This window comes from Monodon monoceros, unplaced genomic scaffold (assembly GCF_005190385.1).
Source record: "Monodon monoceros isolate NGI ecotype Baffin Bay Population unplaced genomic scaffold, NGI_Narwhal_1 Super_Scaffold_9, whole genome shotgun sequence".
Classification (NCBI taxonomy): domain Eukaryota; kingdom Metazoa; phylum Chordata; class Mammalia; order Artiodactyla; family Monodontidae; genus Monodon; species Monodon monoceros.
In genome coordinates this window covers 49,296,996-49,580,181 of record NW_021703786.1, presented here as the reverse complement: position 1 = coordinate 49,580,181, position 283,186 = coordinate 49,296,996, and the positions used below count along the sequence as shown (strand labels likewise).

The 283,186-nt window shown below is 47.5% G+C and overlaps 11 protein-coding genes across 27 annotated transcripts in view; 4 read left to right on the top strand and 7 right to left on the bottom strand.

The window, feature by feature from the left end:
* Window positions 1-55,416, top strand: part of RAP1GAP2 (RAP1 GTPase activating protein 2) — a 187,203-nt gene extending 131,787 nt beyond the window's left edge. For 4 of the 6 annotated variants that reach the window (XM_029210689.1, XM_029210686.1, XM_029210688.1 and 1 more), the window contains 16 exons: window positions 636-739; window positions 10,008-10,086; window positions 10,872-10,925; window positions 13,616-13,699; window positions 19,033-19,133; window positions 21,226-21,355; window positions 23,807-23,962; window positions 29,175-29,246; window positions 29,763-29,849; window positions 31,206-31,340; window positions 40,531-40,668; window positions 42,429-42,547; window positions 45,068-45,181; window positions 45,438-45,549; window positions 45,815-45,941; window positions 49,662-50,122. In XM_029210689.1, coding sequence (XP_029066522.1) covers window positions 636-739; window positions 10,008-10,086; window positions 10,872-10,925; window positions 13,616-13,699; window positions 19,033-19,133; window positions 21,226-21,355; window positions 23,807-23,962; window positions 29,175-29,246; window positions 29,763-29,849; window positions 31,206-31,340; window positions 40,531-40,668; window positions 42,429-42,547; window positions 45,068-45,181; window positions 45,438-45,549; window positions 45,815-45,941; window positions 49,662-49,750 — 1,701 coding nt within the window. In that variant the 3' untranslated portion in view covers window positions 49,751-50,122. The other 2 variants (XM_029210687.1, XM_029210685.1) reach the window with 1 other exon arrangement.
* Window positions 55,417-74,752: 19,336 nt separating this feature from the next.
* SPATA22 (spermatogenesis associated 22) lies at window positions 74,753-92,651 on the bottom strand. Of its 5 annotated transcripts, XM_029212105.1 has the most exons (9): window positions 92,619-92,651; window positions 91,138-91,253; window positions 89,292-89,420; window positions 87,400-87,460; window positions 87,165-87,260; window positions 82,749-83,091; window positions 79,916-80,045; window positions 77,908-78,005; window positions 74,753-75,079 (listed from the first exon to the last, which is right to left on the bottom strand). In XM_029212105.1, exons 2-9 carry the CDS (start codon window positions 91,178-91,180, stop codon window positions 74,888-74,890), a joined length of 1,092 nt encoding a protein of 363 aa, XP_029067938.1. In that variant the 5' UTR covers window positions 91,181-91,253; window positions 92,619-92,651; the 3' UTR covers window positions 74,753-74,887. The 5 variants fall into 5 exon arrangements, with proteins under 5 accessions (XP_029067938.1, XP_029067939.1, XP_029067941.1 ...); XM_029212106.1 differs by lacking the exon at window positions 92,619-92,651 and having other exon boundaries at window positions 89,340-89,420; window positions 91,138-91,257; XM_029212104.1 differs by lacking the exon at window positions 92,619-92,651 and having other exon boundaries at window positions 74,761-75,079; window positions 79,916-80,048.
* A 4,264-nt stretch (window positions 92,652-96,915) lies between these two features.
* Window positions 96,916-115,833, top strand: ASPA (aspartoacylase). The gene is made up of 6 exons (XM_029212770.1): window positions 96,916-97,320; window positions 100,441-100,636; window positions 102,100-102,193; window positions 104,716-104,823; window positions 111,448-111,557; window positions 115,311-115,833. The coding sequence occupies exons 1-6, from the start codon at window positions 97,085-97,087 to the stop codon at window positions 115,506-115,508; spliced, it is 942 nt and encodes a 313-aa protein (XP_029068603.1). The 5' UTR covers window positions 96,916-97,084; the 3' UTR covers window positions 115,509-115,833.
* Window positions 115,834-123,248: 7,415 nt separating this feature from the next.
* On the bottom strand, window positions 123,249-149,172 carry TRPV3 (transient receptor potential cation channel subfamily V member 3). 2 transcript variants are annotated; one of them, XM_029212768.1, is made up of 17 exons: window positions 149,057-149,172; window positions 144,357-144,461; window positions 144,062-144,148; window positions 142,983-143,137; window positions 142,037-142,213; window positions 139,669-139,809; window positions 137,274-137,554; window positions 135,003-135,179; window positions 133,905-134,063; window positions 133,094-133,189; window positions 131,985-132,058; window positions 129,652-129,817; window positions 128,189-128,255; window positions 126,197-126,471; window positions 125,048-125,160; window positions 123,774-123,853; window positions 123,249-123,529 (listed from the first exon to the last, which is right to left on the bottom strand). In XM_029212768.1, the coding sequence occupies exons 1-17, from the start codon at window positions 149,170-149,172 to the stop codon at window positions 123,432-123,434; spliced, it is 2,367 nt and encodes a 788-aa protein (XP_029068601.1). In that variant the 3' UTR covers window positions 123,249-123,431. The 2 variants fall into 2 exon arrangements, with proteins under 2 accessions (XP_029068601.1, XP_029068602.1); XM_029212769.1 differs by having other exon boundaries at window positions 123,249-123,526.
* A 5,516-nt stretch (window positions 149,173-154,688) lies between these two features.
* On the bottom strand, window positions 154,689-179,178 carry TRPV1 (transient receptor potential cation channel subfamily V member 1). Its single transcript, XM_029211930.1, has 15 exons — window positions 178,724-179,178; window positions 177,812-177,966; window positions 177,585-177,737; window positions 177,063-177,203; window positions 176,619-176,917; window positions 175,587-175,766; window positions 172,891-173,049; window positions 171,524-171,619; window positions 170,047-170,117; window positions 166,820-166,985; window positions 166,356-166,422; window positions 163,219-163,541; window positions 162,186-162,313; window positions 161,386-161,501; window positions 154,689-155,597 (listed from the first exon to the last, which is right to left on the bottom strand). Exons 1-15 carry the CDS (start codon window positions 179,089-179,091, stop codon window positions 155,425-155,427), a joined length of 2,595 nt encoding a protein of 864 aa, XP_029067763.1. The 5' UTR covers window positions 179,092-179,178; the 3' UTR covers window positions 154,689-155,424.
* A 10,363-nt stretch (window positions 179,179-189,541) lies between these two features.
* On the bottom strand, window positions 189,542-210,087 carry SHPK (sedoheptulokinase). Its single transcript, XM_029211943.1, has 7 exons — window positions 209,852-210,087; window positions 206,304-206,445; window positions 200,240-200,423; window positions 199,547-199,699; window positions 198,110-198,285; window positions 194,220-194,420; window positions 189,542-191,996 (listed from the first exon to the last, which is right to left on the bottom strand). The coding sequence occupies exons 1-7, from the start codon at window positions 210,017-210,019 to the stop codon at window positions 191,584-191,586; spliced, it is 1,437 nt and encodes a 478-aa protein (XP_029067776.1). The 5' UTR covers window positions 210,020-210,087; the 3' UTR covers window positions 189,542-191,583.
* A 402-nt stretch (window positions 210,088-210,489) lies between these two features.
* On the top strand, window positions 210,490-229,534 carry CTNS (cystinosin, lysosomal cystine transporter). Its single transcript, XM_029212166.1, has 12 exons — window positions 210,490-210,615; window positions 213,375-213,454; window positions 217,423-217,501; window positions 218,685-218,769; window positions 223,145-223,248; window positions 223,366-223,497; window positions 224,415-224,514; window positions 224,605-224,724; window positions 225,788-225,958; window positions 227,734-227,851; window positions 228,117-228,231; window positions 228,598-229,534. Exons 1-12 carry the CDS (start codon window positions 210,584-210,586, stop codon window positions 228,632-228,634), a joined length of 1,173 nt encoding a protein of 390 aa, XP_029067999.1. The 5' UTR covers window positions 210,490-210,583; the 3' UTR covers window positions 228,635-229,534.
* Window positions 229,535-230,487: 953 nt separating this feature from the next.
* Window positions 230,488-235,466, bottom strand: TAX1BP3 (Tax1 binding protein 3). Its single transcript, XM_029212167.1, has 4 exons — window positions 235,362-235,466; window positions 232,243-232,362; window positions 231,764-231,841; window positions 230,488-231,457 (listed from the first exon to the last, which is right to left on the bottom strand). Exons 1-4 carry the CDS (start codon window positions 235,398-235,400, stop codon window positions 231,320-231,322), a joined length of 375 nt encoding a protein of 124 aa, XP_029068000.1. The 5' UTR covers window positions 235,401-235,466; the 3' UTR covers window positions 230,488-231,319.
* Window positions 235,467-235,683: 217 nt separating this feature from the next.
* EMC6 (ER membrane protein complex subunit 6) lies at window positions 235,684-236,542 on the top strand. The gene is made up of 2 exons (XM_029212173.1): window positions 235,684-235,779; window positions 235,967-236,542. The coding sequence occupies exon 2, from the start codon at window positions 236,015-236,017 to the stop codon at window positions 236,345-236,347; it is 333 nt and encodes a 110-aa protein (XP_029068006.1). The 5' UTR covers window positions 235,684-235,779; window positions 235,967-236,014; the 3' UTR covers window positions 236,348-236,542.
* A 10,685-nt stretch (window positions 236,543-247,227) lies between these two features.
* On the bottom strand, window positions 247,228-258,196 carry P2RX5 (purinergic receptor P2X 5). Its single transcript, XM_029212914.1, has 9 exons — window positions 258,190-258,196; window positions 257,615-257,720; window positions 257,233-257,371; window positions 256,634-256,770; window positions 256,084-256,177; window positions 255,868-255,933; window positions 253,797-253,879; window positions 252,868-253,017; window positions 247,228-251,423 (listed from the first exon to the last, which is right to left on the bottom strand). The coding sequence occupies exons 1-9, from the start codon at window positions 258,194-258,196 to the stop codon at window positions 251,354-251,356; spliced, it is 852 nt and encodes a 283-aa protein (XP_029068747.1). The 3' UTR covers window positions 247,228-251,353.
* Window positions 257,614-283,186, bottom strand: part of ITGAE (integrin subunit alpha E) — an 82,485-nt gene continuing 56,912 nt past the window's right edge. The window contains exons 30-35 of one of the 7 annotated variants that reach the window (XR_003792096.1): window positions 282,190-282,300; window positions 259,205-259,355; window positions 258,498-258,569; window positions 258,137-258,212; window positions 257,954-258,050; window positions 257,614-257,695 (exon numbers count right to left, since the gene is read on the bottom strand). Coding sequence is in view for 2 of the 7 variants with exons in the window: in XM_029213341.1 (XP_029069174.1) it covers window positions 258,268-258,569; window positions 259,205-259,355; window positions 282,190-282,300 (564 nt within the window). In the remaining 5 variants the exon portion in view is untranslated. Of the gene's footprint in view, window positions 257,696-257,953; window positions 258,570-258,718; window positions 258,807-259,204; window positions 259,356-280,104; window positions 281,244-282,189; window positions 282,301-283,186 lie in introns of those variants that run through there. The other 6 variants (XR_003792098.1, XR_003792097.1, XR_003792099.1 and 3 more) reach the window with 6 other exon arrangements.

The window sequence follows — 283,186 nt, the reverse complement described above, 5'->3', positions numbered from 1 at the left end:
CCCCCTGGGGAATGTGTTAAAGTGCAGATTCGAGGGCCGCATCCTGATATGGCCTGTCTGGTATGGGCTCCCTGGGCCAGGAGGAGACCCACTGTCCAGAGGACCTCCTGGCTCCCCTTGGGTGGAGGTGCCAGTGAACCTCCTGGCTTTATTCCCACAAGTAGTCTGAATTGGCAAGCGTTGCCCCTGGAAGCAAGGAAGTGGACTCGATATCTTGTGGTGAAGAACTTGGGCTTTGGTCAAGACAGGTGTGGGTTTGAACCCTGGATCTTTCACTATTAGTTGTGTGACCCTGGACAGTTAACAACTCTGAACTTGGTTTACCCATCTGTGAAATGGGGATGATGATGTTTCCTCCTGCATAAAGTTGTAGTCAGGGTTAAAGGAGATGAGGGCTCTTAGGCCCTCAGCCCAGTGCCTGGCACATCCTGGGACTCAGTTGGGCCTCTTACTGTGACCCTTCTCCTTCTTCCCCTCCTCCGCCCCCCCCCATCATCACCAGTAGTAGCCACAGCAGTAGCATCCTTCTCTTCCTCATTGCTATGGGGCTTCTGACTCCTGGTGAAGGAGGTGACTTGAGGGAACATGTCAGGAAGGTCCCCTCCTCCCCGCTAACACCTGATTTCTGTCTCTAGGATCATCTAAACTTCTACTGTACCGGCAGCAGTCTGGGGAACTTGCTCTTGTCCATCAAGTGTGAGGAGACGGATGGTATTGAGTACCTTCGGATCATTCTCAGGTGGGGCTTCTGCACTGTTAGAGGCCACGCCTCTAGTGGCCAGGACCCAGAAATACCAGTCTGACCAGTCTGCTCTGGGTGTGCTGGGGAAACAGACCTGGCTGGAACCTTGGGGCTATGTCTGAGTTGCCAGGCAGGGAGACCAGGTGTTTATGCCTGGGGCTGATCGTGGGAGTCAGAGTGGTGTCTGGTTCAAGGTCACCCCAACCTGCCTCTCTTGTGGGGACTGGGACTCTGAGGAAGATGGCTTGTCCTGCTGAGATGCAACTCCAACCTGTCCCGGGAGACGGTTTGCCAGAATACTACCTACGGTGTGCAGCCAGGGAAAATAGATCCCAAAGCATCTGTGTGCACCCGAGACGTGGTCACAACGGGAGCACTGATTCACAGCTAAGCTGGGGACCTCTCTCTGGAATATGACCTCCTCAAGGGCAGGAACTGGAACTGGTTTCTGTTTGGTGTGACTAACGTGTTTTGTAGAACCTCCTTTGCAATAATGACAGAGGGATGGTCTGTGTTCTCTGTAGGCTTATGGTCTAATGGAGAGGAACACGGAGGAGTTTAATATGTGGCGCAGGTATTATTTTAATGATTTACACTGGACGCTGTGGGAGCACAGAGTCTGTCTTATTTATCTCTGTCCCTGGTGGGCTGGTGGAGAAGCCAGGAAGACCAGTGCTGGTGTTTAGCCATGAGCCTGTCACGCTCCCAGTCCATATTTGTGAATCTAATTGGAAGTCCTTGAAGGTATTTGGAAAAGAGCAATAACATTTTTTTTTTCTGCCCAGATTTTGAGATAAATTTGGGATGGACAGGGACACATAGCCTTGCTATAGGAGAGGTGAGGCGGGGGGGCTGGTACAAGGAAGTTGTCAGCACTCATCCAATTTTGGTTTGCTCTTTATTAAGAAAGGAAGCAATTTTCTTTGCTGAGGTTCACCTGGCTAGAAATGATGTTTGCAAGGCAAGGAAGAGTCCATTAAATCGCTAGAGCCAGTTTTCTGAGGGAGTAATACCTGGATCCCCATCTCCTGATAGGATTTCGAGCTAGGTGAACCTCTGTAAAGAAAATTACTTCCTTTCTTAATAAAAATCAGACCCAGGTTGGGTAGAATTTCTGAGTAAGAAGATAACTGAACACAAGGATCTAACCCTCTTTTTCTAGTATATAGCCTATCTGAAATGCTGCACCTGAGCTAAAAATAAGAGAAAGATGCCCAGCACGCAATGTACTTTGATGATTTTTTTTTTTTTGTCATCTGTGGGGTAGTTAGGACTGTAATGTAGGTGATATTGAGAGTTGAACCCCATTGCTTCTTCCTTAGAAAGCAATGTAGTGTGGGAATATATGAAATTGGAGATTTGGGGACAATTCTGTGCTGTTTAGAACTAAGGGTGAGCCCTGGAACAGTCAGGGGTCTTTCTACGTGGAACCACTTTTGTTGTTTGGGGTCAATAGCATTTGAAATCAGTGCCCTGGGGAGCCCAAGCTCAAATGTGGCTCTCCCAAACAGAAATCCAGCGAGTGGGGTGGCAGAGAGAAGCCATTCACCAGCTAGGAAGTTGGATAATCACATCGTGTACCCAGAGTAATGGCCAAATTGAAAACCAGACATAAAAAAATTGGTCCCACAGCCTAGTAACTTTACCAGGCACAAAGAAGAAATTATGCAGAGATGAAATTCCTCTGCTGGCAGTGACTCCTGTCCCAGCTTCTTCCTCATTCCCTGTAGGCTTCTGGATTATTTAATTGATGTCTTATAACAACCAGCTCTCTAGCCTAAAATCTGAGGAGAGTATTCTAACAGCATCTGTGTGTGCCATGAGAGTTGCCAAGGAGAATCTACTAACAGTTTGGAGATAAATAACAAGCCTGAGTAGATGTCTCCATTTTCAAGTTTGGATATAAAAAGAAGAAGGAGAGGGGAAAAAAAAAAACCCTCATGGTTTGGTGAAAGAAAAGATTCTGCATCTAAAAAAGTATAACCTAGCATTTAGAAGGTAGGGAAATAACCAAGCTTTGAAAAGGATTTGTTATAAAAAGCCAAGTAAAATTTAGATACGTTAACTTTGTGTTTTCGGCAGACTTCTAGAAAAAAATTAACTGTTTTAAAGACAAAAGATTAAATAAGGCAATAGAATGATATGAAGAACGTGCTGGTTAAATTAAGGAAATAATATAAAAAAACTAAAAATGGCCAAGAAGAATTCTAAATGATATTACAAACAGTAAAGAGCAGAATCTACTTTGTGGAAACCCAGTTAGTAATATTTAGAATAAGCTTAAGAAGCTCTCACATAATTCAAAGGTAAACACAACAACTATAAAATGATAAGCAAAATTATAATGAATGTGGAGGATAGTGAACAGGAATTAAACATGTGGATAATGGATGTTCTTAAGCTGATTGAAGACTTAAATCTGAAGATCAAAATGACTCACCAGGGCTCCCCTGGTGGCACAGTGGTTGAGAGTCCGCCTGCCGATGCAGGGGACACGGGTTCGTGCCCCAGTCTGGGAAGATCCCACATGCCGCGGAGCGGCTGGGCCCGTGAGCCATGGGCGCTGAGCCTGCGCGTCCGGAGCCTGTGCTCCGCAACGGGAGAGACCACAACAGTGAGAGGCCCACGTACCGCAAAAAAAAAAAAAAAAAAAAAAAAGGCTCACCAAATATCAGATAAAATCAATGACAAAGAAAACGTACCCATTATAGAAAAAGAGAGAAAATAGAGGAATCATAAATAAATAAATATGATAATGGAAATAAGTCTGAGTACATAGATGATGTATAATAAATGTAAATTAGTTAAATTCCACTATTACACAGAAAAGATTCTCAGTTTGGGTCATCTCTCCAAAGGGAAAAGAAAATCAATCAATTAATTTTATTAAAGAAAGTAACTGTATATTTAAAAAGAAAAGTGTTGAGAAAAAGTTATAACAATCAAATCTGAAAAGAAAGCAGAGTGGGCAATATTAATATGGAAAAACAGAATTTAAGGCAAAGCAATCAGTGTGACAAAGAGGGCCATTGTCTATTTGTGAAAGATAAAATCCACAGCAAAGATATCTTATGAACATTTTTGTTGTTAATAGTATATATTTTAACATAATATATGTGTGTATATATATATATATATATATACACACACACATATATATATAGTGATTAAAATATGGAGAAATTGGCAGAATACAATTGTAGTGGTAGATTTTAACATACTTCTTACCACTTGACATCAACTAGGGTAGGGAATGAGAGGGTATGGATAATCTCATTAATATTATTTATGTCAATTGTATATATGTATCTTTATATGTATCTGTACCTATACTTGGCTATCAAACTTTGATCCTCTCATGGAGATCTCTGCTTCTTTTCAAGTGTCTATGGAATATTTACACAAATTGATCATAAGGTAGATAGGGCTTTAAAACAAAACCTAGACTTCTAGGCTCCAACCATTTAAAAAAATAACAAATTGTTATACATATATAACAATTATATATATAATTGTTATATATGTATAACATATACACATATATATAACAATTATATATAACATATGTATAATATATATACACATATATATGTGTTATATACACATATATAACACATACATACATATATATATTTGAATATAAATATGTAATATATATAAAGACATGAATAACTGTATATCTTCCCATTTCCTCATTTCCCTAGCATTCTGTAGAACCTAGTGTTCTGTAACTTGCACCTGTTAACAATATATCTAGAGTTCTTTCCATATTAGTACATAAAGAGTTTCTTAATTCCTTTTACTGCTGCATAGTATTCTATCACCTGAATGTGAAATAATTTATTTAATAGATCCCCTATTAATGGCCATTGTCAGTCTTTCAGTATCACAAATAATGCTGCAACCTTGTACAAATGTTAATTTGTATGGACTAAAATAATTTCTCAGAAGTAAAATAGCTGGGTCAAAACATAAATGCGGGCTTCCCTGGTGGCGCAGTGGTTGAGAGTCCGCCTGCCGATGCAGGGGACATGGGTGCGTGCCCCGGTCCGGGAAGATCCCACATGCCGCGGAGCAGCTGGGCCCGTGAGCCATGGTCGCTGGGCCTGTGCCTCCGGAGCCTGTGCTCTGCAACGGGAGAGGCCACAACAGTGAGAAGCCCGCGTACCGCAAAAAAACAAAACAAAACAAAAAACATAAATGCACGTGTATTTTAATAGATTTGCCAAATTGCCTTCGGTAGGAGCTGTATAAATTTGAACTTGGATTTTTGCCAATCTGATAGTTGAAAATGGTATTTTAGTATAGTTTAAATTCATAATAATTTAATTGAATTATGTTGGGCATCCTTCATATATTTAAGGATCACATGTATTTATTTTCTGTGAACTGTCTGTTCATAAGCTTTGCTCCTCTTTTTATAAAAAAGGATTGTTAGCCCAAATTTCTATTTTTAAAAATCTTACAGATCATTCTTGACAGCAGTAGATTTAGGAACCAGAGTTTTGAGCCACAGAGTAAATCTAAATAAATTTTAAAAATCAGACACTTCGCTGGATATATTTGCTTACAATTTGACAGTAAAACTACAAATTAATAACAGTAATGTTTAAAAAACTCAGTTAACCACTTAGAAGTAGGTTATCTCAACACTTTCCTAAATAACTGTTGGGCCAAAGAGGAAATCAAAGCTGAAGTTATAGAATATTTATAAAATAATGACATTTAAAATATTACATCTAAAAGCTTATGGGTTGTGTCCAAAGCTATACTTAGAAGAAAATTAATTGCCTTAAAAAGTTCCTTATTCAAAAAGAAAGAATCATATTTGTAAGTTGTTGTTAGTAACCTGTCTGTGCCTCAGTTTGTTTATCCGTGAAACGGTGATGGTAGTATCCACCTTAAAATTATTGAATGCATATTTTGTGTCAGAACCTGATACATTGTAGCTACTCAAGAATGGTAGCTGCTATTATTATCAATATTATTACTTAAAGTAAGAGGAAGGAATTAACAAAGATTAAAGTTGAAACAAATAAATTAGAAATAAAAAACCTCATGAGATTTGATAAGTAAATCTAAACTACAGATTTATTTATAGCCTAGAAAAAGATAAACTTCTGTTGAGGGAACAAAATAGGTAACTATTCAGCTAGTCAAATACAGATAAAAAGAGAAAATAAAAATACACAAAATTAGGCATTAAGAAGGCATATAACCACAGATGTAAAGAAGATCAAACAATTTAACAATAGATGTTAATAGATATTGTGTTCAACCAATGCTATTATATTGAAAATTTTATTTGAAGCAGATGCCTTTCTGGGAAAGTATGCATTACTAAATTTAACACGAGGTGAAAAACCTGACCGGCTCAATAATAATAATGGAATAAATTGAAAAAGTTCTCAAAGAATGATCTCTCCAAAAGTTTCTAGATCTAAAAAAAAAAAAAGTTTCTAGATCTAGATGGTTTGTAGGTAGTTATTTGAAACTTGTAAGGAACAGATTTCCTTAGAACTTCAAAGATAAATAGGAAATTTTAAAGATACTTAAGGATAAAGACAGATTATTTGTGAATGACAGCTAGGCTGAGAGCAGACTTCTTATCAGCCATGGGACAATGGGACAATATCCTTAAAGTGGTGGTAGACAGCTGTTTCAGATATTTTTAAAAAATGAAGGGAATATATCAGTTACAGACTCTTCCTGAAAGAATTACTAAAGGATGTACTTCAGCTAGAAGAAAAGAGAAACCAAAAGGAAAGATGCAACTAAAAAGTGAGAAGAAATAGGTAAACTATGTTGATGAGTTTAATTACTGACTGGAGAAAGGAAGTATTTTTTTTTAAAAAAAGGATTCTTGAATTACATTTATAAACAAATGTAGGAAGGACAGTGGGAGGGAAGAGTTCAGTAGCTATTGTGTCCCCTCCTTCCTCAGGAGAGAGATAGCAAGTAAGTTTAGAGTTCATTGGAAAAATATAAATATGTGTATTAAAAGTTACAGAAACTTATGTAAAAAGAAAACACAGGGTTATTAAAAACACACAATGATAAAAAGTAATTCTAAGTACATTAGAAATCACAAGTATAAATTAGCCTATGAAAATATCAGGCTATCAGATTGAACTAAAAATGCAGCTATACTCTACTTGATAAGAGACATGTCTAAAGAAAAACGACATGGAAAGATTTAAAATAAAGAAATAAGAAGAGATATGCTGGAGAAATACTAACGAAGAAAGCTGGTGAGCAACAGACAAAATAGAGTTTTAGGGGAAAAGTGTTAATAGGGATAAAAGGAACACTCCTTTGTAACTTGGGAATCCTTCCCTACTCCTGATTTTCTTGCTCTGTGAAGGGAACACTTCTGTGTGGCACCCCTGGCTCTCTTCACCCCCTTGATACAAGGCTAAATTTGGGAGTAAGAACTTGATGTGTATAGCTGTGTTCTTTTCCCTTTCCCTCTTGGAGCTAGCTGCCCTCAGGGCATTCCCCCTGCTCCCTGTACTGTAAGTCCCACCTGAGCAGACCCCACGAGAGGAGGCTTGCCCCTGCCCAGCACTGCCTGTGGGTGTGGGTAACTCTGGGGTGTAGTCAGAAGACCCACTGCACCTTCACAGTAAGCTCATGTGCTTCCTCTTCACCTTTATCAGTGCCAAAGGAGTTATTTTAATTCCCAAATTACTTTTAATTTCTCTTTTCTGTATTTGTTCATAACTTGGGCAGAGAAGGATGCCCTTTACTGGACCCCTCAGAGGCCTCAGCCTACATGATGATCAAAAGAACAGTCCACCTGGAAGATCTAACAGTCATGAACTTGCATTTAGTAACATAGTCTTGAATTTAAAAAGGCAAAAACTGATAGGAATATAAGAAGCAGACAAATCCTCATAGTGGGAGATTTCAGTAACATCTCTCAGATGCCAATGGACCAAGCAGACAAAGACTTGTGAGGATATAGAAGATTTGAACAACACAGTTAACAAATTTGATCTTGTAACATACATTCCTGAACTCAACAAAAGAGAAAAAGATACATTCTTTTTCAAGCTCAGATGGAACATGAAAAAAAAGTCCACGTATCAAGTCAGCAAATTTCAAATAATTAATATATAGGGTATGTTCCCTGAATAAACAAAAATTAAACTAGAAATCAACAATGAAAATACTGAAAGATAAAACTCATATATTTGGAAAGTTAAAAAAATAAAGAAAACCCTTTAAAATAACTGAGGTGCTGAAGGGGAAATCGCAGAAAACTGACAAAATATTTAGAACTAAGTGACAATGAAAATACTACCTATCAATGTGTGGGATGCAATTAAAGTGGTACTTAGGGAGAGATGTATAGTTTTATATGCATTTGTAAAAAAGAAGAAAGATTCAGTGTGTAAGCATGCAGGTCAGGATGTTAGGAAAAGAATAGTAGAAAAAAAAACCCAAAGAAAATAGAAGGAAAGAAATAAAAAAGGCAAGAATAAGCTAGTGAAGTAGAAAGCAAAAATAAAAAAAGAATAGAGGTCATAGACAAAACCAAAAGCTATCTCTTTGAAGAGATTAATAAACTAAACCCCCAGCAAGGGCTGACTAAGGAAAACAGAGAAAAGATACAAACAGATACTATTTCCACAATGAAGGAAGGGACACGACTGCAAATAGAAATGAAGCCTTAAGAGAATACCAAAAACAACTTTATATCAATGCATTTGATGGATAATTTTATAGAAAAAAACCATAAATTCCGAAAAGTGACTCAATAAGGAGTAGAAAACCTCAATGTTCACCATTAAAGAACCGAATTGGGGGACTTCCCTGGTGGTGCAATGGTTAAGAATCCACCTGCCAATGCAGGGTACACGGGTTCGAGCCCTGGTCCAGGAAGATCCCACATGCCGCAGAGCAACTAAGCCTGTGTGCCACAACTACTGAGCCCACGTGCCTAGAGCCTGTGCTCTGCAACAAGTGAAGCCACCGCAGTGAGAAGCCCGCGCACTGCAACAAGGGTGCCTCCCTGCCCCCCGCTCGCCACAGCTAAAGAAACACTGCGCAGCAACGAAGACCGAAAGCAGCCAAAAAAAAAAAAAAAAGAACCGAATTGATAGCCACAGGTATCCTCCCAACGAAGAACAGCAGGCCCAGAGATTTGTCTGTGAAATCTCAGACAAATTTTAGCAAACCTTTAAGGGACAGAAAATTCCTATGGTATACAAACTATTTCAAAGGATGAGATGCTCACCAGCCGTTTTACGAGGCTGGAGTAACACCTGGATATCAAAACCTGAAAAGGGAAGTACAAGAAAATAAAATAGGCCAGTGTTGCTATTGAACATAGATATGAAACTCTAAATAAAATATCAATAAATTGGGCTTCCCTGGTGGCACAGTGGTTGAGAGTCCGCCTGCCGATGCAGAGGACACGGGTTCGTGCCCCGGTCCGGGAAGATCCCACATGCCGCAGAGCGGCCGGGCCGTGAGCCATGGCTGCTGAGCCTGCACGTCCGGAGCCTGTGCTCCGCAATGGGAGAGGCCACAACAGTGAGAGGCCCGTGTACCGCCAAAAAACAAACAAAAAAAATCAATAAATTAAATTCAGCAGGATATGAAAAAAATAATACATCGTAAGCAAGAGGAGTTTTACCCGTGGATTGAAAATATAGCTCAACAGAAATGTAATCCACCAGGTTAACAGATTAAAAACCATATGATTATCTCAGCAGATGCAGAAAAGCATTCAGTAGAATTCAACACTTCCATAATGTGCTGAATGAATCAGGGGAACAGGCTAAACTTAGCCTTATGGTGAATCCCTTTATAAAGCAACTTTCATCTCATCTATATTTTACGTGAATACAGATTTTCAAATATTAGTTTTTCTTTTCATAAAGGTTTAATTGCATGTCAGACCCAAATATGTCCAGAAGCTCTGCCCAGTTCTTCTGGAGAACACAAAAAACCCACAAAGAAACAAAAAAGTAATGTCGAGCTTGAAGGTAGCTATTTGCATTTTCTGTATTTCAGTTGCAGTCAGCTGTACCAGGCAGGTTCTTTGAGTATCCATTTCCCATGGGGTCCCTAAGTAGCATTCCATTTTCCAGTTTGAGTGCAGCGCCCAATGCCTGGGTTGGGCGGAATGAGGCAGGTCTGACCCAGGGTGATGTGAAGCAAGTACCTGCCTTGTGGCCTGGCGTGACCTCAGCCACCTTCCTCATTGACTCCATTTCTGTGGACACCCCTTTCTCATCCTCATCCATGTGTGCAGGTCCAAAGTGAAGACAGTACATGAGCGGATCCCCTTGGCCGGACTGAGCAAGTTGCCCAGTGTCCCTCAGATTGCAAAGGTAAAAGGTGACACTGAGAGGAGATGGCTTCCTCTTTTAGGCCAGGTCTGGCCTCTGGGGTGGGGGCGGAGGCTCGTCCTGGGTGGGCTCTGCCCTTGGGGAGGGGAAGGCCATTGTCCTCTTGGGCCCTTGACTGCATGGATGCGGTTGGGGGGAGCGGTTGGCGGATGCCCCCCTTTCCTCTACACCTTGCCCATCTCATCCTCACTGCTGAGGCTGATCAGGGAACAGGATAATCCATGGTCTCTGCCCCCAAGTTCACAGCTAGTTCAGGAGACAAGAGAAATGGAGAGACAGGGTTGGAGAATAGAGGAGGAGGGAGGGGAGGGGGCAGCTGGGGAGACTTCACAGCCGAGGACGGTTGGGTTGAGGGATGACCGGGCTGTTGATTGAGATGGAGGGGCCCCCCCAGGTAAGGAGCCATCAGCTGGTGGAGGGGCCCATGTCACTTCTCTGGGGTCCTGGGAACTTGGAAAGTGAGTGATCAAAGTGGGGTGAGAAGGATGGTCAGCTGGGTGGGGTTGGACCCACACTCTGGGAGTGGGAATGCCAGGCAGAACTGTGTCGGATACCTTCGGTGGCCTCACTTCAGCAGGAAACCCCAGGAAGGTCCCTTGACTTTCCCGACCACATGCGAGTGAGCAGTAGTAGCACCAGGATCTGACCCCAGGCCGCCTGAGCCCCGCAGGTCTTGGCCTCACGCTCTTTTTCTTGGTGGGCAGAGGAGCGCAGGTGCCCTCCGTGGACATGGCCCCTGAGCTGTGTGTTTCTCTCTCCGTGCTTAGGCTTTCTGTGACGACGCAGTGGGGCTGAAATTCAACCCTGTCCTGTACCCCAAGGTGAGGACCTCCCCCCCCACCCTTGCTCAGGGCTCTGCCATTTGGCACGGATTTGCACGCCTGGGGCTCTGTGGGAAGTTCTCTGCATCTTGGGGGGTTTTGCGGGGTCTCCGTGATACACCTCCATGTCTCCCCCTCTCCCTGCCCACCCCTTCACAAACTGATCTGCTGGGAACGCGTCCTCAGCCATGCCTGGGTCCCCAGCCCACTAGAATTGGTCCCCAGCTGTGTGGAGGTGGCAGACGGGTAGCAGTGGTGCAGCTTCTCAGTCTGGTTGTACCTGCCTGAGGCCAGTGCTGGGCTGGGGAGTGATTCTGCCTCTAGCTGGGGGGCTGCTGCAGACCTGGTCAGCCATCAGGAAGGGGGCGAGGCGGGCAGAAGACAGAACCCCACTAAGAAATAAAAGGCCAGACCTCGGCTCCCTGTTGCCAACATTACTACAGGTCTGAGGCCTTACAAGCCTCCGCCGGCCCCCTAGTTAATAAACTTGGCTGATTCTCTGTTAACAGTTTCCTTAGGCTTGGCCTGAACTTGACCCCAGTTCTGATGTCGGGGTGTGGGTGGGGAGAAGAGCGATAATAACAAAACAAACTCCCAAGCCCGCTCAAGAGCAATTATGCCATGAGAGGACTTAATCACCCATGGACAGTGAATCGCTTTAAATAGGCCATAGGAAGAGACCCAGGGCACTGGCTGCTGCTTCACGAGCCTGCAGGGCCTGGGGAGAGGTCGTGGAAGCAGGGCAGTGCTTCCGAGCATCCACCGTGGGCCGGCTGGGGCTCGCTGGGGTGGGCTGGCTGGCGCTGATTGAGTCCATTCCGAGTCCCGGTTCTGACAGCCAGGAACCAGGAGGTGAGACATTTGATGAGGGGAGAGGGGTCCTGTCCTGGCTGGGATACCCAGAACCCCCTGGAATGAAGCCTCATATCTTCACAATTGGGCTTGACACACTATTTGGCCCCATGCGGGGGCTGAGCTAATGGCAGGGTCCTCTCCTGCACAGAGAATGTGCCAGAGCCCTTCTCTCAGACGCCTCTTCCCCCCCCCCCCCCACACCGAGCATCTGTAGGCGCTTCCCAGTAAGATGCTGTGCTCCATGGAATATTTTCTATCATTCAGACTGCCCTCCCTTTTATAATTAAAGCTGAATTTGTGAGGTTTAACCAAACATCAAAACCCCATCATAAAGCCCTAACTTAACTACAAGTTTGGCAATTTTTGTTGTCAAATCACAGCCACTGAGAGAACCCGATGACTCTCATTTTTGCAGTTTTCTCTATAGCTTGGAAAGCCTCCGGCTCTGGTAATAATGGGAGAGCAGCTGTATTTTCATGTTTTCTAGATTGGAAGGACTGCTTCGTCCGGCTGGGATGTTAATCTGGCTGAGATGTGTGTGTGTTTTTACAATTCACAGAGTTTAGAATGTTCCTTGGAAGGTGTCCATGACCAGGTGCCTCTTCCTGGGCAGGGCAACTGCTCCAAGCCTTTGACTCATCCCAGGCGGGAGTGGGGGGCGCCCTTTGGGGTCGGGCAGCGCTGTTCTTCCAGGGGGAGCTGAGAAGTGTCCATTCCCTCAGGCAGCTGAGAGCCACACAGAGATATGTCAGGGGTGACAACCTGACATGGGCCACATACTCTGGCCAAAAAGTCATGCCTGGTTTGTTCTTCCTGTAGCAAAACATGTGGTCGAATCCCTCCTTTTTATTGCAGAGACCATCCCAATAGTCCCCAACTCTTGTGTTTCCTAACAAGCTGGTCCAACTCTGATCTTTCTGGAGGGTTTACATAGATGATGATGATAATAGCTGCTGTGTGCTCAGCACTTCATGTGCTTGATCTCACTGAATCTTCACAGCCACACGTCTTCATTGAACAGGTGAGGTGGGACTTCCCTGGTGGTCCAGTGGTTAAGACTCCGCGCTTCCAATGCAGGGGGCACAGGTTCAATCCCTGGTCGGGGAACTAAGATCCCGCATGCTGCGCAGCATGGCAAAATAATAATAATAATAAAGAAACAGATGAGGAAACTGAGGCCCAGGGAAGTTAAGTGGCTCACTCAAAGCTGCACAGGTGAAAGCGGTGGATTCAAAATGAGAGCTTAGTGTTTCTGACCAACTCTTTGAAGCACAATAGAAAATTCAATGGAACCAGTGGTCAGGGTTTTTTTGTTTGTTTTTTCTTTGCATATTGAATTAGCGTATGTTCCGCCTTAGAGACCTCTTATTTTATGGATAAAGGGGATTGACGTCTGGGCAGGAGCAGTGCCTTGCTCAAAATCACACTGCTGCTTAGAGGTGGAATTGGAGCCAGCATCATCCTCGCTGACCGGTTTTGGGGTCCCAGCTGCACTTTTTACTCCCCAGATAGAACACTGGGGTAAAGTCAGTTCCCCGCGTCCTGCTGGACTGCCTGTGTGTCCAGGCCTTGGCTGGCATATCTGGAGGGAAATGGAATGGGTGATCCAGAGGTTTGGTCACCACTGGCGGAAGCCCAGGGGCTGGGAACAGCTGAGACCTTTGGAGTTGCATCTCGACCGTGTACTTTGGACTTCACCCTTTCTCTTCCTCCCTGTGTGGATGTTTCATATCAGGGGGGCATGTTCTCCACCAAAATGGGTGCTTCCCCTTCCACTTGCCTCCTCATTTTGCCTCCAAGTTAATAATCTGATTTCTTCTTCCCACATTTTCCAGGCCTCCCAAATGATCGTGTCCTACGATGAGCATGACGTCAACAACACCTTCAAATTTGGGGTCATTTATCAAAAAGCCAGGCAGGTAAGCATCACGAATCCATACTGGTCACTAGATCCTGTGGTTTCTCCCTGGGGACTTTTGTTTTCCCATCCCCCAAGCACAGGAGCCCTGCATTACGTTCTTAAATACTCTGAACACAGTGACCACATTTCATATATGAATTAGACTGGAGGTGGTAGAATCTTCAAGGTGGGCTGCTGCTCTCAAAAAGGCCTGCAGATCCCTTAAATGGTAATGTAGCTTTTCATGCAGTGAATCCTAATTCTTCGTGGCTCCCTCCGCTTATATTTAACAATGAGCTGTTCGTCACAAGAAAAGTCGGACTGGGTGGAGGGAATGCATGAGCACAGGCTGCTTTCTCCTTGCCCACCACTCTCCTGGCTGGGAATTAGCTTTTGCTCCCCAGACTTGAGTAGTGTCCTGGCATCAGCTGTATGCTCTCTGCCCAGCTCTGTGTTCATTGATGTCACCCTGGTAGCTTGAAATCAGCCACGATGGAAGTATTCACACCATGGAAATGGGCAAACACCAGGGCTTCTGTTTTCTGTCTTTGGAGAGGAGGTTGTTAAAAATTTTGCCAGTACATAGTACTCCTCTATCTCTTGTAGCACTCACGCGCTGCTTTGGTGTCAGTTGACCAGAATGGTGTTTCTCAAAGTGCGTTCCATGAGACACTAGTCCAGTGAGGTACTCTGTGAACAGATGAGTTCCAGGGAGGTGGGTGTGGTCAGTTGTGTGGGAACATTTTAAAGGTTCTAAGAACCGCCAGAGTAGAGAACTCTTTATAACTTTGTTGAACTCCGTGTTTCCCATACATATTTGACCACAAACTTCCTATCCTCCTGCAATGAACTTTTATTAGCATCCTGAGAAGTGGTCTGCTGGACACACCGGTATTTCCTCATCTGGGTTGTATGGAAGAAGGTTCCACACCTATTTCATCTTTGTATCATCCAAGAACCTAGCATGGGGTGTTTATATAAATACACTCAATTTTTTGTTATGTGAATGAATAAAAGTTTTGACCCTGTGAGTGGTAGATCGATAATATCTTTCAATATTATCTGTGTCATCTTTTTTGTGTGACAGTGTGTTTCTCAGCTGGATGATAGCGGACTTCCTTGTCTGAAGATATGAGACCACAAGAGGCATGTGTTCACTTAAAAACACTCTAATTAATGAAGGCTTGTGGAGCTGAAAGACCAGCACAGATAAATCTTATCATTTAAGGGAATTATTCAAGTAGCCACTCTAATTATTTTCACATACTGCATTTTTATTTTGTACAGCTCTGATAATACAGTCCCATTAATTAAAGTTCTTTGCTTGTGAAATTTACCAAAGCAGATCTCATAAGGTGATTACAGTCCAATATTCCAGCAGAGTTATAATTACTGAACATTAACCATCCACCTCTGAGAAGGAGTCTGAAGGAGTCTGTATGTTCTTTATGTACCTGACACCGCTGAGGCAAGGTGGGGTCGCCCCGGCAGATAAAAGTCTTTTCTTAAAATATTTGGATTGTTGTTTTGCAAACCTACATTGGGGGGATTATATATGAACATTTGTTGCGTGAAAGCCCTATGCTGGTTTTAGGATATAAATAAGCCCCATCTAACTCTCTGTTTGTCAGGCACTTTGCTAAGCCTGTGGAGGATACAGTAACGACTAAGAACATTTCCCCTGAGTCCATGGTCACGTTCAAGGCCAGTATAAAAATAAAGACAGTAATACCAATCTGGGTGTAATTCCTAGAGAGAGGTGCACACCCCAGAGCATAAGCTGGATTGTTTTCTCAGGAGAAGATGTATGTTGCTTAGAAGCAGCTATTCTCCCGAACCCTAGCTTCATGACCTGGGGCATACAGCATGCTGGACTAGAGTTGGGATGCCTTCGTGGCATGTGACAGATCAGGCATCAGGAAACCTTTTCTGTAAAGGGCCAGATAGTAAATATTTTAGACTTCACGGGCCATACTGTTTGTGTTGCAACTATTCAACCCTGCCTTTGCAGTTCAAAAGCAGCCGTAGACAATACTAAATGAATTGGTCTGGCCATGTTCCAATAAAACTTTATTTATAAAAATAGGCAGTGGGCCCAATTTGGCCCCCAGGCCATAGTTTGCTGACCCCTGCTAGAAAGCAGTGTTTCCCAAATTTTAGACGTTCACAAACCACATCCAAGATCATGTCATTCTACCCTTACATTTTTTTATTGCACCTATACCACTAACTACTTACTTTTCTTTAAAGTTTTCTTTCACCTTAAATTCAATTTTTAAAGGATATTTTATGTCACTACTCTTACTGGGAAATTAGTATCACTTGCATGAAATGAAGGTAATTCTAAAAAGAAATACTGTAAAAAAACAAAATTAAGTTATTGAAATCTAGCTAGACTCTGTTTCCTATTGAAGGCTTAGAACCTGAGGTCTGTTCTTTCTTCTTATAAAGCAGGCATTAAGGAGATGTTAAAGAATCACCTATTAGAGACTTCCTCCTTAAAGGGATTGCACAGACTGGAGTGTCTTTGTGTCATCTTCAGCTGTTCATTGCCATCTATGGGTGTTTGCAGAGCCTTCAGCTGTTTGCAGAGCCTGCCACTGTGGGTAGAACCTTTTGATCAGGCAGGGCCACTCAGTGTTTTAAGCCTGTCACGATTGCAGAGCTTGCTACTGTTTTCAGCTTTGCTTTCTATTTTTAAAAAAATGATTAAACTTTTAATTTTTTGATATTTGTAAATTTCCATGCTGTTGTATTAATAAGAAATAATACAGAGAGATCTTGTGTACCCTTCATGCAGTTTCCCCCAAAGGTAATGTCTTATAAAATGATAGTACAGTATCACAGCTGGGATACTGATGGTGATACAATCCACAGATCTTATTCAGATTTCCCCAATTTTACACATACTCATTTGTGGCATGTCTGTGAATTATATTCCATTGTATGGATATATCACATTTTGTTTATCCATTTGTTAGTCATCGTATATAATTTTATCACACATGTAGGTTCCACAGTCAAGATACGGAAGAGTTCCACCAACACTAGGATCCTGGTGTGGCTCATGCTTTTATAACCATGCTAACCTCCCTCCTGCCTCCACGCTCCCTTCCCCGGCTCCAGTCCCTAACCCCTGGCAACCGCTGATCTGTTCTCCAATTTCTAGAACTTTGTCATTTCAAAAATGTTGTATAAAAGGAATCATACAATATATAACCTTTGGGGATTGGCTTTTCTCCACTCAGCGAGATTCATCCACGTTTCTGAGTGTATCAATGGTTTGTTCCTTTTCATTGCTGAGTAGTGTTTCATGGTATACCTAGACGTACCACAGTCTGTGTAACCATTCACCTATTGAGGGATAGACATCTGGATTGTCTCCAGTTTGGGGCTATTATGGATAAAGCCACTGTGAACATTTATATACAGGTTTTTATGTGAGCAGAAGTTTTCATTTCTCTGGGATAAATACTTAGGAGTGCCGTTGCCTGGTTGTGTGGTGATTATATGTTTAGTTTTGTAAGAAACTGCCACGCTGTTTTCTGGCGTGGTTGCTCCATTTTACATTCCCACCAGCAATGTGTGAGTGATCCATTTCCTCTACAGCCTTGCCACCATTTGGTATGGTTACTATTTTTCATTTTAGCTATTCTGATAGATGTGTAGTGAGATCTCATTATGGTTTTAATTTGCATTTCTCTAACAGCTAATGCCATTGAACATCTTTTCTAATTGAACATCCTACTTGCCATTTGCATATCCTCTTGAGTGAAATGACTGTTCATGTCTTTTGACCATTTTCTAATTGGGTTTTTTTTTACTGTTGAGTTTAAAATTTTTAAATAACAGCTTTATTGAGGTATAACTGACATACCATACAATTCACAACTGCATGTGATTTATATCTCAATAAAGTGTACAATTTAGTGGTTTGTAGTATGTTCACAGAAGTGTGCAACTATCACCGCTAACTTCAGAAAATTTTCACCACCCCTAAAAGAAACTCCATTCCCATTAGCAGTCACTCCCATCACCCTCATACTCTGTAGCTCCTGTCAGCCACAAATCTATTTCTGTCTCTGTGGATTTGCCTGTTCTGGACATTTCATATAAATGGAATCATAATATGTGGCCTTCAATGTCTAGTTCTTTTACTTAGCATAATGTTTTCAAGGTTCATTCATGTTGTGCAATGAATCAGAACTTTATTCTTTTTTATGGATGAATTATATTCCATTGTATGGATATATCGCATTTTGTTTATCCATTTGTTAGTTAATGGACATTTTGATTGTTTCTACTTTGGGGCTATTATGAATAATGCTGATACTAATATTCGTGTACAAGTTTTTTTTGTATGGACTTTTGTTTTCATTTCTCTTGAGTATATTCTTTGGAGTGGAATTGCTGGATCATATGGTAACTCTATGCTTAGTTTTTTTTTTTTGCGGTACACGGGCCTCTCACTGTTGCGGCCTCTCCCGTTGCGGAGCACAGGCTCCGGACGCGCAGGCTTAGCGGCCATGGCTCACGGGCCCAGCCGCTCTGTGGCATGTGGGATCTTCCCGGACCGGGGCACGAACCCGTGTCCCCTGCATCGGCAGGCGGACTCTCAACCACTGCGCCACCAGGGAAGCCCTATGCTTAGTTTTTGGAGGAACCGCCAGGTTATTTTCCAAAGAGATGGCACCATTTTACATTCCCACCAGCAACGTAAGCGGGTTTTGATTTTTCCACATCCTCACTGACACGTCTTATTGTCTTTCGTTTTGATTATGGTGTGAGTGGTATCTCATTGTGGTTTTTTTTTTTTTTGTCTGTTTGTTTGTTTTTGGCTGCACCTCGTGGCACACAGTATCTTAGTTCCCCAACCAGGGATCAAACCCGTGCCCCCTGCATTGGAAGTGTGGAGTCCTAACCACTGGACCGCCAGGGAAGTCCCTCTTTGTGGTTTTGATTACTATTGCGTTTTCAGAGTTCTTTATGTATTTTAGATACTAGTCCTTTGTCAGAAGTCCAACCATTAATTTTTCATTTTTGGATTGGTTTTTGGTATCAAGTCTAAGAATTCTTTGCTTCAGCTTTGCCTTTTTTTTTGTTTTTTAAACTGAGCAGCAGCTTTGGTTCAAATAGAAAGTCCTCATTAACCGGCCCCCCAAATCCAGCTCTGTTGAGTGAGCCTCTATTAGTCCTTCCTCCCGTGGATGACAGAGCCACTGGATGGCAAATGAGGGGGATGGGGAAAGGAAGAAAGGGACCAGGTATCTGGACAATCACATTCCTTCTCTTGGCGGCAACGAGAAGGCTTATTTTTCTGAACTTCTGCCCCTTCTTCTGTTTCTCTTTCAGACCCTGGAGGAGGAGCTTTTTGGGAACAGTGAGGAGAGCGCAGCTTTCAAGGAGTTCTTAGATCTGCTGGGAGACACCATCACGCTGCAGGACTTCAAAGGGTGGGTTTTAGCCAAGTGATGGCTCTGCCCCTATTGATGAGGCCCTAGAGGAAGGGGGAGGACTGACTGCAGAGTTTCAGGGGGTTGCATGTGAGAGTTAACAACACGCACAAGGAACATGGGATTATTTTTCAGCAAATGATCAACACTCATTGATTGCATCTCGAGATTGCATCTCGTGGTACAGGGGATAATCCTGAATGGCAGATGGTCTGAAAGGCATTGACTTTGGCCCTTAGGATGCATGATGAAATCGTTCCACCTGAGATTTGCCTTCCTAATTACGGTTGGCTCAGACCGAGAGTGAAATGAATCCACCTTCCCTTCCAGGTGAGCAGGTCACTCACCTGCTAGGCATTCCGGAAAGAGGACCCTATGTAGTTTTGGGGGAAATGACCCATTTTAGATAAAACACAAAAAGAATGGTTAATTAAGAGTTTTGGTGCAAATACCGTAATCCCTCTGGCAGGAACCTATGCAACAGTGTGTGGTTCTCTAAGCGGACAGAAAGAATATTGGAGCTATTTCTTGGAAAGCTCTGGCCTTTGATGTTCCTTGACAAAGGCAACACTTGGGGAGGGCCTTCGGACCTGGCCAGCCTGTTCTCTGCCTTGTGGCTGGCACACGGCTGAGCCCTCAGAGTTTCCCACCTCAGCAGCCGCAGGATGTCCTAACATGTGTGAACGCACTAGCTCTGTGTCTGGCATGCAGTAGGTGCTTGATAATCACTTATTTCCTCTGCTCCCTTCTCTCCTCCTCTTCCTCCCCCTTCAAGGTCATCACTGCTGTCTGGAGCCAGTCACACATGGGTCAAAATCCCATCTCTGCCACTAATTAGCTCTATGACTTTGAACAAGTGACTTAGCCTCTGCAAGCCTCAGTTTCCTTGTCTGTAAAAAGGGAGATAAAGATAGTACTGACCCCACAAGCCTGCTGGAGAATTGAAATAGATAATGCACGTGACGCACTTAGGCCAGTGCCACGCAGAGTAAGCACTGGTCGTCATTGTTATTGTTCTTATTATACCACCTTCCATTGGCTCTGAGATGCCATCCTTATAAGATATATCCTGATTTCAGAGAGGTTAAAATGGGAAAAAATGTTCCATCTTGCAACTGATGAAATAAAGTATATTAAAACCAGGAAGGACCCCAGAGGTCATGTAATCCTATCCCTTTATTTTCAAGAGAAAGGAAACTGAGGCCTGGAAGAGATTAAGTGATATGCCCGAGGTCATGTGCTGACTTAGCGGTAGAAGCTGGTCTAGAACCTGAATGGACCTAACTCCTGGCCACATGTGTTTTCCGCCATGTGGGGCTGAGCACATTTCTGGCTTGTATTATAGTGCTTGAGGTTGGGGGGACCTGATGTTCAGGATCTGTTTTATTTCATTTTCTTAAAGGAACATGTATCCCACTCTCCTTGCTGAAGAAGATGAGCCATGGCTAGCAGCCATGTTTCTATAAGGGAAGGAGGAGCAGCTCTGAGAAGCCCACCCATTCCTTAGTATTTTTTTTTTTCCTGCCTGCAAGGAGGTAGCCAGAGAAGGGACCTCCTTGGATACCTCCCAGCTGCTGTGGTGGGGTCTCCATATCCGGGACTGGCTGGGTAGAAGTCAAGCATCTGTCCCTTCTTCTCGCTGACTCCGGATACTCCTGTGGGGCTCACCACCATCCAAAAGGATGGACGGCTGCCCTGGCTCTGGGCTGAGGACCTGGACACAGCCTTGCAGAGATCAAAGGCTTATGCCCAGCCTTGGGGGCCACTAGCAGCTGGGACGGCATTCGTCTGGGGTTGTGGATGGATGGACGACCTCTCTTCCCATGGAGTGGAGGGGACACAGCCAAGGCTTGGAATGGAGGTCCTGCCTTTGTCTTTGAAATAGTAATTTACGGTTAGAAGTCAGGGCTCATCTGCTCAGAAGAGGAGCCTTATCTGCTTTCCCAGAATCATAGTCTCTCTGCCCTCAACTCTTCCACATCTTCTCTCATTCTCCTGCCCCCGTGTCCTTAGGGAAGGTTGTACCAAGTTGCCCACTTCCCTTCTCTCTCTTTCTCTCTCTTCCCCTGGCACTTTCCCGTTCCCCTGACAGTTTCCGAGGAGGCCTGGATGTGACCCATGGACAGACGGGGGTGGAATCAGTGTACACGATATTCCGGGACAGGGAGATCATGTTTCACGTCTCCACAAAGCTGCCGTTTACCGAGGGAGACACCCAGCAGGTAACCGGGTTCAGGATGGCTTCAGGAGCCTGGGGCGTGTGAGGTGAAAGCCTGCGTCTGGTCTCCCTGGAGAACCGAGGCCGCCTTCCCCATTTTCATAATCAAGAAGCCAGTCTGTTCAACTTTGTTCCTTTTATCAAAACCTGAACTACTGTGTTATTCCACCAAGGCCGCGGGTCAGCAGCCTGTGTGGGAGGCGGGACGGGGCTCCTGGTTACCCCACTGTGACTGATGCAGAAACAGTGGCTAAAAGACTGTTTCCCAGGTGATCAGGGGCAGAGCTGTGAGCAGAGCCCAGCTGCCCTGATCGTGTAGGCTGGTGATAAAGAGTACATGACGTGGTCTGCAGGTGGTGGCTTGAAGCCAGCTCTGCCACTGAGGGGTATGTGACTCTGGGCAAGCTGGTAATCTTGTGTCCTCATTTGCCTCACCTGTAAAATGGGGATAACACCACGTACATTAGAGGGTTGTGGTGGGGATCACATAAGGTTCTGATTGTAGGGCTCAGTACGATGCCCGGCTTGTGGCAGGCTTCCTACCTCATGTCTGTTCACTGTCCAGGCCACTCTTCCTCGCCCAGAGACGTCAAGCTGGTTATTGCATGTGACACCCCCACACCCCTCTCCAGCTTGTCTAGTCATACAGCCTTACCTCTTAGGACACCTGCCGTGGGCAGGAATCCAGCCTTTTCCTTGACTGGAGAACCCTGAATGAGACCTCTGCTTCCAGTGTATTCCTCCTTTCCCTCTCATTTGCTGCTTCTGACAGCTGCACGTCCCCGGGGAGGACCTGGCTTCTTTTTCTCATCGAGCCCTGAAACCAGCAGCTGGTCCCTGGCTGTGGTCCCATTTGCCCTGTCCCACTCTTTGTACCATTTCAGTCTCCAGGAAGATAAGGAAGGAAGCTAGGCCTTTCACCAAACTCGGACCCATTTGTTTCTGAGCAGGGAGCCCAGGAGGGAGCACAGATGTAATATTGTAAACATAGTGCCTAGCTTCTTAGGAAAAAAGGAAATTGGCAAAGGAGACTGCATTTTGGCTCTAAAATAACTACTGAATGTTCCAGAAACAAATAGGAGCAGGATTCCTTTTGTGCCCAAAGTAGGTTTTCTCGCAGTGTTTTACCTTCAGCTCTTTTCCCTCACGGCCTCCCTCACCCGCTGCCCCAGCCTAAGACTGAGGACCGCTCTCTGCCTGGCTTGTTCTCAGTGTCACCTGTTAAGTGGGATGTGCACAGAGCTTGGCTCTCAGCAAGGACTGAATACATGTTAATTTCTCTTCCTAAGAAATGGGATGATGTGTGTGCCACAAGTGAGACAATTTGTAAAAGTGCCCAGCACAGGGCTTAGTATACAGCAGGTGCTCAGTAAGTGAGAAACTCAGTGGGAAACAGAGCTTACGTGCAGTAGGTGTTTAATAAAGGAACAAAGTGTAGGTAAGCACCTAGCCTGGATTTGGTATACAAGAGGGCCTTAACATTTGAAATCTTGCATGGGAACAGCCCAGTATGATTCCTGGCACACAGTAGGTGCTTGGGGACTGAGATCACCTGTGACAGCACCTGGCCGAGCTTGGGATGCTGAATCGGGGTTGTATTTCTCTCTCCCCCATGACCTCCACCAAGCCAGGTTGCCCGTATTTCTCTGAGCATGGTTCTTCTCCCTTCTGGTATAGGATGATCTGCCCCCTCCTTCCTGATCATCCACATTTCCATCAAGTGCTCCCTTCTCTCCCAGTCTCCTCTTCCAGGAAGCCCTCTCAGATTGCTACCAGGCCTTTGATTTTGCCCTCTTCTCCGCCCCCATAGTGTCAGGCACTTTGTGGGTGGTGGCTGATTTAGCATTTGCTGGCTGGTGGCTTTGTTAGTGTTCTCAGGTGGCTCCACCTGTGTTTGTGTCTCTCCCAGATCAATTACAAGCTCTCCCAGGGCAAAACCTGGCCTCACTTTTTTTTTTTTTTTTTTTTTTGCGGTACGCGGGCCTCTCACTGTTGTGGCCTCTCCCGTTGCAGAGCACAGGCTCCGGACGCGCAGGCTCAGCGGCCATGGCTCACGGGCCCAGCCGCTCCGCGGCATGTGGGATCTTCCCGGACCAGGACACGAACCTGCGTCCCCTGCATTGGCAGGCGGACTCTCAACCACTGCGCCACCAGGGAAGCCCCCGGCCTCACTTTTTAACTAGTCTCCGCGAGTCCTGAGTCAGGGCTACCTCTACGTACTATAGAGCTCAGTAAGAAGCTTGCCAGCCTCTTCCTGACAACGTAGACATTTTCCTCATTTTTTTCCTTTTTAGTGGCTTCTAGAGATTGAAAGAAAAAGCTCCTTGGAGAGAGAGGTCTCAGCGTTCTGGGGTTTTTGTATAACGATAGAATAATGAGGAATTTCCTATATAGACCTATTCTGTTTTCAGGATGTTCCTAACTGGCTTATAACAATGGAACACTTTCTGATTAGCTCCAGAGAAAGAGACACATTGGGAATGACATTGTGGCCATCATCTTCCAAGAAGAAAACACACCGTTTGTCCCAGATATGATTGCCTCCAACTTCTTACATGCCTACATTGTTGTGCAGGCTGAGAACGAGGGCACAGAGACCCCATCCTACAAGGTAAGGAGAAAGTCCCATCGGAGGAGGTGGTGGGCCCAGGCACCTCACCACACTTCATGGAATCAGCGACATCGAGCAACACCACGTCTCAGTGGCTCCTCAGACCATCCTCCGAAACGTGATAGATTTCCCACGAGTTCTCGGGTTTCTGGGGTTTGCGAGCTAGATCCTTGGAGAGCGCCTTCTGAGGTCACCTCATCCATCTTGCTGCCTTCAGGTTCCCAGCCTCTAACTCAAGGGTTGAGAAGCACCCCGTGTCCCTACGTGGAATCTGGTAATGCCATTTGCTAGAGCGAGGCAGAGCCAGAGGAGAGCAGAAAAGAGAAAGTGGAGAGGACTGTCAGGAAAGAGGAGAGGAAGAAAGCGGTGACAAACGAAGGAAGGAAAGGGAGAGATGTTCATGGTGAGAAGGGTGGAGAGCAGGGTAGACCCTGGCCGCTGGGTGGGCCCCTCTGGTTTAGCCATTCTGGGCAAATGATCTTAATTTGAAGACTCCCAGGGAGGTGGGGTTGTGAGCATCTGGGTCTAAACCTCCTGACCCATTTAGTGGGCTTTCACACTGGCTCAGAATCTTCACGGATGTAGATGAGCGTCAGCTGCCCTCACCCTGTCCCCTCCTGATGGCTGTGTCGCTAACCCTCTCCTTTGCTTCTCCATGAGGAACAATTCCAACCTCTTGGGTAACAGTTTCTCTGTATCACAGTGGTGTTGGGGGGCGTGGGATCCAAGGGAGATAGACTGAGGCAGGGTTTTTAAAGTGGATGTTAGATAGGTTTTGTTATGTATTCCTTGTAGATAAGTGCAAAATGTGAAGTTCCCATGCTTCTTTGTGTTTTCTGGGGAGAGAAGCCATAGCTCACATTCTCAGAGAACTCCCTGTTCCCCACAGTGTTAGGAACCACTTTTGTAAGGGAGAGGGAAAAGGAGCCTGGAAGAGGAAACCATAGGCCTGAAATGTTTCCTATATAATAACTTAGGCCAATGCTGGTCCCTGGGGTTCATGAGGCCATACCACTTCATAGCCATCTTTCCAGCATATCAATTTTGCTTGAATATTTTCGGAAAGAAAAATGATGTTATATAATTGTTATATCAGCACAAACCCAGGTGTATGAAGTGCAAAATTCACATCAGCTTTAAAGCCAAATGGGAGGCTTCCAAAACAGAACAAAAAAACCCCACTCTCTCTTGTTGAGGACAGCTGATTCCTTTATATGCCCACGTTCATCCTCCTCTGTCACTGAGCAGTCTTAGCTGAAAAGTTGGAGAAGCCATGGTTTGGGTGTTTCCTTCAAGGCTTTCAGCAACGGGGACATTCATTTCAAACAACGGGTTGATTAATTTGTTGGTGGAAGCAAGTGTCCTCATTCAGTGCCTACTGTGTGGGCACTTGGAAGTGACATAAAGAACCAGCTTCAGGGAAGGGACAGAAGAGGCTGTGAGGCAGTTCAGCCAGTGGGTCACTCAGACAGCCACCTGGTTCTTTTAACAGCCAGCGGTGGCAGAGACGGATCCTCAGAGTAAAGCTGTGTGATAGGAGGGCACCCAAGGCCTTCCAGGCAGTCATGTATGTACGTGTGGCTCATCTGCTGGGCCTCTGCCGGCAGAATGAGGCCTCTTGTGGACGTCTAGTATTTGCTTTTAGTTCCTGATAGGAAATGGAGTTCAGCTAACTGCCTCTCCACTTTCCAAGAGCTTTTGTAGAGTAGGAAAATACGAAAGAGAAAAATCAGAGATCCAAGAAAGCACCACCCCACCTCCAGCGTTGATGCCAGAAGTCTTTACCAAGTCTCCCTAGCCACCGTTTCTGGTCCAGGGGAAAGCACTGTCCTCAGAGAGGTGGTGAGAAGCAGAGCTCACAGGGAGAGCGGGGCTGTCCCTGTGATGTGGGACCTTGGGCTCCACCTGCCAGGCAAACATCGAAGCTGGAGGGCAAGACTGTGAGTGGGGCTGGGTCGGGGGGCAGAGGGCAGGGAGGGAGATCAGCCTTTCAAGGTGCTCCCCAGAGCTCTGTCCATCCACGGCCCCAGCAGCACCCCAGTGATGGGCAGGCTGAGGAGGACGTGGTTAGATCCCTCGGGGGGCTCCAGGTGACACGGGACCTTAGCTGACCCCTGCGCGCTTAGGGGCTATGGCAAAGGAGGGCGAGATTTCCTTGGGGGCTGGGCAGTGCCCCGGGGGGCCCCCAGTGGGGAGGACAAACAACAGGGAAGAAGAGGAAGGGTGTGAAGAACAGGGGTGGGAATGTGCAGGAAAGTGTCCCAGACCGAGAGGCTCCGGAATCTGGGGTTCTGGTCCTGACCCTGCCTCTGACTGCTGTGTGACCTTGGGCCAGTTCCTTCCCTCTCCGGGCTTCTGTTGCCTTCTGTGTGAAATGAGGAAATTGGAGTAGGCAATCTCTGAGCTCTTTCCAGTTCTGACATGCTGAGGAGGGGAAGGAAGGGGAGTTGAGAAAGAGGGGTGTGTGTGTGTGTGTGTGTGGATTAGAAAGTGGTTTGGGGGAACTCTAGTATTTCAGGTGTACTTTATTAGGTGCCCGTCAGCAGGGAAAATAAAAAAAAAAACATTGAGTGACAGTGGTTACCTCTTATTTGATCTGCGTTGGACACTGTGCTAGGCCCTTATGAGCAGTCTTCTTGAATTCTCCCAAGCCTCTGGCCAGGCAGGCCTCCATTGGCCCTGTTTACAGGGGAGCAAATTGAGGCTGAGAGCTTAAGTTTCTTTTTTTTTTCTTTTCTTTTTTTTTTTGTGGTACGCGGGCCTCACTGTTGTGGCCTCTCCCATTGCGGAGCACAGGCTCCGGACGCGCAGGCTCAGCGGCCATGGCTCAGGGGCCCTGCCGCTCCACGGCATGTGGGATCCTCCCGGACCGGGACACGAACCCGCGTCCCCTGCATCGGCAGGCGGACTCCCAACCACTGTGCCACCAGGGAAGCCCAGAGCTTAAGTTTCTTAAGGCCTGAGGCCACGGAGCCCAGAAACAGTGGAACCAGGGTCCTGTCCAGGTCTGACTGTGGCCTTCATCACAGAGCTGTCAGAGCAGGTGGGAACTTGGACCCACGATCTGGGGTGTGCATGAAACATCGCATCGAACTATGTTTCAGATGTGAATTTCATCCCCATCCTGCTAGCTTGGAAGGAAATTACAGCAGAGTCATCGCTAGGACCCTCTCCCCACCCTGTCTGAGCTCATCCTACCCCGACTCCTCAAGTTCTGCAAAGGTGTCAGGAATCTTACGCGAAGCAGACCCCGGAGGCGGGTTCCTGTCCAGGTGCCCTCTTTCCCTCACTACTGGTCTGCTGCTTGAGCAACCTTGTGGTTCTCTAAGGCTTCCAGGCCATGCTTGGACAGACGTGGGGATCTTATGAAGTCTGGAGTCCTCAGAGGCTCCCCGCCTCCCTGGTGTATTCTTATTACTTACACACCCCTGTCTCCTTCCGCTTTCCAGTTCTTGAAGAGTCTCTTCCCCAGAGTCACCTGCTGCCTCTGTCTTTCTAAGCCCTGCCCCCACCCCTGCTGGGAGGCCTTGGCTGGATTTAGAAAACAGGAAGGTGAGGTTGTGTTCAAGCAGCTTCTGCTTTCAGCTCGGCAGCCCAACCGTCCCCAAGAGGAGGGAACAACAAAGGCCCAGGTGTTTCGCTGGAAAGGGGTCAGGAGAGGGAGCGCGTGGGGATAGAGAGTCGCCATCAGAGGAAGGATCCTGTCTCCCGCCTGTCTGACCCGGCTGCTGCAGTGGGCGCGTGGGCGCGTCTGGCTGGGAGACTCGGGTGGATTTAAGAGCTTATCTGCAGCTCCTTACCCGGTCGGCACAGACTACTCCAATGCGAGCCTGAGAAGGAAGGGGCATCGGGGTGGGAAGAGGGGAGAGCTGGGCCTGGCCTCTGGCCTCATCCTCGCCAGCAGCCCGTCAGTGGCCTTCCCCCTCCCTCTCCCCCAATTTTGGCTCCTTGGGTGGAATTCTTGACTTGTGCCACGGGTGCACGGTGGGTGGTGGAGGGGGAACTGTTTGGCAGCTGGAACCAGCCAGAAATCACGTCAGCCAAGCACGTACCATTTCCTGACTCCGGGCACTGCCGTGTGGGCCATGGGGACAGTCTTGCACTTGGGGAGAGAAAGTCATGTAGACCAGCCCTCTCCCGCTCCCTTTCCCTGCAGACCCTGGCTGGCCTTTCCTTGGCCTGGCTCCGAGCTGCCTGCTCACCCGGTCTGGCAGACTCTGCATCTGCCCTACTTCACAGGCTGGGGAGGCTGGCGGCATGCCAGGGCTGGGCTCGCGTCAGCAGCCACCGGGGAAGGGAGAGGGCAGAGTCTCCAGAGAGGCCTGCAGCCTCGGGGGCTGAGAACAGGTGACACCAGGGCACCTCCGTGCAGAGAGGAAAAAGGGAGGTGTGGGACCTGTCCTGAGCCTGGGAGACCCTCACACAGAGCGCCTTGGTGTCCTTCCACCCCCAATTCCCAGGCCGGGCCCTGGCGCTCTGTTAGTTCCAGCCTTGCCCGGCCTGACCGACCCTTTGTGTCTGAGACCAGGGCTCCCAAACACCAGTCCACTGACCGCACAGAAGCTCTCAGGTGCGTTTAATGGTTGCAGATTCCTGGCTCCACCCCAAAGCTGCTGATTCAGTAGGTTTGGGGTGGAGCCCACGCAATCGATATTTATTTTTAAACACTTGAAGTGATTCTGACGTCTGGCCAGGTTTGGGAGTCAGTGTTGTTGGAAAGAATCCCAGAGCGGGGTCGGGGTGCTCTGGACTCTCAGTTCATCTCCGGGGCTGATCTCCTGTGTGCCTTTGAGGCTCCACGGCTCTGGGCATCTGTTTCCTCATCAGGAATCCAGGGCTAATGATTCTGCTGGTGCCTTCTCTGTAGGATTAGCATCCCAGTCGAATGAGGTAATGCGATAGCATCTCCTGGGCTCTTGTACTACATTAGAATTAGGGTTTCCAGGCTGCTCTTCAGCCCTGTCCGGTCGTCTTGCCAAACTTGCTTCCGGCCTCCAGGAATGCAGATGAGGGTATGGGGATGGCTCCATGCCATCCAGCCCCACTTCTAGGAACAGTGACTCGGGTGTGCCAATGATGGTCCTTTATTTGTATTCCGGGAAGGGGAGGAGGGAGAAGGGGAGTAGGTCCCCTAGGACCAGGGCTCGGAACTCTTGTCATCCTCAGCTTGGGTCTCCTCCCTCCTGGCCCACACCGAGCTTCTGCGTTTCAGGTCGCAGTCACCGCACGGGAAGACGTGCCGGCCTTCGGCCCACCTCTGCCCAGCCCCCCTGTTTTCCAGAAGGTAAGAAATTCTCCTTTCTGCTCCTCTCATGTCCGAGACGCCAGGTTTTCACACCTGAGTGTCAGCGGTTGCAGGGGCGCTGAATTGGACTAGAGCTTTAGGAGAACCTTCAGCAGGGTTGGGGAATCTCCTCACTTGGGGTCTCTCCCCACCTCTCCTGGTGCCGCCAGCCTGGCCCAGCACAGGGCCTTTTGTCAGGGTGTTTGATACTGGGGTTGCCTTTCTGCTAAAAGAAGGGTTTTTATGCCATGCTCCAGTCCTAGGAGGCTTGGGCACAGATGGGCTTCCAGTCATGGAAATGCCACTGTGGGTGTGGAGGGTTGGTTTTCCCAGCACCAGGGAAGCTGGTGTCCATGTTAGCGTCTTAGCAGGTGGGCTTAGGCTGGGCTAGAACTGATGAAATGTCGGAAGGGGACCTTTCAGGGGCTCTCCCAAGACCCCCTCTTCTGCCTACCTCTTCCTGTGGCTGAAGCCCTTTGGGCAACAGCTAAGGGTGGGGTGTCTTGTCTGTTCCAGGGCCCGGAGTTCAGGGAGTTTCTCCTCACCAAGCTCACCAATGCAGAGAATGCTTGCTGCAAGTCAGACAAGTTTGCAAAGCTGGAGGTGAGAGCGCGGTTTCTGATCTTCCTCCTGCCCTCCTGGACAGCCTTTCCTGGAGGCCTATTCTTGGGGGCTGTTTAAGGTGGGGAAGCACCATCTTTGCCCTTCTGAGCCTTCAACCTTGTGTTGATATGGAGCTCTTTCTTCTTGCGGGAATTCCTTCCAAACTTCAGGTCTAGTCAACCATTCACCAATCATTTAATTGAGACTAGGTGTACTAGGCTCTGTTCTGTTCCCTGGGATACTGGGATATGTGAGGCACAGTATCTGCCCTTATAGAGCTCATAGGCTGATGGGAGACAGGTATGATGCCGTGAGCTGGACTGTGATGGAGACCAGCACAGAGGCTGCTTCTGCTGACGGGGAATGGAGGGTGTGTTCAGGGAAGGCTTCTTGGAAGAGGTGGCCCTTGAGCTGCTGAGTCTGGATATCTGATGAACCTTTTGCCAGGAGGAAAGAGTGGGGAGGGTTATTCCAGGCATGAGAAACAGCATGAGCAAAGGCCAGGCAGATTCAGAGTGTGACTTTGTGAGGGAGCTGCAGAGGGTTGGATGTGGCCTAAGAAGGATTCATGTGAGGCCTGGAATGGTGGGAGGCCCACCTAGAGATGCTAGTTGGGTCAGATCAACTAGAGCTAGAGGTGATGAGTCCCTAATAAAGTTCAGGAGGAGGTGGGAGAGAGGGTAGATTGAAGGCGAGAAGGGCAGGAAGCGTGACCAGTTAGAAGCTATTACAGGAGTCCAAAAGAGACAGTGACAGTGCGCTTACAACCAGGCACAGGAAATGGTCAGAATCAGGAAGACCTGATGGACTCCAGTATATAAGGGTAGGGGTAAGTGGGATTGGTGGGGTGGCTCTTGGGCCTTTGTCTTGGGCTGTTTGCTGACATGGGGACCGCTGGAGATGAGTTCTGTTTGGACCTGCTGATTGGAGGTGCCTGCAAAGGCTGGGTTGTGGAAAGGGCTGGTCCTGGTCTGTGTGAATGGCGCCCCCTGGAGGCTGTATACATAGCCCTGGACGCACATCTGGATGGAGAAGAGCTGCGGGCAGTTGGGTACGTGGAGGCGGCACCCGGAGCAGAGATCTGGGCTAGGAGTCATCAGGGCAGAGCCATGGGAGGGCAGGATGGCCCAGGGAGAAGAGGCAGAGGGAAGAGCGCAGAGGGCCTGGCCCGGAGCTGTAGTGTTAGCTGCAGCATTTGTGAGAGTGGATCTCAGCCTGGATATCGGTCCATACCATTGCCGGGATGCAGCTGGCCAGAAGAACAGCCCTTGGGCCAGGTGTCGGGAGCCCCCCAGGGAGAGGGCACAGCTCTGTCGTCAGTGCCAGCTTCACAGCCCCCACCCTCTTCCCTTCCAGGACCGGACGAGGGCCGCCCTCCTGGACAACCTTCACGATGAACTCCACGCCCACACTCAGGCCATGCTGGGACTGGGCCCAGAAGAGGACAAGTTTGAGAATGGGGGCCATGGGGGATTCCTGGAGTCTTTTAAGGTACGGGCACAAGAGCGGCCGGGGATTGCTAGGGCAGGGAGGCGGGGGCCAAACAAGGGACGACAGCAGGGCAAAGTCCACGTGACCCTGAGACCAGAGCCCGAGTGCCAGCCAGCGGTGGCAGGACCGGCAGGGGCATCACAGATGTTTGCAGAGGGCAGGGGTCTCAGGAAGTGTGAGCGGTCAGAGCAGCCGACAGTGTCTCTGGCATCTTCCACATCCTGTCTTTGATCTGGATCATCTCCTCATCAGACTCCTGGAGTCTGGTAAGAAGGAACAGGGGAAGAGTTAGTAGCAGGAGAGGAGCCCGTGCAAGCCAAGAACATTCTTGCTTTCATCTGCCTCTTTCTGTGGTTGGGGAGCCCAGGGCAGGATGGCAGGAGCAAGGAAACCAGCCTTAGGAATCTTCAGCAGCCGGTGTGGGAGACTGCAAGGATCGTTCTCAGTTGCCAGGGCAGTGGAGGACCTGGCCAGGGCTGGTGGGATGGAGTTACAGGCAAGTCCTCGGGGACTTTGCCAAGGGAAGAGCTTTCTAACCAGAGTGAGCTACTAAAATAAGTAGTGAGCTTTCTGTCCCTGGAAGTATTCAAGTAGAGCTTGGACAGACACTTAGCTGGCGTGGGGTAAAAAAGGTTCATCATCACATGCTTGCCAAGTGCACGCTGGTCCACCCAGCACTTAACACCCGGCATCCGATTTGAGGCTGGCTGTAATCCTGTGCAGTTGGCAGAACTTGGGTCTTGTTATTTTTCACTCACACACGGGGGGATAGGCTGAGAGAGGCGGATGGGCTGCTCAAAACGTTACACCTGCAGGAGAGGTAGAACCTTGTTTCAAACCCAGGTTTTCTGATCTTTAGGTCAGTGTTCTGCTGGATTGCCCATTGCAAAATGATTTGTAAAGCTACCCTTTTGGTGGCGGTATGTGTGGGGTGAGGGTTAGACCTGCCTATATTAGAATCCCAGCTCTGTGCGATCCTGGGCATGGTCTTTAAAGTCTCTGAGCTACAGATTTCTTTTCTTTCTTTTTTTTTTTTACATCTTTATTGAAGTATAATTGCTTTACAATGGTGTGTTAGTTTCTGCTGTACAACAAAGTGAATCAGCTCTATGTATGCATATATCCCCAAATTCCCTCCCTCTTGAGCCTCCCTCCCACCTTCCCTATCCCACCCCTCTAGGCTGTCATAAAACATCGAGCTGATCTCCCTGTGCTATGCGGCTGCTTCCCGCTAGCCATGCATTTTACATTTGGTAGTGTGTATATGTCAATTGAGCGACAGATTTCTTATCTACAGCACAGGGGTGATCCATAGGACCTCTGTCATGGAATCAGTGGGAAGACTCCTTGAAATAATGCCTGGAAAAGTACATGTGGCCTGGAATACAAGAAATGCTCAGTAGAAGTGTTAGCTGTTATTACTGTTTTCGTGGAAAGTGAAAGCTTAACATACATTATTCCATTGAAAGCCTCATGACTGCCCTCTGTGCCCTGTGAGAAAGGCTATTATTATGGGCATAATAATTTTGGTATGATAATTCATACCCAATTTTAATAATGATGGGTGTGATTTTACATGCGAGGAAACTAAGACTCAAAGAGACAAAGCAATTTGTCCCAAGTCACCCAGCAGACAGGGGAGTTGAATCCAGGTTTGCCAGATTCCAGAGCCTGCGTTCTTAACAGCTACATGACACTGCCTCCTGGTTCCTGACTCCATTAAGATTCCACCCATGCTAGCCCAGCCCGGGCAAGCCTGGGGTCCGTCCCTCGCTGCCAGGCTGGACCACAGAGAGCAGGGCAGAGCTCTGATGGCCTAGTTGGGGTCAGCTGCTGAGATTCCTCATGGGAGTGGGGGTAGGGGCTGAGCTGCTCGCCTAGGCTGGTGGGAGATTCCTGGGGCATCTGTTTCAGTTGTGATGGACCGTGGCAGCCAGGGTGAAATAGAAATTGGGAAATCAAGAAGAAAGGGGGATGAGGGATAAGAGACGAGATGAAAGGGGAGGAAAGAGGGAGCCGGGTTGGCTAGCCCAGCCGAGAGAGGGGTGAACGTGACACCTGGTCATTAGGAAAACCTTTGTAGGCTCTGCCCCCCATCATAGCAAGTGTATCAAACCGTTCCTGCATCCCACAGTCAATGTAATTTATGTAAGACTTGAGCTCCAGTTGACTAGCTAACCTCATGTTATATTTTGCAGACATGTAAGGAAGCAAATTGCTTTCAGTTTTGCAGGTTTCTTTCTGTATTTGGGAGTTAATAATGATTTTTTTCAGATTTCAAATATTTTTATAACCTGGAAAAGCTTGTAGGCTGTGGACAGTGGATAAAATAGCCCAGCAGCTCCAGACAGGTTGTGAGTCTAAGGGCCATTTGTCCAGGCCCTTCCCTCCAGCAGGAGAAGCAGTTGATCTGTCCTTGACTCCACAGGGTCTGACTAAAGGGCTTTCCAAGAGAGATGCTTCAAAACTTTATCATCGCTTGTCTTTGATCCTATAATCCAGGGAACTCATCTTTTCAACCCTAAATCCTTCCATCTGTAGGCTGAAGATAGACCCACTTCTGCATTCTGCTTCCCTGCTTATCTCCGAGGTAGCACTGCGGGGCGAGGGAGGGGATGGTCACAGTCACGTAGTCACGGTCATGGTCAGTCACACAGAGTAAGCCTTCAGAGCTCTGCCGGTTATGATCAGCTTTTCTGCAAACACTGCTGGGCTTACTCTTTTGCCCTGTCCCTTCCGTCATTGCCCTCACGTCTCCCAAGCTGGGGGCAGGCCAGGCTTAGCAGCATGGAACCCAGTGGCTTGAGGGATTCTGATGTTTGGGTCTTGCCTGTGGCCAGGCCTGTGGTCTGACCCAGCTCAGGAAACTGTTTCTAGTTTTGGTATTTCTTCGTAGGCCCCTAGGATGGCGCTGTGTGTCAGAATCATTGGCATTCCCTTGGAGTTCCTCACCCAGACCTCCATGGGATCCCACTTGTAGGAATGGTGCATGAAGTGACTCCAGGAGGAAAAGTTGCACGTTTCATCTCGTTCCTGTCAAATTTTCATCTCACAGGTTCAGGGAAACATAACTAAGAATTCCCAGGACTAAGAGTGATCTCAGCCATCTCTGCCCTTGCCTCTGTGACTGTTCTGCCCCCACTATCCAGGGCAGTGACCCTCTGTCTCTGTCCCAAGGAGCAGACCCATCACTGCCGTGGGCTGTGCTACCTGGCACCTCACACTACTTAGATTAGCTCTTTGCATCTTACTTCAATCCCACTGGCTCTAATTTAAGCTTTTCTCTCATGAGAAACAGAACCATTGGTTTATGGACATCTACACCTGCTTCTCAAACTGAGGTGTTTGGAGATATTCTCAGGAATCTGCCAGTTCTACGAACAGTTTAAAGTTTAGCATTTTTACTTTGGATGATAATCTAAATATATATTTAGATTAAATATATATTTGCCATTAAACTCACAATTAAAAGACATTTCTATGGAATAAGTAGGTTTATTGCAAATGCAGTCCATGGGACCACTGCTGTTGGAGGTCCGTGGACATACTTTTGGAGTCTTGCAAGAAGAGTTTTCTATATAAAGAAGTGTACATTACTCACCTTTGAAAAATACTGATCTCTAGACAGTTGTTCTCAAATGTCATTCTCAGGCACTGCCAGCCGTTCATGGTGTTTTTATTGGTCCGTAATGAAATGAGTGATGCTACTTGATGTATCCACATGCTTTGTACCTAAAACAAATGTGAGCCATGTCTTAAGAAACACTGAGCTAGCCCTGTCCTCTGCTGACCTCATCATGCAGAAAGGGGATGCAGGCCCAGGGAGGGGAAGGTCACCCAGTGTCATTGGAACTGGGACCACAGCAAGCAGGGAGTTGTCAGGTGACTTTCTCTAGCATCTGAGGGACTGTGATAGTTGATGCACTGGTCTGATCTGACCCCTAGTGGCAGGAAAGGAGCACCAGGCTGCAGAAATCCCTGCAGAAGTACCTGCAGGCAGGCCAGCCCTGGAGCTCATGGATTGGAGCTCTGGTCTTTCGGGGTGGAGATGCAGAGGGATAGTTCCTTCTCCCGTTGGGCTGCTAGAGGGACAGAAGACCCTGTTCTGGACCTAGTACTTCCTGATTAGGAGCCATCTCAGCAGGACAGCAATTAGCATCTTTCTCTCCAAGGGCCCCTGCCTCTGTTGCTTGCCTGGTACCGATAGGCATGTCCCCTTCAGTGCTCATCCCTGTGCACTGTGTCCCTTAAGTTGAGTTTGTTAAATTGAAACACTCACGAAACCCATTTAAGCAAGCGAGGTTTGTGGTTGACCCAGAGGATGCGTGCTCCCTCGATGATACCAACGGGTGCTCATTCCCCCTGGGTGAAATGAAGTGACATAGCAGGTACCGAGAAAGTGACTCCCTCTCTCTTTTCTGACTCCCCCAAAGGAGAACTCTTTCGAACGTAAGCCGGGAGGTGAGCTGAGGGCAGGGAAACCCTGGTGACTGGGGTTGGTGATTGGCTGGGAGGAGAGCAGACTGTGAGGACAGGTAGGGACAGCTGTGTGAAATGTGGAATAGACAAGTCTAAGACTCCAGGGGCCAGAAATGGTAAGATTTCAGGTCAGTGCACTGAAGACCTTTCCAAAGGTCAGGCTGTCCGCTGCTGGAACAGGCAGCCTTGAAAGCAGTGAGCAGCCTGCCCCTGGGAAGATGCGAGCAGAGGAGTGGTGCACCATGGCCTGGATGTACAGGGGCTGAGTGGGAGCGGGTCCAGATGGTCCCTGCAGAGCTGATGCCCCTGCGAAGGGTTCACATGCCTTTTCCCTCTTCCCTGCCCTCCGTTCTTGTCTTCACCCTTTACCTGATCTGCCCAGCTTGAAAAGGCTGGTACTTCCAGCTCTATATCACATTGAAACGTGGAATACCTGAGACCTTGTCACTGGGTGATTTTGTCCAAATCAAGCATTACTTGAGGATTTTGAAGTAGCCATAGTCTCTCTCTCCTTTGGTCCCTAAGCGTGGGGGAGGAGGGCTGACCCTGAACAAGCAGGTGACACACCAGGTGTCCTGTCTCATGTCATCCTCGTGTTTACAGACGAGGGGACTGTCTCCAAAAGGTTCACATAGTGTGCTTGGAAGAACCAGCATTCAAACCCCTTCGTGTTTGCTTTGAGCAGCAGATGGCTCCCCTGCACGTCCCTGGAATTCCATGTCAGCCCATTATCTCCTCCAACTTATCTAGTTGACTCAGACAGCAGCACCAAGGGCATTCAAGAAGATCCTTCCCAGACTGCTGGAGACGTCTGGGGGGAGAGGTGCTGAAGCTCCATGGTTTCTGGTCACCCTTAGTGCATCAACCAGTTGAACTCTATGTTCAATATGAACCACTTTTGGGGATCCTGGGACCCTTCTATCTGGGGCCCAGGTTCTGATTTGGGTCCTGGCTCCATCTCTTACCTGAGGTGTGACCTGGGTAATCTTTTACCTTTAGGGACCTTTTCTTTTATTTATTTATTTTTGGCTGCATGTGGTCTCCGTTGCTGCACGCGGGCTTTCTCTACCTGCGGCGAGCGGGGGCTACTCTTCGTTGCGGTGCGCGGGCTTCTCATTGCAGTGGCTTCTCTTGTTGCGGAGCACGGGCTCTAGGCACATGGGCTTCAGTAATTGAGGCACGTGGGCTCAGTAGCTGTGGCTCGCGGGCTCTAGAGCACAGGCTCAGTAGTTGTGGTGCATGGGCTTAGTTGCTCCGTGGCCTGTGGGATCTTCCCAGACCAGGGCTCGAACCCATGTCCCGGGTACTGGCAGGCGGATTCTTAACCACTGCGCCACCAGGGAAGTCCTGGGACCTTTTCTATCAGTGCCATCCTCTCTGCATCTCAGAGTGGCAGGATTTAGTAAGATCATGTATGTGGAGCTCAGTAGACCAGATACCATCACACAGGGCTTATGACCCATGTCAAATCTTCTCTGGAAAGAGACATCGAGGAACAGATTACAATATAAATGATTAATTAACATGTCATTGTTGATGACTATAGTGGGGGCAGCACATGAGGACACCAATGGAATGAAATGATGCTGAGATTTATGGAGCACTTGACTCATTTAAGGAACCTTGATGTTTATCCAGGGACCCCTCAGAGTGGTACCCCACCTCTCCTGCCCTCAGTTCTCCAAAGGGTTTGTGACTTAATGATCTTTGCAGGATGAAATGAATAGAATGTGCTGGCGATTTTAACCATGTTGCAGGAAACTGTTGCTAGGGGACTCTGTTCTGTGGTCTAGAAAGGGAGAGAGAGGGAGAGAGATGAGGTCCCTTAAGGGGTGTCTTTGGCTCAGACGGGAGAGCCTAGGTGACATCAGGAATACAAGGCTGGTAGGCTCCATGCTTATTTGCAAACAGTCCTCCTTTCTGAATCAGCTTCCCTCGTCAGGACAGAAAGGCAGGCGGGTTGTGGTCCTTGGCTGGGTCAGAGATTAGAGAATTCCTGACCTTGGGGAGAGACCCCAGGGGTATCTGCTATTTGGGTTGGGAGCAACATTCGTGCTAATTTCTTGGGGCCACCTTGCCATAGACCAAGCTCTTCTCTCGATACTTCAAGGGAGGGAAGGAGGTTAGTTCTTCCACACGAGACCATCTGGAGGTTGGCACGTGGAGCGTGTAAGCCGACACGTGTGTGCGAGTGCGGGAATGAACCCAGTGAGGATGAGAGCAGCGTCCTTCTACGTCAGTTTTCTGGAGCTGAGGTTCTGCTGGCTCACACAGTAAGGGAAATCCATTAGTTCCCTTAAAGTAGGGCCCAGGGTGGCTCGCGGTCACCCGGCCTCCTTCCCCTTTCCCCTCTGCCGTCCCCTGCTCATCAACTTTACCTCTCAGGCCTGACCCCTCACGGCCCCAAGGTGGCTGCTACGGTTTCAGGAGCAGACAAGTCACATCCCTTTTGGGAACAGCCCCCAGCAGATGTCCCTTCATGTTCCAGTGGCAAGGGGATGGGTGATGTGACTACCTTAGATGGATCATGATTTACTCCTTTGTCTCTTGGAGGAAGAGAGGGACATTGGATCAACAGTGGCTCTGCCAGCAAGGGATGTGGGGGGAGGGGGAGGGCAGCTGTATGTGAGCAACTGGTGATACCCGCATCCTTGTGTCTTTGCACGTGGACCTGAGGCCCTGGGGCCTCGGATGACTAATGAATGCAGAGGGCGCACCCGCGGGCCCTGGGTCTTTAGCATTGCCCTACTTGCAGGAACGTGTCTTGTTCCCCCAGCTGACTTGTATGTTCCTTGGAGGTAGGTGTCTTCCACTCCTTTGACTCCCTTCCCGTTATTCTCCCAGTTCCTGGCACAGTGCCGGGCACACGAGAAGTTCGCAGCAAATGCTTCTGATCAACAATAAGAATAGCCACGTTTATGGGGTACTTGCGATGTGCCGGGCCCTCTGCTAAGAGCTCTACATGGATGCTCACCACAGCCCCACAGGGTAGATTTCCTCCATCCCATCTCACAAGCAAGTCTCAGAAAAGATGAGGAACCTACCAGGGGCACCAGCTAATGGGTGATGGAGCAGAGACCCCAGATATAAATTCTGGCAGTTGGACCCTGGCACTCCATGCTTGTGACTGCTAAGCTGCATTGCCACCTGGCTGCATTATTATTATTATTATTATTTTGCGGTACGCGGGCCTCTCACTGTTGTGGCCTCTCCCGTTGCGGAGCACAGGCTCCGGACGCGCAGGCTTAGCGGCCATGGCTCACGGGCCCAGCCGCTCCGCGGCATGTGGGATCCTCCCGGACCGGGCCACGAACCGGTGTCCCCTGAATCGGCAGGCGGACTCTCAACCACTGCGCCACCAACAGGAAGCCCCCTGGCTGTATTACTGAGTGGCCGAATGAGTGATTAAAGGGAAGTGATGGGAGGGTTTGGGGGTTACTAGAGAGAAACTTCCCTTCCTAGACTCTCAGGTCATCTTTGAAGGCCTCCAGAACCACGGAGCATCATCCACATGGTAGGTAGGATCCTGTGGGACTTCCCTTGTCAGGAAATCCTCCCTTGGGTCGATCTGAGAACTGCCACTGCCCTTGGGTCCAGTTCCAGACCAACGTAGGCCTGCAGGTCCCTCCCTGCTGCTGGCTCAGCAATCTTGATTTTAGCTCTTCTCATTCTTGCATGCTCTGTGACAAGCCCCTGACCTCCTGGACACTTCAGTGTTTGCCCACGTACCCTTTGCTCTTCAGTGGCCCTAAGTGGGCCTAAGCAGTTCTGTGCTCCGAGACCCCACGCCTCCACCCGGTCTGAGTGTGCATCTCCTCCACTAGCAGCTGTGCCAGGTTTCAGGCTTGTCTTCACAACTTCTTAAGCCTCTGCAAGTGTGCGGGAAGGCTTGATGCACAGAATAGTAAGAGCCCCGTATGGTTCAGCAAGGTGAGCGTATTCCACGTTGCACAAAGTGCACTTCGGGATGACGGCAGAAGGGCTATCCAGTGTTTAAACACAGAAGCACACTTAGCTTTCTGCAAAGAAAAGAGTCAAATCGGGGGATCCGGGCTTCCTTGGTGGCGCAGTGGTTGAGAGTCCGCCTGCCGATGCCGCGGACACGGGTTTGTGCCCCGGTCCGGGAAGATCCCACATGCCGCGGAGAGGCTGGGCCAGTGAGCCATGGCCGCTGAGCCTGCGCGTCCGGAGCCTGTGCTCCGTAACGCAACGGGAGAGGCCACAACAGTGAGAGGCCCGCGTACCGCAACCATTTTAGTTGAGGAAGCTGTAGCTTGGAGAGGTGGTAACTAGACCTGGGTCACCTGGGTTTAGTGAGCTGTCCAAACCTCACTCTCCTCACCTGTAAGATGAGGATAACAGCCTTTGCCCACCTTGCTGGGAGCTGGGGCACTGACCCCTCAGACTCCCCCTGGCCGGTGTCCTCCCTCACCTCTGCCTGCAAAGAGCCACCCATTCCCAGAGCATAGGATGGAATATGTGAAAATTCTCTGCAAACTGTAGTGACTGTAGTGTGGGCCACTGAGAGAGAGAGAGAGAGAGAGAGAGAGAGAGAGAGAGAGTGTGTGTGTGTATGTGTGTGTGTGTGTGTGTGTGTGAATATGTGTGCACAGGCTGAAGGCTGTGTCTGCAGACCCTGTCAAGTGGGACAAGGTCATCGAGAGGGACCAGACTCCAACCCTTAGGCCCCTGTCACCTGCTCTCCCCACAGAGGGCCATCCGTGTGCGCAGCCACTCCATGGAGACCATGGTGAGCAGCCAGAAGAAGCAGCATGGCGGGGGCATCCCCGGCAGCCTCAGCGGGGGCATCTCCCATAACAGCATGGAGGTCACCAAGACTACCTTCTCGGTGAGAGCCGCAGGCCCTGGGGCAGCACGTGGGTCCCAGGGAGGGTCCCCCAGGCCTCAGTAGGGGAGGCTTGGGCCAGGTGATGAGACCAGTGATGACAGAGGGAAACTGAGGCTGTTTTGGGGGGTGATCCCAGGCCCTGCCCTCTGAAATGGAGCCTCCATCCCAGGGAGCGCCTGGGGCTGGCCCTGCCTAGAGGCCCTCCCGTTGTCCTGTTCTCTGAGTTTCCTCAACAACTGGGCCTCCTCCTGAAGGCCAACCCTGCAAAATGGACCTGAAGCGAGTTTCTTTGCTTGGGAGCTTGGGACCCGTGACTGTGAGAAGGGTGTCCTTGCTTTGTTATTATTAATGATAACAGTAGCTGCCCTCCACTTGCTGTGCACCAGGCACTGAGCTATGTCACGGACTTTATCTCATCCGATCCTGTGACAGCTGTCTGAGGTAGGTATTGATGTGTTTGTTCTCCATTCCTCCTTGAGGAAAAGGAGGCCCAGAGGTTTTAAGTAACTTGCTACAGGTCACCCAGGTAAGCTGAAGAGCTGAGATTTGAATGCAGGTTTCCCTGATCCAAAGTCGAAGCTCTTAGTCACTGTGTAGACAGTTCCCAAGGAGAGAGCCTGGCAGGTCTGTGGGTTCAAGTGTGGTCTGCTCACACCAGGGGCTGGCCAGGGAAGGAACCAGTCAGTCCTTTTAAAAAGCAAAGTGACTTTGGATTTGTATAGACTAGTCTTTTCTTTCTTTTTTTCTTTTTTCTCTTCTCTTCCTTTCCTTTCCCCTCTTTTCTTTTTTCTTTTCATAGTGGAACACATCCATCATGATACCAACGATTAGTATTTTAAATGGTCTTGCATAATTCATTTAACTTACCAAGTATTTTCATAGCTATTATCTGGTTCCTCCCAGAACGTCTATGAAGTGAGCAGGGCAGAGCAGTTATCTTCATTCTGTGGGTGAAGAGACTGAGGCCCAGAGAGTTTTGTCACTTACCCAAGGTTGCACAGCATGTGGATGGCAGAAGTTGGGGCCTGGGTTAGAAGCCTGGTGGGCTCTAGAGATTGGCTGTAGGCTCTTGTCTCCCCGTCCTCAGTCTCTCACCTCTCCATGGTCCCCCTGTGTGTGGCTGAAGCAGGGCCATGTTCTTGGGCGGCTCCCCCTTTGCCCGGGGCTGCGTGTGGACCTGGTTCTGCGGCTCCTGATCTGTCTTATTATTGTGACACCAGCTTGGACCCATTTCTTTGTGAGCAGCTGATGGAGAGTCAGGAGCCCTGGGCTCTTGTGCTCACCTGCTGGTGATTTGCTATTATGACCTTGGCCGAGTCTCCTCGCCCCTTGCCCCTCGGCTCCACGGCTTTTTCGTTGGTAAAGCGTGAGGCTGGACCTGGTCTCTCCCTGGGCTCTCAGCTTTGTGGTTCTCAGTCTGTGACCCCGAGTCATCCTGTCCTTATAAATATGCAGGGCTCTCCTGAGGGTGGCCCCGACCCCATGTTCCTCCAAGAATTCTGGTCTTTGGTAGATTGTTACCTGGGGCCATGAGGTTTGGCTCAAGAACCCAGGAAAACATGCTGCAGGTGGCTTGAATCTTAGGGTCCCAGATCCCATTACTAGATCCCAACCTTCCTGGCTGGCTCGCTGTTTTCTGGGATCTCCTCCAGGCCAGCTGGGGATTGCAGGACCTATTGTAGACCAGAAAGGGGGCTGAGAGGAAGGAGAGCTGCGTTTGGGGGTGTGGTCAGCACTCATTCTGGCGGTTTCTTTGACAGCCTCCGGTGGCAGTGGCAACAGCGAAGAACCAGTCACGGAGCCCCATCAAGCGGAGGTCGGGGCTCTTCCCCCGTCTGCACACGGGCTCTGAAGGCCAAGGGGACAGCCGGACACGATGGTAACTGTGCCTTGTGGGGGTTGTCAGCTCTCACCACTGCGGCAGCCGTCAGGTGCCATCCTTGGGGAGGGCTTTGCGTAGGTTCAGGAGATGCCTTCCTTTTGACCCTGTTCCCTCCTCCAGGAACCTGCACACCCCCGTCACCCACTCAGCTCCTTATCCACCGAGGCACATTTGCCTGGTCTCTGCATGGGACTTTCCAAAGTTGTCCTTGTTGCCTTTTGACCCAAACTAGAAACATTGCTTGGATTCTTTTTTTTTCTTTGCCTCCTTTTTCAGTGCTTACTCAAATGTCCGCTCTTATGGAAACCTTCCCTGATTCTACCAGGCAGAGTTCATCAAACTTTCCTCTGGGCTTCTAGAATGTTCTCTCTCTCTCTTTTTTAAAGCAACTCTCATATTGCATCATACTTAACCAGTTCCAGCTAATGGACTTTCTGATCCTTTAATCACTGAGCCCTCTTGTCATTTAATTTGGCAAGCAGCATCGCTGAGTGCCTGCCGTGTGCTGGGCTCAGTGCTCTGACAGAGCTACAGAAGATGCAAACCTGCCTTCCAGAAGCTTACAGTCTTGTGAGGGAAAGGGAGGCTTTTAGGCTGATGTCCAGGCCTCCAAGTTGTCTGTCTGCAGCCCTGGATGGCCCCATCCCCTGAGCTTGGGCGTGCAGGACCAGGGGCAGGTTTATGGAGGGGGATGAAAAGCTGTTTGTACACGTGAGTGAGTCTTTGTGGGCCCCCCAGGAGAGAAGGGCAGAATTGGGGGTGGTCAGAACTGCAGGTCTTGAGCTTAGGAGAGAGACCTTGACTGGAGAAGAAGAGATGGGAGTCCCTGGGGGTGGAGGTGGTGTTTAGAGAGGGACCAAGGAATACAACCACACAGGGGGTTGTATAGAATGCCTGGGGAAGACCTGCGTTTAAGGGCAAGTGGAGAGAGAAGAGCCGGTGAAGAAGACTGGGAAGAAGATGAGAGAGGAGAGAGCCTGGAGGTGTAGGGGTGAGGGGGTGGATCTTAGAGGCCAGGAGAGGAGGCGTTCCAGGAGGGAGGGGCAGCTGTGTCAGGCACGCAGAGAAGTCCAGCTCAATGACCCAAACCCCTGCTCGGGTTGACAATTAGGAGGTCAGTAGCAACCTCATTAAAAGTGCATTGAGGCACCTCTTGGCCCTGGGGTGTCTATAAAACAAAAAGATAAATAATAACACGTGCTGGGAAGGATGTGGAGGATTTGGAACCCTCATGCATAGCTGGTGGGAATGTAAAATGGTGCAACTGCTTGGGAAAACAGTCTGGCAGTTCACCAGAGGGTTGAACAGAGAGTTACCGGATGTCCCAGCAATTCCACTCCTAGGTATGTACCCGAGAGAAAGAATACATGTGTCTACATAAAAACTAGCACACAGATGTTCACAGCAGCATTATTCATAATAGCCGAAAGTGGAGACAGTCCAAATGTTCATCACTCATTGAGTGGGTAAATAAAATGTGGTATATCCATAGAATGGAATATTATTTTGCAACAAAAAGGAGTGAAGTACTGATACCTACTACAACATAGATGAACCTTGAAAACACTATGCTAAGTGAAAGAAGTCAGTCACAAAAAGACCACACCACATTGTATGATTCCATTTATATGGAATGTCCCAAATGGGAAAATCCATAGAGACAGAAAGTAGACAAGTGGTTGCCAGGGGCCAGGGGGAGGGGAGAATGGGCAGTGATTGTGAGTGGGTCCAGAGTTTCTTTTAGGGGGGACTAAAATGTTCTAAAATTAGACCATGGTGATGGTTGTACAACTCTGTGGATATACTAAAAACCATTGAATTGCACACTTTAAATGGGTAAATTGTATGTGGATTATATCTCAATAAAGCTGTTATAAAAACAGAAGTGCATCGAGGACAGGCCCATCATGTCCCCAGCAGCGGGCACCGGCTAAACAGTGGGTGTCAGTGCATGGTCTTTGGTAAACTAGAGGAGGAGGAACCCCTGGAGCTCCGGGCCGAGAGTGGCCCACGTCCCAGCACAAGGGCCGGATCCAGAACGTTCATCACCCGGATCCAGAGCGTTCATTTTACAGTCTGTGTGAAGTGTGTCCCCTGGAGTTCAGCAGTGGGTGGCCTGGCCAGCACCCTGAGGAACCCATGTGTACTGGGTTGTTTCCCTGTTGGGTGGATGTCCCAGACCCCTTCCATTCCCTCTGTGGCCTGCCCTTGACCTGGAGCTCTGCTGGGTGGGATGGCCAGCTTGGGTGGGGGGTGGACTTGGGTTCAGGGACATCAAGCCAGGACTCTTGCTTGATAGGTGTTGACTCTCACCGAGGAGCCTGGAGTAGCCCCTGATGGAGCAGAGAATTCTGTTGTCTGTTGCAGTGTCTGAGGGGGGCTCGGGTGGGAATGGAGGTCCGGTGGCCGTGCTCTGACAGGGGCACTATGCCCCACAGGTCCCCATGGTGCTGAGTGCTGGGGGTGCGTGGGGGGCTGGGCCCAGGGCCTCACTCCTCTTCATCCTCACTTCCTCAGCGACAGTGCATCCAGCAACCCGAAGACCCCAGAGGGCGGACACTCTTCTCAGGAGATAAAGTCTGAGACCTCATCCAATCCCAGCTCTCCGGAAATCTGCCCCAGCAAGGAAAAGTAAGAGAGTGGGGGTGGGGAGGGGCTGGCTTTAGCCACCGGGGCCAGGAATATGTGCTTTGCTCCAGGCAAGCTGAGAGTCGGAGTCTCTTGCCTTGGGAACCCTCCGGCACGCAAAAGTCCACCAGCAGGTGCACGCGGGGGGCTGCTGGTGGGCGAGCTCAGGCCTGCTGGGCCTGCCTCGTCCTCAGTCCCGGGAGGGCCGTGGCGGGGGTCTCGGCGTGTGAGCAGAGCCTGCCTTCCTGTTCCCCCGCAGGCCCTTCATAAAGTTGAAGGAGAATGGCCGAGCCAACATCTCCCGCTCCTCCTCCAGCACGAGCAGCAGCACGGCCGGGGAGGGCGAGGTCATGGAGGAGTGTGACAGTGGGGTAGGTGTGGCCGCGTCCAACGCTGGGGAGCGGGGTCTGGGGGGGACACCCTGGGCCCAGCCGGATACCGCTCCGTGCATTAACATAGCTACTGTGGGCAGAGCCCCCTGCAGGCTCTGCAGATAAAAGGGGAAGCGTGGAAACAGGAGAGGGCCCAGTCGGCCATCGCCACCCTCTGGGAGCGCCCGGGGTGGGGCAGTGGACGGCTGCCTGTCTCAGGCTGCCGAGGGTGGAGCTGCGTCACTCGCCCAGCCTCTCTCCCCAGAGCAGCCAGCCGTCCACAACCTCTCCCTTCAAGCAGGAGGTGTTTGTCTACAGCCCGTCCCCAAGCAGCGAGAGCCCCAGCCTGGGGGCAGCCGCCACCCCCATCATCATGAGCCGGAGTCCGACAGGTCAGTGGCATCCTGTGGGCGGTGTGTACCGTGTGCCCAGCGGAGGCGGGGCTGTGGCCTGACCGTTGTTGGTGGGGCACATGCCCCAGGCACGCGGAACTGGCCTGTTTCTATTTCAGCCCCAAAGTATTAGGGCCTCCAGCGCTGCCAGCTCACCGCATCAGTTCATCACGCTTCAGAGGCCTGTGTTCTCATCCCCTCCTTACTCGTGGGGAAACTGAGGCTCAGAGAGTGCAGTGATTTGCCAGAGGAGCTGGGCTTGTGTGATTGGAAAGCTGAGGCTCTTTCCCTGACCTCTCGCCTCACCCCATCACCGACCCAGGGCCCCTTTGTCACAGCGACCATCCTGATAATACAGAGATAAGAGGTAGGAAGAGTGTTGCAGGTGGACAGAGCAACAGTAGAAAGGCCTGGGGGGAATCCAGAGACTGTGTTCTGGACACGCACGTGGTTCAGTGCGGCTGGAGTGCACGGAGGGGACCCGTGAGAGAGGAGACAGTGGTTAGGACCACAGGCTGGGGCTGCCACGGGGACCCTGGTGAGCATTTTGCATTATCCTGCCAGCAGTGGAAGCCGTTGGAGGGCTTTCAGTCTTTGAAGGTCCTTTAGGTATAGAAGCGCCATCTGAAGGAGAGAGACCGTTTTGGTGGCTGCAGCTGGCTGAACAGAAAGGATTGCTGGGGAGTGGGCACAGGGAGGGAGAGCAGTGAGGGGCCACAGTGGCTGGTGAGGGGTGACAGGGCCATGGATCTGGGGGGCTGTCTGGGGCAGTGGGAGAAGGACGTGGATTCAAGGGATGTACAGGCTCACTAGTGGAGGCTCAAGGAAGGCAAGGAGTCCGGGCCTTTCAGAGTTCTGTGATCCCTGCAGTCGGGCAGAGAAGGCGGAGCCAGCTCTGGGGAGAGGGCGAGGGGTTGGAGCCTGAGGGGCGTCCAAGCGGACATGTGCTGTAGGCACCACTGGGTGTTGGGGGTGCCTGGAAATCAGAGCCTTGGTCCTGCCCTCGAGGAGAGCAGCATAGTATGGGACAGGACTCTGGAGCCTGGGTCTAAATCCTGGATCTTCCACTTACTAGTGATGAGCCAATGGGCAGGTTACTGAGTCTTTCTGTGCCTCAGTTTCCCCAAGTGAAAAATGGAGGGAGGGGACTAGTTTCTACCTCGTATGGTTGGTTGTGTGAAGAGTAAAAGAGAGACTTATAAGAGCCTTAGAGCTGTTAACCTAAGTATTTGTTACACAACGAGAATAAAACAGTAGTGCCATCAGTGGTTCTCACCTGGGGCGATGTTGCTCCCCAGGGCACGTTTGGCAGTGTCTGGAGGATTTTTGATTTGCATGATTGGGGGAAGGGAGGGTGCTGCTGGCATCTAGTGGGCAGAGGTCAGGGATGCTGCTAAGCATCCCACAGTGCACAGGGCAGTCCCCACGACCTGGCCCAAAATGTCAGGCTGAGGTTGAGGAGCTCCAGTCGAAATGATAGAAACACGGGGCCAGTGGGCCCACAGGGTGGTTTAAGCCACAGTGCTTCTGGGGTTCTCATGGTGAAGGAATGTTGGCAAAAGGCGACATGTGATATTGGGGATAAGGGGAAGGCCTGGTTCACAAGCAAACAATCGCTTGTGTAGTACGGCAACCCCCGCCGTGGCTGGTCAGCTGTGGAGCTGGGTTCTAATCCTGGTGCACCATTGGCAGCCCCACCTCTCTGAACCTCAGTTTCCTCATCTGTAAAGTGGGGTAGTAATACAAATTCCCTGGTTTTTTTTTTTTAACATGGCTTAATTAAATATTGAAAGAATGAAAGAATCTATAATCAAGCCTGGCTCTGACTTAGTATTAAATAAATATCAAAATAAATAAGGTTTCAAGTAAAAGGAGGTTTAGAGTATGACTTGCTGAAGGTCACCCAGGGCAGAAGGGGACCTACAATGGGTCTGTAACACCTGCCCAGTGCTTATTGCGACCCCACCTCCTATGGAGTATTTAACCCTGAGGAGCTGCCTCTTACCCCCAGCCCCACAGGAGTTATGCTTTGTACCCGCAGGACCAGGGTGGGTTTGCGGAGATCTGGAAACCTGTTTTAGGGGGAGAGACAGGGCCAAGGAGAGGGAGATGGCTGGGAGGGCCTGACATCTGATCCTCCATAATCTCCGATGCCCTGGTCATTGGTCATTTCACACCTGGGCTCCCTGGGGCCCTGAGTGGGGCTGGTGGGTCACACCGAGAGGTAATCCTAGTGCTGAGTGGAACCCTTGAATACGAAGCATCAAGACTAAATCAGCAGCCTCCAGGTGGAGTGTACTGAGCTGTAGATTCTCTCAGCCAGAGGAAAATCAGAAAGCCAAGGGGCCCCCCAGCCAGTGGTATGCTGGTAAATGTTTAACAACCGGCGCTCCCACCATACACATACACACAACACACACGCACGCACACACGCACACGCACACACGCACGCACACACACGCACACACACACGCACGCACACACGTGTTTACTGTAAATTTTACTGATATAAAGGATCTGAAGCACACAATTTATAAATAATGATAAAATATACAACATTCTTTTTTTTACATCTTTATTGGAGTATGATTGCTTTACAATGGTGTGTTAGTTTCTGCTTTATAACAAATGTCCATCGACAGATGAATGGATAAAGAAGATGTGGCACATATATACCATGGAATATTATTACTCGGCCATAAAAAGAAACGAAATTGAGTTATTTGTAGTGAGGTGGATGGACCTAGAGTCTGTCGTACAGAGTGAAGTCAGTCAGAAAGAGAAAAACAAATACCGTATGCTAACACACATATATGGAATCTAAAAAAAAAAAAAAAAAAAAATGGTTCTGAAGAACCTAGGGGCAGGATAGGAATAATGACGCAGATGTAGAGAATGGACTTGAGGACACAGGGAGGGGGGAAGGGTAAGCTGGAACGAAATATACAATATTCTTTACTATAAGTCGACAGAGCCAACTGGTTCTCACAAAGCACCTTTACTAATATTTGCCCAACCTTTGTATCCGTAGACACCGCAAGGTTCCAAGTGACGAACAAGTGTAGTTCCGACATGAATGATGACTGATATTATTTTGTCAGGGATGTGAGCAACTCCTCTGCTGAATCAGATAACAGCTTTCAAATACTGGAAGAGTATTTTCTCAGTTTTTTGTGCCATTCACAATGTAATGGCTATAGACAAACACATTTTCAAGTCTGATCTATATTATTAACGTTTTCTCCATGAGTTTCTTAAGTCTAGACAAGAAAACAATTATTCAAGCTCTGATTTATACCACTTGCTGATTTCTCTGGTGTGAGTACTCCTGGCTGATCTCAAGCGCCCAATGTGACATGGAGTTGGGAAGTACTACCGGACAGATATAATAGACGTAAATAACCTTAGGAGAATAAATAATAGTAAAATGTAGTGAAATAACTAGGAAATGATAACTTCTGAGTATTTATTACCTTTGGGGAATATAATTTGTTTAATTGTAAGCTTATATAATTAAAAAAAAATAACTGTGTGTAACAACCAGCTCACAACATTTCTGAAAATTTGAGAGTTGGCTCTCGCGAATCGGTGCAGGTCAGCTAAAGTGCCTAGTGGAGAGGAGGCCCCCCTTCTCCTGGCCTCCGTATCCAGCGCCCACCCTGGAGCCCCAGTGACCTCTGCAGCCCCACCTCCTCTCAAGGGCTTCCTTCTTTTTCCTAGATGTCAAAAGCAGAAACTCCCCGAGGTCAAACCTGAAATTCCGCTTTGATAAGCTCAGCCATGCCAGCTCCAGTGCGGTGAGGATCTAGGGGTGTGAGGGTAGCAGGGGGAGCCTCCCACCTCCCACGTTCCAGCCTCGGCCATCCTTCCTGGGGGTGGAGGAAGAGGGCGCCTCACACCTCACATGGGGGGAGATGGGGAGAAGCCCTGGTCAGATCTGGGGGTGCCGTTGGTTCCCGCACAGTGCAGGCATCAGCCTGGGGCTCGCCAGCCACCTTGGCCATGCTTCCTGTGTTAGAGCCACACCCTTGGACACAGGCAGGTTCCATTTGGGAACTGTTGCTCCTGGGGTCTCATGTCCCTTCCTGGGCTCTCCAGAGAGCTGAGCACTGAATATACAGAAGCTGTAGTTGGAGATTATGTTGTCTAGTTATTTAAAACTCTCATACGGATTTTTCTTGAAACAGGGTCACTAATGTGAAAGAGGAGTCCTTCGCTTGTCAAAGGTGGGTCAGGTGTTAGTCCTGCTGTCGCCACAAGGGAGGGTGTGTTACTAAGATCGGGGCACTTGTGGCCTGATAATGTGAGAATGGCCAGAGAGATCCTGACCGCCGGGTGGGCTAGTCACCTCTTCCCTGGAGCCTCTATGATGGGGCCCAGCTCTAGATGAGGAAGAGGGCAGATGGTCTCGGGTGCCGATGGGAAGGTTTGCCTGATAGGATTGGGCCAGACTCGCTGAGTGGGTCTCCCTTCCCCACAGGAGCTTGTTCCAGCAGGCAGAGGGCAGCAGCCCAGAGCCCTCCTTCCTCACTTGGCCCCCTTGCCTCCCTGTTACGGCAGCCTTTCCTTCCTTGTGTCTTTGGCCAGGGCTCTGGGGTGAGATGTGTCCTCCTTGTGCGTCCAGAGATGCTCTGGTCCCCTAAATATTGTGCGGGATGAGCCCAGGGAGGACCCTGCTCCCAGCCCCCAGCCAGGGGTGCATGAGGTTTACAGCAGAGCAGGGCATGGGTCCAGCACTCCACCACCAAGGCCTGGCCTCCTGCTAGGGCAGTTACTAGAGACCCTTCTGACTTCCCAGCCCTCTCCCTGCCATGGGGCTCCCAGGGGTGTGAGTCACATTTGGAACCAAGGGGAGGGGCACAGCTGAGCCCATATTATGTAACCCTGATCTATGTAAATGGGAATGTTGACACTCACTCCGACTCCCATCATGTACTTCAGATGTCTGGTTCACCAAAGCAATGTTTCTGCCCAACTTCTCGGGCTGTAGAAAGTCTGCACCCTTGTATTTGGCAGCCTCCCATCCTAAGAATATGTAGCCATGGGCACATATGTCTCCTCTCTTCCTTTACCTACTATTTGGTCATCATCTCCCTTCTCCCTGTTTTTTCCAGGGAAGCCCGATTCTGTCTTGGAGAAGGCTCCTATTCCAGCAGTTTGGGGGTGCCGTCCACTACTCTGAGCGTCACAGGCCTGCTTCTCCACTGGCCACCTGCCCACCAGACCAGCTGTCTGTCCCAGTGTCCTGACCTGGCCACAGCCCTGCCCATCCCTGCCAGCGCCTCCCCCTGTCTGGACAAGGCCTCTTTCCTCCAGGCCCCCCTGCTCCTGACCGCCTGATGTGATGTGTGTCTGGGTCATTTGTCATCTTGTTTTGTCTGCAGGGGAGCGAGTTGGGCAAGGGGGGATCTGGGTACCAGTCAGAGTCCAGAGAAGTAGAGAGAGTGGTGAGGTGGGCAGCAGGTTGCTGCACCCAGGCAGGGGCAGCACCGTGTCCTGGACATGGCAGGAAGGAGGCTGTAGCCACAGCAAATGCATTTAATGGTGGCGGAGGGACCATTTTTCCAGGAACCCAGATTTGTAGCCACCCTCGAAGGTGTCCTGATAGAAGTCGGCTCTGCCGCTCCCACATGTCTGGAGCTCCCAAACATCTATTTCCTTCTGTGCTGGGAGTTTCTTATCCATCTGCTGACATCAGGCCCAGGTTGCCTCTGTCCCTGCTGCCTGTGTATCTTGAGCCACGAGGCCGGTTGAAGCTGAGACCCGGCTGCGGGTAAGCGGGAGCGGGCGCCGGGTTCTTCCTGGACGTCCTCATTTCCCACAGGCTCCTGATGTGGTGGCAGTGGGAGAAGCCATCAGTCTTTCCCCTCTGAGCAGACGCTTTTCCCTTGAAGGGGTGGGCAACGGGAGTGGGAAGGCATTCAGGGAGAGCCAGCAGCAAGTCCTGGGCACTTGGCCGAGGAAAACCTCAGGGCCCAGGGCTAGGCCGGGATCCAGGTCTCTGCTGGTGGTGGAGGTGCGTGGGAGATGTAGAGAGTTACTTCAGCCCACCCACTTAGGCGGGAGCCTGAGAGAGGGGTAGGTGGGCCCCCTAAGAAACAGACCTGAGAAGTGGCCTCTACCCTCTGTTTGCTAATGGGGGTGCTCTGGGCAGGATCTGAAATGTGAGGGACAACTGGTCAGGTTGGTTGGGCCATGTGTGGGTGTAGATCTTAGGTGTGGGAAGGGGTGATGTCCTTCTGCAGTTTATGTGCCTGGCCTCTGCGGGGGGCCCAGTGCTCTGGGGGGCTCTCTCCAGCTACCAAGCCCTTTGGTCCTAGCAGGGCTTGATCCCTCCACCCCCCATCCCTAAGTCCTTCTCTTCCCCTCTCCTGCCACAAGGAGTCCCTAGGCATTTGTCACATCGGTGGGATTCCTGCAACCTGGGTCCCAGCTGGGTGCAGTTCAGGCACTGCCTGTGGCTGGGCTGAGCCAGCTTGCTCTCTAAGAAGGGGCCCCTCCTCCCTTCTCACCCATCTGAGTCTGCAGTGCGGCAGGTCATTTCTGCTGACTGGCCGTGGTGGGGTTTAAGGCGAGGTATCCTCCAAGTTAAACGGAGTCTGAAGAGCAGACCCTTGCGGTGCTACAGCTCCAAGCGTGTATGAGGCCTTAGTGACTCGGGGCTGCCAGGGTGACACAGGCTGGGCACCTGCTTTACTGAGCAGAGGACAAGGATTTCCAACCAAATGCTTTATTTGCATTGGGATCTGGGCCTATTCCCAAGGCAAGACGTAGAAATGTTACGCTTGTTTTTGACTGATGTGACCATTTCCCTGTTGTTTTTGCTTTTAGAGCAAAACCTTGATCCTTCATCCCCGACTCACGTGGACTTTGTGGGATCCTATTTACAGGCTGGGTGGACCTCTTCCCTCATGCTAGAAATGTGTTTGCTTAAAGTACTAGTCCGGTAAGATTTATTCTAGTTAGAAGGTCAACAAATGTCTGTTTAGCTTTTATTAAAAATCCCTGTAGCGGCACCACTGCCAGGCCTGCAGATTCTGGAGGCATTCTGTTGGCTGGGTTTCTGAAGGAACTTGAAAGGTCAAACTGCATTTCTTTAAAAACTGTTCCAGGTTCTGGCTCGCTTCTCTGGGTAGCTGGTATTTACAGCTGCCTGGTGGTTGTGCTGTGCTGTGTTTGTCGTGGTCTGGGGGTCCTCTGGGGATTTTAGGTTGTCTCCATTCTGTCCGACTTGAGAACCTTACAGCCACCTTCCCCCACTGCTCTGGTTGCTCTCCCTGCAGGCCCCACCTCTTGGGAGGGCTTTGCCCCCTGCCTCTGAGCCAGTGGCCAGGATGGCTGGGTGTGTCCAGAGAAACTGAGAGGCGCAGGTTGGGCCCCCTAAGAAACAGACCTGAGAAGTGGCCTCTACCCTCTGTTTGCTAATGGGGATGCTCTGGGCAGGATCTGAAATGTCCCTCCCTCTGGGTCCTGCCTCACCACATCTAGAAAGTTCATTCTGGTCGTTCTGGCTTCCAGACCAGCCCCCGTGAAGTCCCAGGGCTGAGAGGCAGGGGGAGAACAAGGACAGGCCGGTCTCCCTTTGCCCCTCTGGACCATGGGACAGGCAGCTTGCGTTCCTGGAGCCTGCTTTTCCATCCCCCTCTTGCATCTGCTTTGCTCCAAAATGTCTTTCCTTTTATTGCCCCATCCAGTCTTGGGGCTCCAGGGTTGCTCAGGCCTCATCAGACCTTGTGACTAGACTCATCTTGATGGCGCTCTTGCTGGTATTTGAGGTGTTTCCTCATAGGAGAAGTGTTTCCTGGACGTAGCTCTGGCTCTGGGACCTGCCTGACTCACGGAAGAAACTATACTTTTCAGGCTCTGTCGGGCATCCACGTGCCTCTGCTGAGTTGATGCTTAAAAACAGATGCAGAAAGAGCTAGAGAGAGAAGGTCTCAGCTAGAGTTTCTGTCTATGCTAATGAATGGAAATGGTGTTTTGTGAAAAATATTCTGTGGTTCAGCCTTGTCAGCTTCATCTCCATGTCCAAGCCTTCCGGGCCCCTTCTCAGCATCTAATCCAACCGTGTCACCTTCCAGATGGGAAACTTCAGCTCCAGTGAAGGGAAAACAACTTGCTTGAGGTCACATAGCCAGCTGGTGACAAAGCTGGGATGAGAACCCACAAGCAGGGCCCTTTCTTTGGCACCACCTATGGGGTTGGTAGAACAAGTGACTGCATTTACTGCATTTGGAGAAAGCCAGTGAGCGGGTGCCTCGGCACTGGCTGGGAGGTGTCAGCAGCCAACGGTGCTGGTGGGCCTCAGTCTCTGTCCTTTTCATCAGGAGGGATGTTCCCTGGGATTTTTTAGGGAGAGCCGTGCGGTTTTGGCTGCGGCTTGGGCAAAGAAAACAAAGAGGGAAAGAGATTCCCAGGGACTGTTCCTCGGTGACATCAGTTCTTCAACCCTTGTCTGTAATGGGAGTGGAGACCAGGGGAGAGATGCAGTTAACCAAACCTCGCTTTCCCCTTTTTAAGTTAAGGAGAAAAGTGGTAAAAGAAAAAACTCTTTGACTCTCCCTGATCCTTAAACAAAGGTGGTCAGTAAAAACCTAGGCTTAAGGGCCAAGAGCCGGTTTCATGTTCCTACCCTAACTGTTTAAGGTGCCAACTCAAACACTACCTTCATTCAATTCTGAGTCAACAGAGACAGGTCTGTTGCGGGGGAATGATCAGGGTTCAAGTAGATCTTATGGCTACCCGTGGCCAGCAGGGACTCCACAGTTCCTCCCCCAGACACCAGGTACCCCTCTCTCAGAGGCAGGGTGAGTCAGCAGTTCGCCAGGGCTGTCCCTGCAGCCTGGGGGCCCGGCTGGGACATTTTGCCAGCCTCTGATGGCTGTTTTGCCACCAGCTCCTTACCCACTGCCATCCCACAGCTCCCTCCTTCCAGCTTTGGGAGAAAGGAGACAACCCCCACTCAGGCCAAGGACAGAGGAGCCCTGCCTAGTGAGAGACTCTTGGGGGCAGGGGCACTGCCCTGTGCCTTATCAACCCCAGGGGGAGGCTGTTTGGCTGGAAGACTGGAATTTAAATGCCATCGTTTCTGCTTTTGTGACATTTCTGCTTGGAAGTGTCAATCGCCCCTTCCCGCTCCTTAGCATGTGTGCCAGCTCTCCCCTGCCCCGGGCATTGCCTTTCCACACTCCAGCCTGGGTAGTGCTGTTGTTTAAGTGTGAAGAGATTCCTCTGTGTGCTAGAACCTGCAAAGTGTAGCTTGGAAATGATGATCCGTGTGATGATGACTTTTCTGTCTTTCCTCTTCGAGAGGAGGTGATTCATAGACCCCCCCCGACTGCATATGTAATGTAAATAGTGTACATTTAATTTATTGCTATGGTAGCACATTGTATTTGTTAATGTATAAAACAAATTCTAAAAGGTTGACAAATGTATATTTTGTTGCTTAAATGTGTCTTTGCAGAAATTGACAATAAATAGGATATTTTGTGTCCATCAGAGTTCAGACTTCTTTGCTTGGGATCCCAGGCCTGAGCATCGCCTTTCAGGTCACCAGAGGTTGAGTCCATTTTCCCATGGGCTGCATCTGGCCTGTAGATGTGTTTATCAAGAATCCTCCCCACTCTGACCACCCACCCCCCCGCCCCCGCAGTCTTCATCCTCGATATCCAATGAAGTTGCTCTTGCCTCACCCTTGATAGCTAACCAAGTTCCTGTCAATAATTTTCCATCCAATTCCTCACCCTGCCATGGGCTAGAAATCCCCATTTGTCCCTGTTGTATTTGGAGTTGAGTTCAATCTCTCTCCTCTCTCACAGTAACCTCAAATAAAGTCTTCCGTGCCTTTTGAACTCTGGGGCAATTTTTCTTTGACAGGTATCTAACCTGCTCCCCTGCCCCAGCCCCTCTTTCTCGTCTAGAGGTCCACACCAGTGTTGGATGGGGGAAGAGGGAGGCAGAAGACAGGAATAAGACATTTATTAGGCAAAAGGCCTGTGAAAAAAAATGGGGAGGGAGCTGAAGAGCTGTCAGACTGCGATGCAGGTCTGACCCCGAGTGAAGGGGAGATGGGAGGAAGCAAGGTGGGCTGGAGGCATCTTTTGATGTCAGTTCATTTCTAAGAAAATTGTAAGCAAGATGATTGCGGAGTCCCCTAGCCAAAGTCACTCCCCAGAGGAGTCCTGCGTATCACAAGAATGAGTCTAAAATCACTACCCCTGCCACACCCAGGCACTGGGTGGGAGGAAGCCTGTGGGAAGTCTGGCTTTGGTGCCAACCATGGAACACAGCGATGGCTCTCAGAATGCAGCAGCTGGGACCGTTGGTCAATGATGCCCCCTGCAGCTGGAGACTGGAGAGGCACATCCTTGTGGTCACCATATAAACTCGCCCCAGTTTTGGCTGGTTACAATTTCCCCTTATTTGTGGACAGGGCCACCTTAGCACAGGGGGTGGTTATAGCCTCCTTTCTCTTGGTTCTCTCTGCCTCTGTGTCTGATATAAATCCTCCGTTGGTTCCTTGTGCTTGGCAGGCATTCAAATGCTGCTGTTTCGTCATAAAGCCCAGGATGAGAGAAATCTACATGCAGCCTTTGCTTAATGGTGTAAGAATTTCAAGCTCTGCTACCTCCTTGGTGTCCACTCAACTCTCAGCTTGGTCCCTTATCCTCACCACCCACGCAGGTACCAATGTCTGCTGCTCTGTGCCATATCCTAGCACTCTTTCTCTTCATTCAGCATTTACCTTCTCCTTTCTCCAGACCCTAGCAGTGACAGGTGGTCTTGGCAATGTTAAGACAATCACCGTGCTTTGACTCATTGGAGGATATGTTTGTAGGACCCTCAGTCTTGTAGGAATAGAGAGGGACAAGCCAAATGCTCTCCTCTCATGGAGCCAGTCCCCCCGCCCCCGCCTTATATCGCCTGGGGAATGAAGTGGGGTGTTGGTTTTATTGCTGGTTCTAATGAAATGGTACCTCTCTGCAAGCCTGGAGGGGCTCCATGGCTGGCTCCAGCGATCCAATGGTTCTCTGAATTTGCAGTGTGGACTTGGTGGGTCACTGCTATGGCTGATTCAAGCATCTGCCCTCAAACATTTAATGGTACCCCTGTGCTGCCATGGCAGACGCTGTTTATGGGAACCAGAGTGAAGTTCCAGAGAGAAACTCTGAGACGTAGTTATGACACCTAAGGGCAGTGATCCTCCACAGGGTACCCCCAGTCTCCATTTCTTCAGGCAGAGATAATACCTGTTGGGAGGATCAGGGTGTGGAAAAACCTTGTAGAAGCTCATCCCCACTTCAGACCAGCTCCCTCTACTCTCAGAACAGAAAATTGCTCTCATCTGGGGATGGCTTCTTAGGCATTTTTGCTTTAGGGTTCATAAAAGTCATCTGGAGAGACTGTTAAGATGCAGATTTCAGGCAGCATTCCAGAGGTTAGAATTCGATTGGGCTGGGTGGGTCCCAGGAATCTGCATTTTTAATGAGCACATGAAGAATTCTGATGCAGTCTTTCACTTTGGGAACCACGGATCCAGTCTGTAGTCTCTATATATGTCCCTCTCCTATTACAATAGTCTCAGGCCCAGTGAGAAAGGGATAGGGAACAGTGAAGGTGTGAGGGGTTTGAGAGGTGCCAGTCCCCCACCTAAGGGGATTGTCATTATCATTATCACAAATGTGGGAGAAATGTCTGTCCCAGCGAGACACAGACTCTTACAGGAAAATGAAAGGGAATCACTAGAGAGAACAGAATAGAGAAAGATAAATAAAACATGAAACTTGTAAGGAAAAGCTTAACATGAAAATGCATCATGGCTGCATGAATGACCAGGGCACCTTGTAATAAGAAACACTGGGAGAAAAGATGAGGTCACGCATGAAACAGAGAGAAGGAATTTGGTGAAAAGAAAAAAAAAAGTCAGAATTAAAAATTAAAATACAGCTAGAGCCTCTTTCTCCAATCCAATACACATTATCAGATGAGAGATGTGATGTGAGACTTCAGAAACCCACTAGCAATCTAGGAACAAAACAGCTGCTGGAAAGGGCTGCAGACAGCACCCCTGGGTGACGTGTTCCCGGTCACTAAGGCTGTTAGAGGCAAAGTAATCTAGTAACTTCAGTAGGTAAACAAAAGGATGTGGTTGATGAATGGACTCCATCAAGGGGGATAATAACACGAAACAGCCCGTATGAAAGAACGAGCAGAAACAAGCTGCCACATAAATGGCTCCACACGAAGACATACGAATGATTAGACAGACATAAGTGAGACTGTGTTACAGAAAAATGCAGACACTTTATGAGATAGACTGTGGGAAACGTGCTTGAATTATTAGATCGGATGAATTTTACGAATCACCTAAAAGACATTATATTAACATTTTTTTAAAATATAAGAGTAACAGGGAAGTCTTCATAGCCTTGCTCTAAAATATCGGTAGGTTTTACAAGAACTTATCACTAATAAGGAATCTGAGGAAAAATCCAGGGAAAACAGACAACAAAGCCCAGATGAAATCCAGCTATGCCACTTAGTATAAAAGTGAATGTAACGGAAAAGGATTTTAACTTGTTTAATTATAGAATTTTCTTTTTTTTTTTTGGCTGCACCGCGTGGCTTGCGGGATCTTAGTTCCCCGACCAGGGATCTAACCCAGGCCCATGGCAATGACAGCACCAAGTCATAACCACTGGACGGCTAGGGAATTCACTAGAATTTTCTACGAAGGAAGAGAGTTTCCAAAAACTAGAAAGGATAAATTTCCAGCAGATACTAAGAACTGGAATCTAGTACAAGGATTCAGCAATGATAAAATTATGATCTAAGATTTTAATTCAGTGACTAACGAATGCTAGCCCGTGTTGACTAGGATGGCTCTGCGGGGCGTGAAGCCAGTTCAAACTAGTTTAAGCTGAACTTAAACTGGTTCAGCTTAACTAGATGGATGGTAGTTCCGAGCCACCTGCCTTTCTCCTCAGAGAGCTCTGTGTGAGCTGGAGGGCTGGGTATTGGCATGTCCTCATGGAGGGCCGTCTTTCTGTTTGATGAACACACGGATCACAAAGCATTTCTGTCGTGTTAGCGCTATCTGTGGAAGGAGGAGGACTCAGCCTCTGGCATTTCACCTCAGAGAGAGCTGTCTCCCCGCCTGAATAAGAGAGCTGGACATTTGTCTTTTCTTCACAGAGCTCTTTCTTCTGTCCGAAGAACATGGCCGGCCGTTTGGGATTTCTCCTCGTAAACAGGTGTCTCCTTTCTAAGGTGGAGTGCTGGCAATCTGGCATTTCTCCTCAGAGTGTGGCCTCTCTTTCTGAGGTGGAGAACCGGCCATCGGGTACTTTGTGTCACAGGGTTTTGTCCCTCTGTCTGAAAAAGGCAGATGGCCATCAGGAATTTCGCCTCCCAGTGCGCTGTGTTTGTTTGAAGAAGAAGCCTGGCTCTCCAGCACTTCACCTCCTAGAGACCGTCTCTGACTGGATGGTAGGTCAGAGTTTCCTGTTTTTCTCCTCAGAGAGCTCTCTTTCTCTGTATGAGCCGAGCGCTAGCCTTCGGGCATTTCTCCTCAGAGTGTGTTGTTTCTGTCTGAGTTGGAGACCCCGCTGTCAGGCACTTCTCGTCTCAGAGCTCTTTCTCTGTCAGGAAAAGTGAACTGCTTGCCCCGAATGTCTCCTCACAGGGCGCTGTGTCTGACTGAAATGAGGTCAGAGTCCACGCCATTCTTTTTCCAGCGCACTCTTTTTTGGTCTGAGGTAGAGCCCAGGTAGCTTGCATTTCTCTCCCTCCAGTGCGGTCTCTCTGTCGGAGGTGGAGTTCTCACCACTCAGACTGTCTCCTCATAGAGCCCTGTCTCTCTGTTAAAAGAGGAGGGTCGACTTCCCGCGATTTCTTTGCATAGGACACCGTCTCTGTGTCGGAGGAGGAGGCCAGCGCTTTGCCGTTTCTCCTCCTAGCCAGCTGTCTCTCTGGAAAAGAGTGCCTGCTGGCCACCCAGCATTTCTCCTCATAGGGGGTTTTCTCTCTGTCTGAAAGAGGGAGCCGGCCGGCCAGCATTTCTCTTCATAGAGCGCTGCCTCTGTCTTAAAAGGAGGGCCGACACTCAGGCATATCACCTCACAGAGCACTGTTTCTCTTTCTGAAATAGAAGGCTGGCGTTTGTCATTTCTCCTCATCGTGCTCTGTAAAGCAACAATACTCCAATAAAAATTAAAAAATAAAAAAATAAAGTGGGTCAGCCCTTCGGCACTGCTCCTCATGGAGCTCTGTCACTGTGGAGGCCAAGAAGGCCTGGGCATCCGGCATAATCTCCTCAGGAAGCTCTCTCCCTCTCTCTCTTTCAAGGGGAGTGCCGGCCACCTGGCATTTCTCCTCATAGTGCGCTGTGTTTATTTCTAGGTGCTGGGCTGTCCATGGGGGCATTCCTCTTCCTGGAGGGCTGTCTTTCTGGTTCTTCCGCGTGCGCTCGGCAAGCTCTCAGGCCTCACTCGGCAAAGCCTTGGAGCGTAGGCGCATGCGTCGGCTCCAGGTTCGGCTTCCGCGGGACCTGGCGCAGGCGCGGAACATGCAGGGCGGTCAGGCTGTGCTCGTCGCGTCCGAGGAGCAGTCCGAGGTGTTCACGCTGCCGAAGATGAGCGCCAAGACCGAGTTCAAGCTGACGGCCCACGAGGGCTGCTGCGTGTGCAAGGTGGCCCTGGCCACGTTTGCCAGCGTGGCCTGCGACGACTACGCCGCGGCCTGCCTGGCCTGCCTCACCAACCTGGGCGACGTCCTAGTTTTCCCGGCACCGGATGCTTGCAGCGCGCACAGCTTCTCCAGTGCCCGGGGCCTGCGGTGCGCGACGGCCAGCAGCACCCAGTGGCCAGTGGCTTCTCCCAGCGACAGCCTCTTCTTGCACTTGCTGGTTCGTCCCCTCCAGAGTTTGCCGTGAAGTCTGAAACTGGCACCCTCTACGTGGAGGGCAAGGAGAGACCGAAGAAAGAGGCAGACCACTCCAGATTGGTAGGTGCAGGTTTAATAAGCAAGGGAACTTACTCCCGAGGTTTATCTTGGGTGGCCGCGAGAGAAGTAGATCTCTGCACCTGCCTGGCGGAACCTTAAAAGTGTATACAGGGGGCTTCCCTGGTGGCGCAGTGGTTGAGAGTCCGCCTGCCGATGCAGGGGACACGGGTTCGTGCCCCGGTCCGGGAAGATCCCACATGCCGCGGAGCGGCTGGGCCCGTGAGCCATGGCCGCTGAGCCTGCGCGTCCGGAGCCTGTGCTCTGCAACGGGAGAGGCCCGCGTACCGCAAAAAAAAGAAAAAAGTGTATACAGAGGTCCTAACTCGGTTCAGCCATGTACAGCCAGACCTCTCAGCTACACATTACTATCTCAAGGCCGTGTACCTGAGGCAGCTTCTAGCAGGGAAGGCAGCAGGAGCGGAGGGTGAGGAACCTCAGATTTCTTTGGTCCAGCTCTTGGGTCTGCCAGTGGTTAGGTCCCCTCGGTGGCCTCCTCCATCTCCCCTCTCCTGCCTCCCCCAGTGCCAGGTGGTTTATAGCCTTGTGCCTCCAGTGAAACACTTCCCTGAGAACAGAGGGTGGGTTTCCAGCAAGTTCTGCTGGTGTGGGACCACGGTGACTCCTTTTCTTTTTCCATCGAGTGACCCAAGGCCAACAGGCTCTGGGTCTCAGGCCTAGGGGGAGCCCCTTCCTCAGGCACTAGATCTCTGCCCCAGGGGTGGTGGCTGCTCCTTACTTCTGCTATTCCTGTATTCTTCAGTGTTCCCTTCACTTCCCAGCAGTCAATCCCTCATTACTCCAACCCCGTTATAGTTAATAATTCTTTTTCTTAAACTTTCCTTATTCAGGCTACTATGTGGTTTCTCTCTCCTGATTGGACCCAGATGGATAGACCAGGTTTCTTATTTTCTCTGCTAAAAACCTTTCCATAGCACACAAGCCCACATCACTCTCATTAAAGAGTCAGTCCAGGGCCAGTATTTAGTTCTATTCAGAGTCCCATGAGGGAGAATCTGATTGGCCCAAGAAGGTCAGGTGATAACCTCCTAGTCCAATCAACTAAAGCCAGGGGATTGGGGCATGTGGCCACCACAAAGAGCAGTTAAAGGGTCGTTGGGACCTGGGCAGGTTCCCAGCAGGTGTCTACTACAGAACCCTGTTTATTAAAGATAAATGAGTGTATGGAAACCTGGGACATGCTGATAACCTAAAAATACCTGGCCATTTAATGAATGTGGAAAAATTAATAATGATGCTGGAGAAATATTGATACTGTACATGTTCTTACTGACCTTTTTCCTACTGACTTTAAAAAACAGCTTTATTAAGGTATAATTGACAAATAAAAATTGTAGTATGTATTTAAGGTATACAACTCAATGTTTTAATATATGTGTATATTGTGAGATGATCACCACAATCAAGCTAATTAACATTTTTGTGGCCTCACATAGTTACCATTTCCTCCTCCGCCCCCTCCTCTTCCTCCTTCTCCCCCTGCTCTTCCACCACCTCCTCCTTCTCTTCCTTCTTCTTTCTCTCCTTCTTCTTGGTGAGAATACTTAAGATCCACTCTTAGCAAATTTCAAATACACAATACAGCACTGTTAACTATATTACTATACTGTACCTTAGATCTCCAGAAGTTATTCAAGCTTCGTACCATTTGACAAATATCACCTCATTCACTAACCCTCTCCCTACCATCTGGCAACCACCATTATATCCCTGCTTCTATGAGTTTGAATATTTTATTTTATTGAAGTATAGTTGATTTACAATATTTTATTAGTTTCAGGTATACAACATAGTGATTTGATATTTTTGTAGATTATACTCCATATAAAGTTATTATAAAATATTGGCTATATTCCCTGTGCTGTGCAATATATCCTTGTAGCTTATTTATTTTATACATAGTAGTTTATGGCATTTAATCCCCTACCCCTTCCCTCTCCCCACTGGTTTGTTCTCTATATCTGTGAGTCTGCTTCTTTTTGTTTCATTCATTCATTTGTTTTATTTTTTTTAGATTCTACATATAAGTGAAAACATACAGAATTTGACTTTCTTTGACTTATTCTACTAAGTGTAATACCTTGAAGGTCCATCTATGTTGTTGCAAATGACAAAATTTCATTCTTTTTTATGGCTGAGTAATATTCCATCGTATATATGTGAATATATATATGTATATCTCATATCTTCTTTATCTATTGATCTGTTGATAAACACTTAAGTTGCTTCCATATCTTGGCTATTGCACATAATGCTGCTATGAACATTGGGGTACATGTATCTTTTTGAATTAGTGTTTTTGTTTTCCTTGGATATACATCCAGGCATGGAATTGTTGGATCATATGTTAGTTCTATTTTTAGTTTTTTAAGGAAACTCCAGAGTCTTTTCCATAATGGCTGCACCAATTTACATTCCGACCAACAGTGTGCTAGGGTTTGCGTTTCTCCACATCCTCACCAGCATTTGTTATTTGTAATCTTTTTGATGATAGCCATTCTGAGAGGTGTGAGGTGATATCTCATTGTGGTTTTTATTTGCATCTCTCTGATAATTAGTGATGTTGAGCATCTTTTCATGTGCCTGTTGGCTATCTTCTTTGGAAAAATGTCTATTCAGGTCTTCTGCCCATTTTTTAAATGGGCTTTTTTTAAAATTGAGTTGTATGAACTGTGTATATATTTTGGATATTAACCTCTTATCAGTCATATGATTTGCAAATATTTTCTCCCATTCAGTAGGTTGTCTTTTCATTTTGTCACTGGTTTCCTTTGCTGTGCAAAAGCTTTTAAGTTTAATTAGGTCCCATTTGTTTATTTTTGCTTTTGTTTCCTTTGCCTTAGGAGACAGATCCAAAAAAAATATTGCTATGATTTAGGTCAAAGAGTGTTCTGCCTGTGTTTTCTTCTAGGAGTTTTATGGTTTCCGGTCTTTCATTTATGTCTTTAATCCATTTTGAGTTTATTTTTGTATTAGTTGTGAGGAAATGTTTTAATTTCATTCTTTTACATGAATTTGACTATTTTAGATTCCACATGCAAGTGAGATCATGCAGTATTTGTTTTTCTGCGTCTGGCTTATTTCCGTTAGTATAATGTCTTCCAGGTTCATCCATGTTGTTGCAAATGGCAGGATTTCCTTCTTTTTTCAAAAGCCTTAATAATATTGCATTTTATATATATACCACATTCTCTTTATCCATTCATCTATTCATGGCCATTTATTGTGAATAATGCTGTAGTAAACATGGGAGCGCAGATATCTCTTCAATATTCCGATTTCAGTTCCTCTGGTGATATACCCAGAAATGAGATTGCTGGATCATATAGCAGTTCTATTTTTAATTTTTAAGGAAACTTCATACCGTTTTCCATAATGGCTGTATCAGTTTATATTTCCAACAACTGTGGATAAAATTGGACCCTTATTTCACACCACATAAAAAATCAATTCAAGGGCTTCCCTGGTGGCGCAGTGGTTGAGTGTCTGCCTACCGATGCAGGGGACACGGGTTCGTGCCCTGGTCCGGGAAGATCCCACATGCCGCAGAGCGGCTGGGCCCGTGAGCCATGGCCGCTGAGCCTGCGCGTCTGGAGCCTGTGCTCCGCAACGGGAGAGGCCGCAACAGTGAGAGGCCCGCGTACCTCAAAAAAAAAAAAAAAAATCAATTCAAAATGGATTAGACTTAAATGTAACACCTGAAACCTTAAAAACTAATCTAAGAAAACACAGGGAAAAGGCAACAATTATTTTGGATATGACAGTAAAAGCATAGGCAACAGAAGCAAACAAGTGGGATTGCATCAAACTAAAAAGCTGCACAGCAAAGGAAACAATCAACACAGCAAACAGGGAACCTATCGAATGGGTTTTGTGAGCCACGTACCTGATATGATGTAATGTCCAAAATGTATAAGGAATTTATACAACTAAATAGCAGAAACCCAAATCGCCCAATTACAAAATGGGCAAAGGGACCTGAATAAACATTTCTCAGATGAATAGTTACAAATGGCCGATAGGTACAAGAAAAAGTGCTCAACATGACTAATCATCAGGAAAATGCAAATCAAAACCACAGTGACTTGGCACCTCACACCTGTTAGGATGGCTCTTATCATAAAGCAAAAGATTATACAAGTGTTGGCAGGAATGTGGAGAACGGGGAACCCTCCCACTGACTTCTAATAATACTACTCTACCCCATTATTTAAATGGTTGTATAGTATTCCATTTTATGTATGTTTGAATGATTATTTAACCAGTCTTTTGCAACTGCAAGCAGTGCTACAAGGAATATTCTTCTACATAAGTCTTTGTGTTTACAGTCAAGTATATCTACAGGATAAATGCCTGAAGTATTATTGTAACAAGGGGAATGTGCATTTTGCATTTTGATCGGTTCTGCCAAGCTGCCCTTAACACAGCCTACATTAATTTACCACTCTACAAGAATGTATGAAACTACCTTATTTCCTTCACTATCAATAAACTCCTATACTTTTGCCTTTCTGATAGGTGAACTATAATATTACATTATAGTTTTAATTTACATTTTTCAAAACTCATGAGTGTGATTGAGCATCTTCCCTATGTTTAGAAGGTATTTGCATTTCTTTTTCTGTGAATTGTTAATGCCCTTTGTCATTTTCTCTTGGGTTGTTGGTCCTTTTCATTCTGGTTTGATTTTTTAATATTAAGGAAATTAGTCCTTTGGCATTCATGTTGGCAGTGTTCCTTCAGTTTGTTCTCATCTTTTGGCTCCTTTTATGCTGTGCAAAGTTAAAGTTTTTTAAGTTTAGTCAAATTTATCAGTTCTATCAGCTAGGAATATATTCAGCTACAGGAAATAAAAAGCCAACTAACAATGGCTTGAAAAGATGGGAGAATATTTGTTACCTGTGACATGCAGGGAAAAATTAGGGCATCAGTGGAAAACTGCATTGTCTAGAACACAATGGGTTATTCTGATTCTATCGGATTTATTTTACAACTTTGTAAGTTTTAGATAACTGATAGCAAAACAAAATAATTCTAGTCTATAGACATACAAATGAATTATGCCCAGTAGAGGGATAACTCTCCTCTACTGTCCCCCTCAATGGAAAAACCAGTTTGTTTGTACATTTCAATATTCCTCATCTAAATATGTATCTGTTCTTTGGACTGTAACACCTTGGCAGTGTTAAAATCTTTAACACAAGTTCATTTTTATAATATATGAAAGCCATGATTTTACCTTACTTTGAAAATTATCTTTTAACAAATATGAAGTATGAAGGTAGGCAGTTTAGGGGCTCAGTGATGCCATCAGGGAACCAGGGTTTCGCCATTTTTTTCTGCCTCACTATCGTTTTTTTAAAAATTAATTAATTTTATTTTTGGCTGCGTTGGGTCTTCGTTGCTGGGCGTGGGCTTTCTCTAGTTGCAGCGATCAGGGGCTACTCTTTGTTGTGGTGCGTGGGCTTCTCATTGTGGTGGCTTCTCTTGTGGAGCACGGGCTCTAGGCGCATGGGCTTCAATAGCTGTGGCTCACAGGCTCAGTAGTTGTGGTGCACAGGCTTAGTTGCTCCGCGGCATGTGGGATCTTCCCCGACCAGGGATCGAACCCGTGTCCTCTGCATTGGCAGGCGGATTCTTAACCACTGTGCCACCAGGGAAGTCCCGGCAATCACTTTTAACTCCTTAAGCATTTAACCCCCCTGGTTGTTCCTGCCATATTGTTTGATGATATCCTTATATGGATATTTATTGATCAATTTTAGTATATTTAGTGTCTTTCTCTAAGGACAGAATCAAGTAGTTCTCTTAACCCTCCTTCCCTCTTTCATCAGTATTTTCAGTTATGTGAGCAATCAAGGTGTACTAGTCATTATAATGATATAAATTTTGCTCACTATAAAGTAGAATTTCATTTTCTTTCTTATACAGCTTTATGTTTTTCCCCAGAGAGAATAGTTACCTCAGTTGTAACTTACCTACTTTATCATATACAGCCTCATTGCTTTCTTGAAGTCCTATTGAGTTTACTTTTTTCCTGGCAAAAAGCTTTGTCTTTTTGCTCCAATTTGTCCTGGTTGCTTTCTAGGTTTACCTGTACAACCATTATACAGGGATTTCTGTTTTGCTGCTCTCCTGGGTTAAACCTGTGCTTTTCTGGATCCCATGAACTCCTTGTTCTTGATTTAACCCTTGATTTTGCTGGGGCTGGTACCTCCAGGAGCTTCTTAAGAAAGAATGGAGACAACCTTTTTGAGTCCTTTCATATCTGAAAATGTCTCTATTCTGCCTGTACACTAGATTACCATTTTGACTGGAAATTCTGGATTGTAAGTATTTATTTCCACAGAAATTTGAAGGCATTACTCCACTGTCTTCTAGCAATCAGAATAACCATTCTGATTCTTGAGCTTTTACAGTTGATTATATTTCTTTTCTTGAAGAGTTTATGATCTTCATATACAATTGATGTGAAATTTCTTTTTTTTTTTTTTGGCTGCGCCATGTGGCACATGGGAACTTAGTTCCCCGACTAGGGATCGAACCTGTGCCCCCTGCATTGGGATCACAGAGTCTTATCCACTGCGCCAGCAGGGAAGTCCCCTACACTATCCTCTTATTGTTATTAATAGTTTCAATTGACTCTTTTTATGTTTCCAAGTATACATTTATCTCCATATAACAAAAATTTTGTCTCCCCTTTTCTGGTGAATGGGATCTTCTTTTCCTCCACAACATCTTTTAAGTCTTTGATGCTAGAATATAGGAAAGCCATAGCCTTCTTTCATTTCTTTCCCTCTTTCTTTCTGTATACCCGTACGTAACACATTCTGCACACAAATATATCTTTCTTCCAAATACCGTACTGAATTCTTTAGTTTTTAGTGGATTTTTCAGGTTTTTCAGCTATAAATCATTTTACCTGACATACTGATGGTTTCTTTCTTACTTTTTTCTTTCCAGTTAACTGCCCTGCCCCCTCTAAAGTCTTATAGCTTGGTCAGGCTCTCCAAAACTTTAAATGAAATTGATGAGAGTAGGGGTATTAATATCTGTCTCGACTTTAACAGGAATTCTTCTGGTGTATCACAGTCTGAGATTCATTGTGGTCTTCCGAGTCTTTATTAAATTAAGGTTTCTTTGAATACCTAGTTTACTGAGAATTTTTTTAAACTCAGTAATCGATGTTAAATTTATCAGTGCCTTTGTTCGTTTAACGGTCTGACTGTTGTCATTGCGCATTGTTTAAAAAAAATGTAATCCTGGACTTAATCTGCTCGTATTTTATTTAGAAATTTTGAATCAAACGCCTTCACAAAGGAGAGAGCCCGGGCAGTGGGAGCGGGCGCCTGGTGCTCGTGGGAAAGAATTACTTAGTTTTAAGGAAGAATAAGAGGGTCCGGGACTGTTTGCTCTCCAGTGGACCGGGAGGGTCAACAGGGATATCCTTTCTTCTGAGCTTGGGGAACACTACGAAGGTAGGAAGCAGATTTTAAGTTTCTAATAATGACGCTGAGATCTCTGCCAGACCGCCACTGGATGGCGCGCGCAACCAGCGGAACCAGCGGGCGTCGCTCTGCGGCGTTTGGGGAAGGATAATTAGAGCGCTCCTCCGAGCTTTTCATTAGCTAGTTCTGCAGGAGTCCCGCCTTTCCGGTCTCGTCATTGGCTGTCGGCCCAGGAGGGGTGTGCGTCTTTGGTCAGCCCCTCCTGGGGTCTTGAAAGGGGTGAAGGACCGACCGAGAGGTCCGGATTTACAAGGACCTATCAACCAGGGCCTCCCGTTGGTCAATCAAACAGGAGGCCCTCCCCCGCGAGACTTCCCATTGGCTTCTGCGCCGCGCCTGTCGCTTTGGCTTTGGAGTGGCTGAGGTTCGCCTTAGCACTTTAGCCGGGCTTCCTTGGCGGAGCCGATGCACTTCGGATGGATTTTATCCCTCTTTGGTGCTGTTTGCCTTAGACCCGCGGCACACAGGGATGGACGAGCTTCGGGAGACAGCTGGAGCTGGGGCGGAGTTAGGGGGCTGATCAGTGCCTCCCTCAGTAGAAAACGGCTGGAGCGGGGGAAGCGATGTCTTTCCTATGGGCTAGAGATCTGGAGTATGGGGTAGAGTCCTGAATGGGGAAGGAGATCATTGTGGGCAGCTCCTACCCTTTCCTGCCAGAGCTGGGAAGGCGTGTTCCTTCACTTGTGTCTATCCCTAATAAACACATTACACTCCAAACTCCATCTCAGCAGCTGCTTCTGGAGAACGCAACCTGTGACACTGCCCTGATGGCATCATCGCTCACCACTCTAATTATTTCAGACTGCCTAAAACTCTGCATATACCGTGCTGTTTAAAGTTCCTGTGCTTTTATTCATACCATTCCCTTTGCCGGTTTTCCTTCTTACTTTCTTTATCAACATAATTCCTTCTTCCTGTCCTTCCAGACCCAGCTCAGGGGATATCTCCTCCTTGGCTTCTGTCCCTTGGTTTGGTTTGCCTATCTATGCTCTCCCACCTCCCTGTGTTACAGGATACTACTTACCTGGTGGGTGCAGTATGAGGTGTGTCTTGGACTCTAGAGCAAGAAGGGACCCAGGACTGCCTGACAGGGTGATTGTTGTTCTGCAGTGAGAGCAGCAATAGTGTAACTCCTTTGGGTCAGGTAGCAGTGAGGGGGTTATTTGCCTGCAGGTGGGGGGGACAAAGTATGGAAGGTCATGTTGGAGACAGAGAAGTGCCCTGAGTTGCTAGTGAAATCTGGGGAAAACAAGGAACACTCATACCCAGAGGAACCAGCTGCTGCAGTCCCTTATCCTGGTAAAAATTCTTATTTAGACTTAACTCTTACCGAAAACAGTGCAGAATGCAGGCCTCCATTTTAACTTCACCCTCACCCAGGCCAGTGATATACAGAGACAAAGGATAGTTAAATAGGGAATCTCAGCTACAAACAGAAGTGCATACATCAGGAATCACCAGCTATTTCAAAAACATAAAATCATGGATGTATGATGATGAATAGAGAACTAAACAAAAGGAAGAACTTACACCCAAGGAAATAGACCAAACTGAGGAAGAACAAGACCTCCAGATAATTATAAGAGTATCTTCAGAGAAATATCGCAGGGTAGCAATCCATGAAACAAGGACAGTTGTGTAAAAGAACCAGTTGGAGTTCTTGCAAATGAAAAATGTAATTGTTAAAATAAAAAAAATGAATAAATGTTCCAAGTAGCAGAATGTTCAGATCTAACATCTGAAGTGAGGTAAAAGGTCAGCCTGATGATTTTTCCTAAGTCGTGGCACATAGGGATAAGGAGATGTGAAATATGAAAGGCTCGAGGGCAGGGAGTTCACTTCCAGCTATGACTTTGGGTCAGAGGGTGGAAACTTCCCAGGTTCCATTCAGGTCTTTTATTTTTCATGCACAGGAAGTCCAGTTCTACTTCCCACTGAGATGAGTCCTCTGACTTCAACTCCTGGCTTGATGGGAGGTAAAATCCCAAACCCCTAAGCTTCCCAGTAGTCCCGGAGGCCACCAGTTCAACTCCTTACTGCTAAGGGTTCACTTTCCACCTCTGGTATCTGATCATTTTTCCTTCTAGTCTTTCAAAAGACTATTTTTAAATTAAAAATATATCATCCAGATCTTCTTTGTGTTTAGAGAGAAAATACATGTGTTTCCCACATTTTGATCAAACCCAATGGCAAATCATACTTTCAGATCATTTAAAAATTTAAAAAATTAGGAATAATTTCAAGCATACACTATAATATGGTGAACAATTTTAGATGCATATGTACTCTCTACAAAAATTAAATTATATTATTTTGTTACCTTATTGTGTCACTTCTCTCCCAAAAAAAATTTAAAATGTTATAAATACCACTAAAGCACCATCCCAGTTCCTTTCTCAAAGGAACCATTTTCCTGAATTTGATGTGAATCATTTTCATGTATGTTTGTATTTTAGGACAACATATCTCAAACTTTTGGTTTCAGGATACATTTACATTCTTAAAATTTTGAAGACCCCCAAAGAGCTTTGGTTTTTGTGATTTGTAAGCGTATTTATTAATTAAATAAAAAACCAATAATGTGCCTTTTATATGTTATCATAAGAAGGATTTTATTTTTTTTTTAATAGATCTTTATTGGAGTATAATTGCTTCACAATACTGCGTTAGTTTCTGTTGTACAACAAAGTGAACCAGCCATATGCATACATATATCTCCATATCCCCTTCCTCTTGAGCCTCCCTCCCGCCCTCCCTATCCCACCCCTCTAGGTCATTGCAAAGCACTGAGCTGATCTCCCTGTGCTATGCTGCTGCTTCCCACTAGCTATTTTACATTCAGTAGTGTATATATGTCGATGCTATTCTCACTTCGCCACAGCTTCCCCCTCCCCGCTCCACCGTGTCCTCAAGTCCATTCTCTATGTCTACGTCTTTATTCCCACCCTGCCACTAGGTTCATCAGTTCCTTTTTTTTTTTTTTTTAAGATTCCATAGATATGCGTTAGCATATGGTATTTGTTTTTCTCTTTCTGACTTACTTCACTCTGTATGGCAGACTCTAGGTCCATCCACTTCACTACAAATAACTCAATTTTGTTTCTTTTTATGGCTGAGTAATATTCCATTGTATATATGTGCCACATCTTCTTTATCCATTCATCTGTTGATGGACACTTAGGTTGCTTCCATGTCCTGGCTATTGTGAATAGAGCTGCAATGAACATTTTGATACATGACTCTTTTTGAATTCTGGTTTTCTCAGGGTATATGCCCAGTAGTGGGATTGCTGGGTCGTATGGTAGTTCTATTTTTAGTTTTTTAAGGAACCTCCATACTGTTCTCCATAGTGGCTGTATCAATTTACATTCCCACCAACAGTGCAAGAGGGTTCCCTTTTCTCCACACCCTCTCCAGCATTTATTGTTTCTAGATTTTTTGATGATGGCCATTCTGACCGGTGTGAGATGATATCTCATTGTAGTTTTGATTTGCATTTCTCTAATGGTTAATGATGTTGAACATTCTCCCATGTGTTTGTTGGCAGTCTGTATATCTTCTTTGGAGAAATGTCTACTTAGGTCTTCTGCCCATTTTTGGATTGGGTTGTTTTTTTGATATTGAGCTGCATGAGCTGCTTGTAAATTTTGGAGATTAATCCTTTGTCAGTTGCTTCATTTGCAAATATTTTCTGCCATTCTGAGGTTTGTCTTTTCGTCTTGTTTATGGTTTCCTTCAATCATTCTTGAAGTCCAAAAAAGCATTAATCATTTTTAAGACTGCTAAGTTTGCCTGCATTAAAATTTAAAATCTCTACTCATCATAGATGAGTAATTTGTAACTTTTTTAAAGTGAAAAGACAGTTACAAATTAAAAGAGATTGGCATCATACAGAGCTATCCTGGAGTATCCAAAATATATCCCAAACTTCTACAATCAATTAAAAACAAATACAAGGGGGCTTCCCTGGTGGCACAGTGGTTGAGAGTCCGCCTGCCGAGGCAGGGGACACAGATTCGTGCCCCGGTCTGGGAAGATTCCACATGCCGCGGAGCGGCTGGGCCCGTGAGCCATGGCTGCTGAGCCTGCGCGTCTGGAGACAGGTATATAAAAATATAAGTAAAAATATATAAAAATATAAGTAATTTTTAATTTTGTCATGAGGTAACAAGGAATCTAGTCTTGAGAATGTAATAGAATATCAATGTATTAGACAAGATCATTGCACAAATTGGGGCTAGAAACTACTCAGGATATAGGACAAAAATCAGAGATGTAGAGACTTGGTTGCATTATTATTTACAATGGTGATAAATTGGAAACTAAATACCCAGTGGTTAAGTGAATGTTGGCAAATGCAAATGATAGATATTAGAAAGTTATTATAAAATTTTTTTTTTTTTTTTTTGCAGTACGCGGGCCTCTCACTGTTGTGGCCTCTCCCGTTGTGAGGCACAGGCTCCAGACGTGCAGGCTCAGCAGCCTATGGCTCACGGGCCCAGCCGCTCCGCGGCATGTGGGATCTTCCCAGACTGGGGCACGAACCCGTGTCCCCTGCATCGGCAGGCGGACTCTCAACCACTGCGCCACCAGGGAAGCCCTATACTTTTTAAAGTTAATTATTTATTTATTTGGTTGCACCGGGTCTTAGTTGCGGCACGTGAGATCTATTTCCTGGACCAGGCACAGAACCCGGGCCCCCTGCATTGGAAGCATGGAGTCTTAACCACTGGACCACCAGGGAAGTCCCAGTTTTGTACTTTAAATTCTGTTTTATTGTCCTGTCTATTCATGAACCAGTACCATATTTTACATGAATATTTAAATATGCCTTCATAATATGTATTTAGTTTTTTAATGCCTGCCATTACTTTGACACTCTTTCCTTCAAATGGTGGAGCCTAATTTCCCTCCTCCTAAATGTGGTCCATACTTAATGACTCACTTCCAGCAAACAGAATGTAGTGGAGGTGATGCTATGTGACTTCCTAGGCTAGGTCATATAAAGGATAGCTCCACCTAGCTAACTCACTATTGGATTACTTGCTCTAGGGGAAGCTAGCTACCATGTCATGAGGACACTTAGGCAGCCCTTTGGAAAGGCCCACATATAAGACACTGAATCCTCCTTCCAGCAGAAAGCACCCACTTGGCAATCATGTGCATCAGCCTCCCTGGAGGTGAGTCCTCCTAATAGATCCCAAGCCAGAGCTGCCTAGCCAGTCCACTTATGAAATCCTGGCCCACTGAAACTGTGAGAGATAATAAATGCTTGTCATTTAAAGCCACTAATTTGGTGGGTAATTGGTTATGCAACAATAATAATATATGTTTAAGGCTTTATAATATTTGATAAAACTATCCTCTATTGTTCTTTTTCACAGTTTTCCTGACTATTCTCATTTTTTGATATCTATAACCTTTAGTATTCATTTGGTTAATGTGTGTGTGTGTGTGTGGTTTGTATTCATACAGAAAGAGAGAAAGAAATTATGTTATAAATTAATTTTAGAAAAATCAACATCTTTGTCTTCCTATCAAAGAAAATGATTTATTTTTCCATTTGTCCAAGTCTTCTTTTGTGTCCTTCATTAGTATCTATTTTAAAGTTTTGTTCATATACGTTCCACATTTATCACTTAGTATTGGTTAGTCTTAGATATTTTTTTAAATGATATCTTTATCCATTTCACACTCTAATGGTTTGGGTCATATAAATAACACCTACTGATGATTTCTGCATATTAAAATAGTTTTCTATTTTAGTGCCTTTACCAAATTATCTCATTTTACAGTAGTTTCTTGGTTGATTTTCTTAGGTTTCCCATATGTGCAATTATATCATCTACCAATAGCAGTAATTATTATACCCCAAATATTTCTCTTTTGTCTAATATATTCTGTGGGTCCCAGAATATAAATACCATAAATTCAGAGATTTTTGTTACTTTGTAACCTGCTCTGTTAACAAACAAGCACATGAAATAGTGCTTGGCACAGAGCATATGCCCACTATCTGAAGTAATTAAATGAACTGCATGGACTAGGAGCTCCAGTATAGGGCACCCTGACCTTGTTCCTGACTTTAGTGTGAATGTCTCTATATTTCCCCATTAAGCTCGATGTTGGCTTTTAGGCTGACTCAAATGTACTATTATCCCACGTTAAATAAGTATGTGCCTATTCTTATTATATTGAGCATTTTTATCTGAAATGGTTTTTTAGTTTTAGCAAATGCACCATTTTTATAATAACAGTAAAATTATTTTTCAAAAATTCTTTCCACATTAAAAGGATTTAAATATTTTAATTCAACAAGTGAAATACAGAAGAACAGTAGCCATAAAACCATGGAGATGGTAATTTAAACAAGAACAGAAAAATGCTTAGTTTTTACTATTTAAACTTCACTACTTACATTTCACTCATTACATTAGTATAATATCTCATTTCAGCATCTACAATTTTAACAAATGCTTGGAAAGTTTTTTGTTCAGAAACAGATGCTGGTCTGACAGAAACACATTTAAACATATTCTTTTTCTGGTCATAGTTTCCAACACACCTATGAACTCGGCCTCTAATCAGTCTTGGAAGTTCACGATCCTGTTTTTTAAAAAATAAATATCAATAAAGTTATTACTTCATTTGAATTTCAATTTTTTAAACTAATAATATGATCAACTAAATATGAATCACTCCAAAATGCTGTAATTCCCTTACCTCATTTAGGGCCCCACTGCGACAAGACCATAATAGCTAGTCGTAAATGGGTGCCCTGACACAGAAGACCTTCACTTTGGCAGGGCTTCTTACAAGCTAGTGAGCTGCTGCTTCTTAAAAGACTGAATAATTCCCAATATAATGGCACATGAATATTCACTTCTATTAGACTTCCAGAGTTCTACTTTCAGTAGATGACAGACTAGGTAGTTCAGACCGACTTTCCCACTGAAAAGAACTAGAACACCTGGATAGAATATTTATTTAAAAATATCCTCATAGACACCAGAGAGATAAAAGGCAGTGAGGAGTTACAGAGACCCCATCTGGGAGAGGACAGGAGTCCAGAATGGGGCCTGATATTTGGGGATGCTTTACCCCCTGAGGTATCTGCTAATTACAGTCAAGGCAATTTGAGAGTGTAAGAGACTTAGCAGTGCTTCTGACAGCTCACAGGGCTAGAGAAAAAATGGACTCCAGGGTCCCCCAAAGAAAAGAGATTCTGGTAACCACCCCACCCCCACCCCAGGCTTAGGGTTGGGAGACTCAAAAGGGTTGTGCCCTAATGGGACTAGTAAGCCAGAAAAAGACCAGCCAGCTCCAAATCCTCTCAGTCATGAATAAAATTATTCTGAGAGTTCTTTCGCTAAACAGTCATTAAAAAGCACTAACTATAAAGGAAAATGTTGATAATTGCTAAAGGACCATATTAAAGTGAAGATTTTCTTTTCTTCAAAAGCCACTACTAAGACTGAAAAAGCAAACCACAGAGTATGAGAAGATATTTGCAATGTACATAATAGAGAAAGAACTTGTACTCAGAATAGTTTTTTCAAAAACTCCTATAAATCAATAAGGAAAAAAAATAATTCAACAGAAAAAAATTAGAAGAGGCCTGAACAGATTTTTCAAAAGACGATATCTAAATGGCCAGTAAACAACAAAAGTGCTGAACCTCATTAGTCACCAGGGAATTGGAGAGAAATGAGATAGCACTAAACTTACCCACTAGAATGGCTAAAATAAAAAACAATGACTACTAAATGTTGATAAGAATGCAGAGAAACTACAACTCTCCTATGCTGATTGTGAGTACGTAAACTGTTACAACCCTTTGGAAAATCCTTTGGCAATAACTACTGTATTAGAACATACAAATGCACTACAATTCAGGAATTTTACTTCTAGGTATATACCCAACAGAAAGGCATGCATGTGCACAAGAGACATATATAAGAATGTTCACAGAGTATTATTCATAATAAAAAAAAAACCAAGAAACAACCAAGATGCCCACCAACAGTAGAACAGAAAACTAAATTGTGATATATTCATACAAAAGAATATTGTACATAGAAATATAAATAAATGAACTTTAGCTACATGCCACAACACAGATGAATCTTACGTTGTGCTGAATGAAAGAAACCAGACATAAAACAAGACGTACCACATGATACTATTTATATAAAGTTCAAAAACAGGCAGAATTAATTTATGATATTAAAAGTCACAGTAGTGGTTACTTGTAGGCAGAAAACAAGAGGGAGTGAATGGGAAGAGGCACAAGGATGCTAGGGTGATAGCAATGTTCTATTTCTTAACCTTGGTAATGTTCACTTTGTGATACCTTCATAGAATTGTACAGTTATGATTTGTGCATTTTTCTGTATATGTTATATTTTAATAAAAGTTTTTTTAAAACTTATCAGACTAGAGAAAAATAATCTTTCAAGATATTATAAAAATTAATAACATGACAGCTACTATTTCTTGCTTATCTGCTATGTGTCAGATGCTATACATTCATATATTTTATTATCTAATCTCCAAAACAACCTTTCAAAGTAGGAATTAGTCTCCCCAATTTACAGATTAAAAAACTGATGCTCAAGAAGTTTAAGGAGCTCACTCAAGGTCATACAGCTCATAAATGGTGGAGTACAAATTGGAATCCAAGTGTGATTTCAGAATTAAGCCCAATTTCAGAATTAATGCCAAACTATTTTACAAAGTATGTAAGTCTTATAAGGTTTCCAGCCTCCTTTGTTACCAAGCTCTTCCCTACATCCCAGCCCACTCTCTCTCTGCATTCCCCCAAGTTCATAACCACTACCCTTACCCCCATCACTTACTAACTCTACACTCTGGTAATTGTAAACTACTTGCAGTTTCCTGAACAATCCAGGCTCTATCTGAGCTTCATGTCTTTACATGTGCTGCTCCCTCACCTTAGAATGTGTTCCTCCAACCTCTTCCCCCACCTCCCAACACTTTGGCTTAATTCATTAGACCTTAAATATCTAAGACAAGACTACATTCTTCAAAAATCTTCCCCTGATCTGACCCATCCTCCCTATCTACTTCTATAGCACCCTGCACACACCACTTGTCATACCATTTATCAAACCACAGTGTAACATTTATGTTTCCGTCTTTCTACCTGAGATTATAAACTCTTTGAGAGAAAGAGCCATTTACCACTTTTATTCCACTTTGTATCCCCTGCATCTAGCACAGCACCTGGCATATAGTAGCCCTCCATTTTAGTTGAACAAGTAAATAATTTTAAAATCATAATTAAAACCAAACAAAATGTTGAAAGTACCACTAAATCATTAACAGAATTTCTACTACAGTTGAATTATAGCCTGCATTTGTATGTTTTTGTTGGCATAGGCTTTGCAAAGAATACTTAAACAGATACTCACTATTTCATAAAATACACAAGGCAGAGTATTTTTCCCATCTCTCAGAAGAAAAGTCTTTGAACAATATGGGCCAGGTGTAACAGCTGAATCGAGAACAGCTAAGCAACATTGAAATAGAGGGGGAAAAAATCAGTGTTGGTAAAATGCAAATAAAGTTTAACAAAGAGAAGTTGATATTTAAATAGCTATTCCCACACCAACCTCTCATGGTTTTGTTTATACATTGATAAGAAAACATCTTAAGAGGGAAAGATATTTCTGAAACTTTTATTCTAAGGAAAGCAAAATTTCTGGCCCTCTCCAACCTAGGATCAGGTTATATGACAAAGTTTATACAACTGACAATAGCTGGCCATCTGAAGCTTTTTTCTTTGAATGTGTTTGATTGAGTGGTTAAATCCTCAGACCAGTCTACTACATTATAGTGAACAAAATACACAAGTATAACAAATAAACATCATGGCTTAATGAAAAAAAAAGCATTGAATTAGAATCAGAAGTCATGCAATTGAGTCTCAGTTCTTCAACTTACTAAATCGAACAACTGTTTAACCTCTTTCAAATCTGTTTCATCTATAAAATTCAAATGATAATTCATGTTTATCTCAAGAAATTACTATAAAATGAGACCACTATTCATTCCTTTAATAACCATCTATCAGGTACTGATACTGAACATTTGTTACTTTGAGGTCAGCCTCCATTTCCCCTAATAATACCCAGATTTTCCTTTAGGAAATCTCTCCTATGCCATCCTTAGCCATATGATTTGGATGGGATTTGTCCCCACCCCTAGACCCAGGAGTAACCTGAGACTGATATAAGCCAGTCAGTGTACCCCCTTCCTCAGCTACAGAGCTCAGGGTTGCAGTGATGGGCTTGTTGCCCAGTCAAAAACAATGATATGCAAGGGGTCATTTGCTAGTTTCTGGGAAAGAGCAACCAGAAGAAACTATCAAAGAATGTGACTATGGTATAAGGAAGAATGTGTGGTATAGAGAATTTTGATAATCTTCTTAATGTCGTAAGGGAAGAGTCAGAAGCTGCTGGAGAGACCATAATTGGAGCCTCAGGATGAAGTCAACACTAACAGGATAGAAAGATGGCTAAATCTCAAAAACATAATGCTGGATGAAAATGTAAACTCTGTATGTTAAAACACATAAAACAGTAAATAAATATATATAAATTTATGAAATCAGATGTATAGAGTAAAATTATAAAAGCATGGAAAGGAAAGATACCATAGTGATTATCTCTAGAGAAGAAGAAAAATGGATAGCGGTTTTCAAAGATATCTATAACAATAGGTAGGTGGATATTTATTCTCTGTATTTTTCTGTATGTTTAAAATATTTCATAATTTAAATTAAATATTTTATTTAACCTATGGAAATAAATATGTTTTGAATCTCTACTTCTTGTTTATCTCTTCAGTCTAAGTAAAATTAAATTCCAGAAACATTTTACAAAACTCTCCTCCCTTTTAAATATTAATTTAGAAAACAGGCTAATTGTAGGGTGTTTACTCATATCAGTAAAGGATTCTTCACAAATGTTCTTTCAGAATATTTGATTTGTAATTTAACTTATATACAAAATTACTACTGGATTTAGTGTAATATAGTAGAAAGAACACTCTATTGAGAAGAAGACGACTTGGGGTCTAGATCCATTTCTGCTGCTAACTGGCATTATGATTTTTAGTCAAGTCTATTTTAATTATTTGCCCCACTTCCTCACCTACCTCAAGGGTTGGGTTAGATTACTTTTAAGAATCTTTCCATTTTTGACATTATGAATTAGAATTCTTCTACCATGAATAATCAAATACATCTTACGTCACACAAATCTATGACAGATACAGGAACTGAAGAAAATCCTAATAAACCATAATCTCCTTTTATAAAATGTTATTTTTCTTTAAGATCCCCTAGGTATTCCTATTAACATTCAAAATTATTGTCCAAATGGTACTACTGAAGTATTTCTGAAGTAGTATACCTACCTAATATTTCAAAAAGAAGTACAGTTTTCTGTGCATGTGCACACCAGTACTTCATGCTTTCAATAACTGCAGATATAATTCTTAAAGAATTCTCTTTCTCCTTAAGCTTTAACTGATACAATGATGCTTCCTTCTGAAAAAAATGAAAACATAGCATTAGAAAAACCTGTCATTTTTTTCGTCATACTCAGATTCACTTTTCTATGTAAAGATTCTAGGTCCTTATAATAGGCAAATGTGTAAAATATGTTAAAAGACTATGTAAAATATGTAAAAGGAACTATTGACAATTTTAGTACAGTTACTCCCCTAAATTAAAGGCATCATTAGTACTTTATAAAGGAGGAGAAACTATAATGCACTTGGAGAAAATTAATCAAGAAGAGGATTATTTTTTTCCTTTTTATCTCTGTTTTATATGGGCATTTACTCACTCATTCATTTGTCGATTCTTTGAATATTTTTAAAGCATCATGGGCCAATCCTGTGATAAACACAGGTGAGTAAAACACAATTCCTTTCCCTAATGTGCTCACACTCTGAGAGGGAACCCAGACACATTCATTCATTCATTCATTCATTCCAAAAGTATTTATTGGCACCTACTATGTGCCAAACATAGCTAATGAGGAAACAGTACTGAACAAAACAATCTATCTACCTTCAGAGACTGTACAGTCTAATAGGGGATTCAGAAAATAAATATAGAATGTCAGGAATTGCTATATCCTATGCATTAAAAAAAATAAACAGGGTAAAAGGATAAAAAGAGACAGGGATTATTATTTTAAATAGGTTGTTGAGTGAGGACTGAGTGAACAGCAAGTGTAAAGGCCTTGAGATGGGAATGTGTTTGGCATTTTTAAAGATCAACTAAAAGGGTGGAATGGCCAAGATGGCAGAGTAGGAAGACCCTGAGCCCACCTCCTCCCATGGGCACACTGAAATTACAACTATTTACAGAGCAATTATTGATGAGAAAAACCAGAAGACTAGCAGATAAGAAATTCTACAACTGAAGATATAAAGAAAGAACCACAACAAGACTGGTAGGAGGGAAGATACAAGGTATAGTCAAGACCCATACCCCCAGGGTGGGCAACCCACAAATGGGAGGTTAATTGCAATCACAGAGCACCAGGACCTGGCCCCGCCCACCAGCCTGTTGGACCAGTACTGGCATGCCTCAGGCCAAGAAAGTAGGCAGGCCTACAAGAAAGAGGAAGGAAGGCAGGGAGGGAGGGAGGAAAAGAAAGCCTGATGACATAAGGTCATACAAAAATAAAAGTTGAACTAATTAACTAAAATTTTAAAAGATCAACTAAGAATACGGTGTGCTAAGATACTAATTTTTGGGGAGGGGGCACCTTCCTTCATGAGGGCAGTGGCATATCCAAGAACACTTGATGGAACATTTTTTTCCAACTACAATTACCTTCCCTCCTCTTCCCATACCTAATGAAGATATGAATGCTTCCTGTTGAGGATTACTGCCATAATGAGCCACTGTTACTAAGGTGACTATCATATCATTCTTGTGTACAAGGAAACAAGGTTGGGAACCACTGTGGAACATGCAATATTAGTCAGATTTCCAGAAAAAAAAATTTATCCCAGATGGCTTATTGAAAAAACTGCTTACAGGTGTATGGGCAGAATAAACATAGGGTACTTAAGCACTCAAAGACTAACAACAATAAGAAACTTCTACCACTCCTAGGCTGAAAGGACAAGAGGAGGAAATAAAATTACCAAGCCTGTGAAATCTGGACTTACGGAGGGGCTACATCATGCAGGGACACAGCTACCACCTGAGACACAACACTTAAGCAGGGGGGAATGGGAAAACCCAACCTCTCTCTCTACCCTTTGATGTCCTGCCTGGGACTTCCACTCCCACTGGCTGACTCCTAACAGAAGCCAGCTAATGGATCCCAGAATGATGCACTATGTAGGACCATTCAGCCTTCCAGGACACAGACAAGGGCTGAGGATAAAGAATCTATTAGACCAGGTGGCGAGCAAGGGAAGATAGCAAACAGCCAGAACATATATGAAAGACATTTACAAAGAATGACTAGAATGAGAGGTGGAGAGAGGAAATAAGGCTGAGGCACAGGTATGGGGAAGAATATAAACCAAAGCAGAGTCATATTAGAGTGCGTTTAGAGAATTGTGAAGAGTCTGAAATGGCTGGAGCATTGAAGAATTAGTGAAATATGGAATACGAAGCTGTGAAAGTAAATAAGACCAGATTATAGAGCAGAAGTCAGCAAACTACGGCCTGCAGGCCAAATCTAATCTGCTGTGTTTTTTGGGTAAATTTTCATTGGAACTCAGCCACACCAATTAGTTTATGAATTATCTATGGCTGCTTTTAAGGTACAACAGCAGAGTTGAGTGGTATAGTTGAGTACTTGCAAGAGAGACAATATGGCCCATAAAGCCAAAAATATTTACTATCTAACCCTTTACAGAAAAAGTTTGCTGACCCCTATTAAAAAAAAAAAAAAAGAGTGACATATGAAGAACTTGAAGAATTGCTGCAAGCAATGGATAAACTATCATCATCTCAATAATTAGCAAACAGTGAAATTCAGAACCTGGTAGGAAATTCTAAAGCAACTCTGAAAAGCAGCAGCCATTCACAACCTCTAAGAAAATATTTTGGACACTAACATATATCTACTCCAACAGAACTGGGTATTTGTGCTAATCAAGTAATGTATACCAGGGGAGTGATTTCAAATGCTCTTATCTCTGTAATTTTCTAAATACTTATCTCATTTTTTTAATGTAAATACAAAAATGCAAATAATATTTAAAAGTTTACCTTGAGGGTGTTTTCTTCTGGAAAATCATCCAACATTTTTTTCTTAAATTGATTTTGTTGAAAATTGGGCTTAAATGCCTGTAATGAACCGTTTTTGTCTAGACTTCTCATTGTGGAGCCAGATATTTTTGACGAATGTGTTTGTGTGAGTACTTCACTTTCTCTTTGGTGAGATAAGTTAGTAGATTCAGATACTCTTAATTGTTTCCATTGTTGAGCTCCCAAATTCACTGGACATGAATTTATTCCATTATTTGTCATTAGATTTGTTCTTTTGCACTGAGGCTTAAAATCATTTCTATCCCAAGTTTTTAAAGTGGTATTTTTGTTGCCGTCTCTGTAGCTGAAATAGTTTTGTTTTTTAAATTAGTATTAATTTTGTTTCTATATACTTTTTCTTACGTGAAAGAAAATTATTAATGAAAATTTGCATTTACATGGTAATTTGTGGTTTATAAACTACTTTGTAATTAATGACCAGTTAGAAATTCCAAATACATCATCACAACAACTCTACGATATATTATACCTCTCTTGGTGAGGAAACTGAGTCTTGAGGAGGAAGTAACTTGCCCAAAATCATATAGCAAGTTACTGACAATCCAAAACCCAGAGAATCCTAGTCTCCCAACTCAAAGTCCAGTGCCATAGAGTATATTTCTAAATTATACAAGCCTTCATATGACAGTGGTTATGAACCCTCAGGGGCCACGGCAGTGAAAGCCCCGAGTCCTAATCACTGGACCACCAGGGAACTCCCTGCTTCCTTTTTTATACATTTATTTTTAAATTTTCTACAAAGTAAAATTTTCAAAAGTTAAACTATTGCTCGTCAGTGATTTTAAATCACAAGGAAAATAGATATAGACAGGGTAGACAGCTGTTTGATTAGAAATTTTGTACTTTTACTGTGTAGCTTAAAAACTCTACTTATGAATATGTTTCAGCATTTTACTAGCTACATTAACCTAAGTGAGCCGTACCAGTTCATCAGAACATGATGTTAATGAGGCCAAAATCAAAAGTATAATTTCTCAGCAGGCTAGTTAAGAGTTCCACAGGGAAAAACTAGTCTAAGTCACAAATGCTTATTCCGGAATAATTTTCCTAAAAATACCACAAGTACCACAAGAGGGCAAACAATGCAACCCATACCTTGTTAGGGAAAATAATCCAAGAAAACGTCTAGGTTCCCTAGACCAGATTACATGGGACCTGAAGCTTGTATAATTTAGGGAGCTTTCGTAAGTAAATTAGGTACAAAATTCAGTATGAAAATAATGAAAAAAGAAATCACCACAAATAATTTAAAATTATTTTAACTTGATAAATACCACAAACATCACAATATCCAGGAAAAACTTATTAAGTAATTGCCTAATACACCTCTATAAAATTTTTTCCTACATTAATCACCTCTTCATATGGCAACAATTTTATATTCAACAGAGAGAATAGAAACATAATTTTCTCATTCCTCATGGCTGTGGAAATTACTTTTATTTTCATAGTTTAGGAAAGTTTCTTTTAGCTTTACAACTCATTATTGGTAACAATGCATCTGCAACTTTCTCCAATGTTTTCGTTCAGGAGGTGCTCCTAGCCTGGGGAAATGCCTTGATATTTCTGTTTAAAAATTAATTAATTGATTAATGGCTATCTCTGGATCAGTGTGACTATGAATAACTTTCTTCCATTTACTTTTTTTTCTAGAATGATTATATTATTTTTATAATAAGAACAGTAGGCTATTATAGAAAAAAAATACTTTATCTTCCCTTAAAAGCAATTTATTGAGCTTTCCTGGTGGTGCAGTGGTTAAGAATCCACCTGTCAATATAGGGGACACAGATTCAAGCCCTGGTCTGGGAAGATCCCACACACCGTGGAGCAATTAAGCCCATGCGCCACAACTACTGAGCCTGTGCTCTAGAGCCCGTGAGCCACCACTACTGAGTCCACGCATCACAACTACTGAAGTCCTCGTGCCTAGAGCCCGTGCTCCGCAACAAAAGAAGCCACCGCAATGAAAAGCCCACGCACCGCAACCAAGAGTAGCCCCCGCTCCCCGCAACTAGACAAAGCCCACGCACAGCAACAAAGACCCAATGCAGCCAAAAATAAATAAATACATTTATACAAACCAATTTATTGATCTATCTAAACCTATTTGCCAGGTTGTGCCCAATTTCCAGTTTCTAAAGTCTTCACCTCTCCTCAACTGAGATTTCTTAACCATCAAGTGCAATCCCAATTTCTCTAAGACCACTTATTTAATTGCAGGAGCTTTAGTATGAAAGCTTGAAGATGTTAACATCAGTTCACCTTGCTTATTGTCTAGTATACTAATTCTGGTGAATTAAACCTATCTTGACAACCTAATAGTTTAATACCTATAAGAATAGGAGTCTACATTGCTCTTGCAAATTCCATGTTTCAAGAGATTCTAGACAAGGGTTATCAGGTAAAATACAGGATGCCCAGTTAAATTTGAATTTCAAATAAATAACAAATAAAATTTTAGTATAATTATGTCCCAAATATTACATGTGACATATACTAAAAAATTATTTGTCCATTATCTGAAATTCAAATTTTACTGGGCATCCTATATTTTTATTTGCTAAATCTTGCAATGTTAGCCTAGATTCTCAACCTAAGCATAGAACCAGTTAAAAGATCTTCAGCAGATTACTAACTGCCTACTTGGGTTTTCAAATGTCTTCTGCTCCTGGATTTTCTGTTGTTATATTCCAACTGTCTGACAGATCATTTATTATTTCAAATTGGAATATCCAATACTGGCTGCCTATCCATATTACAATCTGTTACCTAATTCTCTAATGTCTATCAGAATGCATTTTCTCCTAGCACTTGCAGCTGGAACTATGCCTCCGAGGACCATCTCAAACCACTGAATAGGCCTAGTTTGAAGCAGTGGTACTGAAGAAAGAACTGACTGGTCCTGAGGAAACCAGCATGAGTAATAAAAACAATACTAAACTTTTAAAAATAAAAATACTGTTTTGTTGTATTAACCACTTTATTAAAAGTTTCCCGCTTTTTAAAAAATATGGTATCTTCATCTACTAAAAGTGAAGGTGATGTTAACTTCACAGGGTTGTTGTAAGGATCATTAAAATAACATAACAAAGCACTAACCAATGACTGATATATGATCTGGGGTTGGGGTTGTTTTCCAATACTTTGTTTCCAAAATTATTTCTCTCAGTAGTTTGCCACTTACCCAAAAATACTAAAGTCCAACCTAAAAAAATAATCCATGTCCTTTATCTATTCATTTTTTTCGTATTATTTAGACATTAAACTTAGATATTTCTGGCAATGACCCAAAAGTACCCTCACCATCTTTTTTTTTTTTTTTTTTAATAAATTTATTTATTTATTTATTTTTGGCTGCGTTGGGTCTTCGTTGCTGTGCGCAGGCTTTCTCTAGTTGTGGTGAGCGGGGGCTATTCTTCGTTGCAGTGTGCGGGCCTCTCATTGTCATGGCTTCTCTTGTTGCGGAGCACAGGCTCTGGGCGTGAGGGCTTCAGTAGTTGTGGCGCACGGGCTTAACTGCTCCGCAGCATGTGGGATCTTCCTGGGCCAGGGCTCGAACCCTCATCTCCTGCATTGACAGGCGGACTCTTAACCACTGCGCCACCAGGGAAGCCCTACCCTCACCATCTTACCATATGCTTATGATTTCATTCTCTGTCTTTCTTATTCCATCCTATTTACCTTGGAGCTGATTATCTTACTGGGGTAAGGCTCAGCATTCTATTTGGTTCTCAATTCCTAAATATATCCGACATTTTTTTTTCATTTATTTTTTTTGACATCTTTATTGGAATATAATTGCTTTACAATGGTGTGTTAGTTTCTGCTTTATAACAAAGTGAATCAGCTATACATATACATATATCCCCATATCTCCTCCCTCTTGTATCTCCCTCCCACCCTCCCTATCCCACCCCTCTAGGTGGTCACAAAGCACCGAGCTGATATCCATGTGCTATGCGCCTGCTTCCTACTAGCTATCTATTTTACAGCTGGTAGTACATTTAGATACAGTTATTCTTGACTCTTTAACTATTGTCAACTAGATCATTAATAATCCACAGCAAAATCATAAATTCATGGTGATAAATATTTACAAAAATTTCATTATAACATGAAGTATTCTTTGGAAATATAATCACTGCCAAATTTACCTATTTTTAAAGTTATATATGGCATGTTCTCTTCTTTTATAAAACACAGCTAATATCACTATAGTTAGTTATTAAGTATATAAATTTCCTAAATATAATTCTGTTTAAGAAAGGAAGAATAGATAGAGGAGAAGGGAAGGGACTAAAGAAGGAGATGGGAAGGAGAAGAATGAATAAGAAAAATCTTAAGTAGACTCACCTCCAACCACTCTTGCTTCTTTCAGCATTTAATTGAATAGATTTAGACACAGAATCTTGACTTCTCAGGGGATGAGAAACTGAATGTGGTATTTGCCTTTCAAGGAAATATGTATTATTAACTATTAATAATTTGTTCCCTGATTGAGAAATATAAAAATATAAAATATATATAGAAGAATAACATCAGTCTGTAACAGACACATACATTCATTGGTATATATTTTTCCACATACCCTGTGTTCACTGTTTTCGTTAAAGGAGGCAGCTCTGGATTCATAGCTTCCCAGGCCCAATCTCAAAAGATACAAGTAATATAGGTAAGAGTAAGATAGGGAGCAATTTTTGAAATAATTCTTTCATATTTATTTAATATGTGGGGGGAGGCAGTTCAAAGTTTGAAGGAGAAAAGGACTTGAATATATGGACATGTTCTTCAATAGTACTTTGTTGTGGAATTTGTCATAGGCTGCCTTATTAATTTTTTAGATGTCTTTCTTTCCCATTGTATTCTAAGCAAGGTAATAGTTTAATCTGTATCTCTTCCACAGTCAATCCTAGTATAGCACCTTGTATTTTGTAACATAAATTCAGTGTAATAAATGTTTCTTAATCCCAACCCACAGCAAGAAATACATCGAAACCCGGAATATATACAGGCATGGTGTGCATGTGTATGCGCGCACGTGTGTGTTTGAGGGAGAATATAACAATTTTACTATCAATTCTTATTCTTACTATATGATATACTGACACTTTCTATTCTATTCTTTTCTATTTTATTCTCTTCTATTTATTTTTTAAAAGGTTGGTTATTTCCTAACCTACTAATGGATCAAGAAAAAAATTTGAAAAACACTGATCTAGTCCTATCTCTTGCCCAATATAAGAATCTTGTTATATCTCTGACAGATAGTAATCCTGGTCAGAGTTTGAAAAGTTCAGTACTTCAGGAGAATGCACACTTCCCTATGGAACAACTCAAATTGTGATTTTTCAAGATCATCTATCATTCATGCTACTTATAAAAATATTTTAAATAGTAGAGAACTTTTTAAATGGCAGAAGATGACCACTTATGCATATCCATGTGAATTTTTAATTTTTTATCCATAAAAATGAGAATAATATGAAATTCATACTTCCAATTCCTCAAATGTGGAAGAAAACAAAATAACTATAGATGTAAAAGTAGATTAAGGTCTATGGTTGCACAAGGATTTTTAAATTCTAGTTGCATAAAATCCTATTAAAGATTTTTAAGTGTGTCCCCCAAAAATGTAAATGTATATAACCAGCATGTACCAAGTATATTTCAGACTGTCTGCCTGTCCATGCCTTCTTCCATAGAGAAGTAAAGAGCAAGCAAACATTAAGACCTTTCAGCACAAACCACCACAGCTAATTGTTTCAGATATGAGAGGCTAACCATAAAGATAAATTAGGATTTCAGTGACCTCACTTAATATGAGCTGAAGCAGAGGCTCTCTGTCTTGATTTTGAATCAAGAGAAACAGAGGGCAGCCAATGGTGGGCCCTGAGAACTAGAACTAAAAGGTTACGTTAACACCAAGCAAGAGCAATTTAGTTCACACGCCAGTCGAAGCTATAAGGAAGCCAATGGGATGAAAGAGTGAAAAGCCAATAAATGAAAAATGGCAAAAATTATGTAAGAAGAGAAAAAAGACTAGGGGCAAGCACTAGAAATTCCTGGGCTTCTACCCTTCCTAAGGTCTACTTTCTTCCATTTTTCCTGTGTTCCCATTCACACTTATCCTTATTCCTGAAGGAACTTGAGTTTCTCCATTCTTTATCACCAAATGTTTAAGTCACAATATCTATACGTGTTTTGAAAAAGAAAAAAAAACCTTTACAATATAGGTTACTACTTCATTAGAACAAAGGCTCCAGATTTAAGATACTCCATTTAAATGCTAAGACACTCTTGTAGACAAGGAAACTCAAACTACTATACTGGAATGTTCAGAAAGAACCAAGTAATCCCTATAATTGGATAGTGGAAAGAAGAAAAAAATAAACTTTCTATTTCCATTATAATAAAATAGAAATGGTTATTTTCTATAATCCTATTTCTTATTTTCTGAAAATTTTCACCTTATTTTCTTACCTGTTGGTAGAGGAGGGAAATCATAACTGTCAGAAGCAGTACTGATACCTGGATCATTTTTAAGTGGATTGGATGTTAATGGCTGTCTATTCCTCTTTTTCTGATTGAACAGTGGTACAGGCAAACAGCCTAAATTGAATGTACCGATAAATAAGTACATAATAGGCAAATAGTCAGATCTAGTTATAGACTAATTACTAGTATATAATAATTCACGATTTGAATTTGTCTGCCTCTATATATTAATTTTATATTTATTACAGATATATTTCTATAGATTTGGAATTTTTTTACACTCTTTTTAAGATCCCGAATAGCCTTGTCTCTCTAAAAACTCCTTTCTTGTTCTATGTTGACACTGCCTTAATTCCTCTTGTTTGGCAGTAATTCCCATCTCCTCCCTCATCCCCCTACCCTTTCCAAATCCACTTTTTGTTTTCCTTACTTCCCTCCTGTTCTTGCTTATCACCATATCAACTGGAGGGGACACTTCAAGTACAATAGAGGTAAGGGAGAACCAAAATTTGACCCATTTTGCTTTCCAAAACCCTAACCACTCTCTGACTACGGTAGCATACCCTTTAAGGCCATGGTTCTCAAACTCTACTTTGACTAAGATTTATCTGTGGTTATGCTTAACATGCCAGTTTTTAGACCCCACCCTCATAGATTTTATTTCAATCGACTTGCTTTGGAAACCAAAACTCTGCAATTTCAACAAGAACTCCAGGTGTCTGTAATGCATATTTTCTGTGGATCATTTTGAGAATGCCTTAGAGTGATAGTAATAAATCCAAATGAGAATAAATACTACTCCAAACCCTCCAGTTGAGGGACCTGGGATCTCAAGTCAGGTCAAAAGTCAGAACACTAAAACTAGAAGGGATCTCAGAGGAAAAAGAAAAAGCTTACACATGGCCACAGTGAAAGAACCTAGATAGGGCCCACACTTCCTAACTCTCAGTTCAGATATCTTGCCACTATACCATACTCTAGTTGGTCCATCAACACTTACACTTACATGAGCATATAGATTCTGGTAACTGTCTGATGAACGGCTGGGACAATGATGTGGGCTCAGACTGTCTGAATTTGAATTACAACTTCAAAGCATGTTTCAATTAAAATTTAAAGTACAAACTACGGCTGTTTCCTTAAACTCACTGTGCCAATATGGCACATAGTGAGAGGCAGAATAATACAGTGATTAAAAGAATGGAGTCTAGGTTCAAATCCTGGCTCTTCCACTTCATAAATTACTTATTTAACCTCCTTGTGCCTTTGTTTCTCATCTAGAAAACAGGGATGACAATAATAACTCTCTCAGAGTAAATAAATTAACATATAATTAAATGCCCAGAATACAGTACACCCCCCATAAATAATAGCTGTTATTATCTTCATTGTGCATTATCATCATTCCTTTGGTTCTCTTCATTCTTGCCCTCTGTCCTTATACTAACAAATTGGGAAAGCAGAAATGGCAGGGGAAGCTATTAGGGAAACAGAAGCACTTCTGAAAATATTTTAAATAGTCACAAATAAAAATTAAAATATTATTAATTTCATTATTTTCAGCTTACAAAGCACAAAACAACTCAAGCACATGGGATTTGTAGAAAGAATACAAGAGTAAATCCAGGAAAGTCTGATTTTACTTCCACATAAGCCACTAAGTGTTTTGTCTTAAGTTATTTTACTTCCTTCGACCTAAAAAGTAAAGAGGCTAGACTATATGTTCATTCTTTTTAAAAGTTCCTTCCAAAATGTTGCATCTATATACTATACAAGGTTTACATAGTATATACAAACTATAGAAATTTTTAAAATAAAAGTCAGTCAATACCTGCTGTATTTCGAGTTGAATTTTCATTTATGTTTCTCTTCATTTCCTTCGATATCAAAGTCTATAATTTTTTCTTTAGCGCTCCAACTTTACAACATGAAGTTGTTCGACTAAACCTTCAAAGAAAGAAATTTATACCTTGTATTGTATCAACAACAAAATCAAGTTCTCAGCCTAGTAATTACTGAAATTTTGGTTTAAACCTATGGTTTCAAACCTGATAATGTAAACTTTCTGCCAGACTCTTTTGCTTTCTGAGTAAGAATTTACAGCATAACCCATTTTTCCAAATCTGTTTGAAGTAAGACTAGTGTGGCTATAATCTTGCTTTCTAAACACGTGTGGATTTTCACAGAGTCTACATAATTTATTTCAGAATCAAGGATCCACAGTGAGAATAATTCTGAACCAGATCTACAAAGAGGGAGAGGGACTACAACATTGGCAAACATACTTACAAGGCCAGGGAGGAAACACACACAATTGAACTAGCCATGTGAGAACGTATTCTGTGTCTCACTTTTAAAACACTGTGCAGACCATCTGCTTTGGCCATTAGTTTGAGATCCCTGGATTACATAATGCCAAAGACTAAGGCCTCACTTAATATCCAGAATAATTGTACTGATAAGTTTCCACTCTGTTTCTATAACTTAAACAAGTGAAATAAGATTTTTTTGTTTTTTCTTTTACCACAGAATTTCTGTTGTAGTTTTTTCCATGTTTAGCCTCTTATATTTTGATCCCAATTTAATTCAATAAATACTTGCCTATTTCATGAAAAGGTAAGATTCAAATCCAAATAAGATCATTTCTGCTCCCAAGTTCTCTGCCCCATGAGACAAATAGACATGCACACCACTGAGTTAACAATGCAAATCATACTGAGGTACGTATTAATTTCCAAATATCGTTTCTAGAAATAAAACGTGGGAAACACGAGGTCAGGGGCTGCCCCTGCTTTGTTTCCACAGATTGGTCTTGAACCTGGATATAGTATGCCCTTTAGAAAATATTCTTGATGCCGTTCTAGGAACCAAACAGGTTATATGACCCTTTCTCAGCCCAGAAATACCAACGCAACACACATCCTGAGCTTAGAGGGGGACGACAAGAGACTCAGGCAAACAAAAGCGCCACATCCTCCCCTGGACCACTGACCCTGGGGGCAAGGGACCCTAAGGTGCCCCCCACTCCGGCTTCCCACTGGACCCTAATTACATTAAGGCGGGTGGTGACATCGATGTGCAGAAAGTTTGCTCAATGCGCACACACGCACACACCCTGCCCCAAAGGCCGTTGCCTCAGAAGGAGGCCGTCGGGCCTACTTGGGCGCCTCTTGGGGAAAAAACATCAAGCTCCAGTCAGGGCTCATGTTCTCTCCCAATGATCTCTCCTGACCCAGGGATCGCGGCAGTTTGGTAACTAGGGCCCACACAGACTCCTTCCCTCCTTGGCCCTCCTGTCATACGACACGCAACTTTAACCTTCAGGTTCCTCGCCTCCGTCAACCGCCACCGCGTCAGCCGCCACCAGCCGCCTTCCCGCCGCCGAAAAGACGCGGAAGTCGTGCTCTGCGCATGCACGGCCCCGCCGCGCGCCACCGTCGGCGCAGGCGCAGAGGCCACCATCTGGGGGCTCGGCGCCGTGTCGTCGTCACTTCTGTGGACAAAGAGGGAAAGACACGCACCCCTTTTCCCTGGCACGGAAACATGAACGCGCCTCCCCTTGCGTTCTCATACTGTTGGGTACACTCCCTTTGGAGTTTTGCCCAGAGAGGGACAAGCCTGCTCAGCCAACCTTCGCCCCAGCTTCATCAGGAAGTTAGGCCAGAGCTGGTCGCCCAACCGCGTTCCCACACTCCGAAGTCATTTCTTAGGTCTAGACGTCAGTTTGCGAGATGCTGGTGGCACCCCAGAGTGTGCCTAGAATAGGATAACTCAAAGGCCACAGGCCTCGGTCTTCCCTGGTGGTGCAGTGGTTGGGAGTCCGCCTGCCGATGCAGGGGACACAGGTTCGTGCCCCGATCCGGGAAGATCCCACATGCCGCGGAGCGGCTGGGCCCGTGAGCCATGGCTGCTGACCCTGCGCGTCTGGAGCCTGTGCTCCGCAACGGGAGAGGCCACAACAGTGAGAGGCCCGCGTACCGCAAAAAAAAAAAAAAGGCCACAGGCTTCAAAGCCAGGCCAGAGGGGTCTTTCTTGGTCTGGCTGAGAGTCCGAGTGAGGTCAAGCAGACGGGGCATTGGAGTCGCCAGGAGGCTGGGAGAGCTAGCTTGGGTTTAGATGACAGTCCCGCAAGGCCAAGCGTGGTCAGGAAGGCAGGGCCAGTGCTGCGCAAGCTCGGGAAGGGAAGGAGTACATACCTTAGAGACCTAGGACCCCGGAGAGGAAAGGGACGGTGCAGTGACCTGGGCTCTGGCCCTCGGCCATTGGACTGCCCCTCTCTGGCCCTTTGATGTCCGGCACGTTACCCCCGCTAAACCTACATTTCCTTCCTCAGTAAAATAGCAATAATAATACTTAATTGTCCTGAAGATTCCTAAAGAGAAAATGAACAATTCTGACACACAGTAAATGCTCAATAAATTTTAACCCTTATTTAATAACAGTAGCTGCCATTTATTGAGTACTTACTGGAGGCCAGGAATAATAATTCTACTTCTGTCTGGGTTCAAAGCCCGTTTTTTGTTGTTACCCTACCTTCTGACCATTTGAAGACTGGGGTAGGTGAAGGGAAGAGTTGCGAAGGGACCCAGAGATAAAGGGAATGTTGTTAGTGAAGTCCTAAGACTATGAGACCATAAGACTTATTAGTAGTTTCTTTGAAGATTAGGCCAAATAAAAGAGAATGTTGGAAGATAGGATTAGAGGTAAATTGAGACCAGATAATAAAAGATCTTGAATGCCAAACTAAGGAATAAGTCTGAAGGAATAAGGTCTTCGTTTAATTTGGAAAAGAGAAGACTTCACACAATAAAATGTCTGAAAAAACTTGTCTTCATGGTTCCAGAGAGGAGGTTTTTAAAAAAATGAGTAAAAACTTCAAGGAAGCAGATTTTGACCTGATATACATATGTACACACACACATATGTAACACCCATCTACCCCCCAAAATAGATTTCTCATTGAAAGAAAAAGACTTTAAACCCACTGTGAGAAACATCCTGAGCTACATCTGTAAGGACTGCAGAAGTGGAATCTTTGCTAGCAGTTTATAAACCTATCTGTTCTATCACTATCTTGTTCTGATTATCATTTATTTATTTCCACCTAGAAAGTTATTCTGGATGGATGACAGCTATAGGACCACAGGGGAAGAAAAAATTAAAATAGTAATAGTAGTTTGATTACATGACTGCTGGACAACCACACTGTGTATGAGACGCTTTATGTGTCGTATTGGAGAGAAAACCCTCTCATCCCCCAATCATACTATTTTGGAAACAACTCTGCCTTGAATTTGTTTCCTACAAATTTTCTGACATTGATCAATTGGACAGCCATGACTATGAAAAATTTATTCTCCCTTTGTTTTAAAGTATATTATTTTACTAATAAATCAGGCACCAACATCCCTACAAAACATTTGTAGTACTGGAAGTCAGGCTTATTTTTTTTAAGTCCTTCAAAACATTAAATATTCAACCTAATTGTGAGATAGTGACAACTAGAAAGGGTCTCACTTTGTATACTATGAGTTCTCTGAATTCTCGGAAAGAACTAGACTAATAAGAATTTGTATTTTTTGTAGGGTGCGCTTTGGGAAACAGGGAGTTAAAAATCTTTCGGAAGTTAACTTGGTATAAGAGTATGAAAAGCCTCTGTTGCTCTAGTTCTAAGGAAATGCTCTCCTTTTTTTCTAATAAAGCTTTCCGCAGAAGACAAACTCTGTACACAATAAACAGGGTAAGTATAGGACAGAATTACTACAATTCATTAACTCTCAAAAAAGTTATTCATTTTGACATGTAAGGGAGACTTTATTTATGAATGTTAGATGTGATTCAGAGTACTGTTCTGTTAAAATTCCATAAAACAAGCCTCGAAATGCAAGTCATTTGTGCCAGCTCCAAGTACATAGCTGAAGCAGCATTTCCAGAGAGACTAGGGCAAAGGACAGAACTAACCACAAATTGGCAGAAAAGAAACAAAACATAATCGAGTGTTAATAATTCACCATAGTTACTGCTCTTAAAACCAAAGTAACTAAACAATACGACTGTCATCTGTTTACATTTATGCTTGTTTTCTGCATCTCTACAATGAAGTGTTCAGTGTACACGGATGTGGGCAGAAAATCAAAGGCTGCAGGGCTTTATCTGAAATTAGAACAGTAATTTTAATGTGTACGTTTTGATTTTATTATTATGCTTTCTCTATCTCTGCATTATAATCTCTTAAAGGAAGAACACAGGTATTGGTTTATTAAATATTTTGAAGCATTCACATTTTATATTTCCATCATGTGTTTGTTTGTAAGCTTGTTTGTTTCCTGAGCACATTGTAGTGACTGTTCATGTGAATTCGGAAAGAGCAAAATTAGAACTTTGGGGAAAGCCAAAAATAACAGGGAACACCCTTTTGTTCTGTGAAAAACACTGGACTTAGATTCAGCAAACCTAGATCTCAGGCCTAGTTTTCTCCTGGAAGCTTGGGAAATTTAACCAAGTTATTTAACCTCTTTTTTCTCTACCTCTGCAATGGGGATGTCAATACCTAACCCATCCTATCTCATAAAGTGGATATGTGAATAAACTGAGATAACGTATGTGGAAAAACATTATAAATTGAACTACTCTGCAGTTGTAATGAATTACTCTTGTCGTACCCCTTTCAACCAATCTCCCATTACTAGCACATAGTGTTTTCAGTACTTGAACATGTTTGACTTTCTGGATGATTGAGCATGAAATCAAATCGGATTTGGCTCAGAGTCATTTCTGCAAAGGGATGTAATCATCTTAGTACAGTATTCTGGATAGTTTCCCCTAATAAGACCCCCTCTTGACTAACACATTCCAGTGGAGAGTCTCTGTTGCCAGTAAATTAGGCTTTGTCCATATAAACTCATATAATCTGGTTTGTATATATAGCATGCCCCAAGACATTTTCAGGCATTACAAAGTCTTGCAAATTACTAACAGTTGTTTTTCCTTTAGTATTTGGGCAAAAAGTGAGGAAGATCCCTAAGCAAGTCGACTTAGAATTACTAATAACTTCATGAGAAAGAAATGAAAGCATGTTTCAAAGTAGCTTTTTAAGACCCAGTGACCATTGATTTGGTTCTTGCATCTCTGACCATGAAAAAGCATTCTGAAAGAAAGGATAGTGGTTCCAGAGGAGGTCTCTGAAGATCTGCCATTGGCTGTTTATAGAGATGAAATTCAAATGCCCTCAGATGATAAAAAAGGGCCTGAACTCGTTTCAGAGAAGAAATGGTTTAAAGTGGAAACATAAATATTGAATAATAACAGGCATACTATAGACCTTTTCTTTATTTTTTATATTTTTGAGGATAAGAAAAGTGTAATCTATTTTTACTACTACAAATAGTCATGAAAGCGCCATTAGATGACATTCTAGCTGAAGAGAAAACAGAAGTTTTGCATTAGTGTGAGATGTTAATTTATTATTGCATTTAGGTCTACCGACCATTTGAGGGAGTTAGCAGTTAAACAGCTGTATCTCTAGTTGATCTCTGCATATTTTAATCCAAATATGGTAAAGGGCAGGGCTAAATAAGGGAGTGTTCTTATAATAAACAGGGCTCAGAACTTGTAACAGAAAATTAAAATACACTCCACTCAAGTTCTCGCGTGGTTAACTTTGCACTTTGGTTAAAGTCTTATTTAGATTTAAATTTCTAAACTTTGCTTACAAAATTAAGTTTTCTTTGATCTCCTCTCTTCTGAATTGCAGAAATCAGATAAAACTACTTGATAAAATGATTTCCTGTCACGCTGCTGAAGATCCTATTAAAAAGGTTGCTATCTTTGGAGGAACTCATGGGAATGAACTAACAGGAGTATTCCTAGTCAAGCACTGGCTGGAGAACGGCACTGAGATTCAGAGAACAGGGCTGGAAGTAAAACCATTTATTACCAACCCAAGAGCAGTGAAGGAGTGCACCAGATATATTGACTGCGACCTGAATCGAGTTTTTGGACCTGAAAATCTTGGGTAAGACTATATGCTGTGTTGTGTGTGTATGCATGCACACGTGTGTGTATGTGGATGTGTCTGAAAAGTAGTGTGTGTGAGAGCGCGTGTATATACGTTTGATATTCATGTTTGTACATATAGTCGCTATTGTGAATAAGATCACTTTCACTTTTGTTATACGCCATTATGAATTACTCAGTTCCCTAAACTGGGCATTCATGGGCTCTTTTATAAACTTTTATAACCATCAGACTGTTCTTAACTGATGTTGTTTTTAAATGTATTCTACACAGACTGAGACAACAAATAACAAAGGTTTTTAAGTCGTATCTTTAAAGAAGCAGATTTAATAGTCTTTTGCATTAAATGAATGTTTGGCCACTATGCTTGGATACATATTTGTTAGCTTCTAGGTGATTTACTACTATGTGTTTTGCAACTATGTTTATGGTAGTGCAGGAAGTTCTAGTTAAGAAAAGTGCAATGTTTCAGTGAATATTTGTTTAATGAAAGAGTGAATAAATGTCTATCATCAGAAAACACTAGACCGCTCTGTGATCTGAGGAGTAGATGTACTACCTTCAGTAATGGATTACTAAGACCTGAATTTTCTGAATTTAAATTACTGCTGATGATACGTTGCATACAGTGTATGCAATCATAAATTTGCCTTTTTTTTTACATCATTATAGCTACCACTGTAGATACATAGGCTTCTAAGCTTTTTACCACTTCTTTCTTTCATTTACATAAAAATATTATTAAATACCTACTCTTCATGGGGCACTGTGCCAGGTACTGTGGGAGTACAAAGCTATGGACAAAGTGGTTTCTACTTTCAATGGGTTGGCAGACTACAAGCTAAGATATAAATCATGCACAGGAACAACTAATGGAGCACCACTTTATGTGCTCATTTTCTATTAAATCCTAATTTGAGTTTAAAGAGTTACTTAATCTCATCACAGATCAAAAGACGGTTACTACATTTATACAAATTTGCCTCACTTTATGGAATAAATTCTTCTGGGGCAATTATACATTAGCCATAGCTTGCGTAACAGGCCATGTTCTCACTAACATAAATTTTAATTTCAAAAATGCTTTATCTTCATGACTGAGGTTATGTCAACACAATTAAGGTTTATCTATTCACCTAAAACATCTATTAACTAACTCATATTACAAGTAAGGATTCCTTGAAGAATAACTTTTAGTCGGCATGTTAACTTCCCAAATAACTCTGAGATGAACTGGAGTGAGTTTTCTTATTATGACCACTCAATAACATGCATTTCAATGAGAGTAGTCTCTTTAATTAAATTCACTTTCTACTTCTTGCATTTAACACTTATCAGAGGCTAGACAGTTCTCTCTCAGGGTAGTTATGGAAACTTATGAAATAGATAAGTTAATTACCTTCTCTCATCTTCCCTCTCCCAAATTTTGCCGCTTTCCCTCTATTCGTCATCTCAGTGATGTCACGACTACCCACCAAATCACCTATGGAAATCATCTTAGAACCTTCCCCATTCTTCATCCCCTGTGTCTAGTGGGTTACGGAGTCTCCCAATTATTCAAATATTGAATAGTTGTAGGTATTTTGCAAATCTAGTCTTCCTCACCATTTTTACTGCCTTAGTTTACTTGTTCTATAGGTAGTTAGAGTAGCGTCCTAAAGAATCTTCCTGCATCCAGCCTTACTCCAATCCTCCCTACCATGTATTGTCTGTATGGCACTAGCCATAGGGATCATTCTAACAGGCAAATCTTGTCATGTCTTTCCCCTGCTAAAAATTCTTCAAAAATCTCCTATCCAGAATAGAGTTAAGTAATTTAGTATATAGATGTCATTCCCTTTAGGATATCGTTCCTACCCTATTCTTTCAGCTTTATCCTTTGGGACTCTTCCTGTGGGACCTGGATTCCAGGCACAAGAGCTCAAAGTGTCTATTATCTTTCAAGACTTCAAGCCTTGACCATGAGCAACTGGGTGGCTGTGGTGTGATTTACTCACATGGGGGAGAATGAGAAGCAAATCAGTTGGGGGAGGGGGAGAATTCATGAAGTTGTTGCATGAATTAACTTTTAAAGTGCATATGTATCCTTTAGGAACTATGTCTGGTTGCATATAATAGAAATCTGAAAACAGTGGCTTAAACAAATAAGGGTTTCTTTTTCACAAGTAATAAGTCCAGAGGTAGGCAGTCCAGGGCTGGTACAGCGGCTCAATGATATCATCAGTGCCACAGACTCCTCCTATCTTCCCACTGCACCGGCCTTGCTGTGCAGCTTTTGTCCCATAGTTGAAAAATGGCTGCTCCACTTTCTTGACTGATTTCCAGGCAAGAATTACCCAGGCGCAAACTGTAGGTCCTTTGAAGATACTAACAAAAACAGTCAGAGAATGGAAATAAATGGAATTAGAGAGAAATGTGGTTGAATGCTTTAATGAGGAAAAATAAATTTAAATTATCATGTACATTAAGAAAAAAATGTATCCTAACCACTGGGGGTGGGGCAGGTAGAGACTCATTTGAGAATTCAATAAAAACTATCAACCGTCATCCCAGAAAATGCATGTATGCATATACCTGCAGATTTTTGTATTTTTGCAGGGTCTACAGACTCTTCTCTGTAAAGCTTGACCCTGAACCTCTAGTGGTTCCTGGACATCACTTAAGAATCCCTAATTAGATGCTGTGAGCACCTAACTTTGACTATTTTTGTGCACTAGAACTAGCTGTAGGGCAAAAAAAAAAAGAAAAATAGGTGTATTTGATGGTCTAGTTCCATTATAGCCTAGTGCACTTAACTACTAAGAGACTGTTGATTAAATTAATGGAAGAATTTTGTTCAGGGTTGAAGTCAAATGATAAACTGAAATGTCCTTCTTGTGACCAGCCACATAAATGAACTATTATTTGCAAGCATGTCAATGCAACATTACATGGAATCAAATAGAAGGGAAAAATGTAAATTTTCGATTATAAAGTTTTCAAATAAATTTCCAATTCCTTTACAGATTTTTCATATTAAAGGTTTGGCAACTGGTTTCTTATATACTGTGTTCTTATTGTATATTTATGTTACCTTAGCCGCAGATGTTGTTAATCTTTTTCTCTCTGCTAATAACAGCAAAAAAATGTCAGAGGATTTGCCGTATGAAGTGAGAAGGGCTCAAGAAATAAATCATTTATTTGGTCCAAAAGATAGTGAAGATTCGTATGACATTATTTTTGACCTTCACAACACTACTTCTAATATGGGGTGCACTCTTATTCTTGAAGATTCCAGGAATGACTTTTTAATTCAGATGTTTCATTATATTAAGGTAATGTCAATGTTATTAATTTACAAGTTAGCATAGGATCCATAATTTTAAGTCACTTATAGATGTGAAACAAGCAGAAAAGGGTCAGGAGGGAGGGTCCAAGGGAAATGGGGGTCTGGGAGGAGCACCAGAATAGAGGTAGTAGTGACAGGCGGGAGAAAAGGAGAAGAAATGAGTAAAACAATAAATGCAATGAATAAAATAATAAAACATATGGACCATTGTGTCTATAAAATTTTAAATCTTTTATCAAGACAGCCACCAAATCATAGGCTATGTGGTAAAATTAATACCAAAATTTTAAATGGTATGGTTGAAGTGGCTCAATTACCATTTTAGGAAGCTCAAAATACAGTCATTTAATGTTGACTAAAGACCAATGGTAAAAAGATTGGCTCTCTTTAGTCCTGTCCTTGTCTGCATTTGATTCAGATACCCTAACATACATCTGATCTTTCAGTACTTCATATAGGTAATCATTTTAAGGCTCAGAAATCTACAAGATGAAAAAATCAGCAATCCATTGCTATACCTAGAGAAAAACTGCTAGAGAATAACAAGCAAACAAAAACACAAATAATAAACTGTATGATTATTTTTATATAAAGGATAGACTTCCTTCCGGAGAGCTGGTATGAGCTAGTATGATTTAATGGAAAGAGTGTGACCCATATAGCCAGTGCCTGGGTTCAAATCCTGGCTTTCTCTCACTAACTTTGAACAAGATATTCAACTCCCCAAACCTTGCTTTCTTCATTTTATAAAATTGACATAATAACAATACTTACCCCATATGGCTGTTATAAGCCTTAAATGAGATAAAATATTTAATGCACTTAGCTGAATGCCTGGCAGATAGTAAAGATTATTAGTTTTGTTTCCTTGAATTTTTTGGCCTTGACTAAATAGTAGTTCTGGTAAGAGATCATAATGCAGCTGTTTTTGCTGCTGATTGAAGGGAGAGCTGAATACTTTGCTTGCCAGGCACAGAAGCAGCATGTTATCAAAACTGAGGGGGCCGTCTTGAATTCTCATTCAGATAAGTGGAGGTAGGGGGAGTTAGCCGACATCTGTAGGGACCTGGCCCATAGGGGTAGAAAAAGAATTCTTTAAGAGACCAATACTAAGCTAAATAGTAAGTGTAACCAGTGGTGAAAACAAAAATAACCAAATCCATTCAGAAAAAGAATTTATTCATATTCTTTGTTTATGGTTCTGGGGAATTGTTTAATGTACATTTTATCCAAAAAGCTATGTATTATCCAATTTTATATGTAATTCATTTATGTGCTTTCAAAGCTTTAATAATACCATCGGATTTTAGAGTGTGTTTCATAAAGCTGTCTTACTAATCATAGTTGATGAAGTGAAACATATTGAAGACATTATTGACTCTGTAATAGCAAAGAGAACAAGGCATATGGTCTTTACATAATAAGAAAAATCTTTTAAATTCTTTTCAGACTTCTTTGGCTCCATTACCCTGCTATGTTTACCTTATTGAGCATCCTTCCCTCAGATATGCAACCACTCGTTCTATAGCCAAGTATCCTGTTGGTAAGTCATATTTCCCACTGTCACAACTAAACAAAATATGTCTGAGATGAAACTCTGAGAAAATTAATTTAAAGACTATTTATAGCTACTTTGCTAATAATTATGGCTTATAATTGTCAAGTAATAAGCAAAATATCACAGGCAGTCTCTAACTATAGCAGATTTCCTCAATTTCATTGAGCAGCTTTCTACATTCCAGGAAAAAACACTGAGCTGAGGGAATTTGAATCTTTTATAATGGACAGTAAGCAGCCTGCCTTTTGCTTAAGAAAGACACCATCCCTATCTTCCAAGACTATTTACTATACAAACATTCTTTAAAAATATAATCTGGAGCCAAGGCAGTCACTATCTTGCTGGCAAGATGTGCAGAAGTACAAAAGACCCATGGAAAATTCTCTCCCAATATCCCTCTTAGCACCTGCTTTGCAGTAGAGTCTCTGGTAATGTGTGTTTGTTATCCGTTCACTTGTTTGCCCTGTCAGTCACTGGGCTGTGAATTCATCTTTACCTTCTGGTAACTTCCAACATGCAGGTTTGCACTCTCATACACCCTCCCAGACAGACAGTCTCTTTTTCTATATCCCATTCTCTTTCCTGAGTGACCTATTAGCGTAATTGTTTGCAGACCACACTATAATCATTAAAATTGCTGTCACAACTTAAAATCTTTTTTGTCAGATCTCAGGTGGTTTAAATAAGAGAAATTTAATTTAAAAACAAGTTGTCAAACAATAGAAGCAAATTTAAGGTTATCTTGGTTATTCAATTATTGATAATTTTGGTGCATAATCAAGGGATCAGTTGAGGCAAGCTAAATAGCCAAGTATAGGTAATTATTTGAAACAAACCAAATGCTTGACAATAATGGATAAAGTTCCTTTGAAGACACCATATAAAGCATAGGATTTCCAAGTCTTGAGAGAGCAATCTTGGTCTATTACATTTATGGGGCAATGCTGCTCTTAGGTAGAACAAATATCTACTGATATGTTTGGCTCGTAAAAAGAGAGCCAACTCTTTCAAAGGTTTCAATATGGGGGAGTATTAAGATCATCATAGGTAATAGAAATATTATATGTTCTCCTTTCAACTTTACTATTTTATTTGGAATATTTTATATCATCCAGTCATTGGGGGGAAAAACACAGAGAGACACACTCTCCAACTCAATGTTTTATAATACTCCTATGATTTTAGGTGCCACAAGATGTTCATTGTAATTTCAAGCATCATATGCCAACACGACAATATCTAGTGGAAGAAAGGAGACTCCCAGGAACTCCCCTGCAGACCTTCCATTATGGCCAGCTGTTCAGAACTGGGTCACATATCCATTCTTAAATTAATTACTAGGATTAATGAGATTACTATGATTGACTAAAACTATTCTACATTTACTCCTGAGTTGGATACCCCAACCAAAATCAGGACTCTGTCAGCAAGGAGTAAGACAGAATGAATTTTGGGTAGGCAGCCAACAATGTCTTCCACAGTATGCATACAAGACATATCCATGAACACATTTTCCCACATTTGTACAAATCATTTATGTACTGATGCATACCTTAACCGCACTTATATCATACACTTAAGTATATCCAGGAAAGCTAAGCACAAAAATGAAAATGAGGATAAAAGAGAATACAGTAAGATTTTGTGAATTGAGAAATAATAGAAGTGGATGAAAATAGAATAGGTGGAAAAGACTGTATATGAATTGGTGGAAGAGAGTGGATGATGCTATACTTGGTAAATGGTTTTATAAATGGTTAAGATGATGATTGGAGTGATAACGGTGTGGGAGACTTGGACAGGAGGGAAGGGACTAGATAAGTGGTTTAGAGAAAGAGTATTTTGTAGGTTTACGGATGGATGCTTGACAGCCACAGGAAACAGACCTGATAGTACAGGCAGAATTTTATTGGGGTGAGAAGAAATGAATACAAATTGTTTCTACAGAAAATTAAAACCATTGCACTATCATGTTGGGATGGGTTGTTATATTAAGGGCAAGAATGTTGCTCTAGGGTCACATAGATTGTCATTTGACTTAAATCCATGGCTCATTTAGTCTAGATTTCTATTGCTAAATAGTATAGATGTGTTTTCTCCTACAAGCTAAATGTTAGGTCTGTGACAGTTTCTCTTTGTGGCCACTTATTATTTTGTCAGTATAAATTTGTCTACTCCATTTACTATATTATTACTTTTTAATATTTTGACAATATTGAAGGAAATTTAAAGAAAAAAGACCTCAAAACCTTGCTACTATAACACAACTCTTTGATTTTTTTCCATGTTCTCTCCCAGTCTTTATTTACTATGCATATAACTTGTACATGTAAATGTTCTGCTTTATTTTTTGCCTAACATTAGGTCTCAAATATTTTCCATGCTGCTTCATGGTCTACCTCTTTAATCATTTTTAATGATGGGATTCTAGATCTTGATATATGAGAATGCTCGATCTTATATTCTAATACTTATATGAGTGTGACTATCTCCCCTTCTGTACTTAGGTATAGAAGTTGGTCCCCAGCCTCAAGGGGTTCTGAGAGCTGATATTCTGGATCAAATGAGAAAAATGATTAAACATGCTCTTGATTTTATACATAATTTCAATGAAGGTAAGTAGTAGGCAGAAATTGTTTCTTTAATTGTTAGCTTGTGTGTGTAAATAAATCAGAAAAGGAAGATGAGATGGAGTACACATAATGACTTAACCACTAAACACTGAAATAGCAATGGAACCTAGGTTAAATTTGCCATGTTTGTGACACTAGTTGCTTTTTAAAAAATTTAATCACTTCAGCCATTCGTCAAAGACCAGTGTAGACACATTCAAGAAAAGCAGCTACCAAATAAAGCTCCCCAAATGAAATCCTCATTTTCCTATTAATCTCCATTTTTAAAAGCAAAGAAATACAAATGTCCAATAAACAGATGAAAAGATGTCCAGTATCACTAGTAATCAAAAAGTGCAAATTAAAATGCAAAACCATTTTCTCCCATTAGATTGGGAAAATATTAAAATCTGATAATATTAAGTGTTGGTAAGGGTGTAGGAAAAGGAGACATTCTCCTTCCCTGCTGGTATAAATTGGTAAAGACACTTAGAGGATAATTTTACAGTAACCACTTTCTAATATGCACAGATCCTATGACCCAGCAGTTCCATATCTCAAAGAAACACAAACACATGCACACCTACATGCCACATGCCACATACAAGGGTGGCCACTGCAGCATTGTATGTAAAGCAAAACAATGGAAATGACCTGAATATCCATCAGTTGGCTAGTTAAATAAAATAGCATGGAAAGATCTTCAAACTACATTGTTAATTGAAAGAAAGCAAGTTGCAGACCAAAACATACAATATACCAATTTGCTTCAAAATAATAATAATAAACACTTGCTGGAATACACATAAATATATATGTTAGTACATAGGAACAGTTCTAGAAGAAAACACATCAAACTGATAACAGCAATTACTGGGGAGAGGAGGGGAAAACCAGGTTAATTTTGTTTTAATTGTGTTCAGGAAGAATGATGTACTCATGTATTATTTGTGCAATTACAAAACAGTTAGATGGGGCTGGTGGTGAGATGGGTACATGGATCTCTATGTACTATCTGCTCATTCATTTGGTAAAAACCTAAAACTGCAGCAGAAAAAATAATGAAATCTATTAATTATTTTAAAAATAACTTAAAATTTTTAAGAATTATAATAAAAGTAAAATCAAAGAGGCATCTTATGTAAATAATTATTCATACAGGCAGAACTGAAATTATTTGTTGAGGAATGGGCCATTACAGTGACAGAGCTGGTGAATAGTTCAGTGCCTGTGGGGAGTATAATCCCTTAACCTGTTTGTGCGTCCTACTGTGATCACAGGAATTTCTTCCGTGCTTGGGAATCCTTTGACTCCAAAGTCACAAAGACTGAAAATCAGCATTCTACCACCTTTGTCTGAGGACAGGTTCTATACGGTCTAGTGGACCTGGTGTTGGGAAGGTCATCACTTATTCACAAGAAACCATTCAAATAGTGAGTGTGAGACTATGATGTTAAGAAACAATGCACCCAGGTAGAAGGCCACAAACCTGACTGAAAAAACACATGGTTTTCAAATCACAATCCATAGATTCCTGCTACCGGGTAGGGATTTAGTAGCTGTCCTAGTAGCTCCGGGACAGCCAGCCCACCTCTGCTTCAATCAGAGCAGTTCTGCTTTATCCTTGTAACATTTCATTTAACCAAAGGATTCTGCAATTCAACATTTTAAAACCATTATTAATTTAGACTCTCCAGTTTGATGGATTTTTAACTAACATGGAAAGAGCACCATTATCCAAACAATGCTGGCAAAAGGATCATAACCGTCTGAAGAAAAGTCTCTAGAAGTGTATAGAAGAGCTCCATTTTTGGCTCTGTGCTACTCAAAATTATTATTAGTACTTGGATAAGGACATAAGTGACATGCTTATATAAGTGGTAAGTGACAGGAAAATATCTGGGTTCAAAAGGTGTATCCAAAAAGTTCTGACAATATTTAACAATAATCTAGACCAAATGTTTAAGGTTAAATACATCAGGAACAAAATTTTACTTTCATGTTAAAAAATCCCAGAATGAAGGAGGTGATAGTCTCTTTTCCGCTTGGCTAAACAACATTTGGAGACCTCTGAATAAATTCCAAGTCCATATTTCAGGAGAAACATCTATAAAGTAAAGGTTAGCCAAGGAGTTAGTTGAGCATGTTGAAGAGTTTGAAAACCATAATAGGAATGATCCCAAAGACGCACATAGAACTTCAGTTTACAAAGTACCTTCACATGTATCCTCGTGTATGTGACAATATGAGTGGAGACTGATAGAATCAAAGATACTTAGACTGGCAAAAAGAAGTCTTAAGGCCAATTTTATTTCAGAGTTTCAGAAGTGTTATATTGGAAAGGAATTAGACATGTTTTCTGTGACTCAGAGGCCAGAATAGAATCAGTGGGATAGTGTTACCTAAAGACAGAAATTTCTGGGACTTACCTGGAGGTCCTGCGGTTAAGACTCGCGCTCCCAATGCAGGGGGCCCAGGTTCGATCCCTGGTCAGGGAACTAGGTCCTGCATGCCTCAACTAAAAAAAAAAAATCCCGCGTGCTGCAGCTAAGACCTGGCGCAGCCAAATAAATAAATATTAAAAAGAAAAAATAAGAAAGAAAGAAAGAAAGAAAGAAAGAAATTTCTAATTAACGAAGCTGACCAACAATGGAACAGACCATACTTTGTGAGGTTGTTTAAAAGCAGGAGCAAATGACCACTTGGTCAGAAAGATACAGAGAATATTCAAGCATCGATGAAACTTAGGCATTTGAGACTCCTTCTAGCTCTGAGATTCTAAGTAGCAAAAACATGCTCCTTTGTGTTCTACCACTTTCTCCTTTCCTCCCAATGGACCTTCTGGTTTAAAGGTATGACATCTGATGTTTCCATCTTCAACTTGGAAGTTGTGGTAAATTCTAAAAATGGCCACAAATTCTTCCTTTCCCTGCTTCCATGTCCTATCAAGAGATGGAGTCTGTTTTCCTACCACCTGAATCTGGCTTGGCCATGTGACGTGTTTTGTGCCACAGAAGAGGTTTGAAAAGAACTTGAACATCAGGGCTTGCTCTCTTGCTGACCTTGGGAACCTTGCACTGTCATTATGTGAATCAGTCCACCCTAGCCGGCTGGATAATGAGAGACTGTGAGGCTGAGAACTGAGACACCCCAGCTAATAGTCCTGCAGCTCCGGCTGACAGCCTGTCAAATGCCAGATATGAGAGTAAAGCTGTCTTAGATCATCCAGCCTCCTGCTGACCTGCCATCTCCCCACAAATGCATGAGCAAGCCAATTAGAAATCAGCCAGTCCAGCCTAGACCAGAGGAACGGGCCAACCAACTCACAGAGTCATGAGCTAAATTAGAAGGTTGCTGTTTTATGCCACTAAGCTCTGGCATAGCGCGTTATGCAGCAAAAGCTAACTGATACAGAAGTAATCACGGGGTATCTGCATTCCAACCCTGGCTGCACTTTCCGCGCCAAGGGGAAAGGAAGATTTTTCTTTGGATTGCAACCATAGCACACTATGGGCTCTACGTTGGATGAAAGTTCATCCTGTTTATTAAGAGTTTGCCTGGTATAAATGTAAACTACTCCTTTTCCAAGTTTCTGGGCATTGGGTTGTTTAATGCTGCGTCTTTGTAAGTTGGACTCCACTATTGGCAGACTGCCTGCATCCCAATATCTCACTGCTCAGGAGCTACCCAAATGTTTAACATATTTAGTTAAGAGAAGGAGCACAGTGGGGAAGTCATCTAACCAGTTGAACGTCCTCCTGAAGTTATGCAATCACAGAGTGTCAGAGCTGGAAGAGTCCTCCAAGGTAAACTAATGTGAAACATTTATTTGAGAGGTAAAGAAAGTGAGCTTCGAGAAGTTCAGTGTCTTGCTCAAGTTTACACAGCTAGGAGACTAGAGCCTAGGTATCATGACTCCCAGTCCTAGCCTCTTTCTCTCCCACACTGGCTTTTTAAGTTCCGTTTTCTACCTCTATCCTACCTCGGTGTACTTGTGGACAGTGTCGGTAGGCATAATTTGAGAACATCTTTTGGTTTAGTGTCGTTTGTGAACATCCTTAACTAAAATTTTATGGAACCATATAAGACCCTGAATAGCCAAAGCAATCTTTAGAAAGAGGAACAAAGCTGGAGGCATCACATTCCCTAACTTCACACCATATTACAAAGCTGTAGTAATTAAACCATATAATATTGGCATAAAAGCAGACACACAGATCAATGAAACAGAATAGAGGGCCCAGAAATAACACCATGTATATATGGTCATTTAATTTACAAGAAAGGAGCAAAGAATATACAATGGGGAAAGGACAGTCTCTTCAATAAATGGTGTTGGGAAAATTGGACAGCCACATGCAAAAGAATGAAACTCAACCACCATCTCAACCACCATACACAAAAATTAACTTAAAATGGATTAAAGACTTGAACATAAGAATTGAAACTATAAAACTTATAGAAGAAAACATAGGCAGTGAGCTCCTTGAAATAGGTCTTGGTGATTTTTTGAATCTGACACCAAAAGCAGAAGCAACAAAGGCAAAAATAAACAAGTGGGACTCTGTCAAATTAAAAAGCTTCTGCACAGCAAAGGAACCCATCAACAAAATGAAAATACAATCTACTGAATGGGAGAAAATATTTGCAAATCATATATCTGATAAGGAAGTACTATCCAAAATATGTGAAGAACTCATACAGCTCACAGCAAAAAAAAAAAAAAAAAAAAAAGTGTGATTTAAAAATGGGCAGAAGATCTGAATAGACATTTTTCCAAAGAAGACATACAGATGGCTGACAGATACATGAAAAAATGCTTTACATCATTAATCTTCAGGGAAATTAAAATCAAAACTATAATGAGGTATCCCCTCACACCTTTTAGAATGGCTGTTATCAAAAAAATAAGAAATAACAAGTTTTGTTGAAGATGTAGAGAAAAGGGAACACTTGTGCACTGTTGGTGGGAGTCTAAGTTGGTGCAGCCACTATGGGAAACAGCATAGAGGTTCTGCAAAAAATTAAAAATAGGACTACCATATGATCTAGCAATTCCACTTCAGGGTATTTATCCAAAGAAAATGAAAACACTAATTCAAAAAGCTATAGGCACCTCTGTGTTCATTGCAGCACCATTTACAATAGCCAAGGTATGGAAACAACCTGTGTCCATCAATGGAAGAATGGATGAAGAAATTGTGGTATCCATATACAATGGAATATTATTTAGCCATAAAAAAGAATGAAGTCTCGCTATTTGTGACAGCATGGATGGACCTCAAGGACATTATGCTGAATGAATAAGTCAAGCAGAGAAAGACAATTACCATATGATCTCTCTTATATGTCAAATCTAAAAATGAATAAATAAAAATTTAAAACCAAGCTCGTAGATACAGAAAACAAATTGGGGGTTGCCTTAAAGCAGAGACAGGTAGGGATGGGAGAAATGGATGAACTGTCTGAGGGGTTTTTAAATTTAAATAAATTGAATCTTTTTAAAGTCACTCTAACCTATTAGACAGCCTGGAAGTTTCATTTTTCAAGAACAGTGTAACCATGAAAAACTCAGTAAGACACAGACAAATCCAATAAATAGAAGAAACAAAGAAATCAAAGAAAATAAGAAACCGAGTGTTGGACTATTTGGTGTATTGGATTGGTTCAGGATTATGAAACCTAAACTTCTTATTGTTGATAGAAAGGGTACAAGTCCTTTATAATATATTGTCCACTTACTCCATAGGCCAAGGAAGTTAAAGGACTCTGGGACCTGAGATCATTAGTCATAGAGCCAACACTCAGCATTTTGGTAATGCTGGCAATGATGAAATAAGATAACACTAGAGCAAGAGCTGTTATGGCCAACGACATGTGCCTCTAAGGATGGCTTTTTCAGCTTTAGGTTAGGACATTCAAGCACCAGAAAGAAGATCCTGTACAGTGTCTCAGTGTTAGTGGTGGCAGAGCAGCTCTCTGCCTGAAGCCGTACAAGCCTGTGGCATTTTTCTTAATAGCCCCAAGTTGGAAACGTGCAAGATGTCTATAAACCATAGAAGGAATAAATAAATTATGGCATTTTCTCACAGTGGAATACTATACTGCAAATAAAATGAACAATAGCTACACACCACAATAGGGATGAATCTTCCCCAAAAGTTGATCTTAAGAAGACAGACACAAGATGCATATATTGATTGATTATATTTGTAAAATATTCAGAAGTAGGCAAACCTGAACTATATTGTGTGGGATTCACGCATGGGTGGTGAAGCTATAAAGTAAAGCAAGTAAGTCATTACCAAAATTAGTGGTTACTGCTCAAATGGGAAGGCGATGGGATTATGATGGGAAAGAGACATGCAGGGGATGCTGGTATGCAGGCAATGTTCTTGTCCTGGGTGGTGGTTCCATGGCTAATCACTTTACAGTTCATTAAACTATATATTTATGTTTCATGTACTTTCTGAGTGTTATACTTCACGATAAAATGGTTCAAAAGCAAGAAAATAGTGTGTTCCCCCTGTAACTGTCTGTCTTCAGTTTTTGTTCTTTAACGTATCAACTTCCCTTTTTTCAGGAGATTTTGTTAGTTGCTATTTATACGTACTGTTTTTGCCATAGGAAAAGAATTTCCTCCCTGTGCTATTGAAGTCTATAAAATAATGGAGAAAGTTGATTATCCCAGGAATGAAAGTGGAGAAATTGCTGCTATTATCCACCCTAAACTGCAGGTAACATTCACTATTTCTTTTAAATGTTGAAAATAATGACGCCCTACCTTTGAGTAGAACTTTACAGCCCATAAGGCACTTTACATGCATTAGCTCATTTGATGTTCTCAAAAGCACTGCAGTCTAAGGTATTCAGACCGTCACTCAGTGAATATTTACTGAGTAAATCCTTTGCTGGCTCTGGGGGTACATCAGTGAACATGGTTTATATTCTTGTGGAATTTATAGTCTAGATATACTAAAGTCTAAACTGTGATCTTGAAATGAAGATAACCAGATGCTATAACAGAATAATGAGGTGGGGATGGGGGTCAGAGAATGTGAAATTCCTGTTCAGGTGCAATGGGTAAGAATTATTATGTCTATTTTAATATAAGAAAACAGAGGCTCAAAAATTAGATCCTTCCCATAGTTATTGATGACAGATCCAGAAGGAATGTTCTTTGCAGTTGACCACATTGCTACCACCTCCCTGTGATCACTACTGTATAAGTTAGAGCAAAACGATCAGAACCTCTTTCTTTGGAATGTTTTCTGCCGCCTTTTCCTGACTCCTCAAAACCTCAGTATCTGTTCCTTGTGTGGTTTGATCAATAATGGCATAGTGAAGGGGAAGAAAAGGCTCTTAGGAATGTATAGGAGGTTTAAAACTGGAAAAGGCAGAGATAAAAGCAGAGAGGAGCAAAGATTCCAAAAAGCTAAAACATCCGTCTCCATGCACAATCTCAGACCTCAGAAATGTGGAAGTGATCCAATGGGTTGTCTAGTCTGGTGCATTCATCCCTGGATGCACATCGCCTAGAGAGCCTTCTAAAAAATAACAATCTCCCACTCTGGGATAATCTGATCTTATTGGCGTGGGTGATTAGGGTGGGAAACCACTGATCCAGTTCGGATTCCTGTTTAATGACCCTAATGATAGTTATTCAGACTTACAACTTAATAAAGTAGCCTGCCCCAAAATACAGGCTCGTGGAGCAAATCCAGCTTTGTGCCTTAGTGGGATCCGGGTGGACACTTGAAGAAGGAGTCTTAGGCAGTGTTTTAAAGGACAGAAAGATAAAGATTGGGGGAGAGAAAAGAGGAAAGCACTACAGGTAACAAAAATTGCACATACAAGAAACAGAGGCCAAAGTGATGATGTCACAACCGGCTACAACACAGGATTTTTAAAAAAATTTTTATTGGAGTATAGTTGCTTTACAATGTTGTGTTAGTTTCTACTGTATAGCAAAGCGAATCAGCTATACGTATACACATATTCCCTCTTTTTTGGATTTCCTTCCCATTTATGTCACCGCAGAGCACTGAGTAGAGTTCCCTGTGCTGTACAGTAGGTTCTCATTAGTTATCTATTTTATACATAGTATCAATGGTTACAAATGTAAGTTTTACATTCCTCAAGGACATCCATGAAAAATACAAAAATCATCCTGGGGAGGCAGAGAGGTAAGATTAATGGGATCACTAATAAACAGGGCTAGTTGTAGGTCTTGAAAGTCAGGAAGGATAATTTTGATTTGGTAGACAATAAGGAATGGCTCAGTATTCTACAGGAGGGATTGACTGATGGATTATTTCAATAAATATATTTGAAGGACTTCTCAGCTTGTTCTGGGCCCTGAGATTCAAGATAGGGTCTCTCATAGAGCTTCCATACTAATAAGGGGAGAACAGACCATGAATAAGTAAACAATACATCAACCACATGATTTCAAATTGTAATAAGTGCTATAAAAGAAATAAACAGAATAATATAGGAGCAGTTAACAAAGGGTTCCTACTAGATGGAGTGGTCAGAAAGAGCCATCTCTGAGATGAGGGCATGGAAGCTGGAACCTGGAAGGTGAGAAGTCAGCCATGTGGAAAACAAGTGCAAAGGCTCTGAGGCTGGAGCAAACTTGGAGTGTTTGAGGAACAGCAAGAAGACCAGTGTCAACAGAGAGTAGGGAGTGAACAGAGACCCTGGAGCCAGAGACTCAGGCAGGCACCTGGTTATGAGTCCAGATTTTATTCTAAAAGTGATGGTTCTTAATCAGGGGTGCTCACTAGAATTCTCCAGGTTCCCTCTTCCCACCCCCAAATGCTTGGAGCCTGTCACAAAAGCACTAATACAGTGCTTCTCAAGCTCCAGCCACATGAGAATCACCTTAGTAACTTTTTAAAATCCTCATTCTCCGGCCCAGGGATTCTGATTTAATTTATCAGGGTGGAGACAAGAAGTCAATGAGGTTCACCAGGTGATTTTCATGTGGCTCAGGTTTGGGTAGCACTGCCCATCGGAATCTCTGCAGGTGGGGCTAGCAGACAGTGCGGAGGTGTTGAAGACACCCTGTCAGTCGTTCTGGGGCCCATCTCTGACTGAAAACCACTGGTCTGGAGCAGTAGTTCTCAGCCACCCTGTCCTGCAGAATCACCTGGGGCTTTAAAAAAAATACAAACAGTGAATTCTAAATGAGTAGCATGAGGGAATTGGAGGAGGTGTGTGATGGAATTATGCTTCTTGATTACATGCTTATATGACTCTGTGCTATACATTTGTCAAAACTCAGAATCATACCCCAAAATGGTTGGATTTTACTGTATGTAAATTTAGAAAATAGTGATGCCTGAGCCCCACTCTTGAGATTCCCATTTGATGTATCTGAGATGGGGCCAGCCTTTATTCATCTATATTTTTCAAACATCCCAGGTAATTGTAACATGCAGCCAGGGTTCAGAAAATCGCTGTGGTGCTACGCTTCTCAAACTTAAATGTTGCACCTGTGAACCTCTGGGGATTTATTAACATGAAGATTTTGACTTAGTAGGTCTGCGGTGGGGAATCAAATTCTGCTTTTCTAACAAACTCTCAGGTGATGCTGTTCTGTTGCTGGGAACAGTTAGAAACACAGAATCTCAGACCCCCACCCCGGACCTATAGAATCAGAATCTGCCCTTCAACAAGATCCCTATGTGATTTGCAAACACAGCAAAGCTTTGAGGAGAACTGCTCTAGGGTTCCTTTGGGGTGCCAGCACTGGTGTTTGAGGGCTCACAGGTCCAAACCCTGGTGGGGACCTCTCAAACAATTCAGTTGTTATCCTAGTGTGGGGACACGTATGGGAAATATCCACGTCGTCTTAGAGTTTTCCCAGCCCACACCCCACCTTCTCCCACCAGTTCCCACCAGTATAGAACCTCCTAGCATGCAGGCACAACGTCACTCATTTTTTATCCCCAACAGTAGAATGTCTTATATACAGAAGGCTCTTAATGGATATTTCCTAAATTTTGCTGAGCAGAATTTAACTTCAGGTAGCAAGAGTTAGGATATGCACCTGAGGAGACACTCATTTAGTTGTGCCTTTTGATATTATAAATCTCTTTGGCAATATTCAAGGCAAACCTGATATTGAAGCCAACTATAATCACATGTGTCAGTTATAAAAATAAAAAGGGGAACTCTTAAAACCGCTGCCCAAATTAACTGCTCAATCTGTTTAGTCAGTTAACTCACATGCCTCTACACTATCTCTTTTAAAATAAGACAATGCTGTCATTTTAGTTGTCTAGAGCCTGACATAAACATTTTTTTAATTTATTTTTTCTTCAAGTATAGTTGACTTACAATGTTGTGTTACTTTCTGGTGTACAGCAAAGTGATTCAGTTATACATATATGTGTTCTTTTTCATATTCTTTTCCATTATACAATGTGTAAAGTAGGTGAAAAATCTAATGTAATTTATGTATTCTAATTGTTTCCTGAGAGGATCAAGACTGGAAACCATTGCACCCTGGGGATCCTGTGTTTTTAACTCTTGATGGAAAGACTATTCCATTGGGCGGAGACCATACCGTGTACCCAGCGTTTGTAAACGAGGCTGCATATTATGAAAAGAAAGAAGCTTTCGCAAAGACAGCTAAACTAACACTCAATGCGAAAAGTATTCGCTCCTCTTTACATTAGAAATCACTTCTAGCTCACTTGTTATAGGGTACGTTGAAAAGTTCTACTAGTTCGTAAGCTCCTGAAGAGCAGAATTGTGCCTTATTCATTTCCACAGCACCTAGCCCAGTGCCTTGCACACAATGGACATTCAGGTAAATTTCTTGAATGGGTGAATACATTAATGAATACCTTCTATAGATATCGTACTTTATGTATGTAACTTATTTAAAGAAGCACATTTCTTATTTCTGTATAGCTTTTTATACCTTATACTTTGATAGTTTAACATTCTTAGTAAACAGCCTTTGAATTTAAATTTTAACATTGAAATAGATACTATATACACAAAAAAATAACTTGAGCATATAATTAAATGTTGTATGTTTTCAAGTAATATAAAAATGCTGCTAGAAACTAATGGTATTTTAAATTTTTTCACATTTGAATTAATGATAAAGTATTAAGGATCCAGTCTATCAACTTTAGCAGTAGTTGTGTTATCTGTAGATTTTTAAATGCTCTTTTGAAGATGAAATGTGAACAAGAAATGAGGGCTGATTGTAAAGGTGACATTATGAATAAATCAAGAAACTCTGAATGGTCCTTTGTCCACTGACAGCCACCCACACAAAGCATCACAAAATATCACTTCTCTGGCATGCCCACTTGTTCTGGGTTGACCTCAGGGAGCGAAGAACCTCCTTCAGACCTCTCACACGCCCCGCTAGAAGCTCACGTTCCTTCCCAACTTGGGAGGCATGTTGCTCCCAGCCCTCCCTTCTTACTTTGAAAGAACACACTTGCCCTTCTTCCTAGCCAACGTGTAAGGAAGTCTTTGGGCTCCAGTAGCATAGGTAGTAAAGGCAGAAAGAGCAGAGGGCAGTGGACACTAGTGGAAATGTGACCCAAAGCCATCTCTGGTTCACAAATGCATTCTTTTAAGACATTCCCCCCTGGCCTAAATGCCCAAGTCCCTCACTCCCAGGATTCTTCTCCTCAGAGGTCCTCGGGCTAAAACTCTGCCTCTCTCCCGCTCCAATCCCTGCAGGAGCCTCCCCTCCCTCCTCATGGCAGCCAAGTAAAGAACACTTTATCCCATGATTTGGACCCCATGGAACCCATGTTTACGGTTTCAAATATATTTACAAAATCACACTAACATTATCTGTAACGTATATATGTCTATATATAGACAGTTCCATTCTTGCAATAAATTCCATTAAGCCAATTTCATTCCATATTCACTGCTCTACAGCACACAATTAAACTGTTTCTAAATTTTCAGCATTTATTTTTGCACTTTACCAAAACTATTTTCATTGGAATAAACTCTCTTCCTTCTGAATTCTTTACTAAAGATTCGATTTATCAATCACCTTTTGTATATAACAAGTTTTACCAAGCTTCCTTCTCCCATAGAACATAAAATGTTCCTTTGTGCTCTATGTCTAAGTTCAATTTTTCTAGATCAGTTTTTTTCCATACGTATATTTTGGCAAAAATACTTTACTCTCCCATCAAATTTTAGTTAGTTACAAAATTTACAATGTGCAACTGAGGCCACTGCGATTTCAGGTTTTGTATTGATTATTTCTATCAAGTCTCATTCTCTCTGACTCAATAGTTATATCTTTAGAGTCAGTTAGGTGTGATTTTTTTTTTTTTTTTTTGCGGTACGCGGGCCTGTCACTGTTGTGGCCTCTCCCGTTGCGGAGCACAGGCTCCGGATGCGCAGGCTCAGCGGCCATGGCTCACGGGCCCAGCCGCTCCGCGGCACGCGGGATCTTCCCGGACCGGGGCACGAACCCGTGTCCCCTGCATCGGCAGGCGGACTCTCAACCACTGCACCACCAGGGAAGCCCAGGTGTGACTTTTTTTAATCTGTAACTATAGCATATTGCTGTGTGGCTTTAGCCACTTTCAGTTTTATTTTGATTATTTCTAACAGTCTGCAGACTCATTTTTCCCATTTATAAAATGGGGATAATCATAATAATAGTGTCCCTCTCATGGGATTATTGTGAGGATTAAGTGGGCTAATGCAGATAAGTACTTAGCAGGGTGCCTAGTGAAATTCCTAACATAAAAGGCCCTTTCTGATCTGCCCTTCCCTCCCCACAACCCCTCTAGACTCATGTGCTTTCAGGTCCTCTCTGTTCCGGTGGGCTTTGTGTTGTTTTATTCCTGCATGTCTTCACACAGACTGGCCTTTCCACCTAGAATTTTCTCCCTTCCCTTCCCTTCCTCCATCCCTGCCCCTCCCCCACAAGACCTCGTGTTAGCAAATTCCTATTTTTTTCTTCCAAATGCAACTCGACTCTCATTTCATCTATAAAGCCTTTCTTGGCTTGCCCCTTTGACCCTCTCTGCTTCCATCCAAACTTGGGGACATTACCAGTGTCTTTTTCAGCACCTGTAACCTACTAAATGCCTGATAAAGTTCAGGTGAGTAAATGAGTGTGTTCAACCGTTCCTTCTCTACTGAAATGTCTTCATATTCCACCAATGTCTCTGCCTCCTCTTTGCCTTCTTGCCTTCTTTCCCAGTCACGTCCTGAGTGTCCCCATCACTCCCAGGTAGAATTTACTCCATGCCACACTCTTCAGACTGTCACTATATGCCAAATGATGGCGGATGCAAAATTACACCCTTTTAAGCCAGCAACCCTATGGGGAAAAAAGGGAAATTCGGGCTTCCCTGGTGGCGCAGTGGTTGAGAGTCCCCCTGCCGATGCAGGGGACACGGGTTCGTGCCCCGGTCCGGGAAGATCCCGCATGCCGCGGAGCGGCTGGGCCTGTGAGCCATGGTCGCTGAGCCTGCGCATCCGGAGCCTGTGCTCCGCAACAGGAGAGGCCACAACAGTGAGAGGCCCGCGTACCGCAAAAAAAAAAAAAAAAAAAAAAAAAAAAGGAAATTCAATAATCCCGTTGTGTGAAAGCTTTGGGTGGTTTCCCCTCACCCTTGATAGGAAATCTCAAAGCCTCCCCACAGGTGGACGAGTCCTATGTGCTCTAGCCTCTGCCTACCTCTGCAGCCCTTTTTCCCAGCAATTTGGCCACAAAGACTTCTCCATCCTCAAATGCACCAAGCTCCCTACTACAACATGGTCTTTGCCCATCTTGTTCCCTCTTATTGAAACCCTATCCCACCATCACACTCCCTTTACCTGGATTCCACTTATTCTTAAATGTGACTCAGGCCAGGCTAAACCACTTTGTTATGTGAGCTCATTGACACTACTGGACTAGTGCATACCAGTACACCTCAGAGAACCTGGATCCTCGGCCCAGGAAAAAGCACTGTGGCCTTTACCTGTCATTCCATCTCTCTCCAAGTCTCAATTTCCCCACCTATTGAATGGAGATAGAATACTCATCAAACCGTCTACAGGGACTTCCCTGGTGGCACAGTGGTTAAGAATCCGCCTGCCACTGCAGGGGACACGGGTTCAAGCCCTGGTCTGGGAAGATCCCACATGCCACAGAGCAACTAAGCCCGTGCACCACAACTACTTAGCCTGCGTGCCACAACTACCGAAACCCGTGTGCCTAGAGCCCATGCTCTGCAACAAGAGAAGCCACCACAGTGAGAAGCCCACACACCACAATGAAGAGTAGCCCCCGCTCGCCGCAACTAGTGAAAGCCTGCGCGCAGCAACGAAGACCCAATGCAGCTAAAAGTAATAAATAAAAAAATAAAAATTAAACAAGCCATCTAAAAAACAGTGGATTAAGATAACCAATATGAATGAAAGCACTTTGTAAATAGGGAATCATACAATCTCAAAGGCTGAAAAAATTGCAAAATATCTTTTGGAAGATAATTTTTCACAGTATCAAAAGTCATTAAACTGTTTATCCTCATTGACCTAGGCATCCCACTCCCAGAATATATACTACAACAGGGGCTTCCACCCTTTTTCTATCAGTCTACCCGGAATGTTTCCGTGGATGGCACATTCCTAGATTATAGACTGAAACCTGTTTGAGCTAGGATGTGGATTGTGTACAATTCCCATTTCCTTGCCACTCGAGAAGACATATCCCAGTGAAGGGTGTTATTCTGGGAATCGTTTGGATTAAGTAATTGACCAAATGCAGCACATCACTTATTAATAAATTGTTTGCAAGTTCTGCAACCCCTTCAAGGCACAGCAGCATCTTGGCATTCAAGTTGAGAACTGCCATTCTTTCAAAATAACTCAAAAGAATGAAAAAATGCACATACGTATATGTTGGGCAATAATGATAGTAATAATATCAGCTCTTTCCTGCCCATTCCCTTATTGCCTCCTTATAAATAAAGGTCCTGTGAGATAGACAGGAGGGATTTCTATGGATGGACCCCCTGCTTGGGGTCATATTACCTGAACCTATAAGGTTTTCAGGCTGTGATTCCTTGGGCATGTCACTTAAAATCTCTAGGTCTCCTTTTACTCAAATTACTTCCAGAGTTAGTGAGTGGTTAAAATGGGGTACTGGACGTGATATACTTTGAGATGTAAACGCTGCACAAAGGTGGCATGTCTTAGTGTGCTGAGCTGGGACCAATAATAATATTTTAGGTCCGAAAAGTGGCCTGCCCTTTATCCACTCATGTTAAGCAACACCCTACGATTTCTAGTCAGTCTTCATAGTGGCACACCTAAGACAAGGATAAAACATGATCATAACAAGGCAAAATAAATATTTATTAGAAATCATAAAAGCATTTCTTCAATGGCACTAAGATGTTCTTACTGCATTTATGACTTCTTTCTTGAACACAGAGTTTCACACACACACAACACTAAAAACAAGATGTAAAAGGAATTTGCAAGGATCAGGCACATTCAATGAGAACAAGGTGACAATTCTGTGTTTGGGACCAAGAGCACAGTAAAAACATATAAATCAATGCAGAGATCAAGTATGACTTACAGGCCCAGATGACGTCCCATCTACTGGGGCCCTACCCAGAGCAAAAGGACTTAGCTCGCCAGGCCTTGTGGAAGGAAAAGAAGGTCAATAACCCTGGGCTCCAGGGTAGGCAGGAGCCCTCTACAAGCATAATGACCTCACAGTACGGCCTTGAACTCCTTCTCCCACCCCGGCAAGGAGGAAAGTAAGCACCATTTTTATTCCAAACAGATATATCACATAATTTCTAAAATAATGGATTCTTCCTGAGGCAGAGTTTAGTTAAAGGAAAATTTCCAGCCAAAACTGTTATCTGAGTGTGGGAGATTCCACCCCTGGAAAATGCCTTCCCCTTAAATTACTGAAATGTGAATCATTTAAGATGTCCTGATACACCTGTGGATTCAGTGTGGCGTGGTGTGTGGTTTTGTACACACCTGTATGCACACACTTCAATTTTAAACCCATCATGGGGATCACGGGACAGTGCAGACTGCCAGCATGAATCCTCTGAGCAAAAAGCTCTCGTCCCCTCACATACGTCAACCACAATGGCAGACTCACATTTACCAAATAACTGTGCTAAAATGGAAATCGTGCAGGGGGATATCTGAGGTCCAGAATCAGAACACTCCAGCTTCGACGGCTCTGATACGACCTCCTGCATGACTTTGAACAAGTCCACTTTCCTTTTGGAGCTTTAGTCTCCAGGTGTAAAATAAGAGAACTGGTCCTTTTAAGCCAATGCTCTTTGACTCATTGCTTTCCTTGGTAAACCTACCTAGGCTGAGACCATCTAGGCTGAAAACCTTTGGGGGATTGCCACTGTCAGGGAGAAGATTCAGTATAGAAAATGGTCCTGCCAGCAAATTCCATCCAGATCCACAGACAGGTCTCCATACATGTAAGAAGGCAAAGATCCAGTTATTGACTTCTGTCTGTCTAACGTCCCAGCTTTCGTTCAAGTGGGAAATGGAGAACCATACGGCTTTATCCATTCATATCCAAATCAAAACATATCTGAATTCCCAGCTGCATGGTGTAGAGCATGGTGCCATCGATCCAAACGGCTGCCCTTCAAACCAGGACATCTGTTCAGGATGAATGCAAGCAGGTAATTCCAGACACAGGATGCTAATCTCCAGGCTAAAAGGACCTTCAAGTTCATTTGATTGTGATCTTTAACAATATCCTTAATAAATGCTCAACCAGCTTCTGCTTAAATATCCCCAATATCTGGAGCAGTTGCTGGACTGAACTGAACTAAAATTTTTTTCCTGAAATTTCCAACTTTTGGCACTAGCTCTGCCCATCTGGAACACATCTGCTCCCCCTGCCTCTGGGACAATCTCCCCACAGCTTCCCTTCTCTGGGGAACATGCCTAGCCCCTTCCTCCCCTGCTCACACTTGAGCTTGGCCTGACCACTACAGCTTAGAGCACTGGTTGGCTCCCTGGGTCATCCGAGAGCACAGGGGCTGCTGCAGATTTTACGGCTCTAAGGCTACATCCTCCACTCATGGCATCTCTCCCTGACCCAGCCCATCAGGGGCACGAGGGCCAAGTTTCTACCCACCCAGGTAAGCTGGTGCACAGAGCAGCCCAGAGCGGAGAAGAAGGCCGAGAGTGGACTGCTTGGCCTGTACTCCTTAGTTTGCCTCAAGTCAGATTAACTAGCCAATAGCCAAGTTATCTAAAAGCCGAATGGTTTTTGTGCCACTTAAAATTAAAATTTATGGTTAATAGCGTTATAATTCCACCTCAAAAATTCCCACATGAATCTATTACCAGATAACTGAGGCAGAGTGGATTTTATGGTTCTTTAGGCTCCAGTAACCTGGACCATTTCTACTATCTCCACTTCACCTCTGCCCCCAAAGTGACTCTGTGTGATTTCAGGGGGGAGAAAAATCAGAGGATGAGAATCTAAAAATAAGCCGCACATCTTGGCAAGCACTCCTTTCTCAAATGCCTTCTCCTCCACTTCAAACTTCACAGTTAACAAAAATATTTAATACCAGAGCATTTCAGGTATTTTGTTAAATTCCTCCAGTGAGAAATACTGACGTATAAGAGTAACCTCTGAGATTCAAGACCATGTAAATAGAGCAGCTGCTATTTCCGTTTCAGTCGAAGCCATGATCCCAACTTAGAGGCATGCACTGTTGCAGGGCTGGGACAAGGAAAACAGCCAAGATCTTTCACCCAGATGGTAGTCCCTGCCTGGTGTGTCTCTTGTGGAATTTTATGTGCATAAAGAAATGCTTTTTGTCCTTGCTCTGGCCACCCCGAGGCCAAGTATATAATACTTGCCTCCAGCCCCAAATCCTAAAATCTATTTCTCAGCTTTAAAATAACATGCTTCATTTGAAGTAATTTTCATTTAAAACTGAAAAAGCCTTTCTCTATGGAAAAGAAAAACCCTGTGTTAATTATGCTACTAGAAACGTCTCAGTTGGAGACAGTTTGAGCCTTGAGTACAAGGGCCACTCATTCCAAGTGTGTTTTCCTTCTCCCTGAAGGCTCCAGAAGCTCATTCTCCTCCAGTCCCAGGATACCCGGCTTAGCTCAGTCCCCTGCACATTCTGGGATGCATCAAGCGTCCCTTAAATTCAGGAGACCCAGTTACAATAAGGGAGATGGTAGAATGCACAGGCTGGGGCTGGGGACCTTGGCAGAAGACTCCTCTCCCTGCTCCTTGGGCCCCCGCCCCTGCCCTGCCACCCTCTCTCCCAGCCAAATCGACCTGCAGTTGGTGAACGCAGAGACTTCACCCAGGATTCAGGGACTCCTGGGACTCCCAGGCTCAGGACTGCTGGCTGTGGGTTTATACAAACTCTTTGCCGAATAACAAAGTCCAGGGTGTTTCCCACTCAAACTGACAACTGCCCCTCGGTTCAGCCACCCGTCCAGCATGAGGGTGCTTTCCTTGTCTCTGCAGGTGGAGCCAGGCTCCATTACTCTGCAAAGCCCGCAGCACCAAGTCCAGAACCCAGCCTCCAGCCTCAGACGGCCCACATGCACACGAGCTCTGGGTTCTTCTTCTACACTGAGGTTTCCGGAACTTCATCTATTTCGTCAAATGCATTAAGGGTAGTTTTGCTGTTGTTCCTGGAAGAATCTTGGATTTTGTTGAAATCTGCTTAAAAAAAAACAAAAAACACTATTTTACAGAAACAGCATTCTGCAAGTTGTACCTCCAGGTCTCAGTCTACCACCTGCCTTAGAAGTTATTCCAACTCAGGTTAGAAAACAGTAGAGCTGGAAGGAATTAATTCAACCCTCCCATTTTACAGATGGGGAAAATCACGGCCCTCCGACTTGGTGTGCCTGGGGTCACGTGGTCAGAAAGGAGTGGGTGTCACGCTTCCTGACAGCAGCGGTACCTGTCCGTCTCCCGGGCCCCGGATCTTCGTTGAGGAAAGAGACGTGAGTTTTCCATTCAGTCCACTTCACCTCGTTGATCCTGCGGGTGTGATAATCATTCTCACTACTCCCCAAGTGCACCTCATTAAATGCAAACAAGTAGCACAACGTTTGGGGAGTCCTCCACAGGGATCAAGGGCATTCCTGCCCCATGTGGTCACATCAGTGTTGTTAAGGCTTGAAACCTGCCCGAATCTCCATTTTCCCAGGCCTCCAGGATCAGTCTCCTCCCAGGGTGTGGGACCCAGAAGCTCAGAGAGGTGTAAAGGGGACATCTTCAGCCAGCAGGGGCTGTGCCTGACTCGGGGAGGCAGCCCATGGAGAAGGAGGGAAGGAAGGAGAGTGGGGCAGGCTCGGGCTGAGAAGATGTGAGGGCATGAAGTCCAGCTAGGGTTAAGGTTGCACTAAGAGAAGATGGTTAGGGGACTTGCCCGGCAGTCCAATGGTTAAGACTCCTCTTCCCAATGCAGGGGTTTGATCCCTGGTTGGAGAACTAAGGTCCCACATGCTGCGGGGTGTGGCCCAAAATTTTTTTATAAAAAGAGAAGAAGGTCAGGGTTCAGAACCCAAAAGAGTAGGCAGTGTCTAAGGTACTGGATTGTAAGTGGAGAAGATAGTTTGGCTGAAGTTCACATTCACAGAACATCTCTAGAGTGAGGGTGTCAAAATTAGACATATCTATTAGGGTAACTATTACAGTTGAAATGATGGTTCCTGGGGCAGAGCGGGGCGGGGAGGGGTTTCAGTCATAGAGGTGGGTCAAGGTACAATTATACTCCAAGAAGGCAGTCTGCAGGGTCAGGCAGTCAGACAGGTGGTCGGAAGAGGTAGACCCATCAGAAAAGAGGGTCAGGGCACGTGCAAGTACTTTTTTAAAAATCAAAAAGCTTGACATCTGTCAAAAGTAGCTGTCTCACTTTCCATTTGCCTGTGACAGAATGTGCCTCTCAGAAGGACAAATAGTGCCAGGCTGGCAAATCTCTTCTAAGGCAGACACTGGGCAGGGGGAGGCCATGGAGGCACCTCCAAAAGGGCAGTCTCCTTCTCCCTTCTGAGGCTTAGAAAGTCTATCCCTGGGCCAGCGACCCCGAGAGAGCAAATTCCATCTTCTGAGGAGGCAGAACAGACCGTGGTCTGGCAAGCAAGTGGCAGCATCATTTCACTAACATTCACCAACTCATCTCTCTTCACCCACCCAGAAAGCATCACCAAAGGGCCCTTCTCCCTTTGTTACCGCAAACACAGTCGGAAATCTTGCTCTGCCACTTTACACAGCTCTCCCATCCGGAATCTGCTCCTCAGCCATTCTGGTAACATTTTCTCGAACTCCAAGATCGTCCTGGCTCTCTGGGGACATAAACGAGCCTAAGTGCATCTCTCAGGAGCCAGCCCAGGAGCACGGCTCCGTGTGAGTGTTGGATGCGCCCACACGCCTGCACACACACACATATACACATGTGCACACGCACCAAACAGCCCACTCCACCTGCATGGAATGCTTAATGCATAGATCCTGAGGATCTGGCTAACCTACAGAATTCAAAAATGAACACCCAGTAAGTTTGGGAAAGGTGTTCAAATTGTTTTAAACATCACATAAACAATGTTTCTGGAAGTCCAGAGCTGCCTAACTGAAAATGTTAGGATCCTGGGATCCCACCAGGAAGGGAGTTTCCAGGAGGACATCATGCGGTCCTAGCCCCATGTCAGGCTTAGAGTCCCCTCAGCAATTTCCCCGGCAATAATTTGTCCAATCTCTCCTGAATACTAACAGCAATCCAATTAAGAAGGCCCTAATCATTAGTAACTTCCTTGTGTCAAATCAAAGCTTTTTTCCCTGTTGTTGCCCCATATACCTCATTTCTGCCTCTTGGACCACAGAAGGAAGCTGCTCCCCCTTTCACAAGTAGCTCTGCAGATATCTGAAGGAACTGTCATGCTCTTCTTACACCATTTATGTAGGAAGTGTAACATGCCTGGTCACTACCTCTGGATCATCCTGTGGGTTAGTATCCTCCGTGTGTAAGGCCCATAGCATGTGAGGAGTACTGGAGGAGAGCAGAACTGTCACCTCCATTGTCTTATACCTAAGGACGTTGTCCTATACCTACTCCTCTTAATGCAACCTAAGGTCACGCTTCAACATCCACATATCACACCATTGACTCTGAGCACAGCACACCCATAAGCCTGAGCTCCTCTCACATGTGCTGTTGTCCAGCCACACTCCCTAGACCTTATACCCCAGAAACCTAGCTTCCTCAAACCTGGCCAAACACAGGGAGCTTATGCAGATTTCCAGGCCCCACCCCAGATCCACTGGGGCCATGTGCTGAACTGAGTCCCCATGAGGGCTCCCATAGAAAGACTCTGCCAAGGTCACCTGTAGGCGCCAGATGCGCTCACTCTCCTTGGAGATGTTCTCCACAGTCTCCCCCATCAGGGCAATGAGCATATTGAGGAGGAGGACGAAGGTGAGGGTGACATAGGTGATGAGCAGGAACAGGGAGAGGATGGGGTACTTGGAGTTCTGCTGGATCTTCAGGTCACCCAGGCCTATGGTGAGCTTGAAGAGTTCCAGCACCGTGTCGCTGAAGCTGCCATAGGAGCTGCAGTCCTCATTGTCTTTGGAACACTTCTCGATCAGCGAGGCCAGGGCTGGGAAGACATAACAGGGCGTTCTCTGCAGCCTCTCTGTCTGGTTAATTACCCAATAAACCCGTGCATGCCTGCATGTACACCGATGCCCACACACACAGACTGCAGGCCTGCTGCCTCCTTCTCTCCAGCTATTTAAATTACATCTCCAGCCTCAGCTCCTCCGGAAGCTTCAGCAGGCTGGTGCTCTGCCTTGACAGAAAGGGCAGAAAGCCCTTTCTGCCTAACAAAGCCCAAACTCTTCTCTCTACCCCACCATTCAGCCCTTGATCTATCACGGGCTTGCACAGTCGATAACTACAATCTATAATCTGTGTGTCTCTGGCTCCTCAACCAGGCTTTGAGCTCCCAACTTCCTGTAGCTTGGGTTGTATCCCCCAAGACTGAGAAGTCCTGAGTCTCTTCCTAATGCTCTGTGGCAAGACCTCTGGTCAAGGCCTGGGACTCTTTCTTTTCTTCTCCCCAACGCACTACAGCAGTGGCTCATTACTGAATGAATGGACGGATGGATGAATGAATGAATGATCAAATTAATCAGGGAGGAAATGGATGGATGAATAAACAAACAAGTGAAGGAGCAAATAAATAAGCAAACTGTGACCCAGAAAAGGTACCAGACAGATGGGAACAGCTGCCTAACTTCAAATGCCAGTGATAACTAGGGGAAGAAAAACTGGCTTGGGAAAATAAAATGATATCTCTTTATGCAGAGGTTAGAAATAAAATCAGGTTATGCTGTTCCCTCTGTTGTAAATGGAGAGGTGTTTGTTTTTTTTTTATCGGAGTACACTTGCTTTACAATATTGTGTTAGTTTATACTGTACAGCAAAGTGAATCAGCTATGTGTATACACACATCCCCTCTTTTCTGGATTTCCTTGTCATTTAAGTCACCACAGAGCACTGAGTAGAGCTCCCTGTGCTATACAGTAGGTTCTCATTAGTTATCTATTTTATACGTAGTATCAATAATGTATATATGTCAATCCCAATCTCCCAATTCATCCCACCCCCCCTTTCCCCCTTGGTATACATACATTTGTTCTCTACATCTGTGTCTCTATTTCTGCTTTGTAAATAAGATCATCTATACCAATTTCTTCAGATTCCACAGATATGCATTAATAAACGATATTTGTTTTTCTCTTTCTGACTTACTCCACTCTGTATGACAGTCTCTAGGTGTAAATGGAGAGGTTTTCAAGAGGGGTTTCCCATCCCTGGTCCCAGCAGACCAGAGGCTCTCACAGATATATCTGCAGCAAACTATGACAGTAATGTGATGTGGAGGGCCAAAGGAGGTTATCTCAATGCATTACTCTACTCCTATTTTTCAAAGACCATCAATCAAATTTCTGCAGACTTTAGCTTCTCCATCTGTAAAATGGGGCCGAAAATCTGCCAAGCCTATCTGAGGCTGTGAGAGCCGCATAGGGTGATGGATGCCTCCCACACAGGGTGGTTGGATAAAAGCCACCATTTCAAACCCTGGAGTCTCTCAGTCTCAGTGGCCTTATGGTCAGGGATGATGATGACTCCCCCTTGGTCAAGATGTCACGAGAAGTAAAGAGATAATGGTTGGGAAATGCTAACCACGGAAAGTGTTCCACCGGTGGCCGAAATAATTGTTGCTGAGGCTCCTGTGTGCTTTGTCATGCTGACATCTGTGTAAAGTGTTTTACAAACGAGGGAGTTACTATTATTTATAAATCAATTACCTACTCCAAATCCAAATAAGAACACGATATATACAAACAAGAACTTCAGAACATCATGTAAAATGACCTACAAAGAAAGAAACACAATTCAAGGGTAAGGTTTGAGCACAGATTCATTATACATTGATTTCCTGACTGCTTCCCACCCTCTCCTGGGTTCGCACTCTAACCATGCCCTCGCTCGGGCCACTCTTCTGCGACCCTCACCAGGTCCTCCTGACGCTGTCTCCACAGCTCAGCGCTGGGCCCACCTCTTCCAGAAAGACTTCTCTTCTGTTCCTGCTCTCCACCCTCCTCCCTCCTAGAACACAGTCTGTTTCTGTCCCTGCTGATTCAGGCTGCACATGAGCACCTTTCCTCATAGAAACTCACATCTGGAATCCTCACACTTCCTGGGGGCCGCAGTGTGCTGGGCCGAGCTCGCACCAGCTCACAAGAGCTGATTGTCTCACTTTCATGAATTTTCTGAGCTCGTTGTTAAACACAGCCATGACTAAGAATTAAATTGTGTAAACTTATAACTAACTAAATTGCATTAGAAACAAAGATAATAAATGTTCAAAACGCATCACTTCCGAGTGACTTTACTACATTTTATAATTATCTAGGCTTTTAAGGCTATTTATTTCTCATAACCATATGGCGGAAACCCTATATAATGGTGCATTACTGTGCATCCCTTCCCAATTCTGTATTCAGTGACATCGCATTGGTAGCTGGAAGTCAGCCATGGTGGGAATATTTACACCATGGAAATTGGTAAAAGCTACAAATCAGAGATTGTTGATCATCTAGATCTAGACTTAAGACAATGATGGACAAAATGTTAAGGCAGATTAAACTTTAAAAATGTGTCCTATCTGTAGCTGTTAATAGTGGGAATAGCACAAAAACGTTGATGAAATATTCTTCTAGTATTTGAAAACTATTATCCAATTCAGCAGATAAACGGCTCAGCATCACTGACAAACAAATGCAGTTTCAACACAAGTCTTCATTGTTTCCCTTTCATCTTACTCCTTAAAACAGAGGAAAATACCAGCATTTATGCTGGCAAAACACTCACTTGTCAATTGCAACCATAGGTTGGCAAACAGATATGAGTTCAACCCAAATCAACAGACTATTCGGTGAGACTCAACTAGCCATGTGGAATTTACAACAAAAGGCACTGTATATTTTATTATTGTTTGTAACTTGTGTGCTGCACATCCTTTATATGGTAAACATATATAATAAACATATCTACGTGTATATATATAACATATTATATATACATATTTTCCCTCCTAGAGAGCCTGACCAAAGGCAAAGGGAGGCCACAGTATTTGGGAGAAAGAGCAGTGGCCTGGCTCTTGGGCAAGTCTCTTTTCCTCTCCAGACCTCAATTTCCCCATCTGAAAAATGGGCCTTCTTGGAAGGCCCTCCCTGCCCATCTCTGACCCTCGGCAGCCCCAACACACCTTCTGGATCATGACGCTGTACATGCCCATGGACTGGAATCCCCGCGTGTAGTAGAGCATGTTCGCCCAGCCCAGGGCCATGGCCAGCACGAGGCAGGCGAGGTACTCTTTGCAGGCAAACAAGTACAAGAGGACAGACAGTATCACAAGCACAGCTTGGACAAAACTGTTCAGGAGACACAGGAGACAAGGGCCTTACTTACTTCTTGGTATCAGGGCAGAGATGTCCAAATCCTCCAACCTCCCTTAAATCCTGAATAGTTACCCTGGTGGCTGGTGCTGAAGAGACAGATAAGGCTTCCCCAGATCTGCTGGACGACGTCTAAAATCCAGCCTTGCAGACTGCATTGCTAGATGCAAGTCAGTGCTGGTTGCAGTTGACAAGGACTTTTTAAAGATACAGATCCCCAGGGCCCAGGAGATTCTGGTTCAGAAGGCCCAGGGTGCTGCCCAGGACGCTGTATGTTTTTTAAATCACCCATGTGATTTCTGACCCCCACATGGGTTGGGGTACACTGGGGTAGACTGAGGATGTGGTGAATGATTGCATTTTTAACCAAAATGACAAAAGCTGACATCTATACTCAAAAGTCAATCATAACAAAAGTCCCCCATAACCTATTTTGAGAAATCCTTTAAAAAACTACAATACATGCTATATAATAGGTTTGCTAAAAGGAGATTGTGCAACAATGCGAATGTACTTAAGAGTACTGAACTGTACACTTAAAATGGTTAAGATGTTTTAACTTTTGTGTTACGTGTATTATACCACAATTTGAAATGTTTAAAGTACAATAAGTACCAAACATACAAGATCAAAATCTACTCCTAAACAGTGTGTAACACCATCAGTTATGCAGACATCTGGATAGAAACCCTCTCTTGCTTATAACATCAGGTAGTCTCCACAATTACAAAATATCTAACTAGTTAAAGTTAGGACACAGGCAACTTTGATTTCCTTGTGCAGTGAAAAGCAAACGTTTGGGTGAGCAGGGCATTTGGGACTGAAGTGAGGAAGCATGTTTACACGTTCCTCTACACTAAGAAAACAACGAAGAAGCGGAAGAACAGGACATGGCACTGGTGCCTTCCGTCTGTGCCAAAGCCAGTGGCTGTACAAATGGATTTTTCTCCGGAATCGTCACAGTTTCTCCAAGGTGACAGACTCATATGTGACTTGCACCCTGGGCAGTGCTGCACCTGGCTTATTCATTCACTGCAGTATCAGGGGGCCCCACCTGCCCAAAGAGATGAAGAACTTAGCTCATGCTTCTGGAAGGCAGGTACATACTTAATAGGTATTTGGAAACATCAGGCCAAGATTCAAGGTCTTACAGACCCAGCCTCCCAAATGCTCAGAATAGGGCCTTTGGTGGGGTCTACAGAGGCATGGAGCCTAACATTCTTCATCTCAAGCTGCAGATCCTTTTCCATTATTTATTTAGAGACAGGAGTTACGTAATCCTCTGCACATGACAGGGGTTACATAAATCTCCTTTCATTTAGAGACAGGGATTACGTAATCCTCGGCACAAGACCTCATTCAGAGAGGCTGCTGAGCTGAGCTTCCTGGCTAGCGCCTACAGTAGTCAGCCCTGCACAAGCTCGGGATGAGGCTGACTGGGAAACTGGGCTGGCTTGAGCTTCACGACTGAAGCTCCGCCTGACTCGACGTGACTCACTTCCCTGCACTGAGCCTCGGTTTTGTTTTGTTTTTTTGCGGTACGCGGTCCTCTCACTGTTGTGGCCTCTCCCGTTGCGGAGCACAGGCTCCGGACGCGCAGGCTCAGCGGCCATGGCTCACGGGCGCAGCCGCTCCGCGGCACGTGGGATCCTCCCAGACCGGGACACGAACCCACGTCCCCCGCATCGGCAGGCGGACTCCCAACCACTGCGCCACCAGGGAAGCCCTGAGCCTCGGTTTTCATGCCTAAAGATGAGACTCAATGATTTCTCAAGTACCTTCCAGTCCTGACCTGCCAGGGTCCAAAACGACAGCCAGGAGGAACTGGCCTGGAGTGTCCCTTCATAAAAAATAAACATGCCTTCTCTGTGCTGGCTGCCGCCCAGGGCTCTGTGGCAGGGTGCAGTCAGCTATCCCTGCAACCAGATGGTGGGCACTGTCCTAGTGTTTTCTGGTCCTCTCCATGGGCATCTATGTGCCTCTCTTACCAGAAAGGAGAGAGGAGGTCCCTGGCCATGTGACTTGGCGAAATGACAGGGACAGGTGACACGGTAGGGTGGCTATTGCAGAGGGACACAGCAGCCATCATACAGGACTTCAGCCTTGCCTGCGAGGTGGTGACCAAGGGGACAGACCTACTTACAAGACAAAGTGAAACCAGGCATCCGAGAGGATGGACTGCATATCTGAGGGTCTCAGCAGGAAGATCGCGATGCCCTGAGGCCAGAAAGGAAAGAAAAGCTGCCCCCTCTTCATGCCCCTCGCTGGAGGATTTGGGGAAGGGGGGCGTTTCCCCAGGACTGAGACTCAGGAACAGGGAAGTATGTGAAGGCCCAGCCAGAGCCCAGGTGAGGGATATGGAAGGGCACTTGTGCCTGGGGGACAGAGGCAACCCCAGGGTAAGAGTGCATGCTCCCCCTGATCTTCTCACATCTCTTACTCTCACCCCCGTAATCACCCCAGAACCCACAAAGCAGCAGAACCATACAGTTACCTTCCATTCCCCAAATATGGCCTAGCTTTCCAGCCTCTGAGCCTTTGTTCATGCTGTTCCCCACACCTGTCCTGTAATCCCTTCTCCCCAGTGTCCTCATGCCAACCCTCCCCTACCAGAGTAAGTGCCATCTCTGCCTTCAAACCTTCCTGCCCGCCCCCCCACTGCCAATAAAAGTCATCTCTTCTGAGCACGGGTCTGAGCCCAACATCAGGTCTTTTCACAGTCTATGTTAAAGTCTAGCTATTTGTGTCCATCTGAAATCCCTACCAGACTATGAACTCAAAGAGGGCAGATTCCCTCCATCCCTATCATCTCCTCCAGAGCCCCACATTGAAGGTGTTCAGAATATACCTGCTGATTCATTGGTTGGATGGATGAATGGGTAGATCGACTGACAAACAGATGGAAAGATGGTTGGATGAAGGATGGAAGGACAGTGGGTAAGGATGAGTGGGTGTTTAAATGGATGAATGAGTGGCTGGGTTGATGAGAGAGGGCAGGTGATTGGATAGGTGGATGGAGGGGCAGGGAAGATGGGACACTGAGTGGCTGGGAGTGTAGATAACTGGCACATAGATGGGCAGATGGATGGAGGAATGGATAGATAAAGTAGGTAGGATAAGCTTGCTTGTTTATGTAAATCTAAAGGTTAAAAAGGAAATGCCTCCCCAAAGTCTCCCAGCAGTAGTAGCAGAGCTTGCTGTCACCCTGCCTGCCTCACAGGGCAGTCCAGGAGGGCTTGGTGACCTACTCACCTCTTTCACAGAAATGCACATGGCCCAGATGAGCACAAACATCCTTCCTAAGAGCTGCAGCCACCACATCTTGTATGCGAAGGGGTGTGACAGGGCCTGGGGAGGAAGGGAAAGGAATGGATGGGTGCAGGATGGGGAGTGAGGAAGGTAGGGGTAGCGCCACCTCCGGGGGAACCACGCACATACACGTGCCCAACCCTCAAGCTGGGCCAGAGGCCAGCACAAAGCCGCATCTCTGTACAGGGCCAAAAAGGAACTGCAGCCCCCAGCCCCTGCCTCCCCCGCCCAGAGTGGAAACCCAGAATTGTGCGGTGAGAAGCACGATCCAATCCACGCTAACAACCCTCTCATACCTCTTGGCATTTATCTGTTCCATCTGTATCCAGACACTCACAGGGCCTCATAACACAGTTAAAGCCAAGACTCCGTGCCTCGTGTAATGGATGGGGAACCGAGACCCAGAGTGCTGGGAATGCTTCTCCAAATGACTTCCACCTCCTCCCATTTTCTCCCATGGCCCTCACAGCAAAAACACCCAACCAGCTCCAGATTTAGACATGGAGCCTGGGCAGGGCCTGGGGCTCCTAATTCTGTAGCAGGGGTCAGCCTGGGGCTGAGCACCTGGGGTTGAGCTCAACCAGGCGCTGGTGACGTATTCGGTGTCCAAGACACTGTTGAAGCATGAAAACCGGGGGACCCCATGCACAACTCTTGACCTCTCTGGGCCTCAGTTTCTCCGTAGGCACATAGGGCGGCTCCAGGGTCCAGCAGTGCTGACCAACCCATCCCCCACTTCAAGGGGCCCACTTACCTCCTCCCCCCGGGCGTGGTAGTAGGAGATGAAGGTCAGGATGATGTTGTAGAAGAAATAGGAGCAGAAGGACAGGAAGAACATGTACTTGGCGAACTTCTTCCACTTCATATGCAGCAGCGTGTGCAGGGGCTCCAGGGTCAGCATCTCATGCCGGTTCTGGGGGTAGAGCGGCTCAAGTCACCACGGAGATGAGACAGAGGAAGGGACCATTTCCGGAGGGCCCTCATTTCAAAGGAAGCTCTGAGTCAGCACTGCCCCTGGCAGAAGGAGGCAATGAACTGGTTTGGCTGGAAATGTTGGGAGAGGTCATTTCTAGCTCCTGAGGTTCCATTCCAGCGCACCCAGACAGCACCTGAAAGGCACAGAGCTTGGTGCTTTTGCCAAGGGGATCTGAGGCACGGTGGGGAGGGAGGGCTAGAAGGGAGGCCAGGGCCACGACTGGTGTCTGGCCCCTCCTGGGCACTCCTTCACTGTGTGACCCTAGGAAAACCCCTGACCCTCTCTGGGCCTCAGCCGCCTCGTCAGTAAGACTGATCTCAATCCCTGCCCTACCAGTCAGGCTGCTGTGAGGGCCAGGGAGATCCCGGGCAAGGCAGGCTCTGGGAAGCACAACTCTTGGTAAAATGTGAAAGATGTGTTTCCTCACTTTCCTCCAAGAGCCAGAAACTTCCCGCTGCTGATCTTCTCTTTCCTCCTTCAGCCTCACTGACTTCCCAGCTATGCCTCCTCCAGAAAGGCCTCCCTGATTGCTCAAACTGTGTACTCCCTGACCCTTATTTGGGGCCAGGTTTGGGGGAAGAGGGGATTCTAAGCCTGACCATATGGAACCAATAGAAGGAGTTGGGGGGAAAAAAGATGGAGAAGGTCTACACCCCTCCCCAACCCTGCCCAGGATTATGGGGCCAGGAGACCCCCACCACAAGGTCAGCTGGGAACAGGTGGCCCCAGCACCCACCCCAGACCCCGCCCACTAAGGCTAAGGAATGGGGGCTGCAGACATGTCTGGCTAGTAGCAAGGGGTCTTCCCAGGGCCTCCCTGGCCTGGGGCCCAGCCTGCTACCCTCTGACCTTCCCCAGCCCACCCGGGAGACCCACATCGATGTTGGTGTTGTAGACGATGATTTTCAGCACCGAGTTGTCGGTCATGGTGTCCACATTGGTGAGGTCGTAGAGCGAGGACGACACAGGCCCGTAGGCCCAGTCGGTGAACTTCCTGGACAGGCTCCGGAGCCGCTTCTCCTTGATCTCACGGCTGAGGATGTACTTCAGGATCTGGGGACAGGAAGAGTCACAACCATCAGCCTGGACAGGGTTTGGGGCGAAGACCGCTGGGCCTGCCCCAGGCAGACAGGGCCTGGGAAGAGGCTCCCACCAGGGATGGACTGAGTCAGGCCGAGTGCCTGTCACTGTGACCCCCGGCCCCCGCTTCATCTGTGGGATGGGCACAAAGCTCGCTGACCTGCCCGTCACACCAGGCATTGTGAATAACAGAGACAAGAGGCGTGAAGGCCTTTTGCACGCTTAAGAGGGCTGCATGATCATCCTTGCACCAGCTGGGGAGTCTGTTCCGGGAAGAATCCAGGAACTGACAATTTTGAGAAATAATTTCTGTTTGGCCTGGACTTGAGAAGCAGCTGGAAGTTTCTCCAGCTTCCCCATCCCACCCTCTGTCAGACCCTGTCAGTTGAGGCTCACTGCTCTGGCCAGTCAGGGGGTGATGCATGACACCAGCCTTTCAGAGAGGCCCGTGGGACCCACTCTCTAGGTCAGCGAGCTTGCTCTCTGCTACATGTTAGGGTCACTGGGGAACATTTAAAATTCCCACACCACTGACTAACTCAATCCAAATCTCTGGAGGTGGGACTCGGGAATCTGCATCTTGTAAAGCTTCCTGGGTGGTTCCAAAGTGCAGGCAAGATGGAGAGCTCACTAGTTCCCGAAAGCGAGCCCTGGGTACAATAAGATGGGGGCAGAACGTCCTGGGGCACCAACCCAAGGCCCAGGAGGAGGGTCCTAATGGGCAGGACAGTGTCAGAGCCCTGATCTCATGTGACCCAGTGGGGTTCCCATCTCATCTCGCACGGAAGCCTAGTCTCTACAGCCCAGGCAGGGAGCTCCTAGGGATAAGGCACGTCTCCCCTTCCTGCGCCCCAGGCTACAAGAGCCCGAGGACATGGTCTGTGTCTCAAGTATGACTGCACCCTCTGCTCCCAGCATAGTGGCCAACTTGGGCAGCATCCGGAAAAGTTTCCAAAGAACACTGAATGAAGGAGAGGAGGGGCCAGGAAGGGTGCAGGCGGCTTCCCAAGACTGGCAAGAAGTGGTGGGTGTGGGTGGAGGGACACATTATCCTCTGGGGAACCAGGGGTCAGGGGGCCATGCTCCATGCAGGAAGCTTCATCCCTGGGCCCTCCCCAGGGACAAACACATGGCACAGCGGTCCTTGGAGAAAGTTCTGACTTGCGACCACAGTCTGACTCTCCTCAAAGCTCCCAGGAAGCTGTGTCCTTGGGGTGGGCAGGAGATGGGCGAGGCAGGCACACAATTCCTCCTCTGTCAAAGCTGTTCTGCACCCCTTCCTCCTCCCACAAGAGAATGAAAAGGTCCCTTGTGGGCACCAGCCCCGAGCACTGGGACGGGACCCAAGGCCCTCGGGGCACCACCTCCCTCCTCAGTTGCCCTGAGGTTGGCACAGCTGTGATGGCTCCACAGTCCCCACCCTACCCAGTGCCTTCCTGCAGCCTCCCAGGAGCCACGGTCCCCTCCCAGGGCTCAAGATGTGGACGCTCAGGGGCAGCTTTGCCATGATGAGTCCTGACCTTGAAACCAGACCAAGCCGTGGCTCCCACTACAGATAGAGATGGGAGCCCACCCCAGCTGAGTCTTCACCAAGCTCCCAGTTAACTTGAGTTCCTCGGCCACATCACAAGGGCACAAAGAGCCACGAGCAGCCACATACTCTGCTGGGGACTTGGCTCAATGTTTCAACCTGACAGACAGGCTGGGGTCTCTCCAGAGTCAGGGACCAGCAGCCAACTGGCTTTGGATCCAGAGCAGACATTCGGGGACTCCCGTCCTCATAAGAGGCTGAAGGCCCCCAGGGTCAGACACTCAGCCTCCGCTTGGGTGCCTCACCGCGCAGGAATCCTCGGCCGCAAAGCCTGAGTCACCGCAGCCTTAAGACTCCTCCACTCTGGCCCCGGCAAGGGGGTCCCAGGGCAGGAGACAGAAACCCAGAATGTTAGGGCCTGAAGTCCAGAGGATGCGCCCACGTGCTGCCTGTCCGTGGTCCGTGCAGTCGGCCACTCAGAAGGGCCCCTGGGGAGCGGGCCTCGCGCCCTCCCGCCGGCCCCGGGCCTCACCCACCTCGGCCTTGCCCATCTTGGCAGCCAGCTGCAGCGGCGTGAGGCCGTCATTGTTGCGCATGGTCTCCAGCTCCCAGTTGCCGCTCCTCAGCAGGATCATGTCGTACATGTGCTTGACGAAGTCATTCTGTGTCTTGAAGTCCTCAGCCACCGTCACCAGAGCATGGAGGATGTTGTTTCCCCGTGAGTCCTGCGAGGTGATGTCCGTCTGCTCGTTGCCCATCAGCAGCTCCACGATCTCGGGTTGGTTGGTGCAGGCTGCCAGGGCCAGGGGTGTCTCGCCTGGGGGAGGGGGAGCACAGGGGCTCGGTTCTCTCCTGGACCAGAGCGGTGATTCCCCAAGTTCTAGGAATGGGGCTTATCCTGCCCATCTCAGCAGGAGTGGGAGACTGAAGCTGGATCATTGCAACAAACTCCTAACTGGTCTCCCTGCTACTACCCTGGCCCTCCAACACTATCCTCAACACAGAAGCCAGACTGATCCTATTAATACATAAGGCTCACCTCACCCAGAACAAAAGCTCAAATTCCAACGACAGCCTACAAGGCCCTACATCTTCTGACGTCACCTCCTCCTCTCCCCCTCACTCACTCCCCTCCAGCCACAATGGCCTTCTTCCTTTTCCTCGAGCACACACAGGCACTTTTCTACCTCAGGGGCTTTGCACAGGCTGTTCCCTCTTCCAGTAGTGCTGTTCCTTAGATACCTGCATCACTCCCTCCCTCACCACCTGTGAGTCTTTGCTCTAATGTCACCTTTTCAATGAATCATTCACCCTAACTGCCCTTTTAAAATGGAAACCCAGCTCCTTCCTGGCCCAGAATTCCTGATCTCCTTCCCCTGCTTTACTACTTTTTTTTTTTTTTTGAGCTGTCGTTTTTTTTTTTAACTTATTTATTTTTTTATTTTATTTATTTTATTTTTGGCTCCTTTGGGTCTTCGTTGCTGCACACGGGCTTTCTCTAGTTGCCGTGAACCAGGGCTACTCTTCATTGTGGTGCTCGAGCTTCTCATTGTGGTGGCTTCTCTTGTTGTGGAGCACGGGCTCTAGGCGCGTGGGCTTCAGTAGTTGTGGCACACAGGCTTAGCTGCTCCACGGCATGTGGGATCTTCCTGGACCAGGGATCGAACCCTTGTCCCTGCATTGGCAGGCGGATTCTTAACCACTGCACCACCAGGGAAGTCCCCCCTGCTTTACTTTTTATTTTTTTCAATAGCACTTGTTATTTTCTAACATATTACATAACATTCTTATTTGTTATATCCATTATTGATGGTCTCTTTCCCATCTAGAATGCAAGTTCCATGAGGGTAGAGATCTTGGTTTTGTTCACAGATATATTTCAAATACCTAGAACAATGCCTGGTACATATAGTAAACAATCAATGTTAGTTGAGAAAAGAGAAGGCAAGTGACTCACACTTGGTCACACAGCAAACCGGGGACAGAACCAGGGATGGACATCAGGTCTCCTGCTGCTTCCCCCCCAATCTCCATCCTGTTACCTCTCTTCATCCCACCCAACAGATGTTTCCCAGCCAGGTCTGACTGGACAAGACCCTGTCCTCAAGGCCATCCAGACCCATTTAGTCCTGCTGACTAAAAAACCATCCAGAAGAGAAAACAGGTCAGTGGCCATCAGTCAGGGGCTGGGCAAGGAGGAGGAGTTAACTACAAAGTTGTACCAGGCAATTTTTTGGTGTGATGGAGCTGTTTGTCCCCTGTCCTGATCACAGTGATGGTTATGCAACTGTACGCATTTGTGGAAATGAACAGAAGTGTACATTAAAATGGGTGAACTTCACTGTATCTAAATAACACATTAAAAAAATTTTTTTCACCTGGGATGGTCTAACACCAGTTGCTTTTGGACCCCCTAAAGTGTCAGTCAGGGAGTTTTTGTCCCCTTACTTCTGACTCCTGTTTGCAGCCCTGAGAGGCACTGTACACAGGGGACAGAGGCCAGAGCTGGCAGGCAGGATGCCTACATCTGTTCCTTACTACACTGGCGCAAGTCATTTCCCTTCTCAGAACCTGTCTGCTCTTTGTAAATTAGGGCTCTCTCCTTGCTCTCCCTCCCAGGTCTATGTTCCCTACCGGGGGCTGCTCAGGTGAATGTCTGTGTGTCCTCTAACACCACCAGGTGACACTCCCCGAATGCAGGCTCCCCATCCTCCCAAGTGCCGGTCTCCAGCCTGGCGGTCCTGTTCAGGTGGATCTGCCCCTGCCGCCACCCTGGTCCCGGCTCTGTCCTCCAGGGCCTCGGACACAACTGAGCCAGCAGAGATTGGCAGTGGGGTCTCCCCTGCCTGCTAGCGCTTCTATGGGCAGAAGCCCCGCCTCGCCCTCCGCCCCTCTCGCACCCAGACCCCAACCCGGGGCGGCGGCACCCACCGAAGTAGAAGCCTTCGTGCTGGTACTTGGGGTTGAAGAAGACGCCCTTGGCATGGGCGTTGACGTCGGCGCCGGCCTCGATGAGCACCGCGGCGATGTCTCCCTGCCGCCGCTCGATGGCGATGTTCAGCGCCGTCTGCCCTGCGGACAGGACAGGGGTGGGCGGTTGCGCTCAGCGGCTGGGACCGGGGGTGACACACCCTCTCTGGCCTATTCCCCTCTCTGTCCTCTGTATCCTCCACCGAACCGTGGAGAAATACTAGCTGCCTGCCTGGTCTGTGTCGCCCAGCTTCATTCTTTGCTTCATTCATTTTTGCGTGGAAGCAGGGATTATTCGCGGAGCATCTGCTCTGTGCCCCACAGCCAGGCAATGGCGACACAGCAGGACATGGGATGCAGTTTTGATTCTTGTCCTCAGGAAGCTCACAGTCTCCCTGCGAATTGAGCGTTATGATATGGGGAGGTGCAGGGTCTGTGGTATCCAGAGGAGCTCTTAACACAGCCTAAGGGGTTGGGGGGCTTCCCAGAGTGGCCTCGAAACTAAGGGGTAAGTTTAGCCAGGCTGGATGGGGCTGACTCAAGGCCTCGTAAGCCAGGTTAAGAGGTTAGAACTTTATCCCAAAGGATATGGGAAGGCACAGAAGGCATTGAAGCAGGGAAGTGACATGATCAGAGTTTTGGGTTTTGTACATGTGTATTTTCAAAGCACTCTGGCTGCAAAATTGGAGGATGTGTTAGAAGGAGCTCAGACTTGTGAGGAGCTGTCCATCCAATGGACCCAAAGATCCTTGGGAGAAAGAGTCCTCAGGATGGTCTGTTGGGGATGGGGGACAAGGGCTGTCTCAGGTAAGGTCCAGGCATCTGGCCTGGGTGCTGGGTGGATGATACTCTGGTGACTGAGAAACAGAACAGGGGAGAAGCAGCAGGGAGGGGGGTGGGGGAGGGTCATAGACACGGTTGGTGGAGCCTACAGAACCTCCAGACAGAAGAGACCAGAGGGCTGGGGTTGCGGGGGCCGGTGTCTCAAAACATTACACCAGAAACAGCATTTTCCAAAGAGCTGCCAACATGCCATACATAAAAACAAAGTCCTGGTGGATCAAAGAACTAAGCATTTTTTAAAACTGGAAAATTGTTAATAACCTTTTTGGAGGGAAAACCCTCTTAAGACTTCTTAAGCAAAATCCAAAATTCTGAAGCCATAAAGAAAACACTGACATATTTGCTTCCATAAAAATTTAAAATTTCTGTATTTCAAAAGACATCTTAAAGAAAGTTAAAAGACAAGTGATAGGCTGGGGGAAATATTTGAGATGTATAAAAGAGGCAATGGTGCCTTTAAAAGTCCATAATGGATTAAGAGCTCCTACAAATCAATAAAAAGACAAACAACCTAAAAGAAAACTGAGAAACTATTATTAACAAGCACCTCACAGAGAAGAAAATACACACAGACAATACAGGAAATGAAAGATGTTTGGAATTACTGGTAATCGGGAAGATGAAAATTTGAACCCAATGAGTTCATACTTTTCACCCACCAGACTGGCAAAAACAAATAATAATGGTAATAAATAAGTACAAATAAAATAACTTTCTCCCACAAGAAAAGTTAAGGGCCCAAGCCAGACTCCCACCTGCAAAAAGCTGAGATGTTTAGCACCCTCGGCATATCAGTAAGATGGCATCCAGTTATTCTTGGGCCAATCATTTTTGACACGAGCGCGTCATAAGATCCTAGTGGGATGTTTACTGACTCCAAAAACTCAAAGACACACCTTACTGGTTATTCACAACAGACTTCCTGAGTTTGGTCTCCCTGCCCCCTCTCCAGACCACCTAAGAGAGAAGCCACAAAACTGAGTCCCAAATGGGGCTGTTAATAATGATGAGGATAATGGCGATACTAATAGTTACTTATGTGTTGGCCCTGCCCAGCTCTCCAGCCTTCTTGCCATCACTCAGCCCTGTCAAGCTCAGTCCCATCTCAGGTTTTCGCCCTTGCTTTGTTCTGGATCCTTCTCATCGTGCTGGCTTTGGGTCAAAGGTCACCTCTCTGACCATCCACACTAAAGTTGCCCATCCCCAATTACTTCTGATGACATTATCTTTTGGTTTTTTTGTAATTTTCTTTTCATCAATTTTTAAATTGCCTTATTTAGAAGATCAGCCTTCATCTGTCTTGTTCACTCCTGTGTTCTGGGACCAAAAACACTGCCTGGCACGCGGCCAGAGGTCAAGATTGTTTGCAGAATGAAGGAAGGTGCCGGGCACCACACTAAGTGCTTTGGGCTTCCGCGACAGCAGTGCCTGTGCCCCACCACCGCCAGAAATCGCCGTCTGCACAGCCCCTCCCGCAGGCGGGTACCTTCGAAGGCCTCCTCCGTGTACTTGGCGTTGATGAACCTGTCTAGGATGTTGTTTTCCTCAGCGAAGGCGAGCAGGATCCACACGATCTCCTTGGTGCTGGGGTTGATGTTCAACAAGGCCTTCATCAGGCAGGTCTTCCCCGTGTCCAAGGCCGTCAGCTTGCGCATGAGGAAGTCTGCAGGCAGGGTCGCAGGATGGAGCCACTGCACAGGGGGTACCCCGGCTGCCCTTGGTCCTCCCGGCACCGAGAAAGGGAGGCCGGGGTGTGGCGGCTGCAGCTGCAGACCTCAAGAACCTGCCGCGGGCTCTCCACGGAGCTCCCTGCCCTGAACTCCCCGGCTCCCCTCTGCCCTGTCCATCTCTTCCTCCTCCCGCCTCCTTGCTGGCTCCTCCCCCTCGGTGAGCTGCCCAGAGCCTTATCAGAGACCTTTTGCTCTTTGCCTTCCCACCGTCTCCAATCCCACCCACGGCCTGGCTTCCCACTGTCCAGCTCAGAAATCTCCAGGCCACCACCCCACACCCCGGTTTCCTGCAAATAGACTTCACCCCCTTCCATTTAACTTGCTACTCTCCTGGTCCCCAAGACAGCTCGGGCCCCACAAGCCACCAAGTCTCCCAAGTCCAAATGGCACCACCCTGGACTCACTCCTCACGTCCTGGAGTCCTACCAGTGCCACTCCCAGAAGGGCTGTTCCCCACTCCCCAGCCCTGCCACTGGAGTCCCAACTCTGCCTGAACGGCGGTCTTCTCCAGTTTTACCCCCATCCTCCACCGTCACCTGTCTAAGCCCTTCCATGGCTCCCCATTGCCCTCAGAATCAGGTTCGAAGTTGCCAGCCCAGCAGTTAAGGCTGGAGGGCGGGGTGGGAGGGCAGTGGGTAGGTGGACAGCAGGAGCCGAGCAGGAGCCCCAGCCCTGCACCCTCTGCCAGGGCCAGCCACTGACCAGGCACCTCCAGGCTGTGGCACTGCTCGCAAAGCTCTTGTAGCTCCATCAGCAGCTCCAGCAGCTGCTCCACGCAGCCCTCCGACACAGCCGCAAAGATGTGCTTCTTCAGCCGCTTCTTTTTGTGCCTCTGCTCTTGCTTGGCCAGGTTTGCACTGAGGCCAGAAAATGTTTCCAACTCACCACACGTGCACCACTGTCTCCCGTTACCCCTCTAAAGCCGCTGTGCCTACAGGGGGCTCGGCGCCAGCCCCCACCGTCTGCACGTGCCTGTCACAGTGCCTGAAATCCCCTCCTTTAGTGCTGGGGGGTGGACGGAGGTGCTGGGATTCATGTTGCCCTGTGCTGCTCCGCTTCTAACCCAAATGCAAGCACATTTTATCAAACTGTATCTTTGGATCCACATAGTAATGATCAGGAAAGATACGTGCCTAACTGTTCATCCTGATTACCTCGAAAGAATGAGATCAGAGGAAGGGAAATTTCACTTTCATATTTTGTGTTGTTTGAATATTTTTCATATCTCTCTCCCCACCCCTACACTCCAAATAGGCAGCCACCGTAATGTGTGATGTGTATCCTTTTGTTTGTGTGTATTCTTGCAAAATGCACATTGATGTTTGACGGCTACATGCATGTATGTTTTTTTAAAGTCTTGGTTGAATTTGTTACAACATTCCTTCTGTTTTATGTTTTGGGTTTTTGGCTGCGAGGCGTGTGGGATCTTAGCTCCCTACCAGGGATGGAACTGGCACCCCTGCATTGGGAGGCGAAGTCTTAACCACTGGACCGCCAGGGAAGTCCCCTACATGCATATATTTTTAATTTATGTATATGGCATTGCGTTAAGTTCTCATTCTGCTGCATACTGCTGTCCGGATGTTTTATAATGAATGGGTATTACTTTCATAAAATGTAATACTCCCTTCCCCCCAAAAATGACCTACATGCCATAGCTATGGGCCCAGACATTTGCACCCCAGGATTGGCCTCTTTCTCTTTCCTGCAGGGTCCTGGTTCCTGTCCCTGTGGCACCTGCCTGGTGGGCACGGTGGGAGGAGGGGAAGGGCCAGGCTCACCTGGGACTGTTGGGATTAAATGGGGTCTCTGTCACGTCATCCTGAGGAGAATGCGGGGAGTCCATGTCATCACAGCTGCCAGGGAGGCTGCTGGCGGAATGGGGAGGACAGAGAGAGGGACAAGTTTTTAAATGGACTATGGTAGTATGCCCCAAGCAGGCCTGGCTGTGTGGCCCAGGGCGAGTCACTGCCCGCCCGCGAGAGCTGAGGGCTGGGCCAGGGCAGGGGTGGCGGGCTGGCGGGCTGGCGGGTCGCAGTACTCACCACTGCTGGATGCTGGGGTCGCAGTACTCACCATTGCCGGATGTTGGAGTCCATGGGCTTGGAGAAGATGAGGGGAGAGGTCTTGGTGACAGCGGGGCTGGGGTCGAACCCTTCTATCTCCAGGAAGAAGTGTGCACTGGGGGGACACCCAAGCAAGGCCATTAGAGCTGGGACAGGGCCTGTCCACCTGTGTGTCCTGCAACCCCACTGTCGAGGGTGCCCATCTCATGGAGTGCTCACTCCCAGGCAAGCCTGGAAGGCTCAGAGCTAGTCCAGAAATGCGGCATAAATGGCGTGAGGGCAAGGCTCCCTGATACATTGGCCCCCCCCCACCTGCCTGTCTCCTGCCTATCAAGAGGAACCTTCTGACTTGACCTAAAATCAAATCATTCTTCCAAAAGAGAAGACAAAGGGAGGAGCAAACCCCTAGCTGGTAGCCCGAGGCCTGGGTTCTAGTCTGGCTCTGCCTCTGCCTCTCCTCTTGTGTGACCCCAGGAGGTCACTGGCCTTCTCTGGACCAAGTGTCCTCACCAGATGGAAAATGGTTGGGCTACATGATCCTTAAGACCTGGACTCTGGGGCTTCCCTGGTGGCGCAGTGGTTGAGAGTCCGCCTGCCAATGTAGGGGACACGGGTTCGTGCCCCGGTCCGGGAAGATCCCACATGCCGGCTGGGCCTGTGAGCCATGGCCGCTGAGCCTGCGCGTCCGGAGCCTGTGCTCCACAACGGGAGAGGCCACAACAGTGAGAGGCCTGCGTACCGCAAAAAACAAAAAACAAAACAAATAAAAAAGACCTGGACTCTGGAGCCAGTGCTGCTCTAGGACTGTCTACTTAGGGACTGTCCAGCTGAAATGGGCATCAGAGGTCATCCTGTGAGATCACCTTTCCCTGCACCCCGGCAGTACCCCAGAACTGCCACCCCAAAGTCGTCACCACACCACTATGGCAGCTCTGACCCAGCGACTAACAAACACATCTACTAGCAAAACATCCTGGTTGAGATTTGCTGACTATCTCCAGGCAGAGCCCAACTCCCACACCTGCAGGTGTTTCCCCAGGACAATAGGTCCAGCTCCTGCCCTGACCTCCATCCCACCCTACTTATCTGGGTTCAGTAGTGCATTTACTCAACAAATATTTACTGAGCATGTACAACGTGCCAAGCACTATTCTAGAAGCTGCGGATACAGTGGTAAACAAGTAGACAAAAATTCCTCCCCTCACAAAGCTCTTGTTTCAGTGGGTTGGTAAGAACTGGCCCCAAGGATCAGACCAGATTAGGCACAGTAAGGCCATTGCTTTTCTTGCTCTAGACCAGGGGTCCCCAACCCCTGGGCTCTAATGCCTGATGATCTGAGGTGGAGCTGATGAAATAATAATAGAAATAAAGTGCACAATAAATGTAATGCGCTTGAATCATCCCGAAACCATCCTCCCCCCGGTCCTTGGAAAAACCATCTTCCACAAAAACAGCCCCTGGTGCCAAAAATGTTCGGGATCGCTGCTCTAGGCAATAACACACTGTCCCTTCGCTGTAAGTTCTTCAACAGCAGAAACTACAATTGCATCGTCCTAATTCTCTAGAACCCAACATTTGTCGTGACGCTCAGAAGACCTAACAATGGCTGAGTGTAAGGATGGATAGGTGAAAGATAAATGAGTGGAAAAAAGAATGGCTGGTTGGACACATGAGTGGACGGATGAATAGATAGGTAGATGATGGATGGTTGGAAGGATGAATGGATGGATGGATGACTGTCTGAGGAATGAATACTTGGGTGGGTAGATAGGTGATAGATAGAGAGACCAATAATCAGACAGACCAACACACCCTTAAGCTGTAAAAGTTGTGAGGTTGCATCCCTCAACAGGAAGTTGAGGGCTGTGACTGAGGAAGGAGGACTTCAGTGGCTGGGAAGGTGGATGGTGAGAGCTGAGCTGGAAAGGACCCAGCTGTATGTAAGGACCTAACTCCTGGGACAGGGAGCTGCTAGACCACAAGGGCCTGTCCCATGCCTGCCATACTTGCCACTGCATGTGCCATATCTCATCCACCAGCATGAGCAGACAGCAAGGTCTTGGCCAGGTGACATCCTGGCTCCTAACTTGCAGTAGGTGCTGTTTGTTTATTCCTACTTTGACCCAGCCAGAAAGGCACCACCAGCTAGGTGCTGTTAACTCAGATGCGCAGACAGCTCTGTACAATTCCTCCCACATTTCTGTTCCTTTGAAGGCAGAGAACAATCCCCAGGTGGACTCAGGCCTGGGGAGGAGCTTACCTCTCCTACTTTGTCCAAAGAAAAGCCCAAGTGCTCTGAGCTTCAAGGCCAGTGCCTCTGCAGCCTTCATGGCCTGTGTCTGTGTCCCTGGGCAAGGTGACGCCCAGGGGGAGGTAACCATAGCAGCCACTCACAGGGAGGGGCATGATGCTTCAGAAAAAGCTCCAGGTCCAAAAATTTCTCCCCAATCTAGATTTCTTGGTGCCTTCAATTCCCCCATTAGTACATATTTCCTTAGTAGTCAGAACTGCCTTCTGACACATAATATTTTCTTTTTCTTTCTAAACCTGAGTCCTATACTCCGTTCTGAGGGAGTTGCCCAAACCTTTGGGGTCTGGGGAGAAGTAGGCACATGAGGTCCCTCAAAGAGCCTTGGGAAGGAGAAGGGACCACCGATTCATGAGACAAAGGTCACACCTCACACCAGGGCCCTTAGCTGGGTGGGGGCCGTTGGCAGAGCTGACCCTGGAACTAAGTTCATGAGCCAGGATGGGCTCAGAAGGGCAGCCCGACTGCAGGAAGAATCTGGGATTTTCCTGAAACTCTGTCCTCAGTCCTTCTCTGAGGTCCAAACCTCCCCTGGGAAAGTGAGAGGGGAGGGAAGGGGGAAAGGAGGCAGGAGGGCAGTGCTGGTGGCTTAGATCCAAGATATCTCTGCTACTACCCAGACAAGCCCTCCCAGACCCAGGCTTCCCACATGGGCCCCCGACACCTGTCTGGTCTCCACATGCACCCAGTTTTCTCTCCTGCGCTCCAGGATGGAGCTTCCACCTGAATGAGCCTCTGGAACCTCTCAGCCAACATTTCACACCTGAACTTGGCTCCTTCCTCCTGCCCTTGTTCCTGCTCCTCTGAAGTGCTCATGTCAGAGGTGGCCCCATCACCCCTCCAGGTCCCCCCACCGGAGGAGGGGATGTCTCTCGGTCCTCCTCCCTCCCCTCCCAGAGTTGATCCGGCAGACTCCACTATCTTAATACTTCTCTGATCTGTGCCTGCTTCTCCATCCCTCACCACCAGGCTCTCCACCTATCACCTGGGCAATAGTCACAACAGACTCCCCTCCAATCCATCACCCACACAGATCACCCAGAGTATCCTTTCTAAAATGCAAATCTTGCCATGCCCTCCCTCTCACACAAAATCCCTCCATGGCTCCCCACTACCCCCAATTGTCCAATGTCCTTAACTGACTGCCAAGACCCAGCCCCGGTGGGACTTATCCCCCCAAAGACACCCTCACCCACCCAGCACTTTAGTCCCATGGGATTCCTCACTTGTTCCTGCCCCAAGCCTCTGCCTTCTCCCTTCCTGTCCACCTGCTACCATCCACTGTAACAGCAGCTCCTCAACGACATGCCCACAGGAGCAGAACGACCTGCCCCTCCTCAGGCCCGGCCCCGCCTAGTTCACCCTCTCTCCAGGCCACTCCCCACTTTCTCCCTGGGGGCCCCTCACCATCCAGACTGTGAACAGGGGCAGGTGTTCTTGCCCAGCCTGGGCCCAGCCCCCCGCCTCGTGCACAGAAGGCCTCAGCAATTTCTACTCAAATCAAGAGAAGGGAAAGCACCAGGCTCACCTCGGCCCAAGAAGGGGCCTGGGACAGGGGCCGAAGAGGCAGGGCAAATGGGCCAACCTAGACCCGGGGGCCCACCCGGGTCCAAGGGAAGTGCCGCGGGGTAGAAGGAGGGGCGTTCAGGCTTGAGGGACACCGAATCGGCTCAGGCGGGGACTGCAGTGGAGACAGCTCAGGGGCCAGCTGTGACCCCGGAGAAGGACTTTCTCTGCTCCCGCCACCTCCGTGTCCTCAACTGGGAAGTGGTCATAACTGTCCCAGCCCTGTGCAGTTTCCAGGGGCCCTGGGGCATGACAGTGACAACGACAATAATGAAGACAAAGTTCAAGGTAACAAAACATTATCAGCGCCAACATGTGCCGTGCCCAGCACGTTGTCGGCACAATTGCAATTAACTGTTACTCCGTGGGCTGGTGCCGTGGCTGGTGTCCCTCTTACACAGGCGGGGTTGGAGAGCCTGAATTACCTGGCTAAGCACCCAGTGGATATGAAAGCCCCCAGTGGACTTGAAATATGTATGCTGTAGGGGGTCCCTGCTACCTGGAATTTCCACCCATCTTTCTGCTCCTTATCTCGGGCTCCAGCAACTCCCCACCTCCCCCAGGAGCCTTTCTGAATGTTTCTGCCTTGGTGCCCCTGGGCCCCCAGGGAGGCCTCCCTTGATTATTCCAGTCATACTAACCTCCCGAGCTCAACCCCAGAGTATGCAGTGCTGTCCCCCCTACACCCCCCATTATACCTGGCTGGGCACCAGGCCACCCCAGATGAGACTGAGATTCTCAGGTCCACCCCAGGCAAGGGGTCCCTGAAGGTGGGTGCCAGGCTCCTCCTGTGCCCCTCACAGCAGAGCACCCAGGCCTGAACCTGCTGGTCCTACCTCTTGGTGGGGGTGATCTCTGCCAGCCTTTTCTCCTGCAGGATGGCAGCGTTCCCACTGGGCATAGTGGCTATTCTGCCCATGAGAGGCACCATCTCCTTCGGGTGGGCATCCATGGCTGGAACACAACCACAGCACAGATGCTCAGGCTGAAGGGACAGAAAGGAGCTTCAGACCCCCATGGAGCACCATATGGCCCCTGCTCATACACCCTGGGACGGGGAGCTCACTCTGCCTTCCCAGGCCACCACCCCTTCTCAGGGACAGGGAGACTGTCCCCGCAGCTTCCCCTGCTCCCCGCTTCAGCACCCCTGCTCCTCTGGGTCCTAGGAGAGCCCAGCAGACCTTCCAGGTAGAGGTCACCATGCCCTTGACCTCTCTCCAGACATCCTCTCCAGCCCCACCAATCTCCAGGTGGATTCCTGAGAATTAGCTCTGCTTTTTCAACGTCCCTCTCAGGTTTTGTGTTTAGAATTCTCCTCGACAGAGCAGGACTGTCACCTCCTTTCCTCTAGACACTATGCTCCTAGTAACACAGCCTCAGGCCGCTCCGACTTTTTAATTTCTCACCCCCTGGTGCTCTCTGCCATTAACACGCTGATCATCTTTCTCCCCCCCAAAGCCGAGTGTAACAAGCTACGTGGCTATCTGTCCACCTGGAGGGAGCAGCTGAGCCCCAGCCCCCTCTGTCCAGACCTGCTTTACTGATGCTCGGTAAGGCTGGACCCCATGTGGGGCTTGGAGGGAGGTCCTGGGGAGAGGAACTGATATGTCTTCCAAGGAGACTGAGGGGAACTTCGAGCTTTCTGTTGGAGGCAGGGCTGTCCAGGCAGAGGTGACAGCCTGAGCAAAGACCAGGGCTCAAGAAAGTTTGGCGAGTGGCAAGGAGCTGGTGTGGCTGGACCCGTGGGTGGTAAGAGGCTTGGGAAGAGGTTGGGCCTGTAGTAGGAGCTGTGGCTGAACCTGGGGACAGCGGGGGCGTGAGAGGGACCCAGGTCCTACAGGAGACGGCACAAGGGGGATGGAGGAGACCAGAGGCCAGGACGAGGCTGCTGTGGGGGCCAGCGGGGAGGCGGGCTGGCCATAGAGGAAGAGGTGGGCAGGGGAAAGGGCTGTGGGGACAGGAGGTGACTCTGCAGTGAGCGGGGGCCATTCTCAGCTTAAGCCACCCTCAGAGAACTCCCTCAGAGTCACAGGGAGCCGGGGCAGGGGGGCGGGGCGGTGATTTCCATAAGAAGAGCCCACCTCTTCTTCTGGGTGGAGTTTGGGCCATTGGTGATCCTGACCCAAATAGGAGAGCCCCCTGGAGGCAGTGTCTGGACCTGGCTGTCTGCAGACTGCAGTGAGACTTGGAAATGGGAGAGCCTCCTCCCTCTGCCCACGCGCCCCACCCCACTAAACGTGAGCAACCTTGGGAGAGGAAAGTCATCCAGGGGGTGCCCCGGCGTGTAGGCACCTAGAGTTAGGGAGCTCTGAGGAGGCCTTAAGCATCCTGTTGGGAGAGGATCCTCAGCACACAGGTCCCAGGCCGTATCCACAGTCACAGCCTGATAAGGATGGGCTGCCTTTACCACCTCCCTCAGCCCAGAATGACCTGTGGGGCTAAAGGCTGGGCTGGGCCAACACTGGAAGAGAGGGATGGAGGGCATGTCCCTTACCGCTCCCTGGGCCTCTGTTTTCCCTTCTGAAAAATGGGTTGAATGGTCCCCTACATCTCTCATCCATGACCACTGGCTGCTCCATTTTCTCTGCCCTGCCTGGTGAGTACGGGACAGTCCTGGGCTGCTGGAGCAGGAGGGGGTCAGAGAACTCTGGTCGGGGACTGCAGCAGCTCTAATTAGCTCCCTGAGTCACCCCATAAACCTGCGTTCCCACCTGCTGGACTCTTTTGCAGGCCTGGCCCTCACTCTATCTGGAATTGGGCGTCCTCACCTGGGAAGTGCCTCCCAAGACCTGGTACTGACTGGAATGGCCTTTCCTGGGAGACTGACCAGGCCCGGGGGCCACAGGGCCCACCCTCCGTCCAGGGCTTGCTGACTCAGCTCCTATGAGCCGCCTGGGCCCTGTCCGTCTCAAGCTCTGGGGCCATCTCATCCCATCCTGAGCTCCCATCACACTGCTGCCCTGGAGAGCCACGTCCCTGGGGCCTGTGGGGGGTCACAGGAGCCTCACCTCTGCCCTGGGCAGCTATGACTGTCCTCGCACCCCAATATCCCCAAACCTCAGGGAGGGGAATGTTTCCCACATCCATCATATCCTGTGCTCTCACACACTCTCTGTGGCCAAGAGCTCACGTTCAGCTTTGTTTTCCCTGCTAGAGACCCAAGCTCCCTCCCAGCCCTCCCCTGAGGCCAATTGGCAGAGGGACACCTGAGGTCCTCGCTCTGGGCACCCTGCGGCATTGGAGGGCACTGGCTACCTGTTCGGCAAGACTCACCTGGTGAGGTCCAGGTGGCAGTGGTTGTTCTCAGATCACCGCATGTGTAGGGGCCCAAGGCCCCCCAGTAGGATTATAGCTGAGGTGGTGAGAGGCTCTCACCAGAGACAGAGAGATGGCTGGAATGAGGCGTCAGAGGCAGAACTTGCTGGGTCAACTGCCCTTGATGTCAGGCAGGCCACGCCCACCAGCCACAGCTGCCACGCCTGCCCACCGCCCACCTGCCCTGCCTGAGTCAGCCCCACACCCACAGGGCAGCCTCACCCCGGCCCAGGAGAAGGCAGGGGAGGCAGCAGGTGCTGAGCCTGAAGTTTTGGTCCCAACTCTTCCCTTTCCTGTATTTGATGCTTCCCATCATGGGCCTCATAATAACTGCTTCCCAAGGATGCTGTGAGAAGTCAGAGATCCTGCTGGTAGGCGGGACACATGAACTGTCGAGTGCTCAGCCCCGACCCCTGGGAGGCAACGCCACAGCCAAGGGCTGGCCTGGTTGACCTCACAATGGCCACCCCCAAGACTTGTTTTCCATCCTTCAAAGCCTGGGATCAAGTCCGCTCAGAGACAGAAGTCCCCATTCAATGCTTCCCACCTGTGGCCAGTAAGGGGCAGAAAACCAGGCTCTGGGGCCAACAGGCTTCAGGTGTGGGTGAAGTAGGGGGCTGCTTTTGCAGTTTAAGTCAAAGGAGCCTCAAAGTTCCTAAGCGCACATCGCAGTCTCATCACTGCCTGAAACTCCATTAAAGCCGGGTGTTGGACCAAACACAGTCCGCCCTCTATTGCTCCATTAATTGCCCCTCCTGACTCAGCCCCTCACCCCTCCCTGCTTGCTTTGGGCTGACTGCCTCTGAGCCCTAAGGGTGAGGCTGTTGCCCAATCTCGGCATCTGTATTTTGCCTTGTGTTAGCACATTTTCTCAATAGCCAGGCTGGCTAAGAAGGCCTCTGTTTCCCACCCAAAGGTACACAGTGTGCCCAGCAAGGAGAAAAGGGAGCCCCCTCTGCTGTGTGTGGAGCAGGGGCTGGTCTGCATTCAGTCCTATTTAATCCAACACATCATGAGAGCCTACAGTGGGAGGCCAGGCAGGGAAGCCAGGGGCCAGCGTGGGGTTCCGAACTGGGGAAAGTGGTCTCTACCCTCAAGGAGCTGTGAGCCACGTGGCAGCCAGGCTCGGGCAGGAACTGTAACCCCACGGGACAGGTTACAAGGACAGAGAGGACTCAAGCTGCCCAGGAGGAGGAAGTGCTTCTAATGGGAGGTGGGGGAGGGGTTCAGAGAAGAGCATTTGGGTTGGACTTGGGAGGAGGGAGGACAGTCTACACGGGGAGAGCCACGGAGCAGGCACTCAGAGGCAAGAGACACAGGCACGTTCAAGCTGTGGTGACGATTTTGGGCAACATCTAAACTCAAGTCCGGCTTCAGCCAACTGAGTGGCCCCAGGCCACTGAGTCAGCCCTGACCCCTTAGGGGGGACACACCAGGCAAGTGTTGAGAAGACTCCCCCCCCCCACACACACACACATCTCCCAAGCCCTGCAGACATCAGGCCCGGGATGCAGGCCCACAGGTACCCCCTCCTCCAGGAAGGAGAAGGGAGAAGGGAGAGGAGTGGTCTCGGGGGAGGGGGTGCAGCCAGGGAGGGGCCGATCTCTTGACCCGCTCTAGAAAATGCCCCACTTGGTGTGAGCAAGGAGGGGGGACCAGGAGCCAGGCAGAGCTCTATCAGCATCCTCAGGCCTGAGCAGACCCACCCAATGGTCAGCAGCGGGTCCGTCTGCATCCCAGTGGCCACAGCTGTCCCTGGTTTAGCAGAGCTGAGCAGCCCGCCCATCAGGGATTCTGGGTGGTGACTCATGCTGCCTCCGAGTGATGGAGAGTGGAGGACATGGGAACTGAGAGAGATCAAGAGACAGCGACAGATAAAAAAGACCAAGCTAGTTGCAGGTGTGTCCTCCTTTAAACAACCCGGGTTTACACAAAGGTTGTAATCATTCATTTTACAAAAGAACACCCACAAGATTCCTTCCAGCGCTGAGTTTGGAGGTTTGATCCAATTTGCAGACATTTGAAAATATCTAATGTCTGCACATTTTCTGAGGAAGGCCTACGGGTAAAGCAAGGAGTCCCAAACCCAAACAGGAAGCAGAAGCCCGCACGTCTCCCTTCCAACCCTGGGCTAGGCTGTCATGCCCCAGCCCGTTCTCTGCCATGCAACCTGGCACCACAGTCAAGTTCTGGCTTTGGAGTCACGTTTGCCTGGGGTCAGACCCAGGCATTGCTGTTTACTCGCTGTGTAAACTTACTAACTGTTCCAGTCTCAGTTTTCTCATCTATAAAATGGAGCTAATAATAGCTCTTCATGGGCGATTAGGAGGCTTACAGGATAACGAACATGGAGCACATCACATAAACACTCCCTTCGTTCTAGCCGTCAGTGTTCTTCTGCTATGCTCATTTGCCATGGTCTGGCCATGTCTCACTACACGCCTGGCCGCTTCGTCAACCAGACTCAGGATCCTCTGCTGGGCTTGTGTGTGGAGGTAGACGTGCTGCTGGAGAACTTGGAGGAGGGGGTCCCAATGCTCCCTCCGGATAGACTTCTCACAAAAGGGCTGAAGCCCGGCTGCAGCTAATGTCATCCTTCATCTTGGGAATCAACATCCAACAATTTCACGACTAGGCAGCTCATTCCACACGCCACAGACATAACAAAACCCGCCAGTGTTTGGGACAGAGGGCTTTTCTAAATCATTCTTTCTTACATTCTAGTCCGTAAAGCAGGGATCCTCACACTTTTCCATAAAGGGCCAGAAAGGAAATATTTTAGGCTTTGCAAGCTATTCAGTCTCTTGCAACTGCTCAGCTCTGTGTTGTAGCATGAAAGCTGCCAGAGACGGTACAGAAATGAAAGGTTGCCTTGTGTTCTAATAAAAGTTTGTTAACCAAAACAGGTGGCGGTCCAGACTTGGTCCCTGGACCACAGTTTGCTAACTATTGTAGGTGTATGCATGCAGGAGTGCCCTCACCCACGGGTAACAACTAAAGCATGACCAGAGGCTCCTAGCCATACAAGGTAGTACACACACGCACACACACACACATGTGCACACACAGAACACACGGAGCCAATGAGCTACGCCGGCTCAATGACTGACATGGAGTTCACACTTGATATGACATATGTATTTATTTCTGTACTTATCTGATGGATGGCAGGATGGGTAGAGGTGGAAGTAGGTATCACTGTAGGCGAGCAGGATTATGGCCACTACAGAGGGAAGATCATTAAAAAAATTCTTGCCACGCGGCTTTGGGACATTGTTCTGTACTTTTATTTGAACAGCGATAGAGCTAATATTTTTGGAACTGTGATGGATCACACAAAAAGAGGGAGTCACTCCAGAAACACCTGATTCTGGCAGAGCTGAGAATGGGGCCAGGTTCCCCCACCTTCTCGGAGGAGCAACCATCGTCACCCCCAGACCACTCTGGACAGGGGAGATGTTAAGGACAAAATAGACAAGGGCTTCGGCATTTTATCTCAAAGAAGTGTTTTGTTCTAAAAGGTGTTTCCCTGGGCATCGCTGCCTTTCACTCCCAGGAATATAAAATCAAAGGAAACTGGGGCATCGCATACATGCACGTGGCGATTTCTCATTCGCCATGTTTGACAAAGTCAGTAAAAACTGGAAAGCAATATCCTTTTGTGTTAGGAGAGTCAGCTGGGGACAGTGAGGGTGGCGTGACTATCTCTACCCGTGCATCCAGCAATGCCTCCTGCAGCTTGTTCCGTGCGGTCTAGGAAAGGGCCTGCGAGGAGGGTGCTGGTAGGGCCAGGCTGCTGAAGCATCACTGGTGGCCCCTACACACCCTCTTACCGGAGACAGTGGGCTTTCCTAAGGCCCACAGGGTTGAGAGCACCCTGTGTGGTCCCTCACTTCTCCTCTAAAGCAGCAGAATCCTTGATGATATCGGCGTCTTCTGGCTTGAGGGACCCCGCGAAGTGCTTCAGATGAACTTCCTCAGGCTGGGCAGGGTGTCTTTCTCGAGTACTTGCATCTCTTAAGAGGGGAACCAGGGCAAAGTTCTTCCAGTTCCTCCCTGCAGCTGAAAGATGAAACACCATTACTGCTTTGGAAGCAGCAAAACGATACCAAACAGTTGTTTGCTGGCCTTACCACCCTCCAGATAAAAGGGGGCACAAGCACATCGGTGCTTCCGGAACACAGGGATCAGTGCCATTTCCTCTTTCCTCACCTGATCAAGGAGGCTCATCTGCTCTGGCAGCTCCTAAATTCTCCTCCTCGACCCCACCCTGACTTGCTTGTGGCCTCAGGATTGTCCGGTGCTTGCTGCTTTCAGCCTCGGTTTCCTCCCTGCCCATGTGGGAGGGAGAGCAATGCTGGGGCTGCCCTGGGAGCGGCTCCACACCAGGTCAGCTGCAGGGTGATGAACCCCAGCCAAAGAATGAGGATTTGGGGTTCAGGCCCCACCAGGGAATAGCAGATTGGGAACAATGCCAAGGGAACCATGGTGACACTGGGCCTTGAAGTGGGCTCTCATGTGTGGCCTGAAATCCCAGGAAGCCCCTGAGGAGGACCCACTGTCACCCCCAGAGCGATCTCCAGCCCCTCCCTCCCCCCAGCAACCTCAGAGAAGTGACAGCCAAGAGGAACAGCTGTACGTGCTCTCCTTCCGCTTGCCTCTGGCTGGCCATCTTGGGTCTGATCTTTCTAGAAAACCAGCCTAAATTCACACCTTTCGCCCTCAGGCCACAATTCAGGCTCCTCTGCTGGTGTCCTGCACTGGTCACATCTCAAAGGCATCAGGAATGTGGGAGGCTGGGCCCATTGTGACCTCCCAGCTGAATTCTCCAGGCCTCGGGTTTCCCCTGGGCCAGCAGGCTGACACTGGCCTGCCCCCGTTCACCACAGCCTGATGCAAGCACCAGGAGGATGTTTCAGGGAAGGCATAGAAGCAGGAAGCCTCCACGGGGAGACAGGCCAGGTGCTCACTGAAGATACCATCTTCTGGCTGGATGGATGGTGGGGATACCCCTCTCAGAGACCGCTTGGCCCAGCTCCAGTCCCTGGGCCCTCAAAGCAGGCATGGGGCTCCCAGTGCCTGCTTCCCACAGTCCTGATACGAAGACCCCCTCACGTGCTCTCCCTAGCTCAGCTACTGACCACTTTCCTCCCTGCCCTTTCTCTCTTGCGCTCCCTCACGCCTTCCCAATCACTAGTGCTATGTGGGTGGGGAGAGTTCCTTGTTACCTGAATAATCTGATTATTCATTACGGGAGTTTCCACTGTTACGAGGTTGTATAGGAAAGCAAAATCCTCAGGAAATACTCCCTAATTAAGCATAGGTGTGAAACCAGGGATCCTCTAACCATCTCCTAGCCCCTCCCCAAGTAACATGAGTGTGTGTGTATCCCTGCCACTGGATCAATGTCTTTATTAATAGCACAGTGAATGTGCGATGCCTCAAACAGCCAACAATGTCATGCAAACACAGTGCAAATCAACTGCAAAGTGAAACAGCACATCTTGTAAAAAGGTGTGTGGTTTCATGAAATCAATGAGAGCAACGTTGGAAAACTACTCAAATCACTTGCAAAGCCATCTTTGAACGGCTCTGTGGTGAAGCTGGACCAGTTAACAACCGAAAAAGAGATAATAAGTGTTATGACATGACACGGGGAGTGCTTCTAATGAAACTTGTGGGGAAAGTATAGGACTGCAGGAGGCCCTTGGGAACACTGATGAAGCCCTTGAGTAGTTTTCCAAAAGTAAGCCTCTTAATAAAATAGATTTCCACTTCCAGCTCTGATGGAGTATCTAGTACTGGGCTAGCCATCCTGCTATAAACAATCATAAAACTGGACAAAATACATGCAGCAAACGTCTTCAGGCATAAGACAATAGACTGAGAAGCTGCAATTGCCGAGAGCAGTGAGATTCACAGGGTGAGCCCTGTGATCGCCCCAACGTGTTGCTTAGGGACAAGTTCTCAGACTAGAGTGCAGCGAGCTGGAGTCTGAGCAGAGTGTAGCAGTGCCTCTGAGCTAAGGAAGAAGGGGGCAGCCGAAGCAGCCGTGCCTCTGAGCAGCCGAAGCAGCTAGAATCTGTGGGACAGGGTGCAGGAGATGAGGAAGAAGGGAGCTGTAGGGGTAGAGGTCCAGAAGTCTTTGGGGTGGGGTCCCCCCGAGTCCTTGGCTGACAGTTGGGCTGTACTTGCACAGGCTTCTCAGACAGTGGATGCTATGGGGTTGAAAGTGGGACAGAGACACCAGAAGTTGAGCCGTACTGAGGGATATTGGAGATCCAGCCCAGCCAGTGGAGAGACCTCCTCACCACCCTTTTTCTACTCTGAGGATCAAGCTAAAATACCAGAAATACCCTACTTACTGTACACACACTAAAGTAAGATCTACTCAAGAGCCACCCTAAAAAGCCTCTAACCAAGCCCTGACAAGATCCACAGTGGAAACAGTTTGGAGGTTGAGTCCTACAAGTTTGATGGGATTGGCAAATACCTTGGAATTTCCACAGGCCTACCACAATAAAGGTTAAAACTAAGCCTACACAAGTTCAAGGTGATTCATCAATAACTGAACTGCCAACTAGGATAAAAATTCAATCAACTGTCTCTACAACATATTATTACGATGCCCAGTATACAATTGAAAGTTACTAGACATACAAGAAACAAGGAAATGTGACTCACAGCCAGGAAAAAAACAGTCAATAGAAACTGACCCCAATAGAAATTCCATAACCAATAGCCTAACACTTGAAATGTAATATTCACTGGATGGGCTTAATAGCAGTTTAGAGATGACTGAGGAAAGTGTCAATGAATTTGGAGACAGATCAATAGAAATTATCAAATTTGAGAAATAGAAAAAAATTGAGGAGGAATGAACAAATGAAACCCACAGGACAATATCAAATGGTCTAACATGCATGTAAAAGGAGCAGATAGGGAGACTAAAGCAAAGTGTATATAGTTTCCAAACATATTGATGTACAGATCCAAGAAGCTCAGCAAACCCCAAGCAGAATAAAACCAAAGAAAACCACACCTAAGCATATCTTAGTCAAACTGCTGAAAAGCAAAGATGAAGAGAATGTTTTGAAAGCAGCCGGGGCTGGGGTTGGGGGCGGGGGCGGGGCGAGGGTGGGGAGACACACTACAGACAGGAGAACAGCAGTGCAAATTATGGGTGAATTTTCATCAGAAACAGTGGAGGCCAGAGGACAGCAGAGAATCACAGTTTAAGTGTTAAAATTAAAAACAACAACAACAACAAAAAACCCTGTTAACCTAGAATTCTATATCCAATGAAAATATCCTTCAAACATGAAGATGAAATCAACATTTTCAGGTAAACAAAAGCTGATATAAAACTAATCTATACTGATAGAAATTAGATAGTTACCTGGGATGGGGAGGGTGGAATTGACTACAAAGGGGCATGAGGGTCTTTCTGGGATGATGGAAATGTTCTGTATCTTGAGTGGGGTAGTGGTTGCCTGAGTGTGTACATTTGTCAAAACTTATCAAACTGTGCATTTAAAATGTGTGCATTTTATTGTATGTAAATTACATCTCAATAAAGTATACTTTTTAAAGTTTGTGAAATATAAAAAAATGAGCTTCTCTATGAAGCAATATCAAACATGCAGTGTCATGCTAACAGGCAAGTTTGCCTGAAAAATCATGCCCTTTCCCCGAGCGAGCCAAAAAAAAAAAAAAAAAACTATCAACACTTGATTCATTTGTTCATTTAAGAATTAGCAACATTGAGCTTCCCTGGTGGCACAGTGATTAAGAATCCGCCTGCCAATGCAGGGAACACAGTTTCGAGCCCTGGCCCGGGAAGATTCCCACATGCCAAGGAGCAACTAAGCCCGTGCGTCACAACTACTGAGCCTGTGCTCTAGAGCCTGTGAGCCACAACTACTGAGCCTGCGTGCCTAGAGCCCGTGCTCTGCAACAAGAGAAGCCACCACAATGGGAAGCCTGTGCGCCGCAACGAAGAGTAGGTCCCGCTCGCCGCAACCAGAGAAAGCCTGTACACAGCAACCGAGACCCAACGCAGCCAAAAATAAATGAATAAAATAAATAAATTTGTTTTTAAAAATTAAAGAAAAGAATTAGCAACATCAGCAAATTGGCAAAGTAGGCAGCTCTAAACACCCATGCCTCCACAAAAACATTTTTTAAAAAGGCAGAAACTTTAGAACCAATGCAGTCAGAACTCTGTGAAACAGTCCAAGGTTTATAGCAACTTAAAAATGTTAGGGAGCTAAAACTACAAAACTCTTAAAAAAAAAAACAAACAAAAACAACACAGGGGACAATCTTCCTGACATTGGATTTGACAATGATTTATTGGATATTACCCCAAAAGAATAGGCAACAATGGAAAATAATAGATAAATTGGGCTTCATCAAAATAAACGTTTTGTACATCAAAGGGCAACTCACAGAATAGGAGAAAATATTGACAAATCATATACCTGATAAAGAATTAATATCCGAAAGTTACAAAGAACTCCTATAAAAAAAATTTTTTTAATGGGCAAAGGGCTTGAATAGGCATTTCTCCAAAGAATATCTATAGATGGCAAATAAGCACATGAAAAGATGTTCAAAATCATTAGTCATTATGGAAATGTAAATCAATGAGATACTACTTCACATCTATTAGGATGGCTATAATCAAAACGAAAACAGGAAATAACAAGTGTAGGTGAGGAAATGAAACCCTGGTACGTTGCTGGTGGGAATGTAAAATGACTCAGCTGCTGTGGAAAACAGTTTGGCAGCTCCTCAAAAAAGTTAAACCTAGAATTACCACATGATCCAGCAGTTCTACTACCACCCAAAAGACTGGATATTTGGAAATCAAAAAGAATCTTGTACACTAGTGTTCACAGGATTATTCACACTAGGCTAAAAGGTGAAAACAATACTAATGTCAGTGAACAGATGAATGGATGAATAAAATATGGTATATACATTCCATGGAGCATTATCGAGTCAGACACAAAAGGACAAATATTGTGTGATTCCTCTTATACGAAGTACCTAGAATAGGGAAATACATAGAGACAGAAAGTAGAATAGAGGGGCTGGGAGGAGGGTGAAATGGAGATAACTGCTGAATGGGTACAGAGTTTCTGTTTGGAATAATGAAAACATTTTGGAAATAGGTAAGGGTGACGCTTACACAACACTGTGGATATAATTCATGCCACCAAAGTGTACACTTTGAAAAAAATGATTGAAATGGCAACTTTCATGTTATATATATTTTACCACAACTTAAAAAAAAAAGAAAAACAGACTTAGTGCAAGGTTGTAATTATAACTCAAAATGTGTTCAATATAAGACTAGGTTTGCCTCATTTTTAGGTAAATATCTTCCATTAGACCTTTCATTTCATGTCCACTGTTAAAATGTTTACTATTAATGATGAAAGGACTTTTTCTGGTAGTGATTTTCCATGGGGCTCCTCTGTTCAAGGTGTACATTTTCTCCTCCCACTCTTCCCTCCTCTGCCTGCCTGGATGTGTTGGGCCGGGTGAGAGTCCCTGTTTGTGTCCGTAAGCCTCACGGAGCTAAGGACAGACGCTGGGTGTGAGGACTGGGGAAGAGGAGACAGGGCACCCACAGGGAGGCTGGACGTGGGCTGACGGCTTCCTCTGGGGCACTGACAACCAGGGGGCCGTGCAGAGCCAGCGGGCACGGACACACAGAGCAGCGGGCTGCGCAGGTGTGCAAGAGAGCACGGGAGCACCCATGACTATGTGGGTGGCTGACACCTGGGGCTGCTCCAGGAGTGGGGGACCCCAAGGCTTCAACTGCCCACCTTCCCCTCACCTCGGCCCGACCGCAGGGAGAAGCTCAGGGTGCGTTTGATGCCCTCACAGTTGCCCGGGTCTTCATTGATGATGCCCACGTTGGTGTTCCAGGTGGTCCAGTTCACCTCGTCCACCCTGCAAGGGGAGGAGGTGAGGGAGCAGGGAGCAGGGAGCTGGTGGTCCACAGCCAGCTTCCCCGCCCTGCAGGCCACGCCCATAGATCAGGATGGGGAGACACAGCTGGCGAGAGGGAGGCACAGAGGGGCCTGCCTTTTGGACACCACCCCTGAAGATGAGTTCTCTGACCACACTGTGGGACCCAGGAACTTTAAAGATTGGATTCCTGGTTCTGACCCTGATCGCTAGGTGACCCCTTCTGGACACCTCATTTACCAGTATTTCACAGCTGGGTCCCACCATCTGGGATCTATGGTGGGGCCCCTATGCCCACAGTCAACCCCTAGGGCAGCCCCTGTACCTACAGCTGCCTTGGGAGAGTCCTTTATGTTCATGACTGGGCCCAAGAGACCCTGAGAAAGGCTTATGTTGTTCCCACAGGTGGTTCCAGGTGGGTCCTCCATACCCATGCTAAGCCCTGGAATGGCCCCTGTACCCACAGCTGGCTCTGGGTGAATCCCCAGGCCCACAGGTGAGCCCTGAGTTAGGCCCCTGTACCCACAGCTGGCTCTGGGTGAATCCCCAGGCCCACAGGTGAGCCCTGAGTTAGGCCTCTGTACCCACAGCTGATTCTGGGTGGGTCCCAATATCCATAGCTTAGTCCCCAAGTTCCCCAAGCTTTGATTCTTGCCTGGGAATTACCTGAAACACCACCTGTAGTCGTCCTTGCCGTCAGCTGTGTACCCCACCTGCAGCAGCTTGCCGGAGCGAAAGGCCTTCCTCATACACTTAAGGAAGCTCTTCTCCGTGTCCAGGATGGTGATGGCTCTCTGCAGGATGACACAAAGGGCAGAGGGGCAGAGGGTTCATCCAGGAGCCGCCCCTGGCTGCCAGTGTCACCTGCCAAGATCAGCGTCTGCAGGGTCTCTCCCCGTCCCTGCGCCTCCGAGCTGGACCTCCAGAACCCTCTGCACCAGGCTGGTTCCCACAGCCAGGCGGGTGCACATTCCATGGATGGAGCTCAGACCTGCACAGGCACTGCTGGTGCCTTCCGGGTCTGGGCAGGGCAACCATGAGTTAGATGGAGTGTGCCAGCCCCAGTTCCTCCCCTGAGGAGCTCACAAAGGGGCAACGTGGTATAGTGGCTAAGAGCAGAGGCTCGGGGGTGAGACTGCCTGTGCCGAGTCCTGGCTACCTTGGACACAGATACCTAACTTCTCTATGCCTCGTGCCTTCACCCAAAAATGGGGAGAGTGAGAGTGCCCTCTTGGTAGCATTATTGTAGGATTAAAGAGAGCATGTATGTAAGACACTTAGAACAGTACCTGGTGTAGAGCCAGTGCTACTTAATAACAATGATGCTTTTATTATTAGTTGGAAAGGCAGATGTAGACCAGGTGTCTCAAAGATGCAGCTCTCAGGGCCCATCCCATATTAGCTGCTTCCCGAGTCTGGTCTCTGGTGCCCACTCTAGATGGAGTTCCTCTGCAACAGGCACCCCCGTGGGGCTGAACCCTCCATCTCCTCCCCGCAGGGACTGCCCAGCCCACAGTAGACACAGAGTCTGCAAACACCCGCTGGTGACCCTGGGCAGGGACCCCTGTGGGAGGAGCCAGGGGGAGCCAACTGAGGGAGAGGCTACTGCCTGAGCCTGCAGCCTGGCTAGGCTCTCTGCACCCTCCCCAAAGCGTGCAGGGGACCCCCTCGTGCTGCACACACCCCGCCAAGCACCCACCTGCAGCTTCCAGATGTTCTTGCTCTCCTGTGCGATCTTGTTGACCGTCTCGCCCATGAGGGCAATGAGCATGTTGAGCAGGAGGATGTACGTGAGAATCACATAGGCCAGTAACAGGATGACAAAGACAGCCTTGAAGTCATAGTTCTCCGTGAACTCCAGGTCACCCATGCCGATAGTGAACTTGAACAGCTCCAGACACGTGGAGTACAGGCTGTTGTAGGAGCTGTCGGACGGCCGGCAGCCAGGACCTCGCCACCTGTGTGACGTCAACTCAGCCGACACGGAGCCATTCTTCCCATCCTCAATCAGTGTCACCACCGCTGTAGGGCATGGGGAACATGTGGCTGGATGGAAGCCAAGACCCCAGGTTCCCCAACATGCACACCCACTACCCCCAGGATGGGTCTGCGGCAGGAACTCTGGCTTGGCTGTGAGGCACCTTTGTGTGATTTTTGTTTTTAAAAGCACTCCCTTCTTCAAAACTATCCATTTGTCATAATACACTGTTTTATTAATAGAAAAGTTTTATCATCAAATGCTGAAATAAATATATATGCACAATGTGATACAGCCACACGTGTGCAGTGCACAAGCTGCCCAACCTTACATGTCAGCCCTGGGTCCGCATCTACTTTCTCAGTCACACCTTTGTCTGCCTGTGCCCCTTAGAGGGTAGCCCAGAGCCAGCCCATTCCAGAACCATGGGGGCTAAGCAGCTCAGATCAGAATGGCTTCTTGCTGCATTCTGTACTCTTCTTTGGGAGATGTACTCCAGAGCCCGAGAGCTTCTGTAGCAGTTGTGCCCCATGGTTACTGCATAACCCCCTTGGCCTTATCCCCTCCTGTGGCTCAGACCAAGGGCCAGAGCCCACACTAATCCCTACGAGATCCCTTCCAGTCAAAGCTGCCCATCACTCCCAGACAGGATACCACGTGAACCATGTAACAGTAAGACTCAGATGGGGATCAAAGCAGGACTCAGTTGCTAAGAGAATGATGTGGTGTGTCAAAAGGGCACAGGAGCCAGCTGCAAGGGACTCCTAATGACTATGTCTCAGAGAATCTGAGCGTGAAAAGAAATGATAATAGTAAGGAGTTATAACCCACTTCACAAAGTGAGAATCCACACACACACAAAAGAATCAAAGAGGCCCTACTGATGTAAATAAATAAATCAATGTAGGAGAATGGAAACCCCTTCCATTACATTACTGTAGGGAAAGCTCTTCCAGACAATAGAATGCCAGCTAACAAACGTAGAAAGAATAAATTAGAAAATTATCATTTGGCAACCATCACAGGATCAGGTGATTCAGGTGGGAACCATTAGTGGATGCTAAAACCACTGGGAGAAAGTTTGATGAGAAACAGGATATTCACAGTCTCAAAGCATCACCTCACAAATTACTTATCAATTACAAAGGGAAAGATAATAACTTGACAGTGGATAAATCTGGTAGACCTACCGAAACCAGGTAACCAAAGTTAACATCACCAGAGGGAATGTAAATTGGTGCAGCTACTATGGAAAACAGTATTGAGTTTCCTTAAAAAACTAAAAATAGAGCTACCATATGATCCAGGAATCCTACTCCCGGGCATATATCTGGAAAAAACAGAAGTTCTAACTCAAAAAGATACATGTACTCCAATGTTCATAGCATCACTATTTACAATAACCAAGACACGGAAGCAACCTAAGTGCCCATTGACAGATGAATGGATAAAGAAGATGTGGTATATATATATATAATGGAATATTACTCAGCCATAAAAAAGAATGAAATACTGCCATTTTCAGCAACATGGATGTACCTAGAGAATATCATAATAAGTGAAGTAAGTCAGACAGAGAAAGACAAATAGTATATGGTACCACTAATATGTGTAAGCTAAAAAATAATATTAATGAATCTATAAGCAAAACAGAAACAGACTCACAGACATAGAAAACAAAACTTACCATTATCAAAGGGGAAAGGGAAGAGGGGAGGGATAAATTAGGAGTATGGGATTAATAAATACAAACTGCTATACACAAAATAGACAAGCAATGAGGATATACTGTATAGCATAGGGAACTATATTCAATATTTTGTAATAAACTATAATGGAAAATAACCTGAAAAAACATACATATATGTGTGTAACTGAATCACTTTGCTATACACCTGAAACTAACACAATATTGTAGATCAATTATACTTCAATTCTGAAAAAAGAACCACAAAGTTATCATCAGAAATGGGACAGACAGACATCACGGGACTCCTGATATAAGGAAGACACACATTACTTCACTGATATTCTGACCAAACATGTATACCGAAATCTAATTGTGAGGAAACATCAGACAGACACAAACTGAGAGACATTGTAAAAACTGGTCTTTACTCAATAAAAATGCTAAGATCACAAAAGAGAAGGAAAGATTGAGGAACTGCTCCCAACTGAAGGAGACTAAACAGACTTGACAAGTGAATGTAATGCGTGATCTGGGATTTTCATTTCTGTAAAAGATATTTTTAGGACAATTGGTGAAATTTGAATAAGGCTGGAAATGAGCTAACAGTCCTGTATTGGTATTGATTTCCTGATTTTGATCATTATGCTGTGTTTATGTAAGAGAATGTTCTTGTTTTTAGGAAATACACACTGAAGTATTTAGCGGTAAAGGACTGAACATGTCTGCAACTCACTCTGTTCTTTTAAGTATGGTGTAGTGTGTGTGTGTGTGCGTGTGTGTGTGTGTGTGTGTGTGTGTAGCTGGGAGAGAAAGTGATTTTTTAAATGTGGTAAAATTTGGGGAACCTGAGTAAAGACTATAGAGAAGTTATTTGTACTATTCTTGTGGCTTTTCTGAAATAACATCAAAATTTTTAAAAAGTTTAATTGAGCCAAAATGCAGCTATACTATAGGTAAGCAGCACTTCATACCTCTAAAATGACTTAAAATCTTTTATGAATCAATTTCTAAGTTCTCCTACTATTTCAGTGTATTCACTGTCCATCTGCTCTGTCACCTGCAGACACACACCCTGGTGGGCCTCTCCCCACCCAGCCCTGCAGGGTCCTCAGGAAGCTGAGGTCAGCGGGACCCCCTGCCCCCCACCAGCCCTGACCAAGCCCGTTACCTGTGGAAAACCCAAATAAGAAAACGAGGTAAACAAACATGAAGCGACACAGGTCTCTCAGGATCATCTGCGGGAGAGAGCAGGCTTGTCAGAAGCAAATCAAGGCCCGGGAGGGGCCAAGGGAAGGGCCAGGACTGTGTCGGCCTGGGGGTTCATCTTGAGCCCAAGTGGAATCAGAGGACAGACAGGTAGGTTTGGTTTGGTGGTTTTCAGCTCAGGTGTCATGAGGGAGTCACCACAGCTCCCCCCGCCCCCTGCCCATGGGCCTTTTTCTGGTGGGAGAGGGGGGCCTGGCATGTGGCAGGTCAAGTTTCAGTTGTTGGGGAATTCTCTGCAAAACTGGGTCTTAAAGCAGCACCTCCCCAGACAATGCACAGAGGGTGGATGGAGTGTGTGGGACCGGGTCCCACACACTCAGGAGGTAAACGGGCTCTGCGGAGAACCGCTCCGGCACCGGCACCCACCTTCTCAATCATGACAGCATAGATGCCCATCTGCTGGAAGCCGCGGGTGTAGTAGAGCATGTTGGTCCAGCCCATGGCCAGGGAGAAAACCATGGAGGCCACGTACTCCTTGCAGTGGCAGAAGTATAGCACGACGGTCCCCAGCATGAACAGCGACTGCACGAAGCTGACGGGGGAGGGACAGCAAGCCCTGTCCATGGGCACCGGGGGGCCTGCACCCTCACAGACAAGACCCCAGATGCCTGGACCTCTCCTCAGAGGCACAGCCCCAGACCACGGGTGAGCTGGGGATGGCTGTCCTCCCTCCTTTAGCCCATGAGTCTCAGTGGGAGGAGTATCGCTCCCAAGAGGCAAAAATCAGTTCGGGGGGTGGGGGGCGGGGTGTTGCATGTGCAAAATCTTATCCTTTTTACACACAAAACACAGATACAAATACAGTACATAAACGCATATATAGTACATTTGCAGTAGGAGATTTCATGGGAGGGGCAGTTAGGAAAAAAAATTTCTAAAAAGGCAATAATGAAAAAAGGCTGAGAAACAGGGCTGTAGCTCCAATAGCCTCCCTGCCCAGTCCCTGGGAACAATAACCTCACGGACAACAGAGAACCTAGGAGGCCTAGGCCTCTGAGGAGGTCTAGGCTGTGCTCTCCTGAAAGAACCACAGGTAGAGTCTGCTGGTCCTCAAACTCAGGTGAGGAGCCAGGGAAGACGTCCTTTCACTCTTTAGTCTGGTGAGGGCTGCCCTAGTCGGAGCCCTGGACAGGCTGGAGGACGTCTGGACGATCCTATGGTCATTATCCTACGACGATCCTGTGACAGGGTCTGCTCAGTGGTCCCTTCTTTACTTATTCGTCCCAGGTCTCCTTGTTCATCATGGCCTCCTCCCGGAAGTGCCCGCCCAACAGCTGCACTAACACAGAAGCCTGCACTGACCACCCAACCTCCCATTTGTGTGTGAGAACCCAGCAAAAAGTCAGCGCTGTGCTGATGTGAGTGTACTGAAAACTAGTGCCCCTAAACTGGCTCGTTAATTGGAGTTCTGCTGCAAAGAAAAACTATTCCTCGGCATCTGCAGACCCTTGGCCAAAATAAGAACTGACGCCAGTTGACATAGGCAAATGGAGTCCCCACCTAGGAATTCTGGAAGCTGGGACGTAGTGAACACATGGAAACTGACCTAGCAGACCCAAGAAAGCCAAAGCCAAATCCATAGTGCGGAAACCTGAGAACCAACTCGTTTCATCAAGGAAACTCAAAAGGCTTTCGAGGGGAGGTGAAGAGACCTGACGTGAGTAAGAGTGGAGGTGCTGTCTCTGAAGAAGATAAAGCAGAGGGTCTTTGGACCCGGTTTCATCAGACACCCAAGAAAGCATTGGTATTTCACCCAAAACAGGAGATTATGTGATTTCTATACAAGACATTACGTAAAGCCCTCTTCTCCACTCAGCTCTCAGGAAGCTGGCAGCTAGACTTCTTCCCTCCGGAAAGAAGATTGAAAAGATGCAACAGATTGACTTTGGACATTCTCCAGAAAATAGTTTATCTAGACCAGACTATAATGCAGCTAAAAATTGATAAGCACCGGGCTTCCCTGGTGGCGCAGTGGTTGAGAGTCCGCCTGCCGATGCAGGGGACACGGGTTCGTGCCCCGGTCCGGGAAGATCCCACATGCCGCGGAGCGGCTGGGCCCGTGAGCCATGGCCGCTAAGCCTGCGCGTCTGGAGCCTGTGCTCCGCAACGGGAGAGGCCACAGCAGTGAGAGGCCCGTGTACCGCCAAAAAAAAAAAAAAAAAAAAGATAAGCCCCATTCACACATTAAGAGCTTCCAACCAGCTTTTCAATCCCCCACTCTTAATCATGAGCAGACATCAAAGATTTCCAAATATTCCGAGAATGGCCTCCACATGAGAGAGAGAACAAAACAAGCAAATGGGAATCAACAATTTGGAGAAAACAAAAGCTACGCAAAAAGAAAAAAATTACCAAAAACTATCTTAATAGTCGTAGACAGACAAAAGAAGATATTGCATCCATGAAACAAGAATAAAGTGTTATAAAAGGGAACAAATAGGAGCTTCCCTGGTGGCGCAGTGGTTAAGAATCCACCTGCCAGTGCAGGGGACACAGGTTCAAGCCCTGGTCCAGGAGGATCCCACACGCCGCAGAGCAACTAGGCCCGTGCGCCACAACTACTGAGCCTGCGCTCTGGAGCCTGTGAGTCACAACTGTTGAAGCCTGCACGCCTAGAGCCTGCGCTCCGCAACAAGAGAAGCAACCGCAATGAGAAAAGCCCGCACACTGCAACAAAGAGAAACCCCGGCTCGCCACAACTAGAGAGAGCCCACGTGCAGCAACAAAGACCCAACGCAGCCAAAAATAAATAAATAAATAAACTTACTAAAAAAAAAGAAAAAGGGAACAAATAGAATTTTTTTAAAAGAGCACTTAGGAATTAAAAACATGATATCAAAAATAATAAACTCAATAGAAAGACTGGAAATTAAAATTGATTTGAACCTCCCAGAAAGAAGAGCCAAAAATAAAGAGAACACAAGTGAAAAAATGTAAGAACTAGTTCAGGACTAAGTCAGGAGCTTCAATGTACAAATCACAGGAGTTCCAGAAGAGAGATCAAGAAATAATTCAAGAAAATATACAAAAAAATAAAGGACATAAATTTATAGATTGAAAGAGCCCACTAAGTACCCAGAACATTGGATAAAAACAAATCTGCATCAAGAAACATCAAGTTTCCAAACACTAGGAATAAACAGAAGATACTATAGGTTTACGAAGAGAAAAACCAAAACAGGTCTTAAAAGAGGATTCAGAATCAGAATGGCTTTGGACTTGTCACCTTTAATATTGAAAGCAAAGAAAAAATGGAGAAATATCTTCAAAATTTTAAAAGAATTTTATAACCAACCTCACTATCAATCAAACGTGAAGGTATAGTAGAAATATTTTCAGATGTGCCAGATTTAAAAGAAATTCCCTAGCACCTGGAACATACCTGGCACAGAGTGGACCCTCAGTATTCCTCACCCGACAAACGTTTATTGGGTGCCTTCCATCATTCATTCAACATGCTTGTGAAGCCCTACTATGTTCCAGGCCCAGCGGATGTGAGAGAATGAATGAGAATGGGCTGATTGCTGTAACCCCAGGTCTCATGGCCAAAAGATGCTATCTGCTACAGAGGCATAAGAGTCAGTATCACTTACAAAAGCATCTCACTGTAGCTGTCCACAAATAAGGTCTTCAGTGATGGCCGTCTCTGCAGGAAATATTGAATCTGCAGGTAAACAGAGTAAGATCCCAGGAAAGGTTAAATGGTGAGCGCCCAGAATGCTTCCTAAATGGAGCCACGATGGACCATGGGAGTGCATCAAAGCAAAGATAATGAAGACAGTGGAACAGGATGGGTCAGGCTAATGGGGTAATGTTATGTACTCGGTCAGGAAGATTTTTTTAAATAGAGTGGAATTACAGCTATACCTAGAAGCAAAGATGGGAAGGAAAACCACCAAAATGTTATTAATTGCTGTGCTTGAATGATGGAATTGGGTGATTTTTTTTCCTTCTTTTTAATTTGTACTTTTTCTTCTTAATTTTCTTAAAGAAGTTTGAATTACAGTAAAAATTCTTTAACCATCCTCCACCGAACTAACTCTCCAGGATAAACCAGTGCTCTCCACTCCCCGAAAACATTCTGACTGATGCCCACGGTGCATGCTCCCCTCCAGGACACCCACACCCGCCTTGCCCTCCCACTGGTTAATCCTGTTTGCCAATAATGCTTTTTGCCCACTGCACTTGCTACTGCAGCTTTGTACTTTACTAAAATATAAACTAGGAGGGTGAAAATAAACAGAAACAGTTGTTTCTGTGAAGACAGAGTCCAGTGATTTGGAAAGACTCCTTAAAGGTGAGTTACTGAAAAAAAAAAAAAAAAAAAAAGAGGTGTAGCTTAGATCAAAAAGATTAAGGGGGGGCTTCCCTGGTGGCGCAGTGGTTGAGAGTCCGCCTGCCGCGGGTTCGTGCCCCGGTCCGGGAGGATCCCACATGCCGCGGAGCGGCTGGTCCTGTGAGCCATGGCCGCTGGGCCTGCGCGTCCTGAGCCTGTGCTCCGCAATGGGAGAGGCCACAGCAGTGAGAGGCCCGCGTACCGCAAAAAAAAAAAAAAGATTAAAGGAAAAAATCATAATAATCTCAAATTCTGCATTCAGGTCCCTTTGTACATGCAACAGTGGTTCCACATATATTAGAAGAATGGCCAAGGAATATGCATGTTTGAGTTTTTAGTTAAAATAAAATGGTTCCAGTATACATATAGATTTCTTTCATTATTCAGAGCTATAATGGGCTGTTTCAATTAATTAAACAACTACTAGTCATGATCCTGTCTCTTAAGAGGCTTCCACTCTATCTCTGTAATTAAATATTACATTCAGTGGAGCGCCCTGACTGCCTGTCTTCAAGCATGACTGCTCTGGGTCTGCAGGGACCCACTGGGCAAACCTGCACCCTCCCACAGCCGTGAATGCCTGAGGGTTCTCATCTTCACCTGTTTGTCTCTAAGCTCCTCTATCAGGGCCATTATGTGGCTGATGAATTAAAAAGTGGGTGAGCGCTGAGTGAGTCTCTTGACTTTTTGTTTTGGTGATAGTGGAAACTCACGGAGTTGGAAGGAATGCTTACCCCTCGGAAAAAAAAGTAGACTCCCCCTGCTACAGAAAGAATCTCTCCAGTGACTCGGAAATAGCCCCCAACGGTGTGTTTCAGCTTAAAGGGAGGCTGCAAAGGGCAGAGAAGTTAGTGATTCCATTCACTCATTCATTCATTCGACAAACATTTACCTGGTACAGAGCCCTGCGATTAAGACCCAGCCCCTTCTGGAGAGGCTCAGCCTCCATCAGGAGAGAGAGACACAAATAAAGACAATGCATAATTATGGGGACACCTGCAAGGAGGCCCCTCTGTGGGACCTGATTTCCAAAGTGGCAGCTTCCAGCTGCTAAGAGGGGTGTCCTTGCTGTGCTGTGCTGTCTCCTGGATGATGCCCTAACCTGGAGCTCTGCTTGGCTGGGAGGACGGCGGTGGCATTAGGTGGAGGCACCCTTACAGATCCAATGTCATGTGCTTCCTGCTGTTCCCACAGCCTATGGCGAACCCCTGGTCTCCCAGAACCGTCAAGGTTCCCCACGGATGGTGGAGGGAGAGACGTCACCGTCACACACACACACGCACGCGCGTGTGCGCGCACACACGTGTGTGTGTCGTCCTTGTGTTTCAGCCACAGTTTTCCAGAGTGGGTTTCCTTCCAGCCTATCATCCATGTTTAATAAGCACTAGTTCACTAGCTTGTCTCATTAGCACATATTTCTTTTCTCTTAAAATAAAGTCATTAGATGGCCTTAATAGTTGTATAGAAATTGGGTTTCACCTAACTAGGAAGTTGAGCTCTTCAACCAAATTTACAAGCAAGGCAACCTGGAGATAAAGGCAGCAAGTTAAGTGCTTGGATACTGAATGGAAAGGACTCAGTTCAGAAACTTGAGGGAGTCTATGGCTCCTGGTAGCGGAAAAAGTCTGGTCTTAAGTTAATCTGATGCATAACCCAGGGCCTGGCTTAGAAGAAGCCCTCAAAGTACATGTCCAGGGAATGAATAATGTGCAAGTGAGTGAACAAAAGTAGGCAGGTGAGAGGGCTGGCAATGTGCTCCAGGCTGATGCCACCTGGGACCCTGAAGACACCCAGATGAGCGGAGAGCTGCTTCTGGAGCCCCAGTTCCTGCATCCTTTCTAACCTAGTACTGCCCCTCTGCAATCAGGGACCTCAGCGACCACAGGCTCGGCCTCTCAGAACCTGGAAGCTAAAGGAGGGGCTGAGAACAGGAGAGGGGTGTGAGACGACCAGGAGAGGGAGGACTGAGCACAGGGACGTAAGATCTCCAGGTGACTCTTCCACGTCTCCAGGGTCTGGCCTGGGCCCGTGGTCTTGGGGTCTTATAGGAACGCCCGTCCCCTCCCCTTGTCCCCCGCAGAGGCCTGAGCCTCAGGCGCACCCGGCCTTCCACAGGCCTGTAGTAGGCGGCCGTGGTGAAGATGATCATATACAGACAGTAGATGAAGAAGTTGAAGTAGAAGATGCGCTTGACGAATCTGTCCCACTTGTCCTGCAGAAGGCGGTTGAGCGGCTCCACTAAGAGCATGTCATGGCGATTCTAAGGGGAGCAAAGAGGAGTGAGGCTCACCCACCCCGGACCCGACTCATAGGACCACATCACACCCACGTCTCTGCAGGCCACGCCCTCAGCTCGGACAGCGGCGGAGGGTCACGGCCGGCTCCCCACGTGGCCCACCCTGTGGGCCTCAGTGTCTCTGTTGTGCAGCGAACAAGGGGTGAAATTGGACACGTGACCCTAAGAGCCCCTGACACTCAAGAGCGTACCAGTGTCACCCGACATTCTACGCCCACTCTCCGTAATAACGCTCTCCCAAGAGCCTACATCCTTGCTGTTCCCACAGTATCGGGACGAGGCTGGCACAGGCAGAGCTTAGCATGAGGCTGCTGAGGGAGAGGCCTCTGAATTCCTTAATTCTCCCATTTCCGGGCCTGAGTCAGACAGGCTATCCAGGTGGGAGCGGCAATTACCTATGCATGAGACTGAAGGGAACGGGGAAGTCTTTCCTGCCTTGAGTGGGCCCAGTGCCTGGGATGCCACCATTACAAGTATTGCTTTGGGGCAAAAGTCTCACATCAACGAGCTCTCTGTAAAGTTCAAGTACTCCTAGGATGTGGATGAGCCAAAATCAGGTCATCCTAGACTTTTTGGGCCATTGAGTGCAACTCTGACCCAAGCTGGAGTTCCCCAAATAAGGACCATGTTCAGTGTCTTCTTGAATACCTTTGGGGATGGGAAGCTCTCTGCTGCCCCAAGAAGCTTGTCGGGAAATTCTGCTCTCTGGAGTAAAGTTGGTCTTCTCTGCTTCCCACCAGTGGTCCCCGCTCTGCACTCGGGACCCCAGTACTGCATTCCAGCCCTTGAAAGCCTCCAGAGATGTGCAGATGGCAGCCGTGGCCCCAGAGCCTTCTCCTCTCTAGGCCAAACACCCCAGTCCTTCTTGAGGTTGTTTCCTACCTGGGCCAGCCCTCTGGGAACACTTACATCAGGGATTCTGAGTCAGAGGCCCAGATTCAGCATGGCAGCCCAGGTGGGAGCTGACAGGACAGAACAAAGCAAGCCAGGCCTCTCCCTCCTCTGGATTCTGCCCCTGTAAATGCAGCCTCTGCCCTGTGAGACATCATGGCAGCCCATCATCACCAACAGCACAGACTACAGCCCCCAAAGTCAGCCTCAGGGCCTGGAGCATCTGTCACCTTAGAAAGATGGGACAGCAGTGGTGGCAGGATAAACTTTTCATTAAGTGGCATTGGGACCCTCATTTGTAAACAAAATAAGTAAGACACCTACCTCACACATACACAAAAATCAATTCTTGATAAATTTAAAAGCCAAACATAAAATACCTACAAAGGAACTAAATATAAGTATTGGAAGGTGTGTGTGCAATCTTGAAGTGGAAAAGGCTTTCCAAAGCAAGATACAAGTCACAAAAGCTATGAAAGAAAAAGTCTAACCAATTCGACTCTCAAAATGAAAACTCTGTATAAGCAAATGATGCAAATGAAGTTTGCAAGAGACTAGGAGACTAGGAGAAAATAAAATATCTGAAACATGTGCAATAGAGAAAGGATCAATTCATTTCGTAACAAGAGCATCTACACACTAAAAGAGTAAGGCAAACAGTCCAGTAGAAGAGATGGCAAAGGACAAGGAACAGGAAATCTACCAAAGAAATATGAATGGTTGAAAACACATGAAAAAATTCTCAGCCTCACGGTAAGCAAGAAAACAAGAATTAAGACATCAATGAGATAGCATTTTGGGCTCCATGGGCTTAAACTAGGTTAAAAAAAAAAGATTGGTAATACCCAGGTTGGCAAGGACACAAGTAGATGTGTACCCATGGGTGGTGGGCAAGTACATTCATGAAATCTTTCTGGAGGCCATACTTTCTGACTTAGCAATTCCAGTTCCAGGTGTCCTTCATAGAAAAATTCTCAAACCCATGCCAAGTGGCCGGTAGCATTGTAGTAGGAAAAAAAAACAACGAAATAACTCAAATGTCATTCTGTGGATATTTACACCCCATTCCTTCTATGGAATACTTGCAGTAATTTTTTTTAATAAAGCAGACTCATATGTGCTGATATAAAACTATCTACAGGGACTTCTCTGGCGGTCCAGTGGTTAGAACTCTGTGCTTCCACTGAAGGGGGCCCGGGTCCGATCCCCGGTCGGGGAAGATCTTGCAAGCCGAGCAGCGCAGCCAAAATAAAAAATTTAAAAAATTAAAAAATAAAACATGCCACTAAGTGAAAAACATGGTTGTTCTGTACTATATAAACAAAATGAAGCTACATGTTTTTATATGGTAGAAAAAGAGGATTCTTTTCTTGTCTATGTACTTTTGAAATATTTAAGTTTTATGGGAATATTATCATATATTGACTGTATGATGCAGGAAGACATTCGGTGGGAATGAATGGGGAGATGAGACCGCAGGGTGTAGGCCCCGGGTAGCAGGTTTCCATTGATGGGAGGGGCCAGAGCCAGATTAGGGAGTGGGAGTAGGGGCTGGGGTGCAGTGAGACCCGAAGCCCTTCCTGGCTGGGTCCCAGCCTCAGCCCACTCACAGGTGTCTCACTGCTGCTGTAGGCAATCACCTCCAGCACTGAGTTCTTCTCACAGGTGTCGATGCAGGACAGGTCATACAGTGAGGAGTGCACGGGCCCGTAGGCCCACTCGGTGAACTTCCTGGACAGGTGCCTGCACTCGGGCTCCTGGATCTCCCTCTGGAGAATATAGGCCAGGACCTGCCGCAGGGATACAAGAGCCTGTTAGAGGCCAGCCTGGGGCCCTGCGCAGGCTGCATTCCCTACCAGCTCTGCTCCAAGAATAATTCTGTTTCCCAGCCCATTGGAGACCCCAGCCAAGCCCCAGGAGAGCCCCACCCCCATCTAGCAGCCTCCTGACCACCATCAAGATCAACTTCCCACTGCCTCAGACCCCAACTGCAGCCACATCGGACCCATCACCTGATCACACCTGGCCCCCCATTTCTCCCATCTCACAGTGAAGGACTGCAGTGGTCCATTCTAGAAAACCTCAAGCCAGAAGGAAATAATAAAACCAAGGTTATAAAGGTTATAAAACCAATGTTCTCTTCCTAAGAGACTCAGTATGAACAGTCAAGCTCCCAGAATCCTCTGGTACTGAGAAGCCCCTTCCCCTCCAGTTCCCAATTGCCCAGCCCCACCTTCAGCCTTCCATGGCCTGACATCATCCACAGGCTTGGGCCTGCCCCACCCCATTAGGATCCCATATCACCCAAAAGTCCTATCTTCCATGAAAAAACACCAACAGCTTCTTTTTCCATTTCACCCTCAGCTCAACCCACCCCCATCCCCAGACCCCAGCGCCCCACCCCCATTCTGTGTCTTGTCGGTGATGCTCAGAGTTGGAAATAAGAAACGGCCACGTATGAGCTGATGAATTCTGCTCAGCATCTCACAATTCCCCTGGCTGACTCTAATGCCCCCTGCCCTCCCTCTACAGGCTGGTGGGGCAGCACCAGGGCTCTGCGCGGTGGCGATGTCAGAAGCTTAGGAAGGTAGGCAGGCCCCTCCCACAGCACCCCCTGCTCAGGCATGATGCCCCCTCCCTACCCCGATCTTCCCACTGCTGGCGGCCAGAGCCAACGGTGTCAGCCCCTTCTTGTTGGTGAGCTCCTCCAGCTTCAGCGCGGGGTGCAGTCTGGCCCCCAGGATCAGAATCTCATTGTACATGCTCGTCACAAACTTGGTGTTGTCGGCCGTGTTGTCAGCCACCTCCACCAGCGCGTGTAGCACAGTGTTGCCCACCGAGTCCCTGGCGCTGATGTCGGCCGACTGCCAGGAGTTCTGCAGCAGGAACTTCACGGTGCCCAGCTGGTTGGTGCACGCAGCCAGGGAGAGGGGCAGCTCACCTGCAGCCAACACAGGCAAGTGGTGGGCTTCCCCAGGAAGAGACTGGCCCTTGCACCACCCAGCCTCCAACTCCCCCCGTCTCCACCTCAAACCTCCCCTTAGCAATCATCAAAAAGCCAAGTGTCTACCGCGTGGTCTCCCCACCAAAATAGAAGCCAGGCCGCCCTTTGGTTTTCTTAAAGAAGTCCCCATTGGCCGCGGCCTGGACGTCGGCCCCGTTCTCCACCAGGAGGGTCACCAGTGCCATGTTCCGTCTCTCGATGGCAATGTGCAGTGCTGTCTGGCCTGTGGAGGACGCGTGCTGTTGGCTTTGTGCTCATCGTCCTGCGGGGGCTGCCCGGACAGGTGCCAGGGGTGGGCGTGGGCAGAACATGCAGCATGACCCCCCACCAAAGGAGGCCCAAGGAGGCCCTGAGGCAGGAGTAGAGACCCCCAGAACAGGGAACACCAGACTGGGAGCTGAAGGAATCAAAATGACCCAAGTGTAAGGAGCACCGAGCGATTGGCGGTGGGGGGTGGGGGGTGCAGGGACCCCCAGGACCAGGAGATCCCAACTCAGTGGCTGGACAGAGAGTAAGGAGCTCAGAGCCTTTCCCGGGCATGACGGTGCCCTCCTGGCTCCAGGCAAACTTGTGGGCAGAGCCATGCCGCCCGGGCCTCCCTCACCCTTGTAGTAGCCGTCCGTGTAGCTGGCGTTGACCAGCTCCTTCAGGCTGTCCGTCTGCCGGGCGATCTCCAGGAGAAGGGGGATGGTGTCGTTCTGCCCGTCGTGCAGGTTGAGCATGGCTTTCAGCAGGCAGGTCTTCCCTGTGTCCGGGTCTGCAAGACAAAGTGGGGGTCAGAGCAGGCAGCAAGGCGGGGCTGCTCCCAGGACCCGGCGGCTTCCGGGCCACCTTTGAATTCGCTGTCCGTGAGATGCTTCTTGCTATTCTTCAGAAAGAGCAGCAGGCTCTCCAGCTCTTCACAGTTATTCTGAGCAACAGCTTCGAAGATCTTCCTGCGATCATAGAGCTTGAGGTTCTCGGCAGCAGAGTCCTGGGATGGCTGCCTATGGACCAGAAAACACCTTCGTCTCACACTCGGTCTCAGCCCTGAGGCCTTCAGAGCCTGTCAGGGGGCACAACTAAACCCCGAGGCAAACCAAAAGGGGAAAAAACACGATACAAAACCCACCGCTCAGTCCAGGCTGTAACAGGGAACAGTGGGGCGCGTGTACCCCTGTTGTGTCCCCACCCTGTGTGTAGGCATCATCTAGAAAGTCTTTGCAGGCTCCACTTCCTCCAATACCCAGGCCACTTACTTCTCTGCCTGCTCAGAGGCTGGGGGAGCCTGGAGGGGATGGAGGGCAGGGGTTTGGCTGGCCTCTGCTAAGTGAAAAAGCATCCTCACAGGGCCACAGAAGCCATCCAGCCCTGTGCAGTCCCTGTCCTGCTTCGGGGGAGGTGGGAGGCCTGGTGCGCTCTCACTGGAACTGCTTTGCACTCTGTCTAAAAGCATCCTGCACCTGAGCCTTCCAACTCAGAGGCCTCATGATTTGGGCTGGTGAGCGTTCGAAGCCTCGACCCAGAGATCAGCCAGCAGCTAGGATCAGCATGTATGCCAGCATGTGCGGCCCCATGTCCCGAAGGGCCTATGAGTACAGACGCTGGACCAGGCGACCTCTGGAGGCCCCCCAGCTCCCTAGCTCTATGACCTTCAGCCCATAAACTCGAGTATCACATGGTGTCTCCATGGCTGGGGCCTCAGCCAGCTGGGCCAGTTAGGCTCCTGGTGGAGAGGGAGGCTGAGCTCCAGATGCAGCTTACCTGGCACAGGTGGGACCATCCCCAGGCCTCTGGACGGTGACAACAGGGCTGACTGTGATGGCCGGGCAGGATGCCAGCTGACCTTCCTCATAAGAGCAGTCCATGAGGGATGTGTCCTCCGAATCACCCTTTCCAAAGAGCCGGCTGCGGCTCTTGGCCACAGGGAAGCTGTGGGGCTTGGCTGGAGCTGGCCTGGAGTTAGGGTCTCCATCTAGGAGCTCTGGGCAGGAGTCCTCTTGACGCAGGTCCTGAGATTCCCGTAAGTCTGAGCTCCCCCATTTCTTCATCCTGTCAGATCCTCTGTGGCCCGAGAGGCGGCCTGCGGGCAGCCACCAAGATCGGGTTTGCTCCCAGCTGGAGGGCTGCATGACCCTAGCCCCCACTGCCCTTGTTGCAAAGGCTCCTGTGAAGCAGGACAGCCCAGAAGTCCGACAGCTCCTGCCCCCAGCCTTCCAGAAAGGAAGCTTTCAGGGGTGTTGTACCTCCCACCCCAGAGGCCTCAGGGGGAGCAGGCCTAGCAGCCCCATGGCCAGCAGCCTCCAGGAATGAATGAGCCCCCTGCTTGGGACCATCAGGATGGATGGTTCCTCCTCATCTCTGGGCCTCAGTTGCCTTGTCTGCAGAGTAGGGATGATAACCACTGCTCTGCCTCCCTCCAAGATCAGAATACGGGAAACAGGAGGAGAGGCTAATCTCTGGCTGTGCATCTGGGGAGGAGCTCAGGATGGCTCAGCCCCAAAGAGCCGAGCAGTCTGCGTCCCCAGGAGCAAGGTGGCTGCTGGCAGAGACTGGCACTCACACTCCACACTGCATGGGCCCTTGGGTGCTGTGTGTCACCCCCCCCCCCATCAGCCACGCACTCTCCTACCTTTGCTCTTCGACCTGGCTGCTGCAACGGTTGAGTTTGCAGGGGATTTTTTGCACTTTTTGTCATCTTTGTGAAATTAGTATATTTCAAGCATCCTGGCCCTAAACTTTTAGACTTTAAGTGATTCAGCGCCGGTGGGCCTTCTAGGCCTGAACACCTGGACTTACACTGGCAGCTGGTGCCAGCACCTATGGCTGTAAACTGCTGTTGATACTGTTTTCCACTCTTTCTTAACCTCCTTTCCTACTCTTCCCCTCCCGACTGGGCACCATCACTCCCTGGTACTCAGCGCTGTCCCACATCTCAGGGACCTTGGCCTCCACAATGCCTCCACAAGGGGTGCTTTTTCCTCCTTCTCCTCTTGTCCAAACCACACCACCACTTAGATGCCACCTCCCCACTGATGCCACTTCCTCCACGTCCCCTAATCCCTGCACTCATCGTGCTGCTCCCCTCCCCCTCCAGAGGGGCCCAGTTCATTTCATCCCTCCTCACAGCCCTCTTAGCACCGTCCACCATGCAGTCTAGCAATTTCTATGCCTCACCGTTATCTCCGCACCCTGCCCTGTGAACTCCACCTGGGCAGGGCACTTACCAGATCCATGTCTTTACGAAAAAAAAAGCTGTGCTGGGAAAGGAGTGAGATCAGATACAGACCCTCTGGCTCCCATTTCCATAGGAAGTTAGAGAGATTCATGTTCCGGCAGTGGCCGGATTCCAGAAAACAGCCACTGAAGGAATGGGAGGCTTCTCAAGCCTGCATGTTCAAGTGAAAGTTCAGGCAGTGAAAACTCAGAGCATGTGACTGGGCTGTGACAATAACTCGACTATGATCTGATGCCCAGATCCACGCGGAAAAAGAGGCAGCCTTACCATTTCGCATCCTGTGAATAGGACAGACGATGACTACAGGCTCATTTCCACTCCTGCCTGTTGTTCTGCATTCAGGAGGGCCTGAGTCTTTCTCTGATTCATCCATTAGGTGGAAACCCTGCTGCAGGAAGTATGCCCCACTTCCAACCAACACCCATGTGTGCATCCCATCATTCAACACCCATCCACTGACACTACTGGGTGCCCAGCCCGGTGCTGGGGGCACAGAGAGGACTGAGACCCCATCGGAGACAGAAACTAGGTGCTGGCTGGGGCAGGGGAACCACAGCAGGGCCCGGGGTGCTGAAGAAGTCTTCGTGGAGGAGGTGACAGATGAGCTGGGCCTGGAAATGGAACAAGGCTGGGCTGGGACTAGGGAAGAGGATGGAGACCCCCAGAGAAGCTGATGAAGAGGAAGTCAGTGGGGTCGGAACCAGATGGCTGTCAGCCCTGAACGCCAAGGAACAAGATGTGGACATTACTGCTCAGATGGCAGGAAGCCATGAGAAGCTTCCCATCGAGGCCTGTTCATAGGATGGGGATCGTATTGGCGATTAAAAGGCATGGGAGGCTAATGAGAATGAGAGGAATTGATGTGTTTGAGCCCATGTTGTGCAAAGGAAAACACTGTTCTAACACTTTACAGGCATTCACTCGCTTTATTCTCACATCTCTAAGAGGGAAATATTTTATGGATGAGGAAACTGAGGCACAGAGCAATTATATTACTTACCCGAGGTCACACAGTTAGTAAAAGGTGGAACCTGGATTTGATCCCAGGCAGCCTGGCCCCCGAGCCTCTCTAGCACTCTACCCCCCCCCACCGAAAGCCTCAGGGCTCTTTCTCAGTCATGAAAATCAGCCCCAGACCACACACCAAGAGCTGGGGGCCAATCAGACCAGGCCTTCCCAGCCCTGGGGCCAGGCAGGTGGGGACAATGCCCTTTCATTCAGAAGCCCCAAACCTGCAGCACCCTCCTGCTCAAAACAAGCATCCCAGGAAGCTCAAAACCCCACAACAAACACAAATCAGGTCCAGGCCATATGCCAGGCCTGGCTCTCCCAGGAATGTCTCCCTCTGGATAAGGCTGGCTGCAAAACCAAAAATAAACCTGCTTCCCAGCTAGCAGCTCTTAACAGCCCGACAAGAGAGCACCTATTAGCAGGAGCCTCAACAAACCTTTCAGTGCTGTTCTTTCTTGCAGCTTTGCCTCATTCTCTGACTGGTCCAAATCTAACCAAACTCAGTAAGCATGAAGCAGCCCACACAGTGCCATCAGTCAGTCAGTCAACAAACCCTGAATCTGCCCTGCAGGCCCTGCACCTGATTCCCTACTGGAAACCAAGCTTCTCCCAGGACAGAGGGAGGGACAAGGACTAAGAGGCCATTTGCTCTAGGCTGGGGGAGATGAACAGGGACAAGATAGTCTGCACTGCCAGGCCTGAGGTGTGCCCAGCACGTGCGCCCCATGGCAATGCACCTGTCAGAGCCAAACATTCTACAGAGTTGGGGGAATTTCCAACCGCGATTTGGGGTGTCTGATGGAGATGGTGTTTCTGTTTTACATAAGATTCACAAATTCACCCATCTGGACTAAAGGATGGTCTCGAGAAAAGACTCTGCCCAGCAAAGGCCTGGTTTGGCCTCTGGGTCTTTCTCAACTCTAGAGCCAGGAAGGACACTGCCCATCACCTGGGAGAGGCTTCCCTTCCCCTCTCCCCAGTCCAGGTGAGACATCCTGGGGTACAGCTCTTCTCCTCCCCTCTGTGCCCAAAGCATCCATCTGCATCTGGCTTCCGTTCGGGCTTTTGGGAGCTGGTCTAGCACCCGGCCTTGATCATTCTCATCTCCTACTGAGCATCTCCTAAAGAGGGATGGAGAGCTGGGTTTGCAACCCGTGGATGAAGAGCCAGAGGAACACTACCAAAAACAGAGAGTGGAGGCTAGACAAGGACCCAGGGCTCCTGCCTGCCGGCCCAGCGCTCCCTCACTCCAGAGAGGACTACGCACTGAATCCTCCAGCCACGAACCGCTGGCCTCTGCAGCAGCCAAAGCTTCTTCACCCCAGGATGCCCCTGGGGCAGATGATACACAGTGATAATAGCAACCTCCACCATCACTTACCAAGTGCTCACGGTTGGCTAGGATAAGTGCCCTACGACTCCGGCACCACTTAAGACCCACCATGGGCTTTGAGGAAGCCACTGTTATTATCCCCAGGTTTCAGATGGGGTAAGTGAGGCGCCGAGAGGCTAGTTGAACAGCCCGTAGTCACACAGCTGGGAAGAGGCATACCCCAGCTTTTGACAGCTCACTATGCTGTCAAACGCTTTTAGATGTTTCTAAAAGCGAACATCCAACTACAAAAGGGACTCACCAGCTAGACGCAGGCACACCCCAGACTCAGCAGGCGCGGTGAGCTCGAAGGCCGTTCCACTCGTAGGGAGAGTTGAGCTGCTGTGGGGAGAAGAGGTGCCTCCCCTGCCTCCCTCCGTGAGGGTCCACGGCCCCTCCCCGGGCTGCGGCTGCTCCGCACTGACAGGGATGGGCTGTGGGCGCCCTCTGGCACTCAAGGAAAACGTTTCCAGCAATGGTAGCAGCCGCTGTTGCTGAGGCTCCGATTCCCAGAGGACCCCAAAGTCTTTCCCATCATTTTTGCCCTTTTTTTCAGAAACCACTTAGTGCTGGGGCCACAATGCAATTAGCCACACGCAGCCCAGAACAAGCCAGAGCTGGTGACCTCACCTCTCAAGGAAGAAGGGCGCTGCTCAGGCCTCCCAAACCCACCACTCTTGCAGACCGGGTGGTCTGGGGAAACAGCTCAACAAATGCACTTTCACAGCCAGAGATGTAAATGGAGCACTGCTCCATTTTCAAAATGCAGAAGGAATGGAAAGGGTCGTGTCACCCATCCTGCAATCCTGGCCTGGCAATTAGGGGCCTCCTGGTTTTGAGTGCTGCCTTTGCACCAACTCTGTGTGACCTTGAACAAGTGCCTGGCTCTCTTGGGCCTCTCATTCCCTGGAACCACAGAACACAGCAAATGATGAGGGTTTATTTTCTAACGCCTCCTAGTATGACCCTAAAGGAACAAGGGAAAAGTTAATTCATCACTTCCAATAGGGCTTCATTCCCTCCCGGAAACTGGTTGAGAAAAGTCTCAAAGTCTTTCCGGGTGTGCATACAGGCTGCCACCCAAAATGCCTGAGAGGCTGACCTAGCACCTGCCCCTGGGAACTCAATAGGACTCCAATAAGCTGCGGGTCAGACACGGCCTGAAAAGAGCGGCCACGTGCCAGAAAGGCCCATTGTAGCCCTGCCTGGAGTAGCTTACGAGCTCCGACCCCTGAGTCAGACACTGAAGTGCAGACGCCACATGGATCCGGCATGCCTTTCTACAGTTTACAAAAAGATTTCACCACCCACTCTCCTAGGCCACGCAACAAGCCGGCACAGTGGGAGGGTAGAGACTGTCGTAGCCATTTTACAGATGATAAATCTGTGACATCTAGCGATTAGATGATTGCCCAAGTCACACTGCTGGTTGGGCCAGGAAGCCGGGCCCATTCCACCACGCCATACCATGTCCCCTGCTTGCACACCTTTTCATATGTGTGCCGTTTGATATGTGCCTAAAATTGAAGCTAAAATGCTTCAATTAAAATGAAACTTGGGGGACTTCCCTGGCGGTCCGGTGGTTAAGACTCTGCGCTTCCACTGCAGCTGGCTCAGCTTAGATCCCTGGTCAGGGAACTAAGATCCCACATGCTGCACAGCCAAAACAAAAATAAAAAATAAAATAAAATGAAATTTTGGAACGACTAAGAACCTACTGTATAGTGCAGGGAACTCTACTCAATACTCTGTAATGGCCTATATGGGAACAGAATCTACAAAAGAGGGGATATATGTGTATGTATAAGTGATTCACTTTGCCGTACTGCAGAAACTAACACGACATTGTAAATCAGCTATACTCCAATAAAAATTAATTTTAAGGGGTTCCCTGGTGGCGCAGTGGTTGAGAATCCACCTGCCAATGCAGGGGACACGGGTTCGAGCCCCGGTCTGGGAAGATCCCACATGCCACAGAGCAACTAGGCCCGTGAGCCACAACTACTGAGCCTGCGCGTCTGGAGCCTGTGCTCCGCAACAAGAGAGGCTGCGATAGTGAGAGGCCTGCGCACCGCAATGAAGAGTGGCCCCCACTTGCTGCAACTAGAGAAAGCCCTCGCACAGAAACGAAGACCCAACACAGCCATAAATAAATAAAAATTTAAAAAAATTTTTTTAAAAATTAATTTTTGAGAAAATGAAACTTGGAATTCATTCTTTTTTTTTTTTGGAATTCATTCTTTTTTTTTCTCAAAAAATTAATTTTTGAGAAAATGAAACTTGGAATTCATTCATTGTGGTAAAATATGTATAACTTAAAAGTTACCGTTTTAAGCATTTTTAAGTGTACAGTTGAGTGGCATTAAATACACCTCGGTATGGAGACAGTGCCGTGCAGACACTGGGTCAGGCACAGCCCCTGGCTCACACACTGCCTGGGCCAGGCCGGGGTCTCAGCCTTGAGCTGCCCCCAGGCACAGGGAGGGAGACATCTGAGGAAGGCACTGAGAGAACCGGCCAGCCCAGGAGCAATGTCCAGCAAAGTGGTGGGTCACACTTCTCCACCAGGACTGTCCCCTTAGCCTCCAAGGTGATTTTTGCCTCTGGTGAGGACAACACTTGTCACTAAATGTGTCCCCTTTGTAACAGAGCCATTGGGGCTGACAACATCCCAGAGTCTACCTGGTACCGCACATGCTCCGAGGGCTGCAGGGGAAATCCTGGCCCTTCTCCTCCTTCCCCGACAGCTCCATGTTGGTCTCCTTGGCTGCCTCTCCTCGCCAAGCCTTTCCCCTCCACACAGGTGCTCCTCGGGACCCTTACCTCCTCCTTCCCCTCTCTGAGACCCTCACTCCTCCAAGAAGCCACCTGACATTCCCAAGCCAGCGACTCCTTCACCCAGGCGTCCAGCCCTGCCCTCTACCCTGGGCTCCATCCCTGCCTCCCGGGATCTCCAGGTAAAGACCGCAAACCCCTTCCCCTCAGCACATCCCAAGATGGACCCCTCTTCCCCCCACATTCCCTCCCCTCAATGCCCCTGCCTATAAAGTCACCAACTTTCTTCTGGTCACCAAGTCCGGCATGCTTTGTCCTCTCGACCCTCTTCTTCTCTGTCCTCGCTGTCTGGGCTGTTTCTGTGGCTCACGTCCATCCCTCACGGCAGCTGGCAGACAGTTCTCACCAGAAGCCCCAGAAGTGCCTCCTTTTCCCAGTCTAGGCTTCCCAGCCTGCCATCTCCCAGTCCCTAGTCCTACAATATTGTCCTGATCGTGGCCCCCTTACCAATCAAGGCCCCACCCCTCCACCTGGCACCCTGAGCCCACATCCCCGGTCCCCTCTCCCACCGTGGCCCACCTCCTCCTGTCACCTAGACACACCTCCTCCCCAGCCACACCCACGGTGCCTGCCTCCACGCTTTTCCTCCGCCCTCCCTCTACCCAACATCCATCCCACTCAACTCACGGTTACGGCCCAAGTGGCAGGTGAGACCTATGGATGCTGAGATCCTATCATTCAAATCCCACCTCCTCCAAACAATGCCTTCCTGGGCCTACTGGTACATTTGATCACAATGACAACAATAATGGCAGACAGAGTGCCAGGTTCTGGGATAAGCACTTTATAGGCACTATCTCATTGGACCCTTGCAAAGTTTCACGAGGTGAGTACAATTTTGTTCCCACCTTACAGATGAGGAAATGAAGAGCAGACAGGCTATGTAACCTGCCCAAGAACAGTGACGACCGTACTAGTCTCAGCTGGAGCTTCCTAAAATTTGTATTGGGCTTTAACTTCTTTGATGTTTGCACCCGGCTTTGCAGATTTTAACGGCTCCTGGGCGACACAGGCTCCGGCGCCCTCCGTTTCCCTTCTCCAAGCCTAACTCCGTGCCTTTCCCAAAGGTGCACGCTGGCCCGGCTTTATCTGAACAGCACCTGCCCTGAGTGGTTCCACTAAAGTTCAGAAAACAGTGTTGGGACGGGACCTCAGGGCTGGGCCTCACCACCATCAGTGTGGTTTCTGGGTCGTAATTTGAAACACTGTGTTCTTGGATCTATGTAATGACGTGCCCATTAAAACTCTTTGTAAGTAGATCATGTTTTAATGATGACTTCTGGGAAGGGGCACTCCCTCCAAGCTCTGATGGGTACCAGAGGCAGCACGGGAAAGCGCTGGAGGTCTCACAGCAGGTGGTTGGGCCCCGTGTGACCTAGGCTAAAACTGCTAACGTCAATAATGGCCACAGGTCTCTCTCTCTCTCTGTGTTACCACCGTGGGGCACACTGACCCTGGCAATGGGAGCCTAATAGATTTTTTTCATCCACCTGGGCTCTTCTCAGATTGGAAGCCAGACTTTCTGGCACAGCTAGAAACCAGCAAACTCCCATGTGCTGAAAAAGGCTGATTACCAAAGTGGGAACACTCATCCTGCCACCTTGGGAGGAACCTGGTGGGAAGCAGGCCGTGCTAGACCCAGCCCCACGGAGACTGGTGAAGACACGACCGCAGGTGCCCGTAACGCCCACGCCCCCACCAAGGACAGTGACAACACTACTAGTTTGTCTTGAGCTTTCTAAATCTTGCACTGAGATTTCTAAATCTTGTCCTGATTTATGTGTCTTGCCTCCCAAATTTTAAATGGCTTCAGGGGTCCAAGATTCAGATGGAAAACAGCAAACCTGGAAGAAAACTACTTTCCTTTTCGCATTTGGTCTGTGCGTTAGTGTCAGCGGTACTCACATGAGTCAGCTCCCGTGGAGGGGAGGGCTCTGGGAGGGGGGTCTGTGTGCTACAGAAGCAGATGAGCTGGCCATCTGAGCTGGGGAGGGAGCCGACATCCACTCGGCACCCCATGGCTGAGCCCTTCTCTGCAGAGCTGGGACCCAGAGAGAGGGACCAGAACAGAGTGAGAAGTGGTTGGCGGGGTGCAGGCAGAGAATGGAAGCAGGAGTGAAGAGGCCCAGCTGTGTCAGATGCCAGCTGCTTGAACCTGGGCGGTAGCTGAAGCTCCGGGCCTGCTTCTTCATCCACAACACAGGTGAGAGCACCTGCCCGGCCTGCTTTCAGGGGCTTTGCTGGGGATTAGCAAGGATATGGATGTGAATGGGCTCTGTGAGCTGGTAAGTCTCCAGGCAGTTCTGGGGGGTTGTACATCTCCTCATTATTTCAGCTTACATCTGCTGACTGCTGAACTGTATCCGGCCATTAGCTCGAGGTGGTGACTAATTGTTTTCTGATGAAAAAAAACAAGATTTCCTTAATGTTCATGAGTCACGCAATGAGCATCTCTATACCAAGAACATCTCACTTTCAAAGATGTGGCCTGTTCATCTAATCACGCCTGAGAAGTGGTCAGGTGTGACCCACCCTCTTTCCTGAGGCCCACTGTGCACTTTGCGCACCCAGAGCGGTGGGTAGGGTGAATAGGGTGGTCTCTGCCCTCCAGGAGGTTGCGATGGATAAGGAGGAAGACCTGCTAGGCTCTCTCTGACGCTTACAGGGTGGGGTTCCCTGTAACAGGTACAAACCAGGAGCCAACAGGCCGTGCCAACAGCAAACATTGAGCGAGGTCCTGGATGCAGTTGTAATCCGGTGGCAAATATGCTGCAGGGGGACTGCAGCTGGCGGATGGCATCAGTCAGGCCTTGGACAAGGTGTAGCGTTCTGCCTTGTGAGGTGGACCTCAGCCCAAGTTCAGATGCAGGAGGAGGACGGGGCAGAGAAGACCTAATAGGGACCCTGCCCCCAAGGAGCTTTCAGTCCACTTGAGAAGAAAAGGAAAACAGAGAACATGAAAGCCACGTAAACATCATAGGTATGTAGTCAAAGGCCAAAGGATAGTGTGTGAGGCCGGGACAGGGGAGCGAGCAGGAGGGCTGACGTTCACTCCTCTGCCCCTGGCTGGTTCTAGCCTCACCATCTCTCACAGGCTGTTTTCTAGGTTCCTCTAATTGGGACCCTTCTCCTAACATCCATCCTCCAATCCAGAATACACACTGCCAGCTATTCTCCCAAAGCCCAAGAATCCCCAATCCCCTCCCTCCCCTCCACTGCCCACAGGAGAAAGTCCAAACTCTCTGGCATCCACCACCCTTCTCCGTCTGCCCAACATTTCCAGCCACCACTCCCACGACACCCTTGCACCTGCCCTATGACCAAGTGACACCAGACAATTCACACACCCTGGTCAGGCCAATCACTTTAACATAAACACATTTGCATAACCTGACCTCGCTGCCTAGAATAACAAAGAAAGCGGGCTCTGGGTTTGGAATCCTAGAGTCGTGATCTTACATAAGTTACTTAACGTTTTTGTGTTTCGGTTTCTTCATCTGTGAAATGGGGATAATTCACCCACCTTCTAGGATTCCTGTGAAGATCAAATGAGTTCAAACAGGTGGAGTCCAGATTAGCTTCTAGTCCATTGTAGGTACTCAAAAAACGCTAACTTGGGCTTCCCTGGTGGCACAGTGGTTGGGAGTCCGCCTGCTGATGCAGGGGACACGGGCTCGTGCCCTGGTCCGGCGGGACCCGTGAGCCACGGCCGCTGAGCCTGCACGTCCGGAGGCTGTGCTCCGCAACGGGAGAGGCTACAACAGTGAGAGGCCCACGTACCGCAAAAAACAAACAAACAAACAAAAAAACCCGCTAACTTTTGTTAGTAGCAATGGACTGAAACTTTCCAAGGTTTCTTTTTTCGATATCGCTTGCATGAAGAATGAATTGCTCCTCCTTCTGGGCATGTGGGTAAATCTGTTATAGCGTTTATTTCATTCCCTAGTGAGGGGAATTCAACAATACATCACCGTGCCTGATAGAACACCCATCTCCTAGTAGATGCTTCATAAATATGATTCACCTGGGTCTATGCTGGGACTTCTCAGGCACAGTGTCTACCATGGCTGTAGCAGTCAGGATGAACTAAGTTATCCTGTGGTAACAAACGCTCCCAAATCTCAGTAGCATCAAACATCAAAGGTTTATTTCTCAGTCACACTATGAGTCACTGGCTGTTTGGTGAGGGCTCTACACCACATTGCCCTCATGTGGGACCCAGAGTAGCAGAGCCTCCTCTCTGGGATACCCCAGGTCACTTACAGCAAAGGGAACAGAGTGTGGCAAATCCCACATTGGCTCCAAAGGGCTTCTGCCTGGAAGCGACAAACTTCTGTTGACGTTTTACTGGCCAAAGCAAATCAGGTGGGGAAGTGCCAGCCTACCACGTGCTTAAGATCAGGGTATTGGCAAACAGCCCTAATGACCCAGCTCCTCATCTGAGGATCAGAATGGCACCTCCTGAGAATGAGAGCAGAAGCAACGAGTGGCTTATGACTTCAGGCTGGAGAAATGAGGCCCTGGCAGCTGTACCCATACCCCTGCAGAGGCTCCAGGCCAAGTGCAATAGAAATGACAACAGGACCGCCAGCTGGCAAGCTTGGACTGTGCAAGGCTTAGCCCTCAGAGGTAGACTGGACATGCGGAAAGGGGACAGAGAGTTATGGTGCTTTGCAGGACACCTATCCAGCTCCTAATTTATATTTAGATTCCACCCACAGCATCCTGGGAATGCAAGACAGGTTGCCTCCCTGACATCGGAGGGCCATTTCCTCCTGATGGACAGGGCTGTCTGCTATCCTTTGGCCCATCCCGAGGTGACTTCTCTCTCAAAATAATGGTGTCAACTCATTCTGGCCAAGAGAACAATTACATGACGTTCCTGAGTGATCTGCAGCTGCTTGTCCCGGCAGAACCATGGAGCAGGCAGGGCTTCTACAAATGATCCCCAAAGTTATGTCCCACCTCCCAAACCCTGTGGCAGTGCCAGATTTATAGTCTTCCCAATGCAGAGAGGTGTGTTTTACTAAAGGGACAAGGCTCTGGAAGAATGAACTTTAGTATCTGAAATTCAATCAGCACAGCCAGGCAGATTAAGAGTTTCAGACAATCACATAACGTGGCATTCACAAAGAGACATGACTGCTTCCCAAGCTCACAGTCGCCCAGGTGCCTCAGAGTCAGGGACCTGGGATCACCCTTGGGAGTGTGGAAGTAGACACAGCGATGGTGGCCCTCTCCTGGAAGCCATTCCATGGTCATCCTACCAACCACGGGAAGGTTTAAGATGCTCTGGGATCCCTGCAGAGATGCCGGCTCAAGTGGGATGTTTCTGCGAGCCAGGCACACATGGCGGGCCAGCAAGGCCCACACCAAGAGAAAGAAGAGCTGGGGCATTTGAGACAAGGGATTCTCTCTGCTTTCTCTCTAACAGGAGCATGCGCAGCTGCATCCCTTCCCTTGGAAGGCTTCCCAGGGATGCACAGGGGCAAAAACACACTGCTGCACAGACACACTCTTGGAAAAGAGTCTTGCTGGTGTCTGGTCAGACTCTTGGGAACAACATGCCTGAACGGTGGCGTTATGCAGCATCTGTCCCCTTGGCTGGTCATGCCACCCACGTTTTCTTCTCTGTTCTGTGTCTTCAAGCCAGCTGTGTTGTGAGGAACCATGGCAGCACCAAGCAGGCTCTCCTCGGAGGGGAGGTACATGGCAAGAAGGCCAGCACAGATCCCTGCATCTTCATCTCAGCCAGCCTACATCACTGTCCTTGGGTCACCTTCTGCCCCAGCTAGCTGGCTGTGGCCAGAGAAGAACAAGATTGGGAAAGGGGCCTCAGGGTCACGTGGCACAATCCAGTAGGGAAGACTCTTCCAACAGTACATGTGACCCATCTTTCCCTTTCTCTCCGTCTCTCCCACATTTACATTTGCAACCAGCTCTCAGGTGAGTCTCTTTCAGAAGGCACTGATTTGGGATCTGGTTGATGACTCCTGGCTGCATTATTAGAGTGTGCCCTGAAGATTGGTTCTTGGTCAAAATGATGGCCTGAGAATAAGCATTGCTTAAAACCGCCCACAGAGCTGTCCAGGAAAAGCATGATCCCAAGATAAGGAGAGGAACGTTAATTAGATAAACTTCACAACAGTCCTTTGGCCAATGAGTGTGCTAATACTCCTGCTGGTTAAGGTTTCTCTGGAGCATAACCAGAGCGGCCCCTACAGCTGCATCTACATCCTGCCCATAGGACACTGGGAAGGGGAAAGCCCTCTGCACCTCCTGCTTCAGCACCTCGTTCCTGGACAGCGCACTCCCACTGCCGATCACCCGCTCCACGCCCCACTCTTGGAGCTGCTGAAAAGGAAGCATTGAGTGCAGGTTCTGAACGATGCCTCTGCACAGGGCCCGGGTCACGTGCCCCAAGGAGAGGTCAGAGGAGGAGATTCTGGTCACTGAGGCCAGCTGGTCTGGCAGGTGCCTCTCGCCCAGCACTGTTGGAGTGATGGTTAGGCAGGTGTCTTTCTGCTGTGCAGCAGCCTGGATCATGCGTGAGTACACAGTGGATTCTTCAACCTCCAGGCCTGCCAGGAACAGAGAAGGCCTGTGTGAGTTCACGCACCCCCTCGCTGCAGGCTATAGAGTTACCAGGGGGCAAGGATAGGTTGACTTGCTGCCTCTCCTCACTGTGGTTGGCTGCTTCCCAGCTCAGGGCTCAAATATTCTGGCTAGCTGTGCTCTGCTCCAGACCCCAGCCACCTTTCTCACTACAGACCCCAGCCCAATCTTCAAGGAGAGATCTCGTAAGCGCTGCTGTGAGTCCTTACCATCCCGCAGCTGTGGGACTCTTGGTCCTAAGTGGACCCAATGCATACACTGATCAATAAGTATCATCACACTTGTTATTAGTGTCACAGGAATCCCAGGACCACAGTGCTGATCACAGTCTAGCCTGCCCCTCGGCAGAGGTTACGAACAACCAGTCTAGACCAGAGCTCAGAGTTGAATATGCATGTGAATCACTCAGGGATCTTATTAAAACACAGCTTCTGATTCAGTGTGCCTGGGGTGGGGCCTGAGATTCTGCACTTGTCATCAGCTCCCAGAGGAAGCCAGTGCAGCTGGCCTGAGGACCACGCTTTTTGAGTAGAAGGTTCTAGATCAGTGCTTACCAACACTTGAGAGCATCAGGATCACCTGAGGAACTTTTATAAAATGCCGTGCTCAGGCCCCACTCCTCTCCCCCAAGCCAAATAATCAGCTTTTCTGGGGGTGAAACTAGGACATCAACATTGTTTTTAAAACTCCACGAGTATTTCCAATGTATGGCCAAAAGTCCCCAAGGAGTCTCAACGTCAGCACATCTAACTTATACAAACTCAACTATACACCCTCAGGAACGAGAAAGAAAATAAAATATTTTTTTCAATCAAATGAAACAATGTAGACATTTCACAGGAGGTTAAGTTATATAAACTACTAGCCTTCAAAGCACCCTCTGTTTCATCAAAATAAGAACCACGAAAATGTAAAAGACTTTTCTTTTTGAAAATCTTAGAGAAAACTTAAGTATTACCTACTCTTTCAGGGCTGAGCAAAACAGTCACTTCTGTATAAATAGAAACACCAGCCAACTCAGTAAACAGTCGACAGACTCAACCCAGTTAAAGAAGTATCTGAGTAAAGGGCTTGCCTGAAGGTTCTGATGACTGGTTCTGCATCTTTAAAACCTTTCTTGATTCAAGGCAAAACAAGATCAAAGTTCTGTTCTTTAAATGGAGCATTCCTGAGGGATTCCCAGCCAAGGGGGTAGAACTTATCCGCAATCCTGACACCCCCGGCCAGCCTGGAAGGACTGACGTGGGTCAGCAACACCTGTCTGCATGACCAGTATGAACTTCCCAGGTGCTCCCTGTGGCCTGTGCCCCACCTGGTTATTCTGTTGGATGTTTCCTGGAACGACCTGATTTCGAGCTCCTACAAGTGACCCATGCATCTGATAAGCATGATTTCCCTATTTCTAGACAGCTGGCCAGAAATTTCATTTCTACCCTAAGTACTTAGAAAGGGAACCTCTCCTGGAAGAAAGAGGTTACATCTTTCTCTGTAAATGCAGAGCAGAGGAAGCCCTGATCAATTCCACCCTGAAGAGAGCAGGAAGACGTCAGAGTTTCCAGGGACCCTTCCAAGAAAGGAGGAGAGGTGCTACTTGCCAGGAATAAGTGCTACCAGTCTTTTCACTCATTCATGTTTGATCATTTTATTCTCCGCTGTCTGTAGCCATCAGAAGGCAAACCTCAAATGCAAGGTTACTGACAGAGAAAGTAATAGCGGGGCCAGGGAGAGCCAGGAGACTATTAGGATACTCCACAGTTAAGGTTAGAGGAGAAGATGCGCCTCACAAAAGAGAGTATGGGCTTCCCTGGTGGCGCAGTGGTTGAGAGTCCGCCTGCCGATGCAGGGGACACGGGTTCATGCCCCGGTCCGGGAAGATCCCACGTGCCGCGGAGTGGCTATGCCTGTGAGCCATGGCCACTGAGCCTGCGCGTCTGGAGCCTGTGCTCCGCAACGGGAGAGGCCACAGCAGGGAGAGGCCCGCGTACCGCAAAAAAAATAAAAATAAAAAAGAGTAGGTGATGGCAGCTCAGAAGATGAAAGAAGGCTACAAGCTCAGATCCCTAAGGACAGAGGGAATGTGCTAGAATCTGGCTGGGTCTGAGACAAGAATCTAGAAACTTACAGCACATTCAGCACTGCCACATAGAAAGGACAAGCAGGGAACACACCACTGTGTGGGCCACCCTTACCTAGATCCGCCATCCACTGGACCAGCATGTGGACGAACATGGCCAGCACGTTGCCCCCATTGAGTGATGCTGCCACCGCCAGGTAGGTCCTGTCAAAGTACGGGAAGTAGGCGACTGGAGCTGCAGGGTCTGGAGTCTGCACTGGCTGGAACCCCGAAGGCATGGAGGCTACCAGCTGCACCGAGGTGCTGATGTTGAGAACTGGATGTGGTCCAAAGAAAGCAGAGGTTAGGCCTGTTGGGCTAACTCAGAGGCCACAAGTCACAACAGGGTCGGAGAGTGTGCCACAAATTCCTGGATACTCCTCCTTTCAGGAGGAAGAGCCTAGTCCTCCACCCCTGAGTGTGGGCTGGACTCAGTGACTGGCTTCTAATGAAGAGAGTAAAGCAGAAGTGACAGTGTGTGACTCTGGAGACCAGGTCATAAAAGGGCACTGCAGCTTCCGTCTTGATCCAGGGGAGGCAGGTACCACGTCGTGAGCAGCCCTATGGAGAGGCCCACTGGATGGTTGCTGGCATAACTGACTCCATCTCGAGCCCGTACGGTCCCTCCTGTCCTTCCGCTGACCCCACCCAGGACTGTACTAGATGGTGAATCACTTCTCTGTCGTCAAGGGCTTTGTAGTTAGTAGATATTGTTTAACAACGGTTAGGGCCAGGTGGCCTCCATGCTCTGTTAGTTCCCAAACTATGCTGACTTTTGCTGATGTATTCCCAGAGCCCATGAGACTAGTTACCCATTCAATCACCTTAACTTAGGAGTGTATGTCCTGTTTCCAGGCACCCACCCTCACGTCCTAGGTTGGTGGTGCAGAATGCAGCTGCCAGTGCTTCCAGATCATTGTCTGCCTGATCCCACTCTGTAAATTACCCTAAAATAAACTGACCCATTGATTATATGGAGCCGCCTGCCTCATTTTTCAGTCTCAAGATGCATTCTCAGTTCGGTGGGTACTTTTCATTCCCTCCGTCCTCCAACACCTACAAGGAGCTGAGGCCTCCTGCTAAGAGCCACATGAGTGAGCTGAGAAGTGGATCCTCCAGCCCAGTCAAGCCTTCAGATGACTGCAGCCCCAGCCGACTGACAGTGTGATTGCAATCCAGCCACACCTAGACTCCTGACTCTCAGGAACTGTGTGAGATAATAAGTGTTCACTGTTTTAGGCTACTAAGTATTGGAGCGATTTGTTACACAGCAATAAGCTACTATTCACAGAGAGTCAGACCTCAGCCCAAGTGTTTTATTCTTTGGGAGGTTTCATTCATTTTTGGTGGGTACCACCTCCTTCTCATTGCCAAGGTGTGCTTCTCAACCTCCCTCCACCAGCAGGGGGGACGCTCCCAGACCTAGAACAGAGGGGGTGATTTTCTCCTCTAGATGGAGGCCAGAGCCTACAGACTGTCCCAGGAGTCTCTCCTCCATTTCTCACGAGACCTGGCCAGAAGGCCTGTGCCTCTCAGTCTTTTGGGGCTAAACTAACTGAGGTCAGCATCCAACTATCCTACCTCCTGGGAGGCAGAGGCAAGGAGAGTGAAAACAAGTCTCAGAAAGTCAACAAACTTGACTTCCTGCCACATCAAGACTTTCACCATAACGATAAACCAGAAGCATCATGCCCTCCACCTATCCCCTCGGGGGGAAGTGTCAATGAAGGGGGCCGACCAGCATTGCCCATGGACACCGCACAGCTGGGCACAGGCCAGCAGCCCCAGTCTAGAACCAGAGACCACAACCAGCTCAGTGAAGATGGAGCCTAAATCTTAGCTTCTTCCCATTTGACCAGCCCCTCACTCACCATCTAGAAAGGACATTTATATCCAGGCACATGACAGCTCTCTGTGGAGGGAACAGCCTAAGATTTGAAGACTACCAGGTAGGAGGAAAGGGCCAGGCTCTTTATAGGCACCATCCCAGTGCATCACAATAACTGCGCCATGAGAAAGGCATCATCATCCTCATTTTGGATGATGACAAGGGCTCAGGGAGAAAATTCAGGAGAAAAAGACGGGGGTTTTGACCTTAAAAGATTTTATCACATATTTGTGCAAACAAAAGTGGCAGAATCTGGATATATGTATAACAGATTCACTTTGTTATACACCTGAAACTAACACATTGTAAATCAACTATACTTCAATAAAAAAAATTTTTTTAAGTGGCAGAATCTCACCTTTCCCTCTCACCTAATCTTGAATTAAGAGGAATTACTACCAAAAACAAAACAAAAAGTCACTTGAAATTTTAGTTTTTAAGAATGTACTAAAATAGGAATAAACTACTGCTTCAGAGGATATGCTGGTCAGAGTTTTTAAACTCAAGGTTAAATTGTAATAGTTCTAACTGATGGAGGAAAAAAAAGATGTGATGACAAAGAAAATCCGAGTAAGATGAATGACTTCTCTGTTCCCGTTGATAACAAGGCGAGGCTCTCAAAGTGGGCCCACTCAGCCAGGCTGCCCTGAGGATCAAATGAGACACACAGCCTGCAATCACCCTGCTCGGGGAGGCAGACCCAAAGTCTACCCCAGCCCCAGGAGGGGCCAACGACAGGCCCCAGGCCATATCCAGCCTGCCATCTGTTTTTGTATGGCCCAGGAGCTAAGAAAGTCTCTTCCATTTTTTTAAAAATGATAGCTTTATTGAGATGTAATTCAGAAAATTCACCATAAAATGCACCCTTTTAAAGTGTACAGTTCTGTGCTTTTTAGTATATTCACAGAGTTGTACAAACATCACTGAGATCTAATTTTGGGACATTTTCACCACTCCAGAAAGAAATCCCATACTGGTTAGCAATCAACCCCATGTCCCAGCCCTAGACAACCATGAATCTGCTTTCTATCTCTATGGATTTGCCTATATTCTGGACATTTCACAGGAATGGAATAATATAGTATGTGGCCTTTCACTTTCATTCACATGTTATAGCATTTTAGCTCTGTGGATACACCACATTTTAAAAATCCATTTATCAGTCAATGGGCATTTAGGTTGTTTCTACATTTTGGCTATTATGAATAAGGCTGCTAGGAACATTTGTGTACACGTTTTTTGTGCGGACATGTGTTTTCAATTCTTTTGAGTATACACATAGGAGTGGAATGGCAGGGTCCCATGGTAATTCCATGTTTAACTTTTGAAGAACTGCTAGACAGTTTTCCAAAGGGACTGCACCATTTTACAATCCCAGTAGCGTGTTCTTACCTTTTTAAAAGGTTGAAAAGAAATGAAGAGGAGAAGGATATTTCATGACACATGAAAATTTTATGAAATTCACATTTCAGCCTCTATAAATAAAGTTTTATTGGAACACAGCTATACCCACTCGCTTATGCATTGGCTATGGCTGCTTTCCTGCCCCAACAGATGTTAAGTAGTTATGATAGAAACAAAATGGCCCACAAAGCTTAAAATATTTACAAACTGGCCCTTTACAGGAAAACTTTGCCAGCCCCTGCCCTGGATTGCTGTCTCCCCTTCACTGTGACTCTCTTACATGGAATACAGGGACGTCTGCGCTTCTACTCAGAACCGAGGAACTTTCGTTGACAAACACACAATAACAAAACCCCTAACCTATTGAATAATAATCTATTTTCTTGGTCATGGAGACACATAGAAACCAGCCAACTAGAGAGAGTCATTCCCCTCACCTGTCTCTAGAGAAGAAAGGCACAGACTGTGGTCAGGACAGAAATTGCCCTGCTGAATTGTAAGCTCCCGGGGCAGGGGCTTCACCTGTAGGGATGAGGGTGTTTTTCATGTTTGTAACATAATGGTCAAGAGGACGCTGCGACTGCTGGCTATGTGTGCCCCTCGGACCCTGGCACAGAGCTGGGGCTTAGGAGGCCCCAGTAGAAGTCTGAGGAGAGAACCAAAGACAGACTTACCTGCGTCTGTCCTTTGGGCCATACAGGAATAGACAGAGGCCTGCAAATCCCCCAAGGCCACGCCCACCTGTGTCCCCTTTGGGATCTCAAACCAGGCCTGGGAAGTTCTGCCTGCCACGTTGCCAGGGTCGGTGACGTCTGGGAGTAGGTGGACGGGAAAGCCTGCGTCCCTCAGTCTGCAAACCAAAAGTGGACAGCATATCTACCTGGTGCTTGGTTTTCTGTTTTCTGTTGTTTCCAGGAAACTCAGCAACGGAAAGCGCAATAGGATACACATTCAAGAAGGGAGGGCAGAATCCAGTGTTTATACAGAAGGCCTCTTTGGCTTTTTTTAAACCATGAGGAAAAGCCTTGAGTTATTTAAAGAGTGAACCCTGGCTTTCAAGAGCTTGGGATGGGCCTCTTGGAGAAGAACACAACCAGTTTGAGCAGAGGTGGTCAGAAGGGACTGGATAAGAAGCAGATTTCATCGGCATCCAGCCTCCTGCATTTGAAGGGAGAGCAAACACTGTGCAAAGGGAGGAAGCTGGAGTTTTAGAGCAAAGTCACAGCTGGTTAGCACAGGCCAAACCAAAGTCAAACCCATCAGTCTCCTGAATACCAAATGCATCCATCACTCGCGGTTAGTGAACACGGGGCTGCCAGTTTTATAAAACATGCTGGAAAGTCCTTTACCTGAACTACCAGGTGCTTTTTGTTTTATTACAGAGCTCAGAATTTGGACCCTGAAGGCAGTGAACTTATAGGGCACTGGACTGCTGGACCTGAAAAGGCAAATGATTGCTTAAAGGGAACTTAAAAGGCATCCCTTAAGCCTACTACTTCCATTTCTTAACCCTATTTTAAAATACATTAGGGTGGGGGAGAGAGATAGTTAGGGAATTTGGGATTGACATGTACACACTGCTATATTTAAAATGGATAACCCACAAGGACCTACTGTATAGCACAGGGAACTCTGCTCAATATTATGTAACAACCTAAACGGGAAAAGAATTTGAAAAAGAATAGATACATGTATATGTATAACTGAATCACGTTGCTGTACACCTGAAACTAACACAACATGGTTAATCAACTATACTCCAATATAAAATAAAAAGTTAAAAAAATAAAATAATATGTTAAAGAATGAATGTTGTTCTTTGGAATCTACGGGCTGGCTCAGGGCACAGAAAGAACTGGGGAGCCCACCCTAGGTCTGGGCAACAGTGGAGGAGCAGGCAGCACGGCGTGGTGGGTGGCGCCCCTCCCCAAGAACTTCACTTACAGTAAGGCCCACCTATGCCCGGGGACTGGAACAGGCTGGAGGGTGTTGGAACCTGATTTTGGCCTCGTGGGATCCTCCATTATTCCCAGATGGGAAAGCCCCACTAACGCTCCTGCTTTAGAGGTGCTGCCCTTCAGCCTCAAGCCAGCCTGCATGGTTATACTCACGTCTCCAAGTTCCAGCTTTGGCTCCTGGTGTTGAAATATCCCCAGCTAGCGGCGTTCTGGTCGGACATCAGGGGTCTTGTCAAGCCACACAGCATGGCAACCACATAGTCATGGATAGTGCCAGCTGCATCGTAGGACTTCAGGAACTCTGGGCTGTTTTTCATACCCCAAACAATTCAACGTGGTTTAATATTGACTTGAAAGCATGTGCGGCACCTAACTGTGGGCAGTGTGGACTAGACATGGCATAGCTGGGTAGCAGTCAGAACCCCACAGGCTGTGGATCCCTAGCAGCTGAACCTCCCAACCCCTTCAAGCCAAGCTGGCCAGAGTCAGCCTTAGGGGAGGGTACACATAGGAGGACACACCATGCCTGGGAAAGCAGGACATCAGCCGTTCTCAGCAGCCCTGATCCCACCGTGAACCCATCATATGATCCTTGGCAAGTCCCTTGCCCTCTCGGGTCTCTTCTTTCCCCCTCTAGGTGAGAATCAGATAACCAATAAGAGCCCTCTGCAAAATGAAGCAGTGGTAGACCAAGTCTAAGTCTTGTGACTATACCCTGTGCTGGGCCACACTCACTGAGGGACAATCCAGCACGTGGAGTGATGCTGACCAGCTAGAGGTACAGCTCCCTAGCCACTCTCGTTCCCTGCAAATCCGCCACCCAATTCAAACAACAGGTGTCCGTACCTATTTTTCAAAAGCCAGAAGATGGTTGCACAGCCAAACCCTGTGGCCACACTGAGATGAGACTCTGGCCGGGGCAGAGAAGCCAGGAACTTGCTGCCACACCGGCCATCCTGCCACGTTACCAGGTGGCTCACGGCTCTGGGCTCGAACACAGGGGCAGCCCCTGCCTCTGTCCATTCACAACCTGGAACGAAGGAGATGACCAAAAATGGAGAAAAGAGCAACGGACTGGCACCAGCATGTCCTTGAGACTACTCTGCTAGTGAGGTTATAGGACAGAATTTATCACCCATGACAATGCTTCATTCACACTCAGGGGTTCTGGCCAGTACCCAGAAAAGCAGGGAGTGGATGGACCTAGAGATTGTCATACTGAGTGAAGTAAGGCAGACAGAGAAAGGCAAGTGATATCATATGATATCACTTATATGTGGAATCTAAAAAAAAAAAAAGAGGTACAAATTAACTTATTTACAAAACAGAAATAGAGTCACAGATGTAGAAAACAAACTTATGGTTACCAGGGGGGAATGGGGTGGGGGAGAGATAAATTGGGAGATTGGGATTCAGATATACACAATGCTATGTATAAAATAGATAACTAATAAGGACCTAACTAATAAGGACCTGGCAGTCCAGTGGTTAGGACTCAGTGCTTTCACTGCTGAGGGTCCAGTTCAATCCCTGGTCAGGGAACTAAGATTCCACAGGCCCCAAGGTGCGGCCTTAAAAAAAAAAAAGAAAGAAAGAAAGAAAGGAAAGAAAGGACCTACTGTATAGCACAGGGAACTCTACTCAATCCCTCTGTAATGACCTATATGGGAAAAGCAGCTAAAAAAGACTGGATATATGTATATGTATAACTGATTCACTTTGCTGTACAGCAGAAACTAACACATTGTAAATCAACTATACTCCAATAAAAATCATTTAAAAAAAAAAAAAAAGAAGAGCAGGGAAGCGGTCACAGATAATACGCACCTGAAGCTTACTAAGTTTCACCCAGGAGGAGGGAGTAAGCTGGGGATGGGGTGGTCCACCCTCACAACTATGTTTCTGCCTAAAGCTGGGATTCTTATCCCAGCCCTAAAGCTGGAAATCTGAAGCTTTTTCTTCAACCCTTTTATCTGCTTCCAAAACTCTTTTGACCCTTTCTCTTCTTTTTACTTTTAGGACTATTTTGTTTGTGTTATAAAATAAATACGGAGTTCCTACCATGTACCAGGTATTGTTCAAAGCACTTTAAAAACATTAATTTTTTTAATCTACATATTAGCCTTACAACATAGGTGTGATATTTATCCCCATTTTCACATAAGACATATGAAACTCAGAGAAGCTTTAAAACATCTTGTCAAAGATCACATAGCTACTAAGTGGTAGAGGCAGGATTCAAGTCCAGACAGTCTGTTCCAGAATCTGGCCTGATGGATGTTCTTTCTCTCACTTTCTTCTTTTTTTTGGCAATAATAATAATAATAATAATTTAAAAGTTTTTTTAATTATACAAATGATAAGTGAAGGCATTCTCAATATAAAATGTTCAAATATTACAGATAAAGCAAAAGGCCTGCTTGACCATCCCCATCAGAGTCCCAGCCCCCTTCCTGTCACTGTTAGCACTTGTGGAGTTTTTTTTTATTTTTTGGCCACGCAGCACGTGGGATCTTAGTTCCCTGACCAGGGATCGAATCTGCACCTCCTGCACTGGAAGCGCGGAGTCTTAACCACTGGACCGCCAGGGAAGTCCCGTTGTTGGGTTTTTATACTCACACAACATATTCTCTTTGGTTTGGTTGATTTGGGCTGGGTTTTATTATATTTTGGTTTTGTCTGTTTTTTAAAAACAAATAGTACCATACTGTATGTATTTTTCTAGTGGTTGTTTTTATCATCCAGCAACATGTCCTGGAATTCCTTCCACGTTAGTACATGTGAACGCACCTTATTCTTTTCAACTACTGCATACCATTCTACAACATGAGGTACCAACATTTATTTAACCACTCCCCCATGAGGAAACATCACAGTTTTCACTACAATAAACAAGGATGCCATGAGTGACCGTGATTATGCCTCTTTTGCATATACATGTTAAAGTCCTTTTCCTGAACAGATTTTAAGTAGTAGGGCCACTGAGTCATAGTAACTCTTATTTTTACAGTGTATAATTTAAAAGCTTTATCCTCACCCCCGGCAATTAGCAAATGGGTTTCATATTAGTTCAGTTGGAAGTTTTCTTCCTGTAGTTGCTATAATTCTCTTATCTTTTTTTTTTTTTTTTTTTGCAGTACACGGGCCTCTCACTGTTGTGGCCTCTCCCGTTTCGGAGCACAGGCCCCAGATGCGCAGGCTCAGCGGCCATGGCTCATGGGCCCAGCCGCTCCGCAGCATGTGGGATCTTCCCGGACCGGGGCACGAACCCGTGTCCCCTGCATCGTCAGGCGGACTCTCAACCACTGCGCCACCAGGGAAGCCCAACTCTCTTATTTTTAACACCCTGCCAAACTGCCCTCTGAAACGGCCAAGCTAATATATACCACCAGGAGTGATATTTTTAAAAACCAATATTCCACCTCCTTTGCCAACTCTTGACATTCTCAAACTGCTTTCTTACAAGCCAGTGGGTGGAAAATGATTTCTCGTTGTTGTTTTCCTCTGCATTTTCCTAATTCCTAATGACACCGAGCATCTTTTCATATGCTTATTAGCTATTTGTATTCCCTCTTCTAGGAGTTGCCTGTTGGTTTCCTCTGACCATTTTTCCACAGGGCCATTGGTCCTTTCTTTGTTATTTGTTCTTTATATGCACCCATATTCGTCCTTTGTCTACTATATACTAGTGAATAATTTCTCCCTGTCTGCTGCTGGCTTTTTAGCTTGATTTTATGATCCCCACTTCTCTCCTGCTATTACTGAGCCTGAAAATGGAATGTGGAAACTGGTGTAACCACAGGCCTCTCAGAAGACACTAGTCACTCCCTCTCTTCTCCAATTGGCACCCTTGTGGAAGCACTTAGCTCTCCGCTCAGGTTACTGGTGCCTGTCTGTGTTGACTGCCTTGAGCGAGCCCTGGAAGACGAGGGCTGCATCCTGTTTCTATGTCTCCCGCGGGGCCCAGCACAGAGCCTCATATATTGTAGGTCCCGAAACCAAACTGAATTACAGCCGCTATTAAAAGCAGAACGACTTGATCTCAAATATGATTTCACTCACTCTGCTAAGCAGGTATCATCGTCAAACAGCGGCTCTCCTTCCCAGAAACTGAAACCAAAACAAGAAGGCATGCAGGTGGGCCCCATGAAATAGTAAGCAGCTCTCTCCACCGATGTGGGCGATGGTTTGTGTGGTCGTTACAGAGGCCAGGAGATGGGCAGAAAGGAAGGCGTGTGACCGGAGCACAATCATTAGATCTCTGCTGTCCTCTTTGGGAAGGGTTTTAGTATTAAAAGGACGTTTATTCTCGTTAATGCAAAATTAAGGAGTTTAAAAACTTTTACAACCTAGACTCCCCCTGAGAGGTCAGCTCTAACACCAGAACTGGCCTTTCGCTCCTGCTGGAGATTGGAGCCGAGCAGCTCCCGTGGTCCCAGCTGGCCTGACGACAGGCAGACAAAGGGAGAGGAGGAGGGGGAGAGCCTGGGTGGGCTTCTGCAGTCACCCAGGCCCCCCCTGGGGACTGATCAAAGGATGCACCACCAGACCCCTGTCAAGCCACCGAGAGGCAAGTCACCACACACTTGGCCCAGGGGAATCGGAATCACTGATCCTCTAGGCAAAGGAGGGGTGAATCCAATGTCCAGCCTCCTTAACTACAGCCTCCACCCCGCAAAGTAGCCATCCATACTATGCTTAAAACACCTGCAGTAAAAAGTTGATAGTTTTGAAGCTGGATGATGGGTATGTGTCAGTTCATAATGCTGTTCTCCCTACTTTTATGTCTATGTCGAACTTTCTATAATTTAAAAAAAAATTTTTTTTAACACTTGCCATAACAGGAGCTCATAACTTCCTACAGGAGCCTAATCCTTCCTTGGACATTCTGTTGGGAAATTCCTCCCTTCATTGAGCTAGTGTGTCCTCCTGTGACTCTGGTCCTCCCGGGAGACTTTCAAAGCTCAGTGTCTGAAGTCAGACAGACTTGAGTTCAAAAGCTGGAGTCACGGGACTTCCTTGGTGGCACAGTGGTTAAGAATCCGCCTGCCAATGCAGGGGACACGGGTTCGAGCCCTGGTCCGGGAAGATCCCACATGCCGTGGAGTAACTAAGCCCACGAGCCACAACTACTGAGTCTGCGTGCTGCAACTACTGAAGCCCGCACTCCTAGAGCCCGTGCTCTGCAACAAGAGAAGTCCCTGCTCGCCGCAACCAGAGAAAGCCCGCGCGCAGCAACAAAGACCCAACGCAGCCAAAAATAAAAATTAATTAATTGGGCTTCCCTGGTGGCGCAGTGGTTGGGAGTCTGCCTGCCGATGCAGGGGACACGGGTTCATGTCCCGGTCCGGGAGGATCCCACATGCCGCGGAGCAGCTGGGCCTGTGAGCCATGGCCGCTGAGCCTGTGCGTCCAGAGCCTGTGCTCCGCAACGGGAGAGGCCACAGCAGTGAGAGGCCCGCGTACTGAAAAAAAAATTAATTAATTAATTAATTAAAAAAGAGAAAAGCTGGAGTTGCTACTTGCTGCCACATGACCCTGAGCATATTATTTTATCCTCTCTGAACCTCCGGGTCTCATCTGCACAAGAGGGAGAGTAATGTAACCCACGTCATAAGGGTGTTGGGAAAATTCAATGAGATCACACAGGTAACATACTTAGCTCAGCACCTGGCATGCGAAGTGCTCACTGCTGTTTTCCTGGCTTAATACTCCTCCTAGAGGCCAAACAGAACAGGCCACCCACCTCTGCACTGTGGCAGACCTCCTGAAAGAAGACGACCAACTAAATGATGCTTAGCAACTGTGCCCATGAAAAGGATGTGCCCTGGAACTGAAAAATCGCAAATATCTGTGATTATGTTAAACAAAAACTATGCCTAAATTCAGAAGAGTTTCCTCTGCGTCTTGGAATCTACAGCTACACTAATCTCTTGGTTGTTGGCACTGATGCTCCAAGACACTGGCACAAAGAAAGGGAAGGCTGTGGAAGATCCACTCCACTGAATCCAACAGAGAATCAGAGAGAACTCACTCTTCTCCCTCTCCCTGTTCATGAATAATGTGTGAGTGGACAGTTCACTTCATTACATCCTTTGAACAGGACAGGATGTACACAAAACTCAAGAGGCAGCAGTATAACCTGACCCTTCACAGAGAGCCCTTGGCAGCCGTTTTCTGGTTCCAGGGGAGACAGGAGATAAAAGGGCCCCAGGCTGAGCAGCTGGAGTCTGTCCCCTGCGGACAGATACTCCAAGATGAAGGTAATAGCGGAGCGAAGAGTTGAGGGCTGTCCAGATAAAAGATAAAGAGACCACATATTCCTCATTCTCGAGATCAAGGAGCCCTTCCCAAGTACACGTGCACAGAAAGGCTCCTCAGGGGTCAAAAAGGGAAGGGGTGCCACTCCATAGTAGGTGATGTCAACCTACCCATAGGCCTCTTTGCTAGAATCCATCTTGCCTAAGAGATGTGCTCATACACAGGGGAGGACCCTGAGATAAACCAAATACAGACGCAGAGCCAGTCAAAGCAAGATGATTGGCCAAGGGAAATCAGAAGAAATGCCCCATATAAGTGATTCAAACTACCACGAGGGCGCGAGCCTCTGAGAGCCTCTGCCCCTCTGAGCCTGCCTGTGTGTCTATACACACGTACCCTTTTTCCTCCTAATAAACACTTTACTTGTTTCACTACTTTCTGTCTCTTTGTGGAAATTCATTTCTACAAAGCCGACGGGCTAGAGCCTTATCACTGGCCGCTGGTCTCTGGTGGTCTAGTGGCTAGGATTCAGCACTTCAGTCTCTGGCCAGGGCAACCAAAACCCTGCTTCAAGCCGCTGCAGGCCGAGGCCACCTGAGATCACAGGGTGATTGTTAACAGCACGTGATCACCCCCAAGCTCAGCATACCTTGGCCTGTTTTCCAGAACATGACTCCATGCATCTGTCCTGACACTCCAATGCCACAGACCTTGCAGAGCTGCTGCCGGGGAAGGGCAGCAAGGCACTCGTGGAGGGCCTGGATGATTCTCCTCACATCCTGCTCTTGCCCCTGGAAACAGAACAGGATACGTTGGACAGAGGTACACACACAGGCAGGGGAAGGAGGACAGAGGCGCCAGGGACTTCCTGGGTGGTGGCTGCCCACCTAATTCCACCGAGGTCACTTCCAGGACCTGCTGAGGGGCCTCAAGGAGGGGATGTGGGCCTGAGGGTTCTCCACCACCTCCAGCGGGGCCTGGAGTAGGAACGTGGTGGGCGAGGTCCCACTTCTCCCTTCACAGATGAGGTGCTTCTGTGGGTTAAGTTCAGCCAATGGTCTGGGCTCTGCCCGCTGCCGTGGAAGAGTCTGAGCTGAGAAAAGCACTGCCCTGCCCTATAGGAGCTTACAGTCCAGCAGGACAGGAAAACACAAGAAAGACCATGCTGCAAGAAGAAATAAGGCAAAGGTCTTTGGCAAGGCACAATGGAGCATTGGGGTAGAGGAAGGATGGAACACAGCAGGGAGGAACCCAGCAGGAAAGGTGTAGGCAAGAAAGGCTTCCTGGACTAAAGCACCTGAGGACCAGCCCTAGTGTTTGCTCCAGTTCATCCATCTGGCAAACATTTCCCGAATGCCCTGAGGGCTTGCATTTGTTCCGGGGGGCAGTGCAGGCCTCCCCTCCTTGGAGTTAAGCCTTCATTTGTCAGCCTGCTGGCCTTGGGCTGTGGCAGTTCTTGGCTCCAAACAAACATGATCGAAGGAGAAGAAAGAAGAAAGGTGAGGAGGGGTAGGGCTGGGGAAGGAGAGGAGAGGGAACACAGAGCATTTCGTTGAGGAGGCAACCCTACATCCTAACAAGACTCTTTATGCAGGAGAGACTACAGTAGAACTGAGCGGGCAGTAAAAGATGGGGCAGAGAGGAGATGCATGGCTATGCATGATCCCCCAGGAGGGAAGAAATAAGGCAGCGGGCAAAGGAAGAAGGAAGCAGGGAAGGGGCATTTGTTTACACCTGCCCTGTCCAACATGCCAGTCATCAGCTACACACAGCTAGTCTGAATTGAAATCTACACACCAGACTTCAGATTTAGTACGAGAAAAAAAGCACAATATCTCATTAATAATTCTATATTGATTATTACATATGGAAATGATATGTTTGGATCCATTGGGTTAAAATAATAAGCAGTGAAACTTAATTTTACAGTTCCTTTTTACTGTTTTTTGATACGGGCACCAGAAAGTTGAAAATTATGCGTGTGGCTCACATTTGCACTGCACAGTGCTGGTTTAAAGAGTTCCCACGTGGCATGAACCCAGATGGTACATGAATGCAGGACAGAGGAGCTGCTGTTTAAAATGGGCCTAGGGGGGGTGAGCTGTGTAGGTAAGGACAGCAGAGGAGTGAAACAGGCCAGAGGGGAGTGAAGGCAAGGAGGCACTCAGTATGTGGGGAGTTTTAGTGGTGAGTGTGATGGGGGAGCAATTCTTGGACAGACAGTGGATACACCCACAATGTCACAGGAAAGGCGCTGCCCCCATTCCTTGATTCAGAATATCAAGTGGTCTACATTCAGATCAGATGCTAGAAATTCAGATTTGAAAAAAGAATTTAGGAACTCCTTCAACCCTCCTCCCCCACACCCCTTTTTACAGATGGGGAAACTGAGGCCCAGACAGGTAAAATTCATAACACAGAAAGGGTCACAGAGCTTCCCTCAAAAATCTTGATATTTTAAAGTTGCAAAGAGCTAAAAGTCTGACCTTCCACATAGCTGCCAAAGTTGACCATGGAGTACACAATGCTTCTAAAGAGTGAGAAATATGGATATGAGGAAAGAACAGAGCCACCAGGTGTTTCTATGGATCAGTAGTGTTTACCCCAGGGATGATTTTTGTCCCCTCGGGGGCATTTGGCAATATGGAGGCATTTTTGGGTGTCTCAGCTGGGGAGGAGGGTTCTACTGGCATGCAGTGGGTTAGAGGCCAGGGATGTTGCTGAACATCCTACAACGCACAGGACAGCACCCCACAACAAAGAATCATCCAACCTCCAAATATCAACAGTGCCAAGGTGAAGAAATCCTGCTATAGGTGAAATTACAACAAGGCTGTTTGTCCCAGAGCACAACACACATGTGGAGGATGCAAGGGGGGCTATTACCGGCCTCCCCTAAACCCCCCCTTAGGCAGGTGTGGAGCACTGGGCGTGCCTGTAAACACAGAACACTGTGCTGGACACTGGGGGAAGTGGGGAAAGTAGTTTTCAAGAAGTGGCCCTATTTCAAGAGAAAAGGGCACTGCCTAAAACCCACCCCTGTAATCGCAGCTCTGCTGATTACCCCCACAGGGTCAGAGCTGACTTTGCCTCCACTTCATGGTCCATGAAGTGAGATAATCATTCTAAAATGTCCTGATGCCCCAACCAAGCTAATTTTGAAAGGCTCTATGAAAATGCGAAGTGCTCCTGAAATCTTTATCCTCTGAAATGCTTCTGATCAAGATGGACTCTGAACCCTAAAGGACTGAGTCCAGGTATGTGGCAAGAGCTTGTGAAAAACAAAGCTATTGGGAGTGGGGTTTGGCTCAGAAAATCGAGGTTTGTGGCTGGAAGGGGCCATAGAGGTCATCTATTTCAATTATAAGAACAAGCTGAGATCCAGGAAAAAAAAAATGTCATGAGGATACACAGAAAGTTCCTTGATATTAATCTGTATTATCAATGAACTGAACATAGAGCTACCTTTTTCAAGGAATTAATGGAATCCATCTCTGAGGATTGACGTCCTTTCTGAACCCACAACTTGCAATTGAGCCCACTGTGGTGAAATTCTCCATTTCTATATTGTAGCTTTCACAAAACACTAGTTTTCGTGTAGAATTATCAATCTGACCTTTTTCTAACATTTTAATTGAGGTATCTCTCAATGTCTATCTGTCCTGGTGTCTTTCTTCCAAGGTATCTCAGCCTTTGGGGCCAGGGGACTTTTGCTGTCCAAGTGTTTGAGTTCCTCCACCCACAATCCACTCCTGCGGGATGAGAGAGCGGCAGGTTACGCTGGATTTTGCGTCTGATTTCTCAAGGAAAACCCAGACACCGCCCTAGGGAACAAGCTGAATCCTGAATTTGAGGACACCTGCAGATGTGAGGAGCAGAGAGCCGCGAGAATGAGAAGGCAGCCTGAGATCGCTCCACATGCAGGAGAGCAATTTCCTGCAGGTCAGGATACAGAAAGTGGAGGGCAGAGAGCACGGGGATATAGCGCCAAGGTCAAGGCTCCCAAAGAAGGCCCGAGAGTGGGGCGATCGGTGCCAGCAGGTGGGAAAGCTCCTGGGAGGAGATCTATCGGATCGAGGGAGTTGCAGCGGGCAGGCAGAGATCAGGCAGGCTGGAGCTGTCAGGGAGACTTCTCTAAGGAGGAAGAGGGTGTCTGGAGGCTCCTGGAGGCGGCGAGGCTCCAGGGCGCTGCCTCACCTGGGGCCCCGCTGCCGCGCTCTGGGCCGCAGTCTCGGCCCGCGCAGGCCGGGCACAGCTCGCCAGTACCACGAACCCGGAAGGGTCGCCGCGCGCGGCCTCCACCAGGGCCGCCTTCACAGACGTGGTGCCCAGGTCGATGCCGAGAGTGACAGACCGTGCAGCCATGACAGCGATTGAGTCTGGGGCCGGGGCGCCCCTTCCAGCACACTTCACCCGGGACAGAGGCGCCGAGGCGGGGCCTCGCCTGCCAATCTTTCCAGCCACGCTCAACACGACGAATTCTCGTCTTCCCATTGGTTGAGGAAGGCCGAGTCCCGCGCACCACGAGCGACGGTCCCCGGCTATAGGCGGAGCCGCGGTGGAAGGCGGAACCTACAGGCCCCGCCCCGCAGGGCAGGGTTTGCGATGTGGCCCGAGGCTTCGGCCTTGCTCACCAAAGTACCAGTACCCCGAGTCTCGCTGGGGGATGCGAGAGCTTCTGTGACCCTAATAGTGACTTAACCCTCCCACATATCCGAGCCTGCCAAGTTGCCTGAGCCCCTCCGCTCCTCCCCAGCTCCAAACTGTCTCGCTGAGACGCGGGAAAACTACAGCTCCCAGGGTGCACCGCGCCGAGACCTGTACTCCGCGGATCAGGTGGCTCGAGTCAGGTGACTTCTGGTTCGCCCCACACTAAGTCAAGCCGGCCGGAGGAAGCTGGTACAGTCCGAAGCGGCTCCTGCGTCCCGTATGGTCGGTCCCCTGAGCCTAGAGGACCTCAGGTGAGAGCCGACGCGGCCCCGACAGCCTCCCCGCCTCGTTTCCCAGGCGGACCCCCTGAGGCCTAGAGACTGGCACAGCAAGTCAGTTGGGCAGCCTGCCGCGCATCCAGCCTCCCTCAGCCGCGCCAGGGTTCCTTCCCCGGCCACTAGCCCCGGCCTCGAGGCACCGGACAGCACCCGGGTTGAAGGGCTCAGGTGGTAGTGAGTGGAGGCAGGGGACACCGGACTGGCGAGGTGGTGTGGGAGGCTCTGTTCCAGTGCAGGTTAGCGTCCCTTCCCCGCTTTCTGCTTAGCTGCTGCCTGAATCTGGGTCGCAGAGTTTGCAGATTGTTTGGCAGAGGGGAGACACTGAGAGGACCACGTCAGGAACTCCTTTTGGGGTGCTGAGCGCCGGGCTGGGCTACGGGGGTGTGGGCAGGACGAGACCCGGCCCCGCCCTCCGGGCCTTTCAAGCTGGAGGAAGGGAGGACTACTGGGCCCTGCCTTTTTCAACAATGTTGAGGAAAATTACAACCTAGGCTTTGTGAGAGCCTGCTAAGTGCCCTAGGCAACAGCTGTATTTACTTTACATCATTGTTTCTCATCCTTTTTTTCTTACCAACCCCTTCCCCTTGAAATTTTAATGCTGCTAAAAGGACCACGAATCGTGCTTAACGTGTCATTTCATTTAAGTCCTATGATTTAGTTCCCACTGTCCCTGTTTTCACTTTAGGAAATTGGAGCTTGAGGAGGTTAAGCAGCACCCCAGAGTCACACAGCTAATAAATGGGGAGCTCAGGTTCAAACCTGTGCAGTCACTCTCCAGGGCACACATTCCTTGCCACTATGTGTTTTACTTCTCCAAGAGAAGAAGATCCAGGGAGTTCCAGGTTGTACAAAAGGTGACAGGATTAACCGGATACCTGACCAAGTGGAGCTACCACAGGAAATCCCTGACCCCAGGTTTCCTCTGGGAGGGGATTGGGAGTGGGAGGCTTCTTGAAGCAGGTGGCATCTGAGCGAGGCCTAGAATATATCAATAGAACTTACACAGGAAGAGCAGCATGTCAGACAGAGCCCATTGTGGTGAAATTCTCCATTTCTACCTCGTAGCATTCACAAAACACTAGTTTTTGTGTATAATTATAATTTTTAATATTTTATTTATTTATGCACGCATGCATGCTGTGCCAGGTCTTAGTTGCGGCACGCAGGATCTTTAGTTGCGGCATGCGGACTCTTAGTTGCGGCATGCATGCGGAATCTGGTTCCCCTGCCATGGGTCAAACCCGGGCCCCCTGCATTGGGAGTGCGCAGTCTTACCCACTGGACCACTAGGGAAGTCCCTGGGTATAATTTTAACCTGATCTTTTTCAAACATTGTCATCGACCACATATCTTTCAAGTTCGTTTTATATCTGTCCTAATGTCTTTCTTCCAAGGTGTGTCAGCGTCTAGGACCAGGGAACTTCTGCTGTCCAAGAGTTTGAGTTCCTCAGTCTACATTCCAATCCTGTGGAATGAGAGAGGAGCCGGTTAGGCCTGATTCTGCGCCTGAGTTCTCAAGGAAAACCCAGACTCTGCCCTGGGGAACAAACTGAATCCTGAGCTTGAGGACATCAGCAAGTGTGAAGAGCAGAGAGTGGCAAGAATGAGAGGGGGGGTCATTCCACATACACAGGAGAGCAATTTCCCGCAGGTCAGGGTACAGAAAGCAGAGGGGCAGAGAGCACGGGGATACAGCGCCAAGGGCAAGGCCCCCAGAGGAGGCCAGAGAGTGGGGAGATGGGTGCCGGCAGGTGGGAAAGCTCCTGAGATAAGACCCAATGATCGGGGGAGCTGCAGCAGGCAGAGAGGCCCCTGGAGGAGACGGAGGGGCAGTGGAGGTCAGGCAGGCTGAAGCAGTCAGGGAGACTTTTTCGAGGAAGGGGAGTATTAGGAGGGTTCTTGAGGCCTTTTGGGGAAACTGAAACCAGAGCGGGGGGCAGGGATGTTTCCACACAGACCTCTCATGGCTCTCCAACAGTCTGCAGAAATCCCCAGAGGCTGTCACAGGTGGCGGGGCAGAGCACTGTACACTGAAGCAGCATGTGGAAGCCAAGTTACAGATATTTAAGCTCACCTGCCCCATCTTGACCCTTGGTTCACCTGTTGTGCGTGGGGGTTATGGGTACGCAGCAACCCATCTCCTTCACTTAACCAATGAGCTGCCACGGGGCTGATCTGGGGCTTGTCCCACACTGGGTCCCCTTTGTGAATGATCCCCGCCGGTCCCAGAGAAGTGACACTTGTTAAACGAAAATGTCCTAATCAAGGGTCGGTTGGTGGCATTAACCCATAGACGCTTATCCCAGGACAGGAAATGAAGTTAATTTCCTTAAGGTTTATAGGTTCACAAAGTCAAATATCTGACCACAGTTTTAATATCTTCTGGAAAAAAGAACCCCCAGCCAATAAGGCTGCATTCTTTCTTTCTGTTTACTAGGTTGCACAAAGCAGTTGAAGAGGGAAAAATTCAGCATTTGTCCACATCCTCAGGGTGGGACCTTACACAACCCACTTAGCCTCTCTGAGCCCATTTCCCCACATGTCAAAGATAAGTCCTCCCTGGGGTCCCCTTCTCCAAGCTGGTGATACAAAGCCCATTGAAGTCACAGGTGTGAAGTGGAAGTCCTTTAGGAACTGTCCGTGCCATGGTTCCAGGTGGCTTATTGTCCACTTGTTGCTGAGCTGATCCAACTTTAACCTGAACTTCTCTTGCTGTTTGTTTTTCATCCTAGTTCATTGAAATCGAGGAACATGATAAGGAGGTGGCTGGTTATTTTTAGCCTTTTTCCCCTGAAGTTCATAGAGAAATGTGGTAAGTTGAGAAGTGGATAAAGAGGGAAATGGAGTAAGTAGCCTGACTTGTTTGCCGCCAAAAGTTCAGGACCATCCAGCTTGCATGTGTCTGCCTGCCCCTTGGCCAGGTGGGCACCCAGTGAGTGGAGCAGACCGAGGTCTGGAGTCCAGGAGTTTTACAGGGAGCCAGATGGTTCCACAGATAATTAGCCTTCTGCCCCGGGGTCCCTATTCCCTTTTCTGTATCACCAACATCAAACTGTGGAGCTCTGAAAATCTGGGATAATATCTGTAGAGAAGAGCTTGTGTTCCCACCCTGTAGACCTCAAAGAGGGGAGTTATGGGTCCTGGGAGATGCTGCAGAAGCAGGTGAGGTGGCCACCTTGTTGCACCTGGTTCTGCCAAGCGGTAGACACCTGCTGAGGAGCCTGCCCGGCATTGCCTGGTATGATAAAGCTCTTCCCTTAGACAGGGACCGAGGAACCAGAATGAAGCAGGGCTAGGGGCCTCACAGAATTCAGGCTGGTTGTCGAAAAACACGTCAGGGTTTGTGCATCCCTGTGAGGCTTGACCTTCAGAGCAGGGCCCTTAGAGGCCTGTATCATTCCATCGATTCTCCACTGCCCAAACATTGCTGAAATTCCTTCCACAAAAAGCTGCGTAGAGCCTCCATGGACACCAGGCCCATTATTTTGATCATCTGGCTGTTGTCAAAAATCAAATACATCTTGGGAATTCCCTGGCAGTCTAGTGGTTAGGACTTGGTGCTTTCACTGCCAAGGGCCTGGGTTCAATCCCTGGTCAGGGAACTAAGATCCCACAAGCCTTGCAGCGCAGCCAAAAACAAATCAAATACATCTTAAAACCCCCAGCTAAAGTTTCCAAATTAACCTTATACGAACTGTGCAAACCCTTGCCAAAGCTTCCCAAGAGCCACGCGCAGTGGGTGCACTGCTCCAATTATTTGGCCTCTTGAGCTTCTGAGAAAACACAGGTCATCTGATCAGCTCTTCCAGGTTTGTTAAACAATCAGTCATGTCACCTTGTAGTCACACCTTGCGGGTAAGCAATTTCCGAGAAAGAAGAGGTTTCTTCCAAGAAAGAAAGAACACCATGGAGTCCGGTGTTCTTCCATACGAATGCCAGAGCCCCACTCCAGACCTGCCGGATCATATTGTCTGGGACTAAGGCCCCAAAGTGTGTACATGAGCCTTGGCCCGCTTTAAATAAAGCTCCATTAGTCATGCTAATGCACTGCCCTAGGAAAGAAGAACAAATCCAACTGCCACCACTCGATTATACAGAGGGCTGACTTAGGCCCAAGGAGGGTAGAAGTCTCTCCCAAACTTGTCTCTGCTTTCGGGAGTGGTAATAGAGGACCAATGATGAGATCATTTGCCTTCAGAGTTTTTTGCCCCTGACTTCTTTGGGTGGAATCTTGAGGTGCTGCCACCTAGTGGCAAGGACCTGCGCTCTGGACCAGGCTGGCCTAGGTTTAAATCTTGCCTCTACCGTTTCTGAGCTGTGTGAGCAGGACACTTGCCCTCATGGGTTTCTCCACTTTCTTCTATCCGAAATAGGGATCACGTTGCCCGTCTCTCACTGTTATAGTAATTTGAGAATGGGAGTTCACAGTACAGCAGAGTGGCTGGCGTGGGGTGGGAGGCATAGTGGGAGATGTGCCAATAAGGATTAGTTTTTAAAATGCAAAGACTCTCCTTGGGGGAACCTTCAGGTAGTCTCACCAAGACTCATTTGGTTATTCGGATGTGGTGTCCAGAGACTCCTGCCCTGGGGCAAACTTTAAAACATGCTTTCCCAGGATATGATATGATGCCAGCTTGCTAACTGCCTTCCATCTTGGGCTAAAAAATGTCCTGCAGGGTTTACATGATGATAAGAATAGTCACCAGCAATTATTTCACACTCAGGCTGTGTGGAAATTGCATCACAGATGTCACCACGCTTTATCTTCACAGTGCCCCTGGGAGGGAGGTAGTGCTGTGCTCTCCATTTCACAAGTGAGGAAATGGAGGCTCAGGGAGGTTAAGTACCTTACTCTCGGTCACACAGCTAAGAAGTGACAGAGCCAGGAGGGAACTGTGTGACCCAGAGCCCAGTCTCTCAGCTGCTGAGCGCTGCCATCTTCCTTGGGGCTAAGTGAGGGGAAGTGGTTGAACTCTGACCTGGTTCTCTGAGAGCTCACAACCTCCTTTTTTAAAGTTCAAAGTCTGGAAGAGTTAAGGCCATGCGGATCTCCCACTCACCCTGACCACAGTCCCAGCAGAGCCCCAAGGGACCCAGAATGTGGGTGGCTACCTGGCATCACTTTCAGTATCCCTGTCCTGGGCAGGGTCTTGCTTATCTGATGTGGTCCTCAGGCTCTGGGTAGAAAGTAACAGCAGGGACCTTTAAGTCCTCCTACCTCAGCTGTGCAGCCCAGAACAGAGCCTCGGGCTGGTATGAGAGAGGTGAGTGTGAACAAGGAGGGGCAGAGCTGCCTCCAGGCCCCAAAGATACACCTAAGGAGGGGGTGGTGGGTGGGGACCATCCTACTCTGCTCTGAGCAGCTTGGCCTCCCAAGGGCCAGGGTGGGGACTGCAACCGACTGTGGGAATCAGCTTGGAGACTTGCAGGCATGGGCCAGAGCCTGCATCTGCATCCACCTGCAGGCCAGCCTGGACAAGGCGGCTCAGGTGGGGTCTGAGAGGTCCCGGGTCACAGAGCCAGGCCCCGGAGTGCAAGTTTCAGGCTGGCAGGTTCCCTTGGAGGAGATGAGGTTACTCTCCACCCCCCCCTCCCCTCCCCCGAGGTGTCCGGACAGAGGAAGAGAAACTACTAGGGAGGAGGGCTGAGAAGGGGCTCAGACAGTGGAGGTTGAATTAGGGAACTTTTAAGTTTCCTTCCAACCTGAGCACCTAAAATTTCAGTTCTTCGTCTCTGCCTTTGAGGGGTCTGGGGAGACCTGGAGGAAGAGGGAGACCTGGGCCCCACCTGTAGCCACTACCCACACAAGGACCATCTTCATCAAACTGAACACCTGCTTTCCCCCTGTGGACACCCCCCCTTCCCAGCCCAGTCTATGTTCATGATCACACCTTAGGTTGCGAAGGCCCTCAGGTGAGGGAGGTGAAGTAGACGCGTGCCTGGGGCATTGAGAACACCTGGGGCGCCGGGGCTGCCCAGAGAACACAGGAAGAGGTCAGAGAGAAGATAACTCACTCCTGGTTTGTGACCAAGTTGCCCTGGAGTGTTTGGTTTCCCGAACCTGCTTCCTCCCTCACCCCCGAGGCCTATCTGTCTACCTCCTGAGTTAGCATCTTAATGCCAAGAAGAAATCTCCCATAGTGCAACTATGTACTGTTCACCAGTCTCCCGCATCCCCAGCAGAGTCAGCCTCCGGAAGGGGATCAATGAATGGGGTGAGCTGTGTTTGTACAGGAGCCCAAAGGCGGTTCTTTAGAAACAGGTTAGCTGGGCCCCAGGTGTCTCTCTGAGACTACAGGAAGGGACAGGACCGGTTTTGCAGGGCCAGTTTAGCTCCATGAACAGAGGAAGCCATTGTGCTTTCCATCTGAAGAGGTGGTTTAAGCCCACGTGTTCCAGTCCCAGATTGTGGCTTGATTTCCTTTGGGCCAGTTGGGCCAAAAACTGGGACCAGTTTTGGGGCTCCATGGTTTCTATTTCTGCGTGACTCCTACAGACCCTCAGAGCTCATCGGTGGGAGAGGAGGAAGCTACAGCAGCTCCTCCTCAGGCCTGTGTCTCCCTCTGTTTCTGGCAGCAGGAGGGGAGAGAGCATAACAAGGACATTTCCAGTCCCATCACTTACTTAGCCCCTCAGAATCTCAGAGTCTTTGCCTAGGGGATAGAGGTGGTTATAAATCAGACTTCGCAAGTTCAAGTGTCAGGGGCCCTCCTCCCAGCGTCTCAGTAGGCCTGAGTTCTCTGACTTCATGACTCATGCCACTGATTTGGGTCGTTCCAGAGTCCACAGTCAACTTCTCTGTTCCTCCCACCGTGAAGCTGGAAAATGGAAGCTCCACCAACGTCAGCATCTCCCTCCCGTAAGTTCCCAGGCCCAGCTTTGTCCTCAGCCCAGCTCGTTCACCCCACAGCTGGGTCAGGGCTGACCCCCGGCTCAGTCTGTTCATATTTTAAGTGTGATGCCCTTGCCTCTTCACTTTAAGACGAGCCAGGGAAAGAAAGGCAGCGGCCCTAGGCTGCAGACCGAGGTCCCAAAGTCTCTCTCTCCCCAACCGCTGAATCCTTGCTTCCAGCGGGAGGAGGATGACACGTGAGCCTTTTCCCCAGCTGAGAAGAGTCCTTGAGTGACCAGCAGTTGATGCCAGACTTCCAAGTGGTCTTTTCCAAGGTTCGAAATATTTGAAGAGAGCCCTGGAGGTTGGGGGCAAGGAGCTAAGTCGCTTGGCAGTGCTTCTGAGATCACATCCAACTGCATTGGGTGGATCCCACTGTGCAGTGCTCCTGCTGAGGCTTGTCTGAGAGCCTCTCTAGCTGCCCTCTGCTGGTTCCCACACAAGGGTGCCGACCTAGTCCAGACCGTGCCAGAGAGCCTACCTCCTCTGTATCCTTCCCTGCTTTGTCCAACTCTTGCCTCCCAGCCATGAGGATTCCCCAAGATGAAGATCTAGAACGCTGTTATTTTTTTCTCTTTACCCTTCTCCCTTTCCCTCACCTCTCCCGGGACGTCTGATCTCAAACCAAAGCTTTGGGACCAAGGCTCCCTAACAGACCCGCATTCCATCCCCAGATCCTGCCATTTCTGCACATCAACACCTTGTGAATCTGACACATCACCCCCTCAGCACAACTCTCCCCTCTGCAGAATCCTTAAGCGGCTTTCCACCACCTTCCAAATTAACTCCAGGCCTCTAAGCCCAGACTTGAGGTCCCTATGGGCTGCTCCCACTCAGACATATCTCACTGCTTTCCAGGGATGCTGCTCCCTGCCACCTGACCCTTCTCAGAAGCCTTTCCCGCCAGAGCAGATGCCATGGTCCTGTCGGCCTCTGGACACCTCATGTGGCATTCACAGCCAGTTTCCCACCTTCTCGTGTTCTCACTGGCCACAGGGGCCCCACCTCTCAACCCCCCAGGGCCAAACACATAGCAGTGCCTCACCCTAATTGCTTGAGAAATGACAGGCCTGCTGTGAAATCCAGAGGGCAGGTTGAGATCTCACAGAGTACAGCTTCTCAGCAGTAACCAGACTCTTGTCCTCCACAGGCGTCCTTTAAATGCAACCTTGGTGATCACTTTTGAAATCACATTTCGTTCAAAAAACATTACTATCCTTCAGCTCCCTGATGAAGTAAGTAATGAATCATAACTGATGGGCAGAAAACTAATGGATAACCAAACATGTTTTAACTCAGTGCTTGTGTAAATAGGTCACCTTGTTTTTATACCGTGGGCTGCCCCTGTCCTATTATTCTAGAAATCTCAGATTTGGGCTTTGTTAGTCTCTTTGAGGATGGACTTTTTATGCTATGTAGATGGAATTAGGAAGGTGATGGTAAGAAATCTGAGGCAGAAATGGTTCTGAGAATGTAGAAGAAATTCTTAAGATGGTTTTTTAAGACATTGCTGCTCAAAGAGCAACCACGGACTAGGAGAATTGTCTCTGCTTTAAAATCTTTTCTTTTTCTTTTTTTTTTTTTTTTTTTTTTTGCTGTACACGGGCCTCTCGCTGTTGTGGCCTCTCACGTTGCAGAGCACAGGCTCCGGATGCACAGCCTCAGTGGCCATGGCTCACAGGCCCAGCCGCTCCGTGGCATGTGGGATCCTCCCGGACTGGGGCACGAACCCGCGTCCCCTGCATCAGCAGGCGGACTCTTAACCACTGCGCCACCAGGGAAGCCCCTATTTTCTTTTTAATTGAAGTATAGCTGATTTACAATGTTATGTTAGTTTCAGGTGTACAGCAAAGTGATTCGGTTATACATACACATATGTATATATATTCTTTTATGTATATATTCTTTTTCAGATTCTTTTCCCTTATAGGTTATTACAAAATATTGAATGTAATTCCCTGTGTTACACAGTAGGTCCTTGTTGGTTATCTATTTTATATATAATAGTGTGTATATATTAATCCCAAACTCCTAATTTATCCCTCCCTGCAAAACTTTTTAGAAATGCCCTATCCCAGACCTACTGATTAAAAATCTGCATATAAGCAAGATTCCCCAGATGATTTGGGTCCACATTAAAGTTTGCAAAGCACTGTTCTGAGATCCCATTGGATGAGTGTTATTTCCAAAAACCAGTGCCAGAGGCCCAGAGGCTGTCTGATATAATAGTGATGACTATTTATAGTCTTTATATATTTATCTGTTAATACATACCCTGCTTCCACCTTACCAAGGTTTTGAGCCAATTACCAATCAACCTGATTTTAAAACAAATCAGTAGGGGGAAAAAAGAAACCAGACAAGATGAACACAGGGATGAAATTGATAGCCATGAGGCTCAGCATGAGGCCCTGTGTGGTTGTAGAAATGAGCTGCAAATCAGCTCTGAGCCCCCTAGCAAGCAAACAGTATTGACTCATGATCAGATAAAGAGTGTCTACCTAAAGGACCTGAGTGAGAGGGGAGTCTCATCTCATAGGGCCATTTCCCACAACCTCCCCCTCCTGCCCTGGGATATGAGGCCTGCTGCAGGGTAAGAAAAGCCGTTGGCTCTAAGAACAGGTTGTGGTATTTAGCCCTCAGAGGTCTGGCTTGATCCACAGATGAAATTTAGACTCTGAGGAAAGGATGCTGATTACTTAGTTTAAGGGCCAAACATCTAAGGGAAAGATTAATCTTTTAAAAATAAGTGAGGGCTTCCCTGGTGGCGCAGTGGTTGAGAATCCGCCTGCCGATGCAGGGGACACGGGTTCGTGCCCCGGTCTGGGAAGATCCCACACGCTGCAGAGCAGCTGGGCCCGTGAGCCATGGCTGCTGAGCCTGTGCGTCTGGAGCCTGTGCTCCGCAACGGGAGAGGCCACAACAGTGAGAGGCCTGCGTACCGCAAAAAATAATAATAATAAAATTAAAAATTTAAGTAAATAAATAAATTAAATAAGTGAAAGTCAAGCATAACATTAAGCCAAAAAAAAAAAAAAGCCTGGACTGTATGATTAAAGTGCAAACACAGACAAAGCAAATCTATGGTGTTAGAAGAGTGGTTTCCCAACCAGTTTGCAAAGGAGAAATAGAGACACACATGTAGAGAACAAACATATGGACACCAAGGGGGGAAAGCGGGGGCAGGGGTGGGGGAATGAATTGGGATTGACATGTACACACTAATATGTATAAAATAGATAACTAATAAGAACCTGCTGTACAAATAAATAAATAAAATACTCCTATAGTTAAAAAAAAAAAAAAAATAGTAGTTTCCTTTTGGGATCAGCGGTGACCAAAAGGGAACAGAACACGGCTTCTGGGGTCTGGAAATGTTCCATTTCTTGATCTGGGTGCTAGGTGCACTTTTCTGCACCTATGTTGTAGTTCATTTTTTTTTTAAGAATTTTATTTAATTTTATTTATTTATTTATTTTTGGCTGCGTTGGGTCTTCGTTGCTGTGCACAGGCTTTCCCTAGTTGTGGCGAGCGGGGGCTACTCTTCGTTGTGGTGTGCAGGCTTCTCATTGCGGTGGCTTCTCTTGTTGTGGAGCATGGGTTCTAGGCACGCGGGCTTCAGTAGTTGTGGCGCGCGGGCTCTAGAGCGCAGGCTCAGTACTTTTGGTGAACAGGCTTAGTTGCTCCATGGCATGTGGGACTTCCCGGACCAAGGTTTGAACGCTTGTCCCCCACTGCGCCACCAGGGAAGTCCCTAGTTCAATTTTTTTATTTTTATTTTTTTTAGTGTAATGGTGGCAGATCCATTTGTAGAATGACCTATCTGGGCACCAACCCACTCTTCCAGGCTTATGCCTCCTTGACCCATCCCTTTCTCTAACTACTCCTGTCTACTCCCTGTGCCTTTGGAAACCACTGGGTAGAACTTGGGGGTCAGGCAGACGGTCTAGGAGCCTGCGCTGTGAACCACAGGTGAGGTACATCACCCCAACACATCTCAGTTTCCTCATCTGTGGACAGAAGGTTAATAATGTCTCCTTGACAGGGCTGTGAGGATTAAAAGCAGTAGCAAGTATGAAATGTCTAGGATTGCAGCTGGCACATAGAAAGAAAGCACTCAGAAAAAAGATAGCAATAAATTTTGCTGTGGACCTAAAACTGCTCTAAAAGATAAAGTTTATTGATTAAAAAAATTAAAAGCAGGACTTCCCTGGTGGCGCAGTGGTTAGGAATCCACCTGCCAATGCAGGGGACACAGGTTCGAGCCCTGGTCCGGGAAGATCCCACATGCCACGGAGCAACTAAGCCCACGTGCCACAACTACTGAAGCCTGCACGCCTAGAACCCGTGTTCTGCAACAAGAGAAGCCACCACAGTGAGAAGGCCGTCGACACAACTAGAGAAAGCCCACGTCCAGCAATGAAGACCCAATGCAGCCAAAAATAAAAATTAATTAATAAAAAAATTAAAAGCAACTGTTATGATTTCATTCTGCCTTGTATCAGTTAATTTCCAATTGGAAGATTTTCCTCTTACCTAGTTCTACAAGGGACCTGGTGGCCACTTAGAAATATGCAAACAACAGTTGCCAGGAAAATCTGCTAAAAATAAGAACAAATGAGGATGGGAAAGTAAAAGAGCCAAGAGTAGTACGTGTCATGAAGACGTAGCTCACGAGACATCGGCCACGAACTGGATCCCAGGCTTTGCAGCAGCCCCTTACACCATTTCAATTGTCCTGCCAAAGCCCCCTGATCTCTCGGGATAAGAGCAGAAGGACAGTGTTCAAGGGTCCCTGAAGAAGCCACTGCCATCCACTGAGCCGCATCCTCACGGCGCCCACAACATGGGTGGAAGGCGGGGCCCGAAGCATCATCCAGGGAACAAAGAGATGGGGGACAGTGTGGTTCAGTAAAGGTATCATCCCACTCCCTGCCACACTCGGGATTTGAGAGCATCAGGAAGCATGATTGGGAGGTCAGAAGTTGCAGGTAGGCCTCCGAGTACTGTTTCTTGGAGCAGAGCTTTCTATGAATATTGGGCAGAAATGAGTGTAAGGATGTTCTCCCTGCCGGGCGTCTGGTGTGTGCACCTCTTCTGTTTGTCGCTTGGCAGCCAGGCTGGGCGTGGGGCAGACATCCCTCTGTGGATCTGGAAGAGCCATCCGTAGTAACGGAAGTAGAGGTAATAGCAGTCATCGTAGGGTAGTAGTGATGGTAACCACTTCACAGCTTGCTGCGTGTCAGGCTCGGTGCCGTAAGCTTTATGGACATTATGTCGTTCAGAGCAGCCCTGTAAGGTAGACACTTGTGTTATCCCCTTTTACAGATAAGCAAACCGAGATCAGAGCTCAAATAACTTGCCTGAGATCGAATGGCTAGTGAGGTGAAGAGGGCCCCCCCACCATCCCTCAGAGATAAGCCAGGGGAGTCTGACACTGATGTGTGGGGGCTCCAGCTGGCTGACGAGTCCAGCATGTCTCCCTCCTGTGAGGAAGCTCCTGGAAGGCAGGGGCTGTGTGTGACCGGTCCCTCCATTCCCTAGTGCATGGCCTGGAGCTGGGGTCCCAATAACTCCGGGGCGCTGGACCTGATTCAGTTTTCCTAACAGGTTGTGGTCCCTCCCGGCGTGACAAATTCCTCTTTTCAAGTGACGTCTCAAAATGTTGGACAAGTTACCACTTATCTGCACGGAAATCACTCCAACCAGACCAGGTAGGCTGGCCTCTGCCCGTGTGGGCCCTAAATGATGAGAAGGGGGATGGTGCTGGCACGTGGGGTTTCCTCCAGAAGTCCAGCCCCAGCTCATCCCGGTCCCCACATTCTCTCCAGCCCAAGGATACTCTTCTCCGTGATCCACAGCAATGTCGTCAGCATCATAAACCAGGTGATCGGCTGGATCTACTTTGTGGCCTGGTCCATCTCCTTCTACCCGCAGGGGATCACCAACTGGAGGCGGAAAAGGTAACCCACGGAGCTTCTCGTGCAGCTTCACCTGGGGCCGGTAGGATGGGCATTCCCACGAGGCTGTGGGCAGCCTGGGTTCTGACTTACCCCTCTGCTCTTCTTCCTTCCTATCCTTTCTTAAAAGTGGTCTGATGTGAAAGTTCTAAGCGCCTGTGTAGGACTTGCAGTGCTGGGCATTTGGTCTCTTGTGCAATTCAGCCCCTCCCTGCGAAAGCAACAAAATGGGGCTTCTCAGTGGAAGTGGAGAAGGGGCTGGTTGGGAGGAGCCCACCTGAATCTGCTGGGCTCCTGGTCCACGGAGCCCTGGAGGAGTTAGTGTCAAGTTGTGCCCCAGTGCAGGAGTTGGATCCTTCGGCCTCAGAGACGAAAACCGGCCCACCTTGATTTTAAAGACAAGGGCCCAGGGCTTCCCTGGTGGCGCAGTGGTTGAGAGTCCGCCTGCCGATGCAGGGGACACGGGTTCGTGCCCCAGTCCAGGAAGATCCCACATGCCGTGGAGCGGCTGGGCCCGTAAGCCATGGCCGCTGGGCCTGCGCGTCCAGAGCCTGTGCTCCGCAACGGGAGAGGCCACAACAGTGAGAGGCCTGCGTACCGCAAAAAAAGACAAGGGCCCAGGCATCATGCACCAAGGACACCTAGGCCACCAAGGAACGTGGGCCTCTGAGGGGCTGCTGAGCTGGGAACCAGGGAGGGAGGCGCTTCCTCTCTGCAGGAAGCCTCCCGACAATCCCAGGAGGGTGGGGTTCGGTGGCATTGGGGGTGGCATGGAAAGGGACCTGAGGACTGTGCTCTCCTTGAGGGAGCCAGGCCCTCCTTCCTGTGTGCTGGGAGCTCTGTCCCCTCCAGCCCCCGGCGGCCCCCAGTCTCACCCCCTGCTCTGCTTTGTCTCCCCATCCCCCCGCCCCCCTCCTCAGTGTCGTGGGTCTGAGCTTTGACTTCGTGGCCCTGAACCTGATGGGCTTCGTGGCCTACAGCGTGTTCAACATCGGCCTCCTCTGGGTGCCCTCCATCAAGGTACGGCCCTGCTCACCCCCGCAGCCCAGTCCAAGCTGTCCGGTGGTCTGGCCACCCCTCACCCCCCAGCTTCTCCCCACTCCCAAACAGGAGCAGTTTCTCCTCAAATACCCCAATGGCGTGAACCCCGTGGACAGTAATGACGTCTTCTTCAGCCTGCACGCGGTCGCCCTCACCCTGGTTATCGTGGTGCAGTGCTTCCTGTACGAGGTGAGCAGTGACCCTGGCACCCGCCGCAGCCCGCGCTGCCCAGGCCAACACCCGGCAGCACCTGCAGCCCATACCTGCCGTTTTACAGGAGACATGGGAACCCCCAGAAGGGAAGTGTGCCCGCTCACTCACATCTGCTGGTCTATTATCCAGACCCCGCTGCTGGGCACAGGGAACACCCCGTAAGCCCAAGTCCTCAGGCCGCCCCAGGTCTGGGCTGAGGGACACAGACGGAGGCAGTGATGACCCAGCAGGCTGAGAGCTGAGCGGGCAGGGAGAGCACAGGTAGCTCGTGGGCCCCACGACTCAGCCAGGCAGGAGGGGGAAAGAGGGCACTGAGTTGTGGTCCAAGGGATGAGTGAAGTTCCCATGGCGATGCGGAAGAGGGCCAGGGTGGGGGCACCCCAGCCGGCGGACAGAACTGTGAAGGCCAGGGAGCAGCGAGAGGGACTGCGAGCAGATGGGGTGGCCAGGGTGGCGGTGGAGGGAGCAGGAGAGGCCCTGAGGGGCTCTGGGGGCCGGGCTGAGGAGCCCGGGCACAGCTGTGCTGCTGGAGGGCCGTCTGCTGTCTCAGCAGGGAAGGACGTCGTGAGTTAGTGCGTATTTCAGGGCATCGCTGATGCTACTGTTTCTTTTCACTTCCCTGTGGGTGCACCACTTCCCTTGGGGCGTTCTCTTCCCACACACAAGGCCGGCCAGAGCTGCTTGGCCCCCACCTTCACGAATCTTCTAGGTTTTCTTACCCTTTGCTGAGAAGGTTAGATGAGGGAGGCCTGCTTTTGGGAAAGAGATTCCAGAGCCAATCAGGCTCCCTGGGGTCGTGGAAGGAGCCTGGGCCGAGATGAGGTGCCAGGCCTCCAGCGTGGTGGGGGCCATGTCCCCAGCACCCTTCACTCCTGGTGGGCTCTGAGAGGGACCCCGCTCTGCAACATGGGAACAGGAAGCAAACGGGCTCTTCAGGTCCAAGAGGATGGAACCAGAGACCCTGATAGTGACAAGGTGCAGTTGGTGCTGGGCCCTCTGCACCCCACCCATCCCTTCCCCTGCCCTGTCTCATCCTCAGCGAGGCAGCCAGCGGGTGTCCTGGCTGGCCATTGGCTTCCTCGTGCTCTCCTGGCTGTTCACACTCATCACCCTCATCATGGCCGCTGTCGGGGCCACCACGTGGCTGCAGTTTCTCTTCTGCTTCTCCTACATCAAGCTGGCAGTGACGCTGATCAAGTATTTTCCACAGGTACCTCCAGGGTCTGCCCGCCTTTTCCACAGGTACCTCCAGGGTCTGGCCGTTAGCGTGAGAGGGATGAGACACAGACCCTGGACCCGGCTCCCTTGGGGCAGCTTCTGGCCGGGGTGAGATGTGGATGGAAAGCTACAGGGAGGAGGCTGGCAAGCCCAGCAGGAGTGGGGCCTCACAGAAAACCGGCTGTGACCAGTACCTGCTCTTCCCAGGGGCCGGGAATCCCACGGGGAAGTCAGTGGCCGCTTCTCTGATTCACGCTCAGCTCTGAGAGTCAAGGGTTGTGCAAGTCACTCCCATCTCTCTCCAGCCCCACCTTTCTAATGACTTCAGCTTTGCCCCCCCACCCTATCACCACCACCCATTACCACCAACTGATGACCCTGATGAGCCACAGCAGGGTACCAGGAAGATGAGGTGGGAGGGGGGAACCCACCACCATTCAGGGTCCTCGTTGTGAGCCCTTAGCACCCTCCCTCGAGTACTCAAACAGTCCTATTCAGAGCTGGGTCAGACACAGCCTAAGAGTCAAACACAGCTTGCCCCACAGGTGGAATGGCCCGGGAGAGGGTCAGGTGTAGAACTGCTAACTGCAGGCTGAATCTAGGCCCTTGCCTTTAACTCGCCTTCCCAGCACAGGGAACCTTGTGTTCCATGGGCCCAGGAAGGAGAGCATTTTGGCGAGGGTCAGGACCAGTACCCTGGAGGGCATGGAAACAGAGCCATCCGCTTAAGGATGAGCAGGACTCAGTTCTGTGGACAAGAGAGAAGGGGCGCTCCAGGCCGGGGTAGCCTGCACAAAGGCACAGGCACAGAAGACCTTGTGGGCGGGGCACTGTGAAGCTAGGAAGGCGGGACCAGGTCCCAGGGCGCTTGGGAAGGTGACTTCAGAGTCGGAGGATGGCTTTGGGGGAAGTGGGGCCTTAGTCCCTGAGCGTGGGGAGGCTTGGGCCTGGGAAACCTGGGAGGCAGGAGCCCCAGTTAGAGATGTTTGGAACCGTCCAGGACTGGAGAGGTGGCAGCAAATACAGAAGAGGGTGGGAGAGGGCAAAGAAGGGGAACTGACAGGTGGCTAACTGGGAGAAGACCACTACAGAGCCCAAGCCGTCCCCCCGGGTGGTGGGAAGGGAGGTCAACGGTCAGAGAAGCCCAGAGGGCACTGGCAGCAGGAAGAGGGGCGATGTGCAAGTGGGCTGGACCTGGGAAGCCCGAGGTGGAGGCCCTAGAGCCCAACCAGGGCTGAGGAGGGAGTTAAGTCCACTCTGCAGATGGGGAGACTAAGGCTGGGAGAACTCAAGTCACTCTCCCAGGGTAACATAGCTCCTCCGATGGTGGAGCTGGGATTCCAAACCAGGCCGTCAGACTCCCAGGCCATGTTCATAAGCACAACATGAATTCAGTCCAGGCTGAGTTTGGGGAGATTCTCCATTTGAAGGTGAGTAGAAAAATCAGAGTTGCTGGAAAGCCAGGATAAGGAGGGCTGAAAAAGATGGAGAGGCAGCAGCTCCCCATCCCTCTGCTGGAGTTTGGGAGGTGCAAGGGAAGGAGGAGGAGGGCTGTTTGCTGAGCACGCTGAGGAGACTCCAGGACCCGCCCAAACCGTGCCCTCAGTCGAGGCTTGTCAGAGCCCAAAGGTCACTGTGTTTTTGGAGCTGAGGTCCAAGCGCATGAGTGGGAGGAATGAGAGCCGCTCTTGTTTGGAGCGCGGTCACGAGGTGCAGGAGGCCGCCACTCAGCCCCCTCACCGCCCTCCATCTGTCTGTCTGGCCCAGGCCTACTTGAACTTTTACTACAAAAGCACCGAGGGCTGGAGCATTGGCAACGTGCTTCTGGACTTCACTGGGGGCAGCTTCAGCCTCCTGCAGATGTCCCTCCAATCCTACAACAACGGTGAGTCAGCCGGCAGGCAGCTAGAGGCACAGGGCGGGGCCAGGCTTCCTGGAAACCACCCCTCCCCCACGCGGGGAATCCTAGCCAGTCCCAGCCCCCAAGGTGAGGCTCACCTCGGGGCTTTGGCAGCTAGAGGATTTGTGGTTTCCTGGGCAGATGAGCACCCCCGCCCCACCCCCACCCCTGCAGCCCCACGTGCTCCAGCTGCTTCAGGGGCTGCCAACCTAAAACCAAAACCAATCCCATCCCTTCTGGCTGCTAACAGACCAGTGGACGCTGATCTTTGGAGACCCGACCAAGTTTGGCCTCGGCATCTTCTCCATCTTCTTCGATGTTGTCTTCTTCATCCAGCATTTCTACTTGTACAGAAAGAAACCAGGGTATGACCAGCTGAACTAGCTCCCAGGGACCCAGCGGAAACAGCCCAGGCCCTGGGCCCTGGTGGGCAAGTTTCCACCAGGAAGGCTGAAAAAGCCGTCTGGAGTGCCGGGCTGGCTCCATGCAGAGAAGCACTCTTCCTCAGGGCCAAACTCCTTGAACTTGAACCAGCCTGCTTTCGTCCAGGACTCTTCCAGGCCAGGGAGGAACCTACCTCTGGGATAGGCACCTGACTGTGTGCCGAGATTAATGGCCAGACCACTGGCGGCCCCTCCCAGACTCCCCAGAGGTCTCAGCCCCTCCCAGGCCTTGCTGGCCAGGCATCTGGCCCTCCTGCATCTTGATGCTGTATCTCTATTTTCTTCAAGGCTTCAGGCAGCTGTCCCAGGCAGGATTGAGCACTGAGCTTGGAGCCAAAGGCCTGGTCCCAAGCAACGAGTGTTTCTGGAAGCAGCTTGAAGGACTGACCTTGCAGCTGGGAGAGCCAAGGGTGCTTTGCTGCCACTGCTGTGTTCAGAGACCAAGCAGCCAGGTGCCGTGGCCAATAGACCCGAGGTGCTGGTGCTGGTGGCAGGGGGGCTAGGACTTTGGGGTTAGGCCTTGGGTACCTCCTCTGAAGGCTGCATTCTCTGAGCACTCACTGTCCTGACACTCAATTCTACGTAAACCCACTTTCACGACTGCAATCACAGGTGGCCCAGCCCAGGCTCTGGTAAAGAAACAGTATTTCTGAGCCTTGAGGTACCCAACAGATTGGTTCAGAACCGGGCTCACATCCAATACTCTCTGGATCCTTATCACACTAACGACCCTTTTGGATTTTTCAGAGGGATGTTTTGGAAGTGAGTGGCTTACTTTCTTCTGCTGCTGCCTATCTCCACTTACCCATAGTCAGGCCCCAAGCCCCTCCAACTGCTCCTCACCCCGAGTCTGGACACACACACACACACCAGTCTGTGCCTTAGACGCCTGTTAGACTTGCCAGGTGGTGAAAACAGCTCCCCTGATGGGGAGGGCAGGCCCCCTTCCCTCCCCAGACCCCTACCTGAGACTCACCAATTTGTGGCTATTCAGGAGCCTCAGATAAGGACTTAAGACCAACTTACACAATCCTTATGGGCCCAACCTGATCCCAAAGCCCCTCCTTTCCCACTCCAAGCAGTTGTCCTTCCTTTGGAGGAGGGGAGGGGAGGGGAGGGTCCCAGGACGTGCCTTGTACATGCCATGAGCTTGTCAATCCACTCTCGTAGTTAACCACGAGATCAACATGAGGGGCTTAATTAAACCTGATTCATTTCCTCTGCACACTGAGCATTTGCCAGATGCAGGAGGCAGGGGTGTTGGCTTCAGAACCAAGTCCTTGGGGCTTAGGGAGACAGCCTCAGTCACTCCTGTAAGGAAATGTGTGGGATTTTGAAGTTCGCTGATTCCAAGGTGGCTGCGTGCCGGCCCAGCATTTCATCAGGGGAGCTCTGTTGGGTGGCACAAGATGCCTACCTGCTCAGGGCCAGGTAGGTCCCGCAGGGACCCTGTCTGCATTACCAAGGGCATGGCACTCAGGCTGTGGTTGTGAGCACGGGTTGGATGAGGTCTTTAAGGGCACGTGGGAGAAGGGTGGGGGAGGAAGTCTTCCAGATCGTCTAGCCAGGTATAAGTATCAAAGAACTTAGGATCTTGTTTCCCTAAAGCAGAAATTGCAGCTTGACCAGGCCCACACGCCTGTTTTATTTGGGCCACCCAGTCTGTGATTGGGTACCACACTTTAAAGGTGGGAGATTGCAAAAATCTGACTTGGCAGTGCTAGGTGGGTCCATGAGTGGCAACAATTCCCAGAGCTGGTAATGCAGCCAGTGCTGGGCCAAGGAAAGGCCTCAGTGCTCCCCAGCTCCCCCCCATCTCCTCAGGTCACAGCCCCTGGAAACATTTGGGGCTGCATCTCTGGCTGTGCTAAACTGAATGCTCTTAAGAGTCTTAGGGGGTGGATGTTCTCCCTTGGTGTCCATGAGGTCCCTCCCCAATAGGAGCTGAGGCTAGGTTATGCGAGGGAAGTTGGGGGTTCCTGGCCCAGTTCCAGTGAAGGTACTCCCAGACGCTCCCACGCGGGTGGCCCTGGGCAAGCACAGCGTCAGCGGCCTTGGGGATAGTTGGGCTTCGTCCAGAGCAGCAGGGGCCAAGTCAGCCAGCCTCACAACCAAAGCTCTCTCACAATTCACCCCCAAATATCCCTACCTCATGTCTCAGCAAAGACCTCTGATGAATGAATTCCAGCACTGTTTATTGGGCACAAGACGTGGGGTGGCTTCCTACTGCCCCATTTCCACAGTAACCAAAGCAAGGCTGGTTCCCTTGCTAAGAGTAATTCTCAGATGTGAATTAGCCGAATTCGAAAGTTGAACTGGCATCTTCAAAGAGTACGATAAAACCACTTTGTATCAAAGTTGTGATTAAAAAAATACAAACGTTAAACCCAAAGGCATAGAGGAAAATGGCAATCCTGAGCACTGCCCTGAAATGTCAGCCTCAAACCTCATCTGAATCCTGTAAGTAGGTGAACCCTGGGGAGGCCCCCACCCCTTGGGGGGCGGGAGTGCAACGGGGTGAGCTGCGAGCCTGCCTGGCTTCCATCCGGACAAACCTTCATAGCGTCTCTGGTAGTGAGTCGAATCCCCGCTGGGAAACACAGGGAAAAGGATGGGGCACAGGCACTGCAGAGCCAAGACACGGGGGGCAGTGCCCAGCCCTGTGTTTCCCAGCTACGTGGTGTTCTCAGGAAGGGGGGCCCCCTGCTCGCCTGCTGTGGCCCGGCAGCAGGGTCTGGGGGCCAAGCCTTGGTCACAGACTGGGGACTGACTCCAACTCGGCTCCAGGCCCTTGTTTCCAATCCTCAGTGTCCAAGGGAGAGAGCTGGTCCCAGAGCTTCGGGCCCATGGTGGGAGAGGGGAAGGCAGGTCAGGCCTCTGGGACCAGCTCTTGCCCTTCTAGGCGGGGGCCCAGCAACGAGCAGAAGCCAGGACGAGGGGCAGACAGAGCATGGAAGTGGTGTCGCTGTACAAAGGGCGGGCAGGCATGAGTCAGGGGCCCTGGCGGCTGCTAGGACAGCATGGACTGCTGCACGGCCTTCTGCAGCGACTGCCGCGTCACCAGCAGACGCACCACCTCCTCCGAGCGCTTGGTGAGCCGCTTCCGGGCCTGGTCGTGTGTGACCATGGTCATGTCCCAGCCGTTCACCTGGCCCAGGGAGAGAACACAGCCCACCTCAGCTTGCCACCTTCTGGGATCTGAAAGTAGGACGGGCTTTGGGAGGCCTGGGTCTCCCAAGCTGACGTGCCTGGGCTGGGGGATGCCAAGCACCCCTCACACGCACACGCAGCGGAGAGCCAGCTTCCTCTGGGGGCGACGCCAGTATGGGCTCCAAAACGACTTCGGTGATTCTCCCAGGTGCCCAGGGAGGCAGGCAGGGGCAGCCCCGCCACCCCCAAGTGCTTTAGACCCTCTGGCCCAAACCTTGTTTTCCTCCTTTGGGACATCTGTTACCTGCATGATCTTGTCCCCAATCTGCAGCCCAGCAATTTCCGCAGGGCCTCCTTCGGATACCCGTGTGACGTAAATGCCCTAGGAAGAGACAGCCCAAGTCAAGCACTGGGGTCACTGCACCGGCCTCTTATCCACAGAGCAAAGCCCAGCATGGCATACTCCTAGCCGTCTGTCTGTCCCGCACCCAGTATCCCCCAGCACAAGCTGTGTCGAACAGCCAAGGGGGATGTAGAACAGCCCCATGGATGCTACAGCCCCTGCTGCTAGCCTCCTGGGCTCTGTCTGAGCAGGGCTTCCTAGTGCTGGTAGGGCTGGGAGGCCCACCCCTACTTATTCCCACCAGATCATTTCTTGGACCTTCTTAGGACCGTTTGAGAGAGATGAGGTCTGCTCCTTCCACAAAAGCCCAGGAAGCAGAGACCTACCATCTTAGGCCTCTGTGCCCCACAGAGAGGTCCCCAGACCCTAGTCCTCCTCACCTTGTCCGTCTTATCTTCTGAGAAAGGATTTTGGGAGGGATCCTGGTCAATTCCACCTCCAATGCTAAAGCCCAGGATTAAGTTCTCACCTTGACGCAACTTGTGAATTTCAACTCTTTGCTGGCAAAGATAAAAAATGAGTTGGGGATGAGTGGGTATGGAGAGCAAATGTGGTCTGTGTCCCCTGCAGCAGCCTCAGGCGGCTGGGTAGGCTCAGAGCCATGCCACGGGGGTGGGGCCCAGGGCCTCCTTCAGGAATCCAGCTGGTCACCAGCCTGGCAGGCTGGGGGGGTTGAGACTCATAATTCAGCCACATCAACCCACCCACACAACCCTCAGTCCCAACCTCTCCCAGCTTCCTCTGTCTCAGGCACCAGCCTTCTCAACACATGCTAAGCCCCTCCTGGCCCAAAAGCCAGGGTGCTTTGGCTGCTCTGAAGAAGGGCCTATGTCCCAGCGGTGGGACCACACAGGGCAGGAGAGGTCAGGCCCTGAAAAAAAAATGCAGGCACACTGCTGAGGCAGCTCGGATTGCTGAGCCAGCCCTGTCAAGGGCAAGCCCAGAGATGCTCGGGAAAAGCCGAGATCAAACTTGCACAGAAAGGAGGAAGGCTGTCATGGCCAAAGGAACAGGAGCAGAGGCTTGAAGGTGCTATGGATACATGTCCATGAGACTGGAGTGTACAGCGCAGGACTGGAACTGGGAGGTGAGATGAGGCTGAGCCCAGGTCAGGAAGGCTGGGGAGTGCAGGCCCAGGAGACTGGCCCAGAGGGAGGGGGTGTCTCCCTAAGCCCCAGGCCCTGCTCTTGTGCAGTGGAGGAGGTGGAGGAGGGGCCTAGGGCTCTCCCACCATACTCTGAGGTTGTGGTCCCCATCTGTGCCAAGCTCCTTTCAAAGCCCTCAGCAGCCACCCTCCAGTCACCAGATGCTGGGAGCCAGACCGACTGCCCCACCCCCAAAGTTGACAGTTTTAACAGAAAGAAGAAAAACACAAAGCAAAAGGTGACTTGATCTGGACTTGAGGGGCTTCACAAAGGAGCACCAGGCAAGGCATTGGGCTGACCAGGATTTTGGCCACCTGACCTTGATTCTAGGCCCACTGGAGCTCTCAGAAATTGGGGAGTAGGGCTGGAGTCGGGCCTGATGGTAGATCATGATCAGGTGTGATGTTAGAATGACCACTCAGGCAGTCGGTAAGGGAACAGATGTCTCACAGAGGTGGGATGTGGAGGCCAGGGGACATGAGCTACATAGGAAGTGAGATCAACAGGCTCCAGACTGTTCATGGCCGAAAGGAGCCAAGGCAAGCTCCTGGCTGGCCACCTGGCCTGGCTGAACACAACCACCTCCCAGATGGGGACCCAAGATGAGAAGGAGCATCTTGAGCTGGAGAGCCAGGAGCCATTCAGGCAGGTGTCCAGGGGGTAGACAGGCCTATGGAGCCAGAGTTCAGAGGAGAGGCCAAAATGGTTTTAACATTCTCAAAATGTTAACTACATGGGAGAGGGCACAGGGTAGGAAGGAGCTTCTTCCACCCCCATCCCCAATCCAAGACACAAGAGGGAGAGGCCAGACCCCACCCACCGTATTCAGACATGTTCTTAGTGTGAGAAGAATGGGAAGGTCATGGTCCTAGAGTTTTGAGGAAGGCCCGGGGACCAGTCATGACCTGCAGTAAGGGGGTTGCGGGAAGCGTGACACCTGAGGCCCACTGGACCTAGGTCCTCATGTGCAAACGTGTGCGCTCCTCCAGGCCTGCCTCTGCCTCCTCTGACACACACCTTTGTGCACCTTTGACTCACCCTTAAGATCAGAAAGAAGTACAGGCTTTAGGACTGGGAGACAAGGCCCCGTCACTGACTTGCTGGGTGAGGTCAGGCAGGTTACTGCCCCTCTCTGGTTCCCCACCTGCACCCCTTTTTTCCAGCTAAGGAGCAAACATGACCCCTTCTCTCTGGGGCAGCTAGAGAGCTGGAAAAGGCAGGCTGGTGCAGCCAGGGTGAAGCTGAGGACAGCTGTCAGCAGGTCCAACAATGTTTCCTCCTAGCCCAGGCCTGAGCTGGTGCTCTAAGCTGACCCTCATGTGTCAGCTTTATCAGTGGCTCCCTGGTCACGCCACCTGACTGCAGGAGTCCCCAACACGCCCATCTGAGATACTACAGCCAGTCCCAGGGCCCCAGGACCAGGACTTCCACCTGACCCGTGCCCTGCCCAGCAAGCATTTCTTCTCAGAGACCTGGCTCCTTCCTGAGGGCTTCTTCACACGACTGAGCATGACCAGACTTCTCTCTGGGACTCAATTTCCCCACCTTAGCCACAGAATGGGCCTCCAGGCCCCATCCAGCTGTGGCATTGGTATCTGGGTCTAATGTCCCAGCCTCACTTTGCCTATTCTAATAGCACTTGGCACCCAAGACCAGCCAAGGGAGGAGACAGAGGGCTGAGCTGACCCCAAAGGGTCTCCTCAGGCCCCAAGTGCCAGGTAGGGGACCTGGACTTTGCCCCAAGGGCTGGGGTTCCAGGGAACGTTCGGAGCAGGATCGAACCAGTTGTATGAGCCTTCACTCTGGACCGGGCGGCGATGGGTCCCAGAAGGAAAGGCCGCAGGGGAGGGGGGAGGGGCAGCTATGTTGGCCCCGACCACCTCCACCCCGCAAGTCTCCCTCTGGGCGGCGGCGCCGGCTGGAGTGGAGGAAGCACTTCCTCATTCCAGAGGCTGCGACTCATGGACGTCGGGGCCGGCGCCCGCCACCCGCGGCTGCCCGGCTGGGGACACAGATCCGGGAAGTGGGCGCTTTCCCGGACTCCCACAGCAGGGGCCTTTCTCCTCAATCTTCCCTGCCCCGGCCGGCTGAGAGGAGCCCAACGCGGCGGCGTTGGTGCGCGGAGTCTGGCCTCGATCCCGGCTCCTCAGGAGGCGCTTGGGTCCCAGCCATCTCTGCTGCATGGCTGGGTAAGACCGCGGCTCCGCTCCGGCAAAGCGGGAACCGGAGCTCTAGCTGCGGGTTTGCAGGAGACCCGGGCTCGACGCTTTGTCAACGTGTTTGAGATGTCAGTTTACCTATCTGAAAAGTGGGGTCAAGCCAAGACGAGGAGGAGCCCGCGCGAGACCACTCACCACCACGGCGGTGACCGGCTGGCCCGGGACGTAGGACATCTCGACCCCAATCAGGTTACCAAACACCGCTCAGTGAAGCCCGCAGCGAAAATCCCTAAGGCCTCGCCCTCTCTAGTTAACAAAGGCCAACCAGCCCGGCCCGCCCCCTCATGAATAGTTAACGACGCTCCAGCCAATCACCGGCCGGAGCGCTCTCGGGCTTTCGGAAGTCCCAGCGCGCGCATAGAAAAGCGGAGAGAGGGGTGGAGCGTGCTCAGGGCGCCCGCGGCGCATGCGCCAGAGGGCGGGCGCCGAGTTCCTGGCGACTGCGCAGGCTGGGCCGTCCCAGCATCCTCCAGTGCAAGATGGCGCCGCGGGAATCCGTACCACGGGCTCTCTGAGGGAGCGCCGAGCTACTGCGTCCGCCGCCGGGTTCCAGGTAACTGAGCGAGTCTGGGTGGGAAATGCAGATGTGCCGCCAGCAACCCCGAGCCCTCAGCCTTTTCAGCGTTTTTCGAAGGTCCGAGACTGAGGGGTGCGAGGTCTCCGCAGCCCCGGGGGGAGGGGCGGCGCGAACCCAAGTCGCCACGCTCCGGGCGCCACCTGTAACTTGGTTCTCTCCGCAGCCACGCGTTGCTCCACGAGAAAGCAGAGGCCGAGCCCGGGCGGGTGCGATGGCCGCTGTGGTGGCTAAGCGGGAGGGGCCGCCGTTCATCAGCGAGGCCGCTGTGCGGGGCAACGCCGCCGTCCTGGATTACTGCCGGACCTCGGTGTCGGCGCTGTCAGGGGCCACGGCCGGCATCCTCGGCCTCACCGGCCTCTACGGTTTCATCTTCTACCTGCTGGCCTCCATCCTGCTCTCCCTGCTCTTAATTCTCAAGGCGGGAAGGAGGTGGAACAAATATTTTAAGTCGCGAAGACCTCTCTTTACAGGAGGTCTCATTGGAGGCCTCTTCACCTACGTCCTGTTCTGGACATTCCTCTACGGCATGGTGCACGTCTACTGAAACGTGGGCAGGGATGACTTTAAAAAAAAAAAAAAACAGATTGGGAGGACTGTTGCCAGAAATTAACACCAGGTAGACTTACCTAGTTTTTAAATTGTTGGAGTCGCCGCTTGTCCTGTAACGTTATAAATAATTTATATCTTAAGACGAAGAGTCTGTAACTGTTCTACAGATTAAATGAAGCGTGAGACCCTTTGTGGAGTTTTCTTCCTACCTTAACGCGTACCACCTGTCTGCCATGGGTGCAAAATCGCCCGGTATTGACTCCGGGAGAGCTGGGACTGCGCCTTAGTTTTCTGTCCTCTCCTTGCATTTACACATAGCCCCTCAGAGAGGGGCCACTAGGGCCTGAATAAGGAGAGAACTTATCATTAACATCCTGAGAATTAATAACAGTTAATGTTTATTAAGTGTGCCTTGTATGCCAAGCATTGTACCTTGTACCTTTTACTCGTTACTTCGTTAATTCTAGCAATGTCCTTATGGAGTACATGTGATTATTATTCCCCATTGATGAACCTGAGTCTCAGAGAGGCTAAATACCTCTGCCGGAGGAGGCACAGCTGGGAAGAGGCAGAGCCAGGATTCAAATGTAGGTCTCTTAATTGCTCTTACTGTATTGGCTGACTACCTTTTCAGAACCCAGCCTTCCCTCCCAACCACTACTCTCAAGGTATGAGTGGTGTCATTTCAGTTCCATTTCACCTAGTTAGAGCTAGCTGTTTTCAGTTTTTAAAAAGCAAGCTCTTCTTTTCTAGACTCTGTCTAGTGAGAATTAAACAGACTGATTGATTAAGCTAATCTGTGGGCTTGTCTAGAGTGTAAATGCCTCTGTCTATATGCTGGTCCATGATCCCTTCCTGTCAGGAGGCTTATCTTAGAATAAAATGCATACATTTAATTGAGAAATAAATATTGCATTAGCGTTAAGTAAGGAACACGTTGCTTGTGGAATTTATAGTTTTAACTGGGAAGACCAGCATTACCTGATTTCACAAATAGATTATAAGAGCTACGAAGAAAGTACACGGGAACCCCAAACCTAACCCAGGTTGTGGGGTAGCTTTTTTTTTTTTTTTAATTTTATTTTTTTATACAGCAGGTTCTTTTGTTTTTCTTTTTTTTTTATTAGCGGTACGCGGGTCTCTCACTGTTGTGGCCTCTCCCGTTTCGGAGCACAGGCTCCAGACGCGCAGGCTCAGCGGCCATGGCTCACGGGCCCAGCCGCTCCGCGGCATGTGGGATCTTCCCGGACCGGGGCACGAACCCGTGTCCCCTGCATCGGCAGGCGGACTCTCAACCACTGCGCCACCAGGGAAGCCCTATATAGCAGGTTCTTATTAGTTATCCATTTTATACATATTAATGTATATATGGCAATCCGAAACTCCCAATTCATCCCACCACCACCACCACCACGACTACCCCCCCGCCACTTTCCCCACTTGGTGTCCATACGTTTGTTGTCTACATCTGTGTCTCAATTTCTGCCCTGCAAACTGGTTCATCTGTACCATTTTCTAGGTTCCACATATATGCGTTAATATATGATATTTGTTTTTCTCTTTCTGACTTACTTCACTCTGTATGACAGTCTCTAGGTTCATCCATGTCTCAACAAATGACCCAATTTCATTCCTTTTTATGGCTGAGTAATATTCCATTGTATATATGTACCACATCTTCTTTATCCATTCGTCTGTCGTTGGGCATTTAGGTTGCTTCCATGACCTGGCTATTGTAAATAGTGCTGCATTGAACATTGGGGTGCATGTGTCTTTTTGAATTATGATTTCTCTGGGTATATGCCCAGTAGTGGGATTGCTGGGTCATATGGTAATTCTGTTTTTAGGTTTTTAAGGAACCTCCATACTGTTCTCCATAGTGGCTGTAGCAATTTACATTCCCACCAACAGTGCAAGAGGGTTCCCTTCTCTCCACACCCTCTCCAGCATTTGTTTGTAGATTTTCTGATGATGCCCATTCTAACTGATGTGAAGTGATACCTCATTGTAGTTTTGATTTGCATTTCTCTAATAATTAGTGATGTTGAGCAGCTTTTCATGTGCTTCTTGGCCATCTGTATGTCTTCTTTGGAGAAATGTCTGTTTAGGTCTTCTGCCCATTTTTGGATTTGGTTATTTGTTTTTTTAATATTGAGCTGCATGAGGTGTTTATATATTTTGGAGATTAATCCTTTGTCCGATGATTCGTTTGCAAATATTTTCTCCCATCTGAGGGTTGTCTTTCCGTCTTGTTTGTAGTTTCCTTTGCTTTACAAAAGCTTTTAAGTTTCATTAGGTCCCATTTGTTTATTTTGTTTTTATTTCCATTACTCCAGGAGGTGGGTCAAAAAAGATCTTGCTGTGATTTATGTCTAAGCGTGTTCTTCCTATGTTTTCCTCTAAGAGTTTTATAGTGTCCAGTCTTACATTTAGGTCTCTAATCCATTTTGAGTTTATTTTTTGTGTATGGTGTTAGGGAGTGTTCTAATTTCATTCTTTTACATGTAGTTGTCCAGTTTTCCCAGCACCACTTATTGAAGAGACTGTCTTTTCTCCATTGTATATCCTTGCCTCCTTTGTCATAGATTAGTTAACCATAGGTGTGTGTGTTTATCTCTGGGCTTTCTATCCTGTTCCATTGATCTGTGTTTCTCTTTTTGTGCCAGTACCATATTGTCTTGATTACTGTAGCTTTGTAGTATAGTCTGAAGTCAGGGAGTCTGATTCCTCCAGCTGTTTTTTTCCCTCAAGACTGCTTTGGCTATTTGGGGAATTTTGTGTCTCCATCCAAATTTTAAGATTTTTTGTTCTAGTTCTGCAAAAAATGCCATTGGGATTTTTTGCACTGAATCTGGGATTGCACTGAGTCTGTAGATTGCTTTGGGTAGTATAGTCATTTTCACAATATTGATTCTTCCAATCCAAGAACATGGTATAGCTCTCCATCTGTTGGTATCATCTTTTTTTTATTTTTTATTTTTATTTATTTATTTTTTTAGTGGTACGCAGGCCTCGCTGCTGTGGCCTCTCCCGTTGTGGAGCACAGGCTCTGGACACGCAGGCTCAGTGGCCATGGCTCACGGGCCCAGCCACTCCGCGGCATGTGGGATCTTCCCGGACCGGGGCACGAACCCGTGTCCCCTGCCTCGGCAGGCGGACTCTCAACCACTGCGCCACCAGGGAAGCCCTGCAGTGGCTTCTCTTGTTGCAGAGCACGGTCTCTAGGCGCGTGGGCTTCAGTAGTTGTGGCACGTGCGCTTCAGTAGTTATGGCTCGCGGGCTCAGTAGTTGTCACGCATGGGCTTAGTTGCTCCGCATGTGGGATCTTCCCGGAGCAGGAATTGAACCCGTGTCCCCTGCATTGGCAGGCGGATTTTTTGTTTGTTTGTTTTTTGTTTTATTTACATCTTTATTGGAGTATAATTGCTTTACAATGGTGTGTTAGTTTCTGCTTTATAACAAAGTGAATCAGTTATACATATACATATGTTCCCATATCTCTTCCCTCTTGCATCTCCCTCCCTCCCACCCTCCCTATCCCACCCATCTAGGTGGTCACAAAGTACCGAGCTGATCTCCCTGTGCTATGCGGCTGCTTCCCACTAGCTATCTATTTTACATTTGGTAGTGTATATATGTCCATGCCACTCTCTTGCTTTGTCACAGCTTACCCTTCCCCCTCCCCATATCCTCAAGTCCATTCTCTAGTAGGTCTGTGTCTTTATTCCTGTCTTACCCCTGGCTTCTTCATGACATCTTTTTTTCCCTTAAATTCCATATATATGTGTTAGCATATGGTATTTGTCTTTCTCTTTCTGACTTACTTAACTCTGTATGACAGACTCTAGGTCCATCCATCTCATTACAAATAGCTCAGTTTCATTTCTTTTTACGGCTGAGTAATATTCCATTGTATATATGTGCCACATCTATCCGTTCATCCAATGATGGACACTTAGGTTGTTTCTATCTCCGGGCTATTGTACATAGAACTGCAATGAACATTTTGGTACATGACTCTTTGAATTATGGTTTTCTCAGGGTATATGCCCAGTAGTGGGATTGCTGGGTCATATGGTAGTTCTATTTGTAGTTTTTTAAGGAACCTCCATACTGTTCTCCATAGTGGCTGTACCAATTCACATTCCCACCAGCAGTGCAAGAGTGTTCCCCTTTTCTCCACACCCTCTCCAGCATTTATTGTTTCTAGATTTTTTGATGATGGCCATTCTGACCGGTGTGAGATGATATCTCATTGTAGTTTTGATTTGCATTTCTCTAATGATTAATGATGTTGAACATTCTTTCATGTGTTTGTTGGCAATCTGTATATCTTATTTGGAGAAATGTCTGTTTAGGTCTTCTGCCCATTTTTGGATTGGGTTGTTTGTTTTTTTGTTATTGAGCTGCATGAGCTGCTTATAAATTTTGGAGATTAATCCTTTGTCAGTTGCTTCATTTGCAAATATTTTCTCCCATTCTGAGGGTTGTCTTTTGGTCTTGTTTATGGTTTCCTTTGCTGTGCAAAAGCTTTGAGGTTTCATTAGGTCCCATTTGTTTATTTTTGTTTTTATTTCCATTTCTCTAGGAGGTGGGTCAAAAAGGATCTTGCTGTGATTTATGTCATAGAGTGTTCTGCCTATGTTTTCCTCTAAGAGTTTGATAGTTTCTGGCCTTACATTTAGGTCTTTAATCCATTTTGAGCTTATTTTTGTGTATGGTGTTAGGGAGTGATCTAATCTCATACTTTTACATATAGCTGCCCAGTTTTCCCAGCGCCACTTATTGAAGAGGCTATCTTTTGTCCATTGTATATTCTTGCCTCCTTTATCAAAGATAAGGTGACCATATGTGTATGGGTTTATCTCTGGGCTTTCTATCCTGTTCCATTGATCTATATTTCTGTTTTTGTGCCAGTACCACACTGGCTTGATTACTGTAGCTTTGTAGTATAGTCTGAAGTCAGGGAGCCTGGCAGGCGGATTCTTAACCACTGCACCACCAGGGAAGCCCTATAGTTTTCTGCATACAGGTCTTTTGTCTCCCTAGTAGGTTTATTCCTAGGTATTTTATTCTTTTTGTTGCAGGGGTAAATGGGAGTGTTTCCTTAATTTCTCTTTCAGATTTTTCATCATTAGTGTATAGGAGTGCAAGAGATTTCTGTGTATTAATTTTGTATCCTGCAACTTTGCCAAATTCATTGATTAGCTCCAATAGTTTTCTGGTGGCATCTTTAGGATTCTCTGTGTATAGTATCATGTCATCTGGAAACAGTGACAGTTTTACTTCTTCTTTACCAATTTGTATTCGTTTTATTTCTTTTTCTTCTCTGATTGCAGTGGCTAGGACTTCCAAAACTATGTTGAATAATAGTGCTGAGAGTGGACATCCTTGTCTCGTTCCTGATCTTAGAGGAAATGCTTTCAGTTTTTCACCATTGAGAATGATGTTTGCTGTGGGTTTGTCATATATGGCCTTTATTATGTTGAGGTAGGTTCCTTCTATGCCCACTTTCTGGAGAATTTTTATCATAAATGGGTGTTGAATTTTGTCAAAAGCTTTTTCTGCATCTATTGAGATGATCATATGGTTTTTATTCTTCAATTTGTTAATATGGTGTATCACATTGATTGATTTGTGTATATTGAAGAATCCTTGCATCAGTGGGATAAATCCCACTTGATCATGGTGTATGATCCTTTTAATGTGTTGTTGGATTCTGTTTGCTAGTATTTTGTTGAGGATTTTTGCATCTGTATTCATCAGTGAAATTGGTCTGTAATTTCCTTTCTTTTGTAGTATCTTTGTCTGGTTTTCGTATCAGGGTGATGGTGGCCTCATAGAACGAGTTTGGGAGTGTTCCTTCCTCTGCAGTTTTTTGGAAGAGTTTGAGAAGGATGGGTGTTAGCTCTTCTCTGAATGTTTGATGGAATTCACCTGTGAAGCCATCTGGTGCTGGACTTTTGTTTTTGGAAGATTTTTAATCACAGTTTCAATTTCATTACTTGTGATTGGTCTGTTCATATTTCCTATTTCTTCCTGGTTCAGTCTTATAAGTTTATACCTTTCTAAGAATTTGTCCATTTCTTCCAGGTTGTCCATTTTATTGGCATAGGTTGCTTGTAGTAGTCTCTTAGGATGCTTTGTATTTCTGTGTGTCTGTTGTAACTTCTTTTTCATTTCTAAATTTATTGATTTGAGTCCTTTCCCTCTTGATGAGTCTAGCTACTGGTTTATCAATTTTGTTTATCTTCTCAAAGAACCAGCTCTTAGTTTTATTGATCTTTGCTATTGTTTTTTTTGTTTTGTTTCTATTTCATTTATTTCTGCTCTGGTCTTTATGACTTCTTTCCTTCTACTAACTTTGGGTTTTGTTTGTTCTTTTTCCTCTAGTTCCTTTAGGTGTAAGGTTAGATTGTTTACTTGAGATGTTTGTTGTTTCTTGAGGTAGGATTGTATTGCTATAAACTTCCCTCTTAGAACTGCTTTTGCTGCATCCCATAGGTTTTGGATCGTCGTGTTTTCATTGTCATTTGTCTCTAGGTATTTTCTGATTTCGTCTTTGATATCTTCAGTGATCTCTTGGTTATTTAGTAACATATTGTTTAGCCTCCATGTGTTCGTGTTGTTTTATGTTTTTTTTCCCTGTAATTGATTTCTAATCTCATAGTGTTGTGGTCAGAAAAGATGCTTGATATGATTTCAATTTTCTTAAATTTACTGAGGCTTGATTTGTGACCCAAAATGTGACCCAAAATGTGATCTATCCTGGAGAATGTTTCGTGTGCACTTGAGAAGAAAGTGTAATCTGCTGTTTTTGGATGGAATGTCCTATAAATATCAATTAAATCTGTCTGGTCTGTTGTGTCATTTGAAGCTTGTGTTTCCTTATTAATTTTCTGTTTGGATGATCTGTCCATTGGTGTAAGTGAGGTGTTAAAGTCCCCCACTATTACTGTGTTACTGTCAATTTCCTCCTTTATAGCTGTTAGCAGTTGTCTTATGTATTGAGGTGCTCCTATGTTGGGTGCATATATATTTATAATTGTTATATCTTCTTCTTGAATTGATCCCTTGATCAGTATGTAGTGTCCTTCTTTGTCTCTTGTAACATTCTTTATTTTAAAGTCTATTTTATCTGATATGAGTATTGCTACTCCAGCTTTCTTTTGATTTCCATTTGCTTGGAATATCTTTTTCCATCCCCTCACTTTCAGTCTGTATGTGTCCCTAGGTCTGAAGTGGGTCTCTTGTAGACAGCAGATATATGGGTCTTGTTTTTGTATCCATTCAGTGAGCCTGTGTCTTTTGGTTGGAGCATTTAATCCATTCACGTTTAAGGTAATTATCGATATGTATGTTCCTATTATCATTTTCTTAAGTGTTTTGGGTTTGTTTTTGTAGGTCCTTTTCTTGTGTTTCCCACTTAGAGAAGTTCCTGTAGCATTTGTTGTAGAGCTGGTTTGCTGGTGCTGAATTCTTTTAGCTTTTGCTTGTCTGTAAAGCTTTTGATTTCTCCATCGTATCTGAATGAGATCCTTGCCAGGTAGAGTAATCTTGGTTGTAGGTTACATATTCATCACTTTGAATATGTCATGCCACTCCCTTCTGGCTTGTAGAGTTTCTGCTGAGAAATCAGCTCTCAACCTTATGGGAGCTCCCTTGTATGTTATTTGTCGTTTTTCTCTTGCTGCTTTCAATAATTTTTCGTTGTCTTTAATTTTTGCCAGTTTGATTACTATGTGTCCGGGCCTGTTTCTCCTTGGGTTTATCCTGTATGGGACTTTCTGCACTTCCTGGACTTGGGTGGCTATTACCTTTCCCATGTTAGGGAAGTTTTTGACTGTAATCTCTTCAAATATTTTCTCTGGTCCTTTCTCTCTTCTCCTTCTGGGACCCCTATAATGTGAATGTTGTTGCATTTAATGTTGTCCCAGAGGTCTCTTAGGCTGTCTTCATTTCTTCTCATTCTTTTTTCTTTATTCTGTTCCGCAGCAGTGAATTCCACCATTCTGTCTTCCAGGTCACTTATCCGTTCTTCTGCCTCAGTTGTTCTGCTATTGATTCCTTCTAGTGTAGTTTTCATTTCAGTTATTGTATTGTTCATCTCTGTTTGTTTGTTCTTTAATTCTTCTAGGTCTTTGTTAAACATTTCTTGTATCTTCTTGATCTTTGCCTCCATTCTTTTTCCGAGGTCCTGGATCATCTTTACTGTCATTATTCTGAATTCTTTTTCTGAAGGTTGCCTATCTCCATTTAGTTGTTTTTCTGGGGTTTTTTTCTTGTTCCTTCATCTGGTACATAGCCCTCTGCCTTTTCATCTTGTCTATCTTTCTGTGAATGTGGTTTTTGTTCCACAGGCTGCAGGATTGTAGTTCTTGTTTCTGCTGTCTGCCCTCTGGTGGATGAGGCTATCTAAGAGGCTTGTGCAGGTTTCCTGATGGGAGGGACTGGTGGTGGGTACAGCTGGCTGTTGCTCTGGTGGGCAGAGCTCAGTAAACGTTAATCCTAAACCGCTTGTCTGCTGATGGGTGGGGCTGGGGTCCCTCCCTGTTGGTTGTTTGCCCTGAGGCAACCCAACACTGGAGCCTGCCCGCTCTTTGGTGGGGCTAATGGAGGACTCTGGGATGGCTCACGCCAAGGAGTACTTCCCAGAACTTCTGCTGCCAGTGTCCTTGTCCTCACAGTAAGACACAGCCGCCACCCCCCCGCCCCTGCCTCTGCAGGAGACCCTCCAACACTAGCAGGTAGGTCTGGTTCAGTCTCCTGTGGGGTCACTGCTCCTTCCCCTGGGTCCCGATGCGCACACTACTTTGTGTGTGCCCTCCAAGCGTGGAGTCTCTGTTTCCCCCAGTCCTGTCAAAGTCCTGCAATCAAATCCTGCTGGCCTTCAAAGTCTGATTCTCTAGGAATGCCTCCTCCCGTTGCTGGACATCACGTTGGGAAGCCTGATGGGCTCAGAACCTTCACTCCAGTGGGTGGACTTCTGTGGTATAAGTATTCTCCAGTCTGTGAGTCACCCACCCAGCAGTTATGGGATTTGATTTTATTGTGATTGCACCCCTCCTACCGTCTCGTTGTGGCTTCTCCTTTGTCTTTGGATGTGGGGTATCTTTTTTGGTGAGTTCCAGTGTCTTCCTGTCGATGACTGTTCAGCAGTTGGTTGTGATTCCGATGCTCTCGCAAGAGGGAGTGGGAGCACGTCCTTCTACTCCACCATCTTGAACCAATCTCTCAATTTACTTATTTTATTTATTTATTTTTGGCTGCATTGCATCTTTGTTGCTTTCTCTAGTATTGATGGGCTTCTCATTGCGGTGGCTTTTCTTGTTGCGTAGCATGGGGTCTAGGCGCACAGGCTTCGGTAGTTGTAGCATGTGGGCTCAGTGGCACGTGGGCTCAGTAGCTGTGGCTCACGGGCTGTAGAGCACAGGCTCAGTAGTTGTGGCACACGGGCTTAGTATCTCCGTGGCATGTGGGATCTTCCCTGACCAGGGCTCAAACCTGTGTCCCCTACATTGGCAAGCAGATTCTTAACCACTGAGTCACCAGGGAAGCCCATGGGGTAGCTTCTTTGAGGAAATAACATTACAACTAGGATGCAAAGGTTGAGTAACAGTCAAGTGTGGAGAAGGGGTTACTTGCAAGAAAGTGCATGTGTGAGGGCCAGTGAGAACAAAGGAGTTTGGCCTGTGTCTGAAAAGTTAGAAGAGGCCCTGAGGTAGAGCACAGTGGGAGGTTTCGCTGCAGAACTAAACTTGGGTCCACTTGTCCATGCACGGTAAAACCAATCTACTTACACTGGGTTGTGGTGAAGGAAAGTGCAGTGCTTATTGCAGGCGCAAAGCAAGGAGACCAGGCAGCTAGTGCTTAAAAGGCCCAAACTCCCTGATGGCTTTCAGGCAAAGGTTTTTTAAGACAGGGTGAGGGAGAGGCTTGCAGGGTGCCTGATCAACCTGTGGACAGTCTTCTGATTGGTTGCTGTTGAGGTGACCAGGAGCCAACATCATCAACCTTCTGGTTCTAACAGGTCTGGGTTCTACTGCTTGTGGGCAGCACACAGTTAACTTCTTCCACCTGGTGAGGGTTTCAGTATCTGCAAAACAGCTCAAAGGACGTGGCTCAGAATGTTATCTATAGCCCTTGAGGAGGAACTAAAGGTCTTTGACTTAGTTTAGCTATTATTTCGTCTTGCTTGACTGTTTTCCTTTCTTTCTGTGTTTTCTCCCTTCTCTGATTAAATTTATTCTTTGGAACTGGGGGAAAGCCTAGGAAGCTAAAGTTTTTCTACAGACAGGAGGCATGTGGAGGACATTCTGTCCTGGGAAGGCCACATAGGGTCTTGCTCAATTACAGTTTGCCCTTGATACTAATAGCAATTGGGGGGAGGCTTTGAAAGTTTTAGCTAGGAGCAATGTGATCAGATTGGGACTTTTAGAAAAGAATCAGATTTAGATCTGAGAACTTGAATTCAGGTCCCCTTTTACAGATAGTAGGTGGTGACCTGTGACCAATAGTAGAGGCCCAGGCCTCCTGAATCCCATTTTGGGCTCTGGACCAGATGTTTTCACATGAAGCCAGGAAGCGGCTGAGGTGATAGCTTTGCCTCCTTCTCCCAGTGACCACCTCTGAACCCTTTCTCTGACCACCAATGAAGATGCTCACGTTCATGGTTTACATACCCCACCCCCTCTCCCAACCTCCCTGGTCCTTTCAGGGACTTCTCTAAGTGGGAAGGGAGGGTTCAGTCCTGATGCAGGGTGAGTCCTGCTGGGGGGCATGGCGAAAAGTGAGCTGATTTACTTAACCATTCCTCTATTGTTGGGCAGTAAAATTGTTTGAAATGTTATTATAAAAAAGACTGCAGTGCATGTCTTCACATCTATATCATTTTGAGGGAATTTAGTAAGCTACTAAAAGATAAAAACTTGTTTCCAAATGCTTTCCAGAGTTTTATCAGATTATACTCATTAAATGAAAAGGACCAGTTTTATCAGTGCCTTCCTAGTCCTTTAATGTTTGCTCGTTTAAAGAGTTTCCTTTCATTTGAATTTCTTTGCAAGACAGTAAGGAAAGTAATATATTGCTCACTATTTGTTTCTTGTGTCTGCCTCTTTTGGTCTTGCCTTCTTTACATTTTCCTCTAAAACACCAGGTATCCATGAAAATATGAAGGCGAAAAGATCAGGACATTTAAAGTTAACACCTTTTATTTTATAACCAAATTAAAATGTCAGAAAATACATATACTGGTCAGGACCCAGAAAATGCTTGATATCTCCCCCCTTTAATTCTGTGTGCTGGCCTAAGGGGAAACAGCTGAAAGAAAGGTATCTTTTGTAGAGAGCATTCTTGGGTCCACTGGAGAATATGCTCTGAGGAGAGTTGTACCACTTGGAGAGGTGGGGGGCAGGTTGGAACCAAGTGGAGCCCTTTTCCAGACGTGCAAGATGCCATTCCAAATGGGGTGATTTAAGGACTTCCCAGGGCACTGCAGACCCTATCTGGGGTACTCAGAGATAACCTGGAGGAAGTCACATTCCCCCCCTTTATCCCCAGGGGTCAGCTAGCCACTGAGAAAGGAACTGATGGGCTTGGGGGGCACAAAAAGGCATCCGTGACTGATCAGTCCTGATGACCACTGCATCAGGAGTAAAGGGCACTTTGCGCTTTTTTTTTTTTTATAAATTTATTTTATTTTTGGCTGCACTGGGTCTTCGTTGCTGCCTGCGGGTTTTTCTCTAGTTGCAGTGAGTGGGGGCCACTCTTCGCCGCATTGCAGTGGCCTCTCCTGTTGCGGAGCACGGGTTCTAGGTGCGTGGGCCTCCGTTGCTGTGGCTCACGGGCTCTAGAGCGCAGGCTCAATAGTTGTGGCGCACGGGCCCAGTTGCTCCAGGGCATGTGGGATCTTCCCGGACCAGGGCTCGAACCCATGTCCCCTGCACTGGCAGGCGGATTCTCAATTACCGCGCCACCAGGGAAGCCCGCACTTTGCTCTTTCAATGGCTGGTCCCTACGATGTCACGTTAATAGCACCCAATTTGAAACTTTCCCATTGGCCAGCGTCATGGTACTCCAAAGGCATGGAATAGGTAGATGGCTTTAGGCCAGGGCTTGAACATAAGCATAGACAATTCTTGTGATACTGAAATGTCAGCATGGAAAGATCTTGAGAGGCTAGCATGATCATCTTCCTGATGAGGTGCACCGAGGGAAAGGGGCTTTCCCAAGTTTGCAAAGTGCTCAAGTTCCTGCTTCTCTTCTTCCCACTTCAAAGCCAGTTTCTGTAAGATTAATGAGCCTCCCACTCATTCACCAAGTTTCTGCAAAAACGTGGGCAGGGGTGATGCTGTGCAAAAGCATGGGAACTGGCTGTGTGTGACACCATCCAGAAGCTTTGATGGGGGCCGCTGGCCAGTCTGGCTTCCTGAGCATGGGGCCTCTGACATGTACGGGAGAGGCCACCTGGAAAGCTTTGCTGGACTTGAAGAAACAGTTAGGTTAAGTCCTCCATGGCAGTAAGTTTAAAGGGGCAACCCTTAAAATTAAAGAACGTTAACTTGATGAAAGCCTCACAGAAGCTGCTCCAGTGACACCGTCTGCATTCCAGTTCCTCAGTTGCTCTTTCTCACGTCTTCTCTACATGCGGTTCCCTGACCTGGATGCTTCCCCCATCACCTAGTTAGACTGCTACTAACCTTTCTGACTTCAACTTGTGTGTCACTTCCTTGTGGAAACCTGGCCCCTCCTCACTGAGGACTCTCAAAGCACCCCATCCCGTTTGTGATTGATGTGTGACCTCTAGACTCTGAGCACCTGGGCAGGGACCGTTTCTGTGCTGCTCGCCACTGTGTCACCAGCATTTAGTGCAACACCTGACACAACAGGCACTCAATAAATATTTACTGACTGAAGGAGTAGCTGTAGGGAGACATTTCCATTCCGGTATGAAACAAATAGCACAGCTGTCCCGAAGTGTTACGGCTGCTGCCAAGCGATTCCAAAAGCAGGTTAGAAGAAACCAGACCCAGCTCCTCAGTGGCCGTGACCCCTGCCCTTTTCACTCCCAGACGTATAAGTAACATGCTGTGTTATCATATCCAAGGGTTAGCCTTAGAGAGGAAGTGAAACCACAGCAAATCACCTGGAGTTTTCACTTTTCTCTTCAGACAGCAGGTTGGGCTTGCTGACAGGTCACCTAGCAGCCCAGGGGAGGAGCTGCTTGATCTAGAAGGGGTCCAGTTCTGGGGACCACACCCCTGTGCCCCAGAGGCCAGCCTCGCCAGAGACCTTTCCACCCCTCCAACCCTCTTGTCCAAAGGCCCCAGTGGAAGGATGTTTACTCCCCGCTCTGTGCGGAGGAGAACCAGAGTCCTCCCAGAGAGGGTGCTCCCTCGAGTCAGGGCAGGTGCTCGAGCACACAGCACCCAGGCTTGCTGGGTGACGGGCAGCACTGCAGGCCTGGGCTGCCAGCTGGTTTCAACAACCATGATTGAGTTCTAGACCCCTCCCCTTGCGTTTTCGCTGGGGCTCCTCAGCCAGTGCAGAGGGAGAAGCGAGCCAGCCGGCTCCCTAGCCCAGCATATTCTCTTGCATCTGACAGAGGAGACTTGGTCTGACTGCAGGCGGCAGGAAAACTTCATTTCCTGAGGGAAGGCGTGAGTAACCCAGTGGATTCTCAGCAAGACAGGTGAGCCTCTTGGAATTGGTAACACAGGTTGCCTCCGGGACGGGTGGGAGGGAAGCTTTTCACTTCTGTTCTTTTGTACCTCTTAAATTTTGAGTCATTTAAGTATGACCTAGTCAAAATATTTTAATTTAAATGAATTGAGCATAATGCCACTTTCCCGAGGGAGGGAAGGGGGGAATCTGCTTGGTCTCAAGGTAGCTTGCGCTAAGTCTGACCTGGAAATTGATGCCACTCACCAAAACTGACCTTTTGAGAACCAGGTTTTGTATATCTCCTCAAGCACTGCTTCTCAACCTTTCACGTGCGCATGAATCACCTGGGAGTCTTGCTGAAATGCAGGTTCTGATTTAGGGGGATGAGGGAGGGGCCTGAGACTGCATTTCTAACAAGCTCCCAGACGATGCGGACGCTGCTGGTCCAGACCACACTTCAGTAGCAGTGCTTTACAGCCACTGAGGGAGGGGGTTGAAGGCCAACCTAGTAACAACTGTTTCCACCTGACGACTGAGCACCATTCATCATCTCATTAGCCCTTCAGATGGAGCTCTAGAGGAGACAGGGAGGGAAGCCGGGCAGGGACACTGCAAGCCCCACAGAACAGTGAGAGCCAAACCACACAGGCAGATGTGTCTCCCATCTGGGTGAGACGCTATCCCCTGAGCTTCCCGAGGCTCTCCTTCCTCATGGCCAGCTGCCTCCTCACAGGTCCAGTCCTTTCCCAGTTGCCTCCTTGGCCACCTTTAAATTTCACCCCTGGGGGCAAGGCCACATGTCCCCTTGGGTGTTGGTCAAGGTCCTTCTCTGAGGAGCCATCATTCGCTCTAGGGATTTGTGCAGGTCTCAGCTAGAGGCTGGAGGAAGGCCAGAGTCCTGGGCCCAGCTGTCATGTCTGTCGGCTCTGAAGGGAATTACATACATGCCCCCCTCCCTGGGGGCCAGGTCAGTGTCTCATTCAAGCATCTTTTGGACAGGGCCCAGCCCGTAGCAGGCATCAGTGTTTGTTGTGTGAATGAATAACTGAATGCCCTACTAATAAGTTCTCAGGAAAAATGAAAACACTCTAGGCCCCTGGCCTGCCCTCCACCCTTCCCCTCCCCAGGGCCTCTTCTGCATGAGCCACTGTGGCCACTGGGAGGCTCCCCTCCGCACACACACAACAAAAAGCTTGTAGCAGGATCCCAAAGCGCAGGAGAGAGGGCTGTGCCTGGAAGCCCCGTCCCATGTGGATGACGATGACTCTTCCCAGTTCAGAGCTGTGGGCAGTTCTGCCCTCAAATCTTCACCAAATCTGCTGTCAGCCAACAGCTCTGGCTATGCCTCCACGGTCTGCAGGTTCTGCAGCTGCTCCACATTCACCTTTCCATTCCCCTGGTGGCCAGACCTGTGTGTGGGCGGGTGGGGGCACACAGGGCACAGAGGACGCTTGGGAGCCCTGCAGGCAGGGACGGCCTCCCTAAAGGCAGGCTCCGCCTGCAGAAGCCTCTGGCTGGCAGCGCGGCAGGCAGGGAGCGTTCACAGCAGCAGTCTGAGGGCTCCCTGGCCGCAGCCCAGGCACGGGGAGGCGCTCAGGCCGCGGCCTCGGGAGCTGGCCCAGCAGTGAGCAGCCGCTGCGGCCCCACAGCAACAGGCGAGGCTGGCCAGGACCAGCAGGGCAACCGCTCTTTCCTCTGGTAGGCGAAGGAGCTCAGGTGAGCACCCAGGAAGTGACAGGGAGCACGTGGGGGGCTGCTGGCACAGGCCTACCCCAGCAGATCTCCCAGCCTCTCCATTGTTCTTTCCTCACTCCTCTCCATCCTTTGCCTTCCCTCTCCATCCTGGCTCACTGCTCTCTCTTTCCCTGCCCAGGCCCAGCTCCCCACTGGAGGCTGCCAATCGCTGAGTCAGCAGAGAATGGAAGCTCGAAGCAGAGGGCAGCCAGCCCCAGGTCAGTGAACGCCTCTGACGTAGTTCACGAGAGGAGAGTCAGGGAACCCTACTCACTGAGCTGGAGGTTCCCCTGTGTCCAGCCCCCCCCGGAACAAAAAGGAAAACAGGACCAGAAAGGGCCAGGCACCTGCTCAGGGGCACATAGCGAGGCAGGGAAGCAGAGCAGGCCTGAGGGCTGCCTCCTGACTCAGCCCAGGGCTCCCTCCCACGCCAGGCTGTGGTCAGGTCTACAGAAAGCGCCAGGCTGCCCGGGGCTTCTGGGCAGTGCTCAGGGAAGGGCCGCCTGCAGGTCACCTGTCAGCACAGCCACCACTGTCCTCAGGCTAGCGCAGCTCCAGAATTTCCACATCAAAGAGGAGCTTAGGGGGAGGCATGTGATGAGGTGTGGAGGGATGAAGGGCCGGTAAGGCAAAACAACCTGATGGAGAACTGGACTCTAGGAACCCACTGCCCAGGTTCAAATCCCAGCTCTGCCATTTATTAGCTGTGTGACTTGAGCAAGTTACTTGACCTCTCTGAGCCTCAGTTTCCTCATTAGAACAGGAAATATTAATGTCCACCTCATTAGGTTGCTGGAAAGAGTTCACATGTACAAAGAACTCAGAGCAGTGCCCAGCAGAGTAAGCCTGAGTAAATGATAGTACTGTTACTGTCTTAACGTGGGCACAGCATAGCAAGCAGACAGGTTTGTGGTCGCTCAGGGGTACTGGAGGGTAACGGGCATCGTGGAGGGGCTAAAGCACCACCAGCACCCCTCCCCCCGAGTCCAGCTTGGATGGGCTCTGCTGGGTCCCTGGCATCCTGCCTTGGGGCCAGGTCACCCAGAGCAGGGAGCACAGTAGCCAGCTGGGCTGTCTCTGCGGGCCTCATTCCCGGCCCTCGGCTGGGCAGCCCCTCACCTGGCAGGCTGGAGGAGCTGCCGGCACACACAGCCATTCTCCTGGGCGCCGACTCCATCCTGCACCTCTGGCTGCTCCGCCAGCCCCGCCGCGTCCGGGGCCACGCTCTGCTGCGAGGACTCTGCCATTCGGGCGAGGACCTCTAGGTCCCTGGGCAGGACATGACCCATTAACCCTGGCCTGTGGGTCCCACCTCCTCCCTGGGACTGGTGAGCCACTCGCCCTGCAGGGGGTGCCCCTCTTCCCCCAGCAGCTCAGCAGGGGTGGCAGGTGCAGTCAGGGCTTAGGGCTCAGCCAGAGAACCAGGGCTGGGGTTCAGTCCAGGCAGAGATGCAGGCTGGCCCTCCGCCCCGTCCCAGGTGGGGGTGGGAGTGAGGGAGCAGCGCCCGGTGCATTTCCCATCCCAGCTCCTCTGAACACACGAACGAACACACACACCACTGCCCTAGGCCCCCAGAGTGAGGGGGGGGAAGTCTGTTTTCTTCCCTTACCACTCCAGCTTCCCTCAACCCCAGCTCACCAGGACCACCAAGTCCAAGAATCCTAAAATTGTAGGTGCTGGAAGGCACTGTATGTAAACCAACACTCTCTCTCATCTCACAGAGAAAGTGAGGCCCAAGGCGGCCTGGGACTGGTCCAAAGTCACCTGGGGAGACAGTGGCAGGGCCAGGCCTGGAAACGAGGTCTCCTGCCCATGGCCTGGGTGGTCTTGTCTTCTGCCAGCTGCTCTGAAGTAGAATCCAGTTTTGTAGAGCCGGTACTCAGAACATTCCGCCTTACCCAGCCCTTCCAAGGGAGCTCCCCGTATTCAGCCCTGCCTCTACCCGCCAAACGCCGACATAAAACCAGGGTAAGAGTTCTGAGCCCGGGAGGGGGAGAGGCTGACCTAGTGGGCTCCCCTAGGGCTGCTGGGAGGAAGCATAACTGACCTCACTTCCTCATATTTCTTGTCTCGGTAAAAGTGGCTCTTTTTGATGAAGTAGATGAGTACCAAGTCGCAGAAGAAAGACCCCTGCAAAAGAGTTGGGGGTCCCTGACTCAGGATCCTAGACTTCCAGAGAGCACCCGGCCACTTGACACCAACTACATCCCATTTGATCCTGCAGCAACCCCTGAGGGGGGCTGCGCTCAGAAAGAGGCATCTTTGTCCAAGGCCACAAAGCTGCTCCATGGTAGAGCCAGAGTTAGCCAGTGGTCCGTCTGACCCCTGATCCCATCGGATCACGCCTTCAGCCAGTGTCTGCTGAGCACTGCCCTGGGGTGCGGGAAAGAGTAAGCCAATGAGACTCTCTGGGGACTCCCCCTCTGGTGCAGGAGGCGGGCATATAAATTATGACAGTGACAATGTCCCATGATGGGGACAGGAGCAGGGGCAGCAGAGAGAAGATGGGACCCTACTCAGCCTGGGGAGGAACATCTGGGCTGAGTCTTGAGGCTGAATAGGATTTTATATAAGGAAAAAGGGAAAAACGCTCCGGAAGGGCACTGCAGAGGAACAGGCTCGTCATGCCTGGGAACGGGGCCAGGAACAGAATTGTGGCATTGCGGGAAGATCCCTCTAGTAGGCAGTGAGAGAGGGACTGGAGGGTATCTGAACAACAAGGACACCACAGCAGCGGTCAAGGAAAGATGAGGAGGAGTGAGCCAACCCAGCGGACCGACCCACTGACACCTGAACACAAGCTCTTCAGACCAGAGTGGATGGCGCGAATACCAGTCTCCTCCACCAGAGGGCGACTCCACCCACTGCGCAGAGAGGAGGGGGCGGGGGATGGGAGAGGGTTGATGGAGGACCACAGGTGAAGCAGGTCCTCTGACCCTGGGCATTGCACAGCCTTCCCTGCCATACCCCCCCCCCCCGATGCCAAAAAGGTTATCAATTCCTTGTTCCACAGAGAACACTTCTCCCACCCCCCACCCGGCCTCTACCACTTTTCCCCCTTACCTTCATTTCACAAGTGTGTCCCCAGATGCCTGTTTTCTGATTTACCCCCATCATAAGAAAGTGATGTCTCAAGGTGGCCCCTGTCTCGGGAAGTTACCTATGTAAACGTGCAGGGCTCCCCAACAATGTTGCTGCGGTTAAGAGGAGGCCCTTGGGGCCCACTTTCATCCACTGACCACCTCTCAGGAGCATGGCCTCTTTGAGTCCTGCTACAGGACGTGGTGTTCCTGGTCTCAATAAGAAGTCAGTCCTAGGTCCTCCTGGAAGCCCGCATGGGGCTGCTGTGACCTCCTGGGCAGAGGAACCAGGGACAAGGCTGCCAGAAACCTTGGCAAGTGGCTTGCTGGTATGGGTGTGAGCCACTCTGATGACTGCCTTGTCTTTAAAAAACTTCCAGAAAAACAAAGGGGCATGAAAGATCCAGAGGAAGCCTTTCCCTGCCCTCCAGCTGTTACTTCCTCTCCGGTGGCCCCTCTGCCCAACTGAAGGGACAGACCTGGACTACAGCCCGACTTCCCTGCCTCTCATCTTTTTAGCCCCGTGATTCACAACCGGGGGGCAGTTTGGCGACGTCTGGAGACATTATTGGCCGTCACAACTGTGGGGGAAGGTGCTGCTGGCGTCTGGTGGGTAGAGGCCGAGAATGCTGTCAGACACTCTACAATGCACACAGTCACCCCACAAAAAAAGTGATCTGGCCCTACGTGTCAACAGGGCTGTGGCTCAGAAGCCCTGTGTATAGCCGGATCCTGCCTCTCTTTAGCGGAAGTGGAGACAAGGCTGCGCAGGATCCCAGAGAACCCCCCTCAGCTGCAGAGCCACAGGCAGAAGCCTCTCTGGCTCTGGAAAGAGAAACCCAGGTAGTCACGGCCACCTGGGGGCTGCTGGAGGGGTGTGAAGTCCCAGAGAGCCCTCCGCCCTTCACCCCCATCCGCACTGACCTCCCCAGTTCTGGTTCTTTCTGGAGCACTGGGACAACTCCCGTGGGGCAGTGTCCCTGCTGCCCGCCCCCGCGGGTGCTCAGAGGGTAAAGGGGGTGGGGGAGAGGTACTCACCACACCCATGAGCGCCACCCCTGAGCCCACGTTGATGACTGTGGGGATGATGTTGAACTTCCCTGCCTGGAGCACAGAGAGACAAGGTGGGGTGAGGAAGGCAGCAGGACAGCGGGATCCCCAGGGACTCCACCAGAGCCAACCTGGGGTCCCCCCCAGCATGCCCCACCCTCCCAGGACCTGCCCAGCTTCAGAAGGGGAGCCTCACCCACATACCTTGCCGTTCACCATCACATCAAAGCGGATCCCGTAGGCTTTAAACAGCGTGCGGAGCTCCACCCCAGCTGCGTCTCGGTAATACTTGGCAAACCTGGGGGAGACACGGCTTGGGGAGCCCTCGGCCTACCTGGGTCTTCCCTGTTTGGCAACACAGGCTCCACTACCTTGGAGATTTATAACCCCCCCACCCCAGGACCCTGGCATTCAGCAGGCCCAGGAAAGGTTGGAGACCCCCTTGCTGACGTGACATGAAAGGTTCGTTCAGATCTTTGAAGTTCTTGCCAGACGCTCCCCAAGAGGCAAGGGCTTTCCCACGACTGCTGGGCCAACCCGGACCACCAAGGCACTGATGGGCCTGACCCAGGCCTCAGCTTCAGGGCAGGTCCAGAGCCATGGCCGATGCTTCTCTCCCAGAGGCCCCCTGGCAGCCTCCCTGCACCTCCCACTCTGACACCCACCCCCAGGAAGGGGTGTCATAGCGCTGGCACCCAGGCAAGGACACGAAACGTGGAGAGGGTCATAAGGTGACAGACTTAGCCCCAGTTACCTGAAGTTGTACCCAGAAGAAAGAGAGTTTTCTGAAAATCTGTTGTCCAGACGGTTAAAATAATAGCGAGGGTAACATTCAGAGGGAGCTCTATCAAGATCACAGTCCCATTCAATCTGAATTCCTATCACACCACCCTTGATGCAAAAGAGACAAGAATCAGTGCACAGAACTTTCTGGAGATACAAGTCACAGGCCAGCTCTTCGTGGAGAGCTCAGGCAGGGGGTTGGTTGGCCCCACTGGAGCATCCTTCTGGGAGGGAAGAAGGCCCAGGGTTCACACCTCTGGGGTGACTGAGAAAAGTGCGTCGCTAACAGCCCATATCCTCCTGCTTCACGCTCCAGGGAGAAGGGAATGACCCGAGCGAGCACCTACTGGCACCTCACACCACAGCCAGGGTGCCAGTGGGGCTCCTGGCTCGGTTTCAGCTGCAGCCCCTGGACTCAGAGCCAGACGCAGGTGCAAGTGTGCAGCACAGCTAATTCTGAGACAGTCCATGGGCAGGTGACTGTAGGGCCACCCCATCGCGTGGGTCCTCCTCCACACCCCCTCCTCACTGCAGAGCTCAAGCCCAGAGCCGGCCAGCCCCACCACCCACCTGCACAGCTATCTCCTGGAAGCTGCTCCCCGTCCAGCTGACCACAGACCCAAGTCGGAAGATGGGGCAGTAGGGGTCCTTGGGGCCAAATTTACAGGACTTCAGGAAAGCTCTGTCTGTGGTGTCCAGCACATTTGTCCTGGGTGGAGGCCATGAAGAGCCAGTGAAAGGAAGGTGAGACTCGCTGTTCCCAGGCCAGAAACCGGGCGTGACCCACACTGAGCCCTTGACTAAAGCCCCTCAGATCCTGACTGCTTTCCCACCCCCCAACATCCTCCAGTACGAAAGGACACAGCTCTGCCGCCACTGCATGGGAAAGGGTGCCCCCTCATCACCCAGTGGGTCATTCCACACAGCGTCCCATACACACGGGCCCACGTACTTGGAGAAGTTGAATTTGGGGAAACGAATGAAGTTCTTTATGTAAACAGTGAAGTCTTCAGCTTTGCCCAGGAGTGGCTTCCTGAAAACCAAAGCAGGACAGTCTGCTCAGGAGGCCCTACCCCGCCCCCTCCATGCCTGTGCGGAGGCTGAAGCCTGTGTGCTCCCTGGGTGCCCCGGAGCCTTTGCAAAGGACAGTCGATTTGATCATGTCGGGGTGGTCCTGGGGCCTTTGTGGGGTGCCCTGGCTTCTCCCCCAGGACACGTCTCCACCATTGGGCTGGGACCCGCTGCCCAGGACTGGGTAACTCCTCAGGGTCCCGAGGTTACAGCCACTCACGCTGGCCTGGACTTTGTCTCCACCGGGCACCAGGCGAAGATCTCACAGGTGCCCTTTTGCTCGCTCCCCGCCCACAGGCAGCGGCCAGTCCTCACTCCTGCAGGGGTGGGAGAAGGACAATGCCAGGAACCTCCTGGTTCCAACTCCCCTTCTGCCCCCAGCCCTGTCTACTCCAGGCCTCACCATTTCCAGCCACAACAGGCTCCCCAGGAGGGCAGTCGCTGTCCTCATAGCACAAGGCATCCGGAATGCTTTCACTCTGCCAGGAGAGAAAGGGTGCCTGGCGGGGGGCAGGTGCTTGCAGGGACCCCTTCTCAGAACCAGGTCCCATCCCAGGGTGAGGCCAGGGGTTCCTCCCTTGCCTGTGGCTGCTCACCCCTTGAGAACCTGCTTCTCCCCTGAATAATGCAGGTATGCACGCTGGTGCACACATCCCCCAGGGCCCTTGGAGGGGGTCGACACCCCTGCCTCAGGAGAGGGGTGGACCCCAAGTACTGCTGGCAGCTCTCCCACCCCCTCCCCAGCTCTCTGCACCAAGACGCACCTCGGCACAGGTTTCCTGCCGCTGGTTGGGGGTCACGACCAGGTTGGTGATTACAAAGAAGACATTCTCTCCCTGAGAAACCAGAGGGAGGTTGAGGAACCCCATCCTGACATCTGGGGTCCCCCCTTCCCGGGGCTGCCTGGCAGGTGGTGGGATCTCTGCATGGGTGTTGCAGACACTGGGGCCACAAATCAGTGGATCCCACCCACGAGCCCACTGACCTCGGAGTCCCAGAGCAGGTACGCTTAGAGGGGTCTCTTCCATGCCCACAACCTCAAACCATTCTGACCTCAGCCCCCAGGGTCCAAGCTGAGATACAGGAGGGGAGAGAGGAGAAGGGGCAGTGATGAGATGGCCCGGCCCCGGCACAGGGAACTGCTCCCAGGGACAGTGGCCAATATAAGGGCAGGGCTCTCGGTGCCAGGCCACCTGACTCACACTGACCTGGAAGTTCTCTGGGTCCCATTTGGTCTCAACAGACTCAGGGTTTCATGGGAACAGAGCAGCCCCGTAAGGCACAGTTGGGGAGGGCTGGGGTTTGGCATGGGGTAAAGGACCTGGGCAGAGTCTATCTGCAAACCCTGCAGCCATCCCAGGCCAAGGGAGACAGTGAATGGAGGTCCCTGGCTCCCCAAGCAGTTTCCCATGTCACCCACCCGGATCCAGACCCTGCCAGCCTGGGCCCTTGTGCTGGGTGGGGCTCAGACCTGGGGTGGGATGACATAGTCGGCAACATCCCAGAGCCGCTCCCCAAGCTCTGAGGTGTTGGTGAAGGTCACACCCTTGACTTTGGTGATGATGCTGCTCTGCAGGGATGTGTCCGTGTCTTGGTAACACTTCTTCACCAGGAACACCCAACTGCAGGGAGGGGCAAGCAGGTGGGCGTCAGACTCATTGCTGCCCTCAGGAAGTTTCCTCAGGCCCCCAGGGTGTGGAGGGGTCAGGCTTGGGCCAGGCTCCACCTTTCCCACCAGCTCCTGGGCAGGAGTCACAACTCCCTCTGCCGCCTGAAAGCCAGTCCTGCAAGCAGCAGAGGTGACAAGCAACCCCAGAAGCGAGAGGCTGCTGCTCTCAGGAGCCAAGGCCCTGCAGCTGGGCAAGCTTGGGATGAAACCGGCTCGACCCACACTTGCCATGTGACCCCGGGTGAGCCAATGAACTCTGGGGGTCAACACAGGGCTAAGTGCACCTCCTTCCAGAGGGGTGAGGATGGTTAAAGGACACGGTGCACAACCTGGAACTTATCATGAGGAGACCTCAGACAGATCCAAATTGAGGGGGATTCTACAAAATTAGAGTGCAAAATCCTGTACTCTTTGACACCCAAAACACAAGCAACAAAAGAAGAAATAGGTAAGTTGGACTTGATCCAAATTAAGAACTTTTTTGTGCATCAAAGGACACTATCGGGGCTTCCCTGGTGGCGCAGTTGTTGAGAACCTGCCTGCTAATGCAGGAGACACGGGTTCGAGCCCTGGTCTGGGAGGATCCCACATGCCACGGAGCAACTAGGCCCGTGAGCCACAACTACTGAGCCTGCGCGTCTGGAGCCTGTGCTCTGCAACGAGAGGCTGCGACGGTGAGAGGTCCGCGCACCACGATGAAGAGTGGCCCCCGCTTGCCACAACTAGAGAATGCCCTCGCACAGAAACGAAGGCCCAACATAGCAAAAATAAATTAATAAACTCCTACCCCCAACAACAACAACAACAAAAAGAGTACATGTGAATTCCAGAGTTTACTTATGAGGAGGTTCTATTGGCAAACTTCCAAAAGTCACCAAGAATAAAATTAAAAAAAAAAAAAAAGACACTATCAACAAAGTGAAAAGACAACCCAGAGAATGGGAGAAGATATTTGTGAGTCACATAACTGATAAGGGTCTAGTACCCAGAATATACAAAGAAGTCTTACAACTCAACAATAAAAAAGACAATCCAATTTAAATATGGGCTAAGGATTTGAATAGATATTTCTCCAAGAAAGACATACAAATGGCCAATAAGCCCGTGAAAAGATGCTCAACATCTTTAGTCAGGAAATGCAAATCAAAAAACACAGTGAGATAGTACTTCACACCCAATAAGACAGCTGTAATCCAAAAAATGGGAAATAACAAGTGATGGTGAGGATGCAGAAAAATTGGTACTTGCTGGTGGAAATGTAAAAAGGTGTAGGTGCTGTGGAAAGCAGTTGGGTAGTTGCTCAAAAGGTTACTATATGACCCGGCAATTCCACTCCTCAGTATATAACCAAGATAACTGAAATCATATATCCACACAAAAACTTACACATGAATGTTCTTAGCAGCATTATTCCTAGTAGCCAAAAAGTAGAAACAATCCAAATGTCCAACAGATGAATGCATAAGCAAAATGTGGTGTATCCATACAATGAGGTATTATTCAGCAATTAAAGGAATAACTTACTGACACAGGCTACAGTACGTATAAATCTTGAAAACATTATGCTAAGTGAAAGAAGCCAGACAAAAAAAGGCCACATGTTGTAATGATTTGATTTATATGAAATGTCTAGAATGGGCTATAGAGACAAAAAGTAGATTAGTGGTTACCAAGGGAGGGATGGTGGTAGGGGAGAATTGCAAATGACTGTTAATAGACACAGGCTTCTTTTGGGGGTGATGGAAACGTCCTGGAATTAGATAGTGGTGATGGTTGTACAACATTGTGAATGTACTAAAACCCACTGAATTGTGTAATTTAACATGGTTGAAATGATGAACTACATGCTATGTATGTGAGTTTTACCTCAATTTAAAAATGGTTTTTAAAAGATCCTGCACTCTCCAAAAAATGTCAGTGTCATAAGATACAAAGACAGACTCAGGAGTGATTCCAGATTAAAGGAGACATGACAACTGAACACAAGGCATGATTTCGGATTTTCTTTTCCTATAAAGGTAATTTTGGGGACAATTTACAAAAGGTCTATTGCTTAGATGATAATATTTTTATGTTAATTCCCGAATTTTCATGCTTTTACTTCATTAAATAAGAGATTCCTTGTTTTTAAGAAATACCCATGGAAGAATTTAGGAATCAAGAGACATCATGCCTGCAACCCACTCAACAGAAAAAAATTGCACATGTATACACACACATAGAAAGAGAAAGGGATAAGGAAAACACAAATGTAGTAAAATGTTAACATTTGAGGAATCTAGGTGAAGGGCATTAAAAAAACTACTCTTAAAACTTTTCTGTGAGTATAAATTACATTAAAATATAAAAAAAAATTTTTTTTAATGAGACGGCACATGTAAATTGCTTAGCACAGCGAGTGCCAGGCACAGAGGAGGAGCTCAATGAATATAACACATCAACTTATTACTGAGGTTACTGTTAATTAGAGATTGTCCAGGTCAAACCCCCTTGGTAAAGTTGGGAAAACTGCAACCAGAAGAGGGCAGGAAGCCGCCTTCCTGAGGTCCTGCAGCAGTGCTGTGGGATGCCCTGCCTCTCCCAGGCAGCAACCAGGATGCTTCCACCCTCATCTCTGGGGGCAGAGCTGGCATGTCCTGGGGCCCTAGGCTGTCCCATCTCCAAGGACCTCTGAGAGGGTTGTGACCCTTGAGCCAACCAGCCATTTTAGTAGGGACACACTGGGCCTGGCCTGGACAGAAACATTCAGCAAATACTCAAGGAACAACAACCATTCATTCACTCATTCATTTCACACCTGTCCCCTAAGCAGTTAGGGGATACCAGGCAGGCCCCGCCCTCATGGCATCCCCAGGCTGACAAGGGCAGTCAGCACGAACGTTAAGCAAATGATCCCCTGAATAAGCACGTAATTACATTGTGGGAATTCTGGGGAGGAGCATGCGAGAACCCAGGTGTGAAGGATGAGTGGGCGCTAACGACACAGGGGAGGAAAGGGAAGCCTGGCTGAGGAGCAGTAAGACAGAAGGCCCTCAGGTGGGGGGCAGCCAGGTGTCTTAGGGATGAAGCTCGGGGATGAAGCCCGGCCTCCGGGTGGGAGTGAGGTGAGGTCAGGGCTGCCCTCCCTGGAGGAGCCTCTACTGCTCCCCAAGTCAGGAAGTAGGAGGGACTAAACAGCATTAAACTGAAGGAATAAAAGAGGCACATCCGCATCCCAGTTGTCTGGTGTCATTTCCTCTCCACCTGTCCACTCCCTGCTTGGGGGTGAGGCCTCTGAACAGTGCCTGGCTGACCCCAAGGAGCTGCCCCTCAGCTGATGGTGCCAGCTCCTGCAGGGCGGGGGAGGGGGGCAGACAGGAGAGCTGGGTGCCAGGGAGCGTAGAGCGTTTTGGGGCAGGACCCCCAGAGAGGCCAGCCGCGGGTGGGGTGAGCCAGCCAGAAGGGAGTTCTGGGACATGCCAGGCTCCTGAGTTGCCCCTGCCGGGAGACTGGCACTGAGCTCAGTGACTATAAATAAACCACCGGGGGCCGGCCTGGGCCAGCCCGGGCTAGGGCCCAGGGGGGCTGCCATGACAGCTGCAGCCCAAGCCCCTGCAGCCTCGCCCTCTTCCCAAAGCCCTAGCACTGGCGGCCCCAGCCCTGGAGAAAGGAACTGCCCACGGAAAGCCTCACAAATGGGGGGGGGGGGCCCAGGAACCCCGGCGCATCTCATCACCTCAAGAGCCGCTGGGGAGTTGAGGGCTCCCTCCTTACCCCCCACCCTTAAGCCCAACGGTACAAGAAGGGCCGCCTTCCCGAGCAGGGTCCCAGAGCCCAGTCACAGGGCACCCCCGGCGCCCCGAGTCCAATTCCCAGCCCCCGGAGGCCACAGCTGCGGCCCCGGCCGGCCCTTCCCCCTCCCCGAGCCCCGAGCCCCGGAGAACTCACACCACCAGGTAGGTCAGGATGGAGACCTGCAGCAGCCGGTAGAGCAGGCCCACCTTCTTATTCTTGGCGATGACGTACTTCTCGGTCTTGTAGTCGAAGAGCGACTGGTAGAGCCCCTTGCAGCCCGCCTGCCCCATGGCGCCGGCTCACCTGGCCCGCGATCGCGTCGCCACACGTGTACCGCATGGAGCCGCCCCCGCCGCCGCCCGGCCTCCAGTGTGGGCACCGCTGCGCCCGGGTGCGCGGCTCACCGGGCGGGGTCCGGCGGTTGGCGAGGCCGCGGCAGCGCCGCCCGAGGCCAGGCGGGGGCCTCAGACTGCGACCTTGCCTCCTCCCCTGCCTGTGACAGTGACACCGCCGGGCCGCCGCCCGGCCACTGACCTGCGAGGGCCCTCCCGGCGATCGCCGCCCGGGAGGGGTGCGGTGAGAAGAGGGTCTCCTTTGGAAGCAACGCCCCTTCTCCGCCCCCAAAGAAATCCAGGGGTTCCTCCTATTGAATGGCCGGGGAAACTGAGGCCAGGGGAGGGGGACCCACAACACAGGAAGTGGAGGCGAAGACGGGATAAAGAGCATTGACATAAAGATACAAAGAGGTTTCTTGATTTTTCTTGCTCCCTGGGGCAACCCTCGCCCTCCCCTCACAGGATGGGGGCTGGGATGAAGTGCGCGTTCCTACTGCAGCAGCTGCGGCCGGCCCGTTTAAACCACATACTCCGGGGGAGTCAGTTGCCAGGCACGCCCCAGTGGCCAGAGCACGGAGAACTCTGTAGGGCAGGGAGGCTGGGTGGGGTGGGGATGGGGAGACAGGCAGCCGAGGCCTGGGATCTTAAAGATGCCTGGAGAGAGGGCGGGGGCCAGCTGTGGAAATGCTCCCAAAGCAAGAGATGGACCTCACCTAAGCTGCTGAATCTGCAACCCCTCACGGACGGTGGAATTAAATTAGGGGCAGTGGGAACACAGATGAGGACACCTCTGAGAAGATCAGGTTCAGAACGTGGGACAGCCATCGAGAGGCGGGGTCCTGGGTGAGCTCGGTGTGCGTGTGCACGTGTGTGCTGGGCTGTGCACGCTCGTTTTCCGCATTTCACTCGCTGCCATCCTGCAGTCTGACCGGACGTGGTCCTGCTCCTCTCCCTAGCCTGGCTCTCACACAGGTATAAGTTCCCTTCCCTGAACCATAGGCTCTGGGAGTTGGGAGTTGGAAGGGACCCTAAAGTTCACCAGGTGTGACCTCCTCTCAAAGTAAAAGCCCCAGGGCAGCACGTCTCCAGTTTTAGTGAGCATGGGTATCATTTGGAAGAAAAATGCAAATTCCTGGGCCCTGCCCCAAATATTTTCATTCCCTTAAGGCTACGATGGGACCTGCAAATCTGTGTTTTGCTCTCAAGATGCCATTTCGGAAGCACAGATTTTTGCAACTGTTCATCAATTTCAATTCAAATGCCATTTCCTTAAAAAAAAAAAAAAAGTCCTATTCTTACTACCACCCACCAAAAGCGCCTCCACCCCAAACACTTTCTATCCCATTACCCATTCTTATTCCCTTAGAGCCCCTGTCACTCTTGAATATGATCTTATTTAGTTATTGTCTGTGTCCCCCACTAAGACCGTAAGCTCCAGGAGGGCGGGGACCTTGCCTTTGGACATCTCTGCATCCCATGCCCACCGCTATGACTGCTACATAATATGTCAGTACATATTTGTTGAGTGAAACTCAGGCCTGACGTTTTAAACAGGGAGATTTCCGCTGCCGCCCTGTTCCAGTCATGGCTGGGGATTTTGGAAGCTGACATCATCCTGGGGGAAAGGCTTAGGAATTGTCACCAGGCCTCCCTTCCTCACTCTCCTGCCAGCCTCTTCCTCAGCCCTCCCCTCACACAGCTCTCCAGCACTCAGAGGAGATGCAGCCTCAATGGAGTGACACCACGCCTTATGAGGAGGCCCACCAACCTGCTCTTGTTTGCCCTCCAGTGTGGGCAGCCCCTCCTGAACCCCCCATGGCCCAGCCAAGACCAGGCTGCAGTTTCTGACAGAACTATCCAGGTGCTTTACAGACCACGAGGGACATCCAAAGGGGAAAGCGCTGCTCTCAGGGCCAGGGCCAGACCCCTCCTTGTGGGCTCCCTCACAGCTTCTCAGGCTAGATCAAACCCATCAGTGGGTCAGGACATCAGTTTACTGGGTTCCAACCAGCATACTCACAAAAAGAAAATATCAGAGTGTGTTTAAGGAAGTAAGTGTAGACAGTTTGGTGAAGTGTTTGCTTGAAGTATGTGTGTGCGTATAATGACGTGTAATATACTCTCGTGGGTCACGGTCAAAACAACGTGAAAAGCGCTTCCCTGGAGCTGCAAGCCCAAGTATCCGCAGCCTACCTCCGTACCGCGGGGCCGGCTCCCCTCCCCAAGTGCAGCTCCGACTCCCATCATACCCGAAGTGGGACAAGGGGTCTTTGCTTCTTTACTGGCCGCACATGCAGAAGTTCCCATTACCAGGGATCGAACCTGCACCCACTGCAGTGGAAGTGCCAAGTCTTAACCACTGGACCGCCAGGGAAGTACCAGAGTCTTTGCTTTTTACGTTTGCATTATTAGAAGTTCAAGTCAGGGATGTTTCCAAATCCAAGATGAATTCTCCACTTGAATGAAAACTGCCTGCTGTCTTTGAGTGGTTTTTCCAGTCTCTACCTAAACCCGTCTCAACAGGCACCCTGTTCAAATGATCTTCGCCACCACTACTGTGCGAATGCTTATCAGCTTAGCAAGTAGTAAGTCAGGGGTCAGGGGTGAATGGCTAGTTCTCAAAGTAGTCAAAGCCCCCTTCCCTCTCCTCCCCCAAAGGCATCCACATCACGCTTCATTATAATGACTGTCGTCCACCTTAAAGAAAGGGGCTGGCAGTGAAGGGACTGACCAATCTCATCTGGTTCGTAAGACTGTCTCGTTGGATGATTTAAGGTAGCTGCAGTGAAGTGATGGGAAATTATTAAATGAACTCAAAAAATATTCTCCAAAAAATTAAAAGGAAGCAAAAGAGAAATAAAATACAAATCTCATCAAATAACGTCCTTGGAGGAGAGGTTCAGAGGTTACTTGCACCTAACAAACGAGGTTCAATTTCCCACCCCAGAGGAGAGGAGGGCTCAAACGAGGCCTGACATAGGAAATCTGAATCTGTCCTAGGGCACAAAAGGAAGTCATCACAAGGCAAGGAGAGCCCTCCTTCAGAGCCCGAAATATCCTGGATGACCTAGAAGGGACAAGAGTGGGAGAGGCGTGGCACGGAAAGGGTTTCATGAAGCAATTCATCCTTTAATTTTTCTTTTGCTCTGAGGAGTCCTGCTTTGATAAACACATTCCATTAACAGACATTACTGGTCCATTTAAGAAATAGTATTTCTCAGGGTATATGCCCAGTAGTGGGATTGCTGGGTCATATGGTAGCTCTATTTGTAGTTTTTTAAGGAAACTCCATACTGTTCTCCATAGTGGCTGTATCAATTTACATTCCCACCAACCGTGCAAGAGGCTTCCCTTTTCATCACACCCTCTCCAGCATTTACTGTTTCTAGATTTTTTGGTAATGGCCATTCTGACTGGCATGAGGTGATACCTCATTGTAGTTTTGATCTGCATTTCTCTAATAATTAGCAATGGTGAGCAGAGTGAAGTAAGTCAGAAAGAGAAAAACAAACACCATATGCTAACGCATATCTATGGAATCTAAAAAAAAAAAAATGGTTCTGAAAAACCTAGGGGCAGCGCAGGAATAAAGAGGTAGACATAGAAAATGGACTTGAGGACTTGGGGTGGGAGGGCGAAGCTGGGCTAACGTGAGAGTAGCATCGACATATATACACTAACAAATGTCAAATAGTTGGCTGGTGGGAAGCAGCCGCAGAGCACAGGGAGATCAGCTTGGCGCTCTGTGATGACCTAGAGGGGTGGGATAGGGAGGGTGGGAGGGAGGCTCAAGAGGGAGGGGATATGGGGACACGTGTGTGCACATGGCTGATTCGCTTTGTTGTACAACAGAAACTAACACAGTATGGTGAAGCAATGATACTCCAATAAAGATTAAAAATTTTTTAAAAAAAGAAATAGCAGATACTAATGTTGCTTCAAAGAGTCAACAAGAAGAAGGAAGCCTGTCTCCGCAGGAAGCATTTCTGAGTCCTGTCTTAAGTGATGGGTTCTCACTCATTACTCAGTTCTCAGAATGTGACCTGGGGAAAAACTCCACTGAGGTGTCACTTTAAAAGACTAAACGTCAAATGCTGGCTCACTGGGCACTGAAAAGGATAAAGATTCAAACTCAAACCAACCAAACCCACACAGCGGCGCCAGCACGAACATGGCACACGGTAGAGCAAGATGGTCCTGCTCGTGCTCCCTGCGGGGTTTTCCCCACCTTCGTGAAACAGCCCTCGTCCATCCCACCTCTGTCTCCTCCAGTTCACAGGACCGTAGTGATGAACCGCGAGCAAGCGGGACATCCTCGTGTGAAACCCGAGAGTGGGTGCGGCGTCCACAGCTCCTGCACTCAGTCCTCCCATAGATTCTTCCTCTTTGTTGCAGTCTCTATCCCCACCTGCCTTTCTGGCCTCACGAGCCCTTTACGCACACCAGCTTCAGGGGAACTGACTGACAGCTTTATCACATCCCGCACTTTCCAACCCCTGTGCCTCTGCTCAGGCGGGTCTCTCCTCAGTACTTCATGGCTTCAAGGCTCAGCCTTTACAGGGCTTTGTCTTCTTCACAAAGGCCTCCTGGATCCCTCTCCTCCTCTAAATTCCCAAAGGACAGGATCCGATCTGTATGTTTCAGGGAGTTACAGCTGAGTGCACACCTTATCTGTCCTATAGGGCGATGAAGGCAGAAAAGGCTTTACCACCCTGCTCCACTGGGTCTATAATGAGATAAGTGGTCATCCAGAAGAGAAGGGGGGATGGGGGGAGGGAGGGAAGGAGGAAGGGGGGAAGGTTGATTCCTGATCATCCTGCCTCTACCCATTAGCCTGCATATTTGAAGTGTCAAGAGTAAAGTGACTAAGCCTTTATTTTTGAGTGTGTATTTCTAGAAGATTTCAACAGAGATAACTCTACTAGAGCATTATGTTACATTTGTCTCCTGAAGCAACTTGTCAGTCATCAAGACTCCAAGTCTGTGCTGAGCGCTACCCACTGACAAAGTCTTATCAGATGAACAAACCCTGGTCTCATTGACTAGTATCTCGCAGGGTGTGGGTCTTGACATCAAAGCTCACCCAGAGTGCTTGCCCCAAAAGCCAATTCCCAAGCCCAAGCCGGACTAGAGCATCAGGACCCTTAGTGGGTAGAGCCCAGGAACCTGACGTGCTGAGCTCCACCTGTGCCTCTTCCCCAGCAACGCCTGTGAACCTCCACTACCCCCTAGCTGCCGCTGCCCTACACCCTGCCCGCCTGTAATGAAGCCTCTGTGGAAAAACATTAAAACTGAAGATTCCTCCTTAAACTAGCTGATGGCCTCGGGCAAGTTCTTTCCTCCTCCACGGAACAGCTAAGGGTGCCTGGAGTGACTGATAGATGGCTGCAAAAGTACAAAGCCTGGGGTAGAACAGATGCTTTTTCTTAAGTGACCCAGCCTAAACAGAGTAGGTCTGTGAAGCTGGATGGAAAAATAGTTACGTATTTATTTTTACTACACTTTAACTGTAATTTACCATTTCCTTCGATTATCAATGTAGGCAACAAACCATAGGAGTATTAGCAGTGCCTGTATCTTAACAACAGTAGAAATTACACATATTTCCCCATTTTCCTTTCTTAATAAAGAAGTATGTATCTCCATAAAATTTTTTTTAATATTCTGATCACTGTTTCAATATAACTGGTTCTTTATAAACTTATATATTTAAAAACAAGCTGATGGAAAAATACGATAAAGCAAGCATAGTAAAATGTTAATGGAAGAAGCCAGGTGTTCAGTGTAAAATTCAATTTTTCTGTATGTTTGAAGATGTTCACAATAAAATGCTGGGAAATTATCTGAGAAGCCGTCCCTAGGCTTCAGCAGATCGCCAAACGGGTCTATGGCAAACAAACAAGTTAGGAACCCCTGACCTAGAGGTACTAGTGTCCTTAACTTGCTACTCTACCCGTGAGTTCTTCACCTAGGAGGCAAAGGACCCCAAGCCCCAGTGTAGAATCCAGGAGTTAGGCTGGTAGCCTTTCCCAGACTAGGAAATCTAAAAGGTCTGCAGAACCACAGTGGGCCAGTGGTGTTTTCTCCCACCCCAGAAGTCCAACGTCAATCTCAGACCTCACAGCTCTAAAGAGAGGAAAAAAATTCCTGACCACATTCATCTTTGCTCAAAATTACACCTGCTCCAATACACAAGTGGCAAAATACTACAAACAACTTAAATGTTAATCAATAATGGTGTAGTTAAATAAATCACGGTACCTCCCAAAACAGATACACAGGACAACAAACCATCCATTAAAAAGAATAAAATCGATTTCCAGTTCATATAAAATGATCTCCAAGATAGATTAGTAAATGAAAAAAAGCAAAATACAGAAGAGTGTATACATTATATACTACGATCTGCAATTTTAAAGGATGTTTTTATATGCATAAACTCTCTCTTGAAGAATGCACAGAAAAAAGAAACTGGTAATCCTGGTTTTCTCAGAGGAAAAAAAAAAAGGACAACTGGGGGTCTGGGGCATGAGGTAGACTGATTTTTGCACTGTTTGAATACTGTTATCATGAGTATGAACCATTACCACGTGAAGAGAATAAATAAATTCACTGTTCCTGAAAAAAATAAAAAGAAAGAAAAACTTACCCCAGGGTAGGACACTAGTCAAACCCAGGAAACAAGGCCAAGAGCTCGAGAGCATCTGCCAGCGCTCTGGGCAGGGCTAGCCCAGCCCCCTTCCCAGACCCTGCAGAGAAGACGCCTCCCCAGAGAGCACACCTGCAGTCCCCCGACCACTCAGGACTGCAGCTGTTACAGGTCCTAGGAGTTGACCAACCAGACCCAGAATCCAATCCTGGGGCAGAGGAGGGGGAGCAGAGCTGCCAGCTGCCTCTCCTGGAGGCTGGCACCCTGGTCCTGTCTTCCCTGTGATACTTAGGAAGAGTTCCTCGTTTAGACAGACCACCAGCAATACTACTGCTTCCTAATGCCCAGCAGCGAATCTGCAAGACTCAGTTCCCCCACTTCTGGAGAGCACATTGCTCTCTAATTCTAAGTCAAATCACTCTTACTTGCAGGATACAAAATTAATGCACAGAAATCTCTTGCATTCCTATACACTAATGATGAAAAATCTGAAAGAGAAATTAAGGAAACACTCCCATTTACCACTGCAACAAAAAGAATAAATACCTAGGAATAAACCTACCAAGGGAGACAAAAGACCTGTATGCAGAAAACTATAAGACACTGGTGAAAGAAATTAAAGATGATACCAACAGATGGAGAGATATACCATGTTCTTGGATTGGAAGAATCAATATTGTGAAAATGACTACACTACCCAAAGCAATCTACAGATTCAATGCAATCCCTATCAAATTACCAATGGCATTTTTTATGGAACTAGAACAAAAACTCTTAAAATTTGGATGGAGACGCAAAATTCCCCGAATAGCCAAAGCAGTCTTGAGGGAAAGAAACAGAGCTGGAGGAATCAGACTCCCTGACTTCAGACGATACTATAAAGCTACAGTAATCAAGACAATATGGTACTGGCACAAAAACAGAAACATAGATCAATGGAACAAGATAGAAAGCCCAGAGATAAACCCACACACCTATGGTTAACTAATCTATGACAAAGGAGGCAAGGATATACAATGGAGAAAAGACAGTCTCTTCAATAAGTGGTGCTGGGAAAACTGGACAACTACATGTAAAAGAATGAAATTAGAACACTCCCTAACACCATACACAAAAAATAAACTCAAAATGGATTAGACACCTAAATGTAAGACTGGACACTATAAAACTCTTAGAGGAAAACATAGGAAGAACACGCTTAGACATAAATCACAGCAAGACCTTTTTTGACCCACCTCCTAGAGTAATGGAAATAAAAACAAAATAAACAAATGGGACCTAATGAAACTTAAAAGCTTTTGTAAAGCAAAGGAAACTACAAACAAGACGAAAAGACAACCCTCAGATGGGAGAAAATATTTGCAAACGAATCAATGGACAAAGGATTAATCTCCAAAATATATAAACAGCTCATGCAGCTCAATACTAAAAAAACAAACAACCCAATCCAAAAATGGGCAGAAGACCTAAGTAGACATTTCTCCAAAGAAGACATACAGATGGCCAAGAAGCACATGAAAAGCTGCTCAACATCACTAATTATTAGAGAAATGCAAATCAAAACTACAATGAGGTATCACCTCACACCAGTTAGAATGGGTATCATCAGAAAATCTACAAACAACAAATGCTGGAGAGGGTGTGGAGAAAAGGGAACCCTCCTGCACTGTTGGTGGGAATGTAAATTGATACAGCCACTATGGAGAACAGTATGGAGGTTCCTTAAAAAACTAAAAATAGAATTACCATATGATCCAGCAATCCCACTACTGGGTATATACCCAGAGAAAACCATAATTCAAAAATACACATGCACCCCAATGTTCACTGCAGCACTATTTACAATAGCCGGGTCATGGAAGCAACCTAAATGCCCATCGACAGATGAATGGATAAAGAAGATGTGGTACATATACACAATGGAATATTACTCAGCCATAAAAAGGAACGAAATTGGGTCATTTGTTGAGACATGGATGGATCTAGAGACTGTCATACCGAGTGAAGTAAGTCAGAAAGAGAAAAACAAATATCATATATTAACGCATACATGTAGAACCTATAAAAATGGTACAGATGAACCGGTTTGCAGGGCAGAAATTGAGACACAGATGTAGAGAACAAATGTATGGACACCAACGGGGGAAAGTGGCAGGGGGTGGGGGTGGGGGTGTGATGAACTGGGAGATTGGGATTGACATATATACACTGATGTGTATAAAATGGATGACTAACAAGAACCTGCTGTATAAAAAAATAAATAAAATTAAATTTAAAAATTAAAAAAATTTGAAGAAAATGTTTATAGATTCATGTAAGTGAATATATCTATAATAGATTCAAATGAAAAAAGAAAACTGCAATGCACGGAAATATTATTTTAGGAAAAATTTATGTAGCTATGACAGTAAGCCTTCTGATTCAGGAACTTGGTGTGGCCTGCCATATGTGCAGATCTTACTTTGTGTCCTTCAGTAAGATTTCACATTTCTTTTATTTAGGTTCTTTAACATTTTGTTAAATTTAAGTGTATTAAGTGTGTATTATAAGTGGTATATTTTCCCCTGTCCATTTCTAACTGGCTACTACTCATATTAAAAAGAAAAACAATAAGAAAAACATAAACGAAACCCAACTTATCAGTTTGTGTCTTATGTAACTTTATAACTTCTTATAAATTCTTATACCACTTTATAAATTCTCTTTTTAATTCTAGTAATCTTTTACTAGATTCTCATGGGTTTTTGAGACCTCTACAATTACAGACAAATTATGCTTTTCTAATATTACAAAATTATTTCATACCCTTATCTATTTCATCAGACCAGATCTCTACAAATAATGAATCACATTTTTAAGAGTAAGTATCTCCTGTGCCTGATTTTAAGGAAACAGCCTCAGAAATTTGCCATTTAGTATATTTGCTAAAAATTTTTGGTAAATGTCTTTATCATTATGCAATAACTTCCTTACCTTCCTAACCTACTTAGAAGTTTTATTAGGAAAAGTTGCTAAGTGTTATCAAATGCCTTTGTAGCATTTTTCATATAACCTAATTGTTTTTCTCCTTTAATTTGCTGTTGTAAAAAATTCAAGTTTTGTTTTAATTCAGACTTCATCTTTAATACCAGACAACGAGACTGCCCTAAGACCAGAAAGTGCCAGATGCCATCCAGGAGCGATTGGAAGGACACTACATAATGCCTCTCTTTGTCCTGATTGTTTTGGACACTGAATTCTGCTTTTTCAAATATGAAAATTGCCACCCTTCCTTCATTTTTGTTTGCATTTTCCCAATATCTTTGTCTATTTATTTTTCAAATTGCTTGTTATCTTGTTTTACAAGTGTTTCTTCAAATAATACACATTTGGGCTTCCCTGGTGGCGCAGTGGTTGAGAGTCCGCCTGCCGATGCAGGGGACACAGGTTCGTGCCCCGGTCCAGGAAGATCCCAAGTGCCGCGGAGCGGCTGGGCCCGTGGGCCATGGCCGCTGAGCCTGCGCGTCCAGAGCCTGTGCTCCGCAACAGGAGAGGTCACAACAGTGAGAGGCCCGCATACCGCAAAAAAAAAAAAAAAACAAAAAAAAAAAACAAATAATACACATTTGAATCTGACTTTTCAGCCCATCTGACAGTCTCTGTCTCCTGAGTGCATTCACGCTTAGGGAAGTAATTAATGTACTTGGTTTTATTCCTTCCATCTTAAATACAATCTCACTTTCCTTCTTCTTACTTTTGCTGAATTAGCCATTTTCGTCCCTGTCATTTTTTCCTGTTCCTTTTTCCTCCCTGTCATTCTTCTGTTTGCCTTTCTTTCCTGTCAGTTTTGAAGTCCTACTGTGCTTTAAAGATCAGCTCATGCCTATATATTCCTGAGTCATCTTCAAATATATATATTCTATCGAAAGAAAATAATAATGTTATACAATATGTGGGGGCTTCCCTGGTGGCGCAGTGGTTAAGAATCCGCCTGCAAATGCAGGGGATATGGGTTCGAGCCCTGGTCCGGGAAGATCCCTCATGCCGGGGAGCAACTAAGCCCATGTGCCACAACTACTGAGCCTGCGCTCTAGAGCCCGCGAGCCACAACTACTGAGCCCACATGCCACAACTACTGAAGCCCACACTCCTAGAGCCCGTGCTCGACAACAAGAGAAGCCACCGCAATGAGAGGCCCACACACCACAACGAAGAGTAGCCCCCACTTGCTGCAACTAGAGAAAGTCCGTGCATAGCAACGAAGACCCAACGCAGCCAAAAATAAATTAATTTAAACAAATGTTATACATGTATTTTTTTATACAACATGTATTTTTATACTATATGTATTTTTAACACACATGCACCAAACATCTATAGCTGCTCACACCTCCCTCAACCCCAAACAGGATAGAAGCTTTAGTTCTAGGTTACCGTTACATTTTTCTTTAAAGGATGACTCTTCTATTTCAAAAGTCCCTACTTAGCATTTATATTACAAAGTCCTAGTCACATCATTATTATCTATTTAACTTTAATAATATATATATTGCAAGATTCGCTGCTCCCATTATTCCTCTCCTTTTTGTCTTTCCCTATCTTGGGATTTCTGTTCTGAACCAACTGTCATTTGATAGAGTATTTCCCCAAGTGCTGTCCTCAGGTAAGTACATGGACAGAATACTTCTTAAATGCCTGCACTTCTGACAATGTTTATTTTGCCCTGACGAATGAATGATGTCTTTTCCTGGTTAGTGATTTTGGGGCCTTAGTCTTCTTCCCTCAGGATTCTACAAATGTTGCTCCAGGAATTTAACTGTTAGTGTTGCTGATAAAAAAAAAAGTCTGAAGCTAATTGATTCTCTTTCCATTGCAAATAAATAATCTGTTCTTTGGGTCTCAAAACTTTAAGATTCGTCCTTATCCTTGGACTTCAGGAATTTCATCAACGTGTGTCTACACATATATTCTTACGTTAATCCTGCCTGGGACTCAGAAAGACGATTACTTCTCTACTTATTTCTTTTCTACCTCCAGACTCCTTTATTTCATGTTATAACTTCTGGATCTGTCTTTTGAATCTATCTCTAGATAATTCTATTCTACATTGTCGGGTATATCTTGAGCTTCCAGATGTGACTCAAGAAGTATCATAATCTTTACCTATTCAATTTTTTAATCAAAAATTAAATGTGTTGTATATGAAAAGCTGTCAAGAGTAAATCCTAAGCGTTCTCATCACAAGAAAAAATTTTTTTTCTATTTCTTTAATTTTGTGTCTATAGGAGATGATGCATGTTCACTAAATTTACTGTGGTAATCACTTCATGATGTATGTAAACAAAGTCATTATGTTGTACACTTTAAACTTACAGTGCTGTATGCCAGTTATATCTCAGTAAAACCGGAAGAAAAAAATTAAATTTGTTCTGATTGCAAAAAAAAAAAAAAAATCTCATTTCATGGGAAAATACATGGTCTTGCCGATATTAAAAAAAAAAAATAAAAAGGAAAGTAAAGCTACAATTATATACCCATTAAGCAAACAAAGTAAAAACAGAGATCCCAGGCTCGTTCACGCTGCTGATAACCACATAATGTGGTTCAATCTTTCTGGAAAGCTGTTTGGCATTGAAGGGCAATTACCAAATGTGTTTAAGTCCACTTCTGGAGAAAGCTTTACAAAGTGTAATGACCTACACAAATTTAAGTTACTGATTTCCCCAAACACACATTAACCCAAGGTGTTGCCTCTCCCTCTCCCCCCAAACCTGCATTCAACAGCAGCATTTTGTCTCTGACACTGGCTCCTTGAAAATGGGCATAAATTATCACAAATGGTAGAAGTTATGATCCTGTTTATGTAAAACACACACAAAACAAAACCCAAAAACCCATGTACTTGTATATGTACATATGTGAATATTTACAAAAGCACCAAATATGGTCTGGAAGGATACATGCTAAGCCAGCTGACCTCAGCTTCTAAGGAGGGGCACGGGATGGGGCAAGGTTGTGACTAAAGCATATTTTCACTTTTCACTCTGATCACACTCTGAGAGTGTTATCTATTTATTACTTACATACTTTTCAAAACGTCCTTCCACTAATCAAAATAAAGTCAACTGGAGTTGGGAATTGTCTATTTAGGTGCATCCAGCTGCCTCCTGAACTCTTGACATTTGAACAACTGCCCTTCCTGAAGTGATTAAGATTCCCTTGATTCCATTTACTAGAGCTGTTCTTAAAGTAATGGTAAAATTCTGGCACTATTGCAAGGTTATAATTACGGCTAGGAGACCCCAAAATACCTAAAGCCTGATCTTAACCAAATATCCCTCCTTGTACGGATATTAGAGAAAATGTGCACAGGCTAGATATACTAGTACAGACAATTTTAGACTGCTGGGCTTGGCTGAACGGAATGCTCCTTTCTCAATGTCTAATTAGGCCTAAATAGTTTGGCCAATTTAGATATTCACATCTGCTTATTTCATCCCTCCAACAATCAAATTCAAAGTTCAGATGTTATCCTGAGAGAGGTTATTTGAATCCGCGCTCACTAGCCTGTAGCCGGGTAGATGAAAACAAGAGAAACCACAGGGGCACTTTCCCCCATGCTAGTGTCCAGCTGGCCCCATCTTAGTCCTTTTCTGGCCGGGACACTGGCCCTGTGACATGACCCACTGTCCTTGGATCTCTGCAAGCTTTGGCATGTCCTGTTCCCAGGCAGAGGAGGCTGAACAGGAAATGCGGAAGGTCTGGCACTAGATGGGCATCTTTTAGAAGAAAGACAAGGCTCTGGCCCAAGCCAGCAGCACATGAATTTATACAGTGTAACCATGGCTCCATTTAAGTCTCTTCCTCCTCACAGACTGGTCCCTTACGAAGTCTCCTGACTACAATGACACTGGTCTAACCCAGTCAGGTCAGCCCAGCTCAGTCAGTCAATAGCTTACAGATGGTCAATGTAAGTCTTGGCTGTTACAACCGAAGTGGGATCTTATTTGCTATAAAAAAAAAAGTATAAAAGCAGGGACTACAAGTCACCTATAATAATGAAAACTTGGACACAACTCCTGAGCCCAACAACAGGGAAACACCTAAGCAAACTTACTTCTTTCTTTTCCTTCAAAGGCACACCTCAGAGATATTGCAAGTTCGGTTCCAGACCACCACAATGAAGCAAATATCATGATAAAGTGAGTCATACAAATTTTTGGTTTCCCAGTCCATATAAAAGTTATGTTTACACTATACTGTAGTCTATTAAGTGTGTCACAGCATTATGTCTAACACAACAATGTACATACCTTAATTTTAAAATAAAAAAAAATTACAAGAGTAACATCAAAGATCACAGATCACCATAACAAATGTAATAAAAGTTTGAAATATTTCAGAAATTACCAAAAACATGACAGAGACATGAAGTGAGCAAATGCTGTTGGAAAAATGGTGCTGACAGACTTGTTCAACACAGGGCTGCCACAAACCATCAGTCTGTAAAAAATGCAGTACCTGCAAAACCCAATAAAGAAAAGTGCAATAATACAACATGTGTCTGTAAATAAGATACATTAATAAATGTAGCTGCACTGAAAAACAGAGAATGGTATAATAAAGGGACCAACGTATAAAGGAATTCCTGAAACAAATAAAGCAGACGGATTCTGATCAACAGAAAAGCTGATCGTCCCAGACAGGAAAGATAAAGGGCTCCATGAGAAGCGGACGGGACCCCAACCAAGCCCCAGTGACCACCCAGAGGCAGAGTGGCAGGGAGTGGGACCGAGGGCAGGCTGTGAGGCAGGCAGAGGGCATGCAAAGCTCCCATGAAAGTCAGGCCCAGAGGTAATGCTCGGAGCCCCACAAGTTCCAGCCAAAGACGTAAGGATGAGAAAAAGCGTATCAGAAAGACTCCAAATTACCATTCTGTGCAGGCAGGATTTTGAAATCAACAGAAAAGCTATTAAAAAAGAGTCCAGTAAGATGGCAGATAAGATAAATATTCAAAACAACCAATTAAACACAAACTCTATATAATCAGTCAGGGGGAAAAAAGGTATTTTTCAGAGTAGCAATAAAAAATATAAAAATGTAAATACAAAATATAATACAGCTGGAAATTAAAATCTTTGTAAATTAAGACCTCTCTGAAGAAAATTACAAATCTCGTTGCAGGGTGTTTTAAAAAATCTCAGCAAGTGGAGAAATGCCATACTTCTTTCTTTTTTTTCTTTTTCTTTTTTTGATAGGTAAGAAGTGGATTTATTTAGAGAGAAACACACTCCACAGAGTGTGGGCCATCTCAGAAGGCGAGAGGCCAGAAATGCCATATTTCTAAGTAAGAAGATAATACTATAAAGATTATGATTCTCCCCAACTTAATCTGTACATTTAAATTAAACCCCCAAAAGGTTTCTTTTGGGATTCTGAAAAACTGATACTATGAATTACCTGAAAAAACACAATCAATAATTTAAAAAAAAGTAAGAATGAAAATGCCCTATCAGATAATCAAAATTTACTGCAAGGTTAAAAAGAAGGCTGATATCAAAAACAGAATACCATTTCCACACGGATCAGATTAGCAAAAGTTAAAATTTGATGATGCCCAGTGGTGGCAAGGGCACAGAGTGGCACTTACATGTATTCTAAGTGGGACTGAAAACTGGTAAACTTTTTTGCAGGTCAAGGCACATCATACGTTGAAACTTTTTATGTTTTAAAAAATTTTTAATTTAATTTAATTTAATTTTGTTTCTAGAAGCTGCACCACGTGGCATGTGGGATCTTAGTTCCCTGACCAGGGATCGAACCTAAGCTCCCTGCACTGGAAGCGCAGAGTCTTAACGACTGGACCACCAGGGATGTCCCATATATCGAAACTTTAAATGCACATAACCTTTGAGTCAGTAATTGTGCTGAGAACTTACCCATCACTATCCTTGAAAAGCGTGCCAGGATACCTGTTTAAAGATGTTCGTCGCGCCTTTTCTTTGTAATAAAAAAAGAAATGGAAATAACCTAAATATCTACCTGTGGGGACTTCACAAGTAAACTCCGGCACATCCGCATGTAACACAGTATACTATGGAGCTGTTAAAAAGAACGGGGTAGATCTGCAGGTGCTGCTAGTGGAAGACTTTTCTAAGGTCTATCAGATGAAACAGCAAGGGGTGGAACACTGCAAACAATTCAATCTCACTGAAAACGTTTACACTGGTATATGCGTAGGAATATTTTGAAGGAATATGTGAAAAACCATTAACAGTGGTTGCTTTTGGAAAGAGACATTAGAGGTGGGAGAGGAGAGGGAGACTGCCTTTTCATTTTTTAGATCCCTTTCTGCTGTTTTGAACTTTTTATTTGCATAATGCTAAAAATTGTGCTTCCTTCCACTATGGTACTGGCACAGGAACAAACAGATCAATGAAACAAAACTAGATTTCCACGTGTGTGTGTGTCTGTGTGTGTGTGTCTGTGTGTGTCTGTGTGTGTATACACACTAGTATATATATTCTAATATATATTTGAATAAATGATAAACTGTTATTCATCTGGAAATAATAATATAGTTAGACTTTAGGTCATCAACAAAATAGAAACGGGGCTTCCCTGGTGGCGCAGTGCTTAAGAATCCGCCTGCCAATGCAGGGAACACAAGTTCGAACCCTGGTCTGGGAAGATCCCACACGCCGCGGAGCAACTAAGTCCGTACACCACAACTACTGAGCCTGCACCCTAGAGCCCACGAGCCAGAACTACTGAGCCTGCGTGCCACAACTGCTGAGGCCCGTGCGCCTAGAGCCTGGGCTCTGCAATAAGAGAGGCCACTGCAATGACAGGCCCATGCACCACAACTAGGATTAGCCCCTGCTCGCCACAACTAGACAAAGCCTGCGCACAGCAACGAAGACCCAACGCAGCCAAAAAAAATAAAGAAAGAAAATAAAATAAAAAAGAAAATCAGTTATGCATCCGGGAAAAAAAAAAACTCAGGTTAAATTCCCTAATTCACACCTTATACCTACATAAATTTTAGAAAAAAATCAAAATTTAGAAGAAATAACAATGAAAGCACCTGAATTATATAAAGAAGACCACGGGATCAGAGAGATTACTTTCTACATTATATACTTCTGCACCGTTTAATTACTTGCAATGACTTTTATTACCCATGAAAACAAAGACCGTCCCACTGCAGGTTTGGGAGTAGGGAGATATGGCCAAGTTTTAACAGCATGGAGCATACAAATGAAATAAAATCAGATACTAAGAGCAAAGCCAGCCTGTAACTAGGCCCTACTCTTGGTTCCACCTCCTCCTGTGGATGAGCGAGCGCTCTCTCACGGAGGCACGATGGTCCCCTGAGCAATTCACTCAGGAGGAAGCCAGGCGAGGACCAGCACAGGATGTTAAGTAGACACTACAAAACAAAGTCCTGGTCTTCTCCTCTCCCACCTTTTCCGGTTTTGGTGACCTCCGTTTTTCCACTTTTTACATTTGTTCTGGGGTGCTTTTTTGTGGCCTCATTTGAAATAATAGGCCACATCTTAGGATCTGAAAATGCCAAACTAGGAGCTGCTTTCTACCACTGTCCCCAAGATATACTTCGTGGAACACTATTTTGGAAGATGTTAACAGAAACAGCAGGAAAAAAGCACTCTTAGGCAAATAAGGCTGGGAAATGCTGCATAACTGCATAACCTCCTCTTGGGGAGCGGGGGGGGGCGGGAATCACAAAGTATATTATATTTGCATGTTAAAGGCACTTCTGTAAAGAAAACAGTTTTATTTAATACCAAATGTCTCCCAAGTTTCATTTTTGCACAATGCACAGACACTTTGGGGACAATGTATGGTTAAAAAACAACATTCCACAAAACAATGTGCTAGATTCTGCTCTCGATCATCCTAAAGGAAAAGTAACCCACATGACACCCAGTCTCTAGAAGTCTCCAGGACTGGTTGGTACTCTCTCCCAATGGATGAGGAAGCTGGTCTAATTTTCTTCTTCCAGTAGATTCTCTGATTTCAGCTGGGCCTTCCTTATTCTCTCCAAGTTCCGTTGTTGGTATTTTCTTTTAAAAAAGCCACACTAAAACAAAGGGAGGGAAGCCCGATTACAGGCCTAACCTAACCATCTGCTTTAGAAAACCATCTGCCTGGTTGTTGCCAAAAGAGCCCCCATGCTCCTCTGCTTCCTCTGAATCTCTCCTGATAACCCAATCCTTCAAGACCCGTCTTAAATACTGCCTTTCCTGTGCTCAGTCCCCAGTCAGAAGAGATTTTCCACCTTCCTCTGAACCCCCAGAGCACTTTAACCTTTTTAACTTAACTAATTCTGCAAAGTACTTCAGTTTCAGCTGTACTGGGTCATGTATCTATGTAAAAGTACTCAGCCTACTGGGCTGAGGGTAGAAAGAGATCAAGTACAGCCTCCTACACATCAAGAAACTCACAACCTAGTGAGAAGAGAAATAACTGGAATATAGTGTGACGACTGCCCCTTGGAAGGGTTTCTAGAGGGGAGCTCAAAGGAAAAGCATAAAGCTCAGCTCAGAGGACTCAGGAATCTCTGGGCTGAGTTTTAAGGGAAGAGTGAGAGCAAGTCAAAAAGAAGGAAAGGCCTTACGGGTGTAGAGAGCCTAACTGCAAACACAGAGACACGAACCTATTTAGTTCAGTGTGTTGAGAAAAAAGCAAGACTTAAAGGTGGAGAAAGTAGAGGCCAGAGTGGAAGGTCTTGAATAGCAGTGAAAGAGTCTGAACATCAAAACAGGGGAAGGAAAGGAAAGGACTTAAATAGGGGAACGACAATCAGGTTCGTTTTAGGAAAATATCTCGGTACTCCTATTCTTCAGTTAGATCTTTATCTTTTTCAGACAGAAACTGTCTTACTCATTTGCCTCAACAGGCCTGTGGCTGAAGGAAGAGGGAAAGGTGGTCACGAGGCCAGGGAAGCTGCTCTAGGTCAGGGGCTGGCTGTCCTAAGGAGGACTGTGCCCAACACCAGAACCTTTACGAACATGAGTGGAACCGACCTTGACTAGGATGACTATAATCACGATCAAAACCAGAAGGCCACCAACACTGCTTTTAATAACGAGAGACAGAGAATACGCCTCCTCATCTTTCAGGAAGGTGACAGTGATCTGGAACAAAACAAAGAGATCGTCCAATAAGTCAGGTAAGGCAAAATGAGAAAAAAATTCCACGTTATTTGAAGGAGCAAAATGTGAGAACTTGGCAACATACGGTGTATTGATCAAAACTGATGACAGGGAACTTCGCTGGTGGCGCAGTGGTTAAGAATCCACCTGCCAATGCAGGGGACACAGGTTCAAGCCCTGGTCCAGGAAGATCCCACATGCCGCGGAGCAACTAAGCCCGTGCACCACAACTACTGAGCCCACATGCCACAACTACTGAAGCCTGCACGCCTAGAGCCCGTGCTCTGCAACAAGAGAAGCCACTGCAATGAGAAGCCCATGCAATGCAACAAAGAGTAGCGCCCACACGCAGCAACGAAGACCCAACACAGCCAAAAGTAAAATAAATAAATAAATAAAAATACCAATGGAATTTTTTTAAAAAGGGTACACACCAATGGTTTTTAGCATATATATATATATATATATATATATATATATATATATATATAAAAAAACTGATGTCAGTAAAGCAAAAAGCTAAACATTTCCTGATACAGCACCTAAAATCATCTGATGAGATTTGTGGTTTCTGCTTCCACAGGTAAGGAGCTTGAGAGTCACCACTCCATGCTAACAAGTAAAAAGCTGAACAAACTGAAAAATCAACCATTTTTGGATCCCTGAGAGAGCGGAGGCCACAAGGCACATTGCTGCCCCCAAGAGCGGAGGGAGAGACAGAGACTGACACAGAGAGCAGAGGCTCACCAGCACCAGGGAAGGAAAACCTGAACTGCAACTGATGGGCTGCTGGAAGCACAGTGCTCACAACCCTGGGGCTTACAAACTCCAGGAAACCCAGTCGCGGGGCTGAGGTTTTCTCCAGGAG

Coding starts and splice junctions, on each gene's coding strand:
- SPATA22 (XM_029212104.1), bottom strand. CDS start 91,180: ATGAAGAGAAACATAAATGAAAATTCAACTCGAAATACAGCAG. Junction 78,006..79,915: donor ACTTCTTTTTGAAATATTAG/GTAGGTATACTA, acceptor AATGTTGCTTAG/CTGTTCTCGATTCAGCTGTT. Junction 75,080..77,907: donor CTTGTGTATTTTATGAAATA/GTGAGTATCTGT, acceptor TTTAAAAAACAG/GATCGTGAACTTCCAAGACT.
- ASPA (XM_029212770.1), top strand. CDS start 97,085: ATGATTTCCTGTCACGCTGCTGAAGATCCTATTAAAAAGGTTGCTATC. Junction 104,824..111,447: donor TATACATAATTTCAATGAAG/GTAAGTAGTAGG, acceptor TTTTTGCCATAG/GAAAAGAATTTCCTCCCTGT. Junction 111,558..115,310: donor TTATCCACCCTAAACTGCAG/GTAACATTCACT, acceptor GTTTCCTGAGAG/GATCAAGACTGGAAACCATT.
- TRPV3 (XM_029212768.1), bottom strand. CDS start 149,172: ATGGATGCCCACCCGAAGGAGATGGTGCCTCTCATGGGCAGAATAGCC. Junction 143,138..144,061: donor TTTAATCCCAACAGTCCCAG/GTGAGCCTGGCC, acceptor TTCTGGCCTCAG/TGCAAACCTGGCCAAGCAAG. Junction 128,256..129,651: donor ACAGCGTCATGATCCAGAAG/GTGTGTTGGGGC, acceptor CTTTCTTTGTAG/GTCATTTTACATGATGTTCT.
- TRPV1 (XM_029211930.1), bottom strand. CDS start 179,091: ATGCAGCCCTCCAGCTGGGAGCAAACCCGATCTTGGTGGCTGCCCGCA. Junction 170,118..171,523: donor TCTACTTTTTTTTCCGAGGG/GTAAGCATTCCT, acceptor GTTTACCTGCAG/ATTCAATATTTCCTGCAGAG. Junction 163,542..166,355: donor CTTATTTGGGTTTTCCACAG/GTAACGGGCTTG, acceptor CATGCCCTACAG/CGGTGGTGACACTGATTGAG.
- SHPK (XM_029211943.1), bottom strand. CDS start 210,019: ATGGCTGCACGGTCTGTCACTCTCGGCATCGACCTGGGCACCACGTCT. Junction 206,446..209,851: donor GCGCGGCAGCGGGGCCCCAG/GTGAGGCAGCGC, acceptor TTCTGTTTCCAG/GGGCAAGAGCAGGATGTGAG. Junction 194,421..198,109: donor GGCCCAAAGGACAGACGCAG/GTAAGTCTGTCT, acceptor GACCACATCCAG/TTCTCAACATCAGCACCTCG.
- CTNS (XM_029212166.1), top strand. CDS start 210,584: ATGGTCGGTCCCCTGAGCCTAGAGGACCTCAG. Junction 223,249..223,365: donor AATCACTCCAACCAGACCAG/GTAGGCTGGCCT, acceptor CATTCTCTCCAG/CCCAAGGATACTCTTCTCCG. Junction 228,232..228,597: donor TTGTACAGAAAGAAACCAGG/GTATGACCAGCT, acceptor ATTTTCTTCAAG/GCTTCAGGCAGCTGTCCCAG.
- TAX1BP3 (XM_029212167.1), bottom strand. CDS start 235,400: ATGTCCTACGTCCCGGGCCAGCCGGTCACCGCCGTGGTG. Junction 232,363..235,361: donor AGCCGGTCACCGCCGTGGTG/GTGAGTGGTCTC, acceptor TATCTTTGCCAG/CAAAGAGTTGAAATTCACAA. Junction 231,842..232,242: donor CAGAAGATAAGACGGACAAG/GTGAGGAGGACT, acceptor GTCTCTTCCTAG/GGCATTTACGTCACACGGGT.
- EMC6 (XM_029212173.1), top strand. CDS start 236,015: ATGGCCGCTGTGGTGGCTAAGCGGGAGGGGCCGCCGTTCATCAGCGAG.
- P2RX5 (XM_029212914.1), bottom strand. Junction 256,771..257,232: donor TCCAGGAGATAGCTGTGCAG/GTGGGTGGTGGG, acceptor TTTTGCATCAAG/GGTGGTGTGATAGGAATTCA. Junction 253,880..255,867: donor GGGTGGCGCTCATGGGTGTG/GTGAGTACCTCT, acceptor ACTCTTTTGCAG/GGGTCTTTCTTCTGCGACTT.